Source organism: Lepidochelys kempii, chromosome 4, assembly GCF_965140265.1.
Source record: "Lepidochelys kempii isolate rLepKem1 chromosome 4, rLepKem1.hap2, whole genome shotgun sequence".
Taxonomy (NCBI): Eukaryota; Metazoa; Chordata; order Testudines; family Cheloniidae; genus Lepidochelys; species Lepidochelys kempii.
In genome coordinates this window covers 26,493,062-26,745,544 of record NC_133259.1, presented here as the reverse complement: position 1 = coordinate 26,745,544, position 252,483 = coordinate 26,493,062, and the positions used below count along the sequence as shown (strand labels likewise).

General features: G+C 43.4%; 5 protein-coding genes across 11 annotated transcripts; 4 read left to right on the top strand and 1 right to left on the bottom strand.

The window, feature by feature from the left end:
* Window positions 1-12,765: 12,765 nt before the first annotated feature.
* Window positions 12,766-51,541, bottom strand: MTTP (microsomal triglyceride transfer protein). The gene is made up of 18 exons (XM_073340774.1): window positions 51,023-51,541; window positions 44,927-45,114; window positions 43,272-43,415; window positions 40,489-40,596; window positions 39,436-39,552; window positions 37,756-37,895; window positions 36,159-36,309; window positions 32,493-32,650; window positions 31,601-31,769; window positions 30,136-30,243; window positions 28,766-28,978; window positions 27,388-27,599; window positions 26,168-26,265; window positions 25,947-26,068; window positions 25,222-25,449; window positions 17,577-17,701; window positions 15,492-15,662; window positions 12,766-14,440 (listed from the first exon to the last, which is right to left on the bottom strand). The coding sequence occupies exons 1-18, from the start codon at window positions 51,081-51,083 to the stop codon at window positions 14,272-14,274; spliced, it is 2,682 nt and encodes an 893-aa protein (XP_073196875.1). The 5' UTR covers window positions 51,084-51,541; the 3' UTR covers window positions 12,766-14,271.
* An 8,250-nt stretch (window positions 51,542-59,791) lies between these two features.
* On the top strand, window positions 59,792-73,418 carry TRMT10A (tRNA methyltransferase 10A). 2 transcript variants are annotated; one of them, XM_073340777.1, is made up of 7 exons: window positions 59,792-60,597; window positions 61,686-61,848; window positions 64,170-64,241; window positions 64,732-64,806; window positions 66,492-66,641; window positions 67,733-67,838; window positions 71,285-71,683. In XM_073340777.1, the coding sequence occupies exons 1-7, from the start codon at window positions 60,398-60,400 to the stop codon at window positions 71,353-71,355; spliced, it is 837 nt and encodes a 278-aa protein (XP_073196878.1). In that variant the 5' UTR covers window positions 59,792-60,397; the 3' UTR covers window positions 71,356-71,683. The 2 variants fall into 2 exon arrangements, with proteins under 2 accessions (XP_073196878.1, XP_073196877.1); XM_073340776.1 differs by lacking the exon at window positions 71,285-71,683 and adding an exon at window positions 71,724-73,418 and having other exon boundaries at window positions 59,793-60,597.
* A 58,026-nt stretch (window positions 73,419-131,444) lies between these two features.
* Window positions 131,445-162,761, top strand: LOC140910257 (alcohol dehydrogenase 1-like). Its single transcript, XM_073340773.1, has 9 exons — window positions 131,445-131,605; window positions 150,188-150,289; window positions 150,817-150,955; window positions 158,874-158,961; window positions 159,554-159,773; window positions 160,579-160,842; window positions 161,371-161,506; window positions 161,986-162,124; window positions 162,630-162,761. Exons 1-9 carry the CDS (start codon window positions 131,588-131,590, stop codon window positions 162,658-162,660), a joined length of 1,137 nt encoding a protein of 378 aa, XP_073196874.1. The 5' UTR covers window positions 131,445-131,587; the 3' UTR covers window positions 162,661-162,761.
* A 37,794-nt stretch (window positions 162,762-200,555) lies between these two features.
* Window positions 200,556-212,567, top strand: LOC140910256 (uncharacterized). Its single transcript, XM_073340772.1, has 5 exons — window positions 200,556-201,219; window positions 202,728-202,837; window positions 205,009-205,144; window positions 206,465-206,586; window positions 211,417-212,567. The coding sequence occupies exons 1-4, from the start codon at window positions 200,943-200,945 to the stop codon at window positions 206,542-206,544; spliced, it is 603 nt and encodes a 200-aa protein (XP_073196873.1). The 5' UTR covers window positions 200,556-200,942; the 3' UTR covers window positions 206,545-206,586; window positions 211,417-212,567.
* An 11,771-nt stretch (window positions 212,568-224,338) lies between these two features.
* LOC140910254 (all-trans-retinol dehydrogenase [NAD(+)] ADH4-like) lies at window positions 224,339-251,924 on the top strand. Of its 6 annotated transcripts, none has more exons than XM_073340766.1 (10): window positions 224,339-224,472; window positions 234,346-234,462; window positions 235,782-235,883; window positions 236,479-236,620; window positions 239,107-239,194; window positions 240,650-240,881; window positions 241,538-241,798; window positions 245,380-245,515; window positions 248,408-248,546; window positions 249,268-249,429. In XM_073340766.1, the coding sequence occupies exons 1-10, from the start codon at window positions 224,455-224,457 to the stop codon at window positions 249,320-249,322; spliced, it is 1,290 nt and encodes a 429-aa protein (XP_073196867.1). In that variant the 5' UTR covers window positions 224,339-224,454; the 3' UTR covers window positions 249,323-249,429. The 6 variants fall into 6 exon arrangements, with proteins under 6 accessions (XP_073196867.1, XP_073196868.1, XP_073196872.1 ...); XM_073340767.1 differs by lacking the exon at window positions 249,268-249,429 and adding an exon at window positions 249,452-251,924 and having other exon boundaries at window positions 224,340-224,472; XM_073340771.1 differs by lacking the exons at window positions 234,346-234,462; window positions 249,268-249,429 and adding an exon at window positions 249,452-251,924 and having other exon boundaries at window positions 224,340-224,472; window positions 234,669-235,883.
* Window positions 251,925-252,483: the final 559 nt, after the last annotated feature.

The following is a 252,483-nucleotide window of genomic DNA, read 5'->3' as shown; positions in this document are numbered from 1 at the left end:
ATTATTTAACATGTAAAATACCAAATAACCAAAGGAAAGTTTACACTATATAGCAAGCCCCAAAATGTACTTTTCAAAAGAACTTTTAATTTGTATCTCAAAATGCTGTGTCAGAATATAAAAGCTTCGTAGGAATAAGCAAATTCAGAACATGATTTTCCTGTCTGAACTCTTCAGTGATTTGAATTAGGGTGCAACTTTACAGCATTGGTTCTAATAATGTGGTTCATGGGCCAACCAGCTGTCTACTTTTCTTGTAGTCCACAGGCTCAGATATTTTGAGAGCCACATAATTAATGGGGGCTAGGGATAGGATAGGTGGGATCTGTGAAAGGAACATTTTCTTATGAAGTGATTTGCAGAATAAGTTGGAGAAAATCTGCTCTATAGCAAAGTATCCAGCTTCCCTATGGACCCAATTCTGCAAGGTGCTGCATAGGCTCCTATGCTGCAAGATGTCATTTCTCCCCATCAGCAGTCTGAGGCTCTTTCTGCATTGAAAAAACATTTTTTTTCAATGGAAAGGCTATTTGGTGGGAACAGTAATATTTTGGGCCAGTTATTTTCTATACAGCCCCACTGACTTTAGAAGAGGTGTAAGTGGCATAAGTCAGGGCAAAATTTGGTCCTTTGAGGCACTTCCCCGGTTTTTGATCAGGATATAAATCAAGGAGAAAATACTGTGCCATTTATTTATTTAAGTAATCAGGAGAACAGCCAGGAGCAGATCTCTGGTCCCCATTGAAGTCCGTAACAAAACTCCAATTGACTTCAGTTGTGCCCGATCAGGTCCGAAGATAAAGTACTCCATTATAATAGAGTATGAAAAGCACTGACTGGCCTAAGAAAAACTCTCCCATGGTTTCCACAGAGCCAGGCCAATAAGGTCCTTATCCTGAACCATTAATGTCTGTGTGAACTTTGCCATTGACTTCAATGAATACTGGATCGGGCCCTAAATGAGCAGCGAAAAGACTCGTATTCTTTCATGGGCACCCCAGGATTCTAAGACTCCTGCTGTATGTCATCAGGAGCCTGATTCAGCTCCCGTTGAAGTCAGTTGGCATTTTCCCATTAACTTCCCTAGGAGAGAGATTGAGGTCTAAGGCTATGTCTACACCGCAATTAAAAACCCCTGGTTGGCCCAGGCTCACAGGGCTCAGACTCAGAGGCTGTTTAATTGCAGTATAGATGTTCTGGCTTGGGCTAGAGTCAAGGCTCTAGGACCCTGGAAGGTGGGAGGGGTCCACAGCTCAGGCTGCAGCCCGAGCCCAAACGTCTACACCACGATTAAACAGCCTCTTAGCCTGAGTCATGTGGCACGGGCCAGCCATGCGTGTCTAACTGCAGTGTAGACATACTCACAGTGCTCAAAGTCCCCCTTTAAAGGAGCTAGAATGTACGATACGCTTCACGGCCCTAGTCTAGTGAGGGGTACGTTGGTTTTCATAGGCGTTCAGGACACTGGGCACCTGGCAAATTTGGGGCTCTCTGCTTGTTCCTGTTTAGCATGCTACATCACCCTTTGTCAAGCAGCTACAGTGCTCCTCTTTAAACATTTGCCTTTTAGGAGAGCTTTTAAAGTACGAATGCTTCCTACCTTGAATTTTTTTAAAAAAACTAACGGGCTGAATTGTCTTCTCCCACCTGTTTTTTACTGGTGTAGCTGCATTGACATCTGTGAAGTTACACTAGTTTGAAAGGAAATCAGGCCCAAACCTGTTCTTACATATAGCAAGTAAACTGTGTCTGAATGAAAGAATGACTGCCACTTTTTCAATTACACAGGCACGTACAGAATTAGAATGGGAGAGGGTAAGGGATAATAATTGTGTCTATTTCTATCAAAGGAAATAAGCAACAATGATATCTCGCTTAAAGCAGCCCATTTACAAAAACCTCCCAATCCCCTAAATGTCTTTCGCTAAATGATAAAGGAAGTATGTTTTGAATTGAGAGAGCAAGAGACAAGATGACAACCTGGTTTTATGCAGGTCACCCAGCAGCAGCATGTGGTAAATTTAAATAGTTGTTATTAGGAAGTTAGCAGTTGAGTTTTAGAAGGTTGTTTTCTAAAATCATTCCAGATTAACTAGTAATGAGTAGTTTCAGAGTAACAGCCGTGTTAGTCTGTATTCACAAAAAGAAAAGGAGTACTTGTGGCACCTTAGAGACTAACCAATTTATTTGAGCATAAGCTTTCGTGACCTACGGAAGTGAGCTGTAGCTCACGAAAGCTTATGCTCAAATGAATTGTTTAGTCTCTAAGGTGCCACAAGTACTCCTTTTCTTTTCGTAATGAGTAGGTTTATCTCGAACCATAATACAGTTGAAAGGCAGGTGATTAAAAAAAATCTCTTCAACCCCTTTCCCCTCATCCCCAAAAAATCCCTTAAATTGTTTTTGATTAAATTTGACATATGATTTTGAATATCACAAGAGCCGTGTCAGTTTCTCTCTTTATGACATATCCTCTTTATATACACAGATTAGTGAAATTCATAATTATTTTCCAGTCATTCTCTGTTGTTTCAGTTGTCTAATTTTGGGCCAGGATCATAAGCCATATCAGTTTGCTGGCATATAGTGGTATTGCTTGAATGATCAGTGGGCTAAATCTTCTGTTATTCCATTGTGTTCAGCACATCCAAAAGGAAGTTGGGCTGTTTTCCAGTATTGCCAACCCAAATGTTAAAAAATGAGTCAGGAACCAAAAAATTATTAGGCTAGTTTAAAATTCATGAGACTTTATTTAAAAAAAGGTATTTTTATTTTCCTTTTTGTTTTGTTTTAGGGTGCACATGGGTCAAATTTCAAACTTTTCTTGTAACCGTGTGGGCTTGAAACCATTCTTTTTAATGAAAGCTGATATTCTCACCGAATCAGTTATCTCCAGGATCTGGGACTTTAAGTCAAACATCATATATTACAAGACTCACCTTAAAAGAATGAAAAATAGCAACACTATTTCTCTCTTGGAACAAGTACAATTTAATGGTGACTTGTGGTCCAGGTGGCTTGTTGATTAAAGTATTAATCTTTCACATTTTGGGTTCTTTGGAATTTTGAATCCGAACCTGCATTTGGATTAAACCATGGGACATTTTAGTGTGGTGTTTGTTAAATGCCAATAACAGGCGGAGTGCTTTTATAAGAGACACAAAGAAAGATATGGTCCCTGCCCTAAACAGTTTAAAATCTAAGCTGACAGCACAAAGCTGAGGTACAATGTATTGGAAGGCCTAGGAAATGGTTCTGTCTTTGAGTGAACCATTTTTTCTTGTTTAGCAGGGAAGGTGACAACACTTTTAGGTTAATATTGGAGAGCTTTGTGGAAGGAATAAGTTTTAGGTAATTTGAACAAAGTAATGGTGGTAGCCTTGCCCACCCACCAAGAATGGGAAGGAGTTCCAAACATATAGGTCAGGATGGAAGAGGGTACGAAGATGAAAATGGGAGAAGGATTTGAGGGGAGTAGTGAAGCCAGAGTTATTGAGAGACGAAAGCACTGAGAGGGGGATTTAAGACAAAAAAAGAAATCAGAGCTATAAACAAAGGGAGTCCTGCAGAGCGCTGAAGATGAGAAGCTTGAGTTTAATATGGAAAGTGAGAAGAAGCTGGTCGAAGGTTTAAAAGAGGGATGATGCTGTCCTAACATCAGGCACAGAAGTTTATTTTAATTACAGCAACTTGGAGAGATTGGAGAGGAGTGAGAATGGGAATCAGGGATTTCAGAGAGGGGAGAGATTTGCATTTCAAGGCTAGTAGATAATCAAGGAATGGACAAACATTTTATCCAGAGGGACAGAAAGGAAGGGTCAGATTTTTTTTTTTAAAATGTGGAGAAAATAACCAGTGAAATTTGGTGACAACATGGATGCATCGGGAGGAAAAAGCAGAGTTGTCACCCTGGCTGATGGGGGAAAATGGTGTTAACAGAAAGCAAGAATCTCCCACCATCACCAAAACACTCCATTGCACACACAATTCTCCCCCTGGAGAAAAGATTAGAGCAAGAAGAAACCAGATGTGACATTAATCATGTCACTTAATGCACTGGTGCTCAGATCCTCTGGTGATAAACTTGAAAAACAACTTGAATAGAATAGTAAAATGGAGAAGGCAGGGAGAGGACCAGTGAAGAAAAGTTAGTTCAGTTTTAGCCAGCTTGTGCGAGATATCCCACCTGATACTTAAGAAAACCAGACATGTGACTGGATGGAAGGGGGAAGGTCAGGATGGACAGAGAAATTTGTGAATCTTTGGTACAGAAATAACTGCTTGGAGCCATGTGAGCCACAGACTAGGTTGCCCAGGGATAATATATAGTGCGGGGAGCGGAGCAGGGATTTAGCATCTAAACCCAAGTCCCAGTTTTAGGCTCCACTGTGATCCACAAACCTCCTCCGAACGCTGTAGGCACCTAAGTTTTTGCCTCTAGGCATATACATTGCTGCCTTGCTCTGGGCATCTGGATGCCTATCTCCTGCCTAAGCCCCAGAATGATCCATGGATCGACAGAAGATGGGTGCTCACCCATGATCTTGAGTGCATAGCCTGATCTGATAGGCTTTCTCACTCACTCTCTGGCCAATGACTATTTAATATATCCACAGTGGAGCAGTCGTTGGACTAGAGAGAGAGAGAGAGAGAGAATGACTTTATAGTCCAGTGGTTAGGGCTCCTATTTGGGCAGTGGGAGACCCCTGGGCTAATCCCCCTGCTCAAATCACTCTTTCATTATTTATCTGAAGTGAAACAACTTGAGATGGAGGGAGCCCCACATAAGACTATCCCATAGCTCAGTGGTTTGAGCACCTCCCTGAGAAGTATAACAGGGTTAAAAAAAACTACATAAGTTCATGGTGGATAGGTCCATCAATGGCTATTAGCCAGGGTGGGCAGGGATGGGGTCCTTAGCCTCTGTTTGCCAGAAGCTGGGCATTGGTGACAGGGGCTGCATCATTCGATGATTACTGCTCTGTTCGTTCCCTCTGGGGCACCTGCATTGGCCACTGTGGGAAGACAGGATACTGGGCTAGATGGACCTTTGGTCTGACCCAGAAGGGCCGTTCTAATGTTAAGTGTGAGACCCTTATTCAGATTCTTTTTCCCTTCCAGGTAGAAAGGGGAGCTAAACGTGGGTGTCTCATATGTCAGGTGAGTGCTCTAACCACTGGGCTACTAGGTATATGGTGGGCACGACCATCTCCTGGAGCCGGTTTTGTGTGGAGTGAGGCAGGTGCCTAATTCATTCCCACAAGAATAGCATAGGCCTCTAAGCTGCCTACTCCTGGAGAAGGCTTCCCATTCGTGGATCACTAAACAGAGAAAGGTGCCTTCCTGTAGCCTGGACTTGGGGAACTATCTCCGTGAGAGGGCTGAGCTCAGACCCCCTTTCATTGGGATCTCCCATTGGCTAGTATAGGTGGTTCCCCACTTAGCATACCGGCTTTTGTGGATCCCATTCTAAGGTGCCTATCTCTTTCCATTCATTGTACAGGCACCCTAGGCACCTAACTCAGGCTTTGTGGATCACAGTGTTGTTCCTATGATTTTCTAGGCATCATGATGCTGGGTGTTGTCATGCTGAAGTCCCTTTGTGGTTCCAGGCAAAAGTCCTGAGGGAGTCTGACAGGGGTTACACGAAGAGCCACCATAGGGGAGACAGAATGGCCTGACCTGTAAGGAGAAGAATCAAGAGAGATTAGAGCCACAGACTCTGCTCAGAAGGAGCAAGTGTGCAGCTGTATAAAGGCACAGACTATTCAGAGCTGTTTAGATTGAGAAGAAGCCCTGAGATTTCTCCAGGAGAAAGTTACTGGAAATCTTAGAGCAATTTCAATGAAAACTGTACAATGCTTTAATATTCTACACCCTACCACATCTTAAAATAATTTAAAATTTGAAACTCTTTTAAATTGAAGTCTCTACTAAAGAAAGATCGGAAGTATAGGTTGCACTTGACTGATCTTCCAATCATTCCCAAAGAGCACAATTTTCCAGTCAAATGAGATTGTAGAGCATGGAATCTTATACCTCGAGAATGTGATGGAACAAAAATTCAAGAATTTCTGGCAAAATTAAAAACAGATTTATACGAAGTACAGGCTCTGATGAAATGTATCTGATTTTTGGGGGACTAGTAGAGAAAATCCTGGAATCTCTGAATAATTTCTTAACAAATGAAGATGGTGACAGAGCCTGCTTTGGCCCCGGTGCGTGCTGCTACCACCCCGGAGCCGCTTTAGGTAGGCTTGACCCCCAACTCCCTGCACCTCGCACTCCTCCTGCACCCCAACTCCCTGCCCTGAGCCCCCTGTCACACCCCGCACCCTTCCTGCACCCCAACCCACTGCCCTGAGCTCCCTCCCGCAGTCCACACCCCTCTGCACCCCTTCCCTGAGCCCCCTCGTACACCTTGCACCCCTCCTCTGCCCCAGTCCCATGCCCTGAGCCCATTCCTGCACACCGCACCCCAACCCCCTGCGCCGGCCCTGCACACAATTTCCCCACCCAGATGTGGCCCTCGGCCCAAAAAGTTTGCCCACCCCAGTCTAAGGCATCTATCACCTAATTACCAAAGTAGGCCTTGATCCTACAATATGTTATGTCACTGATTAATTTCAAATGATCAGTTAATGAGGATTCCAATGACTAGATAGAGAAATAATCAAAAATTTTACAAATTTATCTATCTATCTATCTTATTAAAGTGAATTTAGTGAAAGGGTGGTGCCTTTTGGGCTGATCCATAAAAAGATCTCTTAGAAAGAAAAGTTTATTTGAAAAAAAGAAAGAGATCTCAGTGTGAACCACCTTTGTATTTTTCAAAATTGCTCTTGAAGTAACTTGCACAATTCTTGAGCTGCTTACATTCATTTACTTGCAAGTAGCTTCAAAATTTTCACCTTGATGTTTCATTTGGAATCGTGAGAAGTAAAACAACAGAAGTGAAGCATGGAGGAGTGAGGGGGTTTGCCAGGGGAGGTGATGATAGTGTAGTTTGGGTGTTTCCAGATAGCTGATTTACATAGAAAACGTGGGGCTGGTCTTTGAAAAGGCAGCTCAGTGATCTTGCTAACTGTAGAACGAGTGACAGCAATGCCAACTGTCCATTAAAAGGAGAGGGATTTAAGAATATAAAGAAGAAAAGAGACCGTGAGAGGGGTGCAAAAAGACTTCTGAGAGATTGATGTTTAAATTCTGCCTTCATTTACATCTGTTCAATCTCACTTAATTCACCTCCCTTCTGAAAACTCACATCTTTGGGGTTGCATGGATGCAAATAATGGCATTATTTGGTCTTTATTGGACTAATTAGACCTTTTTTTTTTTTAAATCCACTACTCTTTGGTGGCCAACTTGATACAGTTAAGCCCTGTTTTTTTCCCCTGAGGTATAGATCACCCGCAACTTCAACTGATTTCCATGGGAGCTGTGGCCTCTCGGCACCACTGAGAATCAAACCCTACATGTCTCAAATTTCAAACTGGTCATCTGTAATTAGTTGACAGCTTTGAAAACTAAGGGACACTTTTTACACTTATGTCAGCCACACACTGAATCAATGGCAGAGCCAGAAATAGACCCCACAAGTCTTGACCCCTAACCCTAGGTTCTAACCATCACTTGCATGCCCTCTTGTTTCAAATAAGCTTGCACAGCATGACATTTCCACCTGACAATGCCAGGGAAATTCTAGGACTTCTGCTCCTGGGCCAGACGCTCGGCTAGGGTTCATTGGCATAGCTTATTGACCTCAGTAGAGCTATGCAATTTTATACCACTTTAAGATCTGGCCCAGTGAAATCCGATCAATGGAGCTATGCTAATTTATACCTGTGGAGACTCTGGTCACAGGAGGCAGAGTCCTAAATGCAGAGTTACCCTATTGCCTCAATAGAGAACTTCCTTGAAAAACATTTTTATTTCCGTATAATAAGATCTACATTTGTTTTATGTGTATATTTGTGATGTGACATACACCAAAAAGTAGAAGATCACCTGAGTTTTTTAAGCTGTTCACATGGCCTTTAAAATGTTCATTTCATGCAATGTAGCGTTTCCCTCTAGAGAAACTGTGACTGCCAAGCTAATTGGGTTTTTTTTTGTATTCCACCATGTGTTCATGAAGGTACTATCAGGCCTGGGGTGAAAAGCCTTTATCAAGGTGTTTGTTGTTATATGAGAAATAGCTTTTAAAAATAGACTCGAATTTTAAGGAGATGGTTTAAAAAAATCTATTTAATCATGGCTTGTTGTTTTTTTTCCTGACTAGCTGTGTTTATAGTGGTCTCTTTTGTGGACTTTCCTTAATAGGAATTGATACTTCATGCTCACCATTCTGCGTAGAGGAAATAATGTATTATTAACTTCCACATTTTGTCATTTGGAAAAATGATTTGTAACGATTTCAAAGGCTTAATAAAAATAAACACTTTAAAAAATCATCTTCTAGCCCCAAATTATTTGATAAGTGTAGAAAATGTTTGCTTTGATCGTAACTAAGTATGTTTTTATTTCAAATGCGGGCTTAGGCAGTGTATTATGTTCACCTTATTTTTAGAAGATTGTCAGTTTTGTTGTTTCTGTAACTATGGAGTCAGTGTAAGTAAGCCATTACCTTCTATTGCCCAGCTGTTGGGCTAAAACCCTTTAGGAATTCCCATTATGTCCAGCTGTTAGGGTAAAATATCTTCAGAAACAAGTGCACTAGAATGATACCATGTAGTATCCATTAGGACATTTATCACTTTTGGAGTAACTCTGGCCTCAGAGGCTTTCTTTTGCTGACAGCTCCATTTGATTTAATTTCAAGGGACACTCTCCAAGTTGTTGAAGTCTAAAACTTGACCTAGTGAGACAGTTGTTCCATCTGAAAGGACTTATTTTTAATAATGCAGCTGCATAGATTTTCTCAGTCTATGCTCGTGCAAGATGAGTAATTTTTTTTAAAAAGCCCAATCATATGAGTGTCTTCGGGGGACTGACTTACTCGCAGTAAACAAACTTGTGCATGTTCTTATGAAGGGTAGAAAAACTTAGCATTATTGTAGTTGGGGGTGCCTTGCTCTCCAGCTGTGTGGCAATAGTGAGGTGATCCTGTACAATCGTAAAACATTTTATAATAGTGTTACTTTTTTTTTTTTTAAAGGACATGTGGTATGCTACATTTCCATACAAAGGGCCCAATCCTACAAGCATGTGCCCCAACTCTGGGCATGGGAAAAGTTTGTAACAGTTGTATATTTGAGAGGGAGGCTGGTCACGTAGTTTAGGCATTGGTCTGGGACACCCGCCACAGACATCCTGTATGGCCTGGAGCACTTAAGGCTCCGAGGCTGGATTGAGAAGCCAGCGGTGCTCTAAGTGGGTGGTGGTGTCTGCCTGTGCTGATCACAGTGTGTGTGTGTGAATACATAGCACAACAGCACTCTGATCTCATATTTGATCTGTAGGTGCTGCAATACACAAATAATAGAGAGACAAGGTGGGTGAGGTAATAGCTTTTATTGAACTAACTTCCATTGGTGAGAGACAAGTTTTCGAGCTTACACAGAGCTCTTCTTCAGGTCTGGGACCACCATGGCTACAACACTGCATATAATAATAAATAACAATAATAAGACATTGAAATAAAAAAAAACATTCTCTAAAAACAATTAAGATTGCTAATACAGCTGTGTAGTTACCTGACACATCATTTACAAAATCTAAGCACTTAAAACCAGGGAAACGAGTAGATAAGCACAACCTAAAACTTACACTGTCCATGTAATAAATGCATTATTCTTATAAAAGAAAAGCTTTTCTCATCACAACACAAAAGCCTTAACTCTGCCCCCTGGATTATTGGGATTTTAATATATTATTTTAATCTTGATATTGGTATCTAAATATTTTCTTTATGGAATACTGTAAATTATGGAACTTTATCAGTTAAGACATTTTTCAGTTGACAGGACAATTTCTTTGCAATTAACATTTATAATAATTGTTTCTTGAGAAATGCTGAAGAGATGATTTAATAGGAAAAATGTATAATAATAATAATGTTAGTGATTTATGGGATGTGTCCTGTGTGGATTTGCATTTGAGGCTGCTTAAGCTGTATCGTTAATGTGTATATGTATTATTAATTTATTTGCATTTAGTTGCTTGGGTTTTATAAATGACTTGATAGGTAACTTTGTCTAATCATTTAGCAACCTAAACAAGTCATTATGCTGAAATTTTGTGTTTGGGAATTTACTGGGGTTTTTTAATATCTCGGGTTTTTGTGTTTTTTTGTTTCTTGGGTTTTTTTGGTAGGACATAAAGACCCAGTGTAGTAAATTTTGAATAAATGGGATGGATGATTCTCAAGATAACTAAGTTCAAGGAGTGAGCAACACTGGCCACAATAATATGAGCTCTTGCAGAGCCCTGTCTCATTCAGTCACACCTGCCAGGATGCTGTTTCACTGGGTAGCTAAATTAGCCATGCATACGCAGCACAGCCAAACTATGTTCTGATTCCTGGTTAAAAGTGCTAAGAAATATAACAATTTAAGTGTCAGACCTACCTCGTGTGGTGCTGCCACGAATGCCCAATACACTAGGTCCTCAACCTTTTCCATACTGAGACTCCCTTTGGACATTCCAAAACTTCATGAGGTCCTCCTCTGATCTACCTGGGATCCTCCTCCCTCTTAGCAATATGGGAAGGGCAGGAAGGGTTGTGATACCCAGACTGAGAACGCCTGTACTAGGTCGTAGTCACGGGTGTCCTTTTAAGGGAGGGACAAGGGACATTTCCATCTCAACTTTGAGCTTGGGGAGAAAATGACACTATACTACTTACAACCAATTTTCAGCCCTAGTTGGAGGGGAGAGCAGGTGGAAGAGGAGGGAGTAGTCAGAGACTGTAGCTTAGTGCAGCTCAGAACTTTCACTGCACCTTACCAGCTGATCAGCTGGGTAAAGAGGCAGCTACAGCCTCTTGCCCTCAGGGGTCGTTCTGTCCTTGTTGGTTCTGGAGAAGACACTGAGTCTTAGCAGCAGCTCTTCCTCTGTGAAGGAGGTTCAGGTCTGATAGGGGAATTGGAACTGTAGCGGGTGGGCACTGGACTGTACACAGTACTGTGGGGGGGGAATCTTGTGGAGTCACAATATTCATAATTAATACCTAGCTCTTTCATAGCTGGGGGTGTTTGGGGGCAGGGATATATGCTCTAGGGGATGTTTGGGAGGGGAGTTGGGGAAAGGACATAGCTTCAAAGGATGTTTTGAGTTGGGGGACCAAGACTTGAGGGGAGCTCTTGGGGAGGGGACTTGTGGGGAGACACAACCCCAGTGGCGGTCTTAAAAAAAAGACCCAGGCTTAAAGGGGTACCTTGTGGGAGGGGAGCTGTGGGTGGGAAGCCGCAGAAGAGCTGGGAGGAGGGCACAAACTCGGAGAGAGCCTTGAGAAGGGAAGCTGAGCTGGGAGACAGCTTGGGGGAGTCTTGGGTATGTGGGGAGCAGCAGGTTTGGGAGTGGGGGTTTGGTGGGAGAGAGAAGGAATATTTGGGGAGAAGGAGGTGTTCAGAGCCTTATTGGTAGGGAGCTGCAGGAAAGAAAGAGGGAATGTGTATGACTGGGAGACTCTGAGGAGTCTCACAGTATAGCTAGGATCTGTCTCCCCCACAGCTTTGCTGGCAAAATTACTCTACTGGCCACGTAGTGCATTTTCATCTCTGGATTGCTAACCACTTTACAAAGGTGAGTACATCTTAATATCCCAATTACACAATTGGTTGAAGCAATTTGTATAAGGTTGTGGTTTTCAACCTGGGGGTCCACAAACTATGTCTAAGATTTCCAAAGGGGTCCACACCTATATTTGAAAATTCGTAGGGGTCCGCAAATGAAAAAGGTTGGAAACCACTGGTATAAAAGGTATTGTGATCTAGTGGATTAGGGATGGGCTACCACTCCAGAGATAAGATCTCTGTTTCCAGCACTGCCACAAACTTACAGTGTAAAATAGTTTGACAAAATTTCTTTAAACTTTCCAGACTCCATCTTCTTGACCTTCAGAGTAACCATGCCAATTTTCAGACCAAACCAATTTTCCAAGCCAAAGATGTAATGGAATTAAAACAGGGCTATATAATGGAAGCTGGTCACAACCCTTATTATGAATACCTGTGGGTTGTGTTTGGGGTTATTTTTCCCTAATTTGACTTTACTTTCAACTTTTAAAAAATTATCATCGGATATTCAGTATGTAGCACAGAAATGTGATTTGCATCTGTTCAAATTGAATTCAGCTCCAGTCAAGTTCCAGTTGACATTAGCATACTGGGAAAAGAACAGTCATACCAATTGTAATTGATTTGGCTAGTATCTTTCAAGATTTCTGGTGCTGGTGTTGAAGATTGTTCCCATTCACAAACTAACTTATCTTTCTGTTTGAATCCTGAATGAAGTGATATATCTGTGTTTCCAGTGAGACATTATCGCTATAATAACTGTGACATCACAATGCAAGCCTTATAATGTCTTTGCCGGTAAGGAATGAAGACAGGCTTTCAGCATTCTGCATCGCTGGAGAAGTATGTTTCCCCACCCTCAGAATAGGCTGACAATCTACAAGGGGTGCCAGGAGCAGGAAAGGGCCTGCAGTACTGCATGCAGCAGCAGAAGCAGAAGGAACTCAAGAGGTGAGTGTCCCCCAATTACCACCCCTTAGAGAATAAAACTACCCAAAACACAAAAATAACAAACCAAAACCAAGAGTGAAAGAAGGATTTTTGTTTATTTTATTTTGCCCCATTTTATTTTTAGGCTCTGGCAAAAAATGTGCTTTTGCATCAACGGTGTATTTGGGAAATACAGTAATCAACCCATAAGTTCCTGTTTATAATTCTAAAACAAACAGATTAGCTGTTTGCATTGAACAGACTGGCAGTTTTATATCAGGATAAGGATTTGGGGGTTGGGGGTGTGGGTATGTGAGACAATCCAAAAGCTTTTTCTGCCAGATTTCATTTTCTGAAATGCAACTTATCCAAGGTTATTTGAGCCCAGCACTTACACTAGACACCCTGTCGCATGGAATTACAAATAATGTGGATCACTTGAGGGATCAAAAGAATGGGAAAGTAATATGTTCTGTGATGGGAGATATTTGTTTGTTTATTACATTGTAATAACTGCAAAATGATTAATAAATACAGGGTTTTTTCCAGCCAAGGTTGGTCCTGATCCTGTAAAACCGTTACTCACACAAATGATCCTTACTGTCCTGAGTAGTACTATTGATTTCAATAGAACTACTTGTGTGAATAATGATAACTTAGGCTCCTCTTTTAGTCTAAATAAGTAATCTCCCATAGAGGAGAATACTAGAATTTTCTCTGTCCTTACAGAACCTGCTAGATGGTGCATTCCACAACTCATTTTCAAGTCTTTAAAACTAATCATATTTCACACTGTTGCTACAGTGAGTGCTCATCTCTAGAAATGTGCGTGCTTTGATGCCCCATAGTTACATGAAGTTTCAGAGTGAGCTCTTCAAACATGATCAGCATTGGCTTAACTTTGCTTCCCATTGAAGTCAAGAGGCATTTTCAATTTATGTCAGTGAGAGAAGAGTTAGGCAAATGCGGAGCACTCTTGAAAATTTCATCCTAAATTTTTAATCAAACATGTCTAACCATAGCACTATAAAAAAAGACAGATAATACTTATGAGACTAAGGCTCTAAAAAGTTGTAAAAATACACCCTGCTTTTGATTAAACAGACAGACAGCCGTAAGCGACCAAGAATTAATGGTCCTTCTTAGAATGCTGCTGCTGTGTATTTAAATGAGAACTGGTTAGTTTTTTAACAAATGGCTGCCTCTAAATGTATTTATAAATAATCATTCTTTCTACAGCATAATTGTTCTTACTGAAAATCAGAAGCATGGGCTTCTGTATTCCCACTTTGAGAAAAATATGAATGTCTTTCTGCTATTGAAAAAAAAAATTACAGATCATACCTCCTGAGGGGGAGTGAATGGGTTGCCTCCAAATTGTTTTTTGTTTTTTTCTTAGCTTTTTACAAAAGTCTTAAATATACGTAAATATGTAAACACTCTGCACATAATAAGAGTTTGATCCTGGGCCTGTTGGAATTCAATGACAAACTTCCCATTGATTTCAACAGTGCAGGATCGGGGCTGAGCTAGTACAGTACATGGACGCCTAAGTCATTCAGGGGGCCATGGATTCAGTAAAATGAAAGAAGAGGTGCCCATTTCAAAACCAGCTGTCAGAGGAGTCCGACTGAGTGCTGAAAACCTTTCTGCACATGTTGGAGTTCTCTTGATGGAGAGGGTATTCAGAACCTGCCAGCAGTCTGACTTTTCCTTTCCGAGAGGTGTACCGTTTGCCAGATGGCAGGCTTTCGTATTTAGTCACATATTGCCTGCAAAGACACAACATTGTTATCTAGTATAGCAAAACTGCTATAAAATCTGCACCCATACGTGTGAATCTAGGTAGGGGCATACCATATCCATGCCTGATTGATTGGTTTCAAGGGGATTAGTGGTTTGTATATATAATCAGCATACATATCTAATACCGTATTTTCAGAGAGATGGGATTCCTGGGAGAGCTTTAGGAAATTCCCATCTATTGGGCCAATCACTGTACACGTTGTCCTTTGGCCAAGAAGCACTGAATGGAAGCCTTTCTCACAGGGCCAGAGAATGCTGTCACAGACCATTCTCAAGTTTTAGCAGATCTGTAGCAATTCTTAGCGGACCAAGACCAAAAAGCAAACCTAGGCCTCTTACATGGGAATGCAGTGCTACACTTGCCCATTGGAAAACATCTTTTACTTTATTGTATAGTTATTTTAAATTTCAAGGTGGAAAACTGACCATAGTCAAAAAATATTTCCAAACATATTGAAGTACTGTATCTATTACAGAGCATGATAATTGAGCTGAGCACTAAATATTCTTGCTAATTTCACAAGCATCAGGAAGCAGTAAGTCATAAAGGCAACCTTGCAGGCTCAAGTCTAAGCACTGCACCGTCACTGGCCTAATGAACAGAGGATAGACATTGCTGGTCGTGCTTCTTTGTTTGACTCTCAGATTTTTTCACCATCTATAATGATGACATGTTAGGGTAATTTAGTGGGTTATTTCACTTGGTTTTTACTTCTAAAAGCTGGGTGGAAAATCTAACAAAAATGAGAAATCAAAGCAAGTGCAGTGGTGGTTGTCAAAGTTCCTACTAAACATTTATCCATATTTCTGGCATGTTGTACATCAGAGATGAATGGCATTAGCAGAGACATTTGTGTGTGAGAGTGATCTTGCACTGCACTTGCTTGTACTACGCTTAAATCTAGTCTCTGTTTTTAATCCCTCATGTTTGTGAACATAGAACACATGGAGGGGGAAAAAGTTTTGGAGTCCCCAAATGGTTAATTGGAAATCTCAGATAGTGTTTTTATTTCTTACCTGAATGGAGATTCAATATTGTCCATCTGCATGCAAACTAAAAATGGATATTCTGAAAACTGCACTGTGGAGATGAAGTTTAGTGTTGCCTCTGTTTCAAAACTGGTTTCCATACCAGCCTTCACAAAGAAGGAATCGACAACGATGTTACCAGCTACCACCAGGGCTCCCCTAGTAAATTCAGATATTAGAATTTATTATTAACAGGGCTCAGAAACAAACAGGAGGTTAAACTGCAAACAGTTCTAACACTTGAACAGTATAATCCTGACTGTTCTCTTAGAGTTTGTTCTCATGTAAGTGTAGCTAGAGAACTTCAGTTGACACCATTGTCATGGGGATTGTGCACGTATGCATGCACACACCCACGCAGAGAGGTGAAAACAGCCATTAATGTTGGGTGAATTATACGCTCTTTGGAACATGCATTCTTTATGACTGGCGCTTGCTGCAAAAGCATGGTGTGTAGGCTGTTGTGATGTCCAGGGTTGATTCCTCAAAGGGCCTCCTTTAGTTATCTACCTGAGGAAAAGAGAGATGTAAAATACTACCCTGTTGATTTGGTAGTATTTTATACTCACTTTGTTCTGGTGCAAATGACCACACCAGGTGTCTCTGGCAAATCAGACCCAAAGTCTTTGCTCACTGGCATTTTTGACAAAGCTGTCCAGGGCTTTAAGAACTTACAAAACATCACTGTCGGGGAGTAAAACTCAGATCTGGTGGAAATGGGACCAGGGGAGATGCACCCACTTACACTAGGAAGTCTCTGTTTCAGGGTTATCTTTGAGAGCGCTGACATCTATTTTGTCATTGCTTTATTGGTCTCCAGTCAAAAACCATACTATACGGATGGATAAGCTTCACTCACTATCTAGGAGAGGGATCCTTGCCATTCAAAGCTGGTAAAATCAGTAAGGTGGGGCTAAATCTATTATTGACAGTCATTATTAATTTCATTAATGTAAAACACACTACCCGAAAGCAAGTTGTGTTTAGATCTTGTTCAGTAAATCATAAGTTAACATTAACAACCTTGCCCATTTTCACTCTTCTCTCAAACACCACCCCTTTTGGGCTTCATCATGCTTTTCTCGCACATCCGAAATGCCCATGGACGTCAACACAGCATGAGGGTGCTCAGCATCCTACAGGAAATGCTCGGCACCTTGCATGGGCAGACACCTTTTCTACCCCCTTTGGAGACCAGCATCTCATAATTCCAGTTTCCATTCAGAGGGCTAAAGATGTAATTCTTCCAAGAGAGGCCACATTCTTACTTCTGGTCAAGATTGAGTGAGTCACTTCTGCAGTACTGCTTCAAGCTACAGATCCAGTAATATCAAATCCACTCTCAAGTTCTAAAGAGGCAGCGTAATCTATCAGGTCAGACATGAGTTTGGAAGCAAGGAACTCCTGCATTTTAATCCTTATTCTGACACTGATTTGCTGTATATTGGGTAAATTACTTGATCTCTTTGCCTCTTTCCTTCACTTTAAAGTGATGGTAATTATTTCACAGGTGAGGATTAACTAATTAATTAGGGAGGTAACATTTTCAAAAGTAATTGAGGCACCTAAGGGCCTAACTCCCACTGACTTTCAATGAGGCTTAAGTACCTGTCATTTTTGAAAATGGGACATAGGTTCCTAAATCATGTAGGCGCTTTGGAAAAATTTATCCAGTGTATTTATAGCTCTTTGAAGACCTGGGGTCAAGTTCGGTTCTCAGATCCACTGATACAATCTCACGGAAACTGGTGGAGCTGTCTCAGTCTAAAAGAGGGCAGAATGTAGCCTTTGAAGCAATAACGTTCATTCAGATTTTCTATAATAGGTTAAAGGTGATTTGTTTTTGTATATTTTCTTTCCCTGGCATTTTCAAACAGACAACATACTTATTGCCACATTATTTTCCCCCTGAAATGCGAATCTAATTTTAAAAGGCGTTTAATATAACTGTCCCTTAATTTTAAAGAAAATGCAAGGTTGCTTCTGTTTTGAAAGCCTCAAAATAGACCAGCTCATTTTACATTTTTCGTATTTCAGAGTATAAGGTTACAGCGTGCACTTTAAGTATCTCACCGGTTCTTAACACTGGTTTTGGATTCTCTGTACCAAAGACTGAACTCCATTCCACCTGAAATGTCAATGGCCAGACCACCCTGGAACTCTGCACTGGCCTTCAGCCCAGACTGTAACTGAATGACCTGAAAGCATAAAAAAGCAGAGATCACACTCCATTTTGCTAAATGTAGATCAAAACGGTGTTCATTTTCTTTTTTCTTTGAGGACTGTTCAAGTGGGGAGGAAGCACATGGAGCTCCCCTCTGTCCTCTTCCATCCTTGTGGATGGGCATGGACAGAACTTCACTGCAGAGCATATCCTCTGTTCTTGCCCAGCACCTTTATGAAAAGGAGATAAGACTGGGACCCCAAGTGTGTCCTTCCTCCCACTCCACCCACGATACAGCATTACTAGTCAGGTGCAGAACAGGGAGCGTCCTGCCCCCTTCTTGCAAAGTGTGACAGAGCTACCATACAGGCCTGCACTTCCCAGGAAAACCACAGAGGAATTCATCCGATGAAGTGAGCTGTAGCTCTCGAAAGCTCATGCTCAAATAAATTGGTTAGTCTCTAAGGTGCCACAAGTCCTCCTGTTCTTCTTACTCTTAGTTTGTCTTGGATGAGCCTGCCAGTTGGGAGCACCCAGTGCAGAATTTTGCCCCATAATGGCAATAAAATACCCACTGTTGCCCAGCAGGACCATCGAGAATGATACAGAGCTATAGTGGAGGGATTTGATCTGAAGAATCAGGCGGCTACCACAAATACAAATCAAAATGCCTTTGATATTTTGCTGTCAATGCACTTTTTGCCAGCATTGGGCATACTTATGGCTGCTTGAAACCTTTACAGCTGGACTGGAAATGCATTGCCTGGAGTCAGTTTCGGAAGTGATAATCGCTCAGCCTCACAGAAGCTTGTTACGTTTGAAATTTGAGAGTCAGCCAAGTTTTTAAAGTTCACACCACTGGGTAATCTGATTTGCCTTATATAACTGCCCCACTCACCTGAAAACTAGACAGTCTAATTCATTTTTTTAAAAGTACATTTCAGTTTGAAAAAGGGTGATTTAGGCCATAACACCCCCCACTTCCACCCCCAACTTTGCAGTGTCAGTGGCTGGCACTAATCAGTAAATCAAACTTATTGCTTAGGTCCATGGAACACCATCGTGGAGAGAGAGGTACAGCTTAGTGTACTGAGCACAGACCAGGGAGACAGGAACCCCCACGTCTAATCCTGGCTCTGACACTGATTCCCTCTATGGCCTTGGTCAAGTCCCTTAGGGCCTGATCCTGAGCCCACCGAAGTCAATAAAAAGACTCTAATTGACTTCACTGGGCTTTGGATAAGGTTTTTAATCTCTCTCTTCTCAGTTCACCTTCTGTACAGTTAAGATGCAGATTAGAGCTGTGCAGAGGATAATTACATTTCATGAAGGATTTTTAAATTTGGCTTCATTTTGAATTGGAATGAAACAAAAATTTCAAAATTCTCCAATAAGGTAAATTTGGGCAGCGGGGGGGAGTTGGATCAATCAAAATGTTTTGTTTTGTTTTATACTTTGTTAAAAAAAAACATTAAAATATTTCACACAAAAAACAACCCCAAAAGGTTTATTCTGAAAAATGTCAAAATGGAACATTTTGATATTGTCAAATGTTTTTGTTTTCACCAAAACAAAATGTGGGTGAAATCAACAGGGATTTTGCAAAGCATTCTGATTTTGAGGGACCTGCATTTTCCAGCAAAAAATGGTTTTGTTGGTCTTCTGAGCTCTAAAAATGATCAGTTTCTACCTTATGTAGAATTAGTGAATTAAAGCAGCACTCTGAGCCTCACTTGGGAGAAGATAGTGATTGCCCAGTACATTTTTAATTTTTAAAAATGGCCCCCGGAGCACCTCTCTCCGGCTATTGATGTCTGACAGGCAGCCTAGGCCTCCCTTGTGGCAGCAGCAGGCGGCAGCCAGGCGTCTGAGGGTACGTCTGCACTGCAATAACTCACCTGTGGCTGGCCCACATCAGCTGGCTCGGGCTGTGGAGTTATAAAATTGCAGCCCAAATGCCTACGCTGCAATTTTATAGCTCCACAGCCCAAGCCCCATGAGCTGTAATCAGCTAACACGGGCTAACCGTGGGTGTTTTATTGCAGTGTAGACATACTCAGAAGCCACTGGGTTGGGTATAAAGACCGTAGCCTCCTCCATTCCTTCTGGGGCTTGAAGAAGCAGGATCAAGCTACACCCTCCTCCAAAAACACCAGCACTAATGGTGGGGGCAGGAGCCTATGTTCCCTTTGCATCTGAAGGAAATAGCAGGTGTGGGGCATGGGCAGATGGGCACTCTGCCTGGAGGAACAGTCACAGGAGAAATGAGAATGGGAGCAGCCCCTTTCAATACAATGGGAGCTGGCTTCCCATTCCCCTCCATTCAGGCAGAGGGCCTGTCTCCCCTCACTGTTGAGGGAAGAGGGGCCTGTGGCTGGCCAGCCCATCTTTCACCCCTGTTGTCCTAGTGAGATGAATTCCCTCACACCGAGCAGGGGTAGTGGTGTGTGTGTGAGCGGCTGGCCAGTGGAGGATGTACACACAAGCTGGTGTCTATTCTTAGTGAAATCTGCTGCTCTCTTTCTCTGTTTCCCCTGTGCCCAGGGCTCTTTGGGATGGGGATACTTGTCCTCCCCCATCCCCACCGGGGTCCCTCCCTCTGCCAGTATCTCTGCTCCTATATTGTTCCCTGTATTACTGCAGCATGCAGGAGTGTTTGATGCTTCTACCCCCCTTGCATTCCTAGGCTGGACAAAGGGATCTCTCTATGGCCTTCCCTTGCTAGCTGCTCAGCAGCCCTGCTGTCTCCTGCGGAACAAGCTTGTAGGTTCCCTCCCCAACTCAATCAGCAGGGGCTGGTGCTTAAAGAAGTTGATTGGGGGGAGGGTCTTAAAACCTTCCCCTCACAGTGTATGGAGCCTGGAGAAATGTGGTGACTGTATCTGGTTACTTCACCTTTTAAGGTCTGAATCATTCTGTGGAGCAGAGTTCAATCGGCTTGTCACTTGGCAGTCAGTTGCAACTGGAGTGGGCTGGAGATTTAACCTAAGAATGCAGTGGGCTTGGATGTAGCTTATAAACAAGGATGCCCCTCACTAGCCTGATCACATGTTGTTGTCCTGTTTTCTTGTTATCTAGTTAAAGTCATTGTGTGAAATCCTGGCTCCCCTGAAACGAAAGGGAATTTTGCCATTGATTTTAATGGTCCCAGATTTCACCCATGGTAGCTAATTAAAAATGCCTGGCTTATTTGGATCTGGAGACATTCCATGCCTCTCTTTTAAAAATTAGAACCAGACTGGACTATAACTGAATGTATGTGAGGGTGTAATAGCATGCATTCTGAAAGTCATTTGTGCACAAACAGGGCAGCAGATTTTTTGAGATGCATGTCAAATTGCACTTAAGTATTTGAATGAGGAATCAATTTGCAAAGGCTGAATTATTAAATTTAACAGTTACTGTGGATGTGATTATTTAGGACATCAGAGGCTGCAATAGTTAAGTTAAATTTGCCATTAAAATTCAAAGAATATATCATGAACACCCGTGTCTCTTTGTTTAATGTTTTTATGAGACTTGAAGACAAAGTTGACCTGATCATCCATTACTTACTCCAGGGCTGAATTCTATCCTCAGCTAAACATGTGCAAATCCCATTAAAGTCAAGGGAGTTGGCCTTTTAGAGGCGCTCCTTTCCTTTGCCTTTCTATTTAAAGCTTAACAGCGTTCTTTGTAACAGAAGACATGATATGAAAAACTGGGATCAATGTCTTGGTACTGATTCAAAATGCTGAAGTAGACCACATTTCAACAAAGACCCACTACGTACTATACTCCTGCAATGGAACGCAAACGGCAGGGCTGAAAAAGGCACTTATTTGCGGGGGGGGGGTGTCTGGTTTTCAAATGGCTGCTTTGACCTCATAAAATATTCAGTTTCTCTGCTCTTCTGGCAGGTGCGATACCGAGAAAATATTGTTCCTACACCCAGGAGCGTTAATGCAGGTGTCTTTGGGGGCTCAAAAATAATTCCATGAGAGGTGTTTCTTTTATGAAGGGGGACTATAATTTGCCACCCTGTCACTCTTAACCTTTGAACCAAGTTGGGAAAGGTGGTAATAGATGCATAGTGCACCCTGAGGATATTTGTTTGTGGATTTTTGGAATATTCTCTCTCACAAAAACACCGCATCATGGGTAATGGGCAGGAGCAGGAGTTTAAAGGGACATCATCAACTTAGAATTCACATCTGTCTGAGAATGCTGTTGACTATAGTAATGACTATTACAGCTGAAAGGAGCAAATGAAAGAAAACTATTTTTCCAGGTATTTTTATGTTGTATATTTGACAACACTTTGTGTGTAGTCAATTTCACTTTTCACCTGTTTAGTCAGTTAGCAGTGGAGCAATTAGGACCTGAAGTGATCCATATAAAGATGAACAAAAGAGAAGAAAAACCTTTATAACAGTTCTGAAGGACTTTAAAAAAAACAACAGAATATACTGTTTCAAGAGTCCCTGTAAAATAGAATATTCTGAAATTAGTTTTCAAAAGTTTAATTGGCCAGTTTTAAATTCCTCCTTTCAGCTTTCAAGTCATCCTCCTATAAATAGGATAGCAACTGTGCTATCTACATCCTTTACTGTTACACATTTGTTCCCTGTCTGTGCTGAAACAATATTGCCCCAAACCATGACTCACTGTGGATGGGGCTGGCAGGTAACTGACCACTGGCCACTGTAGAGAAGGATGAACAATGTTATAAACTCTTTTATAAAGCCATACTGTTGGTCAGGATGGTTTTATAAACTCTTTTATAAAGCCATACAGTTGTGTGCCACTCTCCAGGCTGGCCCAGGAAACAGAGTTAGTGCCCTGGAAGCAAAAACCATGGGTAAGAAGCTACGTGAATCGTGGCTATTGGTGCAATGGCATCAGCACAAGTGCAGGGAGTGACTCTTTTCCTCTCTCAGATCTAGATTCTTAAATGCCAGTCTTACCATTCAATTCAGGCTCCATCTACACTTCTGTTTACATTGTTTCCTGATAGAGTTCTAGTTCTAAGCACAGTTCAAAGGCACTTCAGGTGAAGATGTTTATAACGCAGTATAGTGGGCCTATATGGAAGTGGCAAACCAATGTGAAGGCTGTTTCTAATCTTAAGCATGATTGTTAAAACTAGTCTCAGTCACTTGCTGGAGGATCCTCTGCTCCTTGAAGTCTTTAAACCACGATCTGAGGACTTCAATCGCTCAGACATAGGTGAGAGGTTTATCGCAGGAGTGGGTGGATGAGAGTCTGTGGCCTGCATTGTGCAGGAGGTCGGACTAGATGATCATAATGGTCCCTTCTGACCTAAATATCTATGAATCTATGAGAAAAAAAGTTTAGCCTGAAGCTTTTTTTTTTTTGGTGAACAGTATTGTAAACCAGTTGAGGACCCTGTGTGGATGGAGCTTAAAAGGATCCGGTGATTTCTTGGCTAGGAAGGATCAATTGAGGTATCTGCTACCTGGAACCTAGCTTGCTTGAGCAGCAACTGTGCACTCAGTGATACAAAAGAGAAAGCAGAGAGTGATCCCATCTGCTCACTGTGCTGTTACAGAGCTTCCATTGCCAAGGCTTCCTGAATTTCAGTGACTGACCTCAAATGATATGCCCTGCTGTTGTGAGGGATGGCATGCAGCTCCAACACTGGCTTGCCCTGCACTCTTACTAGGTTGTCTGAAGTTAAGGAGCCTGGAATCCACTGGCTGGCAGAGTTCTCAGGGTGCCTAGCCAAGTGATTCTGCCAGAATATTTAGGGAGCTTTGTGCATGCACGGCAGTTGGAAAGATTTAGTTCTGGAAACACGGCCCTTATGTGATCTGAGCTTGAGAACATAAAGGTCTGATCATGTTTCCCACCTGCCAGGTTTGTAAAATAAGTCACTGACACGCTGTCTGTTAGTTGGACCTCTGGCATATAATCTTGTTAGAACCCAACCCGTTTTCTCTGTGAACTTTAGTTCACAGTTTGTGCACTGGGTGTGAAACTCTTAGCTGACAGAACCATTTAAAAGTGGCTGTGCTTGATTTCAAATGCAAATGCCAATCCTCTGCTGCAGAAGACTTGGTGCTCAGGATCATTTCTGGTTGGTATTGCTGATCATTTCTGGTTGGTATTGTGTTAGTCTGTATTCGCAAAAAGAAAAGGAGTACTAGTGGCACCTTAGAAACTAACCAATTTATTTGAGCATGAGCTACAGCGTGCATCGGATGAAGTGAGCTGTAGCTCACGAAAGCTTATGCTCAAATAAATTGGTTAGTCTCTAAGGTGCCACTAGTACTTCTTTTCTTTTTAAGGGTACAGTGTTAGTCAGACTGTCTTTGAACAGTTTGGCATTCTCCTCCACCAAAAAGTAGGGGAGATAAATGAGATTCTATGAAGTGAAAAGTTCCACGGCTGGAGCCTCTCTGAACTTTTGCACTAGGAGCTGTTTGCACTATGCTTGCCCAGTAATCCAATACAGTACTGCTTTGGGATAAAACTGGAGCCTACAGTTCTTCTATAGGTTGAGTTCTACCATTAGATTTACCAGTTCCACATATCTGTATTTAAGCAGAACAGAAAAAACAGTCCACATGCTGCCTCTTCGCTCTAGGTTAAGTGCTACTCAGATGCATGGTTGTTCCATATCTGAAGCTGGGTTTAGTGCATATGGTGTTGGTTAAAGATGCAAAGATTATCTGCAGTGCTGTTGTCGGCACAGAATAATAGATTCAACTTTAAATCCCTGTTTTCAGATGGTTATAATGTCCGAACCCTTCACCTTTGGTGATTTCCACCTGAAGAGGAATTGTTTGGGAAAGTTTGACCAAATATAACTCAGTGGCTTGGCGATACAAGGACAGTGAAAAACACTCACCCCATCACATGCAAAGAAAAAACCTTGTAACTTTTTTTTTAGCATCGCTGGTGCCAATTTGGTTGAGGGAAGAATGGTTACTGAGAAGAGCCTTTTTGACTTCCGATGACAGATCATTTTGATGTCACTGACTTATGAGCCTTTGAAAATTGCACTCTGTGAATTCACAGTAAATTCTGAACAATGCTAGCACTAAGCTTGTAAAGTGAGCCGTTAAGGAAGATCACATGGTGCATGCAAGCCTGGGTAACTTAGCTGAGCATTTGACAAGATGAACAAGATGGGTCTCAGATCACTGGATAACTTCTGAGCTATAAAAACAGATGGCTGTTGGTGAGCCCTCCACTTTAATAGGAACTGTACATTACAAAATAACTGGTTAGAGAGTATATGTTGGGAAGCTGGAGGGTTTTTCCGCAGGGAACTGGTTTGTTTTTTATAGTAGTAAAGTGGTTTTTTAGAGTGATATGTATTTGCAGCCTTTATCTTAACTCTTTTTCTTCTATCCAGGCTGATTTCCTGTCTTCTGATTTCATGCACTACATAATTTCCCTTTGGATTGAAAAGTAAGCAAAGTCTTATAGACTCTTCAGTATCAAATAAGTGGAGCAAACAGTCAGATTAATTTAATGTGTCTGGAGGAGCGTGTGGGTGTGTGTCCACCTGAGAGACAAAAAAAGTTTAGAATGAGATATTAGTACCTGTGAGTAATCTGTCAGAAGGATAAGTCCTTTCACCACATTCATAGAATCTCCAGTTGCCGAGATCATTTTAGACATTAAATCTCCATACCCCTGGAAAAAGGTAACGGGCCTGAGTTGAACATCAAACAAGATTGCTGACATGCCAGCAAAGGACTCCAGGTTTTCCTCGCCTTCATCAGCAGATGCAGCTATTATGGCTTCTAGGCCTTGAGCTTCAATCACAACCTAAAAGGCAAAAGTGAGACACTATCCATGACAAAGTGCCCGATCTGGAATTTTAAACACTACAAGAATTTCTACTACAGAAGAGTTGAAATTTAAAGTTAACTTAATTTTTTTTAAATTTTACTTTCAGTGAAAAAAGCATCTGATCATAATATAACAGTGTTTCAAAGCAGTAGGAGAAACAGACAGTAAAACAGTCTCATAGCAACTATTGCCATTAATTAGATGTGGATGGAATTTGCGCCTAGCAGGTAGACTATATAGTCTTTCCCTAGAAGTAAAACTTTGGATCTGTTCTATAAGGAACTGCCTTTCTTTTGTATAATACATTTGCCTCATTGTCAGCAGTTTTTTCTGTTATTGGCATATTCTCTGCCTGACGCAATAGTCCTTAAATGCACAAACCCCCATGGTTTTCAATGGGAGATACATTAGTTTAAAGGCTGCAGGAACAGGCCATATGCTAGATCAGTGTTTACATAGTGCATGGCAGTTACCTGGCTGGCATGAAGGTGAGCATTTTTATTGAAAAGAAAGATGTTCATGTTACTACTTCTTAAAATCCCAGAGCCTGAGTAGAGGATGTCAAGGCTGTATGTGGATGATGCATCAGGACCACCTTAATCGACAAAGACACCAAATATTAATAATGCCTGCCACTAAGTCAAGTGACCAGCAATATAAACAGGCTTAAAAAGCTATTTTTCTGGTTACATACGTGTCACGTAGCCAGAATAGGCAGAAGAAGACCCAGTCTTGGAGAAGCGATCATAGTTATGAACAACCATGTCCTTCAGAACTTTACGAATCATTTTGCTGCATTATTTAAAAAATAAAACAAAACTAATTTGCTACTGCACTGTCTTCCATGAGAACATTAAGACTGTCAGCCTATTGGGAAAGAGAAGATTTAGCTTTGCGCAAACTACTCTATGCCTGACTCAAAGCCTACTGAAGTCAATGGGAATCTTTTAATTGACTTCACAGGGCTTTGGATCATCAGTTCCTAAAACCTGAAGATAAATAGATAAGGGATAATAGATGGTATTTCAGAAACTGCCTAAGAAATTTAGGAGCACAAGTCCCATTGAATCGTTTAGGCACTTTTGAAAATTCCACCCAGTGTTGATTATTTCCTTTCTTTCCTGAAAGAATTTTAAGGTCCTAGATGGACAAACCCCTGGGGAGTGAAGTTCCTATGCACAGAACAGGTGGTATCTGACTTTTTGGTGCTTCACTTTGCACCTTTAATGTTCTTTTGAATGTAAGATTCTTAATCTGTCTATATAAATTGATATTTCAATAACAGAAATGTAAAAGATTACGACCGGAAGATTTTTTGTTAAATACCTGGCTTAATTGTTGAGATACTTTTATAAGGTCTTGGCCACAGATCTGGGTTTGGTTGCAGGAAGGTTATCAGTTAAAATGGTTTTATTTGAAAACTAACAGTCTAGAATGAAAGATATTTCAATGATTTTCTTTTAATGCTGCAACTTTTCAAAGAGCTTCACCTTCCGGAAACACAAAACATAAGCTCCATCGAACATCAAGAATGAAGACCAGGTGGGAAGATTTTCAAAGGCATAACTGGCAGGAAAGCACCTAACTAATCGAAAATCAGCAGGGAGCTAGGCGCCATTTGTGCCTTTGAAAATCTCCTGTCAGGCGTTCAGTGTCTGCCCCTGGAATATATGGATTTATTTTAAAATGTCAGTAGCCAAAAATAGAAAGATGAGCATGTGCCCACTTATGATCTCTTAAAAACTACACATTATTTAGCTATTAACTGAATATGCTTTGTTTTTATCCCGTCACATTAGTACGGAGAGCAATAAGTAAAAAACTGTTTGTTTATATCTGTGTATGCCTGTACATTTGTGTGTGTGTGTGTGTGTGTGTGTGTGTATATACACACATATATTAAACATAATGTACCTTGCAGGCATTTCAAAATGAAGTATATCTTGGACTAATGAGAGCATGTACTTGTTCATTTCCAATGGTAGTTCTCCAATAGAAAGCAAGAGGTTTTTCACTTCCATGTAGGATGGGTTACTGCTGAAGATGATGGCAGCTGCCGTGGTTCTGAGGGTCTTTTCATAAATTTTATAATTCTGGTGATAAATCCTGTTCATGGTTTCCTTCACCTAATCAGAAAATAGAATATTCACCTAATAAATCACAGGTATCCATAGAAAATGTACAGCTTGGAATCATACTAATTTATGAAGTCAGAGATGCAAACACATAGCCTGAATGCTGTCAAGTCTAGGTCCATAGCTAATACATTCAAGTATGTTTTAATATAGTGCTTTTTATGCTCCCTGTGTCACTTTACACAATAAACACTAGTAGTATGGTGATTGTGCAAGGAAATGGCACAGCCATTATGTTCTCAACAATAGCTCATACGCACAATAGCTCATACTTACACATTAGCACTGTCAGGAAGATTGTTGGCCAGAACATAGTGGAGGAGAACTAATACAATGCTGACAATGGCTAAGGAGATTTCTATAAATGGTTAAGAGAAGAGGTTTCTTAAAAGTAATCATACATTTCCCACAAGCTAAGGATTGTCTGCTATTGAGGTATCTTACCATGAAGGACTGCAGAGCTACTTCCTAACTAATGGAGTGACAGAGAGCGAAGCAGTCATGGCCTGCTGATGGACTGAGATGGTTGCGTTGTGAAATTGCATCATGGCAATGCAAGGTCAGCAATGGTTGGTGCAGAACAGCAACAGAAGTACACAGTGCAATGCAGTGATGTCTGGATCTCGCTCTGGGGTAATCTTCTGTAGTTCCATTTGCCATCATCTCTCAGTATTCCTCTTAACCTATCCCTTTCCTGGCTGCTGGGAAGGAAGACAGAGGTACCTCTCTCTCCTCCTTGCCACCCATTTTCCTTAGCTACTTGGGGGGCAAGGAAGGATCCTGTTTACTCTGATTCACATGTTCAGCATTCCCTCTAATGTCTCTTGTGTGCTACACAGCAAAGTGAGCATATCTGTGAATGGAGTTCAGATCAGAGCCGGGATCTCCACATGCTGTACCATAATTGTTGCATGTGACTCTAGAGCCAATTAATTCTAGATACTGCTCAATGGGAAGAGAGAGAGGTATAGAGATCAAAACTGCCATGAACAGTTTTCTGGCTACACCATGAGAGGGTACAAAAGACCATTTATTGAAAAAAAAATATCTAGTGTAAATTGAAATGGGGTGAGACATGAAGAATGGGCTCCACTTAATTTACATTTGATTTTAAATGTCCTCTCTTGTACTTTTTTCCTTGCAGTAAATCTTCTCACCTCACTGGTGATGAAAGAGATGCCATATCTCTGCAGAGCAGTGACAGCAATGTTACTGATGGGCCCTTCTCCTGACTCAGCATATTTTAGCAGCAGTGGAATTCCTTCAGGCAGAAGGGCGTTCTTCATTGCCAGCAGGTACATCTTCACATCATCCTCTTTCTTTGCCCTGTCTAATCCTCCTAGGATCAGCTTCTTAGCTCGCACAACAGCCTGAAAAGAAAATAGATGCCACATTTAAGACTTGATCCTCCGAGCTGCTAAGCGCTTCCTGCAAGGTGCTAAGCGTGGTCAATGCCCATGTGAGTTGGAGCTGCAGGACTGGGTCCTGATACTTTTGGCTGGTTGAAAACATAGTTTGTCACATTTAGCAAAGTTACGACTTTTCAGCTGCATACTGAAAACTTCCTTGAATCGACAGGCATGCCCCGATGCATGAGCCCTAAACATGCCACTCACTTAGCATGCACGTGTTGGTTCAAGGAACTTACAGACTCCACTGTTGAGGCCAACAGACACAATTTAAATAATTGTGACAGAAAAAAATGACACGGGAAATGTTCCTTCTTGCCTATTCACACAGTGGTATAGGAATGCATGGCACTTAACAGAAAAATAAAAGGTGTAAATCCTTGGGTGCTGGCTGGATGCTCTTCAGCGGTGCAAAGGAGTCATACATCCAGCAGATCTGGCCAGCTGAGGACTCCTTGTCCCTCAGGTTGCTATACTTCTTGTCACGACCCATAGAATGGCATAGAATCAGTCCTAGGAGCTCCCTGCACTGAGCACAGATTAGATACAGTCCAGCACTGGACCAATATTCCTGGTCCAGTGAATTTGCTGTTTCTATGTTTTAGGTAGACCCTGACTGCACAAAGTTTTCAGGGGATACCAAAAACTTCTGCAAAACCAGACAAAAGCACCATGTCTACCGCCAGGCTCGGAACATACAGGCATTTGGGATTAGAGAGAGGTCTGATGTTAGTTACCCTAGTGTAAATCAGGAGTTGTTAGAGTTATCTGCATTCCCAAAAGACGTAACGGAGATCAGAATCTGACCCCCAGGGCACAAAATAAAACCTGTTCTAAAGGAAGTCTGTCCATCACATTAGGTGTCTGTAAGCTATGTTAAAAACCTGAGGGCAAATTCTGAGAGATGCTTGCATGAATTTTAGGGTGACCAGATGTTCCGATTTTATAGGGACAGTCCTGATATTTGGGGCTTTGTCTTATATAGGTTCCTATACCCGTCCCGATTTTTCACACTTGCTCTCTGGTCACCCTAATGAGTCTCCCAATACTTTCAGCAGGGGTTGTGCATGTGCATCCAATGGCAGAATTTGGCCAGTAGAAAAACAGCAAATACTTACTGGAAGTTTGCAGCCTCCCTTGTCACACAGCTTTTTGATGAGTGCACCAACGATGATGGTAACAGTTTCTCTGATTTCACTATTTCCAATCTGGCCCTGGAATCTATTCTGGTATTGAAAGGGAACACTGTTAGCCTTCACATCTAAATAGAATGGTACAAATCCTGCAGTGTGCTGAGCGCCCTTCACTCCTGTTGACTTCTCTGGGAGAGGAGGGTGCTCATCGCCTCACAGGATCGCACTCGTACTCAGCAGAGTACTGCTCTGCTGTCGGGTGTAATAAATGTAGTTTTTTTCCTTTTAAGTTTCATTCAGAATATCTGGCCCAGCAGTTCCTTATGAAGCTGATGTTTAAAGCCTGATATCAACAGATAATAGAAATACTTAGCTCTTATATATTTCATCTCTGAATTGGTATACTCACAAGAACAATTTGTAAAATGTTGCTTGATCTGGTAGTCTCTAGGACAGGGATGGGCAAACTACGGCCTGCCAGCCATTTTAATCCGTCCCTTGAGCTCCTGGTGGGGAGCGAGGTATGGGGCTTTCCCCGCTCCAGCCAGGGAGCAGGGTTGAGGGCCACTCTGTGTGGCTCCTGGAAGCAGCAGCATGTCCCTCCTCCTGCTCCTACGCATAGGGGCAGCCGGGGGCTCTGCTTTGCACACTGCCCCCACCCCAAGTGCCACAGCTCCCATTGGCCGGAAACCACGGCCAATGGGAGCTTTCGGGGTGGTACCTGCGGACGGGGCAGCGTGCAGCAGAGCTGTTTGGCCACGCCTCCACGGAGGAGCCAGATGGGGGACATGCCGCTGCTTCTGGGGCCACTTGAGGTAAGTGCTGCCCTGAGCCTGCACCCCTGAGCCACTCCCCAGCACCCCAACCCCGTGCCCCAGCCCTGATCACCCTCCTGCCCTCTGAACCCCTCAGTCCCAGCCTGGAGCACCTTCTTACACCCCAAACCCCTTATCCCGAGACCGCACTCCCAGCTGGAGCTCACACTCCACCCTCACTGCCCCAGCCCGGACCCCCCTCCTGCACCCTGAACTCCTCATTTCTGGCCCCATGCCAGAGCCCACACCCCCAGCCAGAGTCCTCACCCCCTTGCGCACCCCAACCCCAATTTCATGAGCATTCATGGCCCGCCATATAATTTCTATACCCAGATGTGGCCCTCGGGCCAAAAAGTTTGCCCACCCCACTCTAGGAGAACTGGGATGTATCTACATACTGTTACGTAATAGGTTTTCCGTGGTGTAAGCAGAGGTGACATTTTACAAAGTAGATATAGGTTCTGCATCTGAAATCCTATGCATTGTGGGTACTGTATGAGCCACAACCTGCAGCAGAATGTGCACACCTCAAAGTTGTGAGGTGCTTGGACAACGCCCCTTCCCTCCCCTCTCAGTGTGGCTTAGGCTCTTTGAGTAATAAATTAGCTTGTGTTTTTTCTGCCATTTTGGCTTACAATTAAAGATTTCAGTAGCAACTCATTGGGGTGAGAAGCAAATCCACAGGCATATAGGAACCGCTCCTGTAGAACAGAGCTGCTTCCATTCTTAAAGTCCAGGAACTCCAGCATAGCCTCCAGTGAGGCTGGGGTCTGAGCAGAGGTTACAGCATCCACCAGCTGAGGACTGTAAAGGGAGGAGTGGAAATTAACACGTTATTGAAGTGTGTTAGGCAATGTATTGAAAAGACACTGCTACTTACAGAAACAAAGAGGTTGGGCTATTGACAGGTCTTATCATGGCAAGTAAATCACAGGTAACATTTATTACTCTTTTTGGCTGCTACTGCTTTCAGCATTTACATTTTTAGCAAAACCAGTGCTCCTGAAATCTTCCAGAGCAAGATAGTTGAAGGACAGCAAGGGGTAGCCATACACTTAGATTATATTTTGTTTTATGCCAATACAGAGGAAGAGTATGACAAAAGGCTTAGAAGTGTTCTGAGTGTTTTAAAATCCACAAGATTAAATCTGAAAAAGGAAAAGTGTGTCTGTAAAAGGAAAAGAGCTATAACTCCAGATGAAGGGGTTTCCACTCAGCGTGAGTTCCAGCTTTGATTCTGTTGTTTACCAGAGACCACACTGTCTGGGATGCTATACAGTTGCCAGAGGCATCTAGGGGCTGAATAATAAACTGCAAGAACATGTTATTGCAGAAGCAAACACTATCATACAAAAACTTCCCCTTTCATGTAGATAGAAAAAGTGTTAACTATTACAGATCTAGCATATCCCTAATATGACTACACATGTATGTCTATGAGTTACTCCCTCCCATGTACCCACCTCACATTTTTTGTGTTTTGTAAACACTTTATTAGACCATAAAAGGTTGCTCTTGGTGACTTACAGTACTGCATTTCTTTCACTTCTAAGAATTTGAAGTATCTCCTCTTTTGTAGCTTCCCTGAGGTTCTGAATAAAGGACAAAAAACTTCTTGTTGCTTCAGCTTTGGAAAGGTTTTCAGGTTCTAGTTGTTTCCTGATAGCCTGCCAGTGCTCAGAAATCTGCAAAATAATTAAACAAATTGATGTCAAACCTTACGCACTGGTCTCAATTCTCAGAAATCAGTACCATGATAGCTATGTTGAGTATAGTTTATACTAGCTGAAATCTCATAAACTGGAGATTCCTTAGATAGATATCACTTAATATGCCTCTGTTATGGTACCATGTGTTCCTTAAAACTTTTCCAGGTCTCAGCAGCCTCTGTAAATATAGTGTTCATAAAATTTGGCTCTAGTTTTCTTGAAACTTCACGACAGAAAGAAATGTGAAATGCCACATTGAAATTATTTTTAGAAGGTGGCACTTCTGCAAGAAGCCTTTGCATATGCCCCCGTAAGACTTTCCCTTTTCTGTCTTCTACAGTTGTGTATGGTGAAGAGGGGTAGCAATTTGTAGCTGCTTTATAAAATGGTAGTTAGCAGAGTATTGGAACCAGGATGATTTTGCATGCTTTCAGTTGTTGAATCATTAATAATATTTTACATGTATATAGCACGTCATCCCAAAGTATCTTTAAAGTGCTCCACAAACTATACAACTGAAATACATCTACCTCTGCTGTGGTGGATAGCAATCAAGTGGGGCACAGCATGCTGCACAACAGTTGTGGAAGGGAAAGGGGGTGAAATTTAGGCCAAGATAAAGAGCCAGTCAAAAGTGATGCACCAGCACTACAGGTAAACAAGAACTGCCATACTAAATCAGACCAATGGTTCCTCTAAGTCAAGTATCCTGTGCACAAAGGTGGGAAGTACAAGATACTTGAGCGGGAGGGGCATGAAACCCTGCAGTAGGCAGTTGTGGAATAATATGTCCAAAAGAAAAGTTTCTTCCTTCCTTCTGTGGTTAGAGATTAGTTTATGTCCTGAATTGTGAGGATTTATATCCCATTCAATTGTTGTCATCCTCTCTCTCTCTCTTTTTTAAATCCTTACTATTGTACCTCCGGATGTTCCTGTTATTGATATAAATGTCCAATCCCTTTTTTCAATCCAGCTAAGCTCTCTGCATCAATTTTATACATTTCCAGACTTCCCATTGCTGTATTTTAGAAGCCCATGTTCCACATTAAGAAATTTAGAGGTTGAGAGGGTTACTTTCTTTCAGACACCTTTTGTAAGAAATCTGTACAGGTATTTTGACCTTTTCTCTGTTCTATCACCTGCCTCCACTTCTGTTATCTAGTATTATCTAGGACATTCCTTGGTGAAAACTCATCTGTTCTTTTCAGCAGTGTTTATTGCAGTTCTCCAAAGTGGGAATTCACATCAATACCAGTTCAATCTTTGCTAAAATATTCTATCTTCACAGGGTTTGTATTAAGCTAGAACACTTGAACCTGCCTGCAAACAGAAGTATAATTTCAGTGCTACAGAGTGTAATTCCATGAACTGTAACAGACAGTAATTAGGCAACAATGGCAGAGGCACTGGATATTTCCTGGGGATTAATGACCATCTGGGAGGAATAGATGGCCTGGGGCTGTTAATCTCTGCTGGTCACTGATACCCAGCATCAAGGTCAATATTGCTATTGTAAGCTGAAAATGAATAAATATACATCACAGAGAAATGGATTTTTGTGGTGAGTGACGCACTTTGGTTGGTGTGCTCTAGACAATCAATGTCTTTTACTTTACACTAGGTTACTCTAAATCATCTTTTAACATTCATCCAGCTTTAATGATTCTTTTGCATCTTCCGGCAGCTGACCAGTTTGAGGAGGTTAGGCCCCAAGAAGAACTTGGGGTCTCGAATTCATCTGGTCATTAATTGCCAGGAAATGCTTCACCTGTTGCAGTTAGAAATCATGTAAAATGGATAAAGAAAAATTATAATGCAGTTACTATTTTTATGTGTTGACAAGTTAATAGTTAAACTACATGAGAAGCAGCTTCAAATTTCAACTGTGACGCCTGGGGAAAGTTCCTTAAGCCAAAATTTTCAAATGTGCGTGACTAAAGTAGCCATCTTAATAAATGGCTTGATTCCCAGAAATGTTGAGCACCCATTTATATAAGAACAATGATTGCTCAGTACTTCTGAAAATCAAGTGACTTATGTGAGGTGCCTAAATACGGATTTGCATGCCTAACTTTAAGCTTCCAAGTTTAAAAATCTTGGCCTTTTTTTCTCTGTATCTAGGTTTCCTACTTGTAAAATGGGGATAATGGTTACTTTTACTAATCCTAACCACACCTAAGTGATCTAGGTAATGTCTGTGAAGGCCTTTGACAATGTAAAGGTGTATGGCATACTATATCAGAGTGGTATTAATGTATATTATGACATGGAAGTACTAAATATTATGATGTTGCTGTTCTGGATGTAGTGTTCTGTTTATAGACCCAGTCTTTGTATAGCAGTTACACTCGAATACAGCAGGGAAGCAGGACTCCATTGTCAGCATTCCCCTAGGTTTATAGTGAGAATGTCATGCCTCATTCCTCATGCACTGCTCTGTAAAGATACCCAATGATTTTTAATTTGGCCTGGAAATTATCTCTACAACTATTATGACAAATTCAGATCCAAACTATTTGACCTCAGGTCTCGCAATAAGAAGTGAGAAACTGTTCAGTGTAAACATTCATAAGCAGAACCCCATGGTGAAGGAGGGCACCCCTCTTTCTCAGCTGTCTGCCTCCCATTGATGTACCCGCACCTTCAGAACTTCTTTACTACTCATGCAATATCCCTTCTGTTTCAGATTTCCCCAGCTTATGTTTTTTTAACTTCTGTGCAGCTATACAAACTCTAGGAAAAAAGACAACATTACAGCATGATTTTACTGCCAAATAATTTACACAGGCTCCAGGACAGAAAGGTATTTTAAGTGCATGAATAGACCATTAAAAGTGCTTAAAATGATGCACATACTTCAGTATCTTGCTGAATTGGAGCCATACCTTCCACATCAAAAAGTTTTTAGAATCATAACTTCTAAATTCTAGGATATCAGTTCACTGAAAAAAAAAATCAGTTATCATAGTATCAGTTAAAATATTTGTTGATAATATCAATACACTTTTTTAAAGTAGCTTTTATCTTAGATTTTGCTAGTGTGTAAGTCAAATCTCAAAAAGCAAGATTGTTTTGCTCGAGGGAGTGGGAAGAAAGGTTAGACTTTCAAAAAAATACATATAAAAGGCCCATTTTATTTTAAAGTGATTCTAATTAATACATTTAAGAATTTACTTGTAAATTCTCAGAAACTTCATTACCTATTGTTAAGAATATGTGCTATAAGTTTAGAGGGAGATACATGATATTATTCATAGAATACAAAAGGGTTTAATTCCACTTCAAGTGCAAAACTCAACTCAGCCTTGGTTGTTGACTCACTACAGCACTACCATAATGTTCAGAAGTTTGGGGGAATTCCTGGGGCATTTATAATGATATATTACACATCTTTCTTTGGCATATTTGTTGGATAGAAATTTCTTTTTCAAACCTGTTCTACTCACCTCCTTGAATTTAAGTCTCTAACCGTGTGTTTACTTACTGAGGGACAGTTTTTGCATTCAGTCTTGACTGGCTCTGCCACTAGTGGAAGTGCTATATAATTAGGGTCCAAAGTCTTGATAACGCTGGCAACCTGCTTCCCAGCAATCACTCCAGGGCCAGCTTCTGTTGACTTCAGTTCCAGTTTCTGCCTGCACAGCCACATATTGAAAAAACACTGTTAAGTCGGAATGTGTTTTGAAGAAATAAATGAATCATGTCAAGAAAGAAATATATTATCCCATTGATGTGAATCATAGAATCAATTAATTTCTCATTTGAGAAGTTATAGGAAAACACTGTAAATCTTTTTTCCATTTTAAGCTATCAGGAGGATTTAACACTAGTGGAGGTGTTGCTGGAGGGAAATGGAGGAAATTGATCTGTCTAATGAATAAGGTGCCCAAATATTAGGCTATTTTCTGGGATTCAGCTCCATAACATATGGGAAACAGCCTTCCAGAACTTGTAGGTGTAAAAATAATGCTAAGGGCTTGTCTATATGGAGACTTAGTACACTGCAAGCTGGGGTGCAAATCTACAGTGCACTAGCTGGTTGTGCACTAATTGTCCACGTGGACCCTGCCACCCAAACAGCAGTATGTCAATGCTCACTGTGGATCTTTCAGTGTGCAGCAGCAGGGTCCACAGGGTGAATTTGTGTGCAGCACGCTAGTGAGCTGTACATTGGCACCTTGGTTTGCTGCACACTAAGTCTTAGTAGACAAACCCTAAAAATGTTCCTGAACCAATTCATTGGATATGAATGCCTCCAAACTCTGGTGGATCTAGGAGTCTGGACTCAGACATTGTTCCAAATTTTGCAGTTCATCCCGATCTATATAACAGGCCATGATCCAAACACCTCTGAACTTTCAGATGCTGGAAGTCTAGATGTGGAGATGCATCTTGCAGCTTGGGTCAATCTCTGTTTAAAATTCTACTAAAGAAATGAGAGGATGCAGAAATGGAATGACTCCAAAACTGGAATGTTGTTATGGCTTAATACCTCCATTAAGAATGTGATCAAAAACTGAAAAAATATCATTATCCAAAAAAATCAGCACTCTTTAAAAAAAAAAATTCATAGACACCCTGAATTTTTCAAAATGGTCTGACCAGCTTCAACTATTATTATTTCATTATTTATTATTTGCGGCATGATAGTACATTTGCGCCCCATTGAACTAGGTACTCCACAAACATATAGGTTGGACAGAAATCCTTTCTGAAGAGTTTATGGTCTTAGGCCATGATCGTGCAGACACTTTACTCACACTAGCAGTCTCATTGCAGTCAATGGCACTGCTTGCATGAATAAAATAAACATGTTTGCAGACGTGAGCCCTAATTTAAGACAAGACACCACAAGTGTGTATAACAAACAACAGGAAATAGTGAGGGAGGGAGAATGATGACAGAAGTGACTGCAAAGTATAGTTACATACACTGAATATATACACTAGTCGATGGTTTTCTATTTTTAATTATAAGGTTAAGTAAACATCTAAAATATATATAATTAATTATTCCTACCCAGCCATTATTAGTTGGATTTAACAGTTAAACATTTAAAAAAATCAAATTAGCCACCTTACTTGGAAACTATTTTGGCATTTGTCGTTTGCCGGAAATTCAGAGACAAAACATGATTCTCTTCTGCTCTCACAGATTTAATAAAGCTGTCTTCTAGGACATAAATTGTAGCAGATGTGACTTTTGTACTGACATCTAAAAGCTGAAAAATAATAACAAACAAGAAAATAGGGCCAGATCCTACAGTCCAAGGCAAAACTCTAACTGAACTAAGGCCCTGTTGAGGAATGTGGGACTGGGCCTGTCCCCCTGGTGTAGGAAAGAGATCTAAGCCCAGGATTGGGAGCCAAGATCTCCAGAGCTTTCATTTAATTTCTGACATGATTTCCTTATCTGTGACCATGAGCCAATCACTTCCCCGTTATGCCTCTCAAATATTTCATTGGCAAATTGCAATAATGCTTCCCTACCTCACAGAGGGTGGTGGGGAGAGAAACGGGGGGCTAGGGAATTGAATATTGCTGAAAAGACACTCAATAATTCGTAGATCAAGGTTTTTTCTTTTTTTTAAAGGCAACCACCAGAAAACAAGATTCTCGAGAAAATCAGTGGGGCAACTCCTAGGAGTCAGATTTCCTCATGTGAGTTGGTGTTGCAGGATCTGGCCCAACATTGTTGGCCTCCCATATCTAGAACATATTGTGGAAAGGAAACTAGCTATCTACTCTAATGACCTGTTCATAAACAACTTGAATTCTTTGTGGTAAGCTTGAAATACTAGGCGCTCAATGCTTAGGCCCAGCCACACTGCCCTCGGTGCAGGAGCCAAGAAGGAGCAGGGCAAATATGGCTGTATACCGCCTTTGTGCTTTATGGATCTCTACAGTGGACAAGGATTAGTTTGGGCTCTCGGGTTAGCTTGAGTACCCTTAGCCTGGCTCTAAGTTGCACTCATTAGTAACAGCCCAAAGGGGGCATTTATGCTAGCCATGGATCACTAGGGCACAGATGCTTTGTGGCCACATCCATACCATACCTCCTTTGTCATGCCAGGGGAACCAGCTGTGCAGTTCAGCCAAATTTACTACCTCCCTATGCCACCGAAGTGCCATATCGGGTTAGGGATCTGGCCCTACATCTGCAGTATGTACTAAACACATATATAATAGCTGGGGAAGGGTTTACAATTATTACTAGCTCTGCAAATATATAGAAGCTTTACCCACATAGAAAGAAACACATAATAATTAAAACCACAAAGAAGACAGGACATCCTGGAAGTCTCCATAGACACTGCAAGTAAAATACATCCTGGATCAGATCACCAGCAGGTATACATGTTCTAATTCCATTGATTTCAGTTGAACTATGACATTTTACACGGTTGAGGATCTACCCCCACATTTTCATTTGTTGGTAATGCACACAGTATTTTGCGGTAAAGCATATACTAGGAAGTCTCCTGCATGAAACATGCAGCTGTAGCATGCGCTCTACAATGCAAGGAAGGGAATAAATGAGAGCAAGTAAAGAGGGTATAATCAGAATGTATTTTAAGGTAAAACAAATAATGAACATTAAAATGACTTCCATTGGTCACACATATCTACCACTGCGTATGGGCAAACATCAAATAAACTATGGCTCAGAACTGGCTCTTTTAATTTTAGACATACTGACATGTTAGAATCTGACATGCTGATTCTTGTATTTATTTTTTTCAAAAATGAACCACATTGTACCTCATTATGGCTTGTAAATCCTGTCTTTTCGATTTCACAGGTGCCCAGGGCTTTAATTTTAGTCACTTGACTTTCTCGAGCATGGTAAGTAACATTGCATTTCCCAGAGACGTCCACCTTGAAAAAGGAAAAAGAAAAACTATTTTCAGTGTCACCCATTTCTCATTTGTTGTCATGTTTTTGATGTTTGTTTTTTCCCTCTCATACACGTACACCGTCTTTACTGGATGGCAGGCTTGCAATATTTGCAACCTGCAGGAGTCTTAACAGCATGTCCACGGGCAATTACTTGAATCAATCTGTTGTGCTATAGGGTGTACTCCAAAGATAATCTGTTTTCTTAATTCTTGGGTACTTGTGTGAGAGGTGGTGTATTGTCCGAGGTTGATTTTCATTTTGGGTTCATTGTTTTCTAGTTTGTGGGGGGGGTAAGAGAGGCTGCTGGTTTTATTTTTGTTTGTTTTTAACTTATGCAAAAAGTACTTTCTCTTGGATGGGCAAAAATTATTTTTTATTAGCGGCATGTGAAGCAAAGTAAACATTAATTTAACAAATGTGAATTTTCTAAACAGTTGATGATGATGATGATGATGATGGCACTGCATTTGCCTGTGCTGGAGTGAATTTTGGCAAGACTCTGGCCTTGTCCATGTTCCAAGTTTCATGAGCTTAGCTAACCCTGCATGGACACTCTTAATTCTATTTAAACCTCACTTATGTTGATTTAGTTTAAATTGATTCTTTAGTGAATTAAACAAAATTGAAACAAGGGACTTTTAAATCAAATTAAGTATGTCCACACAGGGGTAGCTCTGGTTTCACTAAATTAGTTTTTAAATCTTATAAAGTTAAACATCTGCAACTTTGAATGTAGCCAAACATAGTGTAACCAAAGGCTCCACCAATGATCTTTTCAATCACAAGTTCAAGTTTAAACAAAAGGACAAATTCTGTCCTGGCCTTTAAATACTCGTGAAGTCAATGGGAACCACATACATGCATTCAGGACTCTATCAATCTGATTATCTCTATATTGCTGATGTAGTACAGTACCTCCCTGGCAGCACCAGAGTGCAGCTGTATCTGAAATAGACTAGCCAGACCTCTCTTGAGATTTTGAACAACTGCAGGTTCATTTTTATAGGAGTAGAAGTTTTTAACCTGTGGAAACAAAAACAAACAGTAAATGTATACATCTGATTAAATCAGAGAAACACCACGTGATCCCCTGCAAACTTCCTTCCAATTTCTAGAGTTCAGCTCAGGAAACTGAGCTTATTTGACCTTATCCTGTAGTTTTTTCTTCAGCAAAACCCCACTGACTGCAGGATCCAGCCCATAACTGAAGCCTCTGGCAAAAACTAAAAAGGCCTCACTTGAGAGGACTTCCTGTGTGCTAATGAGAGAGAATTTAGAAGAGAAATGAGTAGAAGAGAAATGGAAAACTAAATATAAGATCACAAGTGGTTCACTCTTACATGCAGGTTAAAATGGGTCCCTTACAGCATTATTCTCTCAAAGATGTGTCCAAAAGTATCACATCCCATAGTAATCCCTCCCTTCGCACCCCATTCCCTCCCCGCATACATCTAGTACCCATTGCACTTTAACCACCAGTTACAATATGTCAGAATGAATCATAACTAAATCAGAGTTGGAGAGACTTAAATGACGTGTCAAGCATGCGCCAACCTTTGAACCACAAAGGAAGACTGTCCCTGTCTGAGCTTTTTCTCTAGTAACACAAGACTTTGCACCTTCAATGTGCATTTAAGGAGCTTTTATACTGCCCGTCTTCCTAGAAACTAAATGTAATCAATGTTATCTGTGTTAGTGTTGCAGCATTAGAGGGAACAGGCATGGAAGAGGAGATCCTGTCATTGTGACAGGGGATAGAGTAACATACTAGTTGGCAAGAAAAAGAGATTATAGAAAGTGCTACATGGAAAACAACATCTCAGCCTCTAGTAGGAGAGTTGCATCTGCCAACATATTTGCAGTGAATTGGGAGCAGAGGTATTTAGATTGTGCTATTTTGATACTTTAGTCATGGTTTAGAGATGCGTACAGTGGAGAGCCAGTGCCATCCTGTTCCTTTTTATGTTTTGTAAAACTAATGACGAGGCTAAATTTGAAACTTACTGAGCAGACCCAGTGGCATCTGCATCCGGGCAGGCCAAACTAACAGCCAGTGTATGTGCTCAGAATCTGTTTACAGCAGTAGGTGAAGATCTTTTGGGGGTTAGAGAGTCACAGCCCTTACTCAAGTTTGCAGAGGGCTGAAAAGGAGTGACCCCTCTGCTCAGCACAAGGCAGGTTTGTCACTGGCTGCAGTTGGGAGAGCAAGGGCTGCTCCCCTGATACACTCTGTTGTGAGCCAGTGGGTGGGAAGGGAATAGAGAGAGAGTGGGAGTAATCTTGGCTCCACCCTTCCCATCACTGGCCAGAGTAGTTGGCTGGACACAGTGGGGAAACTAAGCTGCTCCATGAAAGGAAACCAAGCTGCTCCATGAAACTAAGTTGCTCATACTCAAGTAACTTATTCCTTCCCCTGAGTAAATGGGAGCTCTCTCTGAGTCACAACGGGTTCTCTGAGCTGTTCCTGTGGCAGCTATGTGCTGCCCTTTACTCGGGACAAGTTGTAAAATCACAATCCAGCCCATTGCCAGTGGGAGAGGAAACACTTTTTTTTTCTTCCTGATTCTTGATGAAATCCCACAGTACAGGAACAACACAGAATATTTCAGATTTTCAATCTCAGGATATTTTATCTAATTATTTTGTAACCAGTGGAGGCTCTACATGATGATCTGACACGAGTGCTGTGTTGAATGGTGATCTCAGATAAAATTTTCATAAACACGTGACTTACAACCTAGGCCACATTTTCAAAAGTGAATTAGGCAGTCGGGAGCCTACATCTCATTGAAATCATTGAAGATTCAGGGTTTTGGATATCCTACCTGATGAACTTATCTGACTATAATAATTTGAACTAACACTGCTATAGCCAGTACGGATATACTCAAGTACTCACCAGAGTGATTAACATTGCTCCAGACTAGACTCAGTATTGTCTACCTTCATGGTAAATAATATCTCCTCTTCTCCCTCTACCTCTTGGGTGAAATCCTGGCCCCAGTGAAATCAGTGACAAAACTCCTATTGATTTCAGTAGAACAAGGATTTCATCCCTTATCATTGCACGATATCATTCAGTTTTGCAGCTTCAGTTACTGCCTGTATACCGATAACTCCCCAATCTACCTTCCCCTCTCTGTTCCTCTGGGATGCCGTGGCCTGCTCTCTCTGCTGTGCTATGCCCAGCAGCTCTGTGGGCTGGAGGGGGTGCAGCCATGGCTTTGCTTTCTCCTGGCCCTCTTTGCATAATTGCATGTCCCCAGATGTGCACAAGAAAGCAGGGACTAGTTTTGGCTGGCCCCTTTGCAAGGTATTAAGAGCTGGTGTAAAGAGCTGCACAGAGGAAGCTATCTGCAATGCAAAAAAAGCCAGTTTTATTGGTCCTACCTCATAATTATGCTACATGTTCTTGAGTGACATCTCCTGGCACCTTCCCCATGAACAATTTACATATATACAGACATAGAGCCAGGAGCTGACGAGGTTCCTTATGTCCTCACCACAATGCACCCAAATAAGGGCAAGTCATAGTCTAGCCCAAAATGAATATATTTTATGTACAAAAATAAGACAGGATGGTGTATTAGTAACTCTAAAGAGACAACAAATTACTAAATGTTTTCATGCCAACAAGAAATGACTTGTTCAGGGCTTCTCCAAGGAATATGCATGAACTTTAAAAGGCAGGGACTTACCTTTCCACGGGTCCATTGAAGAACTATAGGCCTTTGTAAAGCTGACAGATATTCTTTTCCAATTATATTCTCTGAGTGTTTCCCTTTAAAGATGTTTTTTGCTGCTGGACGTTCATTCACATTTTCAATCTTAACATCTTTTATCTAGAAAAGTAAAAGCAAAAAAAAAAAAAACATAGGGAGCAACCATGCATTGGCAGGAGGATGGATGGACAAAATTACCTAAAAGGTCTTTTCATTCTGTTATTTGCCTTCTGTATCTGAGAGACAGATGTAGGGCAGATTTTCAAAAGAGAGTCAGAACCCACCACTGAAAAAAGATTTTTTCAGAACTGTGGCGGTTTAATGATGAGACAGAACACAGCTTTATGCAAGCAAGCAGGCTGGTTAGCTGAGACGGGCTGTTTTGCCCCCCCGCCTTTTACTTTTTTTTTTTTTTTTTTTTTAAGCATTACACACCGCTACCGCAAAAAGATACACAAAGGAATGTATGACGTTGATTAATATACTTATTTACCATTTTTTATTTACTACAATTTTGGTTCTTAGGCCTTGAGCCCAGGCTAAGAAAGCTTCCCACAGTTGCTGTCCCAACAATCAAGTTCTCATGGTTCATATCTAGCCCTTGTCCTTGGATAGAGCAATGTGTGCATTGCTTCTACAAAACAGTCAGGGTGTGCCCTGCCTGCTTCCAGGTGGAATAGCTAAACATGAACCCTTCACAGAACAGCTGAGCTCAGATGAAGGAACCTAACTGAAATGGCTAGATTTTTCAAAGTACCTAGCAAATCTCATTGTTCTCAACAAGAGCTGCTGGATGCTGAGCATGTCTGACAATCTGGCCAGCTCATGTCAGTGGCTAAATGGAAGCTGTTGGGTGCAGAGCTGTTGTGTTAATCTGGCCTGTAATGTTTTGGTACCACACAGTGAATTTATATTCTGTGGGCAGCTACTGAACCTACAAACTAATTTTAGTTGGTGGAACTCAGATAGGATGGCATGGTGATATGCTCATTTTCTAAAAAGAATTGTATCCCAACAGGAAACATTTCTTCAAGATCAATCTGCCTATGCTGTCAGTTAAACAGAATTTACTAGAATATCTGTGACTCTTAATAATGTTTACAACAGGGTCATATATAATGGCTATTTGATAAGGCAGTTAGATTTTTTTTGTATAGACAGACAAATCTTGGAAAACTCTTTATTTTTAGTTTGGATGGAGTTTTGTTTAGAATCTGAGCATCACTCCGGCAAAATATAACAACTCCAGTAAACAAAACATTACATGGTGCCAAAATATTACATATATTACATAGATATAATGGAGGACTTGTCATACAGTCAAAACTTAGAGATGGAAAGGACCTATTAGATGATCTTGTCCTCACGTGGATGTTCTCTGTAGCAACAGGAGGTACTCAGAGCCGTGCAGGGCCTGGCCTTTGCCTCAGATATATTGTTTCAGCAGGTGACAGATTTCTGGCTTGTAGGTGTACAACAATCTCTTTGTTTGAGTAATTCATCCCAATTTTCATAAACCCTTTAATTTACCATACATGTCACAAAGCAGCACACAATGCGAATTAGACTACTGAAAAAGGTGGGTTCTTAAAGTAATTTGCCTGCTTTTATATGTTTTTGAAAACTCCTACCATAATTTTGATCAACTGGTCATCATCGTTGTTGGGGTTTCTCCATACTAGGTTGACGTCCACACCGGATGAAATCCGGTAGCCCGCGCTATCCTCTGGTAATCCTTTAACCCTATCGATAAGCACTTCTGTTGAATAGGTGAATTTGTATAGCTTGTCATTATTTATTCTTGGTCCTGTAGTGTGCCCTGTGTGGAAAAAATGAGATGAAAAATGCACATGGCATCATTTTAGCAATAACCACAGACCCAAATGATCTGTCATTTTCTCTCTCAAACATGTAGAATCAGCTTTAGAAGAACTAAAGACCTTTTCTCTAACAAAGGATTCCATGTCTGATCCTGCAACCTTTACTGAGTTACATTGACTTTGATGGGACTGCTTTTTCTGAGTTTGGCAATTTGACCAGAATGTCCATAAAAATCTTTGTAACTTTACACAGAGATATTAGAAGGTTTGGCTTAAGTTCCAATTCTTCCCTTCGGATAGGTTTTTTTTAAAAATGAATGCAGAGTGAGCTCAGAATATAAAGAATTTTCTATCACTAGAAAGCAATCTGTTTGGCAACCTGAGAAGTGCTGAGTGCCCTGATCTCCCATGGGAGTTAATGGAAGTTGAAGGCACTCAGCCTATATTAGGAATCACTCCTCATCTTTCAGGACCTTGCCTGTAGTCATTGTATTGAGACTCCATCCAAGGGATGACACAAATGAAAGTAATGAAGATCAGTAGAAAGCTGCTTTTTTCACTCAGAGCAGTAAACCCATTTTCTTCAAATAAAATACATGTCTCTGGGAGTTATCACTTGATTTTGTTACACTTAGACCCCACAATGTATTTTAAAAGACACATCCCCCCATACACCAATAAATAAATAAAATAAAATCACAGATGCAGCTTTCAAATTAGGCATCTAATTTAGGGCACCCCCTGCCATAGGTGTGCTCCCACTGATATTTCCAGCGCTTCTGCACCAGCAAAAATGACACACATTATTCCCCAGCAGTTCAGCTCTGCTATTGCTTATGTAAGCTGATGCTGGAGTGTGTAGACAAGGCTCAAGGGTTTTTTCCACCATCTCAGCTAACCTTGCCTATAGTGCCCAATGCCCTATTTCCTCCTCCCTTCCCCCTTCTCCTCTGCACTGCTACGGCAGGGGGACACATCACACCCCAGTTCCACTGTCAAGGATCCCTCTCCAGCCTCAGAAGTGGGAGCTAGCTTTGGCTCTACGGGCCTGATTTGAGAATCACACTGCATGGAGGTTTCACTCACTTTAATTGCAGCACGCGGAACAGTTATACCATTTGATCCATAAAGTGTTTGTTGTTAAGAGAATGCTATCAATTGGAATTTTTTAACTGACTTTAAAAAAACCAAAGGTTTCTGGTAGCAAATCCTTTAAATACTATGCCCTGAAATAAATGTATAAAATTCCCTTTAAATAAATGTTTACAAGGGTTTTTCTCCTCTCTTGTTGATGGTTATAAAGGTCTCTTGTGTACAAGGGAGTATTGACTAATTCACTCATCATATAGAGGCTGGTGCTGGAGATAGGACGTGAAACTGACTGACTACATACAAATTGCTGCCAACAGGGGTGCTGGAACAATTTGTATTGTGAGGGTGCTGAGAGCCATTGAACCAAACTGTAAACCCTGGATATAATAGAAACCACTTCAAGCCAGGGGGTGGGGCAGCACCCCCAGTTTCAGCACCTCTGGCTGCCAAAGGCACAAAGTAAACTAACGACAAAAATGAGATCCCTCCTCCCCCTTGCCCTCCAAATTACTTTGTTATAATGATTTGATGTTCTATTTGTAACTAAAGAGCTGAGTCTTACTCGGCTCCAATCCTATACCAATGGGAGCCTTGCCATGGACTTCAGTGGGTGCAGGATCAGACATTTAAACTGAAGAAGCTGCATTCAAACCTCTGCAACGAAGTTCAACCAGACAAGGTCGCATTGTTTTCTACAGGAGGGATGAGTAAGTCTCTTGGCAAACACAGAAAAGGAAAATCAGCCACACCACCTCAGACAGATTCTCAAACCAACTGGAACTCAGTCAGTGTGTTCTGTGTTCCTGTCAGAGAATTGACAGTACCAGGGTTTCCCAATTTGTATAATGTCTTGCACCATTTGATATGACTTGGCCAAATAAAAGTTTCAATACATCTAATCAAGAAAAAATGCAAAGTATTTGTTTGTTCAAATGGCAGGTAAAAGTTTAAATTCTTCCTTTGATTAGATACGTGTTGGAGATCCACCATGACAGGATGGATTTCTTTTTTAAAAAATCAAGTTAATTTCATAAGTTTAAAAAAAAATCTCTCAAGGCACTTTCCACTCCCTTTTTTTGGTCAAATTTTTTCAGATGTGATAGTCACTAGCATGCTAAGGTAGAGTCGAAGGGAACCGAAACATACTTCTCGAAGGGATGCTGTACCCCCAAAGAGCCAGAACTTTAGCCACTGTAAATTGACATAGCACCATAGAAGTTCAATAGAACAACACTGATTTGCACCAGCTGAGGATCTGGCCCTGAGATTTTGCAGTCCCTGATGTTGAGAACTACTACCTAGAGCTGAAAGTTGGGGCTGTCGTCTCACTATCTTGCTACTGTAATGATGCTGGGAAGCACTTCCTTGTAGGCCAGAGGTTTTTCTTTAAAAATAAGTGCTTTAAAAATAAAGGGCCTGCTCCTGTAAGGGTCTGCGAGTGCTTCCTGTGACGTGCTGAGCATCCTCTGCTCCCATCAATGTCAGTGGCATAAAAGCTTGTCAACACCTATCAGGAACAGACCCCAATTCCTGGAAATAAATCTTTGCTGAAGACCCATGGCTTGTTTTAAGTGTATTGTAACTTAGTACCAATTACACTGTTGAGTATTTAATATTTATTGAGAGTGGGGTAGTGCAGTGTGCTAGGTGCTTTCTAACCACAGAAGATGATGCTGTACTTACCCCTGAGGGCATTCACTCTAAAAAGGCAAAGACATGAAGGGTGGGGGAAAGGACATGTGAGTAAAATGATCAGGGCGATGATAGACTGGTCTTGTTAGTTACAGCATAGGATTGTTTGTTCTCTTTTTACATTTTTCTTAGGTTTAAACTCCGTACAATCCCCTTTCCCCACCCTTCCTCCACAAATTCAGCCCATGTGTATTTTTCTATAGTAGTTCTCATTTAATATTCCCTTTGTGCCCTCCCCGCCCTACACTGGATCCCCTCCACATGCAGAGGAGCAGTTCACTCCTGCAGGAAACAGATACGCAAACGACTTCACCAGCTAGTTTCTCCTGGTAGTCATGGAAGCAATGAGTGTCTGGGAGGGACTGAAATGTGGGGAGGAGAGTGGCTTTATGCACCAGCTTTGCAAGGGCATTCCATGCATAGGAGGCAGCATGGAAGAAAGTACAGACAGTTGCTGGAGAAGCAGACACACAGGTCACAAAGCCGAAGAGGGGTTGTGGTGGGAAGATCTGATAAGACTAAGAGACTAGGGAGGGCAAGTAGGGAAGGGGACAATCAGGAGAAGCATGAATTTATTGCAGTAGAAAAGGGGAAGCCAGCAGAGATTAAAGGGGCAGTAGGGTAACGTGGCTAGATTAACAGGCAAAGAAGATATTAACAGCTGTGTTTTATGTGGACTGGGTGATGTTATGTGCAAAACCGATACCCAAGCTAGCTTTTACAAAATACACATACTATTTCCATCGTAAGAAAAATAGCAGTACTGTTTAGGTAAATAATTAAATCATGATGGTGTATAATATAGAAGGTTATGCTGCATTTCTGTTCCTAGCCAATAGAAACCTCTCTCAAAAATCAGAGACTTAATATTATGCTGCCTTTCGGAGATCTGTACTGTACTGTCAGTCCTACATAATGTTGTGATGTTTATTCCTTTGATCCTATTTCCATTGCAGTCAATGGCAAAACCCTCACTGACTTAAAGGGGACCAGGACTGGACCCAGAGACAGCATTCTGCTCTGCTGTGTCGGGGTCAGAAATGCCTGCGTGGACTGTGTCGCTTTCAAGGTGGAGTGCATAACACATAGTTTGACTAGTAATGTTAAGTGTCTGTCATTAAGGGTAACATGCCAATTCTATAATTAAATTATGATAGTGTACAATACAGAAGGTTACACTGCATGAGCAGAGACAGCTGTCAAATCCTGTGCCTTTTATTAATACATTTGGCATGCACAACATGTGCATCTCTAACCACTAACTGGCTCTAAGACCATAAATTACATTTGCCAGTTCTTATGATATTGGATACCTTTAAAAAAACGAAAGCCATCAAGCTATTTATTTGAAAACATTTTAAAAATGTAACTAAAGCTAGAAATGTATCGTGTGCAATTATCCGACTGACTTGAATGTACAGAATACTCCATAAGTATTTTAAAGAGGCAGCACAGTCTGGTGGACTGAGAGCCAAGAACTGAATTCTAATCCCAGCTCTGCTGTTGATTCACCCTCTGGCCTTGGGCAAATCACTTAACCTCTCTGAGTTTCAGCTTCCCCATCTGTGCAATGGAAATAATGATTTATCACGGGGCTGTTTTGAGAACTACTGAATGAGTTAATGTTTGCACAGCATGTTGGAGATGTAAAGTGCTAAGTATTTTTATTCCATATTCCTTTACATTGGGCTAGCTTGGCTAAAATAACTATCTCAGAAGCTGAGAGTAGCAAATACTAGAGGTACAGCATGTTGGTTGAGTAGTTATATAATAAGATCGTTTTGGCAGCATGGTGAAATTCACCTGCTGGTAGAGGGATTGTATGATGAGCCCTGTGCTTTGCCACTTCTGTGAGGGAAAAGGTGAGCAGAGAAGATGCACAGGGAGCTTCTGCATCCATTGTAAACTGAGGAGGTGGGCTGTGTGCTGGTTCCACATTTACTGGTGTGGAAGAGAGCAATGGGGCCCAAGTGACAGTGAGCTGGAGAAGCAGCACTTGGTCTGTGCTTGCACAGATCCAATGGCCTGGATTCTCTACATGAGGGACAGGGAGGGGCAGTAACAACTAGCCCATCCCACAGGCTACCCTACAGCCTGGCCTAATAATGGATGGTTAATTAATATGGATGTAGGGTATCTGCATAAAACTATATTAATTACCATTTATTTGAGTTTTAAGAATATGGCCCTCGAAGTACAGACTCATAGAACAGAATGCTCTTGCATCATTTTCACCCAAAATGTTGATTGCTTTGGCCTAAAAGTCTTGTAAATTTAATCCAAACAGTGGCAGAATATCCCCCCATAGGCACTGTGTGAGACAACTTCTATCCCATAGGCTGGTGACACGGAAGTGTGCAGAGGGGCTGCAGGGGATTCCTGTGTGTGGATTTTGTACCCCTGACTCTTGTGCAGGAGACCTGCGTAAAACCATTTTATGTGGGCACCCAGAACTTCACCCTGAGAGCAGATCCAGCTCCAACTCCCATTCAAGTTAGTGGGAGTCTTTTTATTGATTTTAATGGGAGCTGGAAAAACCACATAGTGCTCAGTTATGCAGAGCTGAGCACTCTGGCTCTGATCCATGAAAGCTCTTAAACAAGTGCTTAACTTTAAGCATGTGAGTAGTGCCTTTGAAGTCAAAGGAACTACTTTTATGTGCTTTGCTGGATCAGGGCCAGTGTTCAACCCCTTGCAGGATTTAGCCTAAAATGGAAATCGTAGTAGTACTTTGCTCTTCTATGGCATTTTAAAATCTGTAGATCTCAAAATGCTTTACAAAGGAGGATAAGTATCATTAGCCTCATTTAACAACTGGGAAGCGGAGAGGTGAAATGACTTGCCCCAGGTCACTGGTAATGCCAAGACTAGAAGCCAGGTCTTCTGACTTCTAGGCCAGTGCCACATGCACTTGACCCCTTTGCCTTTTCTATAAACTGGGTGAAACTAACATTACAAGTGCGTGTGCTGCATATTTATTTTCATTTAGTAAATCCATTTAAAAATTCTGCTCCTCGAGAACCCCTTTAGTATAAGATCTTCCTTTCTTATGTAAAAAATATACCACTGTACATTCACCACTGCTACCACCAAAAGATTAATAAAAAAACAGTGTAGACCTACCTTTAACAGAGGCGGAGTTTGTGGAAAAGATGCAGAGGAAAAGCACAGTAAGAAGAATCATGTTTGACTCTTCTGAGCTCTTGACTATAGCATTAAATGTTAAAACTACCAAGAAGTGAACTCTTCAGCTGGGAGTGAAGTTTGCAAAGAGAGCCTCTGAATCTGCAACTGTGTTTATCTAGATGTAGTAAAGGTCAGATTCCAAATTCCATACTCAGGTACTAAGTTCATTGATGGTCTTCCGTTAATCATTCACAACTGAGGTAATTGGGGCTTTTACCTATTTTATTGTTCACCTCAGTTTTCATTTTTGAATATTAATCAGATTCAGCCTGTACAAGCTCCTCTTCCCCAAGTCTGCAGAGTCAATGCTCTATTTTGGAGAGGGTGAGTGGAATGAGCCATTGCCTCCCTTAAACCACCAGGCTTAAACCAAGATAATGATGGCCTTATGTTACTTCCACATCTGTGGCATGAAACACTCCCCAACCCCAATGCAAGGGTGGGAAGATTGAGGCAGACAGAGGCTTATGTGGAGACCATAGCAACACATTTCCTTAAGGAATGTGGGGCCAGAAAGTAGGACTGGTTCTCCTTACAAGAGTCCTAATGTTGGATGGATTTCCCAAGATCCCAGATTTCCCTGCAGATTTTCAGTACACCAGTGGCTTTGGAGGGTCAAGCCTACTTCACATTCTGTAAGAGGACCACTCATCTCAGCTTAGAACAGTGATTCTCAAACTTTTGTACTGATAGCCCCTATCACATACCAATCCTTTGACTGCGACCCCCCTTATAAATGAAAAACACTTTTTTATATATTTAACACCATTAGAAATGCTGGATGCAAAGCGGGGTTTGGGGTGGAGGCTGACAGCTTGCGACCCCACATGTAATAACCTCACATTAATATTAATAACCTCCTGACCCCCAGTTTGAGAACCCCTGGCTTAGAAGATAGGTGGAAACTGATTTTCAATTTCTAATGTGTCCTAGCACCTACATGGGCCTTTCCCTTGTAGGGAATATAACCGTTTATTTTGATGTTTAGGGTCAAATTCTGCCTTTAGTTACACCTGAGCAAATCCAGTGCAGTCAACAATATTTAATGTATGTAACTGAAGGCAGAAATTGTTTCCTAGGGTACAAATTTGAAATAGGTTTGAGTGGAGCTTTCTTTGCAAGTCTGGTGCAAGGCTGCCAGCTGGTTACGTTTCCCGTGGTAGTTTTAATTTATATTATACCTTCTATGTGATATGCTCTTGCATTACAAGAGTTGCATAACATATGACTATTTCTCGATTGCAGCTGATATTCCTGCTGTGTTCTCTATTGCTTGGAAAGCATAGAACTTTGCAAACTGCTGTACTCTTTGGAAACTGAATAATCTGAAGCAAATACTCACCAGCAACCACATACCACACAACAGAACCACTAACCCAGGAACCTATCCTTGCAACAAAGCCCGTTGCCAACTGTGTCCACATATCTATTCAGGGGACACCATCATAGGGCCTAATCACATCAGCCACACTATCAGAGGCTTGTTCACCTGCACATCTACCAATGTGATATATGCCATCATGTGCCAGCAATGCCCCTCTGCCATGTACATTGGTCAAACTGGACCGTCTCTACGTAAAAGAATAAATGGACACAAATCAGATGTCAAGAATTATAACATTCATAAACCAGTCGGAGAACACTTCAATCTCTCTGGTCACTCGATTACAGACCTAAAAGTCGCAATATTACAACAAAAAGACTTCAAAAACAGACTCCAACGAGAGACAGCTGAACTGGAATTAATTTGCAAACTGGATACAGTTAACTTAGGCTTGAATAGAGACTGGGAGTGGATGGGTCATTACACAAAGTAAAACTATTTCCCCATGTTTATTTCCGCTCCCCACCCCCCCAGACGTTCTTGTCAACTGCTGGAAATGGCCCACCTTGATTATCACTACAAAAGGTTTTCTCCCCCCCCAAGGAGTGGCAAGGAGTACTTGTGGCACCTTAGAGACTAACCAATTTATTTGAGCATAAGCTTTCGTGAGCTACAGCTCACTTCATCAGATGCAACCGATTTATACTCAGATAAATTTGTTAGTCTCTAAGGTGCCACAAGTACTCCTTTTCTTTTTGTGAATACAGACTAACATGGCTGCTACTCTGAAACCTCTCCTTACAGTGTGTATGATAACATCCATTGTTTCAAATTCTCTGTGTATATAAATCTCCCCAATGTATTTTCAACTGAATGCATCCGATGAAGTGAGCTTAGCTCATGAAAGCTTATGCTCAAATAAATTGGTTAGTCTCTAAGGTGCCACAAGTACTCCTTTTCTTTTTGTGAATACAGACTAACACGGCTGCTACTCTGAAACCTGAATAATCTGTCACCTTGCACAGGTAATTTTATGGTTGGTGAGAGCATGGAAATGTAGATTCTGGGCTGGAAATGTTGAGGTATGGAATTTTGTCTCCAAAGGAGAGTTATGTCTGTTTTTTTTTCCCTGTGGAAATGCCTTATCAGCTTTTTGCATATTTTTTACATCTTTGGAATTTAATCAAGAAATATATTTCATACATCTTGTCCATCCTTAAAATAAAGTCAAGAAGAGTGTCGTTTAAACAGTTAAAACATTAGGAGCCAAATCGTCAGTTGGTGTAAATCAGTTTATATCCTGTGAAGTCAATGGAGCTATGGCAATTTACACAAGCCAAGGATCTGGACACTGTACCTCTATTGGTAGATAGTGTGTGTGTGTGTGTGTATTCTACTCAAAAACAGAGGGCTTAATTCTAATCTCAATTATACTCGGTACAAATCAGGAGTAAATCCACTGACATCAAGGGAATTAACATTAGAACTGACTTTTAGGGGTAAATCCTGCACCCACTGAAATCAGTGGAAGTATTTACAGCTGAATTCAGTGGGTGCAGGACTGGCCACTTAATATACACCTCAGTTAAGCCCTGTTGGCATGTGTTCCAGGGTTAAAGTACTACTGTTGTCACCTATATTCCAGAGTCCAAACAATAAACTTATTATTACCTAATAAAACTTATTACACTCCTTTTGCTCATTTGAGTTCAATGAAATAGTCTGCTGTTCTTCACAAAAGATGGAGTGAAATTTTAATTTTTCTCTAATCTATCCCAATCAAAATCTTAGAAGAAGGGGGTCACTCTAAAAGCATGTCTGTATTAGGTGAATTACTTGTTGGTCATAATAATGAACTAGTGTGACTGAACATGTTGTAGTTGCAAGGGTTGCCAAGAACAAACCACACTGATTTAGCTATACACCATGAGGGCAAAGAGTTTTACAATAGGTAATTTTATAGTATAGACAATGCTTCAGAGGAGTGGAAGTAGGAGGTTATGTCAACCAGAATCCAGGGTAGGAAGCTCTGAGGAAATATGGCTACACACCCCATATGGTTTGTACTTTTCTGTTTTGTTGTTCTCAGTGTGAGATAACCCAGAAGAACCTCTGCAATCAAACCTTATCCAGAGACTGATTTCTGTGTACAAACCTGTCTCCAGTTTTCTCTCTCATTGTTCTGCAACTTGCCCTGCAACATCACCTTCTCTATAGATGTTCTTATTATTACATAATATCATTGGGCTGCTGGTTTTTAGCTGCTCCTGTGTTTAGTTTGCCTCTTATATTTTTGCTTAATTTGTTTTTTTATTTAGTTGTTGATACTTTTTGTATTCAGTGTACTTTTGTTCACGCAAACTCACTTTTTAAATTAACATCTTCAAGGTTCACATTGGACTCTATCAGAATACTTAAGTCTAGCACTGTTTTTGAGCTATTTCAACTGTTTGGGCCATCAGTGTACCCTGTCACCACTTAGCACTGTGACAGATTTTAGACCAGAATGGTTTCATTGCCCCACTACTGCCATTTAAAGAAACATAGGTTTGGATCCAAAATGCTGCCATCCTAGAAAATCAGAAAGTGTGGGGGGGGAGGGGAATGTTTTGCTAATCAAAACCTTTGAGGATCTTCACACTCCTAAGAAAAAAAAAGGAGTTGAATGCTGCTGCTTTTTTAAAAACAAAACACACACAGAAAGAAAGAGAACCAAACAAAAACAAACGGGCTTTGTCAGCAACCAAACTGCAGCCCTTTAATGACCAAGTGAAAATGAAGGATTCTTTATCGGGACTGTGATGCAATTGAACTTGTGTGATTCTAGTATGTAAATCTAGATATAAATAGAAACATGGTGAGGTTTAAAACAGACAATAGCATAAGCAAATGTAAATCCAGGTTTTTTAAAGTAATCCAGATATATGGGGCCCCTGAGAAAATCAAATATTAAAAATTCTGCATATGGAGGAATTTGTGTACCAGCTAAAGGTAAATGTCTTACCATGGATACCACACTGTTTTGTGACTTCTAATATAGCAGAAATAAATCTGAAACCAACACTGTGACTGAAACGCAGTGTATATCTGGCACCAATGAAACTTGAGATAAGCATTAAGATACATGAAAAAGATACTATGGTTCCACAGACACATGTGTTTGCTGCCTTCGCATGTCTCAGTAACGGAGCTGGGAAAGTGTCACCATCTATACTGTCACGAAAGTGTACTTATGTCACATTTCACACACTGAACTCCAGAATAAACTCCAGTTCTATTGCGACATTCTTCCAGCATACTGTCTGGTTGGGAAAGATAAGAAGTGCATAGTGTACTTCAACTCCAATTGGGCAATGGCACTGCAGTCTTCAGAACTAAGTGATAATGCTAGTTGAATGTGAAATGTGAATAGTGTAACACTTTTTAAAGGGGTGAAATGGATATGTAATTGATTTTTTAAAACCATGGTTCTTCTCTGAAGAATGTGACACTATAAATAGAACACCTTCTTACTCCGTGTGCACTCAGTCATGTCACTAAAACCAGCAGATAAAAATAACGTTTTCTTTACTTTTCACTCTTGAGTCTGTCGAGCCAACACAGCTAAGAGAGAATAAACTGAATTCTATTATTTCTTGCCCATTCTCAACAGAATTACCTCCTCCAAACACTTATGCTTGTGAGTAGTCTCCTTGACTTCAGTAGGACTACTCATTTGCATAAATGTTTGCAGGAGTGAAGTCTAAGTTGCAATTGCAGTGCCCAGTTCTGGCCTTAGAGCTGGTCTACACTACAAAGTTATGGTGACGTAAGGGTGCCTTGTGTTGACCTAGTCATGCATATGTCTAGACTTAAATTTGTCTCCCAACGACGTAAGTGCCCTGTTATGCCAACATAGTAACGCCACCCCCGTGAATGACATCGAGCCATGCTCTATGTACTACGGTCAGCATAGCATGAGTATAGACATTGTGTTGACCCTAACAGTCCTCTAGCAGCTGTCCCACAATACCCCAAACTGACTGTTGTGATCACCATTGTGAACTCCACTGCCCAGAGGCCACATAGACTGGAAGCTCAACCACTCCTCCTTAAATGTGAATTTTAAAAATTCCTTTTCCTGATTGCCCAGCTTGGCAAGGACACCTAGCGGCTCTCCATTGTTGAACGCAACTGCCCAATGATGCACTCATGTCTGAAGTACACAGGAGATAGTGGATCTCCTGGGTGCATGGGGAGAAGACGCTAACAAGATGTAGAAACGTGGACATCGCCGAGCAGATTGCTTGGGTGATGCACGAGAAGAGGTGCAACAGGGACCACGCAGCAGCGCTGCATGAAAGCCAAGAACTTGTGGCAGGCATACCAGAAGGGGGGCTCAGGGATGCCAATAATCAATACAGTGCCAAGCTGCAGATCTACCACTCTTAAAACAAGCTGCATGCCATCTTGGTGGAGACTCCACTACCACCCCACACATCACTCTGGATACCTCAGAGGAGCCTGAGTCCCAGGCCCCTGCCATGAACAGTGAGGAGGAGGAGGTGGATGAGGAAGATGGGGGACAGGCAACTGGGGGATCCAGCTGCGCAGCAAGACAGGACCTGTTTTTGAGTCCACTACAGTCCAGTCAGTCCTGCCAGTCAAGCACAGGTGAACCAGATGCAGAGGAAGGAACTTCGGGTAAGTGTGTAGCTAATTTTTCCATTACTGGGATGGCAACCCCAAAATAGCAGGACACAGCTTTTGACTTTTCAGTAATTTGTTTGTGATAGTAGCAGTGGTATAATTGAGAGAGAGTTGCTATCTTTTCATTCTCCTCTAGACTTAGGCAGGGGGGCCATGCAGAACAGTTGACTTCTTAGAGCAGAAGCACGCTTCAAGTGACTAGCATGCAGGAAATGTCAGTGACAAAACTGCTTTTGAGGAAAGATAATTAAGGCTTTTTCTACATTAGGAAAAGGAGTGGTATTGTAAAACATGTTAATTTATGTAATAGTCCCAGTGTACATAAACTGAATGATGAATGCATATCTCTTCGTATGCTGCCAACTGTCATTTTAAGTATGTTTTCAAATTCTGCCAATAACAATGGCATGATATTCTTAGACTTTTCTCCCCCCACATAGCGCCATCATGCGAGACATGAGTTTCATAAAAAGGGGTTTCAGAAACACTCTGTGGTCAAGAAAACGTATTCGCTGAGACCAAGGGAAATTAACCCAAGCAAAAGTGAAGTCTAAAAATAGTGGGAGGTGTGACCATAAATAAAAAGCAGATCTATCACACACGACAGCGCTCCTTACAGAGTACAGGCGTTTTGTTCTGTCGCCATATTCGCAAAAAGAAAAGGAGGACTTGTGGCACCTTAGAGACTAACCAATTTATTTGAGCATGAGCTTTCGTGGGCTACAGCTCACGTCATCGGATGCATACCGTGGAAACCGCAGCAGACATTATATACACAGAGACCATGAAACAATACCTCCTCCCACCCCACTGTCCTGCTGGTAATAGCTTATCTAAAGTGATCATCAAGTTGGGCCATTTCCAGCACAAATCCAGGTTTTCTCACCCTCCACCCCCCCATACCCCCCTCCACCAGCAGGAGAGTGAGCTTGTGTGGTCTGCTGCAGTTTCCACGGTAAACATCTGATGAAGTGAGCTGTAGCTCACGAAAGCTCATGCTCAAATAAATTGGTTAGTCTCTAAGGTGCCACAAGTCCTCCTTTTCTTTTTGCGACTACAGACTAACAGGGCTGTTACTCTGAAACCTGTCGCCATATTGTGACCGAGGAATCCCCTAATGCTTCCGGCCAGGTACCTGCATCCCGCGACGCACCTGAGTCAAGTTCCTCACACGCACACCCTCCTTAACCGTACCGGGGAGCTTCCTGTGAGGACGGGGGTGACGCGGGCGACAACTAGGGGAATTGTTTCGCTGGAGATTGACCAGCCTGGTTTGTGCTGGTGTCAGCTCGCAGCGGTTCCAGTTGTTGGGCCTCCACCTTGCAGGCTGCCGCTGGTGGGCTCGGCCCCTGCCTCAGGCCCCTGGGCCAGGCTGGGCGCGCGCGGCCGGCAGAGCGGGGTCGCTGCCTCCTGGGCCAGCGGCTGCGGGGCGTGGGGGGAGGGGTTTAATTCACACGCCCCAAACGCTGCCGGTCTCCCGCCGGTGGCCCTGTGTGTCGTGGCTGGAGAGGGGCCCGAGGCGCCTGTGGCAAACCCGACAGTCGGGGCAGATTAACCGTGGCTAGGTCTGCACAACATCGCCGGGCCGCACCTCAGGGGCGGCCGGGGGCGAGGCCGTTGCTCCGGGTGTGGGTACAAGAGGGGACTGGCTGGGCCGCTGAGCCGCCTCCCCGCTGACGCTGCAGCTCGCCCGCCCCGCCCCCGGCGATAGACCCCCCCAGGCCGGGGCGCGGGCCGATGACGTCAGATGGGCGACGCGGTTCCGGTGACGGCAGGGGGCTTAGGAAGCGGTTCTGGCCGTTGGAGGCGGGAGCCCCCCGCTCCAGTCTCGCGCTGCCGCGCGCGCGCGGGTAAGTGCGGGGCGGCCGGCCCCCGTGGGTGATCGTGAGTCAGCGCTGCCGCCAGCCGCCTGCGCTGAGCCTGGGGACGGGACGGGACGGGACTCCCCCCTCACGAGTCATCAGCCCCGGCAGCCGCCCCGCCGGCCGGTCTCGCTCGCCTGCGGGCCCCCGGGGCGGGGGGCGGGGCCGCGCGCGCGCGCGCTCTCCGCAGAGCGGTGCGAAGAACAGCGACTGTCCCCGGCCGGGCCGCCGGCGCTCGGCGGCGCTTTTCCCCTGCTGGCGCTGCGGCGCGCTGCCATGGCCTGGGGCTCAGCGCTGTGTGCAGGCTTCAATCCGACACGGCTGGTGCCCCACCCACCTCCTGCGCCAGGAGCTCCTGTCTGTCCCTGCTTCGCCTCTTCGTTAAGCCGCCAGTCCGTTCTCCAGAGCCAGAGAAGATTTTCTGTCTTTTTAAAATCTCTTTCCCGCCGTCCCCGTCCCCCCCCGCCGCCCCCCGGGTCTCTTAAAATCAAGCTTGTGTCTGAATTAATGTTAACTTCTGTTTATAATTAACCTCTAACATCAGGATAACTGAAAGAGCAGAAAAACGTTCTCTACTTTGTTCTGTTTTCCTTTGTGCCTTTCAGGGTACTGTGTATGCATGGTAGTTAATTTAACTCTTTTCCCTATACTGTTTGTCTGGTATAGCCCCCTATTTCTCTGCAGGATTTACACAGCAACAGGGTGGGGGAAAAGAAAAACACTTACAAAATAGGATAAGGTGATTGGAAAACCAAAATAATTATGAGGGACTTCCAACTAAGAACGATATGCAACTACGTTGAGTTCTTTTTGAAAAATGAAGAGGTAAAACTGTTTATTGAAAGTGATAGCTTTGGGAAATCTGCAGTAAATAGGCTGTCTAAACAACGAAGAACTTTATTTAAAAACAAACAGACATCTGAGTCATGCTTTCAGAATTCTGTCCTCCTGATATTCTTTCTCCTGCACATGCATTTGGGGGTCATTTTGAACTCAATTTTGACGGGTGTTCACAGAAATTAAATGAGTCTGGTCATAACATAGCATATTTAGGCTTTCCCCCTCTGGGTTTAAAATAAATCTTTAAATAGGTGGTATGTCATCTGTAGCTAAAAGCTGATTTTTCTAGAAAAGTATTGAATACTACAGTTATATTTGTTACTACTTGCTCTTGAGCATTAGTTGCTTATTGAGGCACAGACCAAGGCTTAGAATTGGGGAAAAGCCTGTCTACGGTTCTTGTTTGTCATTGCCCCCCGCCCCCTCCCCCTATTTACAGTAGGTTTAAAGTGATACTAATCTGAAGTAGATGTCTTGTGGTATTTTTGAACTATTCTGTCTTCTGTTTCTTGCAGAAACAGTCTTGGAGGAAAAAAAGACTTACTCTACAAATTCAAGCTTCTTTAGACAAGATCCACTAAAGCCATCGGAAAGCAAATGTCATCAGAAATGCCAGCAGAAAATCCATTGCCCACAGACGTTCCTGATGTGGAAGAAAAGATTAATTCAAATGACAATCAAGTCAAAAAAGGGGAGCCAGGATCAGACAAGGCAGAGAGCATTGGAGTTATGTCAAAGAGGCAAATGAAGAAGCTAATGAAGCAGAAACAATGGGAAGAGCAAAGAGATTTACGCAGGTGTGATTTGAATTATGTCTCCTATGTTGCTGATTCCAATCCAGTATTTAATTTTAATGATTATGTATGTGAGCAGAATTTGTACATAAACTTCATGCACAGCAAAAAAGAGAATTAAAGTCAGTGTTGGTTCAAATGTGGAGTATGTGAAACGTGCTGGGCTTCTCTGTTAGAGCACCAGGGAGAACTTATTTCAGATCAATGTCCTCAATGGTCTGTGATTCAGCAACTGTTTCTCAGCAGGTTGCGGATGTCAGGAGGGTAAACCTGCAAATTCTCTGCTCTAATTGGCCAAAATGGTTGTTGCTGAGCAACGAGAGATATTATTTCTACTTTCTGAACTGGCTGAGTGTGCTGCGCCTGTATCACTGCCAGCCCCTGTAGCCTGATGAGCGAGGCTAGAACCAGGAATCAGTGAGAGTCTCCTCTTTTTGATAATACAGGATGCTGTCACAATCAGGCTCATTATCTTTTAGGATGATGTGATGGTAGGAATATATTTTGGGGGTAAGGAAAGGGGTATCAAAGCATGGGCTCTTCTAGGTCAAGCTGAACCCCCGGTATTACCCCAATTGGTACCTTCCCAAGACAGTGGCTATTCAGAATGAACTTCTTGAGCCTTAGTTTCCCACCTTGATCTTGGGCTGACCCGTCCCATCTCTCACACTGTAGCATACTTCCTAAACCACTGAAAAGATGTATGTTAGAATCTGGAGTGTAACATATATTGTTTCACTGAGACCCCTAACTGGCTCTTTTGTCCACAGTGGTTGTATATGACCTGATCCAAGTCCCCTTGAAATAGATGGGATTCTTTCCAGTGGTGTTAGTTAGCTCTGAATCACACACCTAGTGTTACAGGTTTTCTCACTATTCTACAAACAGAGAAAAATGAGCCATGGGTTGTTTCTGAACTTGTCTTCAGTGCTACACTATGACCCAAGAAACCGGGGCAGCCTCACAATATCTCTTATTTAAACTTTTCAATAAAGTATATGTTAATCTCCTAACATCTGCACCATGCAGAACATCTAACCAGCTGTACAGACCTAGCAATCCTTATTTTTTAACTGTTTATGACTTTTTAGGCAGAGACGAAAAGAGAAACGCCAGAAAAGAAAACTGGAGCGTCAGTATCAGTTGGAATCTAACAATGAAGGGAGTGACGGGAAGCGTATACGTAGGGATGTTGTTCCTAGTACTCTTCGTCTTATTATAGACTGCAGTTTTGACAACTTGATGGTATTAAAGGTAAATGAAATTTTGCTATTGGAAGCACATGGATTCGCTGATACTAATATGGCATGATCTGAGAGTGGAAGAACCTGTGGGTAGATGAAAATGAAATAATCTTTGTCTTGGTGCATGAGGGATAGCTTATATGTTTGTTTCTTAAATCTGTCAGATTTCAAAATAGTACTGCTATGTAAACTTGCTAAAAATAGCAGTCATCTTCCTGGAGATCTGTTCTTGTAAATTAACTTGATTCCAGAATAGAAAGTAGAACCTTGTCCCTGGTATCAGCCATTAAATTTTCTCATGCTCCAAGAGCACTCTTCTGAGGGGTACTGCAGAGGTCTTTCCTCTCCCCCACCCCTCTCCTGTTCCAAGTATGTTTGAGGCCCCTAGCAGAGTTAGTGAGAGCACATGGGATACAGCATGTTCAGTATTATGGTGATACTCAGCTCTGTTTCAGTCACATCAGAGCTGTGTGGTCCAGTAGAACAAGTAATTCTGAGTTTTTATGACATCTCAGAATGGATGAAGTTGAACTGGCTTCCGGATAATAAAGAAAACATTGGAGTGATTTTGGTGGGTAGGGGTATGGAATAAAGAGAATCAGAAACGGCACCCCCTATACGCCAAGGGAGTGTTTCCACCATTTGTAAGCCAGGTACCATCCAGAGCCGTCCCTAGGGTACAGCAAATTGATGCAACTGCCCTGGGCCCCGCACTTCGTGGGGAGGTGAGGCGGGGGAGCGAAGAGGAGCCCCCCTACCAACCTCGCCCAACCCCTCCAGCGCTTCCTGCCCACCTGCGGGCCCCGCTGATCAGCGGCTCTTCCTCCCTCCCAGTGTCTATAGCCCTTTCAGCGTCTGGAGGCGCTGGCGGGGTGGGGAGTGAGGGCTCAGCGCGCTCGGGGGAGGGGGTGGAACAGGGCAGATGGGGCCTCAGGGGAAAGGGGTGGAGTGGGGACGGGGCCTGGGCAGAGCCAGGGGGAGAACACCCTGGCAGATAGAAACTTGGCGCCTATGTCCCAGGCCCTGCACCCCTCTAGGGATGACCCTGGTGACATCTGAGTTTTACTGTACTACTTGTTGACTAAATAGCAGCTCTGGACAAAAAGGCAGAACATTTTTTAGAGCATTTTTTTTTACCTACATCTGGTGAGAAGAGTGTGCCCTTTTCTTTTTTGATGCAAGCCTTTCTATTATCATCTGTCTTTATTATTTGTATTATTATAGCACTTAGGAGCCCTTGTCATGGATCAGGACCCATTGTGGTAGGTGCTGTACAAATACAGACCCTAAGGACAGTCTCTGCCCTGAAGAATTGACAGTCTGAGTAATGAGTCAAGACTAAACCACCATATTACACTGGTGAGGCTGCACGTTGAAACACTCAAATACAAACTAGCTCAAAATGCACAGGCAGCTAGAGTGTAATACAGGGAGCATATAACACTAGTACTCAGTGTCACTGTTGTCCAATAGGTTTCTGGGTAGAGTTCAAAGTGATTGTCTGAACCTATTAAAGTCCTAAATGGGTTGGAACCCAGTTACCTGAGGCATTTCTCTTTATGTCATACTGTCACAAGTGAGATCAGAGGTGCTCCTTTGAGATACATGAGAGGTTGCTGCTGGTAGAGCATTTTCTATAAAAGTTTCTAGACTGTCGAATGCACTTCCTTCCTTTGTGTGCAAAGCCCGTAGTTTTTCTCAGATATTTATGGAGGCTGACGGATTATAGGTGGAGGGTCTGGCGAGTTTGATTGTTTCCTGGTACGGTTGGTTAGAGGGAAGCCATTGTTTGTTTTTTGTTTGTCCTTTTTTGGATAGTCTAAACATTTGTTTTTATTTCAGTTACATAAAAACATTGTATTGATGAACTTCATATCCATGACTTGTTTGAAATAAAAAAAAAATAATAAATTTCCCTGGAGTGTGTTGTGTGGGTGTGAAAGGGTGTGTTTATAGTTAAAATAAGCATGATAAAGGAGTCTATTCTGTTCCTGGAAGTAGTTACAATCTGTAACTCAATAGTAATATGTGTATGTTCTATGTAATAAGTCAATGAGTGACTGAAGAGTAATGTGACTTGAGTCACAATTATTGTAATAGTGGTTAAATATGTACTCTATGGGAGATGCATATATTTGTGTGTGTACGTAATTCCCTCACAGCTGTCATTCTCCTTTTCTCTCGAAGGGTCTGATGCTTTCCCACTCAGGAATCTATTTTGCTAGTTAAAAGCTTCCTTTCTCTCTCTCTAGCGTCTGACTGACTCTTGGTAAAGCATTTTGTGATGATCTGTCTGAAGGACTGTATAAAAACAAATTGTGTTACATACAGGATGTCAAGAAGCTTCACAAGCAAATTCAGAGATGTTATGCAGAAAACCGTAAAGCATTACATCCTGTACAGGTATGTTACAACAACTGTCTATATTTGAGCACTGGCCATGCTTAGTGAAGTACAGAGCATGTAGAAGAGGCAGTCCTTGCCCAAAAGAGAGTATAATTTTAGTAAAATGAAAAAAATAACTTAGTTTGATCATGTTTCTGTCATTCCTGTATTAAAGGAATGCTAACACTACCTTCCTGATAGTGACCACCATAAAAATACCTACATAGATGAAAAGGCATATGAATGTCAGTATAAAAGCTGCCAGTCCAAGATAGCTTTTGGATGTACACTTTTCTTTCTGCAGGACATAAGGCAAAAAATGCTTAGTTGTTAACCCTTTGTACTGACCATTAAAAAATGTTCTTAGCGCCAGATTCCTCTGGTAAATAATGAAAGTGAGTTTTAGTTAACACTTCAGAATAAAAAGCTTGTCTGATAAAACATATGTGGTGACAAATCAGCATCTTGAATTTGGATATTTTGCACTTTTTTTTTTATCCCTCTTAAGTTTTACTTGACCAGCCATGGAGGCCAGTTGAAGAACAACATGAATGAAAATGACAAAGGATGGGTCAACTGGAAGGTAATGACAGAAAATTAAGCAATTCTGTGACTCTGAAATTTCCCAAGAAAAATACAGTTTTAATATTCATTCAAAGATTGCTACAGTTTCTTTGGCTTGTATCTTTTCCATGTACTGTATTTTATCAAGACATCAAAAAAGTGGTGTTAGTTTAGCTCTTAATGACTTCAGTTTTGAGTGAATTTAGTGTTCATACGAGTGACTGCCCTGACTTGAGACTAGCTTTGTATAAGTTGGCATTTCTTCAGTTAATATTGCTGATGCATCTCTGTGCTGACTTGTAATGCTCCAACTCCTTGATTCTTGCTATTCCTGGCTTTTTATCTCAGATTGTATTGACTAACCTTGAAACTAAATACATCTGTTATGCCTTGATCAAGACTAGATTCTGGTTTCCAGAGGTGAAATGCTAATGAGCTGGCCCATACTACTTTGCCTGGCTCCAGAAAATAACGCCAGTACTGTCAAGAATGGCACATTCAGTAAGATTGCTGACATGCTGGGTTTCTTATCCTTGTAACTCTTTTTTCTTTAATAATGTTCCTATGTTATTTTAATTATTTGCATGAGGAACGATTGCCTCGGAGGAGGTCAGAATTCCTTACTCAGCTCTGTCAAATGTTGTGTGACCTTGAGCAAATCTCTTTGGGTATGTCTACACTGCAATAAAACACCCATGGCTGGCCTGTTAGTGTTGGGCTAAAAAATTATTTTAAAATAACATATGATGTACATGTATGTCTACCTTACCTAGAGGCTTACCATCCCCTGATGGTAGTCTGGGTGGCCCTAACTTCTTCAGATACCCCCACTAGGGGTGTCTGTCCAGTCTGTTGGGTCTGATTCGCCCACACAACTACCCCCTCTCTTGAAAGTGATCATTTTTAAACCATGTGATAAATCTGTACGTGGTCTTTTTCCTATCCTGGTATTCTTTCTTAACAACACTTGAGTGTTTGCAGAGAAGTAGCATATCTTGAGCTATTCTTTTCTTCCTGCCTGATTTTTCTTACAGCACCTATTAAACTAAACCAATATATTCATACAATAACTTGGTCAACAAACTGTATGCATAAATTATAGACCAGTTCCATCACACAAGTCCTGGTGACTGCTTTTTAAAAGCTGCAGCAGAAACCTTTCTTGCCAAGCAATAGCTGAGCATCGGGCGGGGGGGGACATAGCTCAGTGGTTTGAGCATTGGCCTGCTAAACCCAGGGTTATGAGTTCAATCCTTGAGGGGACCATTTAGGGACCTGGGGCAAAAATTGGGGATTGGCCCTGCTTTGAGCAGCGGGTTGGACTAGATGACCTCCTGAGGTCTCTTCCAGCCCTGATATTCTATGATTCATTTATTCTGGCTTCCCTTTTGAAAAAAGGTCTTGGAAGTGACTTAGGTCCACAAGGACTTTCCACAGGGAGTCACAAGTGTTTGACCTCTTCTGCAATTCCTCTGGACTCTCAAAAGGCCTTAAACTTTTCACAAGCCACTGCTTCAGAGAGCTATGCTGGGAACTGTGGGTTCGATACCGAGAAAGCAGTACAGTGGATATGGGACAAAACTGTATTTGACTTGGCATGGGCAGCATGGACACACTGCTCCGTTGGAACTTCTGCTGGTGTTCAGCCTGGCCAAGCATTATTCAATAGCATGTGTAACATTTGAACTTCTTTGTATCTCAAAGGATATCCATATTTCATCAGAGCATTATAATGAGCTAATGAAGAAGGAAGACCTTGTGTATCTTACATCAGACTCCCCTGACGTGCTGAATGAACTAGATGAGACTAAAGCCTATGTAATTGGAGGTCTGGTGGATCACAATCACCACAAGGTAGACGGATATTACTTTCTTTAAAGCTGCTCTTTCAGCATCTAATTCAGTGTTATTACTGAACACATGCAAATCAGCAAAAACGGATACTTATTTAAAAAACATATTGGTTGATTTTGTGCAGTAAAACTCTTAAAAACCAAAACGTTGTTCTGGAGGTGATTGTATGTAGTGATTTTTTTGCTGATTTGTTTTTTTAAATATATGTTTTGATTTTATCTTTTACTTCAAATCTATAATGATCCATGCTTAATTTTAATCTTCTGTTGTACCCACTGAAGGCCAGATTTTCTGAAAGAGATCTTTGGTTTGTGTGTATTCAGTTATTTACTTGCATGTGTAAACAGAATTGTAATGGATCTTGGACATCCTTCTTTAATAACTTGGTTTGTCAGTATGGCCTAATCAAGGAACACATTTGCCTCTGGGTTCTAGTTCAATGCCTGGACATGGCGTTGTACTCTGTGCAATTGGCATGTCAGTTAGACTGCTACTGGAAGGGTTAGAGCACTATTAAAAATTATTTCCTTTGGATAGTGTACCAAACTAATGCCCTTTGACCTATTTAATAGTTCATGTGTCATAAAAAAGTTTGGGGGATAAATTTTGTCTTGGCAAATGATTCTTCAGAACAAAGCAGGTTGAGCTACTGCAAAGGCTGAGAACTAAATAAGGCTCTATTTGCTTGCAGAATGTAATCACTGCAGTACCAATTCCTTACTTTTTCATAAGCGTTAAAGTAGTACTGGAATTTAAAAAAAAAACCAAAAACACTACTCTGTAGTGCCTCTTTTTAAAAAAAAAAATAAACAAACAGCTCAGGTAAAATTGAGTTTGAATGTTATCTGAATAATTTGTATTATTTCTTACTGTGTTGAACACAAACACTCCCTTAAAACAGACTGTATTTCCCACTTTGTTTTGAGTTGCAACAGTATGACACTGCTTGCAAAACCCCTGCCTGACAACAGTAATTATCTTATTCATTTTGTCTTTTTTTTCCCAGTAGTAGAAAGCTCATTTGTATTGTACAGTCTGATCAAAAATCATGATTCTTGGTTAACCTTTTTGGGGGGGTGTCTTTGCTACAGGGGATTACTTACAAAAAAGCACTACAACAGGGAATTGGTCATGTGCAGCTTCCTCTTGGAAATTTTGTGAAAATGAACAGCCGGAAAGTATTGGCAGTTAATCATGGTAAGTCATGAGTTTGAAAAATAAAAATGAAAATGTTACAGAATGTGTCAGCAATATCAAATTATATGAATCTTCAAAAGTACGTCAGTGTATAAAGACCTAATTCTTATTTCAGTAATGGCTGGATGCCTTTAATCTTTATAAAAGTGAGATTTTTTTCCAACCGTGTCTGAGTGACTTAGGAACTTAAGTCCCATTGAGTTGTCGTATGGAAAACATGCCACTCTTGAAAATCCTACCCACAGTGGCTAAATTCCCTCTTGAAAACGGTCAAAGGACCAGAATATTAGGATTTACCCTTGTGTTTCTATTCCCTTTAAAAGATAAATGCAAGGGATGAAAAACTGCCACTGTTTCACAGTTTAGGTGTGCATTGATTTCGTGGTGGATAGTTGCACAATTTATTCAACTTGCTAGTAGCAAAATTCTGTTTTCTCTCCCCAATTCTTTCTTTTGCATTGGCATTTAGCAAGAGCCCAAAATGTGTGTACTTGGTTTTCGGAGTCTGTTATATTGAGGTATACAACCACACTCCCTACCTAATCTTTCTTTTTTTATTTTTTTAAAAGCCCTTAGTCTTTCAGTTCTGACACCTGCGACCTTTAAGTAATTAGTTAGATTTAAATATAAGCATATGCAATATGGTTGCTCCTCAGCATTTTTTAAATTTGGTTTTACTATTTTGTGTCTTTATTTTGCACCTTTTGAATTTCTTCTACCTTCTCTTATTTTATTGAAAATGTCTAAGTTTGGTTTTATTGTTGCTAAAAGTATTTTATTCTTTTAAATATTATCAAATGAGGATGATGTATGCAATGGCATGCTCATCCAATCTCAGAATTGCCAGTGGATGTACATCATAAATTTAGCAGAGAATCAGCTATAACTTTGAATCTTAGGTCACTAATTAATGATTAAGCTTAAGTATTACCAAAACCCAAATATTGGAAACCTTTCACACACATACAGCTGTAGCTTTAAATCTTGTATCACAAGGTAGAGAACAGGGTTCCACATATTATCCATAAAAAATTGCAAGATGTTAGCTAGGTCCATTTTAGTAGTTCTCCTGCAACAGTCGTATACTGACCTCTAGTACAGGGGTGGGCAAACTACAGCCCAGGGGCCGCATCCAGCCCTCCAGATGTTTTAATCTGGCCCTCGAGCTCCCACCAGGGAGCAGGGTCCGGGGCTTGACCCACTCTGTGTGGCTCCCAGAAGCAGCAGCATGTCCCCTCTCCTGGTCCTACGCACAGGGGCAGCCAAGGGGCTCCACATGTTGCCCCCGCCTCAAGCACTGCCCCCACAGTTCCCATTGGCCGGGAACCACAGCAGGTGCTGGGGTGGCGCCCATGGACAGGGTAGCGCACAGAGCCGCCTGGCTGTGCCTCCACGTAGGAGCCGGAGGAGGGACATGCTGCTGCTGCTTCTGGGAGCTGCTTGAGGTAAGCACCCCCCAGAGCCTGCACCCCGGATCCACTCCCATGCTCGAACCTCCTGCACCACTTCTGATCCTCCTCCCACCTTCTGAACCCCTCAGTCCCAGCCCAGAGCACCCTCCTGCACCCCCAACCCCTCATCCTTAGGCCCACCAGCCAGAGCCCTCACCTTCCCTGCACCCCAACCCTCTGCCCCAGCCCGGAGTACCCTCCCACATCCTGAACTCATTTCTGGCCCCACCCTAGAGCCCACACCCCCAGCCAGAGCCCTCACCCCCTCCCACACCCCAACCCCCAGTTTCGTGAGCATTCATGGCCCGCCATACAATTTCCCTACACAGATGTGGCACTTGGGCCAAAAAGTTTGCCCACCCCTGCTCTAGTATAATTTCTGGTAGCTATCTTCTAGGGTGGGAGTCAGATCGCAGTTCTATTCCTGACTCTTCTGCTGATCCACTGTGTGTTTTTGGACAAGTCTCTTAGCCTCTCTGACTCTTTTGTATCTATCTGTAAAATGGGATTTTTTTATGTTTATCTGCCATTGTAAAGCATTTTGAGAACAATAATTGAAAAGCACTGAACACATAAAATACTTCTTTAAAATCCAGTGTTAATGCAGTATCCATGCTGAGGATTTTAGGCACAAAAGACAGGAAATTCAAAATGTCGGGTGCCTTTAACTATTGTAATTCAATCCCTTGCACATATTGCAACCTTAATATTATTTGGCCCAATTTTAATAGGAATACTTGCATGCAAAATAGAACTTGACATGAATAAGGATGGCAGAATTGGGCCACCCCTATTCTGTATCTGTATGTATAACGTAAGGGATATTTTCATGGTTTTTTTTAACTATAAATATATATTTGCATTTATTTCACTATGTGCTATTGCACAGTGAAACACCTGTTTGGTTCTAACTCTGCTGTTCTTGGAAATGAAAGGTATAGTACCAGGTCCCACAGGCTGGGCACTCTTGCTACTGTCTCAGGGGGGCATGAGGAGGGATAGATCCATACCATAAACATTTTAGTAGGGTTACTGTTCTCTCAAGTATTTTAATTAAATAGAACCCCCGGGTGGTGGAAGATGGACAAGAACAGTGTTAAATTTACATTTGAGATATAATTAGAGCTCATGGAGGATTTTTAGCGCGGGCTCTGGGAGGGAGCTTGGGGCATGGGAGGGGAGCAGTGCACAGGTTCCCAGCCAGTGGGAGTTATGTTGATAGTGCTCGGGGCAGGGGCAGCACACAGAGCCACCTGCTGCGCTTCTGCCTAGAAGCAGCCGGGACAGGTCGCCGCTTGCAGGGAGCTGCCCAAGGTGAGCAGCCCCTGGCTCCCACACCCAAACTCCCTCCCAAAGTCTGTGCTCCACAGCCCCTCCTCTACTCCAACCCCCTGTCGGTTCCACGCCAATTGGACTATAAACCAGAATTTCTATGAAGATCAGAAATGCTGGTTTGTAGAGCTTTCTGGTTGGTGAAGTGCCAGATAAAACAGCTTTTACTGTACTTGGTTTAGGATTTAAAAGATTCTCATCTTTTGGATCTAAAATGCCATATCAGGCATAGCCAAGAGAGGATTATATGGATAAGTAACTTTGTTTCCTTCAGTTAAACGCAACATTCTAAGACTAGTACTTTGTAATATTGGAAAACGTTGTTTAAAATTTCCCTCCACCTCTGAACATTCTTTCTAGTTCTGGCAGCTGTATTGAGACCACTCTCTCTCTATCAAGACTGTGAGCTAGGAACTGCTGGCTTGGATGTTGCGTCCCTCTCAGCATTAGGCAGAGGTTAAGCAACTTTCCTCCATTTCCCCATCTGTAAAATGTAGATCTTTACTTGTCTGTTTGGAGGATCATTGTGAGGATTTCACTGCTTATAAAGCACTAAGAAGTTTAAGCATACTACACATAGAGTAATTACAAAATATTATAAGAAGGCAGGTCAAATTTAGGGCCTACATTAACTTATGTCCTTTTATTTAAAAACAAATGCAGCTAAATCAGTGTGGCATAACTGTGGTGGTCCCATTTTTCCATTGTCGGAGTGCGGTGGGTGGAAGAGATGACAACTGTTTTTGTTTGGGTAATGATCTTTTCTTCACCATTCTTTAGTGTAGTAAAAGGAGGCAAGTACATTGTGCTCCTGGGTTGGGTGTGTCTCCATGACTTTGTAAGGCTGTTCTAAATAATTTTCAAAGCATACTTACTTTGGGGGCAGAGGGAAAGCTCCTACAAGAGCTGACTGCCACAGCAGTACTGCGTTTTCTGTTTAATCCGGAGGGCTTTATTTATTTCACATTGTTGTAGAAAGAGGTAAGATCCTTGCAACAGTTGGCTTATGTTTTTAAATGTGTGTTCTTTAAAAATTAGTCTCTGTTCCTGTCAGAAATTGTTACTTCACTATTGAAGAGCTGGTTGTCTCTCTTGGTTGCAGTGTTTGAGATAATCCTCTCTTATCTGGAGAAGAGAAACTGGAAGGAAGCATTTTTCAGTGTCTTGCCACCGCGGAAAGGGGCCAGTCCTCTGGGCGAAGCCAATGACTCCTCCAAATGTGAGCTGCGTGAAAAAGAAGCTGGTGAAGATAATAGCTCGGACAGCGACTAGGCAACTGTGGAAGCAGGCAGGAATGTAAAGTGCATGTGGCACAAAGGATAGAAATGAGACATGAGTTAGATGAAACCTCTGAGAACAATCTATCGAACTAGTGGTATTTAATTGTTTAAGTGGCTACACTTGGAAAGAAGTGGTAAAGATAAATGTTATTTTTACCTTGAAAATACTTCCTTTTTTTCGCTTTTTATAAAGTAAATTAATAGCAAATGCAGAACTTATTTTGTTATGGAAGCTAATATTTATTTTCCTTTTTAAAATATTTTATTTGATACATACAGAACGGTTTTATTTTCTTGAAGCTTGTGATGGAAGCTAATAATTAATATGTTAGTAACTGTCCCTGTTTTGTGCATGTACCCTTGATATTTTATTATTATTCTCTATCCACCCCTATCCTATATTATGTCTTAAAAGCAATGAGTGTCAAAGGTCAATGAATCTAAAAGCTCCTTCCGGCATTGCCTGTTGCGAAGTGTGTATAACTTCTTACCATCAGTGGGGGCTTTTCTGAGCAAAGAATGGTCTTATAGTCTCTGAAAAAACATTGGGAGCCAAGAACTCTGCTTTGGGCCTGCTTTGGACACTTTTTTTTAAGACATAATTTTTTTAAAAACATCCTCTGTCACAGCAGACCTGCCCTCTCTGGCAGGATTGTGAGTATTTCAAAGAGTTACTCTTCTTGCCTCTTGAACTGAAGCTCTCTGTTCTAACTAAATTTTTAAAATAGCCATTTCAGTACTCCTGAAGCAGGCCAAAAGACAGCCTTGGGGGGCGGAAGGTGTCCTTTCACACCAGAGGAGCCATTCTCTCATCCCTTTCTGCAGGGTCTATCCAGAAGGGAGCCAGTTATAGTGTAGCTTTTGGGATGTGGACAAGTATCTACAGAGAGCAATTCTGCAATCATCAATAGACTCCCCAAGAGAATTTGGAGGATAGCAGCTTCTGGTCACTTGTGGCGTGGGCTGGTTTTGAACAGATGATATAGATGTGACTGGCTCTGTATCCAGATCCAGTCCTCCCTCCACTGTCACCACTTTCAGACTGGGAGTTGAACTGGAATATGTGTAGATGTACATGTGTCCTATAGTTTTACAGGGTTGGCAACAAGCAAATTATGATTTGACATGTTCAGTGTGATCATTTTAATGCTTTTTTAATATAAATTAATTTTGAGAACTCTTTAGGCAGCCATCTGATAAACTACAGTGAAGATTCATCTGCCTTAGGTCGTGGGCAACAGTTTGTTGCTCAAATAAGATACTGTGGTGGGGTTATTGTGTAGATATGCCAAGAGAAATGTGTTAAATTTTGTCTCTGAACGTGGAGAAACTTCTGGACAAAAGCATTGTCTTGTTTTTGTTTTGAAGAGCCAAAGAAATATACAGCATAAACAAAGTAAAGCACTTGCCAGTACCAGTTTCCTCTGTTAGTAAACAAATGTCTAAAATAGCAAAGGTACAAAGTGTATATTTTACAATTGAGGTATTGCATACTGCTGCACATAGTATTCATTAAATCTGATCTAAGCATTTGAAGTTTCAGTTAAGATTCTTTAATTCTACCACGTGTCTTGTTTCCTTCTCAGATTTGAGCACATTAAAATTAAATGCTACAATTTATTCATGTGGAATTAATTCCACAACTCTAAAAGGTATTTCTTCTGCATTGTTCTATTGACCAGAACTACTTTTTTTTTTTGGTATGGTGGAAGTTATGTTTTTTGTTTTTTAACAACAAAATATATTCTCTGGTCTCTTCACTTGTGTGATTACGTATTAAGCAAGAATTCATTTTTTTAACCCAAAGAAGCTCTGAAATGGACACTTTACAACATCATTTTCTGCAGATAACTTTGAAATATATTCATGTCTTTGTTTCAACATATTACACACTATTTAAAAGAATTTCTTTCTTACATTTTCCTCTCTAGTGTGTGTTAGCCACTGCCTCTCTCATTTGGTTTCTCTTTTTTTTTTCTTTCTTTCCACAAACATATTACCATGTCTTACTGTGTCAAATATAATGATTTGAAAGTGGTTATAAAGCACTCCTCATTACCATTTTTTTAAATAATGAGTTGCATAATGTGCAAATCAGTCATCTGCAAGTAGGAGATGCTTGATCAATGAAATAGAGCAACACAAAATGAAACATTCAGGACTTCTGTTGTGGGCAAAGTGATTCATTTTGGAGAGGACATGTGACTCACAACTTTCCACTAACTTCAGATTTGCACTTTTTAAGACAAGCAACCTAATTTTTCAGCTTGGACAGTAAAGAGTATATAACTCATAGCTATTTGTGTGTGTTGTGCATCACAAAGATTGTACATTTAATAAATCAGCCAAGTTTCCAATAAGCTGGGAATAGCTTCCAAGAGCGATGGAGTATAAATACTCTGAGGAATATTAGATTGCAACCTGAGCAATTCATGAAGTGTTCAAAAATGCTTGATGTGAATGTGAGTGTTTTAAACTAATGTAGCAAAATTCTCAATTACTGAGGGACAATCCCCACTCATTGATATATTTTGTTTTCCACAACCAAATCTCTGTACAACTTTTCATGAGTGATGTAGCTGAGTACTGTATTTGGATTCTAATATTTAAACGGAAGTGTTAAATCTATTGACCAAAAGTTGGGTTATTGCTGATTGTGCTCTGTGTATCATATGACTTTTAAAAACAAACTTTGTATTTGTGGATAATCTAAGCACTATACTCAGATGTACAGACACACTTTTCTCAACCTATTTATTACATAATTTTTTTTAACGTTAGCTTTAATAACATTTCTAAATCTGAGCCTTTTCAATCACAGCAGATAGGATCCTGAAGACTGCAGTCTCAGCTGTTCATGTCAGGGACAGTGATAGTTTGAAGATAGGCCATCTCATTTTATTACAGTAGGATGAAATGTGACGATCTCACAAGAATAGTCATAGGAGTCTCCATCACTGCTGTGTCCTGTCTTTTTGAAGGGAAGCCAAGTAACTAAAAGAGCAGGTGCTCAAGGGCATGGAGTGAAAGGGGGACTTGGAAGACATGCACACTTTCTTTAGCTTAGGAAAATTTCATCATAAAGCATTAGTATTATGATCAGTCAAAAATTTAGATTATATCTAATGGCTTGTCACTAATATGTTAAAGGACTATTTGACCTGTTAAATATATTTATTGGAGCACTTATGCTAAATGTGTGAGTGTACATATCTCGCAACTTACCTTCAGTGAGAGAGAGAATGGGGGGAGACTAGCTTTGTGTCCTTATGCAAATGCAGTAAGTTACAGATAGTATTGGGGAAAAAAACTTAGAAAATGTTGTTGATTGTAGTTGTCTTTGTAAACCAACACACTTCCCTCTCTAATATATTTGCTCAATAACCTACCACAAGCAGTTTCAGAGGAAAGTTAAGCATGCTGTTGAAAGGACACATTAGCATTGTTGCCATCATTTGTTCAGTAAGGACTCTCATACTCAGATTGGGCTTGTTCTACTGTTCTTCAAACTGACTTTGTATCATTTACTTTAAAGAACAAAGATAAGCAATGAAACAAGGTATCAATCAATCAGGAGATTTCAGTTGTTTTCCCTACATCCTTAACTTGCCCTGTTGTCCTTTTAGTTCGTGGTTCTCAAACTTTTTCCTGGTATGTACTGCATCTTAACAGTAGTGAGCTGCCTGGATCAACTGTCCCATTCAAGACACCTGTCCTCCTCCCATTCACTGTAGAATAATGCTCCTGGAGCAACATTAGTAATTGCTAACATGGAAAATTAGTATTAATTTAAAGTATTTTAAATTACTCCCTTTCTTTTCAATGTGACTTAGTAGGCGCAAACAAGGAGCGAGCGATAGCATCATGTAACCATTCAGTTGTTTTGTTAACCAGGGGGCTGCAGACCAAAGGTTGAGAACCTCTGGCCTAGATCTTTTAGTGAACTGACAGGATTTGACATGTTCCCAATATGACCACATGAGACTTTAGCGCTAAGGTTGCTGCTTAGTTCTTAATGCACTCTTTTTTGCTCTGACAAGTATGAATGGGCACTATGCTATCATAACAGATAGAAATGATTTTTGGTCAGGATGAGAACTTGCAGAAGGGAATTCTAAATATTGTTATCAGCTTAAATTTCCCTGAAAGGGCGTGGCACAGCACTAGTAAAATTTTCAAAGATTGTCACTCTTCATGAAGGAGCATGTCCCAAGGCATAGCTGAATAATCTTACTGTGGAACTATAAACTGGAGTTGGCCAAAAAGTAGGGATCACGTTTTTTATTTTGTTTTGCAAAACTTGGTGGGTTGGGGTTTGTTTTTTGCATAACCAAAAACAGGTGTGACCTCTTATCCAAACATACCCAAAAGGGTGGGTTAAGGTAAGATTTCAGTAAATGGTTCCAGTATTAGATAGGCTGCGCTTGCCACCATTTCTGTGATCTTGGGTTTATTTAGTTGGTTTTGTTGGACATTTTTGTCCACCCTTTCTTTTCCCACATTCCCCTTTCCCCCCACCCCCAGTGTTAAATACATGACACTTCTCAGCTATTGTGAGAGGAATTGATCTAGATAATTGCTTGCTTTCTGCAAAAAGAGTGTGTCATTCTACCTGCAGTCATGCCTTTCCTAGTGAACTAGGACTGAAAATTTAGGGTCAGCTTTTCAAAACCTGGTGCATGACTTGCACCCTGCAAAACATACATGTGCCCATGTACCTCTATAATTACATGAGCAGATGGTGTATCCACACACAATGTGTCTATTTGTGGGCCTGACTCCTGTGCACAAATGTGTGTATACATGCACATACTTGTTAGGGGCAAATCAGCTGCCAAACTTAAATTTGTTGCCTGAGGTTTTTGATCAAGTTGCTATCCTGTCTTACAGTGTCATGTGCTCTACTCTAGAATGTAGAGAAAAAGATTCGTTCTGTGGGTTACAACAGCTAAAGGTGTAATCAAGGTGTAATGTAGTACTGCCCAGTTGCTGTACAATGCATCATTTCAGAGAGGCTAGAAAGCATAACATCAATGGATGTTCTCTTCACTTGATGTGCCAAGTTAATAGCAAATTTAGGTTTCCTTAAAGATGAAATGCCTGTGTTAAGAGTCTTGCAGGGTAGATGAAACATCTTATAATTTACAGTTCTCTTAACCTTACTTGTATAGGCATTTTGAATGAAGAGCATATCCAAAAGCTTCCGGGGAAGTCATTCTGTATGTACTTTTCAGTGGTTTTTGATGAAACACTTAGGGACTAAACGAAATTAACACAAGTTTGTTTTTAAAGGGGGAGCCAGCTCTAGGTAGGTTTTTAATTATTGTTGCTAATAGTACATATGGTAATACTTGAAGGGAACAATTGTGCTGTTTCAGAAGCTTTGAAGAGGAAGTTATTCTCTGGCAGTAAGACGTCTCTGATCAACGGGTAACTTGCTGTAGCGAAGGTGGGGCTTCTGTCGGAGTGCTACGGAAGGACTGTGGCTCGTTCCTTGGGAGCTGGAGGACCTTCCTCTGTGTACATTTTTGGAAATTGGGATTGTAAATCTCTCCCCTCTTGTGGACAAATGACCATCTCTCTCCCTTTCTGGAAAAGATTTTTGAACAATAAAGCTCTATACCACACTAACCTTAGGCTTTGTTTTTCAATGTTTGCTTGGCTTTTACCATGTGTTTCTGGTAGCATTATGAAAATAGTAGCATGGAGGGTCTCCAACTGGATGACTCTTTGAGAAGATAAAATTGTTGGTCTCTGAGAAATTACAAAATTCCTTCCCTGGTTTCCCTTCTCATCGCTCCCATGTAAAGTCTCCTCCCACAGCTATTATAAACTATGTACTTTCACTCACTATAGAATGATAAAAGAAAAGGAGTACTTGTGGCACCTTAGAGACTAACAAATGATTGTACAGTAGTACTTTTGAACCAGTGTAAAGAGAGTGTACTCCCCCTTTTTTGGGGTCAAACTCACTATATCCAGGTGTGCTAATACAGGTTACTGCTAGCACAGTCTCATGATCACATAAACCACTCAGACTGCCACTTTCTTGTAGAAGGGGTAGTCTCCTTCTTGAGACTGTTGGGGGTTTCTCAGCTTGTGCTGCTTTGTTAACCTTTACTGCACTCCAGATGTAGGACACGTGGAAGATGGTGGTCTGAGGGAGGTGAAGCTGTCTGGGTAGGGGCTGCAAATGTGTCTTAGATAGCTGAGGGAGACTAACTAGCAAAGCATGTTTTATTTAGAGGGCGAGGGGTGGCTAGGGACAACGAGGAAGATGTGCTGGTTGATGGTGAAAGGCAAGGTGGAATCCAAAGACTAGTTGACAAGAAGAGTTTGGCACATGTCTGAAGAACAGCAGGAGGTTTTGACTGTGTGGAGGAAGGAAATCAGGAGAATTTACAGAAAGGTCAAACCTCATGGTGGTAGTTGAAGTGATTGTCAGCAGCTGCAAATAAGTATACTTTGTACTGCTTTGTTACTGTGGGGAAACTGATACATGAATGCTCTATCTAGAGAGGCTGAATCCGTGGTGGTAATAAAAAGCAGAGATTCTCAGAAATCTAACTCCCAATGAACTTGACATACTGTTGTATTTTTCATACTGCCATTGAATTGTCTTCATCCCAGTGTAGAAATAGACTCTAAACTGTTTAAAATTTTCAAGGATCTTACATACAAAACCTCAAAGTGCAACACGTCTGCTCTATGGCATTGAGTACATTTCTAGCTGTATAGTGTCCTAGAATTTAGAATTTCCATCACCTACCTTGTTCCGTTCCTTTACTTGCTTCTGATGCTTTACTTGAAGGCCTGAATAAAACAGGGAGAGCTTATAAAGCCACAAAAAAAGAAACAGCAGGGATTTTGTGTGAGCTGCAATATGCAGCAATGGCTTAAAGGGTTCTTTGGCACCTGTAAACCTTGGCACTGCTCCCGTTGTATAACTGTGTACCCAAGAATGGAATCGCTTCTAGCTAGCAACATTTTCGATTCAAGCTGTAGCTGACAAGTGTCAATCACAAAACCAAGGTTTTCGCAATTAACATTTTTAAATATAATTCCATTCTTCATTTCTATTCTAAATTCGCTGACTTTTCTGCATGAAAAGTTTCTTGCAAAAACCAGTCTGACTTGGTGAGTTAATTTCTTTGAAGAACAATTGAATAATACAAACAAAACAGCTCCTAGGTCTACAGGCATAGTCAGCAACAGATGTACAGAACATATTACACACTGAAGATTCATAGCCCAGGCTCACCTCTGGTAGTAAAAGGCATATCTCTTCCCCAACACCTCATTTATTTGTTACTGATGACTGTGGGCAACGATGAGAAAAAAAGACTTTCAGGATTTAGAAGCAGAATAATCCTTTGCCCCAGGTAAATGATCTGGATTTGGGGGAGTTTTGAAATAGGAACATGTACATTTTCAAATATCTCTTGCAGAGCTTTATATAGTACCTTGCCAAAGCATGAAAAAGTTACAAAACCTATTAAGCTTTTAAAACAAAAAAAAACTCGGCTCAATATGAAAACGTGTTTTCTCCATCCTAATTAGCATGGAGTGAGCCAAATTCAAATTGAATGTTTGGGGGCAATGGTGAAATGCCTGACTAATTGTGAGTTCTTTTTGTTCGCTCTCTTAGGCCCCAATCCTGCAAAGGGGCACAAAAGTAACGTCACCTGTGAGCAGTCTGCCTTCAGCGGAGCTACCCCAATGCATAAATTTTAAGCATGTGTGTAAGTGTTTGCAGGCCTGGGCTTTTGTTTCTAATTGATATCAGAATCCGCCTCTGTGGTAATATTTCAATACTTCTGTTCTTCGCAACATTTCTGCCAGGACTAGAAGTAGAGAAGCACCTGAAATCTGGAGGAAGAGAGAGAAATCGTTCTCTCAAGATTTGCAGCTTAAATTTGCAGACATCAGCGCTTTAGGTAAGTTTCAGAAAATCATTCAAAATTTGAATCCTTCTGCTACAATGAACATGAACTCCTAACTTTTTGAGTTTAACAAATCCCTGATCCTTCCAATATTAAAGCAGACTTTACCTGAACTTGTTCGCTTCTTCTCTTGGTTCTGTCCAAGGGATATGGGAAGGCTTCATTGTATCATGGACATTCAAGTTCTCCACTGCACTTTCTTTTGGTGTATTTTGCCGATAATTCAGCAAGTCCCTGCTAGTCATCTCTGAGCGAATCAAATTTGATACAAACTCTTTCTCTGAAACATCAAAAACCATCAGAAAAAACTTTGAAAGAGGTTGCTTTAAAAAGAAATTGAGGAAAATGGAAAATTTCATTAAAGGCTATATTAAATCAATTGGATAACTTCTAATAGAAATCTGAATTGTATGTAAATATGCACAGCTTCATTTTTGTATAGTTCATGGCTGCTAGACTGTTTTTATTAACAAACTATAATTGTTGGATTTTTTTCAGTTAAAAAATGCTGGAAAGGGATTTCCAGTTATACAATGACAGTAGTTGCTCTGTGGTTAAGATTGTGAGGTTTCCGCTATATATCCAACTTTAACGCTGTAGGGAGAAGAGGATGGGCAAAGTCATATCTGCCTCCAAATTGGTTAGGTTGAATTTTTCTACAAAAACATGAAGTGGGCTGAAATGTTTAGCAGAGTTGAAAAACTATACCACTTGCTATTTTGTTTCTTAAACTCATAGCTTACATAACTCTCTTCCTTCCAATAGCCATTGGGCATCTTGCTCATTCAAGCCCCTTTGATAACTGATTTAGGCCTATGTCTAGCTAACAGCCCTAGCCAAGTTCCCTGAGTGGGCACCTCCAGGTGAGAAGTCCCTAAAAGCAGAATTAAATCAATTTATAGCAGGGTTGGCTAAATAAAGAAGTTGGATGGCATTATGATCGTCCACAGGTAGGGTAACTATCCGTAAGTAGTAATAACACATGACTGGTCGTCATTGTGCTGGCATAACAGTGTCATTAAGCAGGTGCTGAGGCTAAAGCCAAAGAATGAGTGCTCTGAGCACTTGTGAATCGGTACCGTAGCAGTGTGATATACACACTTTCCCGTTGGTGTGGTTTTTTGCTTTTGAGCAGTGTGTTTCAGGGGCCTTTCCAACTTACGGATCAACTTCTACTGCCATCATTGAGATATGATCCTTCTTAGGAAAGATGTACCTTTCAAAAAGAATAATTCAACCAAGACTGTTGTGGGAAGGGCATGCCGTCAATGATACCCTAGTCATCAAAACTGCTACCCCTAGTCCAACCACACTTAACCAGATTCTGCCCTCATTTTCATCTTTGCAGTCTCGCTAATTCAATTCAGGGGGAACTCCAAAGTATTCCATGAGTGTAAGGGAAAGCAGAAAATGACCTTGTGATTAACTGGGGAAATGTGTGTTGTTTATATTGTGTGACTCGGTTTCCTTGTTCAATTTTGTATTGCTTCCTTGCTGAATGCATAGAGCTAAATCAAATGAGGCTGTAAATGGGTTGTTGCAGAACTGAACAGGAGAAGTGAAACAATAACACAAATAAGAAGTCTCTCACATACCCATCTTCAAGAAAGTGAAAAAAATAATGACTGGACTACCAGTTAGTGGAGAATTTGCCTGGCTGGCTCAATTCAGGCTAGGATGGTTTACTCTTCCCAAGGCTAAGCCTCAGATCAAAAGACCCTCACTGGTTTAAAAAAGTGCCCCTGGCAGAATTTTTTCTCGGGGGGGGGGGTGAGCTGATGGAAGCTGGTCAGGATGTGTCAGTGGAAAAGCTGACAGATGGGAGGACTCACTCAGAGCCAGAGGGAGAAGCAAGCAGGGAAGGGTGTTTCTCCCATGTAAGAGATGTGAAGGAAGCCAGACACTCCTACACTATGGATAGAGTGGCTAAGCTTAAGGAAGGGAAAATGCAGTTAGGTCTTTGTTGTTTTAAGTCTGTTTCTCTAAGCACTGTGTACCTTTTAAGCAAAAGAAATGATGTTCTGTTTTGAAAAAGCTGTGTCTGTCTCATTGCAGATGTGTGCAGTCTTAAGCTCCCAAAGAGAAATCTTTGCCTAGCGTAACCCCAGCTGGACTTGCTGAATTAGTCACAGTTAGAAACCAGGGAGCTGTAACCCGAGTCCTGGTCTGAGAGTGTGTGGATTGTGGAGTTCCACCCACAAGATGTAAAGGCCTGACACCTGTGGGGTTGCATGTGGTGAGACCATAAGAAAGGATAGTAGTGCAGTTATCTAGGTAACTGTGATATGTCAATTATTATTTTAACACACACGCACATTTTACCTCTTATACTTGCCCTTGACAGCCACTCTTGGATCTCTGCAAGGGAGTCTGTCTGTAGAATGTCACGGAGTTTTTCCAAGACCTGGAAGAAGGGCAGTACAATTATGACTAAAAAGGGGTGCAGATATGCCAGACAGTTTTATAGTAGGGCAGTCAAACGATTAAAAAAATAATTGCGAGACTTAAAGAAGTCTAAATTAATTGCAGTTTTAATCACACTGTTAAACAATAATAGAATACCAATTTACAAGTCCACTCAGTCCTGCTTTTTTCAGCCAATCAATAAGACAAACAAGTTTATATTTACGGGAGATAATGCTGGCCACTTTTTATTTACGGTATCACCTGAGAGTGAGAACAGGTGTTCATGTGGCACTGTTGTAACCAGCGTTGCATGGTATTTACATGCCTGATATGCTAAACATTCATATGCCCCTTCATGGCTCGACTTCTGGGAGCTAAAGTTTTACCCTGTTTTGTTTTTCAATGCAATTATGTTTTTAAAAAAAAAAATCTACGTTTGTAAGTTACACTTTCGCAGTAAAGAGATGGCACTACAGTACTTGTATGAGGTGAACTGAAAAATACAATTTTTTCTTTTTTTACAGTGCAAATATTTATAATCAAAATAATATAAAGTGAGCACTACACACTTTGTATTCTGTGTTGTAATTAGAAAAGGAGTACTTGTGGCACCTTAGAGACTAAACAATTTATTTGAGCATAAGCTTTCGCGAGCTACAGCTCACTTCTTCCGATGAAGTGAGCTGAAGATCACGAAAGCTTATGCTCAAATATTTGGTTAGTCTCTAAGGTGCCACAAGTACTCCTTTTCTTTTTGCGAATACAGACTAACACGGCTGTTAATCTGAAACCTGTGTTGTAATTGAAATCAATACATTTGAAAATGTAGAAAAGCATCCCAAAATATTTACAATAAATTTAAATTGGTATTCTCTTGTTTAACACTGCGATTAATCACAACTATTTTTAATCTAGTTAATTTGTCTTGCATTATCGCTTGCGTTAACTGCAGTTAGTTGACAGCCCTACTTTATAGCATTAAACTGTTTACAATTTTTGCCTGTTTCGGTCCAGTTGTGAAATTGTGCAAAACTTTAGTTGTGCAAACTGCTCAGAATGAAATTGCACAGTTTTGTGCAGCCCGAGTAGACAGACATTCATACGGTGCAATGAGGAGAGCACCGTCTATAGAGCACTGCAGGGGAACTGGAGCTTTGGGGAGTATGCCATGTACATGGCATTGCAGAGAGCACTGATTGCAGATCAGGTAACTACTACTCTGCTCTATCCACTTCTGACATTTCCAATGGGAATACTGTATGAGGCTTCCAGTCTGGCCGGGGCAGCTCCCTAGGAACTCCCAAAATAACCTCTGAATACAAATTAACAGGTCAGCTAGAAACAGGCAGTAAGAATTGAAACCTCCAGGCGCCCCCTTCTGGGAAATGGAAACATAACACAAAAGGAAAAGGAGGACTTGTGGCACCTTGGAGACGAACAAATTTATTAGCGCATAAGCTTTTGTGAGCAGTGAGCTGTAGCTCACGAAAGCTTGTGCTCAAATAAATTTGTTAGTCCCTTAGGTGCCACAAATACTCCTTTTCTTTTTGCAGATACTGACTAATACGGCTGCTACTCTGAAACATAACACAAAAGGTTACCACTTACTACTTATATCTTACTTTTATTTCCTGATCCAGATAGTTTGGAACATAGTTTATATTCTCTCTGACTTCTGGCTTGTAATGCATAAAACGGGCTGGAGAAGAGGGACGGGTAAGAGAAGAAGGATGGATCTCATGGCCAACTGCAGTCAGAGGACGACCTGGTTGTTTTTTCAAAGGATCTTCCTAAGTAGAAAGTAAGGTATGCAAGGATTCAGCAGATACCAGTTACACAATTAAAGTCTAAATGAAGACGTACCCAATCTTGGGTTCCTAGAAGCCAATGATTATTTTACCATTGGCTTCAATGGGAGCAGGAACCATCGCTAAAACTGTTAGAGATTCCATGCAACAGGACCACAAAAAAGGAGAAATACTTAATAATTTAGTCTCCAATCACTGGTCACAATAGGTGCAGTGCCCCAATATGTCCAGATGTTGGTGCCATAGACCCAGATCCACAAAGGGACTTTGTTGAGTTAGTTGAGGCAGCCAACCAGGGATTTTGTGGATCACAGTGGTGCCTAAGATTGGGGCTTAGGTACCTAAAACTGTGGTTTAGACACCTAAAGAGCTCTGTGGATATAGGTCATAATCCTTAAATCTGGATTTTTCTTATTCAAAAAGAAAATCTCTGTGGATGTGAGTCATTGTAGGCAAAGTTTTGCCTTCAAGTACCTGTTATGGGAGAGTTATAAACTCCGGAAAAAGCAGGGAGTTGAAAAAACACTTTAAGCGAACTGGTGAGAGGAGATCAGGACTCCTGGGTTCTGTTCCCAGCTCTGACCCTATATAGTGTTGGGTGAGTCACTTAACTTCTCTGTATCTCAGTTTACCAATCGGTAAAAAAAATGGATGTACTATTGCACTTAACAGGATGTTGTGTTTGTAAAATGCTTTGGGGATCTTAGAAGAAAGGTGCTCTAAGTGCAAAGTATAAAAAAAATTGAATTGTTAACTGTAGCAGATTATTGAGCACGGCTATAAAAAAAAAAAACCTGACCTCTTGTATATAATGCAGCACATGCTCAGACTCTTAATTAGTTTAAATTATTGACATAAAAATGCTGAAGAATGAAAAGTTAGACATTATATATATCTATGAATGAAAAGTTAGACATTAGAAGTTGTATATTAGAGATGAAACCACATCATTTAAAAGCTCCCTCCTCTACTTGCTTGATGTTTGTGATCCCTTATTTTGGGTCCTTGTCATATTTTAAAGGCCACAGTCTGTGTTGTACAGTTGCTCTCCCTGGCAGTTTGAGAGCTGTGAGTGGATGTACAGTACCTAGGTGCTGAGGGCACAGAGCTGCTATGAATAACTGCAAATCTTTCTTTACCTTTCTCAGTAAAGCAAGGGAGTCTCTTGTCCTTTTAGAGAACTCAGCCATTTCTTCTCTCCCAGGCTCTGGAAATTAATACAGAAATGTGTATTCAGTTAGTTTATGTTGAAATCAAGACAATAAAATTCAATTTTAACAGTCTGTGGGGTTAGCAAAATCATGGCTACTCACGTGAACTTGGTCGTGATGGACCTTTCCCAATGTGTGGATAAGCCTGGAGGCTTAGTGTAATGCTGCTAGAAGATGGCGTGCCCACGCCTTGCCCAGTTAGCCCATGTTGCTGATCATATTCTTGCTGTGGGATTAGGATTTTGCTGGCAGCCTGGTGTGGTCTTGAAAGACTCCCTGCATCTCTCACAACGCAGACAGGTGCATTATTTAACCCTGGAGGAGAGGCGAACACAGATGCAAACTTTATCCCCATAAACAATCTTCTGCAGACCATCTCAGGGTTAGGGCCTCTGCTGGGTGGGTGGAGGCTGCAGCTACCAAAACTCATTGATTTTTGTGTGGAGTGAATTTAGTGCCTGTGAAAAGGAGAAGGTATACAGTACCAGAATATGTGCTACACTGAAAGGAGAGTGCCAGCATCTCCATGACTCTTATACTAATCCAATAGGCCTTAATCATGACTCTGGATCCTCTGCTTGGCCCCTCACAACCTGCTCTGGCAGAGACCAAGAATGCTGCAGAAGGTGTGTGCACAGCCCTTGTGGGGAGTGGACACCTCGTGTCCTTTGAGAAATGACTCTTCTAACTGATGCTTGAAAAGAGATGCTTTGATAAGTTCTGCATCCAGCCCTTTCTAGGTGGAGAAAGGAGGTATTTATATTTATATTGCTTGATAATGCTGGCAGGACTGGCAGGTTCTGTGCAAGTTTTCTCTGCATCTCTAATAGTTCTGTGTGTTGCTCTGGGCTTCTTCTCTTAGCAGGCCACTCTTGGAGCTTGTCTGCATGGGCAAGTTAGTGCACAGTAAGCTAGGGAGTGAATTTAAAGCACACTGAGTGCTCTTGGGTGGCTTATCTTAATGTACTCCTAAATCATTAAGCTACTGTGAATTAGGTGAGAAATAAGTGTGAGAAATAAGTGTGTCCACACCGTGAGCTAGTGCAGAGGGGCTAGTGTGCACTAGGTATTCCGCACTAGCTACTGCAGACTTTTCCCCTCATATAGACAATCCCTTATAACCCACTGAGATTTGCTCTGGATTCCCTTATGTTTTTAAGTTGGTATGAAACCAAAACCCCAAGTGTAGCCCTTCGAGGCCAAGCCTGGGTAAACGGAAACCACCTGTTGTCCCCCAAAACAGACCAACTTAAATCAGTAGGTTTTCCACAGTTCTGCTTGTGACCCTTCAAACCAAGTCTCTGCTTATGTAGCTAAAGAAGCCACTGCTAGCACAGCTGGCAGAGGGAACTAACGTTTAAACATTTGGATAATAGATATCATCTATATCCAGTAGAGGGCAGAGGAACACAGTCAACTGGTAATCAAGTGATGATGATGATCATAGATGTCCTAACTGCTTTCCTTTCTTTCCCCTCAGGACAACTGTCCGATAGAGCAATTCAAATTTACTTAACAGGGGTTAATAGATAGCAAATGTTAATAGACAGCTAAGTATTAACCATGGGCCTGCCTGTAGGCCTCCTCTCCTTGGATGAGGGATGCGACAGTTACAGTGTAGGGCTTTCTAATTAATGGGTCTATTTTTTATCTTTCAGATGCCATCGGGCACATCTGTTTTTCTTCTATAAACTTATTTCAATAACTTGTGTGTCCCGCTTATCTCTGTGCAGTTTCAGAGAGTTCAGGGCCAGAAGGGCCATTCGATCATCTAGTCTGGCCTCCTGTATATCACAGGCCATTACATTTCACCTGGTTACCCCTGCAGTGAACTCAGTAACTTGTGTTTGGCTAAATCATGTCTTCTAGAAAGGGATCCCTCTTGAGCTGAAGATAGCAAGAGATGGAGGTGCTGCCACTTCCCTTGGGAGGTGTGTTCCAATGGTTAATCACTCTCACTCTTCAAAAAAATTGTGCCTCATTTGTTGTTTGAATTTGTCTGGCTTCAGCCTCCGGTCACTGGGTCTTGTTGTATCTTTCTCAGCTAGATTAAAGAGCTCTTTCGTGCCTGGTATTTTCTCCCTATGAAGGTACTTACGCACTGGAATCTAATCACCTCGCAGTCTGTTTTTTGATAAACAAAACAGACGGAGCTCTTTAAGCCTCGCCCTGTAAGGCATTTTCGCTGGCCTTCAGATCATTTTTGTGGCTCTTTTCTTCACCCACTCCAATTTTTCAACATCCTTTTTAAAAGGCGGTTACCATAAGTGTGTGCGTTATTTCATATCCATCTCGCCAATGCCATAACCACCTCCCGGCTGCCCTGTTTATACAACCCAGGACTGCATTAGCCCTTTTTGCCACAGCATTGCCCTGAGAGCTCATTATGAGTTACATGTTCACTGGGACCACTAAATCCTTTTCAGAGTCGCTGGTTTCCGGGATACAGGCCCCCATTCGAAAGGGCCGGTCTGCATTCCTTGTTCTGAGGTGTATAACTTTGCATTTGGCTATATTAAAACGCAGTTTGTTTGAAGGGGCTCAGCTTCCTAACCAACCTAGATCACTATATGGCTGCTCTGTCCTCGTTGTTGACTGTTCCCCCAATCTTTGTCATCCACAAATATTATCAGGAGAGATGTTATATTTACTGTACTTTCAGATCATTGACGAAAATGATGAGTGGTATCAGTCCTAGCACAGAATCCTGCTAGAAACACCCTCGTTCGATTATGATTCCTTATTGCCAGCTCCTTTTCGAGCTCTGTTGGTTAGCCAGATATTAATCCATTTAACATGTGCTCTTATTGATACTGTATAGTGCTAATTTTTTAATCAGAATGTTCTGTGGTACGAAGTCAAACGTCTTAAAGAAATCCATGTATATTACATCTACACAGTTACCATTATCAACCACACTTGTAACCTCATCCAATGAAATAAGGTTTGCTTGACAAGACCTATTTTCCATAAGACCATGTTGGTTTGCATTAATTATATTCTTTATCCATTGACTCCCATATCATCTTTCCTATTATTATGCCCAGGATTGAGGTCATGTTTACCAGCCTATAGTTACTTGGGCCATCCCATTTGCCCTTTTTGAATATTGGCACAACATTAGTACTCTTCCAGTCTTCTGGAATTTCCCCAGTATTCCAAGATTTTTAAAAAATTAACATCAGTGGGCCAGTTATCTCTCAGCCAACTGGGTTGTTTTTGGCCAAGTTATTTGGCCCTGCTGATTTTAAAAGGTTTATCCTTAGTAGCTGTTGTCTAACATCCTTTTCATTTGCTATTAGACTGGAAAGCACTTCATTATCAGCATTGTGCGATAGGAGTACATCATCCTGCTTCTTTCCAAAAACAGAACAGAAATGTTTATTGAATACTTCCACTTTTCCTGCATAATTAACAACAATTTTCCCATCTCCATCTAGTAATGGGCCAACACTGGTGTCTCTCACTGGGTTCTAGATAGGTCACATGACCAGTTTGAAAGCGAGGCCTCAGGAGGTGGGGATGATTGGAGAGCGATCCCATCCCACAGTTAACCTTCAGCATTGCCTTCTGTCCTGGGGGGAGCAGGGAGCTGGGCCTGGCCCCGCAGGAGAGGGGCCCCACTGTGAGTGCAGGACCTCCCTCCCCTCTGCACTGGACCAGAGTTGTGGGTTGTGGTGCTGGGCCAGAGGGTGCAGCTGTGCAGGGGTCAGTGCCCCCTCAGCATGGGTAGGAGGAAGAGGTGGCCATGAAGGAGGAAGAAGACACTGGCCTATCATTTTGGGCCTCCCCACCATGAATTTGGACCCTGGATGTGTTGCAAAAGAGGACAAAATGCAGTTGGTGGGTGTGACAGAGAGGCCCATTTGTGGTTCTGTGGCAGGCAGCTGTGTTAGCAGCTCTTTTCAGGCCTGACATACACACCATACTTAGCACACTGTTGTCATTATCTGTATCTAAAAAGTAGCATGTAAGATACCAACTGAAAATTAATAATTCACTGATCATTAATATTCCTGCAAGATGTCTGCACAGGGTGTGTACAAAGAATTATGAATATGTGCTAGAATTATATTCTTAAAATGTATTTGGCAAGTGATCCATAAGTCCAGCCTGCCCTAGACAAAGGAATGTGTATGTGTTTGTCTCTGCCTGATGCCCAGGCTGGACAGACAATGATAGTCCATCTATATATAGACGATAAACAAAGCTAACCAGTGAGGGAGAAGACAGCAAGGCATTTACTCCCCTGCAAGAGAGAGAAACTTTCTCTTGGCAATAAAGGCTGGGTCTGAACCTAAAATAGGTAATAGAATTAACTGATTGTATATAATATACTGTTTTATAAATGTGTATCAGGTAAGGCCTCTTCTGAAAGCTAATGACATACTGATGATTAATATAATTGTGAAATGTATGTATTAACACTATATGAGGAAATATGGATACTCAGTGATCTCATGCTTTAAAGTCTGTGACCAAACACAGGGAGAAACAGCTACCTTCCTTCCTGTCTGGGAGAAATCCTATCTACTTGTCTCCAGTGAAATTAAGCAAGGTGTGACCAATAACGGGAAGCTTCATTTATATACAAATCAGCAGGGGGATGGGAAGTCCATAGGAAGAGAAGAACAGCATGAGGTCATCCTGAGCCTTGGAACAAAACAGTAAGTTCAGGAAGAAGAAAAGGAGTACTTGTGGCACCTTAGAGACTAACCAATTTATTTGAGCATGAGCTTTCGTGAGCTACAGCTCACTTCATCGGATGCATACCGTGGATACTGCAGCAGACTTTATATACACACAGAGATCATGAAACAATACCTCCTCCCACCCCACTGTCCTGCTGGTAATAACTTATCGAAAGTGATCATCAAGTTGGGCCATTTCCAGCACAAATCCAGGTTTTCTCACCCTCCACCCCCCCACACACAAACTCACTCTCGTGTGTGGGGGGGTGGAGGGTGAGAAAACCTGGATTTGTGCTGGAAATGGCCCAACTTGATGATCACTTTCGATAAGCTATTACCAGCAGGACAGTGGGGTGGGAGGAGGTATTGTTTCATATTCTCTGTGTGTATATAAAGTCTGCTGCAGTATCCACGGTATGCATCCGATGAAGTGAGCTGTAGCTCACGAAAGCTCATGCTCAAATAAATTGGTTAATCTCTAAGGTGCCACAAGTACTCCTTTTCTTTTTGCGAATACAGACTAACACGGCTGTTACTCTAAGTTCAGGAAGATAGAGAGAGAGAGAGGAGAAGCCATCTTGGCATCCATTACTGGACAGACACAAGGGGCCAGTGCTTTTGCAAGCTGAGAAAGGTAGCCCTTCAACCATGGGGACTGATGTCTCTGGAAATGAAAGAATAGAGAGGACCTTGAACAAAGGCTAGCTTATTAAGTTAGGTCTTAGCCATTAGAATGTGTATTTTTACTTTTCTTTGTAACCCTTTCTAACTTTATTCCTTCTACTTGGTATCACTTAACCCTGTGCCCTTTTGTTAATAAATGTATTTTATCTTTGCAATAAACCAACTCAGTGCTGTGCTTGGATGTGTATTTATCCCAGTAAAGTTAATAAGCTGCAATATGCTTTTATCTCTTCAGAGCAGCAAACAAATCTTATTATTTCTCTGAGTGTTTCAGAAGAAGCCTGGCCCCCTCAGGTCAGACAGTTTTGGGAAAATTCAGGACTGGGAATGTGGAGTCACTGCTACATAAGGTAACTGGGAGATCAAGACCACTCTAGTCTTATTCTCGTCCTCCTGTGTGTCCCTAATGCAGCTGATCTCCCAATCTTTTAAACACATGCACACTTCAAAGTTGACTTCACTGGGACTATGCGTGTAATTAAAGTTGAGCAAGTCTGTAATTATTTGCAAGATCAGGGCCTTATAGATTTTAGGGCTTCAGAGCAGTTTTCATTTTAATTCCATGTGTTAAACTTACAACATTCCAAAATGTGTGTCTTTTGGGCTGAAATTTTCCATGATTGTTCCCTGCCAGAATGTGACTGTCATGTAAAGGTAGGAGCAAGTCCCTTCAGCTAGGTTTTTAATTATCAAAGAATGAAAAATATTTTTCCATAGTAAAAAATAAATTAAAAAAGTAAGCACACTTTTTATCAAGGTTATAGCAAAAACAATGGGTTTATTTTGTGGAGAACTGGGAAACTTCTCATATATTTTCTTATGAAAAATGTGTGCCTGTTTCCATTCCCACCACTTCAGGCTTTGTATGGTTACCTTCCCAGATGTGAATGGATTGATTTTTTTTTTTTTGAAACCAGACAATCAAAGACAAAACAAGACTGTGGGGAAATCATCTAGCATGAATGAACTATCAGGAATTAAAATCACTGAGGTTAATTTATTGCAAATCTCTCGACCAGTGGTTCTCAAACTTTTTTTCATGGACCACTTGAAAATTGCTGAGGGTCTCGGCGGACCACTTAATGCTCTTTCCAAATGTTTTTTGTACTGTTAGCTAATTATTGTAAACCGCTTTGTACAAAAGCACTACATAAAAAAACCTTAATAATTAACATTTTTTTGTTCTACAAATAAAAGCACACAACTCATATTTTAATGTCAGTACTCTTACCTTTCTAATGTGTTGGGTGTGCCCTCTCTCCCCCACCTCAGCAGCTCCTGAGCTGGGGCTGGGAAGGAGGCCCGGGGGGGTGATCTCTTCCTCTCTCCCCCGCCACAGCAGCCCCCGAGCTGGAGCTGGGAAGAAGGGCCATCTCTGCCTGGCAGCCGCAGCCCTGGAGCTGTGGAAAGTCACCTCTTTTTCTGGCCACCTCAGCCCTGCACATCCCAAATTCCTCCCACTCCCTCTTCTCACCCCACTGCCCCCTCCCACCTACCCCCTATTCCCCCCAAGGCCACCACCTCACCTTACATGTGCCTCTTCTCCAGGTCCACGCACCTAATTAGTGGAGCCACACCTGTGCGGCTCCACTAATTGGGTGGGTGGCCCTTCATTGTTTTGTGTGCGGCCACCCAGGCACGCACCTTAGAGGGAACTATCCGCAGATCACCTGAATGGCGCTCACGAACCACTGGTGATCCACGGATCAGAGTTTGAGAACCTCTGCTCTAGACAGATAAACATGTCTGGAGAAGTAACACACCCTGGGGGGAATTGCATCTACTGATTTGACCAGGCTCAAGTGGCCCAGCAAACAAAGAACAGAGAATTGTATAAAATCCAGCCTGATACAGAGGCGGGTTCACTCTCACTTGATGCAAGAACTAATAGGACACTGTGACCTAGAAGGACAAACCCCACCAGTGGGTTTAAAGGACTTTGAGACCTATCAGGGTTCTGTGTGGTTGATAGGTGTTACTTGGTAGTGAGCATGTAAGCTGTTTATTGTTTTATGGCATGTTTTCTGTGTCATCCTTTTGTTCTGAATACACACTTCCCTTTCTGAAGACTGGCTGGCCCCTGGTTAACCCTGTCATTGCCCCGGAGTGAGAACAGAATGGCTGTTGCTGAACTAAACTCAAACGTATTAAAGTGATCACAGTGAATTGCAGGAGGAATTGGTGCATGCACTGTACATTCACCTCAATCAGTCAGGTGCTGACAATGCACAAGAGAAGAACAGGACAGGTTTCATTTGTCTAGACACTGGATGCCTGTGCTGCTGGCAACACCATGGCACTTTTCAATAACGGAGACATCTATGAAAAAATTGCATAGGGGAAAGGAGTATGACAGGGGTCAGCAGCAGTGCCATGCGAAAGCAAAGGAACCATGGCAGGCACCACAAAGACACTCAGAAATACTGATTTTTTAAAAAAATAAACCTCCGAATATATTTAAAATACAATTTGCAGTATGTGTGCATGATATATGGGGGGAAATCCTCCTCCTGGTGTGAATTTTAAGAATGCTGTTGTGACTGAGGTGGGAGTGCCCTGTAATAAGTATGGATCTATGAAAAGTTGACACCTGTGTCTTGAGTGCTTGGGAATGGGCTGAGCGCCATCTTTTAAATTTAAAAGTTAAAGGAAAAAGCTATGCAGATGCTTACCCGAAGTCCCTTCCCCTTCATCAGGCTTGTCTGAACTCCACTGGCGGGATTGGCTAGATTGTGTTGGAGTCTCAAATAGGTCATGGCTGGAACCCCGCACTGAATCTCCCTCTTCCTTCCCGTTCATGGCAGGTGGTCTGTCTTGAGCTCCGCTGAGGTATCCAGAGTGGTCTGCGGGGTGCTGATGGGGTTTCTGTTAAGTAAGGCATGCCACTCATAAAAGTGGCAGGTCTGCAGCTCTGCACCAGATCAATTGTTGCTCTCCCTGGCCTTGTGGTATGCCTGCCACAGTTCCTTGGTTTTCAAGGGGCACTACTACTGATCCCTGTCATACCCCTTTCCCTGAATCCCCAGGGCAATTTTTTCATAGATGTCCACATCTCTGTGACTGGTCTATAGGTGTGCTTTCACAGCCTCTCCTCCCCACAGGCCCAGGAGATCCAATATCTCCTATCTATTCCAGGCAGGAGTGTGTCTCATGCCTGGAGCCAGCATAGTCATTGGGCAGCAGCGCACACCGGAGAGCTGCTAGGTGCGCTCACCAAGGTAGATAACCAGGAAAAGATGTCCCAAAAATACATGGGGGGGCTAACAGGAGGGTTGTGGTTTCTGGGCTTCATGTCCCCTGGGCAGTGGAGTTTACAACTGTGACCAGAGTGGTCACTGTCGCAGGGCGTTGTGAGGCAGCTGTTGGAGGACTGTTAGGGTCGATTCAGGTAAAGAAGTGTCTATGTTTGCACTGCGTTGACCTCAGTGCGTTGACCGTGGTTCCATGCCGTTTGGGGAGGTGGTTTTAATTTGCCGTAATGGTGCACTTAGGTTGGCCAGAGACAAATTTGTGTGGACGCTCTGATGATGGCAGACCAGCCCATGCCAAAGCTCATAGGTTTCAGCTGAACACTGACAAATACATTGCTTAAGCCAATTTGGCTCATCTGTGTTAACATAGGTATTAGAGGTATAAAATGTGATGTGTTGGACTTTATGGAATGCTTGTAAGTTGCTGCCTGCTCTAATCTCACTTATAATATCTGTATCCCATGTTATAAAGTAAAGTTTTAAGTGTTTGCTCTGTAACTGTAAATCACCAGTCAGGAGAAACGCATTACCAAGTGTGAAATACTAGTTTGCCACAGAAGATGTTATCTCCTGCCCAATGAAAGAAGGCCCATCAACACCAGACAAATCACTGTGGAACATTAGAGGACCAAAGACTTTGTTGTTTGCTTCTCTCCCTGAAACCTCCCATGAAGAGGAAAAGTGCAACTGAATTCCTCCCAACTGCTCAACTTGAAGCAGAAAGGGGGAAGGAATAAAAAGTGCTAACAAGGAGAAACTGTATCTTTCATGCTGCTTGGACTCTGAGGAACAAGAATGACAAAGCATAAGCAAAAGATCCCCAGTGCTGGGCGCGGGTTAGCACTGAAGGACATCTAGAGCTTGCCTATTATAGTAGCTTCTATTACCTTTTGAAACTTAAGACTGGAACTCTTTTATGTGTATATGTGTTTACCTGCTTTACCCTTGTAAATAACTCTCTTATTTCCTTTTCCTTGTTAATAAATCTTTATATAGTTCACTATAGGATTGGCTACAAGCGTTGTCTTTGGTGTGAGATCTAAGGTACAATTGACCAGGGGTAAGTGACTGATCTTTTGGGACTGGGAGTAACCTAAATATTGCTGTGATCTTTCACCAAGGTATGCTCACCTGGGTGTCAAACTAGATTGGAATACCCCAGGGGACTGTCTGTGACTCCATGTTAAGGCTGTTATAGCGCCCGAGGAGTCCACACTTGATAAGTGGTTGGTGAAATCTGAATAAGGAGCTCACAACCAATTTGGGGTTTGTGCCCTGTTCCCTGACAGTCTGCCCTGTGGTTGATACTCATACCTTGAGCCAGGACCACTGGACAGACGCATGCACAAATCGGTCAACACAAGGTGACTTTTGTCACCCTAACTTTGTAGTGTAGACCAGGCCAAAGGAAATTGGGTTCCTTTTATTCTTTCAAAAGCCTTTATTCCAGATACAAGAAATAGTGTTACCTATTATGTATCTTTCAAAACCAGTTTGAGCTGCTTCACCCTTCAGTCCTCACTGCAAAAGGTACGTAAGCCAAGTGCTCCATAATTACTCCCGCCAGTCCTACATCCACTAATCTTAATGCTTCTCTAATAACCAATTTGAGACTGGTTTTTGTTCCCCTTAGTGACTCTCAGTATACCTTGGCAATAGGTACCTGGCCATGTGTGAGCATTCCCACCACTCCCCGCATACCACCAACACAGATATTTATACAGAAATTACACAAAAGTGGGAAGTTTGATACGGAATTCTAAACTGAATATCCAGATAGCTCCATCAGTCACAGTCAGCCTTTCCCAGGACCCTGCATCATGACCATTACTATATTTCTGGAGGAGGGGGATTGAATAGGGACTCTCTCCAGAGCCCAGCAAATGGTAAGGACTGTAAACAAAACCCCCAGAAACAGCTGCCCCTGAACTTTAAGGAAGTTTTGTATCTGGACACAAGTTTCAGGGCCATTTTGTTCATTTGCTAAGTGACATGGAGACCTTCCTTTCTCAGGGCCTTTAGGGGCTTCCCTCCTTGTATCTGCTGATTCAGGAAAGAAAGGAGTAGGAATGATGATCACACCCAGGGTTCATGTGTGGCAGTGTGTAGCACACTATATCTAGACCATTGAGCTGGCATTACAAACTACACTGAAACATATGGCTGCTATTGGGGAAGGGTGAGAGTTATTTAAGTGATGGCGGGAAGCTATGACATGTTGGTAGTTATATAAGGGGATTTTTTCTCAATATGCTGTGCAGGGCTGTGCCAAATACAAGGTGGGAGGAGATGTGCTTCCTAAGGCTATGTCTACACTACCCCGCGGATTGACACGCTGGGGATCGATGCACCAAGGTTGATTCAGTTGGTCCAGTGAAGACCCGCCAAATCAACTGCAGATCGCTCCCCAGTCAACCCCAGTACTCTACCCCGAATGAGAAGACTAAGGTAAGTTGACGAGAGAGTGTCTCCCATTGACCCAGCGTAGTGTGGACCCTGTAGTAAGTTGACTGAAACTATGTCGACTCCAGCTACGTTATTCATGTAGCTGGAGTTGTGTAGCTTAGGTTGACTTACCGCGATAGTGTGGACAAAGCCTAAGTTGGATTTCTCAGAGCCTATGGTTCCACGGTAATCACGTTACATCCAGACTATTGCTGGCGGGGCCTCTCAGCTGCCCTTTACTGTTGCCTGCTCATTTACATTTGAGTTGTGCTTGGTAACTGGTTTTAAAAAAAATGAAGTAGTTTGTAAAGTTTTCTTCTTCAGCGAGAATAGTAAAACAGACGAGGAAGGTGAAATAGGTCCAGATTCTGCTGTCAATTACAGTGTTGTAAATTTGCCTTGTACAGAACACAATGGAATGAACTTCAGATTTACACATGTATAATTGAGAGCAAAAATTGGCCTTAGTCTGCATATTCAGGCATAGTTACAGGAGATGCCTTTTAATTTTTGTTCTCTGAATGGAGCTGTAGCATCAAATGTTCAAAGTCAGAGTAGGTCTTCACTGCACGGTGAGGGTATGTCTATGCTGCAAACAAAAGCCATAGCAGCAGAGCCTGGGTCAACTGATGGGCTCTCAAGGCTTGTGCTACGGGGCTCAAAATAGCAGTATAGATGTTGTGGTGTTCCTCTGGCTTTAAGGGAATGAACAGAATCTTCAGGGTGTGGCAGCTGACAGCTGGAGAAGGCAGTCTGGCAAATTCTCTCTGCTTTTTCCAGATTTAGATCTGACTCCTCTAACAGTCTCTTTCTTACACTGATAACGTGTAACGTTTATACCCACCACAATATGATCTCCTATCATTGACTGCGATAAAGCCAAAGGAGACCTTTTCAAAGATTTATAGAAAGCTGTTTAGAAAATTCTGTTATATATACAAATACATTTGTGCTAAGGAAGTGAGATGTGGTGTTACTGTGGCTTTAAGAGAATGGCTAGAATTTCCAAGGTGTGGGAGCTGACAGCTGGAGGAGGTTGTGGGTTTTAGGTTAGAGGTTAGGCTGACCTAAGCTAAGATGCTCTGTGTATATGTTAACTATGTATCCAATAAAGACTGTTGTTAAATTGCTAGCTATGAATTATTAGCGGATTACTTGAATATAAAACAACACAGTCCTTTCTGCTCCGGCTGGAGCCCACGCTCTGAAATCTGGTGAGGAGGGAGGGTCTCAAAGTCCAGGGACCAGCCTAACCGGAATATCTACTCTGTTGTTTTTAGCCCCTTTGTGCAAGCCTGAGTCAGATGACCCAGGCTATGAGACTCACTGCCGTTTTGGGGTGTGTGTGTGTTTTTTTGTTGTTGCAGTGTAGACACTCCCTGACTGGCACCCAGGTTAGCCCAGTCTGGGTTCGAGCATCCCCCTTGCTAAGCCATACTTGAGTTACTGCATCCTCACTGGTGCTGCACCCCCACTGTCACTAGGACTTCTGGGGCAAATCCCATGGTTCTTTGTACTGAGATGCTCTAGGATTGTTTCCCAGTCAGTTGTGAGAGAACTTGTCTGTCTTGCTGGCGGGGGCAAGGGGGGGGGGGAGTGTGAGAAGGCACTGGAGGACTAACAGTACTCAAGTGATTTATCCTGTGTGTTCACTGCAAAACTGGTGGGTTTCATCCTCAGTTAAAGTGGATCCTGGGCTCTAATCTGTACCCCCCCAGCTGGGTAAACTAACCCTGGCTTAAAGCACCTAAGAGTCTGGGTAAAAGGTTTTTCTGTGTGGACAATAGAGGGGCTTGGGCTAAAACCCAGGTAAGAGCCAGGGTTAACTCAACAGTGAAGACTTAGCCATTTCCATCCATTCGGGTATCTGGAGGAAGGAATCCCAGGATTTTGAACGTCTGGAACATGACAAGGTAGGGTAGATTGCATTCTGCCTCCCAAAAGGGCCCGGGTCTTCATTACTGCATAGTAGGAGAGCTCAATGCCTTTCTACCTGTGCTATGGAACATTCCTCTCCAGCAGGTGCTAGTGGGGCCTGGGTGGTTTTGCCCTATTAAAATAAGGCAATTTCATTAATAGGGACAAGGGGAGACAGGCACCTAATTGTCATTTGTGCCTTTGAAAATCTCTCCCTTAAGTTAACCTTTACTGTTTAAAGTGGGTAACTTTCTAAATGGAAAGCAGGTGCCCTAGAATGTCAGTTGTGGCTTAGCAGTTGAGTACACTGTTAATTGATGACAGACTCTCACTCTAAACAAGGCTATCTTTGAAGAAGGGATTATGTAAAAATGACACCTTTTTACTCCACAAGTGTGTGTTCAAAAATGGAGCTGGTCAGAAAAGCAGGGGGGGGGAGCATTGCAACATTTAAAAAAAATAATTTCCTTTGTGCTGAAATTTTCTGACCAGCTCTAATTCAAAGTCGGACCACGCCATCCTCTTGACTGTAGGGATTTTAAAAAACAAAAGAAAAGCTGACTCATGTTAGTTGTATTGTCTCTCGAGTACTATAGAAGAATGAGTTAGGTTCCAATTTGGTTCATGAATCATCATCCACAGATTCATTAATTAAGTTCCAATTGCAGGGCCAAATTCTAAATGCCAGACCCACAAACCCAGTCTGAGACATTTTTAGATTATCTGACTTTCAGTCTTTCAGTATCTCCTTATTTCTCCATCTCCTTTCCTCTCATTCTGGTACCTAGAGTTACACTTTGGGTACGTTTTTTTCTTGTGAAACTGGAAACAAACGTGAAGGATTTTTCATGTTTGCTGCTGAGTAATTTTTTTTTTTTAAAGAAAGACCTAAAACACACACATTTCTTTTCAGGAGAATCAGGCCGGATGTGGTTATGCGTCTCTAGGAGGATGTTTTACCTTGAATATGGCAGACTGCCCTGGGATGTGGGATGTGTCTGGAGAGAAAATAAGTTCCAGTTGCTCTTCCAAAAGGAGTATCGCTCAGGCTTCCCTGTGTTACTGCTCTGTAGTTGAACTGAGGCTGAGGCTGTTGTTTGAAATTGATATTCATGATGTAACTTTGCTATTCTCCCCACAGCGATTCTTGGGCTACTGGGTTCTGACAGTGTCTCATCAGCAGCGGCCAAATGCTGGAAGTACAGAATAACAATAGTCATTGGCATGAAGGGAGCAGAACACTTGAATCGTTACTGGTTTTTCTTGTGACTGTTTTACATTTTGTTACTGTCTCTTCAATATTCCTTCTGGGGCAGCCTTAAGCAGGCACAGGCTCAGTTGGAGACTGTCTAAGGCTCCACTTCTAGGGGATGGCATAATAGTCTTGGAACCACTTTGGTCAATTACCACTAGCCAGCACTGAACTGCTCTTCTACACATGCAAAGTCTCTGCCCACATGGTCCACCATTCATTGCTGCACACATCTTTGCAGAAACAGGGACACTTCTTTATAGGAGGAAATGACAGAGAGGGGAGACTGGATTTGTTGTTGAGTTGTGTGTGGGAAGAAGAGGGCAGGCAGTAATGGGTGAGGAATGCCACCTTTCCTTAGGATTTTGATATATTTATTAATAGTAGATGGTATTGTGATTGGATGGTAAACTACCATTCTACAGTTTGCTGTTGCCGAAAACTCAGATAGTATAGCAGATATATTTACGACTCACTACCTCGCTTTAGATATCTTTATGACTCACGACCTTCAGCTTGTTTCTTCCCCCTTCCCTCCTTATAATAATACTTTCACACTGTCTGTCTCTCTCAGCCCTGAATTTATCACCTTGGATACGATATATTTGGGACCTCCAGCTCTAATGCAGCATCTTAAGAATATTTGAGTTGTTTTACGCCATCTCTATATTTACATCACAAAAACCTTTCTCATTTATACCTCTTTCAATATGTATCAAAAATAATTGTTTTTCCCTGTGTGTGTGTTGCCAGAGGAGTAAAACATAGGAGTTTTTCTGTTCAGCCGTACTTGCTCGGCTGACCTTAAATAATTCTTCTTTTGTAGAGTTCCAAGTCATTTTGCATGACATTGAAAATTCATTAGAAAAGATGAAAGCTGTTGTGCCCTTTCAGAAGTCATATGTAACCGTCTCACCATCTGCTTTCAGATTTGGGGTTTCTCTGGAACCAACATGACTATTCAATCCTTTTCCTTTATTACTAGCATTTATGTTACAGGGTTAATCATACGACGGTGGCCAATCAATAAGCCATACACCCATGGTGGGTATTCTGAATATCACATCATGTCTGTATTTCAATATCCAGATAATATCCATAGGATGTGCTGGTGGTTGTAACTTTCCATCTCCTCAATTCTGATTTAAGAGAGAACTCTAGTTCAGAGGACTCTAATCATTAGTAAATCAAATTCAATCTCTTTCCAGGAAAAGAAGGAAATGAAATGAAGGTATCATCAGAAAACTCCTGTTTGTAAACACTACATGCTGCCAGTTGTGGGTATAACAGGGTGCTCTGCCCCTTTAAGGGCTAGGGAGACTAGAGCCAGCCAGGCCTGTTCTGAGGCAGAGCCCCTTTAAGAACAGGCCTTTGGGCTTGGTAGAGGGGGGTTTTTATACACAGCTGGGGTAGGTTGTCTGATTGCCTGATGAGCACCTGATTCCTACCAAGGCTGACAGAGCACAGTTGAAGAGGGGAGCTGGAGGAAGCAGGCTGATTGCTTATGGCGGACTGGGTACGAGCTGCCAGGGGTAGGGAGAGTTTAGCAAGGAAACTCCTGGGTCAGGGGAATTGTTTAGCTGTTGGATGTATGTGGAATGGTTTTGTTTGGGGGGAAGGGTGTTACTGGAGATTCTTGGTGTTACCAATAAGTGGTGCCCTGAAGAAAGTTCCTGCAGATCCTGGGGGTGTCACTGGTTCTTTCCTGGGCTGTGGAGGCCAGGCAGCATTTTACAGTGGGTTTTGCCAGTCAAACCTGTTCTCTGGTAAACTGCACAAAAATACTTTCCTAATTAGAATTTAGCATGATCTGGCAGCTGTGCCAATTAGTCAGCAGCTAACTGAGTAAATAAAACAAAAAGCACTGCTGACATCTATGGATTATGAACTGTTGGTTAATTTATAGCTAATCCAGATTAGTACAGTAGAAAGGTGGTTTTTGTTGGGTTCCCTGAAAGATACTTACAATGATGACATTTCAATTAAACTGCCTCAAGGAAGGGTTAACATTTTTACTTAAACACACTAATGTGTGGGTTATTTACCTTTGGGTCTCCTCTATGCACAGGAATCCCATTGCTTTCAACAATTCTTTGTTTACTGTAGCACCCACAGGGTGGTAAGTATTTTCTAGATGTATGAGAAGATACAGTCCCCACCACAAAATGCTCACAAACTAAGCACAGAGATGGATAAGTAGGCAGGAGAACAACAACAGGCCATGGATTTACCTACAAACCCCACCCCCCATGAATTTCCCCATCACCCCCCATCCCAGTAGTCAACTAAACTAGTTTTTTAACTGTGTTGCCAATTTAGTCAGCTGGAATTTTAAATTGAAATTGGAACATTACTACATGCTTTAAAAGCATATATAGTATATGATAAAATACTGGTACCTGAAAAAGCATAATAGGTTTGGAAAGTGGGATAGACCAGGTATGGAGTCTTAGAACTTTTAGTAAGTAATCTAGCTAGGTATGTGTTAGATTATGATTTCTTTAAATGGCTGAGAAAAGAATTGTGCTGAATAGAATAACTATTTCTGTCTGTGTATCTTTTTTGTAACTTAAGGTTTTGCCTAGAGGGGTTCTCTATGTTCCTCACACAGCTGTTATTTTTTATGACATTTGTTTTGGTGATGTTGGCCAACCTAATAATTTCAAATTATGATTTGTAAGCAAGATCTGAATGAGCTGTCCCCTGGCAGCTGGGAGAATAGGGGGGCAGGCGAAGGCTTTAGGGCCAGACTGTATTTTCATAAACATGCCTACTCTGCCTAGGTATCCAGCGAACAGAGCTGTGTTGCCAATTTGGTTGGATGTATTCCTGGAGGTTTCATCACATGACATAATTTTAAATTAAAGCTTGATCTTTCATTCTTGGAGACTCCAGGACAATCCTAAGTGTTGCCCAAATGATCTGTTTTGGCTGGTGTTGGGTTACAAAACACTTGAGTATTTATTTTGGGGGTAATGAAATGTTATCCTTATTGTATGAGTAAAGGGCATCAGAATTGTACTTCGCCTGTCCTGATTGAGGGGGTCACCCTCAGTGCTTTATTTGCACCAGGGCTTGTCAGGGATGAGTCCCAGCACATCTAGGCTTAGCAGTTCATAGCCCCGGGACTTCTGGGCTTGCCACAAAAACTTGCTAGAGCCCTGGCACCTCTTTCATTACAAATTAAGCACTGGTCACCTCAGCTGCACTGCAGTTGCTGAGCAGAGGGTTTGGATGCCAGATCCCAGTGGAGAGGTGCAGGGAAAACATAGTGGGTGGTCAGCGGCCCTGCGGATCAGCTCCTCCCCCTACCCCCCATCGCGATCAGCTGTTCAACATGCAGGTGGTGCTGGGGGGCAGGGAGAGGTGCGAGGGCGGGGTGCACTTGGGGGAGGGAGAGGAACAGGGCAGGAAGAGATGGGGTGGGGGTGGGGCCTTGGGGGAAGGGGCGGGGTGGGGCTCGAGCACCCCCCGGCAAATGACAAAGTTGGTGCCTATGTACACAACCATCCATTTTCCAGAGAAATTATTACAGAAGATTAAACTGAATAAACTTCACCTCAGTTCACTTGCGCAATGATCTGATCGGTGCCCAGTGGGTATAAATAGCCGTTTCTGTGACCAAGAGTCAGATTCCAGTTTCATACGCTTCCTGTGCAATGTTGGTGATGCTGGCCTCTTTCAAGCATCCACAAGAGCGAGGGTTTTTCAATATTTAATTCATTAAAACTCTGCTGTGTCATAAATATAAAGGGAAGGGTAAACCCCTTTAAAATCCCTCCTGGCCAGGGGAAAGCTCCTCTCACCTGTAAAGGGTTAAGAAGCTAAAGGTAACCTCGCTGGCACCTGACCAAAATGACCAATGAGGAGACAAGATACTTTCAAAAGCTGGGAGGAGGGAGAGAAACAAAGGGTCTGTGTGTCTGTCTATATGCTGGTTTCTGCCGGGGATAGACCAGGAATGGAGTCTTAGAACTTTTAGTAAGTAATCTAGCTAGGTATGTGTTAGATTATGATTTCTTTAAATGGCTGAGAAAAGAATTGTGCTGAATAGAATAACTATTTCTGTCTGTGTATCTTTTTTGTAACTTAAGGTTTTGCCTAGAGGGGTTCTCTATGTTTTTGAATCTAATTACCCTGTAAAGTGTAAGCAGTGTCAGGATGAGCTCCACCCTGACATCTGGTGGTGAGGTGTGGCAAGTTGTGGAAAAGAACTTCAGGGGCCGATCTCATTTGCATAGGCACACCCACCACGCCTAGAATGAGACCATAGCTGCCCAAATGGTCACTTTGGCTGCTGTGGGATCCCCAGTGTCTCTGTTATTGGGGCAGGAAGAATAAATTGTTATTACCCTGATTATGGGAACTGTGCTTGGAACTGTACGTGGCCTTTTGTTATGATGGAGGGATTCACCATCAACTAAGTAGCACTCGCTAGGCAAGGGTCATGGGTTCCAAAACTGTGTGAATGGAGAGAGGCTGGGGACAAGTATTAATACTTGGTGGCATGGGCCCCTTGGTGAGGGCCTTACATGCTGATTGCACTTCCTCCTCTCTCCACTGTGGAATGTCAGAGCTAATTTTGATTTCATTAGAAGCCTAGTTATAGGCTGCTGAGCTCACTTTGGGCTGACAGTGCACCAGCACTGGGGCTCCCCTACTATAAGCTGAATTCACCTAAGAGCTGAAATCACTGAGTGTTGTGTTAAGTAGTGGGGGAGCCTGAAGATATATTGTGGAGCAGTTTGCGGGACGGCTGGTGAAGCAGTTCGACGCGGAGCAGTGTGTGGATGGCAGGAGCTGCTTGTGGGCCGTGGAGCTGAGCAAAGGAGTTCGTGGGGCGGCTGGTGGAGCGGAGCGGAGCTGAGCGAAGGAGTTCGTGGGGCGGCTGGCGGAGTGGAGCGCCGCTATGGAGCTATGGGGTGGTCAGCTTCAGATCACGTAAGGTGCCTCTTACCCCCGTCCCATTTCCACCCAGGTTGGGAGGTAAAGCTCCGCAGATAAACTTTCGAACTCTGGGGCTGCCCTGACCAGGGACAGAGACTTTTGGGGCATTGGACTTTTGGGACTTTGGGTGATTTGGGGTTGCTGGACTCAAGAACCAAAGGGAAAAGGGCATGCCCCAATTTGCCTGGGGTGGGGTTGTTTTTTGCTCATGGGTTGTGTTATGAATCCTGTTGGTGGTGTTTCCCCAACATAATGCCACATTGTTTCTCTCTGTTATTAAAAGACTTTTGCTACACTCAGACTCTGTGCTTGCGAGAGGGGAAGTATTGCCTCTTGGAGGCGCCCAGCGGGGGTGGTATATATTTGTCCCAGGTCACTGGGTGGGGGCTCGAGCCGGTTTGCATTGTGTTATTGGAATGGAACCCCTAGATATTGAACCCGGCCCTTGTTGCTGCCAACTCTGACGGGCAGAAGGGTTACATAAGATATCTACCATCCTGATTTTACAGGGGGGATTTCTTTATTTCTATTTATTTTTATTAAAAGTCGTCTTGTAAGAAAACTGAATGCTTTTTCATTGTTCTCAGATCCAAGGGTTTGGGTCTGTGGTCACCTATGCAAATTGGTGAAGCTTTTTATCCAACATTTCCCAGGAAAGGGGGCGTGCAAGTGTTGGGAGGATTGTTCATTGCCCTTAAGATCCAAGGGTCTGGGTCTGTAGTCACCTAGGCAAATTGGTGAGGCTTTTTACCAAACCTTGTCCAGGAAGTGGGGTGCAAGGTTTTGGGAAGTATTTTGGGGGGAAAGACACGTCCAAACAGCTCTTCCCCAGTAACCAGTATTCGTTTGGTGGTGGTAGCGGCCAATCGAAGGACGACGGGTGGAATATTTTGTACCTTGGGGAAGTTTTGACCTAAGCTGGTAAAGATAAACTTAGGAGGTTTTTCATGCAGGTCCCCACATCTGTACCCTAGAGTTCAGAGTGGGGGAGGAACCTTGACATGCTGTAACTGTCTAAACACTCTGCCTCTTTCATCGAGTCAAAAGATTGAACAAGACAGACGCTTGCCTCGCTTACGTAACGGTTTAGGATGCATTGCTGTCTTGACAGTCCATTGATTAAAATGGAACTTCCATAAGGAGAAAGTTGCATGGCAAATAGCAACATTAAATCCAAAGGAATTTAATGTTTTGTTTGTTTGTTTTTTTAAACAGCTATGCAGGGCATGCTCAGGGCAGAAGGTTACTTATTGCTTAATGTTTGTCTTAATGGGTGCCTGAGCCAACTCTCATGGACTTAAAGGGGAGTTAGACTGGGCCCTAAGTTGCATGCTAGCCAATTTCATTTCAGTAGGTCTCCCTGTTAAACTGCACCATCGTTAAATTGATTACTGTGATTTGATTGCAAGAAAAAGCCTCCAAACCCATGATGTGTTGTACTGCATCAAAACAAAAGCTTCTATCTTTTTTGCGATCTACCTTAATCAAATATTGTGCAGGGACAGCTATAAGATGACTGAAAATGTATTGTATAGAACATTAAAATAGTGTTACAAACCAACTGTTAAGTAGTTACACAGCACTAAGTTTTATGAAGCTTCCAATTTGCTCTGAAGACTCTTGTTCTCCTTTGCTTGCCTATATAAGGCCATTATACCAGTATACGTCCCTGTGTGGACACACTCTTATTCTGGAATGAGTATGATGGGTCAAGAGCTACTGCCTGGATGGCAGATTGTTTGGAAACAGGGAGAGTATGGAACTAATGGGACAATTTGATGTGGGGAGGGGAAAATACATGTACTTGATTGATTTTGTGTGTGTGTGTGTGTGTGTGTGGGAGGAGAGAATATTTTCCAGGGAGATTTCACACGTATTATCAACTAAAGCAGAACACTTTTGAGGAAGACCCCACCTGAAATGTTGCTCTCCTACCCTATCTATCCCCTTGGGGAAAGCACAAGTGAATACATAGATTTTGCAACATGCCCAGAGGGTCAACAAACTCAGGGTTCTGTCTGATAACAAGGGAAAGTGAATTCCAGAGTTGAAGGCCTTCTATGGTGATCATCCTATCCCCAAACAAACAAATCTAGGGACTGTTAGCTTGACTGTTGCAGCTGATCTGAACTACCAGGTTGGTGCACTAGGAAAGAGGCAATCTTTTAAATTACGCAGGGCAGAAACCATCTTGTGGAATGGTTCTGTAGCATTTTTCTTCATGTAAAATGTCTGAGATTATCTAAAACACCTCAGTGGAGACCACAACTAATAAGTGAAGAAGAAAAATTAACAGAAAAGCAGAAAGGAAAGTGATAGATAATACTAGATTTTATTCCATTATTTGTGAATTAACATTCAATCTCATATCCAGATGATTTCCACAGGGCTAAAATCAGCATAATTATTGCACTACTGAAAATGTGCTCTTTTAGATTTGGTTGTACAGGCATCTGACTCGTGGTGATCTTCTCCAACAGTTGAGATTAACACTGAAATCTTTTAATGTAGCTTTTGTGGGCCTGATTTTCTTCTCCCTTTATAGCGGTTTCACATGGGTGTAATTTCATTAATTTACCCCTGATCTAAATGAGGTAAGTAGTCCCTATGATTTTTATTCTTGCAAAAATTATAAATTTGCACACTAGTTTAAAAAAATGCTTTCCCTCAAATTTACTATGTAAAATATGAAGCTGCAGCTTTCTATCTTCAGCCCTGATGAATAGCCCACTGTACTTGTCTAAGTGTATGATTTGATGCTAATGTCCATGTGAAGACTTAAAAAAAGGCAATCCAGTTGCAGTACAATTGTGCGATGGCACATCTAGCACCAATTCAAAGCCGCAGAGTGGTTTACTAATTTATATATTCCAAGAAAGATTTTTTTTTTTTACTCTGAATCCTACAATGCCCATACAAGATTACACATGTTCTTAATCTGGTATGTCTTTTTTCCAGAGCTAGAAATGGTTAGCAAGTCCAATTGTTCCCTCTCCCATCATAGGATGAGGGCTTAGTGACTGAATTCTTTGCTCAAGTAAGTCACAAAAAGAACAAAAAATACAAACATGCATGGCCCTGTGGAGCATTTGTCTACCTTACGTGCACACTAATCCACACAGGAGACGTTTTCAACTGGATTGTAATCTGTCCACGCATATTTTTATCCAGTAACTTTTGTCAAGAAGGTAACAAGGCTACTGTAAATACCAATAAACTCTTTCACATGGCTACATCATAACAGCATGTCCTCCTAGCTTTCAACTCCTCTGACTTTAAATGGAATCAAGTCACACAACAGGGCAGCAGCACAGTTAATTGTTCTACATATTTAAAAATGAGGCCAATAGATACCACAACGAGATAGAAAAGTAGTCATTAGAACTACAAAAGTGCCTAGTTATGGATTTTTTCCTACTGGTATAGATAGAGAATACTGTCCAATGGCTCTGGTACAAGCTTTCCAACAGTCCTCCTCCTCCGCTCCTGGAGTGTAAAAGACTTTTCTCTCTTATTATAAAGTAATCTAATCAAAATCCTGAAGATTTGATTTGTAGAGTAGATTGATCATTCTGGATCATGAATCCTTAGTAGTCTAGGAGAAGAATAACTTAAATCAGTGGGGGGCCAAGAGCAGGTTTCAGGGAGGACGCCAAGCAGGGCCAGCGTTAGAATCGCTGGGACTGGGACCCAGGGTAGAAAGCCAAAGCCCCCATCACAAGGGGCCCTGCCACCCGGAGATGAAGCCTGAGCAATGTAGCTTTGCGGGGGCCCCTGCAACATGGGGTCCCAGACAACTGTTCTGCTTGCTACCTCCTAACTCTGGCCCTGTCTTTTCTATGCAGAAAACTAGTTACTGGGGCACAGAAGGGCCGTGGAGTTTTTATAGCATGTTGGGGGAGGGGTCTTAGAAAGAAAAAAGGATGAGAACCCCTGGCTTAAATCATGAAACGTCTCATTTCTGTAATGTGTTGAGTGCTTTTGTTTTAGTCAATGAATTGTTTTATTAATTAGTAACTTCTGGTTAGACTTTTTTTTTTAAATCCAAAAGCTTTATAAGGTCATTGCTTTCCAAGGGGCATAATGTTTGTCATTATGCAATCTGTCATGTCTTTATCTTAATCCTTTTTACAAAACTTATCTATAAAATCATTGGATGAAACATACCTGCTTTCTCCAAGTCTATTTTCATAGTCTCTCTTGCATGTTTTTTTGGTAATGTTTTTTGACTATTTCTTACCGGGGAAATAGATCAAATGATGTTGTCTAACAATATAATAAGGTAATGTAGGGGGTTTTTGATACCATTTAATATATATTTTCTTTTGATGAGGCAAAAAAAAGACACCCCCCCCCCAAAACAAGTGTAAGATCATGTGTTCTATTTTTTAAAATCTCAGTATTAATTATGCTACATAAATAAAAAATGTTTGCAAACTTTTACTTATCGTTATATTTTGCAATGTTTAATGCTAGCTTTGTCTAGAGAGAGAACTGGGTGTGAGAGTGGGTACATATGTATAATATTTACTCCAACAGTAATTTTCTATCTGGATGCGTCTCTTAGAATAACAGGTTTTCATCTGTACCTTGCCAGTAACATTTAGGGGGAAAAAAGGTGATTTTAAATAAACACTTATCCATCTACATCTGATGGGTTTCAGGGTAGCAGCCATGTTAGTCTGTATCCACAAAAAGAAAAGGAGGACTTGTGGCACCTTAGAGATTAACACATTTATTTGAGCATAAGCTTTCGTGAGCTACAGCTCACTTCATCCGATGCGTCTACATCTGAAACCTTCTTAAATGGTTTAAAATAAAGAAATTCAAAATACCTGACAAGCAAAATCTTTCAAGAGGGTTGTTTTTTCAGCAGAATGCCAGGTCAGTAGGGCCTCTCGCTTTCTTCTACAGCAGGTGAAGCTTTCCTCTGTTGTGTTAGATATTTTTGACTCTCTAAAACTTCACTTATTCCTTTTGCTCTTTTATCCTTCCTGGCTCTTTGGTGGTTATGGTACACTGCACATCTTAGTAACAGGCAGACAGGTGTCCTGTGACCTGCTGAAAGTCTGAGTTCTAGAATCTTTTCTCTCTAGTGTTCTGTATATCTTTTATGACATCTTCTAGTTGCACACAGCTGTAATGTCCCCTAACTAAGGAATACACCAGGTGGTTATCCTGAGGCACAGTAGCTTTTATCTCTGCTAATGGAAGGTACAGAAGTCCTTTTTCTATTGTATAGCATTAGGCTATATTATCTTTTCCACGGCGGGGGGGAAATGACATACCCCATGACTGAATGAGAAATAGCTGATTTCTTTGGAGACTGGAAATGCAGGGTGTTATGATGCACAGCAATATCTTTGGGCTAGATTTTCCAAGCCCTGTGATTTCATGATGTGCATGCACAGTGAATTTTATGGGAAACCTATAAAGTCAAAGAGCTGCCCCGGTAACAGTTGTGACAGCACAAGTGACATAGCTCCACAGTTAATTTCAACAAGTTATGTTTGTAGAATCTAAATTGTTAGACATAAAAGTGTCACAGAAACACCAGGGGAAATTAATGGGGGTGGTCAGGTATAAAATATTTTCAGGCCAGGTGTAGATGACCAGTTAGGTATTTAAATATAGTTGTGGGATTGGCATCTGGAATGTAGTTATTACTACTAAACAGAAGTGTCTAGAAAACAGATTGATATAATGGGAGGTGGTGACTGATTGTTACCTGGGCTGTCTCCAGAGGTACCTTATGACAAAAAAATAAATAAGGCTTCTGTTTTCTTGACTACTATACTTAACGTATGACTCCAGATCTCCTTAACCTTCAGTGAGAAAGTGATGTCACAGAGGCCTTTGGTTCCAGAAGTTTTCATAGTCCTCTCAGCCTCTGAGTTTGACTCCCTGTTGCTACTAGACTTTTAGATAGCACTGGCTGCCAGAAATACCTTTATTAGACTACGATGGGCCAAGAGATGTCTCCTCTGTAGGATACAGAACTGACCACAATGACATACGTTTGGGATCTCCAGGCTCAACTGTTGTGATGCATCGTACCTAGGAATGATCAAAGCAGCCTTAAAGGAGCTCCAGCTGGTTCATCATCGTTCGTTGCACATCCTAGGGAACTCGGGTTGATAGGAACACACCAGCACAGTGCATTGGCTCCCTAGCCAATACTAGATTGGATTCAGTGGTCTTATACTGATTTTCAAGGCCTTCAGCAGGGAGGATCCAGGCTGTCTCAAAGACCCCTTTTTCTCTGTGTATCTCCCTGTCTTTTCTTTTGACAATTATGCCTATCAGGAACATAGATTTGTGGAATTATCTGCAAACAGAGTGAGGCTCCTGAGGGCAGATCTGTCAGCAGTTGGCTCACAACTGCAGAACTCCCTTCCGGGGGGATTAAACAACATGAATTTCACTGCATTCAAGAATGAAAGAACCCATCGTTCTGCAAGACTTTTTCCACAATAATAAGTACTCTCGCCACCCTGGAAAATAGCTCCGAGACTACACACATAGTAAAGGATGCCATAGCAGAGAAGGAAATGAGGCAAGTAGAAGGAAAGTAGACTCTTTGGGTTTTTTTTAAACACCTTTAAGACTTGTTCCTGGAGAAACCAAGAGACATGCTGGTTTTTGAGTGTGTGTGATTTTGTCAGTCAATGAAATATGAGCTCTAAGAAAAGGGGCTGGGTAGAACTTACTAGAGCTGGCGCTATTGCTGTCCAAGAGAGCTCAAAGGTATCCTGCTGCCACTTGAAAGTACCTGTTGTTACTGGTTTCAGAGTAGCAGCTGTTAGGGGGCTTATTCCTTCACCCACTTACTTCCCTGGTCCTTCTCACATGAACAGAGAGCAACAATACCCGAAGTCCAAAGGTGCAAACAATTCGATGTTTATTGGGGTGAACTTCCAGCAAGCATGATTCCAGTTTCCTTCCTTAGTATCCTCCTTCCCAGCTCTGACACCACAGAGCCTTACACCTGTGTCTCTGTTCCCATTCCTACCCTTAGCCAAACATGATTCCAACTTCCTTACTCCCATTCCCTGTTCCCATTTCCCCCTTTAGCAAAACATGATTCCAATTTTCTTATAGTTTGTGGCCCTGTTCTTAGGCTAAGGCCTTTGGCTAAGCAGCAGAGGCAGCCATAAGCTGGGAAGCGAACGGTCACATCCTCACATTCCAAACTAGTCACACTGAAATAAGGTGCTATTGGGCTGTTAGGCACTATCAGGACAGGATTGTATTCCTATCACCTCCAGAGAAAGGGAAGTGCCTAGAAAATGTAAAAGGAAACTTAGTTTGATAGCATCCTGTCTGGCAAGAACTCACTTATCAATAGCTGGGATGTGAAATCCTCACTTCTGTATTGTTTTGTCATTATAGTTCCCACTTTGCTGTTGTTTGTCTGTATAATCTCTGTCTGGTTCTGTGATTGTTCCAGTCTGCTGTATAATTAATTTTGCTGGGTGTAAACTAATTGAGGTGGTGGGATATAATTGGTTACATAATCATGTTACAATATGTTAGGATTGGTTAGTTAAATTTCAGGGAAATGATTGGTTAAGCAGAACTCAAGTTTTACTATATAATCTGTAGTCAATGAGGAAGTGACTGGGTGGGGGTGGGCATGTGAGATGGGAACAGGGAATGGGGGTAAGAAAATTGGAATCATGTTTTGCAAAAATCCAATCCTGTTATTAAAAAAGGTAAGTTTTATTAAAAAAAAAAAAAGAAAATACATCTGGAAACTTAGGCTATTGTTAGATTTAAGAAGAGCAAATACAATAATTAAGCATCAAGAATGGTTTTCTTGAGGTCCAGCTTAAAAGTGACAAGCAAAACAAAAGCATTTGGAGTTCGCACAGAGGAATCCACAAGCCTTAAAGAAATAAACCTAATCGTGTCTTCCTAGACATTTCCTGGTCTCCTTACATATCTGGGGTTTTAAATAAGGAGTTTCTAGGTATGATCTGATGATTTTTCATACCTGACCCAAAGTTTTTTACAGCATAGTTCCAGCCCTGTCTCTGCTCTCCGGGAGAACAACACAGACAGACAAAGGGGAAGTTTTTTCCCAATTTTAAAAAGTTCTAGCCTTCCACATTGGCTCTTTTGGTCAGGTGCCCACTCCCTTCCTTTTACCTATGGACTTGTTAACCCTTTACAGGTAAGGAAAGTAGAGAACAGCTACTAACAGGGATTTTATAGCTAGCTGGCTGGCTGGGTGTCCATAAAAGAGTTACCCTCTTCTCTCCCTCCTCCCGCCCCCTCCCCCCGCTTCATTTATCACAGCACTTCTTTCAGGAAGAACCCACCATATATAGATGCAGGTTAAATGGAACAGACTGTTTGATGGGAACCAACAATGCTGAGTAACTCCCCTCAGAAATGTGAGGGAGGAGAGCTGAACTAATATGTGACCAGTGCCACAGAACAAGAGCTATGTGAAAGTGAACAATCATGAGTGAGAGCAGATGTTCTCACAGAGAAATCAGTGGGAATTGGAAGCATCTCCACTGGGTTCCTCTCTACACAGAAAAAGCCATCTGAGGCAAGAGACTGCTGTGAGGAGGGAAGGGAGAATGTGAAGTATGGGCTGATGCTGAATTGTCTGGTTTTACCAGGGGAGAGGTGGGACTAGTCCACACCACCGTTTAAGTCGATGCCAACCTATGTTGCTCATGGGTGTGAAAAAGACACACACACCCGGATGATGCATGTTACATCAACTTAAGCGCTGTCCACACCAGTGCTATGTCATCAGGAGATGCTCTCCCACCGACATATTAGCTTCCACCTCTTGCGGAAGTGGAGTAATTATGCCAATGGGAGAAGGCTCTCAGTCCTGTAGCACCATGCAGCTGTGCCGATGTAGCACTGTAGTGTAGACGTACTTAAGATTGTCACTACACCAGGAGGGTCAAAGGCAGATCTTCTGTACTGCATGTTATGGATGTACACTTTATTGATCTTTTTTGGTAAAGGCTTCAGCGTTGGCATGAGAATGTAGGTTTACACCTCAGTAAACTGTGTGTGTGTATGAGAGAGAACATGAATGACCAGGCTCAAGGAATGTACACCATCTTTACAAGTAAAAGGTTACATACAGCTGAAAATTCTCAGAATTCAGGTATAGTTCAATGGGCTGGGCAAATAGGTGGCACGATTCCTTATTACTATTTAGTTCAAATTTCTTCAACATACTATATAATCTCCAAGGAAACAATTATAACACAATACCTGACTGCAGTCTTGCTCCAACTCCTGGCTATCTGAATCAGAATAATGCTCAAAGGCTTCAAACTGTTCTTGTTTGGTGGGGGGGGTTGGGTTTTTTTTTTTTTTTGGAGGGGGGGCTTGCCATTAATGTGGTTGAGACAAAAATAAAGTTCCGGTTTTTCACTTGATAACCTATGATTTACTGATAGCAGCGATACAGCAAACTAAGCAATAGCCAAGTTGAATCTACAAAAGGGTTATAGTGGCCACCACTAAAAGCTTATATAGTATGCACAATGTTTGAGTTTATTGCATGGTTTTGTTTCTGCTCTGAGTTCTGCAATAAAACAATTTGCATTATTGTGTCAAATGTTGAATTTTGAATAGTTGCCAGGGTATGTAAACAGAGAAAGGAAGAATAGATAGAGGTGGGTCAAGGATAGAAGTGCTGACTTCCAAGGTTTTAATTTCTATGGGGCCACATTTTGATAACTTAACTCATGCTGGGCAACATCTTACACTGCATTTAGAAACCCAGGGCTCACACACGTCAGCTGACTCAGGCTCACAGGGATAAGGAGATGTTTAATTGCAGTGTAGACATTCCAGGGCCCAAGCATCTACACCACAATTAAATAGCCTCTTACTGAGCCTGAGTCTGCTGTCACAGGATCGCCAGAGGTGTTTAATTGCATTGTAGACATAATCTCTGAGTACCTGTCCTGGACCTGAAGAGGAGCTCTGTGTAAGCTTGAAAGCGTATCTCTTTCACCACAAGAAATTGGTCCAATAAATATATATTACTTATCCACCTTGTGTCTGGATAAATTAAAAATTTCAAGAGTGTTTCGTCGTGAGGTATCCAGCACTTCTGCTTCATGTACCAACCAGTACTCAGAGGCTGGGGAGAATGTAGGCAAACGTTTCAGAGCATTAAAGGTTTGGTTCAATCTTGGTTATAACAATAGCCAGCATGAAAGCTCATCTCTAGTAATTAGCACCCTTTAAAACTTTTTAAATAAAATTTAACTGAAAGAAGCCAGGCAATTGTTCTGAAGAGTTCAGTTTGTTAAAATCACCCCAGTTGGCTGGAGAAGCAACATATATATTAAAATAAATCTTGTGGTTGTTTTTTGTCAAAGAAAATGAACCTTGCAAAAATTAAGTACACTATACTTAGCATTATAAAATCAGCACAGGTCTTTTTTGTTTGTTTTGTTTTGTTTGTTTTTTAATATGTGGTGTGGTCAGATTCATTGTTCTATTGGGACCAAAGGTTTCCTGCCTGATGTGATTGGTGGAGGCAAAAGTTCCAAGTTGGCATGGTAAAAAGGGACAAAAATGGAATTGTCAAATAAATAGAACCGTAGCATGAATGCGGTGCAGGGGCTATTGGCCTTTGGATCCACAAATGGATGAGTCCATAGGGTCCCCATAACCCCCGACCTATGTCGATAGTGCTGTAGAGAGGCATAGTGAGCAGCGCTCCATGCCATGCCAACAGTACAGAGTGCCCCTGCACAGCCTGCTCCCCATCCCTCAGGCAGAGAGGCTGTTCGTGAACAAAGATGCAGGAGGAGATTTAAAGAGAGAACATCTGGCTCTAGTCCAAGGAGCAAAAATTATACTACTTTTACACATTCTAGGAAATACTTTGTTTCTGGATCACATTCGTGGTTTGCTGACTTAAAGCATTTTATCTGTACGTAAATGGTTATGTAAACTGAATTGACAAATATGTACACTGTACACACAATGACAAAAAGCAAATCGAGACAATGGATAAAAGCCAATTTGAGGAAAAGTTTATAACCCTTCCATGTTTGAATGTGTTGGGACTTGGTGTAGGGTATGAAAAGCATATCTAAATGTTTGAAAAATACTATAAAATGTCAGTGTATTAGTAAGACAAAAGGGGACTGGAACTCTAGTTTCAAGCTCTCAGCCCTGTGCTCATTCTACTAGATCTTTGCCAATATGAAATGATCGATGGGGGGGGTGGGCTGGAGGGAGGGGGCGAAGCTTTCAGATGTTGGTTGATATTTCTGTTTACCTAATTTTGCAACTGCATTTGTTTTATAAAGTGATTTTAGAAACAGTGAAAGCTGCTTAACTGAAAGCTCTGGAAATTGATACCCATTCCCAGTTCTTGACCTGGTTGATCGGTCTGTCTGCAAGAGTGCCAAATAGTTGTAACTGTGGTGGTGGTTTTTGAATTGTCCTAAATTCTCAGGATCGGGACTGAGACAGTCGACTCATTCGACACAGGTTACTGAACTGAGTAACTGGGTGGGATTCTATGCTGTATTGCCAAAAGGCGTAGCGCAGAACTCCATAGCTCAAAAGGTGGAGGGTAAGGTGGCTTTAAGCTGCCTATGCGCCCTTCTGATCCTGGGCTGCTCCAGGAGCTGGAGAGGTTCCTGGAATAATTTAGACATCTCGGAGGGCTGGAAATGTGCTTTTAGAGCTCCTGCACAACACTCCAGCCTTTTTACTCCATTTAAAGAGCTGGAGTGGGGATGAAGATTTTGCCCACTTAGCTTTCAGCAAGGTTACATAAATCAGTTTGTACAATACCGTAACCTGTTCCAAAAGCTATTTAGGGAAAGTGCTATACGTTTGTTCACTCTTCTGACCTGTTTTACTGTACAGTTTTTTCTGTGAGGTATTACATATTTGGGGTTTGTCTGATATTAATGAGAGCATCTGGAGACTATTTACCAGTATGAATTTACGTTCATACTGATAGCAGAATAGAGCCTCAAATTCCCCCCGCCCCTTTAAGTTCAGCTTTCTCTTGCAAGTATCGGGGGATGGTTTGGCCAAAACAGGAGAATCTCTTCTGAGTTACAAGTTTAAAAGGTTAATCAACAACATGAGCTGACTGCAATTCTCAGCACAGTTTCTAGAAGGTTCTTTAGATTTTATTTTTATATATTCAAGAAACTGCATAAAATTATATAGAATAACAGGGCAGGCCCTTTATGTGTGCACGCATGTATTTGCTGAGTGCTGAGAGCGTATAGGAAAAAGATGACCGATAAACTTTCCCCTGCAGTTTATAATCTGAGAAACAAGAAAACAAGCTTGAGCATGCTCCTGCGAGGTGCTGGGTATCTGTCGTTCCAGCTGACAGCAAGACCAACAGGTGTCTTGGGTGATGTTACTGACACAGGGATGCAATGTGAGGCTGAATCTAGGTCTCTGTTATAAGTCTGTTTCTCAACCTCTTGCTTCTTAACTTCTCTAAACATCAGCCAACCAGCCTCAAATTCCCCTAGCCATATAGCATTTCTTTCCAGGGTAGGGTTTTTTCCTGGAAAACATGTGCAGAGTTGCACAAAAACGTAGACATTGGATTTAGAAACGTCTCTGTTCACTTTTTTCAAAGACTTTCCTAATGCTTATTGGCACTGTCACCTCTTTGAAACCGCTTTAGCCTCTGACTGTCACCCCTCCTGTGGTGCTTAACAAATAGAAATGTCTTTCCCTGGTCTTGAGGAAGATCAGGTAGCAGTTACTTAAAGGTGTTGTCAGACAACTATCATTAGATGGATGATTATATACTTAATAATTTTACAATATGTGTATCATACCCATCCTTGGCTGAGTGCATGATCGGATGCAGATGACCACAAAGAGGTAGGTTTCTGGTAGCTATCACATACATTCATCATGATTAAAATTTTAATAGTCTCATTTTTCTAATCGAGAGAGAGAAACCTGTATGACGGTATATAAGGTTGTCTCAGAGGTTCTGGTTCTCAGGTTTGTGCGACATAGACAACTGAGTTAAGATGATTTGAGTGACCTTTAAAGGTGCTTTTACATATTTGGGGATTTTTGTTACATGCAACCTTATCTTGGAATTTCCAAACATTTTAATATTGGTGGGGGTGTTCAGAAAATTATAACATCCTCTTAATTTATTTTTCGGCTGAGGTGATAAGTTTGTTCTTGTTGAACTCCTGGTGACTAAAGCTTTTTGCTTGGGGATTTTCTGTAGCTCCAATCTGCAACTCATTAGGTAATCTTACTAAAATCATGTGATTCTATTGTTCAGTTTGTTGATGTTGGCTTGTACTACTAGAAACTCTCAGCTTATGTCCATAGGGGAATCTTTAGACAAATTAGAGTGAATAGGTACATGTGTTTTTGAGAAGGACGATACAGGGATTGGAATGTAGAGATCAACTTTAAGCAAATCGTCCCTCCCTCCCTCCAGACAATCCTGCTAGGGTCAAGCCATAAACATCATATCTCTGCTAAGAGGCTGGATAGTAGCAAATGAAACTTCTGAAAGTACAGCACCTAGCACATTGTGGGCACTACTGGAAACAAATAATGAAAATACCAGCTCAAACTTCTATCCCTTTCCATCGTCTTCTCATCTCAAAGAATGTAAGTTAGACTTTTTATTTTCTTCCTTGTGGATGTTGTGGCTGACACTGAAAGTTTCTAGGAGCCCTAAAAGTAAAATAAATATAATTGAAGCTTCCAATGGTGATGCAGGAACACGAGTACCAACCTCAGGGCACACTTATAGCTGTGGCGTGGCCTGACATGAAAAATGAACATGTGCAGGAAGGCCTTATTTCTTTGAAGACAGCACAAACTTTCTGTTTACTACCCTAATTCTAAGGTCAGTAGGCTAAAGGGACAGAATGTCAACAAACTAACATAAGAGGGAGAAGACCCAAGGAACTATTTACTATGAACTAGACCAGTGCTTTTCAACCATTTTTCATTTGCAGATCCCTAAAAAATTTCAAATGGAAGTACGGAAATCTTAGATATGGTCTGCAGACCACAAGTTGAAAAGCACTGAACTAGATACCAAAGGACAAAATAAGTTAGGAATGTAGAGATGAGGAAGTCAAACTATGGGCAGTGCATGCTGCACAGGGATTGGTTCCTGCAAAGTCTCCAAGCCAAAAATGAATGATGTAATGCATAGTAAATGCAATGAGATGTGTATAAAGGGAGAGGAATTCTGTGTAACTTGAGAGCTGTGATGTCCCCTGCATTCATTCCCGCTGCGTTTAAGTTTAGTTAATTTGGCGTAGCATGCCAAATAAAAATAACGAAGTAAGGTAAGGCTAGAGTCAAACTGACTTCTTGGGAAGCCGAGTGGAAAGAGGTCGTGGAGGAAGTCCCAACAATCATTGAAAAACAAGGGCACAAATCCCAAAAGGGTTGTGAAGTTGAAACTTAGATTTTATCAACCAAGCGCAAACTTCTCAGGTATTTCAACAGCCTTAACACCGAGTCTCACTGCTCACCGAGTCTCCAATCTGTCTGGTCACCCAGGTGAGCATATCTCTGTAATAGATGGCCCCTGGCATCAAGAATCACAGCAATATTCAGGTTATTCCTAACCCAAAGGATCAGTCACTGGTCAGGTCAATTGTGCTTTAGGTTTCACACTATACTAAGCTGTATAAAAATTTAATAAATAGGAAAAGGAAATTAGAATGTTGTTTACAAGATTTAAGCAAGCAAACATAGACACGTGAATAAGTTACAATCTTAGGTTTCAACAGGTAAAATAGGCTTCTACAATCAGCAAGCTCTATTGTACTATAGGGCTAACCCAGGCTAAGAAGCTGGGGATCTCTTGCTTATGTCTTGAAACATCTTGCTGCCTTTCTTTCCCGAATCCAAACAGCAAAATGATCCTTAGTTCCTTTGGTTTGGAATTTTTATCCCCCTCCTGCCATGTGCTGTGAGCTGTAAACTCAGCTGATGGGAGGAGTCCACCTGCATGACTCATCTTCACAAGGAGGAGAGCGGAATGATGAGTCATTAGTTCTTTTGTTGACCGCTTCACTTCTCAATGCAGATGTAAGGAGTTTTCAGTTGTAAAATCCAACCATAGCTGTGTGGGATCGATGGGTCTCCTCTTTCGGAAAGGAGGGGCATAACAATTTCTGTAGAAAAGCAACTCTTCACGCTAATGTCCCTCACCTGAATGGCAATTCATAGCGTCACAGAGGCTCATACCACAGCCATTCAAATATTCCATTTCAATATGGAATACAGATATTACAAGTAAAATTAATGCATGTAGCAACTCACAAGCATTCACTAGACTCTAAAATCTAAACACTTTCTTAGAATTCTAATACCCATTTATTAATATTAACCACCACGTGACCCAAACAGAGTCCAGCTACATATCTGTTAGTGTCCAGTTTGAGACACAGGACCTTCCATGAGCTGGCATGTGGCCTGCCAGCATAGCAACACTATTGTTTTTTAAACTATTTTACAGTTAAAGGCTTTCCTGCTTCATTCAGAACTGCTTTCCTCTTTAGAGTCTTTGTTTTTCTTCTGTGGTTTGTCCAATGCAGTCCAGATAATTTCAAATTCTTTATATATAAAGTGGATATTTCTGTACAATCAGCTTTTATCCTGCCTCTGATTAGCTGACCTCTTAAAATAAAATGATTCACTTTGAAAATACAAAATGGATTCTTTTGAGTTCACAAGCAGTAAAATGCTTCCCTCATAAACCTCCCACCTAGTAATCAAGTATATAGGACATAGAGAAACAGTTGGGCTTTTTTTAGACATTGTTTACTGTTTTGTTTGTTTACATGTTCGCAAAATGAATGCTCACCATTCCATGCTTATTTAATTCAGCTCCACTGTCTTGTCAAAACTTGCATAATTTGTCATACTCAGTCTGTCCTATTTTAAACAACATCTTAAATTTGGCATGGCTTCAATTTAAATCCTGAAGCCTACCTTCTGCTTCATTTCCTCCCTGAGCTTCATTCTAATAAGCAAACATGTTGCCACGTGCACTTTGGTGCAATTAGAGGCGAAAGGTAGCAAGGAGCCAGTTTATGCACCACCTCAAACTAAGCGTGGGTGAACTTCAGAGTTCTTGGAGGCTTATCTATCCATCACTGTCTTTGGGAACGCAAACCTGAACTTTTTGGGCCTAAGTAGGTTGTAGGAGAAGATAACTGAAAGTTAGTACCTGACTTTAAGAACAGAGGCCACACTTTCAATATATGGCTAATCACTTGTGTCTGAGGATTCCTGTCCTTGCCTTGTAGAGTAGGGTCCTTGTTCTTCAGATTAAATTAAAAAAAAAAAATCCCTAAAACCATTACTGAAGAACAACCCTTTTTTGAGCCACAAGAATTTCTGTCTTGGAAGAAATATGTAAGTTTATTAAACACAAACTGCATAAACCCAGGAAGTGGGTAAACCACTGAAAAACCAGTCAACATTCTAAGATACAATAAAACCTACTCCAATTGGAGGCTGTCCTGTGTATATTTTATTATTTGCATAGCTGAATAATCTGTAATTGTCATTAAAATAAAATTTTGGTGCATAATTGAGCTTCTGAACATAACTTCTCACTACCAAAGCATTAAGTCTTTTTAGCTCTGGTTACAATATTACAATAAAGATAGCTCCGGCAGGCTAGGTGCAAAACAAATGTTGCAGGAAATGAATGCAGATAAGGGACTTCAGTGGCAAACTTTCACCCCCAAATTATACATTTAATATGTTGAAAAAGGCTGTGTCAGGGACCCTCACTCACCAGCTGTACTCCCAAGAGAAGGAACTCAACACTAACCAAGGGATCACAGGGATCTACAGCATACACTGATGAGATGCGACTGGGGAGGGGAAGATGTGCTGCTGTCTGTCAGATGGGTGAGGGCAGAGAATGTTCACCTTTGATTACCTGCACACATGGTCAGATGCCATTGTAAGTATCTTTAGCATGCGCACTCTTCCTTTTTACAGATATTGCTAAATTTACCTTGGATATGCTGAAATTAACATGCTGTCAAAGAAAATTAGAAGGTGTAAATCTGGTACTGTGTGTTCCCTTGGACAAAAATGGCAGGAGGCTGATAGGGTGGTAATGTGGAAGGTGTGTCTATATTTTGTCTCTGGTTTTTAATCGCAAGCAACCAAACACCTAAAAGGAGTGTTTCAGGAGAGTGTAGTATAATCAGACTAGTGAGAGTCACACAAATGAGAGGAGCACGGTTGAGAGAAGAGGCCATAAGAGAAACATAATGCAGGTTTCTTCTGCTCTTAGATGGTGCTGACTGCTGTGGAGTATGGTATACACCGCAATTAAATATCTGTGAGCTGATTTGGGCTAGAGCTAGGGGCTGTTTAACTGAGATGTAGATGTTCAGACTCAGGCTGTGGCCTGGGCTCTAGGACCCTGCAAGGTGGGAGGGTCCCAGAGCTTGGGTTGCAGCCCAGGCCCCAACATCTATGCTGAAGTTAAACTGCCCCTCAGTCCAAGCCCAAGTCAGCTGGCATGGACCAACCATGGGTTTTTAATTGCAATGCAGACCTACACAAAGGAAGCTCCATATGGGGATCCCACCTCTTTTTGCCAGTGTCCCCCTGTTAGGAAAAGCTAACGTCAAGAAAAGGGATGAGCTGTAGTGTGAAGCTCCGTAGTCTTTCTAGAAATATTATGATGTGAATGTGGTCGAAGATCTATTTTATGCAAGATGGGTCTTGTAATGTATCCTCAGAAAGGTTAAAATTTACTGAATGAGATTATCCAATTTGTATGCTTGTATCATTTTTGTATCTAAAGTTAGGAATATTAACTATGTAACAATTACAACTGTGTATTTGGGAGACACCCACCAGACAACAGGCCATCAACTCTGATGGGCCATTAGGAAAAAAACAAGACTTTGATGATACTAATCTCCCTGCTTCCTGAGAGGCATCCTGGGACACAGCTATGACACTACTAGGTCAGGTGGTCCTGTCACCTGGTACTAAACACCATCTTGAACTCCACCAGTAATTTTCCACCAGAAGGAGTGGGAGGTCAAAGCTGGGAAACAGAAGATTCCTGCCTTATGTAAATTTTATTTAAGGCTGGGAGTAAGGCAAACAGGACTCTTCTCCCTTGCCTTCCTGCCCAAGAAGAAAGACTGCTGAAAGTATCTGAAGAGACAAAGGAACTGAGTGGTGGGAAAGGCAAATGTTGAGTCCAGACTGAGACAGAGGAGTCTCTGTCAAGAGAAATACCTGAAACTCTAAGCTACAGAAACTTTGCTAGTTGCCTAAAACAACATTTAGGGTGAGAAATTATTTCTTGAAACCAGTCTCTTTAAGATCTTAAGCTCAGTATGCATGTTTTGTTTTATTGCTTAATAATCTGTCTTGTTCTGTTTGCTATCCCTTATAATCACCTAGAATCTGCCTTTTATAGTTAATAAACTTGTTTTTGTTTATTATTAAACCCAGTTTGTGCAATTTTTAATAGGGGGAGAGGGGTAAGAAGTTTTGCATATCTTCCTCCACATTGAGGGAGGAGGCAAATTTATGAGCATACACTGTACAGATTTCTCTACAGTGCAAGACAATATTATTTTGGGTGTAGTTTCCAGAGCGGAGCTGCACTTGAGTGCTTGGCGATTTCCTAGCTGAACCTTCTCATAGAGAGCTGTTTGCAGACTCTGTGTGATTCTACAGCTGGTGCGTGCGTGTGTGTGTGCACGCACGCGTTGCCATAGGCTGGAGAGCCTAATTCAGCAAAACAGGGAGAGGGAGCCCAGATTAGTGGAGCAGTTGGGCTCAGTGAAATCCCAGTACATTAGGTGGCATCCCAGAAGGGGGGTTCAATCCATCACAGAAGCTACCTGCTGGCGTCTACCTTCAGACTGGATGACATGGAGACACACTGCTCTTAGGGGGACCTGAGCTGGGTTATGCATGACTGGCCCTCCCTGACCCATGCCTAGCCCTGCTGCCTCCACATGGCATTATATAGATGAGCTGGGTAGAAGGCTCCCTGAGTAGCTGTTGTAATTTGTTTGCATTAGTCACTGATTTGCTTCATTGGTTGTGTAGGGTTTAGACTAATTCTTTATCCTTCCCACCTTCTTCCTAAATAAACTGGTTCTTAAACAAGAGGCAATCTGTTGGAGGCACCAGTCCTAACTAAATTAGAACCCAGGGACAAGTTACTGCAAGGAAACACATCCATAGTATGATTTTGCAGGGATTAAAAGTAAGTGTCTTTGCACTAAGAAAGATGAAGGGACTCAGAGAAGAGTTGACTGGAAAAACAGACAGAGGAAGAGATGTAAAAGCCAGGGAAAAGGAAATGAGACAGTATCCTTAAGGAGGCTGCTGTAGAGCAAGAAGCTGTCCATCTCATTGCAGGGTTTGCCAGAAACCACCAGCCCCTAGATATGGTGCCTGGTCGGGTTTTCTAAATCTTTACAAGGACTCAAAGCAAATTCTCATCCAAATTCTCACAGTTTTCAGTGAAGATTTTTTCCCCAGGTTTTCAGAGGGAAGTAAATTGTGTCATTGTGTTGATTGGAGATGATAGGTAATTTTGGGGGAGGGGAGGCTGTTCGGCTGAAGGGGGAATTATTTGTGTGAGTTCTTAGTCATTAAGACTTTTGTTTTATTTAAATGATGTTTGCTATAGCCTCCTGTGATGTGCTGCCAATATTTTAACAAGGAGCACCCTCTAAGTGTTCAATCTCATTTTACCATGCCTTCACTTCCTCAAAACACACCAGTTCCCTTCCCTGCTCCCTTCCAAATCTGTCAATCCTTAAGAATATAAGAACAGCCATATTGGGTCAGACCAAAGGTCCATCTATGCCAGTATCCTGTCCTCTGACAGTGGCCAATGCCAGGTGCCCCAGAGGGAATGAACAGAACCGGAAATCATCAAGTGATCCATCCCTGGTCACCCATTCCCAGCTTCTGGCAAACGGAGGCTTGGGACACCATCGCTGACCATCCTGGCCAATAGCCATTGATGGACATATCCTCCAGGAATTTATCTAGTTCTTTTTTTAACCCTGTTATAGTCTTGGCCATCACAATGTTCTCTAGCAAGGAGTTCCACAGGTTGACCGTGCATTGTATGAAGAAATCCTTCCTTTTGTTTGTTTTAAATCTGCAGCCTATTAATTTCATTTGGTGACCCCTAGTTCTTCTACATTCCAGCCCTTTATCTCTGCATCCCTCATTCCACTGGCAGGCAGGATGTCCTGCCATTGCTGGCCATGGGAAGGTTGGTCACATGGGGACCAGATTCCCATCTGGTGATGAGTTGGGTCATCTGTTGGGGAATGGTGTTCCCCTTTGGTTCTTGAGGTGGGAAACTCTCACCTGTGTAGCAAAAAATATGTTACATTAAGAACTAAGGGTATGTCTACCCTTATCGGGGATTGACAATGTGGCAATTGATGGACTGGGGGGTCGATTTTAGTTGGTCTAGAGAAGACCCACTAAATCGACTGCAGATCGCTCTCCCATTGACTCCAGTACTCCAGCAGAATGAGAAGCATAAGGTAAGTCGACGGGAGAGTTTCTCCCTTTGACCGAAGCTATGTTGACTCCAGCTGCATGAATAACGTAGTTGCAGTTGCATAACCTAGGTCGACTTACTCTCACAGGTTAAACCAGGCCTAAGTAGGAATTAGGTGGTTAGGCTAAGTGTAGAGGAGTGTAGGGAATTATTTGTTAGCATGAGTAAAACTTGGAGATGGTGGAGACAGTCCGATGGAAAAACTGATGTTCGTAAAGATGTCACAGCTATGTTTTGGTTTTCGCATGGTTTTTAAAGAGTTTTTGAGAATTGTGAATGTTTTATTAAAAAGCTATTTATATTGATCTCATGAGAAGGCCATTGGTGCAGATGTCCAGTCAAATGCAGTAGTGTGTAATGTAAAGACCCAGTGAAGAGGTGGCAGAAATGTGAATATGGTAATGGATAGGTTTAATGTTGTTAGTATTATAATAGTTGTTAAAAGGAGTAGCCTTGCTAAATTGCAGAGCGTTCCAATTAACACCAGAAGGGTACTATTAGCCTGGTTAGAGGGTTATTCTGTTGTCAGTGGACTAATTATCTGCTGATTATACCATTCCATCTTTGAATGTGAATACTAAAGTAGTATCTGTGTAAATAGTAATTGTCAGTCTGTTTGCTTAACTCGTTATTTTTCTTCTGAATAATGTTTGATTCTGTCATTCAAAGTGTCGTCATCCAGGGACATCTACTAAAATAAACTGTCTGTAACTGATCTAGAGGCTTGAACTTGAAAACTGTTTGGTTTATGGCAGTCTTAGCTTTAACAATGTAGTATTAAATGGGAACATTTTAAAAACCATGTTTACACCTGATTGCGTGCTGGAGCTCTCCCTCACCTGGTGTGTACAGGATATGGGACTGGGTCTCCCCTGCCCGGGGCGGGGGGGGGGAGGAATGGGCTGTAAGCCTTCCTCCCAGGACTTGTCTTCACACTCCAAGCTGGGTCTGGGAGGAAAGGCAGCTGGAGGAGAGTTGGTTATAATGACTGTAGGGCTCCACTGGAGAGAGTAGCAGTTTCCTCCTGTCTTTCCCTGGTGTGATGCTGGAGCAGCTGGTGCAAACCCTAGGGACAATGTGGAGCGTCTGCCATGGGCACCTAGCTGTGCTGTTGGGGACACCTCTTGCAGCAGATGTCTGCAGAGAGAGCTGAATATTTTAACAAGCAAAGCCAGCTTAGAATTTGGGGGCAGGTTACAGACCCTCTTTTTATCGCTTGCACCCAAATGTAACCAACTTCTGCCTCTGATGCTCACATGTCTCTGCCTGAGCCTGGCCTAAGGACTTTAGGCAGGGTTATTGACATAATGCGTTGGGGTGTACCACAAACTAAGCTGACTTATTTTACATAAATATGTTCAGTAGCCCCACCCTCCTGCTGTGGACATGGAGCGCAGCTGTATAGTCCTCCTTACAGTTTTAGGAACTGATTTGTATCAGTTCACATTTTCAAGGTGCTGTGCAAGGAATAGTGTTAAGTACATTCTTTTAAAGAACCCCCCCCCGTCAGCTTCTTTTTCACAAGTCCAAATGCCAGCTGTTACCAAGGGGCTTGTGCGAGTCCCCTCCACCTCATCAGTGCCCCAAAGGACCATACTGTTTTTTAAAAAAAACACAGAATTAAAAATTAAACACAATAACACCTCTGTTCTTGTTTTGCACTCAGCATGGGTAGATTTGCTGAGTCAACATGAATCCAAACTGCACCATGATAAATCAATCACCATGATTGACCATGTACTAACAGCACTGCTGGGTTAACTGCTGCCCCTTGCACGCCTCCTTGTCTCTTAAAATCTCCTCCCTTCAGGCCCAGGTTTTGGGCTGTCACATCTCTTGGGATGGAATCGAATGTTTCTCTCACTCAGACCAGACCTGGGTTGCAGGCGGTGCCAACGTCCCCCACATGAGCGACCTGTGTGATATCGCAGTCATCACCCACGCCTTCCGCCTGCTGACGTGTCCCGATGCCATGATAAGGAACATCGCAGCAAATGCCCTCCATGACACCACAAAGAAGCGGATTGGCAGAGCCCCCTCCAACCAAGACACCGCCATCTTCCTGCGCAATTCCCTAGATGGTGAATTTGGACGGGACGGGCACGACATTGCTTCACTGTGGTCCCACACTTGCAATGCCACATGTCGCCTGGGGAAGCGCATCGGCTGCCGCTGGGAGTGGTGCGAGGAGCACCAGGAGCTGGGAGTCCTGGTGCCGCAGATCAGGTCCGACAACACCATAGTCACCCCGAGCGCGAGGGGCATGCTGGAGAGGACCCTGAAGGCAGCCACCCACTCACTGTACATGGAAACCCTGAAGCGTAAACCAGACCAGGGTAAAGCTTTGAACTGACCAGCAAGTGGGATGCCAGCACCAACTAGTGGTTCATCCACCGTGCCCGGCTCAACTGTGTCCGGCTCAACGGAGCCGTCCGCCATGGGAACCAAGACAAGCGTTGCAGAAAGTGTGGCTACTCCAACGAGACCCTGCCCCAGGTCCTGTGCAGCTGCAAGCCCCACTCCAGAGCCTGATAGCTACGTCACACCATCCAGAACTGCCTAGAGAAAGCCATCGCACTGCGCCTGGGGGAGGTCGCCGTGAACTGTGCCATCCCCGGTACTGACAGCCAGTTGCGACCTGACATGGTAGTCACCGACGAGGCCCAGAAAAAGATCATCCTGGTTGACGTCATGGTCTCCTTTGAGAACAGGACCCCGGCCTTCCACAAAGCCTGAGCTCGTAAGCTGAAAAAATACGCCCCCCCCCCAGCCGACACCCTGAGAGCGAAGGGCTACGACGTGCAGATGGATGCCCTAATCGTCAGAGCCCTGGGCGCTTGGGACCCGTGCAACGAGCGTGTGCTGTGGACCTGTGGGATCGGTCGACTCTACGCACAGCTCATGCGGCGCCTCGTGGTCTCGGACACCATCCGACAGTCTAGGGACGTCTACATCGAACACATCACCAACCACCAACAGTACCAGGAGGTGTGAGCCGGTACAACATCGTGCATCAACTAGGAGAAAGGGACTGAGAGACTTTTTCCATTGGACCATATGAACTGGAACCATAAACTCACTGAACATTTAAATCTCACCAAATGAGGGTAATTCCATCCTCATCATCGTATCTGCTCATTATACTCCACACCTGAGCATAGCCATTATATGAACAACATTCCCCCATATCTCAATGTCTGTACTTTGACCCGTTAACCTTTTACCCCCAATCAGAGACATTGCAGATTATGTATTCCTTACGCCACCCGATCCTAAACCGAAATTCGCACCCCTTGATAATCTGTACCTTATTCCCTGATAACCAGAAAGTTCTATGCTTAAACTCTGTCCCGTTTTCTTTTTCTTTTAACATCATCTTAATAAAATTATTAAATCCATGATTAGCTCCTCAGGCCTGATTTATCTTTGCTGCCTGCAGTTCTGTTCTCCCCAATGGTCAATATAGTGACCAAGCCACCTCCTTACAGCAAAGTATTATTTATTAAGGTGTTCTCTCAAATTTTTTTGTTCTATCTTAAAACAATAAAACAGACTACACGCATATGTAGATTTTCTCTAATCCATTGCCTGGATCTGGGAAGGCCAAACTTCTTGACGCTTCTTCCACAGAGTCTCTCTGGGTCAGCCTGTTTCCCTAGGCAGCTTCTGATCAGTGACCTTCCCCTTCTTCTCTTGAGGAGAGTGTTTTAACTGTTCTTTTGATCTCTTCATTCCCAACATTGGCTAAGCAGGGCCCACAACATTTTGGAGCGGGGGATCTTTGAAGCTAACTTCTTGCCTCATTGTCTTTCAAGTCTGTACCTGAGGCTTTTTATCTCAGTCTATTGTGTTGCTTTCTTGTTTGTTCTTTCCACAGCCCGCTATTAAGTTGGGCTGATGTCGTCATATAGAAAATGCTAATAAACCATAATTAGACAGTTACTTTCCTTCATTGATCAGGTTGCATTGTTGATTAAAATTATTGCATCTCATTCTTCTTAGATATTACAAAGCACCTCTGCTTCTGTCACAAACTCGTTGGGGTGTGATTAGATTCTATTTATTTCTTTTTTTTAAATTAGGGAACCAACTTTTCTACTTGTTCACTTGTATCATACAGTTGTTCCTGAAATGTGAAGATAGAAACTATGGGATTACTGAACAGAGTTATTGAGCGTTCTCAATAGTTAGAAGTCCTAACAGTTCAAGGCACCTTTGGCTAAATCATTGATTTATGTTTATCGTCATGATAGTGAACTTTGCTGCTATTTACTCAGTGGCCATACCATAAGTTAATGAATGTCAGGGAGACAGCAGAGGGCATGGTTTGATTTTAATAGGCTGACAATGCTGACATTAGGTATGCATTAAGCTAGTCTCTTGAAACCCTTTCCTCCTGGCTTCTGTTGGGCTTTGTAATGTAGTGGGCCCCATAATGTAGTAGGCCCCACAAGCAAGTTTACAAGGACATAGTTGTAGACCTCAGATTGTAGATTGTCAAAGTTTTTTCTTTGTTTTCTGTGAAGTTCAGATCAGCCATGAATGCAGGAGGAGAAGGAAGAGGAAGAAAAATATGGTGAGGGGGAAATGAAAAGAGAAATAGACAGAAATACAGAGGAAGTAAATAGCAAGACAAGAAAGAAAAGGCGATGGCAGCTGGGAACACAGGGGTATACCCATGCCAAGGGGGACACTCACAAAAATAGGTGAGGAGTACTGATTATGTAGCTACTGGTATGTATGATAAAGAGTAGTGCTGGGTGACATTTTTGGATTGAAATTCTGCCCCCCCCCCCAGGGAAAAATGGAGATTTGGTGACACTGAAACATTCCACAAATTAATGCCAAGTTGTTCAAGTAAAACAAAACCCAAAACTCCAAAAATGTTGAAATAAAACATTTCAATCTTTTGGCTTGAAACAACTTTTTTGGTTTTGAAGTTTCCTTTTTATTTTAAAAATCAAAACCAGTTAAAAATGGTCAAAACTGAAACAAAACATTCTGTTTTGGTTCAAACCAAATTTGTTCAACCTGAAAAAACAAATCAAAAAAGTTGAAACAAGTTTGCGGAAAAATCAGAAGAATATTTCTGGGTTGACTCGAAATGATTCCCCCTCCCCCCCCCCCAGAATTGTCAGTGAACCAAAAACTCCATTATTCACACAGCTTTATTAAGGAACTCGAAACAACCTTAACTCTGCCCCCGTATCCTTTATACACAGCATTCTTTTCATAGAAGGTAGACAGTAATCTATGACCAATATTACAACAAACTGACATCTTAGTAGGTTGGTCAGGAGCCTTAGGGGTAGGAACACTTTAAACCCTGGGTAATTTGATAACTTACAGTTTGAACTTTAAGTAGTCCAATCTTTGCCGCTGGACAGCGACAGCAACTACACTTTACAAAGCAAGGGAGTAGGTGGCTGTACTGCAAGAGTTGATATGATTTACAAGGTCTGCTCCGGTAGGGGGCCCACCACTTGTATCGTAAAGGATTATTATTGTTGGTGTCACAATGGTACTTACAGGCCCCAATCAGGGATCAGGGCCCCATTGTGTTAAGAAATGTACACACGTGATAAAGACAGTTCCTGCCCCAAAGATCTTATGGGATTTGCATATGACATGAGACTGCAAGAGGGAGAACAAAATAACAGTGAAACAATCAGATGGTATTTTGTAATGGCAACAGGAGTGCCATGACTGCTGCTTTAGCCATTATCGAGAGTTTTGTAGACATCCCTTTTCTCCACAGGGCTTGATTTCTGCAGGGCAAGACAAACTAGTCCAAGGCAAGCAGTAAAGGAAAACAGACTCAACATAATTGCACTCCCCAAACTGATCCTCTTTATTAGCCACCTGAAATACTGATGTGACCCCCTCCTGGCTGACCAGGCCTGGCGATGATCCCTTTGGTCCTCGTCAATACCCACCCTGGGAGTCAGACTGGGTTGCCTGAGAGCAATCCCTACTTTCCTTTTCCCAGCTCACTGCATCTCTGTAATGAGAGGAGTGTGGTGTTGCCTTGTTGGTGCTTATCAAAGCCTTTGCTAGACCAGGAGTGAGAGAGGTGCTAGAGATCTGAATTCTGATTTCCCCTGTGCAGCTGTATGCCTTGTACTTCACTGGGCTTACATCTGCCTCCCACTCATAAGGACAAGCACACTGTTCTTTATCTGGCATGCCCTATTTATTGTAAATCGCCATGTATGTTTGTGGCACTGTATAAATGCACTGTAATAATACAGTAGACTACCAGGTCAGCTCACTTCTAATTGTTTAATGTTACAAAAGTTCAGCGGAGGTAGGCGTTCATTAGAGGAGTGGTTTAGTTTTTCTGTTCAGTGCTTTGGATGTTTGAGGGGTGGGGTTAGGGCACAAACAGGCTTGGTTAAAAGGCCCCAAGTAACGTATTCATTGCTGCAAATTGCAGGAACAACTTTGAATCTATTTATCCAGCAGGACAGACTATCAGCAAGAGGAATCCTCGACAGCTGACTAAACTTCTGGAGCAAGAAACTAGCGTTAGCAAGCTGTGAAAGAGACAGTCAGCATGAGCACTTCAGGCAAAGTAAGCAAGCAATTCATTTTAGAAAGTTCTCTTCATTGCAGATGATAAAGAAACTGGTACAGAATTGTTGTTTTTAAATTTGTGACTCAATATTTTAATAATTCATAAAACTCTTAAATAATGTTTGGCATAAACATGGTATGGAGTGTTTGTTGTGCTGCTCAAGAATATAAGCACTGTGCTGAAAATGAGCAACAAAGTTTAAATGCAGAACTTTGCTTTTCGAACACGCCCTATCAAGGCATAGCAGCAAAATCAAAATGAAACCCTATCGTTTGTGCATTTATTTTGTGTCAGGTTGTTTAGCTGAATACATTTCAGGTTCATTTTTTGTTAAGTGCTTATTAAATGATACATTTATAACTTTCGTCCTGAAAGATTCCAAAGTGCTTTAAGCTGTGGGCATATTGATAGTGTTTTTCTATTTTATCTTCCTTTTTAAAAAAATTAAATACAAAAAATCAAGACCAAGTTTATGGAGTCTTAAGTTTGCTAATGTAACTGTAGAAATGTCCATTCAGAACCAAAATGTGCACAGCACTTGTAACTTAACCACGGTGAATACATATCTTAAATAAACGACAATGAACAACAAATACTGCAATAAGAAAAGGAGTACTTGGGGCACCTTAGAGACTAACAAATTTCAGCATAAGCTTTCATGAGCTACAGCTCACTTATGCTCAAATAAATTTGTTAGTCTCTAAGGTGCCACAAGTACTCCTTTTCTTTTTGTGAATACAGACTAACACGGCTGCTACTCTGAAATACTGCAATATATACCATATGCAAAATAGGGCTAAATTATGGTTGCTTTGGGAAACTTAATGTGTAAATATTATCTACTGATCAAAATCATTTATTGAATATTTTCCTGTTCAATATTTAATTTGTAAAATTTATAATTTCACCAAAGATAAATAAAAATGAGTATTTACACCTCTACTAGGCTCTTGTAGTTTCCATGCTGTTGTATATGTCATTGATAGATTTGGTTTCCTACATTTAATAAAAGGGACTAAAAAACCTTGATATACGAATACTGGATTTTGATAGATGAACATGAGCCCTGCCAGATGAAACACCTAAAGGAAGAATATACATCACTGACGCACTCATTAAGAAAGTTCTGTTGAGGCTATATTTTTTTGTTCTATGTCCGGCCAGATTGTGTATAAAGAAGGGTTACTACATTGCAACAGAAATTTTGCCCCAAGACTTGTAGAAAGTTGGAGCTGTTCTGAAGCATCTGACTGTGTGACCCCCAGCTTGTGCTGGGAGTTCTAATGGTTCCTACAATAATCCAATGGGTGAGTGCATGCCTAGGGCTCCCACTGAACTCAGTGGAACTTCTTCAGAGGGAGCCTTATGTACTTATACAGAAAGAATTGGGTTGAGATATATTTGTTTGTGTTAGGAATTTGTAATTCATAGTTTGGAGGTTTCGGCTACATTTCTATCCATAAACTATGCAGGACTTTGCCCTTTACAGATTGTGAAATCCGTATCGCCACATGGTAAATGGAATACTATGTAAGACCAAAATGTACAAGCTTTTTCTTTTTCCCCACTTGTGTCCTGTATCTCTTTAAAATGTGATCTTTGATCTCCACTGTAAATTGATGTTGGACATCCTTATGTCTGACATGTGAATTTGCAGACCTCATGGAGCATTTTTATTAAGTCTGTCCCTATAAAGGATTACAGTCTTTCCCATCTTGAGTCAATGTGCTGGGGCTGGACTATTTTGTTGCACTCGGCTATTATTTTGTCTAACTTAATTTTTTTTGTTCAGATAATAGGATTTATTACTAATTGGAAATGTTCTTATTTTGTATTTTTGTTAAGCAAAAATTGGTATTTTCTCACTGCTCTGATGATAAAATCCTTTTGCATTTGTCAAGCCGGCTGGAGTAGCTGACTAGCATGAGTGACAACCTCAGGGCGGACTGTCAAGAAGAAGGACTCAAATCCCAAATTGGTTGGGAGTTCTACACTTCGATTTCACCAACCAAGAAGTATGAACTCTAAGCGCTACAGCAATCTAACCATGGAGTCACAGATAGTCTCCTGGCATAACCCAGTCTGTATTGCCACTCGGGCAAACTTGCCTTTGTGATAGATGGTCCCTTACACTAAAAAAAATCACAAGCAATATTCAGGTCACTCCCAGTTCCAAAGGGCCAGTCACTTACCCCAGGTCAATTGCACCTTAGACCTCACACCAAAAGACAATACTTCTAGCCAATCCTATAATAAACCAACGAAAGGTTTATTAACTAAAAAAAGAAATGTTATTTACGAGGTTAAAGCAGGTGAACAAATCAGTTAACCTCTTTGGTTCCAAAAGGTAATAGAAGCTGCTGTGATATGCAAGCATTCTATACTCTTGAGAGCTACTCCAAGCTAAGCAGCTTGAGGATCCCAAGCTTCTGTTTAGAAACATTGCCCTCTCTGAATGCGAAGCACCACAGTGATGCAGTTCCTTCTGGTCAGGGATTTTTATATCTTTGAGTTCAAACTCATGGGACAAGTGTTTGTGCCCATCTCTTCTTCATGGGTGGGTGTGTGAGAGGGGGCACAATCAACAAAGTCTTTGGCCTTTTGATGTTTCACAGTGGCTTATTTGGTTTCAATAGGCCTTCTTGTGTGAAAGACCAGCACTTTACATTAATTGATGCTTCTTTTCAGTTTGAGTTACGCAGGAGATTTACAAAGCAAACACTCAATATAACTTTATACCATGGTATATGGAGGTTATAAGTGAGATCAATATATCCTGCAAACATTTCATCAGGTCTAAAGACATTCTTATAAACTTAACATCTCTTTTAATAACACTAACATACAGCTGAGCCAGTCTGGTTTTCAGCTGTGCATTTGTCAGGATTTGGGGAGGTCTTGGCATGAGCTTGTCAGCATTACATATAAAGGCCTAGTCCTGCAAAAACATGTGTGCGCTTAACTTGGTGGACTGTGGGCTTGATCCTGCTGCCACTGATGTCAGTGGCAATATTGTGCCATGTGAATTTTCCCAGTGCACTCTATGAGACCAGTCACAGTGTGTAAAGTTAAGCACGTGCTTAAATCTTTGTGCGATCGGGGCTGAAGTTGCTTATTTTTTAATATTGTGGTGTTTTCTATAATTACATGAGCTAGCTTTTACAGTGGGCATGCTTAAAAAGTCCATTTTACTTTTAGTGGTGCTAGTAACTATTTCCAAACCAAGTTTTTCACTGAAAAGTTCTTTTAAAAAAAAATCCATGTAATCTTTTGACATAGATGTTCTTTTTTCACTCAAAAATGTCATGTCTTTCTGATATTTAGACTTTTTAATAGGAAGTGTCAAAATAGTCAAAATTTTTCATTTGCTGAAAACCCCCTTTTCAGTAAACAATACATTTCCATGAACTTTTTAATGATAATTTGAATAATGCTTTGGGTAAACACTTCAGAAATTAAAAAAAATTGTGACAGATTTTAATAAAAAGAAAAAATCCATTTCAAAACCTTTCAAATTAAAACAAGTTTGACATTTTGAAAATGTTAATTAAATGAGGGTTTTTTCCCCCCTTTTTTTTAACCAGCTATAATTTTGAGAGCGATTCCTGGTTCCAGTGGCATTTCCCATTTTAAAAGTCACACCTACAGGTAGAATCTTTTACAATGGAATGAACTTTTAAAGTATGACTACTCCACTTTTAAAAGTCCAACAAGAGACAGTGATTAAATTTAAAAAGGAAAGGTTTTTTTTGTTTTTTTTTGGGGGGGGGTGTCAATTTTTCTTTCGAATAAATTTTCATCATTTACAGCAATATGGTTCTGGAAATGTCAGCAGAAAAGCAATTCGGTGACCCCTTTAAATGCAATTAATTTAAAATATTTAAATATATTTCAAGTAGCAAGAATCCTGGATTTAACTTGAAGGTCTTATTTTAGGAAAATATGTTATCTTGGGGGAATATTCCACTTCAATCATTCTTTATAATGGTTCAACATACTGCACATACATTAAAATACTTTAACATTAATGTATTTCCACTAAATGACTCACATCTACTCAGATACTAGAAGCTTCATTATTAGTGAATGCACAAGTGGTACAATAAAGATGAAAAACAAATTAAAAACAAAAACAAAGAAGAAAAATGTTAAAGGGCTGAGGTAGACATCACACGTGTTAGCCATTCAGTAGCGTCAGGGTCAGCAAAATGGAGCCTGGAAAGTCCTGCTGATAGACCAGCATGAGAGGAGCAGCCATTCAGTAGGTATATGGCACTCAACTGCACCACAGCTATGCGATGGCACTTCCTGAGCCCCGCCAGTCTAGTCTTATTAGCTAGATCCAAACTTGAAACTAAACCCGAGAGAAAAATCTAAAAGTAGTGTGGGGGAAAAATTCAAACCCTTGAACTTGTTTTCCTTTCAAAATGGAACCATTTTTTTGCAATATTAATTTATCAACATTTTATGAAAATAGATAAACAATAAATTGTAATTTTAATATTTGCATTCAATTTTTTCAATAATTTTTACACTTTTTATGAAATATTTGAACTATTCACAATTTTTTGCACAAAAAATTTTAAATATATATTTTTTTCAAATAGCTTTTTGTTAGAAAAATTTCCACCAGCTCTACCTGAAACGTTTGTTTGCTTTTTTTAGGCTTGCTTTCCTTCAGGATTTTTTTTTTTTTAATGGAGAAACAAAAATAAAGAAATTGCTATTTAAAAAATGTGAAGCCTGCAGACTGGTAAATGCTCAACTCTCAGACGTGGTGCTAAGGATAACCTAACCTAGATTAGACTAAGTCAAATCCAGAGTTACTTTTTTGATCATTCCTTTTTCACATTAATATTGTTTCATTCATAAAGTGTGATGTGGAATACAGGTTAAAATGAACAGGTGTAACTTTATTAAACCCTGTGGACTGTTCTGTCCATGTGGCTGAGTTGCTTCCAGCCTCGCGGCCTGCATTCCCTATTCCATTGGTGTCTTATCAGTAATGTCCCTCTGGAAACACTGGCTGTGTGAAGCCAGTTCCACTGATGATGATACATCTTCCCTATTTTACAAACATTGGTATAAACTTTAAAAACAAAGAATTGATGTTCAGACTCCCATCCCACTTCCTTTCAGCCTGAAGCTGCTAATGTATAGCTGAACTGGAGTCTCGTTTTTACCACAGACTCAGCTGGTTACATAGATTGAGATAATTTTGGTCTTCTCATCAGGGGACCACACAGGAGTGACTGTCTCACTGCACCATATATCTGTGGCTATTGTGCCTGATAGGGTTTTTATCCTTTCTCTTTAGGTTTCCGTTGTATTCCCCCTGTAAACATCTGTTGGAAATATTATTTATTCGGGGTACTAATACACAATACTAATGTAAGCATAAATTCCTTTATTAAATCCAAAGGATTAAATCCAAAGGATTTATAAATAAATAGTATTTATAAAATTGCTCTAAATAAGCAACAATTTATTACATCTAAACAGTAACAAAACATTTATAAGCATTTGATCAAGATACTTACAAACAGGCTAAAGTCCTGGGTGCTTAGACCCATAGTAATTAGCTCCAACTTGGTCAGGCAGCTATTAGCAATGAACTCTGTTAAAGGGTATATTAAAAAAAAGTAACTCCTCTTAAAAACAAGTCATGTTATTGCCAATTACTGGACCTTAGCTAAGGCCAAATGTAGGCATTTATGTACCTGATTATTGTACCTGGTACCCAATTAACCATGGGTTTTTTTTCTATTACCTTATTTAAGATTTGGGCTAAAACAACACTGGTATTTCCAAGGGTCACTACAAGTTTAATACAATCTTCTTTCTCATGATCTCTTCCTTTTTGGTCACATGCTTTGGGCCTGTTGCTCATGCTAATATCCCCACTCAATTTAAAACCATAATTCACACAAATCTAATGTGGATCTACATTACTATCGTGTCTGTCTGTGAGATTGCCTTGCCGGAGCACCTCCTGTCATAGGTGCTGATCCCAAGTGCTGCAGACTGACCCATCCCAAATCAGGGAGTCTGTCAAGTTCCCCAAAATTGCTTGTAGCAGCCATTGTGCATAGGGCAATTACATAGTGGGTCTATCCCCTGCCCCTCATTAGTCTCTGTTGAAGAACCTCTGTCACGCCTCAGTTTTGTTGTGCTTTTGGAAGCAGTAGTTCCCCAGGGCTCTTAGAATCGCTATGAGGCCTGGGGAAGTGATGAGCTTCAGAGTGGTACAAATCTTCTCTGCCTTGTTTCCCAATAAGGTAATGTAACACTTTTTTTGCTTTCATGCTGTTGTCATCCTCCTGCACAGCCAGGTCTGTGTACAGCTCAAACCCCTCCTTCCAGCACTGTAAAATCAAGGGCTCTGGGGGGCTTCAGACCAAGTTCTGTGGCACATCCTACCAGCTGCTACGCTGCAGAGAACTCTCAGCTTTGACGCCATACTTCGTTAGCAAACAATGAAGCTGAGCACATATTAAATTGAACAAGTGGAACTTTCATGTAAGCTGAGGGCTTACTCTGTCCATGTGACTGAGTTGCTTCCAACCTAATTCCCCACATTCCTTGTTCTACTGGTGTCCTGTCAATAACAGTCCCTGCGGGGAATCTTGTCCCTCTGACTTCAGTTTCACTGACCCTGATACAAATAGTGTCAACAATCTTTATTTTTCTGTCTTCCCCTCATTTAATAAAGGTCTAAAGTTGATGGAGGAATTCCATATTTTCTCATACCACTTTTCATTTTAGAAATTCCCCCAAGGACAGAGCCGCCCAAGCACAAGAGGAGGAGCCAGATGCTGCCCTTACAAGGTGTACTTTCCCTGCAAGAGCAGCCAGGAGCAGAGTTAACCTGATTTACAAAAGGCTAGCTTTTGTTCTAGTGTCTAGTCCCTGGTCTATGTGCAGAGCAGCGGCAGAGGAATGGTCTTTTAAGAGGGTAGAACAGAACAACACACACAGTAAAGAAGTGGGAAAAAAAGAACGGGAAGTGAGCAAACAAAAAACTACAAGTGAGGAAGAGCCCCCCTCAGTGAGCAAGAAAAGACCAACAGAACAAGGCATGAGGGAGTTGCAACAATGGTTTTGCATCAAACAGTATACATTTGGGGACTGAATTTGGTTCCTGGTTTGCTGATCCAGGTGTTGTAATTGTTCTAATGTGGGTGCAAGTGTTTGCATTTGCAAAGGGCTACCTCTATTACATGCATATGGTACACCAATGAGCCAAGATCAGGGATTGAAAATCAGAACCTTTAATATCCCCCTATTATAAATAAGTGGGACTGGAGGGAGAGCCTCCTCACAAACATGAGATAAAATTCCTCATTTCTTAAATGATGAAAAGGAGTAGAGGGATAGGATCTAAAAATGGATTATTTTGGCTGGGTTCCACAGTAAGAATCCTGAAGCTGTATCTGAACTGCTCATACTGAAGAATAATTTTGCCAGCAAAATTTGTTCTGAGTTGTTTTTAACTTACTTGGTTAGTATTTTGCAAATATGTTTTGCAAGGTTCCTACCAAAGAATTAAAACATAAACAAAATATGGAGGAAAGGAGGACAACATACAATTTAGTTGCTAAGTAGTTGGTTATATTTACCATGGGTTTTGTTAGCTCTGGGTGTGTGTGTATTTTTGGATGCAATTTTTTAAAGAGAAGCGTGGGGTTTATAGGCTGCATGAATATGGATACTGGAGGAACAGATCAAAGCCTCAAGCGTGAAATATGTCTGTGCAGAAGACAAAGCTTTCTCAGCAAATGACTATGAATCTGGAATTCATTCTTCAGTGATATCATGATGACCTCAGCATCTTTTTCACAAAATGCAAAAGCTACTGCATTTTGATCTAGCCTGCACACCATGACATCACAGTTGGGGGAAAAATACCTCCTGCCAAAACAAGAAACCATATAACATAGACTACTTACTACGGAAAAGTGAGAGAAAAATCGCTATCTTGTATATGCTAAAATACTGGGAGATATTCAGAAATCTTGTTGAGGGCCATCTGAGACAGGAAGCTGCGAAAAAAGGAGTGCTACGAACTAGAAAAATTGTTATATAATATCCTCTTTCAGTGTATCCTCTCACTTATGCAGAATGATTCAATCCTGCATTCCTGGTAGTATTCCCAAAACCAATATACACTCGAGACTTCACTGGGAGTTTTGATTGCAAAAAAAGGAATGCAGGATCTGACCGAGAGTCAGTAACTGTACACACATGTAAACCCCAACTAGAGTTTGCCAGCTCCTGGAAGGCCAAACCTCTGAAGCTGCAGACTCTAAAATGTGGGACAGTGACCTTCAAAATGAGGGTCAACACACCTTGAAATGAGGAACACTATAAGGGACATTACGTTTTCATTGAAAATAGCCTGGAACTTTCTATAATGAAAATCAACAGTGATTCTGTGTCCTAAAGCCATACTTCGTGTATGAAGTTTGAGAGCAGCCCTGAGACATCTCCTTGCAAAGCACTGCAATGCCCTAGTAACTTGGACCTTTCTTGCATTGCACAAAAGGAATCCACAAGTTACAACTATAGATGCCCAGAACAGAAGAAGCTCTTCTTCAGCGTTACCTTTCCTCCCTGCTCTGCTACTTGCCACCCCGTTGCACTTTCCATTTATGCAGAAAGTCATGCACTAGCTGGGGTGGAAGGGTGGGGGAGGAGAAATTTTATTCCTTTTAAATCACTTCATTGAAACCTGTGCAGTAAGTGCTTGCTGAAAATGCATGGAAATCATTAGAAGTGATTACAGCGAAACTGTTCATTGTGCTGCTGCCTCTAGCATTTGAGCTCGGCTGCTGCTGCCGAGCACGCAGTGCCAGCTGCCACTCAGCACGGTGCAAACAAAACATCAACCCTTTCTGCATGATCGAGCCAGGATGCTGTAATCTCCGGATGTGCCATCCCACATCCCTGAAAGGAGTAGAGGGAGGGGCAGGGTATTAATTAATTATTCCCCCCTTCTAGGTGCTATTTGGTAGCTCGGTCACCATTATTCCAAGTTGTTTTTGTTGTTTCCTTCTGTTTCTCTTGAAACAATCGCCTTCAACCCCTCCCAGAGCTGAAGTCACCTGACACAGCTGAGACGAGTCCTAAGACAAAAGTTATGCATTCAGAATGTATGTGATGAACGGATCATCCGCCGGCAGCCTTCTCAGCCGTGATCACACGCCAGCAGCCATGATGGGCCTAGTGAGATGGGTGGAGGAACTCGATGGAAATATTTCACTTTAGAAAGGATCTACAGTACAAATAACCTCAAGAGACGATGCTGACCCATACAGCGTGCACACACCTCACAGGATTCCGATTCTATTACTTCATAAAGTGGAAACTGAATTAAAGAGACTGGAATGGATTGATATGATTGAGAAAATCTCTGAGCCAACAGTATATTGTGTTTCAGTGGTACCAGTTATTAAAATACAAGGAAAAATATGAATCAGTGTGGATCTTAAATGACTTAATGAAGCAGCTACAAGAGAAAAATGTATTCTCCCACCACTGGATGACTTCCTCCCCAAAGTGAAAGGAGCTACAGTGTTCTCCGAGCTGGATACCTTGAGCAGATTCTGGCAAATTCCTTTAGCTAAGAAAATGCTCCATTTATCACATCCTTTGAGAGATTTTACTTTTAAAGATTACCTTTTGGGACCACCAGTGCACTTGAAAATTTCCAAAGAAAGATAGCAGAATTGGTAACTGTTTGGCCAGCGTGGCAAGCTGCAGGTGACCATGCAGAGCTCATCAGCAGAGGTGACCATGATGGAGTCCCAGAATCGCAAAAGAGCTCCAGCATGGACCGAACGGGAGGTACGGGATCTGATCGCTGTATGGGGAGAGGAATCCGTGCTATCCGTTCCAGTTTTCGAAATGCCAAAACCTTTGTCAAAATCTCCCAGGGCATGAAGGACAGAGGCCATAACAGGGACCCAAAGCAGTGCCGCATTGAAACTGAAGGAGCTGAGGCAAGCCTACCAGAAAACCAGAGAGGCGAACGGCCGCTTCGGGTCAGAGCCCCAAACATGCCGCTTCTATGATGAGCTGCATGCCATTTTAGGGGATTCAGCCACCACTACCCCAGCCGTGTTGTTTGACTCCTTCAATGGAGATGGAGGCAATATGGAAGCAGGTTTTGGGGACAAAGAAGATGAGGAGGAGGAGGAGGAGGAGGTTGTAGATAGCTCACAGCAAGCAAGCGGAGAAACCGGTTTTCCCGACAGCCAGGAACTGTTTCTCACCCTGGACCTGGAACCAGTACCCCCCGAACCCACCCAAGGCTGCCTCCTGGACCCAGCAGGCGGAGAAGGGACCTCTGGTGAGTGTACCTTTTAAAATACTATACATGGTTTAAAAGCAAGCATGTGAAAGGATTACTTTGCCCTAGCATTCGCGGCTCTCCTGGATGTACTCCCAAATCCTTTGCAAAAGGTTTCTGGGGAGGGCAGCCTTATTGCGTCCTTCATGGTAGGACACTTTCCGACTCCAGGCCAGTAACACGTACTCGGGAATCATTGCACAACAAAGCATTGCAGTGTATGTTTGCTGGCGTTCAAACAACAGCCGTTCTTTATCTCTCTGTGTTATCCTTAGGAGAGTGAGATATAATTCATGGTCACCTGGTTGAAATAGAGTGCTTTTCTTCAGGGGACACTCAGAGGAGCCCATTCCTGCTGGGCTGTTTGCCTGTGGCTGAACAGAAATGTTCCCTGCTGTTAGCCACGGGGAGGGGGGAGGGTTGAGGGGGTAGCCACGCGGTGGGGGGAGGCAAAATGCGACTTTGTAACGAAAGCACATGTGCTATGCATGTAATGTTAACAGCAAGGTTTACCCTGAAAGAGTGTAGCCACTGTTTTATAAAATGTGTCTTTTTAAATACCACTGTCCCTTTTTTTTTTCTCCACCAGCTGCATGTGTTTCAATGATCACAGGATCTTCTCCTTCCCAGAGGCTAGTGAAGATTAGAAAGAAAAAAAAACGCACTCGAGATGAAATGTTCTCCGAGCTCATGCTGTCCTCCCACACTGACAGAGCACAGACGAATGCGTGGAGGCAAATAATGTCAGAGTGCAGGAAAGCACAAAATGACCGGGAGGAGGGGTGGCGGGCTGAAGAGAGTAAGTGGCGGGCTGAAGACAGGGCTGAAGCTCAAATGTGGCGGCAGCGTGATGAGAGGAGGCAGGATTCAATGCTCAGACTGCTGGAGGACCAAACCAGTGTGCTCCAGTGTATGGTTGAGCTGCAGCAAAGGCAGCTGGAGCACAGACTGCCACTACAGCCCCGTGTAACCAACCGCCCTCCTCCCCAAGTTTCATAGCCTCCACGCCCAGATGCCCAAGAACGCGGTGGGGGGGCCACCGGCCAACCAGCCACTCCGCCACAGAGGATTGCCCAAAAAAAAGAAGGCTGGCATTCAATAAATTTTAAAGTTGTAAACTTTTAAAGTGCTGTGTGGCATTTTCCTTCCCTCCTCCACCACCCCTCCTGGGCTACCTTGGTAGTCATCCCCCTATTTGTGTGATGAATGAATAAAGAATGCATGAATGTGAAGCAACAATGACTTTACTGCCTCTGCAAGCGGTGATCGAAGTGAGGAGGGGAGGGTGATTAGCTTACAGGGAAGTAGAGTGAACCAAAGGGCGCAGGGTTTCATCAAGGAAAAACAAACAGAACTTTCACACCGTAGCCTGGCCAGTCATGAAACTGGTTTTCAAAGCTTCTCTGATGCGTACCGCGCCCTCCTGTGCTCTTCTAACCGCCCTGATGTCTGGCTGCGCGTAACCAGCAGCCAGGCGATTTGCCTCAATCTCCCACCCCGCCATAAACGTCTCCCCCTTACTCTCACAGATATTGTGGAGCGCACAGCAAGCAGTAATAACAGTGGGAATATTGGTTTCGCTGAGGTCTAAGCGAGTCAGTAAACTGCGCCAGCACGCCTTTAAACATCCAAATGCACATTCTACCACCATTCTGCACTTGCTCAGCCTGTAGTTGAACAGCTCCTGACCACTGTCCAGGCTGCCTGTGTACGGCTTCATGAGCCATGGCATTAAGGGGTAGGCTGGGTCCCCAAGGATACATATAGGCATTTCAACATCCCCAACAGTTATTTTCTGGTCTGGGAATAAAGTCCCTTCCTGCAGCTTTTGAAACAGACCAGAGTTCCTGAAGATGCAAGCGTCATGTACCTTTCCCGGCCATCCCACGTTGATGTTGGTGAAACGTCCCTTGTGATCCACCAGAGCTTGCAGCACTATGGAAAAGTACCCCTTGCGGTTTATGTACTCGCCGGCTTGGTGCTCCAGTGCCAAGATAGGGATATGGGTTCCGTCTATGGCCCCACCACAGTTAGGGAATCCCATTGCAGCAAAGCCATCCACTATGACCTGCACATTTCCCAGGGTCACTACCCTTGATATCAGCAGATCTTTGATTAAGTGCCCTTACGCATGTGAAAGTTTCACAGCCACTGGGAATCGTCCCAGACCTGCAACACTATGCGGTCCCACCAGTCTATGCTTGTTTCCCGAGCCCAGAATCGGCGTTCCACAGCATGAACCTGCCCCATTAGCACCATGATGCAAGCATTGGCAGGGCCCATGATTTCAGAGAAATCTGTGTCCATGTCCTGATCACTCACGTGACCGCGCTGATGTCGCCTCCTCGCCCGGGATCGCTTTGCCAGGTTCTGGTGCTGCATATACTGCTGGATAATGCGTGTGGTGTTTAATGTGCTCCTAATTGCCAAAGTGAGCTGAGCGGCCTCCATGCTTGCCTTGGTATGGCGTCCGCACAGAAAAAAGGCGCGGAACGATTGTCTGCCATTGCTCTGACGGAGGCAGGGGCGACTGACGACACGGCTTACAGGGTTGGCTTCAGGGAGCTAAAATCAACAAAGGGGGTGGCTTTACATCAAGGAGTATTTCAGGCAGGACTTCATGGAGGGTTCCAATAAGAAATGGTGCACCTAAGTTATTGTTCTTATTGGAACAAGGAGGTTAGTCTGGCCTCTGATTGATACATGGCTAGATTTACCTCGCTGCACCTTCTCTGTGAGTGACTGCAGTGTGACCTAGAGGAATGAGTCCCCTAGACGGGGGGGAAGGAGGCAAATGAGTACAAAACAAATCTGGTCTATTTCTTGTTTTGATCCACTCCATCTATCTTTTACATCTTTGGCTGGCAGCAGACGGTGCAGAAGGACTGCATGCCATCCACATCTCATGGCTGCTCAGCAGAAGATGGTGCAGTAGGACTGCTAGCCATCCTCATCTCTTGCCTGCCGGGCAGAAGATGATGCAATAGGACTGCTAGCAATCCGTATCGCCTGCCTGCCCACCATAAGACAGTTTAATAGGACTGACTGCAGGACTAAAAAGAATGACCTGGTCAAGTCACTCCAAATTTAGTCCCTGCGCCTATGTCTGCCCAGGCACTCCCAGCCGACGTGGCCAGGAGCACCTTGGACATGACGAGGACGGCTACCAGTCGTACTGTACTGTCTGCTGCCACAAGGCAAGGGGTTGCTGCTACTGTGTAGCAATGCCGTACTGCGTCTGCCAGCACCCAGAAAACATACGGTGATGGTTACCTGAGCGGGCTCCATGCTTGCAGTGGTATGGCGTCTGCACAGGTAACTCAGGAAAAAAGGCGCAAAACGATTGTCTGCCCTTGCCTTCATGGAGGGAGGGAGGGAACGGGGGGGCCTGACAATATGTACCCAGAACCACCCGCGACAATGTTTAGCCCCATCAGGCATTGGGATCTCAACCCAGAATTCCAATGGGCAGCGGAGACTGCGGGAACTGTGGGATAGCTATCCACAGTGCAACGCTCCGGAAGTCGACTCTAGCCTCGGTACTGTGGAAGCACTCCACCGAGCTAATGCACTTAAGGCACTTAGAGCATTTTCTGTGGGGACACACACACTCGAATATATAAAACGGATTTCTAAAAAAACGACTTCTATAAATTCGACCTTATTCCGTAGTGTAGCCATACCCTAACACAAATGGGGTTCTAGTTTTCATGGTCGACGCATGGATCTTGGATGGAAGAACACAAAACCCTCAAAGTCCTAAGCCTGATCAGTCCATCTGGATTAAAACTCAACAATGAAAAATGCATTTTTCACCTGCACCAAATCGAGTTTTTGGGATCGACAAAGCAAGATGAAATCAATCCGAGCCCTGAGAAAGTACAAGCAATTAGAGAATTGCTAGATAGATTCATGGAAGATAGGTCCATCAATGGCTATTAGCCAGGATGGGCAGGAATGGTGTCCCTAGCCTCTGTTTGCCAGAAGGCAAACATGGATCACTTGATGGTAACCTGTCTGTTCATTCCCTTTGGGGCACCGGCCATTGGCCACTGTCAGAGGACAGGCTGCTGGGCTTGATGGACCTTTGGTCTGACCCAGTATGGTTGTTCTTATGTTCTTAATTGACTACACCAACTAATGTACCAGAACTGAGACGTGTACTGGGGATGATCAATTACATTGGTAGATACCTACAAAACCTTTCTACAGTGACAAAACCACTGAAATCGGTTATGGTGGCCTGTTAAGGGGCAGATATACCCCATCAGCCCCTTAGGGCAGTATGGCCAGGTGGCCCAAGTTCCTTAAGGCAGGCCTGGGCTTCAGGACCATAGGCTTAGTGGCTAAAGTCTAAGTAGCTGCTCTCCTTCCCAGGGCAGCATGGCCTAATGGCCAGAGTCAGTAGGGCTGTCCCAGGGTTCAGGACAGTAAGGCCTTGTGGCCAAAGTCTTAAGTAATGGCCTTTGGTGGCCCAATTCACCTCCCCATATGGTGGCGGTGTCCATGGTGGGTTGGACAGGGCAGGGAGACCGGGACCCTCCCTTCTCCATCGGGTTCCATCCAACCTAGGGCCTTAGGGAACCTTCCTGCTCAGTGATGGTCACCTGTTGCGACCATCCCATTCCCTGGGTTGCTTCTTACCCCTTTTCCCAATGCAGGGGGATCCCTCGGCAATAACTGCCTCCCCTCCATCGGCCTCAGCAATTGACTGGGGTTCAGTAGAGGCACCGACCTGGCTGGCATTGGCATCTGGTGGCTCTGGCACTCTCCCAGAAGGAGCCTGTGGGGCATGTCTACCCTCGTCAGCAGTCAGCCCAGACTGAGTTGAGCTGTTCCCTCTTATACTGAGGTTCCAGTCAGAGCAGTGGAACTCCCTCCAGCCCAGTGTGGGGCAGGTATTCTCCATCACGGGGCCAAATTAAGAAATTACCTTCAAAAAGAAAAAAGAAAAAAAAGAATCTCAACAGCTCCCATTTTCAAGTACAACAATGTTAACAAACCCACAATGGTCAGCGTGTATACAATCAGCTATGGCCTAGATGGTGCATTGTTGCAACAACATGGCTCTGAATGAATTTTGCATTTTGCTCTTACACACTCACAGAAACAGAAAAATGATATGCGCAGACTGAAAAGGAGTACCTGGCAAGCACATGAGAACTTTTACAGATCTCTGTGCAAACTTGATTTGTTTACACTGACAACAGACAATAAACCACTTGTAACGCTCATTAACGGAAAAGATCTGGATCAAGCACTGCTGAAATGCCATCTGTTGCTAAGGTTAATGAGATTTAATCCAATTGCTAAGTGTGTTTCTGGGAAAAAATTGGTAGTAGCAGACACTCAGTCATGGAGCCCAGCATCACACTCAACTGCCCATGAGCTCAAAGATGGTGTAGAAGCATACGTGGCTGCTGTGGACACATATAGGCCAGTGTCACAAGAGAGACTACTCCAGATACAAAAAGCAATCTCGACAGACATACAACTTCAGGAAGTTCTAAGTTACATTAGGGGCAGCTGACTCAAGTATCTAAAGGACATTAAGGAAGTGACAAGAGATTACTTTGCAGTGCGTGTACAAGTAAGTGAGTCAAGTGGACTCATAATTAAAGGGATTCGGATTGCAATTCCAAATGAAATGAAAGGAGAAATCCTAAACCTCATCCATGAAGGACATCAAGGAATAACTAAATGTTGTGAACGGGCCAACCAGTCAGTGTGGTGGCTGGGCATCAGCAAGGACTTAAAGAATAAAGCATCTGTATGTGAACACTGCAGAACTTCCAGACCAACGTGATACAAAGAACCTTTAGTAACATGACATTTACCAGACCGATGTTGGAAGAGACTAGCTGCAGATTTATACTAATTCAGAGGACATCATTACCTCGTCATTGTGGACTATTTTTCACGTATATAGAAATAACGTACTTGAAAGACATACCACATCACAGTGTTATCGAGAAAGTGAAGTGAGCTTTTGCTCACTTTGGTGAGCAACTAGTGATGGACACCACAATTCACTGCAGCAGACCACAATTCACTGCAGCAGAATTTAAGTTGTTCCAAACAAAATATAATTTTGATCCTATTACTAGCAGCCTACATTATCCATAAGCAAACAGAAAGGCTGAGAGATCTGAATAGACTGCCAAGAAAATCCTACAGCAGGAAGAGCCATTCCTCACTCTTCTGAGTTATACATTAACACCAATAATGGCTACTGAAAATAGTCCAGCACAACGCCAGAAGGGAAGACAACTCAGAGCTACTATTTCAGCTTTGGAAAAGAATTTAGCTCCAAAGTGTCCAGACATGAAGAGAGTAGCCATATTGGATGAAAAGGCCAAAAGAACACTTTTTTAGAACAGATGTCACTCCGTTAGAAAACTGCTGGGTCTAGAACTTGGTGACTATGTTTATACCCAATTGGGTGGAGAAAAAGGATGGACAACTGCAGCTGTCCTAAAGAAAAGGAATTCAGTACCTAGGTCATACGTGCTCGAGATTGACAGCGGAGAGTTCAGCAGAACCCCTCAATGTCTGCCGTTTCTTCCTCAGAAAGAACAATCAACAGAGAAAACTCTACAGATGATGAATGCAGAAGAAGATGACTCAAAAATTCCAAACCAACCACAGCCACTCATTGCAACTAATGGACAGACAGATGACCAAGTAGTTACACCTTTGGGTCATATAATTTAGAAAACCAGTATGGTTCAGAGACACGTAACTATACTGAATTTAAAAGACTGTGTGATAGTGTAGGACTCTGACCAGGAAGCCAGGAGAGGAGCCTGCCCCACCCAGTGCAAAGGCACAAGAGGACACTTTTTGTTTAAGCCAGCCAATGTTCACAGTGCTGCTGCACATGTCCCCAGATTCATCTCTAGCATACCATCTGCTGGGGAAGGTGCCAGGAAGGGACTTAGGGGTTGTGAACATTTGAGTGTTGGAAGGTAGATAATTGGTTGATTTACTCATGTTTTAATACTTCGTTAACCCTAACCTTTTTCTTCCCCAGATCCTATTTTCCAGCTCCAAATAAAGTCCCCTTTTGTTGTATTGTTATTTTTGGGTGTGTCATTCCTTAGCTGGGGTTTGTATTAATGTATTGTGTACTGGGTGTAACTGTAGTGCCCTCATGGCCAAGACTTCCTGAGGCAGGCTCTGGCCAAGTACAGGAGCCTTCAGGAATGCATCAGGGAAACTCCCTTCCACCCTAGAGGCACTCGTTCTAACCCCTTCCCTCATGCACACTAAACACACACAGATGCACACAGTGGAATAGTACAATGAATATAGGAAAGGGAAATATTTATTTACAGTAGGATGAATGGAGGAAAATATAGGGGGAGAAGTAAAACGATTACATCCAATACAAAGATCCAGGAGCCCAGTGTTATCACAATGTAAAAGGACAGATGCTGAGCACTGCGTCCAGACTCAGAGTTCAGGAATACTTGGCAGAGTTCCAGTCCATCAGTGAATCTTGGGTGTTCCTGGCATCTTCAGCACCAGTAAACTTTCCCCAACAACCCCTCCAGTGCCCTCTTCTATCTGTCTCCACAGAGCGACAACCCTCCCACTTAACTGGCGACAACCTTTCTCCATATTCTCAGTGTAGTCGTAAGCCTCAGTACTTATGGCCCTATACAGTCTGTCTGAGTGACAGTGATACTAGGTGCAGCTCTGCTTTGTCCTTCTGAGGTGATTCCTTACTGGCACGGTGCTCCTCTTGGCTTCCATCCTGGGATGTCCCAAATCAGCTGCTTTGTCTCTCACAGGCTTCAGGCTGGTTTTCAGCTGCTTCTCTAGATGAGGGTCTGCTTGCTGTACAGACACCCACACGTCCCTGTCCTCTCTTTCAACCCTCTCCCCGTTGGTCAACCAGCACTTCTTCTTCTCAGAACAATAGCACTTCCGCTGCCTCAGGACAAGGTTTTAAAGTGGCCATACTCTCTAAACCCCAAGGGGTTACATAGGTTTTATACTGCTTACCAGCAGTGGTAGCATTATTCATTTTCCCAAGGGACAAGGTGAAGAGTTACCTTGGGTGGAGGTATCAGGTGTCAGAAAAAGAACCCAAGACCCAACCCTAGTGAGTTGAGGGGAGAAGCCACTCTAAGTACAAAGTGCCAGGGAGGAGGCTTGAGCCACACCTTGGGGAAGATGCTACATACACAAATGCCATTTTGTTTTCCTTGCTGTTTTCATAGGTCATTAAATGCAAAGCAGCTGTTGCCTGGGAGCCTAAGAAACCATTTTCCATTGAGGAGGTGGAAGTTGCCCCGCCAAAGGCACAAGAAGTTCGCATTAAGGTAGGAAAAAGATGAACTTTGTAAATTACATACTGTAGCGGTGCTGGTTATGTTCGTGCTAAAGAACTGTAGGGCTCGAGCTTACAAATATTACCACCAGAGTGCTTACTACTCGGATGAACTCATATTGAATTATACAGGCTATTTAAAACTGCTGTGTTGGTTCCAAAATATTAGCGAGACAAGCTGGGTGAGGTAATATCTTCTGTTGGACCAACTTCTGTTGGTGAAAGAGACAAGCTTTCAAGCTACACGGACCAGAAAAAGAGTAAACATTTACGGAAGAGTCTTGTGTGGCAGATGACAAAGGCCACAACTTGCTGTGCAAAAACACTAAAAGTTATGATTTCTGTCATGAGTCATGGCTCTGATAAATAAGCAGTCTTGGGGATCATGTCTTACGTTTATTATGGTTCTACTCACTTCTCTGAATACAAAATACATCTTCACTTCTATATCATATCACACAGGTAAAATCTGAAAAATTGGTTCCTCACATATTGAAATATTCTTTGCTTTCCCTGCAGATTTTGGCAACAGGGATCTGTCGCTCAGATGACCATGTTATGAGTGGTGCATTTGCTGTGCCTTTTCCGATAATTCTTGGCCATGAAGCAGCTGGTGTTGTAGAGAGCGTTGGAGAAGGGGTGACTTATGTGAAACCAGGTATAAGAAAGCATCAAGCACTAACCAATGATAAGTAGTTCTCACTGAGCATTCACACGCCCTGCTCCAATATCAAAGACACTCACATGTATGAACTCCTTTATTGCAGAGGAAACAAGAAGTCCAACATTCAACTTTCACGGGGCCTCATCAAGGATATTTTGGAGGAGAAATATGTTGTTTAAGTCTTTCTTGCTATACTTCCAAATGATCTTTCCTATTTCAAAAATGTTTGCCTGTTCACGTCTAGTTTTATGTGACTGTGAAGTGCTCCCCATTCCCCAGCATTCAAAAGAGGTGCTTATTTGTATTTCACTCAAAGGGAACCAAATGTGAGCTACCATTTTGAGTTCAGATCCTCATTAGGGTTTCCGTTCAGCAAGGAATTTTAACATGTGCCTACCTTTGTGCATACAAATAATGCCATTTACTTCAGTGTGACTGTTTTGTTAGGCATGTGCTCAAATACCTTGCTCAATCAGGGCCCAGGTCATCAGACTTTGATGGTACTGAAATTCACACTTTATTTCACACTTAGTATTGACACTAGCACAGAAAGTGTCTTAATTCATGTACTTAATTCATCTTCCAGACAAAAGATTTAGTTCCTGTGCCTCTTCTCTCACAGAACACCGTATCATTGTTTATTATTTCTTTCACCATATTCTCTGTGCCATAGAGCTGGTAAATATAAAACCCCAGGAGGAGGTTCTCATCTTCCTCTACACACTGCAAGATGGGACACCAATGCTTGTACTCTTTTCCCAGTGACTCTGAACTGTGAGGAGGGCTGCGCGGAGTGTTTAAGATAAAATATTAAATGAACCAGATCAGTATCTGAATCTTGAACTGAATCCAAACCATTTTTTAAAGATTAAAATATTTACTTACTCCCCTCCCCCCCATGTCTCTGTACCTCCGGGCTATCCTGGCAATGGAAGTGCTTCAGTAATGCAAAAGCATCTATTCTATTCTTATTGGAATTAGAAAGGACAGGAAATCTTCTGAGAGAGCTTATTCCCATCAGATTTCCAGATCAAAATTGCTTTGGATAAGCTTCAGATAAGCATGCAAACTGTTGGACAAGTTTTGGCTGCAAAGAAACACGTTTTCTTTTCTCCTTTTCTTTTGAGCTTGGCACAGAGTGTGTGACAATCGTTTGGTCCAGAGAATTCATATAAACATAATACTTTGAATTCTAACTACCATGTGATTTCAGTGGAGTCCTAGGCTGTACCTTTGGGCAAATCATCAGAACAACTTTTTACTTTGGAATTCTGTTGATGCTTTGGGCACACAGACCTGTGGGGTAGACTGTGAGACAAAGGAAGACAGGAAAGTGTCTGTGCTAACTGAAGTTCAGAGGGAAGTTGGCAATGAGATCTATCGATCTCCTATTCCATCAGGTTGTAACAACAAAAACTGGCCAGTTTCTTTCAGCAGTCTTATTACTAAGTCCAGGTCACAGTTATCTAAAACTGGTTGCTTTCTGCCGTCTCCAGCTTCTAATTCCCTAGGATTTCTTTCCCTAGATCAGCGTTTCTCAAATGCGGCCACCGGGGGCTTTTCTTGTGGCCACAGCCTCCTGGGCAGTGACTGGGGGGGAAAGCAGCTGCCCCCGTGTTGGTTGCTGGGACTGCCAGGAGGGGTTGGCCCCTGCCCCCCTCTGGAGACACCTGGGGCACAGCCCTGGAGGAGCAGGCAGGCTGCGAGTTCCCCACCTTCCCAGGGGTTGTGGGGCTCGGGTTTCAGCCTTGGGATGATTGGGTAGCAGACTCCAGCCACAGGGCTTCAGGCTCCTTCCTGGTGCCCCATCCCTCAGGCTTCAGGCTCTGGCTCCCCCTCATCGCACCTGGCCCTTGCTGCCTATACATCCACCTCCCCATCCAGGGCTTAATTTGTCACCAGGCTTGCTGGGGTTGAGTAAGTCTGCTGTGAAAAGTGTTAATATCCCTTTTCACAGCAGAGAGACTTGTTAGCTAGCTGGGAGGCTGTGAAACGTGATATTAACAAACGTACAAAAATAACTTTTCACAGCAGCAGACTTAGGAGCTAGCAATAAATAAATTACAAAGATTTGGATGTGCATATTTATTTGTTTCTCTTCAAGTTAATTAAGTATTTTAGGAAAAGTTGTCAGAGCGGCCACCAGCAAGAGTTGGTGGCCGTACTCTGAGGCCATCAAAAAATTTGTCTTGAGAACCCCTGCCCTAGGTAATCTGGCACTAGAAAGCCCTGACACCCTCATTTAAAGTTAGGTATTATGCGGCATGTGTTTAGCCAAATGATCCTCTGAAATCTTTTGATGTTTGCCCATTGAGACTGGGCTAGGAAAGGTAGCCGTGGTCTTCCAAAATCCATCGTTCTGTGGGGGGGGGGGGGGCAAGTTTTTATTCTTTTGTCAGACGCTGCAGTAAAATAGTGCCTAATCCTAATGTTATTTGCTAGAGTTCTATTGTGTATTTCTCCACCAATGAGCTAGATTTGTGTTAGTTTAGTAAAGAAAATTAGCAGATTTTTTAAGAATTACCATGCCACTCCTTGTCAGCAATTCAGGTACAGGTTCTGACCTGACTTTGCCAGGATTATAGTACTGTGGTAGTTGCAATTGCATTAAGAATTTAAGGTTTTATTCTGCAGAGTGTCTCACATTTCTTTAGTATGAAGGTATGATTATAACTAAGGTCCAAACTTGCCCATATCATTGCTTCCATAACCAGGATTCCTAGAATACCATTTTAAAGTAAATTCATAGCACAGGGTTTTCTTCATTGTTAAAGGCAAATTTGTGCACCAGTCTGAAGCTGTTGAATTGTAATGACATGACACAGAGACCCTTTCATCAACTATCTCTGTTGTTCAAGGGAACGTTTACTGAGATGGGAAAGAGAAAACCAAGAATTCAGATCCTCATGTAATTAACTACCCTTATTGGTGACTAAGACCATGAGCTCCTAACCTACCAGACAGTTAAGTTTTTTGTTTTTTTCCTTTGTAAGCATATTACATAACTACAAGAAAATTTAACAGGCCTATAAAGTTTGTTTTGTCAAATCAGACTGTAATCAAATAGTCTGATTCCTTTCTGTGGAATTTAAAAACTGCGTACATAATGGGCTGTAGAAATATCCCTCATCAATTCTCAAAGGTACTATAAATGATTAATATCTTTATACAGAGATAGCTCAAAAACAATACATCAGAATTAAGGTTGGCAAAAGCAGAGCTGCTGGAAAAAATGGTAACATTTGCTTATATTAAAAGTAGCCCATTTAAAAATCCCTTCACTACAATTTTAAGGCATTAGGTTTTTATATGTTAAAAATTCCAGAGACACACATGTAGATTTTTCCCTGTTCGTGTACTCTAGAGCGGGTCTGCAGACATCTCCGCAAAATAGCAGATGCTCCTGTGTTTTGAATCTTCAAATTAAACTCTTGTAGCAGGTTCCATGGTATAGACTAGAAACATGAAAAATATTTGAATTTCATACCTCCATAGGTGCTAAACATTAATTCTTCTTTGGCAATTGAATGACAGCTGCTCACAAAGATTAGTGAACATTTTAAGATGTAAAAGTACAATTCATGTTAATGATTAGATCAGGAAGTATGGCAATAAAACTTGCCACACATCCGCTGTGCATTTCATGTTCTTGTGCAGGCTAACGTCTCATATGGACCCATATATATCTGATGCATTTTAAAGGCTTCCTTCTGACAAAAGTGGCATGATGATGCAATATTTGCTGTCTCTAGCAGCTGCTAATCAATTAGCTCCTCTAAAGATAGTGCCTTTCCTCCTGACTTACTGAAAAGGCAGCCAATAGTGTCCAGAATGGTTTTTCTTCAATAATGCCACAGTAAGCTTTAAGATATTCTTTGCTGATGTTTGCCCAAGAACTTTTGACTTAAACAAAATATGAGAGTGAATTGTTTGGTTGCTAATTGAGATTGTCTGGTGAATATATATATTTAGTGGAGATAAACTGTAAATAAATGAATTGGCTTAAATACCCAAAAGCTGGTACAGAAAGGATGAGTGATTAAATGATCTAAAGAAGTTTGCCTTAAGAGAGTTTGGTAAAGGAAGAGGTTGATTACCTTTTGAAATTTTGGAGTATACTGCCATGTGTCTGGACAAAATAATGAGACAAACTAAAGACGGAACAGTAAATGGGTAGGGAATGTTATAGAAAGGCTATCAAAAGGGAGTATTAGTCTAGGGACCGATCTGTGTTCGTATGTTCATCTTGGTTCCATCAACTCCCTGGATATTGGGTGGTAGTGATGGGCAAATAGTCCATTAATCTGATACGTATAATAGTTGGATGTGGAGGGCCTAGTAAAGGGGAAATAGCTGTACTTCCAAAATTTGAAATTTCATAGAATCATAGAACTGTAAGGGACCTCATGAGGTTTTGTAGTCCAGTCCTGTCCTGCACTCAAGGCAGGACTAAGTATTATCTAGACCATTCCTGACAGGTGTTTGTCCAACCTGCTCTTTAAAATCTCCAATGATGGAGATTCCACAACCTCCCTAGGCAATTTATTCCAGTGCTTAACCATCCTGGCAGGAAGTTTTTCCTATTGTCCAACCTAAACCACCCTTGATGCAATTTAAGCCCATTGCTTCTTGTCCTATTCTCAGAGGTTAATGAAAACATTTTTTTCTTCCTCCTTCTTGTAACAACCTTTTATGTGCTTGGAAACTGGTAACATGTCCCCTCTCAGTCTTCTCTTCTCCAGACTAAACAAACCCAATTTTTTCAATCCTCCTTCATAGGTCATTATTTTCTAAACCTTTCATCATTTTTGTTTCTCTTACTGGACTTTTTCCAATTTGTCCATATCTTTCCCAAAATGTAGCACCCAAAACAGGACACAATACTCCACAGTTGAGGCCTAATCAGCGCAGAGTAGAGCGGAAGAATTACTTCTCGCCTTTTGCTTACAACACTCCTGCTAATACATCCCAGAATGATGTTTGCTTTTTTTGCAACAGGGTTACACTGTTGACTCTCACTTAGCTTGTGAGCCACTATGACCCCCAGATCCCTTTCTGCAGTACTCCTTCCCAGGCAGTCATTTCCTGTTTTGTATGTGTGCAACTAATTGGTATGTTTATATGTATCCAGAGCCGTCCCTTGGGTATGGCGAATCGGGGTGACCGCCCTGGGCCCCACGCTTTGATAAAAACATGAGGGGGACGGGGAGGTGAGGGGGCGGCGGCCTGGCGCGCCACTGCTACTCCTGGACCGCAGCTCCAGGGCAGCCTGGGACCAACTGCCTGGGACTGCCCGAGCAGCGGCTGGCCCCGGGGCCGCCCGAGCAGCGGCCGGTGCCCAGCTGCTCCATGCTTCCATGAAAGATTTGCAGCCTTAATTATTATCCTAAGTAATTTGATATCATGCATGTAAAACTGGCCCATGTTTAAAATATCGAATTTATCTTTATTTTTGGTTGTCTTTTGAATAGCCTTGGTGCAGCTTGTGGATTAATGAACGATGGCACCACTAGGTTTACCTGCAAAGGAAAACAGATTCACCAATTTGCTAGTACAAGCACCTTCACTGAATATACAGTGGTGCACGAGACATCAGTTGCCAAAATTGATGCAGTTGCTCCTCCGGAAAAAGTGTGTCTGATCGGCTGTGGATTTTCCACTGGTTATGGAAAAGGCGAGCAGCAGGCAGGTGGGAGAGAGGTGAAGAGGCGAGCAGGCGGGTGAGGTGAGGAGGCGAGTGGCAGCCACCGGCAGAGCCCTACCAGCAGCTCCCTCTCAGCGCCTCCTGCTTGCCGTGGATCAGATGTTTCGCAGCGTCAGGAGGCGATGGGGGCGGGGAAGGGAGAAAAGCGAGGGTGCAGCACACTCGGGGGGGTGGGGGTGGAATTTGGCAGGAAAGAGGCAGGGTGGGAAGAGGTGGGGCTGGTATGAAATGGGGGGGAAGAAGCAGGGTGGGGTGGGGCCTTGGGGGAAGGGGTGGAGTGGGGGCAGGGCCTGTGCGGCGCTGGGGGGAGCACCCCTGGGAGCATCCAATGAAGTGAGCTGTAGCTCACGAAAGCTTACGCTCAAATAAATTTGTTAGTCTCTAAGGTGCCACAAGTACTCCTTTTCTTTTTGCGAATACAGACTAACACAGCTGCTACTCTGAAACCTGGCAGATTAGAAACTCAGTGCCTATGTCCCAGGCCCCGCACCCCCGCCAGGGACAGCCCTGTATGTATGCATGGTATATTATCCAACTCTGATTACCATCTGTCCCAGAGCTTCAGAGAATGTCCAAAAGGCCTGTTGCCCCCATCTATTCTTGGGCTGCAAAAATGGTGGTACAGTTGATATTATTATAATATTTATAAAATACCAACGTCGTACTAGGTTCTGTACATTCTATAGGTATGAAGACCAGGTTCCTGCCACAAAGAATTTACAGATTATACACAAAGAAATAATGCAAGAAGGAGATGAGGATGGGACAGAAATCAATGTGTTTTGAGCACTGAACTTCTGCACATGTCTTGTGAGCCTTACTGTTTTTTAAAAAGAAGAGTTTACAGCATCTGGCTTGCTAACTCCTTAATGAGGAGAGACTAGAAGCTTATGTAGGAAGTGCTTGAAGCAGGGACTGGAGGGAAGAAATCATTTTGGGTTAGGGAGAATGGGTTTCAAATGTAGTGGACTGCATGGGAGAAGGCAGGGAGAATCAAAGAGCTGGTAAACTCACCCACGTGCAAATTCTCCTCCTGTGCTCTTCTGGGGAGTTGTTTAGCTGTCTGCATCCCCATGTTGCAGCAGCAGGACTAGATATGGGACAGAGACTCAAGACACAAGGGTAACAGTCAATGAATTCTTCATTTCCTGTTAATGCAGGTCTTTTGTATGGAGTTAAAAAAGAACCTATAAGGCCTATTTAATTTAGCACCTCTAAGCCCCCATACCAGTAGTTCTCAACCTTTTCCATACCATGACTCATGTTACAACAGAATGTAGTGGTTGCGTTTTGGAGTTAAACAGTTTTGGGAGGGAATTAATAACGAGCTTCATCTGATGACAAAATGCGGCTTCCTGGATATCCCTTGTGTATTTAGAGGTCCAGTAAAGAGTTTTCATTTTTAACAAAACAACAAATTAATTTTTTTTATTGTTAGCAGCTAGACTTTATATTGCCCATTATTGGATATGTGACTCCTCCTCTGGAATTTTGGTATAGTAAAATATGGACTGTCTTTGTAATGGAAAAGCTTTCACACCATGTATGTCCACAAGAGAAGAGACACAAAGAGGATAGATATTTAGAAATGTGGTCACCCTTCCTAGTGTACTCAGAGGAGGAGGGCTCGCCAGCCAGAATCTTTAGCCGGATTCTTTACTTGTTTAGCATCAATATTCAATGTGTGATGTATGTTAATGTTCTATTGTAACTTTGCCTTAATAAAAAGGTTTTTGAAAAAAAGTTTCATGATCCCCCTACTACCTATTGGTAAATTAAATTCACGCTCCACGCTAACAGTACTTCATTTTCCCCCTCCCTCCGCCCCGTGAGAAAGGGGAAATGTGGTAGATTATGAACAGACAACAAAGCTTTGTCACATACATGTATCCAGCACATCCACAGCAGCTGATAGATACCATCTGTTTGAATTTCCTAATGTTTTTTGTGTTGGAATTCCCAGTCAGAACTTGGTACTAATCTATTTTGCAGTGAATTTTGAGTCTTGGAGAGCAAAAACATTTAGGTACTTACTAGCTACTCCGTTTGTTTGAAATGGTTGTGGTGAGAACTCAAGTCTGCACTGTACTCTTCCTGCACGTGTATTTGTGTAATAACTGTACCCGCTACAATCTTTTACTTCTGTGCTCTTCGGTGTTCTCTATCTGCTTGACTGAAATTTTCATAACTGCTCTGCTCTATTTCTAGGCGACAAAGTCATCCCGCTCTTTGTTCCACAGTGTGGAGAGTGTAGCTCTTGCGTAAGCTCCAAGGGCAATCTGTGCACTAAAAATGAGTGAGTTTCGTTGATTATTATTATTATTAAGGCTATGATTTAGTCACGGGTATTTTTTAGTACAAGTCATGGATAGGTCACGGGCAATAAACAAAAAGTCACGCCCCTGACCTGTCCGTGACTTGTACTAAAAATACCCGTGACTAAATCTTAGGTGCTGGCTGGGGCACTCCCGCAGGTGTTGCTGCTCCTGGGGCAGGGGTGGGGGGGGAGGTGCTTTGGGACTCTGCTGCTGCTGGGGGGTAGGAGATGGGGGGGAAGCTCCGGGACCATGCTGCTGCTTTTGGGGGTAAGGAGCGGCCTGGGGCCCCACTGCCGCTGCTGCTCCAGGCGGGGGGGTGGCCTGGGGCCCCACCAACACTGTTGGGGGGCGGTGGCCTGGCACGCCACTGCTGCTCCTGGACCGCAGCTCCGGGGCAGCCTGGGACCAGCTGCCTGGGGCCGCCCGAGCAGCGGCCGGTGCCCAGCTGCTCCATGCTTCCATGAAAGGTTTGCAGCCTTATTATCCTAAGTAATTTGATATCATGCATGTAAAACTGGCCCATGTTTAAAATATCGAATTTATCTTTATTTTTGGTTGTCTTTTGAATAGCCTTGGTGCAGCTTGTGGATTAATGAACGATGGCACCACTAGGTTTACCTGCAAAGGAAAACAGATTCACCAATTTGCTAGTACAAGCACCTTCACTGAATATACAGTGGTGCACGAGACATCAGTTGCCAAAATTGATGCAGTTGCTCCTCCGGAAAAAGTGTGTCTGATCGGCTGTGGATTTTCCACTGGTTATGGGGCTGCCCTCAATAGTGCCAAGGTGAGGATTAGCATGTGTGTTTAAAGGACAAACTCTGTTGTTGGGATAGTGCTGATTATTTGTGTAGTCCAGTAAAGAGGGCATCAGCCTGAGAGTCAGGAGAACTGGCTTTGCGGCTGACATGCTGTTTAGCACTTTGAGTTCTACAGAGGAAAAGCTATATACAAAAGCCAAGTATTATTATCACATGTAGGGTTTTCTCTGTTAGTTTGTTAGTTTTTATTTATCTATCTATCTTATGGCTCATTTTTAGGAGTAAATAATCTTGCATTTTCTGAATTACAAAAAGGTTTCCTTTAATTTATATTAAATAAATAAAGGCCTTCTATGAAATCATTGCTTCCCTGTAAGCACGGAGTTCTTCGGGGCTTGACAGTTTTCTGTGGCAACAGCTTTCATGCTGCAAAATTGGCCCAGTTAAGGTTTCTTTTTTGGCTATATTTAATGAAAACTAGAGAGAGGCTCCAACCAAAGCCATGGATGTGAAGAGCTCCAAAGTTTACATGGAGGGTTATGAATCCAAATCCACATGAGTATCTGATTTTACAGCTAGCCTCATCTCTCGAATAGGCTGAGCCCAAAGAAACCTATTCTCCAACACATGCTTTGGTAGGTTTTATCCAGTTGTAATCCAGTAATGGGAACCTTTACTTTGAATAGCAAAAATGCTTTCATCTAATTGACAAGTGTTGTATCCAATACAAGCAGAGCCTAAAATGAAAAGATTTACAAGATAACTCATGCAGTGGAATCACTATATATCACCTGGATTTTAAGAGACTCTGATGGTTTTATGATTACGCAGGTGGAACCTGGTTCTACCTGTGCCATCTTTGGTCTGGGAGGAGTTGGCCTCTCCGTTGTCATGGGCTGTAAAGCCGCTGGTGCTTCCCGGATCATTGGGGTTGACATCAACAAGGGCAAATTTGCCAAGGCTAAAGAGTTAGGAGCCACCGAATGCATCAACCCTCAAGACTTCACAAAGCCCATTGAAGATGTGCTGATGGAGCTGACTGGTGGTAATGGTGTGGACTATTCCTTTGAAGTCATTGGACGCACTGATACCATGGTATGTGACCAAAAGATGTAAGATGATGATGTAGTGCAAAATTAAGCAGCTTTGAGTGGTTTATCTAGTGTCCTACGCTGGCCATATTCAGCTAGGAGGCAGTTTATGGTATGTAACTCCATTGATCTCTACTGAAATTAATAGAGTTACACTAATATAAAACTGGTATAACTGAGTGGAGGATTGCATTCTTTCCCAAGGCAGCAGCATTGGGGTTCACCCCCAATCCAGCAACTTTTGTCCCTCCTCAACTCAAGATGGCAGATGGACGGATACGGGCCACAATATTTATTTTCAGAGTAACAGCCGTGTTAGTCTGTATTCGCAAAAAGAAAAGGAGTACTTGTGGCACCTTAGAGACTAACCAATTTATTTGAGCATAAGCTTTCGTGAGCTACAGCTCACTTCATGCTCAAATAAATTGGTTAGTCTCTAAGGTGCCACAAGTACTCCTTTTCTTTTTGCGAATATTTATTTTACTTCTCATTGGGAATGTCCACTTAAGATGATTTCATTGTCTTAAATCAGACAGCTGCCCTGGCATCCTGCCACCAGAACTACGGAATGAGTGTGATTGTAGGAGTGCCTCCGACAGCATCACAGATCTCCTACAATCCTATGCTGCTCTTCACTGGCCGCACCTGGAAGGGGTCTGTTTTTGGAGGTATTGACATGAGAACAACTGGCTAAACTCTTTTGTGTGCTTGTGAAATTCACAGATTCTGAGCACTGTTCTGCTGATCAGGGACATTGTTACAACACTAAGCAGTTATGTAATGGTCACAGGATGAAAAATATGAAGGATCCCAGAGCCCCAGGAGATGATGGGGGTACCAGTTACTGTCATGGTAAAGCTTGCTTCATTCAGCCTAATTTAGGCCTCCCCCCAAGAACCTATTTGGAGTGACCCAGGTTAAAATGAATATGTGAGAATGTGGGGCTGCTGATGTATTACTATAGCTCTTTGGCAACCTGCTCTGTAAGGAATCACTTCCATTTTAAGATATTAACTTTTTGTTTGCACATGGCATTCCATGAGTAAATGTACATTGACAAGTCCCAACGAAGTCTCGATTAATGCACTCCTCTGATTATTTCAGTGGCAGTACGTTGATAGATAATGTACAATCTTCTGTCTTTCAGGCTGGAAGAGCAAAGATTCTGTCCCTAAACTAGTTGCAGACTATATGGGGAAAAAATTCAACCTGGATGCCTTAATAACCCACACTTTGCCTTTCGATAAAATCAATGAAGGATTTGAACTACTGCGGGCAGGGAAGAGGTGACTTATTTATTTATTCATCTTGTAAACACCATTTCCATGAAAGGTAGCAGCACTGAACTGTAAAGTCAAAAGACAAGACAAAGTTAGTCAAAGTGTGAATTTTGACAGGCATTTTCAGAAAGAGGTAAGGTTCAGCTGAGCAGTTATTAAATTGTTTTTTATAGGACAACCCTGTTGTTGTTAAATGCTGACATATCTTAATTGGTGAGCAGTGAAACAGCTAGAGACTGAAGAACAATTGAGAGGTCTGTCCCAGGGGGATGTGCCCCACAGTTTGGGAGAGCATGTAGTGTAGAACCAGCGGAAACTGGATTTCAGTAGTCTAGCTGAATGTTTACATGGTAGGATAATATACATTTCGGACACGAAAGCAAGAGGACTGCATCTCAGGATTCCATTCGGGAGGTCTACAATAATGACAGAACAGTTCCCCTTAAAGGAAGCAACATATTCAGAATAAGGTTCCAAACATCAGTCATTAACCTGACTTTTTCTATTTCAGTATCCGCACCGTCCTACTAATAGCTGAGTAATAGACGGAGTCCCACAATCTTTCCAAGTTTATTCAAATATGAATGCCAACAACCACATGAGCCCAGAGCTTTGGAAATTAATTAAAGCAGTTAAACTAAAATTTGCATCTCATCTTTTAGCATTATTACAAGGGAAAACATAGCCTTAACTGATGAAGTCCTTGATCTGTATCACCTACAAATGGGATTGGCAGAAGCAACTGTTAGGTTTTAATGCTCTAGAATTACATAAATCTAGCTAAACGGAGTTAAAAACATAACTTTTCCTAACTGAGCATTCAAAATTTAAAAAAAAAAACAAACAAAAAACAACACACTAGAGAGTGTGACTTTTACTTTCTAATAGGCTCAACCACTTACCACGTTTCCAAACCAGCTTGAGGTGACAGGTAAAATAACCAAGAAGCCATTTCAGACAAGAACAAAACCAAAAAAATTTTGAACTCTCCCTCTATAAAAGCAACATGGAGCCAGGGGGCCAGATTTTTTAGGTTACTAATAAGCTTTCATGAAGTGAGCTGTAGCTCACAAATACAGACCAACACAGCTGCTACTCTGAAACCCATTATGCAGGTTCCTAAAGGCACATGCATTGTTGTGGGTAAAGAATGTCTGTACATGTGTCTCTGAAGTAAAACAGTGCAGCACAAAGAAAGAGCCTCTCCACCCCGGCAAGGATACCTGGAAGAAACTGGAACAAGAATCCGATTATTGATCAGTGAAAGGCAGGAGCAGCAGTCTTAAATACAGTATAGCCACCAGAATGCAGTTGCTTGACTAGTGCAGTAAGACACATGCATACAGGTCAGATAGGTCAGAAACGGCAGCACCCCCTTCACTCCATCCTCTATCTATCTATAAATACCCCACAAGCTAGCTCTGCTCTACTTGGGGTAACTCCGCCCAGAGGAGACTCCGCCGCCAGTGCAGCCTCGCCCGGCGCTAGCATGCCGGGGCGCGCGGGGGAGGGGGGGGGGAGCGAACGGTACCGTCTCTGACCGTTATCAAAGACCCGGGGGCTCTCCGAGGCCCGGCAGCCGGGCACGCGCCGCTCCAGCCGCTTCCCTGCTCCGGACGCTCGGAGCAGCCGCCGCCGCCGCCGCTCTCCCGCGCGGGGTCCGCTTCCTGCCCCGCCCGCGTCTCCTCCCCATTGGCTGGGAAGGCGCCCAATGGGACGCTGTACCCCAATGCAAATGCGCATGCGCCGGCCGCACCAGCTGCGTGCCGAGACCGCGGGTCACGGAGCCGAGCGCTGCGCGGACCCAGAACCAAAAAGAGAACGGCGCCTGCGCCCCCGCCCCCGCCCGCCAAAGAAAGCGGACGGTGACCTGAGCGAGAAAGCAGCGCGCAGCCGCAGAGGGGGCAGAGGCCAGCAACAAGCCAGCCTCTGTCACCAAGGCGGAGAAGGGTAACGTGCCGGGTGCGCGTGGCACAGAAGACAAGGGGGAGGGTGCTTTATTACACCCCCAGAGCAGGGGACCAGCACCTGCCCCCTCCCCTTCCCCTGGGTCAGGAGGCGCCTGACCACCCCCCCCCGCTCTTAGCATGAGGAAGTCTTGCTGCGGAGCCCCTCCCTGACACCCACCCCCAAGCCTCTAGTTACACGCAAGATTAGGTACACCCACCCACTCCAGGGCCCCTGAACACTTTCCCAAATAAACAGTACATACTGGCTTGTAAGAGTCAACTCGGGACCAGCACTTGGCTTAACCACAGGCGCCGAGCTGACAGAACAGGAGAATACATTTCTTAACAAAGAACAGAGTTTGGAAACAAGGCATTACCGAAACCACCAAAATCATAACACACTTTCTAGACACAAACTAGCAGGTTAACCTCCTGGCTGAAGACGTTTCTCTCACCCAAAGTCTGCTGCAGCATTTTCAAGCGAGGCTGCCTGCAACCCACGCTGTCTATTCGCTTGCCAGGTGCAGGGGTGCCTTCCTTGCCTTCTATATATACCCCCGACATTCACTGGCTTTACTCCAAGGCAGGATTATCCCCTAGGGCTTGTTTTCACCTGTGTGCTCCTTTTCTGTAGAGTTCACGTCTCTTTATTACATAGACTTTGTATGTAAACAGGCATGCATTCTGTTATTTTACAATGCTACATTTACATCCCAACAGAGACGTACACCTTTCAGAGTTTAAACACATTTTTTCAGTATATATATATATATACACACACACACACACAACTCCTGACATAGTATCTATATAACATTTCACCACAATATTAATGACTAGTGTGTCCCCAGCATTCAGGTGAGAACTTATCTGAGATGCTTTGGGAGAACAGGAATGTTCATAGCAAACTCAGGAGGTTTCTGTAACCCCTCTGCACCCCCCTTGCCAGTTGCCATGAACATATTCTTGTGTCACAGACACCAGACCAGTGGCAATGAGTCAATGTGGGGATTTGTGGCTAGCCACCGAGCCCTTTCTTCACCCATCAAACAAGTAACTCCCTGGTCCCAGGAGGTGGGATGCGGTAGCCCTGGGATGGCTCTGTGTTGTAACCAGAAGGCAGGCCGAACTGAACGCCCAGGCAATGCAAAGGAGGTAAGCTACATGTCGCGATAGAACTGCTTGGCCTGTGACATAAGCAGATAGGTCACTTGTCAAAAATCCAAATACATTTCTATTTTGCCCTGGTACGAATTACAGAGGTACCTTCTGGAGTCAGTACCTAGAATGCTAGTATCCAAAACAAGGAGAATGAAAGGTACAGAACAAGTTACTCCTGAAGGCATTCTGCACCAAAAGAATAAAAATTCTGTACACAATATTTTAAAATTCTGCTCAATTCTGCAAATTTTATTTGTCAAATGTGGAGACTCCAACATGGCATTGGGGAGCACAGGCCACTGGCTTCATAGAGGTGGGAGATCACTGTGCAGCTCCCCCCGGGACTCAGTGGTGAGGCTGCACCCAATCCTGACACAGTGCAAGGACAGGGCCTGGCCCAGAAACAGCCCAGGGCCCTACCCCACCTTGCTAGGTGCACCAGCTGTGGGCAGACAGGCTCAGCAAGGCAGGATCTAAGTCTAGAGGGACTTAGTGGGGGGGGGGAATCCAGGTGTGCGTTGAGAGGGTTCTAGGTGGGGTAATCTGGGTACAGGCGGCTCAGTGGGGGATCCGGCTGCTGTGGGGGGGAGGGGTTGCGGACCTGGATGCACAGGGACTTGCTGGAGGGTTCTGGGTGCAATGGTAATGGGACTCTGGGGCATGGGGGGGGTGTCCAAGTGAACATGGTTGGGGCTCAGCGGAAGGGGGGGTCTGATAGAGCTCGGAAGGGGGGTGGGGGGATCTGAGTGTGGGGGGGATCAGTGGAGGGGTGCAGATGCTGGGTAAGTGGGGCTCGTGAGGGGGGTTCTGTGTGCGGGGGGAGTGAGGCTTGGCAGGAGGGTGTGGGTATGAGAGGGTCTGGATACACAGGGTTGGGCAGATGGGGGAGCAGCTCCCTCTACAGTGATCTCTCCCCCTGCAGCTGAAGAGCAATGGGTGCAGGAAGTGGGGGGAGGTGTGTGGGGGGGGAAATGTGCGTGCGGCACTTCCTGCAGTTGGAGGAGAAATCTGGGGGTGGGTCTCACATGACCCCAGATACCGTGCAGGGGAAGAGGAAGTCCCATGCTCCCCAGCCCAGATGGGACTAGCAGCTGAGCCCGGCACATGGTAGGAGCTATCAGCCAGGTCTTCCCCAGTCCTGCCCCCTGCCCCACAGTGATTTACCTCTCTGCCGGGGAACATACTGCTGGGGAAGGTTGCATGACCGCTCTTGTGGCTTCCTTATCAAAGAGTCATTTTTCTGTGGGGAAGCAAAGAAATTTGTGAGGGACATAAATTCTGTGCACATGCAGTGGTGCAGAATTCCCCCAGGAGTAACAAGTGGAAGAATTGGAACCAACGGATGGGCTGGATTTTAGTGACGTGAAGAGTTTTATAACGTGTAAAATCATCCTAGAAATACACAACCTCCCCTGCAACGTGGGGTGCCTCACAATTGTTGCTGTGGCTCCCAAGCAGGGCCACTCACAAACAGCCAAACAACTTGCAGGTCACACCCTGAACGTCTTTGTATCGCCACGGCCCTGGTCCAGCAATTCTGACCCCGGCGGCCTGTTAGCAAACACTGGCCACTCTCTGCCTTCCGGCAGCCTCCATTACTATGTGCGTGGTGATCCCGACGCACTCCTGGTCTTCCTCACAGAAATGTCTATCCTGTACTGTCCAAATATATTCAGTCCATTGCCTCTGTGCGGGCATCGAGCTACACCTTAAATGGAGTTCCCCACAAAATTCACAGCGCTGGATGAATTGTGATTAAAGAACAAAAGAAGTTTATTTAACTACAACAAGAGATTTTTTAAAAAGTACAAGTTATAGTCAGAAATGGTTACAAGACAAACATAAAACGCTTCCTAGTTCTCAACTTAAACTAGACATGGTTCAAGATGAAATTCTTACCACAGATTTTCCATAGCATTGCTGACCAAATTACAGAGCAGGATCTGCTCCCGACATCCAATGGCTGTTTTCTTTTTGTCAGGTTAGGTGAAAGAGAGAGATGGACCAGAAGAGATAACTTGGGATGTTTTTGCCCATTTTACAGCTCAGTCACACTTTGGAAATCATGTTCCTGAGCGTGACCCCTGGTTAAAATCTCTTTCCAGCTGAGAGCAAGGAGACACAGAGTTTGGTGGGAGAAAGGTTTCATTCTGTTGTTTGCTAACATCAGATCTGTGTGTTCCTGCCCTGCTTCCTTGTCAAAGAATGACCGCTTGATCAGGGCTGAATTAACTCTCCTGTGGGCCCGGGGCTATTAGATTTTGTGGGGCCGGCCACCCTGGGACATCGGCCTTAAATGGTTGGTACATTCGCTGCTGAAGTAAACCCGGTCTTTGCTCCTCCTCACCCCCTTGCCCTTAAATAAGGGCCGCCCTCTCCTCTGGCGTGCGACACCGCTTTGCCTGGAAAGAGATATGCCTTGGTCTCGGTGTCTCTCTTCATGCAGAATTATTTCTGTGAATTAAAAAACGCCCCCAAAACTATGGAAATGCCAACAGGGTTCTGAACACGTCATGACAATTCAGCAAAGCGCCCGGGTCCCTGAACGGCTCGTGGAGAGACCCGGCTATACGGCAGTGGGTGGTGCTCCGATTAGAGCCCCGTGAAACTAGAATGACCCAATGGGGAGAGATGGGGTGGGGGATATCCAGTCTGAAGTGGCATCAGTGGGGTTACACAGAAGGAATCAAAAGCAGAATCCAGCCCAGAGGTAAACAGCTGCTGGGCTTTCTGAGGGAGCGACGTCTCTCTGCACCCTTGAATCCTTTCTGGTCTAATGACTCCAGCAGTAATGCCATCCAGGCGGGCTGTGCTCGTCTGGTGATGTGACTCCTACTCCCTGGGAACGTAGAGTGCTGATCTGAGAGCAGCAATGAGAGAGAAAGCGCTGAGGAGGGGGAGGGCAGCAACAGCCAGGAGCCAGCACAGCTGGGCCGCTTGGGATCATTGTTGTGTGGGCTACGGTAGCGGCGACCAAAATCAGGGCCCGCATATGGCATGGGCATGATTAGCAGTATTATGGTAGCACACAGAAGCCCAAAACCAAGGAGGAGACCCTATGACGTGCCCATTATCAGTAGTACATTACAGTAGCACCTTGGCGGAGAGGCGGGCCGGTATGAAGCGCACATTAGCAGCAGCACTACAATAGCGCCCAGGCTCCCCGTTTTTTATAGTGCCTGGGGGGAACCCCCTGGTATGGGAGCACCTGTCCCAGAACAAAGTGCACATTATCCAGGGACATGCACAGAAATTTAACTTTGACCCCTTTTGTTGGGGCACTGTGTGGCCCCCAGCCCACCGCTCTGGCAGGAGCATGCTCTTCCCCCCACCCTGGGTCCAACAGGAGCTCGCTCTCCCCACCACTGCAACCCCAGGAAGAGTTCAGTGTCCCCGACAATTATAGGGAGGGGGCATGCCTCTGCTTGTCCCCCCCCTTTGCATGCCCCGACATCATCATACCACCTGGGAGGTGCCCCAGTATGAAGTAGACATTGTCAGCAACATTACAGTAACTGTCTCCCCTTTTTATAGCGCACACTGTCAGCAGCATTATGGGAGCGCCAGGGGTCGGCAGGGAATTATGAGGATTATAATCATGATCAGCAACATTATGGTAACTCCTTTGGCCTCTGTGGTTTGCTGTTACTCGGGACTGTGCTGAAATATTTCCATCTGGCACAATCCGAGTTACTCATGGAGAACACACAGAGTCCTGTTCCTCGAGGGAATCAAACCACCCAGGCCCTTTCCTTGCTCCGAAACCCAAGCCCGCTTCTCCAGCCAGCCCCATGTCCAAAAGAGCTGTTTCTCTGCTTCCTTCCAGGGGCCTGGCTTCCTTTACTGTCTATTAACTTTCTGCCCAGAACACAGCCGATCCCTCAGCCCCTGCATCCACAAGTGGTCCCAGAGACACCCCTCAGCTTCTGATCGGCTGTGCTATGTGGCCCAGTGTCTCCGGTGGTGGCTTCCCATTGCTCACAGCTATCTCTACACAAAGGGGCATTTAATTGCCCCTTCCGCTTAGCTGGAAAGAAAAGCTCTTCACACACTCAGGTCTGCGATTGTCTATAGATCAAAGAGCCATTATCACCTTCCAGCATAACAACAGTTAATACAGACATATTCTGGGGTGGGTATGAATCCTCATACTTCTGGGGTGGGGTGCAGGAGCTGTTTATACAGGGATCCCCCCCCTTGCCCAGTGCTGAGATGCAGCCACCTCTGGGGTAGGGTGCGAGGGCTGTTTACATGGGGATCCCCGTGGGCACTCTGGTTTATAATTTAACCCTTTGGGGACTGCACAGAAGGCAAAGTAAGAGGAGTTTAACCACAGTAACTTTTACCCTCACCGCACACAAGAGTCACAGATATTCAGATAAAACAAGCAAAGCCCATATGGCTCCCCCACCTCCTCCCTGTCTCTGCTCACCCCTTCTTGAGAGTCCACAGGGGCGTCCTCCTCCCGGCATTGTCAGGTGATGCTCAGCTGACGTACCAGGCCATGTATTTCCAGGAGCTATTGAGACATTTCAATGCTGTGGACCAGGCCTCATCTGGAATCCTAGGTCCAATTCGTGGCCCCAAATAGGAATCCTAACTAAAACAGAGCAGGACACCTACAATGCTCAGGGAAACAGCCCGCGACTCTTCCGAGAGGAGACTGCAAGAGTTTGGCTTGTTTGCCCTAAAACCAGGGATGTGGTTGCTCCCTGTAAGTACACCAGGGAAGGGAAAGAGCGAGTGAAGCTACAGGACAATGTTGTCCCAAAAGCCAATAGGGATAAACTCACCAGGAATCAGCTGAGGCTGGAAATGAGAAGACTGTTCCCACCCACCAGCGGGGGCGGGTCTGGAAAACCCCAAACTAGCTGCAAGCTGGAGCAGTTTCTGAAGGGGATTCTCTGTCACAGCCCTCCCCATAAGAGAGAGCCCGGCCTAGATCCGGCCCTTAAATAAACTTCCTGACCCTGCTTTACCCACTGATCAGCTACAGATCCCTGTCCACCTGGAGATCAGCCTGGCTCCTCCTCCTACCAAGGCGTCCACAGCTGATGATGACTGGTGTCAGCCCTTACAATGAGCTGCCCTGGGTCTCTGCTGACAGCTCAAGGGTCTCGTAGATCCCAAAGCTGGAAGGGATCCCTGTGATCATCTCATCTGTCCCCCTGTCTGACCCAAGCCCTGATTTAATCCCTGCTTGACCCAGAGCATATCTCTTAGGAAAACATTCCAGCTTGATTTAAACCTGGCCAGAGCTGGATAATGCACCGCACCTCATGGTGGGGAAATGTAACGCAGGATGCTCACGTTCTGTCCCCAGCACGGGGAGAGTATTGGGGTCTAGTGGGGGGCTAGATACCAGGACTCCCAGGCCGTGAACGGAGGCAGAGAGGGAAGAGGGGCTCTAGCACAGCCCAGGCTGTTCTCTCCCCTTAGTGTCCTGGGATCTGCCAGTCAAAAGGACCCATGTCCCAGCCACCTACTCAGCAAGCAGCCAGATCGCTGTTCTCCTGTACCCTCCCTGCCTAGGCACTGACCCACAAGGCCCAATCCTGCTTGCCTGAGGCTCTCCCTCCTCTAGCACTCTCCTGCCCTGATCCTGTTCTTGCTCAGGGGGCACCTTGCCCGGGCCGCCTTCAAGGTCTGTGCCTTCAATGTGCACAGCTTTGGAGAGGCCAAGTGGCCAATGCACGGGTGATAAGTATGTAACCCTTCTGCCCGTCAGAGTTGGCAGCAACAAGGGCCGGGTTCAATATCTAGGGGATCCATTCCAATAACACAATGCAAACCGGCTCGAGCCCCCACCCAGTGACCTGGGACAAATATATACCACCCCCGCTGGGTGCCTCCAAGAGGCAATACTTCCCCTCTCGCAAGCACAGAGTCTGAGTGTAGCAAAAGCCTTTTAATAACAGAGAGAAACAATGTGGCATTATGTTGGGGAAACACCACCAACAGGATTCATAACACAACCCATGAGCAAAAAACCCACCCCAGGCAAATTGGGGCATGCCCCTTTCCCTTTGGTTCTTGAGTCCAGCAACCCCAAATCACCCAAAGTCCCAAAAGTCCAATGACCCAAAAGTCTCTGTCCCTGGTCAGGGCAGCCCCAGAGTTCGAAAGTTTATCTGCGGAGCTTTACCTCCCAACCTGGGTGGAAATGGGACGTGGGTAAGAGGCACCTTACGTGATCTGAAGCTGACCGCCCCATAGCTCCATAGCGGCGCTCCACTCCGCCAGCCGCCCCACGAACTCCTTCGCTCAGCTGCGCTCCGCCCCACTCCGCCAGCCACCCCATGAACTCCTTCGCTCAGCTCCACAAACTGCTCCACCAGCCGGCCCGCCAACTGCTCCACAATCTATCTTCAGGCTCCCCCACTACTTAACACAACACTCAGTGATTTCAGCTCTTAGGTGAATTCAGCTTGTAGTAGGGGAGCCCCAGTGCTGGTGCACTGTCAGCCCAAAGTGAGCTCAGCAGCCTGTAACTAGACTTCTAATGGAATCAAAATCAGCTCTGATATTCCACAGTGGAGAGAGGAGGAAGTGCAATTAGCATGTAAGGCCCTCACCAAGGGGCCCATGCCTACAAGGGGCCCATGCCGGGACCTACAAGGAGAGGATCATCTTTGTGCATCTGTAAATTCTCCCCAAAGCACCCCTCGGTGTCAGGGTGCCGTGTCCCATTCCCCGCCCCCTTGAGCTAGCCAGTCCCCCTGCTTGGGGTCTGGATTGGAGCTGGCGTCCCCTACAGAGGAAAGGCCCCGTGTCCCATTTCCCTCCACACACATGCTCTCTCTCTCTCTCTCTCGCTCTCTGCCTCCCTGCCCTGGGGCCGGATCGGAGCTGGCACCCATGCAGACGTCATGCTCTGGACTGGCTGTGACCCTGCTCTCCTGGAAGGTCAGACATGGTGTCGGTCACCAGTTGGTGCCAGTTCGGGTATGAGGAGGCTGGAGAAGCTGGGGACTTTGCCAGGGGGCTCTTTGCTGCCAGATTCCAGGCATCCAGCACAAGTGGGTCGCCCGGTGACCCCTCTAGTGCTCCCTGCTGCTCTCCCCAGTGCCCCCTGATGTCTCTGCTGCTCCCCCACCCCACCCCATCCAGCAATGCCTCAGTGCCCTCTCCTTCCCCAGACCCCCCCTCCACACCTAACTACTTCTCCTCCCAGTACCTCCAAACCCCAAGTGCCCCCGCCACCACTATAACCGCCTCAGCATTTTCCTCCTCCACTCCACCAAGCCCCCCCATGCACCCTAATCCTCCATGGCCCCCTTCCCTCCACCCTTTGTGACCCTTCCCTTGCCCTTTTCCCTATGATCTCTCTGACCCCCATACCCATGTTCCCCCAGCCCCAGCCTCCACAGGGATGGAATGGGACCCAGGCATCCGGGAGGACGCCCCTAATGGCAGAACCACAGTGCTGCTAGGCCCAGGGGTGGGGGTGGGGGGTACAGCAAAGGAAACAGACCCAGCCACCCAGGTGTCCAAGGCAGCTCTCCTGGGAAAGGAATGACAGTGCTGCCAGCCCCATGAGCAGGGAATGTGACCCAGACATCCAGGAGAGCTCCGCGGGAACTCTGTAGCTCCTGGGGATGGGGGGAGGGAATGGGACCCAGGCATCTGGGATGACTCCTCTCGGGGCTCTACAGCTCCCAGCCCCTGGGAGTGGGGGTGGTAGGGAAGGGGACCCACGTGTCCAGACTCCTGTCTCATAGATTCATAGATATTTAGGTCAGAAGGGACCATTATGATCATCTAATCTGACCTCCTGCACAACGCAGGCCACAAAATTTCACCCACCACTCCTACAAAAAAACCTCACACCTATATCTGTGCTATTGGAGTCCTCAAATCGTAGTTTAAAGACTTCAAGGAGCAGAGAACCCTCCAGCAAGTGACCCGTGCCCCATGCTACAGAGGAAGACGAAAAGCCTCTAGGGCCGCTTCCAATCTGCCCTGGAGGAAAATTCCTTCCCGACCCCAAATATGGCGATCAGCTAAACCCTGAGCATATGGGCAAGATTCATCAGCCAGATACTACAGAAAATTCTTTCCTGGGTAACTCAGATCCCACCCCATCTAATATCCCATCACAGGCCATTGGGCCTATTTACCATGAATATTTAATTACCAAAACCATGTTATCCCATCATACCATCTCCTCCATATACTTATCGAGTTTAATCGTAAAGCCAGATAGATCTTTTGCCCCCACTGCTTCTCTTGGAAGGCTACTCCAAAACTTCACTCCTCTGATGGTTAGAAACCTTCATCTAATTTCTAGTCTAAGGGTATGTCTACACTACGAAATTAGGTCAAATTTATAGAAGTTGGTTTTGTAGAAAGCGGTTTTATACAGTTGATTGTGTGTGTCCCCACACAAGTGCTCTAAGTGCATGTAGTCGGCGGAGTGTGTCCACAGTACTGAGGCAACCATCGACTTCCAGAGCGTTGCACTGTGGGTGGCTATCCCACAGTTCCTGCAGTCTCCGCCACCCATCTGAATTCTGGGTAGAAATCCCAGTGCCTGATGGGGCTAAAACATTGTCGCAGGTGGTTCTGGGTACATATTGTCAGGCCCCCATTCCCTCCCTCCCTCCCTCCGTGAAAGCAAGGGCAGACAATCGTTTTGCGCCTTTTTTCTTGAGTTACCTGTGCAGACGCCATACCACGGCAAGCATGGAGCCCGCTCAGCTAACCGTCACCGTATGTCTCCTGGGTGCTGGCAAATGCGGTACTGCATTGCTACACAGCAACAGTTTATTGCCTTTTGGCAGTAGACCGTGCAGTATGACTGGTAGCCGTCGTCGATGTAGTCCAGGGTGCTCTTTTAATTGAGTGCCTGGGCAAACATGGGAGTGACTCAGCCAGGTCATTTCCCTTTTAAGTTTCGTCTCGTGGCAATTCAGTCCTACCAGCAGTGCACTGTCTTTTAACCTCCAGCCAGCAGAAGATGATGGCTAGTCGTCATACTGCACCGTCTTCTGCCGAGCACCCAGGAGATGATGATGGCTAGCGGTCATACTGCACAGTCTGCTGCCAGCAAGATGTATAAAGATAGATGAAGTGGCTCAAAAGAAGAAATAGACCAGATTTGTTTTGTATTCATTTTCTCCTCCTTCCCTCTGTGAAATCAACGGCCTGCCAAACCCAGTTTTGAGTTCTATCCTTGAGGTTTTGAGTTCTATCCTTGATGGGGCCATTCAGTTTCTCACAAAGCCACCCCCTTTGTTGATTTTAATTCCCTATAAGCCAACCCTGTAAGCCATATCGTCGATCGCCCCTCCCTCTGTCAGGGCAATGGCAGACAATCGTTCCGCGCCTTTTTTCTGTGCGGACGCCATACCACGGCAAGAATGGAGCCCGCTCAGATCACTTTGGCAATTAGGAGCACATTAAACACCATGTGCATTATCCAGCAGTATATGCAGCACCGGAATCTGGCAAAGCGATACCAGGCGAGTAGGTGACGTTAGCGCGGTAACGTGAGTGATGAGGACATGGACACAGACTTCTCTCAAAGCAGGGGCCCTGGCAATGTGGGCATCATGGTGCTAATGGGCCAGGTTCATGCAGTGGAATGCCAATTCTGGGCTCGGGAAACGAGCACAGACTGGTGGGACCACATAGTGTTGCAGGTCTGGGACAATTCCCAGTGGCTGCAAAACTTTCGCATGCGTAAGGGCACTTTTATGGAACTTTGTGACTTGCTTTCCCCTGCCCCGAGGCACAAGAATACCAAGATGAGAGCAGCCCTCACAGTTGAGAAGCGAGTGGCAATAGCCCGGTGAAAGCTTGCAACCCCAGACAGCTACCGGTCACTCGGGAATCAATTTGGAGTCGGCAAATCCACTGTGGGGGCTGCTGTGATGCAAGTAGCCAACGCAATCAAAGATCTGCTGATATCAAGGGTAGTGACCCTGGGAAATGTGCAGGTCATAGTGGATGGCTTTGCTGCAATGGGATTCCCTAACTGTGGTGGGGCCATAGACGGAACCCATATCCCTATCTTGGCACTGGAGCACCAAGCCGGCGAGTACATAAACCGCAAGGGGTACTTTTCCATAGTGCTGCAAGCTCTGGTGGATCACAAGGGACGTTTCACCAACATCAGCGTGGGATGGCGAGAAAGGTACATGACACTCGCATCTTCAGGACCTCTGGTCTGTTTCAAAAGCTGCAAGAAGGGACTTTATTCCCAGACCAGAAAATAACCGTTGGGGACATTGAAATGCCTATAGTTATCCTTGGGGACCCAGCCTACCCCTTAATGCCATGGGACATGAAGCCATACACAGGCACCCTGGACAGTAGTCAGGAGCTGTTCGACTACAGGCTGAGCAAGTGCAGAATGGTGGTAGAATGTGCATTTGGGCATTTAAAAGCGCGCTGGCGCAGTTTATTGACTCGGTTAGACCTCAGCGAAACCAATATTCCCACTGTTATTACTGCTTGCTGTGCGCTCCACAATATCTGTGAGAGTAAGGGGAAGACATTTATGGCGGAGTGGGAGGTTGAGGCAAATCGCCTGGCTGCTGGTTTCACACAGCCAGACACCGGGGAGGTTAGAAGAGCACAGGAGGGCGCGCTGCGCATCAGAGAAGCTTTGAAAACCAGTTTCATGACTGAACAGGCTACGGTGTGAAAATTCTGTTTGTTTCTCCTTGATGAAACCCCCCGCCCCTTGGTTCACTCTACTTCCCTGTAAGCTAACAACCCTCCCCTCCTCCCTTCGAACACCGCTGTCAGAGGCAATAAAGTCATTGTTGCTTCACATTCATGCATTCTTTATTCATTCATCACACAAATAGGGGGATAACTACCAAGGTAGCCCAGGAGGGGTGGTGGAGGAGAGAAGCACCAGGAGGGGTGGTGGAGGAGGGAAGGACAAGGCCACACAGCACTTTAAAAGTTTAAAACTTTAAAACTTATTGAATGCCAGCCTTCTGTTGCTTGGGCAATCCTCTGGGGTGGAGTGGCTGGGTGGCCAGAGGCCCCCCCACCACGTTCTTGGGCGTCTGGGTGAGGAGGCTATGGAACTTGGGGAGGAGGGCGGTTGGTTACACAGGGGCTGTAGCGGTGGTCTGTGCTCCTGCTGCCTTTCCTGCAGCTCAACCATACGCTGGAGCATATTGGTTTGATCCTCCAGCAGCCTCAGCATTGAATCCTGCCTCCTCTCATCACGCTGCTGCCACCTTTCAGCTTCAGCCGTCTCTTCAGCCTGCCACTTACTCTCTTCAGCCCGCCACCTCTCCTCCCGATCATATTGTGCTTTCCTGCACTCTGACATTGTCTGCCTCCACGCATTCGTCTGTGCTCTGTCAGTGTGGGCGGACAGCATGAGCTCAGAGAACATTTCATCATGAGTGCGTTTTTTTCGCCTTCTAATCTTCAGTAGCCTCTGGGAAGGAGAAGATCCTGTGATCATTGAAACACATGCAGCTGGTGGAGAAAAAAAAAAGAGGCAGTGGTATTTAAAAAGACATATTTTCTAGAACAATGGCTACACTCTTTCATGGTAAACCTTGCTGTTGACATTACATACGCAGCACATGTGCTTTCGTTCCAAGGTCGCATTTTGCCTCCCCACACCACGTGGCTAGCCCCCCCCCCTCTTCCCCCCACCCCGGCTAACAGCAGGGAACATTTCTGTTCAGCCACAGGCAAACAGCCCAGCAGGAACGGGCACCTCTGCATGTCCCCTTAAGAAAAGCACCCTATTTCAACCAGGTGACCATGAATGATATCACTCTCCTGAGGATAACACAGAGAGATAAAGAACGGATGTTGTTTGAATGCCAGCAAACATACACTGCAATGCTTTGTTCTACAATGATTCCCGAGTACGTGCTACTGGCCTGGTGTGGTAAAGTGTCCTACCATGGTGGGTGGAATAAGGCTGCCCTCCCCAGAAACCTTTTGCAAAGGCTTTGGGAGTACATCCAGGAGAGCTGCAAATGCCAGGGCAAATTAATCATTAAACATGCTTGCTTTTAAACCATGTATAGTATTTTAAAAGGTACATTCACCAGAGGTCCCTTCTCTGCCTGGCGGGCCCGGGAGGCAGCCTTGGTTGGGTCCGGGGGGGGACTTCCTCCAGGTCCAGGGTGAGAAACAGTTCCTGTCTGTCGGGAAAACTGGTTTCTCCACTTGCTTGCTGTGAGCTATCTACAACTTCATCATCATTATCTTCCTCGTCCTCAAAACCTGCTTCAGTGTTGCCTCCATCTCCATTGAAGGAGTCAAACACCACGGCTGGGGTAGTGGTGGCTGAACCCCCTAAAATGGCATGCAGCTCATCATAGAAGCGGCATGTTTGGGGCTCTGACCTGGAGCGGCCGTTCGCCTCTCTGGTTTTCTGGTAGGCTTGCCTCAGCTCCTTAAGTTTCACCCTGTTATGGCCTCTGTCCTTCATGCCCTGGGAGATTTTGGCAAATGTTTTGGCATTTCGAAAATGGAACAGAGTTCTGATAGCACGGATTCCTCTCCCCATACAGCGATCAGATCCCGTACCTCCCGTTCAGTCCATGCTGGAGCTCTTTTGCGATTCTGGGACTCCATCATGCTCACCTCTGCTGATGAGCTCTGGCCAGCATGGCAAGCTGCAGGTGACCATGCAAACAGGAAATTGAAATTCAAAAGTTCGCAGGCCTTTTCCTGTCTACCTGGCCAGTGCATCTAAGTTGAGAGTGCTGTCCACAGCGGTCACAATAGAGCACTCTGGGATAGCTCCCGGAGGCCAATACCATCTAATTGCGCTCACAGTACCCCAAATTCGACCCGGCAAGGCCGATTTAAGTGCTAATCCACTTGTCAGAGGTGGATTAAGGAAATTGATTTTAAGAGCCGTTTAAGTTGAAAAAAAGGGCTTCATCGTGTGGACAGGTGCAGGTTTACATCGATTTAACGCTGCTAAATTCGACCTAAACTCCTAGTGTAGACCAGGGCTAAATTTCCTTGTGGCCAGTTTATATCCATTTGTTCTTGTGTCCACATTGGTACTGATCTTAAATAATTCCTCTCCCTCTCCGGTATTTATCCCTCTGATATATTTATAGAGAGCAATCATATCTCCCCTCAACCTTCTTTTAGTTAGGCTAAACAAGCCAAGCTCCTTGAGTCTCCTTTCATAAGACAAGTTTTCCATTCCTCGGATCATCCTAGTAGCCCTTCTCTGTACCTGTTCCAGTTTGAATTCATCCTTCTTAAACATGGGAGACCAGAACTGCACACAGTATTCCAGGTGAGGTCTCACCAGTGCCTTGTATAACGGTACAAAAATCTCCTTATCCCTACTGGAAATACCTCTCCTGATGCTTCCCAAGGCCGCATTAGCTTTTTTCACGGCCATATCACATTGGCGGCTCATAGTCATCTTATGATCAACCAATACTCCAAGGTCCTTTTCCTCCTCCGTTACTTCTAATTGATGCGTCCCCAGCTTATAACTAAAATTCTTGTTATTAATCCCTAAATGCATGACCTTACATTTCTCACTATTAAATTTCATCCTACTACTATTACTCCAGTTTACAAGGTCATCCAGATCCTCCTGTAGGATATCCCTGTCCTTCTCTAAATTGACAATACCTCCCAGCTTTGTATCATCCACAAACTTTATTAGCACACTCCCACTTTTTGTGCTGAGGTCAGTAATAAAAAGATTAAATAAGATTGGTCCCAAAACCAATCCTTGAGGAACTCCACTGGTAACCTCCCTGCAGCCTGACAGTTCACCTTTCAGTAGGACCCGTTGTAGTCTGCCCTTTAACCAATTCCTTATCCACCTTTCATTTTTCCTGTTGATCCCCATCATATCCAATTTAACTAATAATTCCCCATGTGGCACGGTATCAAACGCCTTACTGAAATCTAGGTAAATTAGATCCACTGCGTTTCCTTTGTCTAAAAAATCTGTTACTTTCTCAAAGAAGGAGATCAGGTTGGTTTGGCACGATCTACCTTTTGTAAAACCATGTTGTGTTTTGTCCCATTTACCATTGACTTCAATGTCCTTAACTACCTTCTCCTTCAAAAATTTTTCCAAGACCTTGCATACTATAGATGTCAAACTAACAGGCCTGTAATTACCTGGATCACTTTTTTTCTCTTTCTTAAAAATAGGAACTATGTTAGCAATTCTCCAATCATAGTACAACCCCTGAGTTTACAGATTCATTAAAAATTCTTGCTAATGGGCTTGCAATTTCATGTGCCAATTCCTTTAATATTCTTGGACGACGATTATCTGGGCCCCCCGATTTAGTCCCATTAAGCTGTTTGAGTTTTGCTTCTACCTCAGATATGGTAATGTCTACCTCCATATCCTCATGTCTCTTTCTGTGTCCCCCCAGAACACGATGGTGCTGAGGGACCTGAATGGGGGTGGGGCCTGCATCCCATCTGGATATGCAGAGAGCCTGGTTTCCTCTGGCTGATCGGTGACGGTGCTGACACCATGATCAGAGTCCTGACCCACTGCAGCTATGACGGATAGCCAGGGGCCAGCATGGGGACAGGGGTGCAGTCCCAGGAGAGGGCTGGAGGACTGGGAGAATGAGCACAGGGCGGGGAGAAGTGGGGGTCTCAGCCTGCCATGTGGAGAGAACTGACTCCGAGGCCTGGGTGTGGGAGGGCAGAGAAGTGGATCAGACCACAATGATGTGGTGGGGGGACTGACTCCAAGCCAGAGGACGGGCTCCCCAGGATGGGTGGGAGTCCCAGCATGAGGGGTGGCCGAAATGTGGCACAGACTGCCCCTGGCAGAGAGGAGTGGGTGGGGAACAATAGGAGAGTGCAGTGGTCTCAGGCCCCCGCAGTTTATAGATTAACCCATCTGTGCAGGTATTACATGGGGTTGGGGGATCTCTACCCCCAGAGCAGATGGCAGGAGCAGATCTCCAACCCAGCAGCTTCCCCCCCGCACAAGCCAGTCTATTCCCCCAAGGCACACAGATGGGTACAGAAGATTAGGAGTTTGGGTTCAAGGAGAGGCTTGTCAGATTAATCTAAATTGACCTTGTAATCATGATATCCACTCAGTCCACACCTAATCTTCTGTCTTTCTCTCTTGCTCTCTTTCTAGCAACTCTAAAGACAAAACATGTTACACTAATAAAATAATACCAATAGGATCTTATAAGAGGGATAAGGCAAAAGAAATGCCACGTTTATTGTAACTACAACAAAACATTACTATATGCAATTTCTATATAGATCCATTCACACACACAGACATTCACACACAGGTTCTACATAAAGGTTGTTATAGTTACCAGCCTAGATGTTGCTCGTGCCAAGTCACCGACCAGGTGGCCTGGACACGAGAGTGGAGCCGAGTCATTGTCAGATGCGCATCCGATGCGCTTGGAGTGTGGTTGCAGAACCAGACTCAAAGAACACAGTCCCAGGGTCCAATCTTTATAGGTCTCTGGTTCAATACAAGTCTATGGAAGTTGCTTCATCGTGCTGAATTTACAATTGAGATGACCATCAATCAGCTCAATCAGCAGATGGTACATCCATGACTGCTCCATGACAGCTAGGTGTTATCTTCTTGTTCTTCCTTTATGCGTTTTGGGTGGATTCCGGTTCGCCCTCTGGGGGTCATCCGGTTATCTCCACTCTGCATACTCTTCGGCCCATCGATACCAAGGTTGTAATTCTTAGAAGTAGGCTGGCACCATTTACTAACCAATTATTTACCTGCTTCAGACATTCCATTCCATGCACTCATTCATTCTTTTACTTAAAAACACAGTCTCATGACTCTTTTGGGTTTAACAAGTTTCATCCCATTGTTTTTCCCTCTTTGGTTACAAAGATTTACATAGGCATGATAAGGGGCCCCCGCGGGGGAGGAAGAGCATCAGGGTGTTGCTTCAAAGAACACCGTTTTCTCAAAGTTTGTATCACTCTCCAGCACAGACTTTGTCCTGTACTGGCCATTCTTATAATCTCCTTGCATAACCTATTAACTCAGTCCTTGTACCGGCTTGAGATAATTAGCACTTTGGCCTTGCATTTGTTTCAGAGTGAAATTCAACATAATAGTACAGCATGGAAGTGATATTCATAACCTTTTACAATACCTATATAACTCTTATATCTATCTTTAATTTTACTACTACTTGATTATAATTTTACCATACTTATATAACTATGAGGGTGACCCAACAACAGACAAGACCACAGAAGCACCAAAGAAATGGCAGGAAAAGAGAAGGGAAGAAACAGCCCCGGAGAAAGGATAGAGACACACTGTACGCATGCCTCTGCTCTCCTGTAACGAGGGCTCGGGTCCTAAACACTTGCTTCAGTGGGTTTAAGCCCCCTAGAAGTGCCATGTAGAAGGACCTCCCTGTAAATAGTGATCAATGTCCTTCACCTCCAAACAAATGATTTGGGTATCCATTACATATCTGTAGCTCAAGGACCACGCTTAAATATGGGCTCCGGTCTCTTTCTGTTTCACACCTTTTAAATGCCCTGTGTGACTGACCTCTCCGCGCAACAAGGCTTCAGTTCCCCCCCATACTGAGTTGGAGTAGCCTCCCACTGAGCTGGAGGGGGAGGGACCACTCTCTGATCCCTGGTGGGCGGAGCCAGGCTGGGCTCACCCTTCCTACAGGAACTAAGAGGCGGGACAGGAAGTATAAAAGGTGGAGCCTCTAATATGGTTCAGCCTGAGCTAGGGAAAGGAGCAGATGTCTTCAGATTGCTCTTGAGCCTGAAGCAACAGCTGCACTGTGCCCTGCCTGAGGATGAGACTGAGAAGAGCTGCTGCTTGCTGTATACCTTGAGGAGATGCAGGATGACCCTGAGCCCCAAGTACCTTATGGGGAGAGAGTAAGAAGTAGCCCAGGGACAGCTGACTATAATTCAGTGGCTGCCTGAATGCTGGTCAGTGGGTTTTGGTTGGCTCCCTGCTGATCCAGTGGTGGAACACGGTTATGGTTAGAGCCCTGTGCTGGGACCTGGTGGAATAGGGTGAGCCTGGGTCTCCCTATGCCCTGCTGCCAACCACACCCTGGGTTGGCAGCCCTTAAGCTCAGAAGCCTGAGTTTGCCTGCTGGAGTCAGGATGCTAAATACTAGACTATATTTGTTTTGCTGGGCCCTGCCTAAGGGCCTGGGCTCCTTGAGATGGTTGGACTGCACTGTCCCACCTAAGGCCCTAACCTTGAATTCCTGGTAAGGGGTGGTGTCCCAGGGGTGGAGTGGCCTTTCACGAAGGAGGGGGAGGGACACTGCCAACCCATTAAACACCCAATTTAGCTCCTCTTGGTCTTGGGTCCCAGGTAACTGCTAGGCAAAATGACCCCTGGCTACTGAGAGAATGTAGGTCTCTCCTTTCCCTCACTCTTAGCCCTGGCCTTTTTTCATACCCTTGGTCTAATGACAACCTTTTAAGAAGAGTTTGGGTCACCTTTCCCATGTGTATTTAGTCCTGGGTCACTTTCATGTGAGTCAAAATGACTGCCCTGTAAACCCAGTGTAAGGTCTTAGCCCTCTTACACTTAAAGTAGTGGGGCCTTTTTGTGGCTTGAGGCCATTGCTGGCCAAGAAATGCATGGGTACAGAGGCCTGACTATTCATGTCTGTCTTTTTGACATTGCTTCAGCTATAATATTGGCTTGTCAGATATCAATAAAATCATTGACTTATAACTGTGTTGCTTGGGGACCATTTTTGGGATGGACCAGAGTGGGGCCTGGATGGTGGAGGCAAAGTTGAAGGACTCTGGAAGGGGGTATGACAATGCTGCGGCTTCAGCCCTGCAGTTCAAACTCTCAAAGATGTAGCAATGTCTGACTCATCCAAGGAGACCATGCATGGTACTTCAAATGCCCTAGATATTAAAATTTGGAATGGACCACCAGAGCAAGAGGGAATATTGGTGGCGGTCTGATGTTCTGGGGGTTCAGAGCAGTAAGGGGTTATGTAACTCTTGCCCTGCAGCTCTGGGGACTGTAAAAGCTATGCTCCCAATCTGGACACTAATGGCCGGCAAACAAGCATTCAGGTCACCCCCTAGCTTCCACAACCCATTTATTACTTCTGAATTTCCCCCAAATCAGCTGCCAATGTGACAATATGCCAAGGTTCCCAGAATTGAGTTACTATGTTACCTCTCAACAAGTGAGAGTTTTGCCACTGGTAAGTTGTGTGACAGATCTCTGATGCACCTTTTCTCCTGTTAGGAAACTCTTCAGGACTCTGCCAGTCCAAACCTTGCCTTGCCACCGACAAACAGAACCCCCTACTCCTCAGTTCCCCAGATAAGTTTCCCTACAGTGGCCCACCTTCTCTTGGAACACTCACAGAAATTAAGCTTGCTGCTCCTTTAAAGACACTAGCAATAGTTTATTAATTGTGATTAACTAACTCAACTTAATCACAGCACTAAATTGCTTTATAGTAAATTAAGTGGACTAAAGACTATGTCAAAGGTTTAAATGACTCCAAGTATAAGGAGAAAAGCTAGAAAGGGTAACAAACAAAAGTAAAAATGTGCTTCTAAGACACACTTAACTTCAGCAAGTTAAAATCTTCCCTGAAGCAGGTTTCTCAACTGCAGTCACTTCCCAGACACTTAAACCTCCTTGGCTGAAGGACCCAATTTTCTGTGGATTTTTTTTTTGAGAGAGAGACCAGGCCCCTTGGATCCCTTAAGTCATGGATAACTCCAATGTCTTTTTGACCTTGTGATGTGGTTTACTCCCCACACAGGACCTCAGAGGATTGACTTAGGCCAGGCAGGTCCAATTAAGCAGCAAATAGTGGGGAGATTTAGGCTATGAGGAGGTCACTAATTGGAAGCAAGCTCTCTCCTATGAGGGAACAGGTGGGGCTTACATAAAGCTCAGACTGGCAACTGAAAGATGGCTGCCACTGAATAGTATAAAGCTGTCAAGGTTCCTTCCCCACTCTGAACTCTAGGGCACAGATGTGGGGACCTGCATGAAAACCTCCTAAGCTTACTTTTACCAGCTTAGGTTAAAACTTTCCCAACTTTCCCAAACTATTTTACTCTTTGCCCTTGAAACTTCCATTGCCACCACCAAACATTTATCTGGGTTTATTTTTATTAGGAAAGCATTGTTTGAAAACGTCTTCCCCTCCAAAATCCTCCCAACCCTTGCACCCGCTTCCTGGGGAAGGCTTGGTAAAAATCCTCACCAATTTGCATACGTGATCACAGACCCAAACCCTTGGATCTTAAGAACAATGAAAAAACATTCAGTTTCTGAAAAGAAGGATTTTAACAGAAGTAAAAAGAATCACCTCTGTAAAATCAGGATGGTAAATACCTGACAGGGTAATTAGATTCAAAACATAGAGAATCCTTCTAGGCAAAACCTTAAGTTACAAAAAGGCACACAGACAGGAATATCCATTCTATTCAGCACAACTTAATTTCTCAGCCATTTAAAGAAATCCTAATCTAACGCATATCTAGCTAGATTACTTACTAAATTCTAAGACTCCATTCCTGTTCTGTCCCCGGCAAAAGCATCGCATCAGACAGACACAGACCCTTTGTTTTTCTCCCTCCTCCCAGCTTTTGAAAATATCTTGTCTCCTCATTGGTCATTTTGGTCAGGTGCCAGCGAGGTTATTTTAGCTTCTTAACCCTTTACAGGTGAAAGGATTTTTCCTCTGGCCAGGAGGGATTTTAAAGGTGTTTACCCTTCCCTTTATATTTATGACAAAAGCATATCCATGATTACCCATAATTCCTCACAGTTCTAAATATTAATAACCGGTGTATCATAGGCTTGCATACGAGACCTCACTTGATGCACTCTAGATAGATAGATATTTAGGTCAGAAGGGACCATTATGATCATCTAGTCCGACCTCCTGCACAACGCAGGCCACAGAATTTCACCCACCACTCCTAAAAAAGACCTCACACCTATATCTGTGCTATTGAAGTCCTCAAATTGTAGTTTGAAGACCTCAAGGAGCAGAGAATCCTCCAGCAAGTGACCCGTGCCCCATGCTACAGAGGAAGGTGAAAAACCTCCAGGGCCTTCCAATCTGCCCTGGAGGAAAATTCCTTCCCGACCCCAAATATGGCGATCAGCTAAACCCTGAGCATATGGGCAAGATTCATCAGCCAGACACTACAGAAAATTCTTTCCCGGGTAACTTGGATCTTACCCCATCTAAAAACCCATCACAGTCCATTGGGCCTATTTACCATGAATATTTAATTACCAAAACCATGTTATCCCATCATACCATCTCCTCCATAAACTTATCGAGTTTAATCGTAAAGCAAGATAGATCTTTTGCCCCCACTACTTCCCTCGGAAGGCTATTCCAAAACTTCACTCCTCTGATGGTTAGAAACCTTCATCTAATTTCTAATCTAAATTTCCTAGTGGCCAGTTTATATCCATTTGTTCTTGTGTCCACATTGGTACTGAGTTTAAATAATTCCTCTCCCTCTCTGGTATTTATCCCTCTGATATATTTATAGAGAGCAATCATATCTCCCCTCAACCTTCTTTTAGTTAGGCTAAACAAGCCAAGCTCCCTGAGTCTCCTTTCATAAGACAAGTTTTCCATTCCTCGGATCATCCTAGTAGCCCTTCTCTGTACCTGTTCCAGTTTGAATTCATCCTTCTTAAACATGGGAGACCAGAACTGCACACAGTATTCCAGGTGAGGTCTCACCAGTGCCTTATATAACGGTACTAAAACCTCCTTATCCCTACTGGAAATACCTCTCCTGATGCATCCCAAGACGACATTAGCTTTTTTCACAGCCATATCACATTGGCAGCTCATAGTCATCCTATGATCAACCAATACTCCAAGGTCCTTTTCCTCCTCCGTTACTTCTAGTTGATGCGTCCCTAGCTTATAACTAAAATTCTTGTTATTAATCCCTAAATGCATGACCTTACACTTCTCACTATTAAATTTCATCCTATTCCTATTACTCCAGTTTACAAGGTCATCCAGATCCTCCTGTAGGGTATCCCTGTCCTTCTCTAAATTAGCAATACCTCCCAGCTTTGTATCATCTGCAAACTTTATTAGCACACTCCCACTTTTTGTGCCCAGGTCAGTAATAAAAAGATTAAATAAGATTGGTCCCAAAACTGATCCTTGAGGAACTCCACTGGTAACCTCCCTCCAACTTGACAGTTCACCTTTCAGTAGGACCCGTTGTAGTCTCCCCTTTAACCAATTCCCTATCCACCTTTCAATTTTCCTATTGATGCCCATCTTATCCAATTTAACTAATAATTCCCCATGTGGCACAGTATCAAACGCCTTACTAAAATCTAAGTAAATTAGATCCACTGCGTTTCCTTTATCTAAAAAATCTGTTACTCTCTCAAAGAAGGAGATCAGGTTGGTTTGGCACGATCTACCTTTTGTAAAACCATGTTGTATTTTGTCCCATTTACCATTGACTTCAATGTCCTTAACTACCTTCTCCTTCAAAATTTTTTCCAAGACCTTGCATACTACAGATGTCAAACTAACAGGCCTATAATTACTTGGATCACTTTTTTCCCCCTTTCTTAAAAATAGGAACTATGTTAGCAATTCTCCAATCATAGTACAACCCCTGAGTTTACAGATTCATTAAAAATTTTTGCTAATGGGCTTGCAATTTCTTGTGCCAATTCTTTTAATATTCTTGGATGAAGATTATCTGGGCCCCCCGATTTAGTCCCATTAAGCTGTTTGAGTTTCGCTTCTACCTCAGATATGGTGATGTCTACCTCCATATCCTCATTCCCATTTATCATGCTACCATTATCCCTAAGATCCTCTTTAGTCTTATTAAAGACTGAGGCAAAGTATTTATTTAGATATTGGGCCATGCCTAGATTATCCTTGACCTCCACTCCATCCTCAGTTTTTAGCGGTCCCACTTCTTCTTTCTTTGTTTTCTTCCTATTTATATGACTATAGAGCCTTTTACTATTGGTTTTAATTCCCTTTGCAAGGTCCAACTCTACTTGACTTTTAGCCTGTCTCACTTTATCCCTACATATTCTGACCTCAATAAGGTAGCTTTCCTTACTGATCCCTCCCTTCTTCCACTCCCTATATGCTTTCTGCTTTTTCTTAATTACCTCTCTAAGATGCTTGCTCATCCAGCTTGGTCTACAACTCCTGCCTATGAATTTTTTCCCCTTTCTTGGGATGCAGGCTTCCGATAGCTTCTGCAGCTTTAATTTAAAATAATCCCAGGCCTCCTCTACCTTTAAACCCATAAATTCTTCAGTCCAATCCACTTCCCTAACTAATTTCCTTAATTTTTGAAAGTCAGCCCTTTTGAAATCAAAAACCCTAGTTGCAGATTTATTTTTGTTAATCCTTCCATTCAATTTGAACTGAATTAGCTCATGATCACTTGAGCCAAGATTATCCCCTACAACCATTTCCTCTATGAGATCCTCATTACTCGCCAAGACCAAATCTAAAATGGCATCCCCTCTAGTCGGTTCAGCAACTACTTGTTGAAGGAATCCATCAGCTATCGCATCTAGGAAAATCTGAGCCCTATTATTATTACTAGCACTCGTCCTCCAGTCTATATCTGGGAAGTTAAAGTCTCCCATGATCACACAGTTTCCATTAGTATTTACTTTATTAAAAACATTAAAAAGGGCTCTATCCATATCCAAATTAGATCCCGGCGGTCTATAGCACACCCCAAGCACTATCCCAGGGGAGGCTCTAATAGTTTTCTTCCCCAATTTAATTATTGCCCAGACAGACTCAGTCATATCCATTTCATCGCTTCTTATTTCTTTACATTCTATCTCATCATTGATATACAGTGCTACTCCACCACCTTTACCTTTATAGTACATAAGGCTGTACTTGTGGGATAACTCAAAACTCTCTGCCTTGTAGAAAAAACATGAAAAATTGTGGGAAAACTAATTCTACCATATTTGTGGCAATAAGGTTCCATTATTGCTTTGCCACAATTTTGAGTGGCCACCCAGGGCTCCCACTCAAAATTGTGCTGTGAGCAATACTGTGGATTCAACAATGCTAGGCAAGTTAAGGCCTCAATAGTATAGTAATAGTCTATGCAATTAACTGACCCTCATCATTTGAGGGTCAGACCCCTCATCTTTATAGTTGATGAAGACTGGTGGGGAAGACACCCTCTTGCCAGGTCAGTGGCTCTCAACCTTTCCAGACTACTGTACCCCTTTCAGGAGTCTGATTTGTCTTGCAAACCCCCAAGTTTCACCCCATTTAAACTACTTGCTTACAAAATCAGTGCTCAGTTCATTCTGGTCCTTAGCTGGAATCTGCTCCCCCAGCTGCTCCAGTTCAATGAAATTTCTGGGTACAGATGACTGTTCCTGCCATTCCAGGAGAAGCTGTAGAGGACAGTGTGTTCCAATCTGGATGTGGTTGGTGGGCCAGGTGGCTGCTCTCAGAGCAGGATCCATTGTCACCTGTGAAGAGAAGGGCAGAAAGCAGTTCTGATATGGTCAGTGCAACATGCTACTACTGGTGAAAATGGGGGCACAGGGAGCTTTACAGATGGGGTAAGGGTCAGGCAGAAAAGGGTTCGATATGTAGTGGGACTGGGGGTGGAAGACTACAAGTACCAGATCTCATGTTTATGTCCCTTACACCTATCTGTGCTGCCAACTGGCACAAGTATGGAAGGAGGAGCTAAACTCAAATGCTATTCCATAGGGTAAGGCAAAAAAGGTGGCCTACACATCACTTTTCTGTTCCTACCCCTGCTCTGCTCGGCTGCAACAAGCCTAAACCTGTCTCAGCTGAGGATTTGGCACTCTGCCTTTTGAGTCAATCCGTTACCTCTCTAAAAGTGCAAAGTTTCAAAAAGTTCAATGAATAGATTGTTGGGGGCAGAATAGATCTAGACAAGGAGACATCTGGAGATAAATGTGAGAAGCGAGAGACATACATTTTTGTTAAAATGTTTGTTGAAGAGAAATCCAGAATACTTAACAGTGGCTTTTAGTTAACTAAAACTTAAATGTCTGTGTGGTGGTCTCCTAATACAGCATGGCAAGAAAATCCTCTAAATATGAAGGATCATTAAATCTCCCAATGACTTCATAAAGATCTGCTTCAACTACCTTTGGTAAATGAAATAACCAAACAATCATTCGTTTTCTGGTATAGCTATAAAACTAATCTGAAAAGTTCTCAAAATAAATCACTTTAAAAATGTATAACGTTCATCTTCTAAAAATGAAACCTACATCGGAGTTGTGAAGAATATGTATTAAGGTTATAACCAACAAAAATACACTTGTGTAGAAAACCATGATTAAATCAAGTTTTCCTGACTCATGATTTAAATCAAATCTATCCTCTTCGGACAAGAAGCAAAGGGCTTAAATTGCAGCAAGGAGCGGTTTAGTTTGGACATTCGGAAAAAACTTCCTAACTGTCAGGGTGGTTAAGCACTAGAATAAATGGCCTAGGGAGGTTGTGGAATCTTCTTCATCGGGGATTTTTAAGAGCAGGTTGGACAAACACCTGTCAGAGATGACCTAGATCAGGTTGGCCACCTTTGAGAAGTGGTGTGCAAAGTCTTAATTTATTTACTGCAATTTAAGGTTTCACATGCTAGTAATACATTTTACTTTTACAGGGGTCAGCGGACAGAACCCCAGACTGGCGTGGGCTGAGCGGGGCTGGCAGCCAGGACTCCGGCTGGCAGGGGCCAGCAGATGGAATCCCGGGGTGGCAGACAGAACCCCAGCACAGCAGTGGGCGGGCGGGCCAAGTGGCTCAGCCTGGCGGCCCCTGCTGGGCAGGGTCCATCCAGGCCGGCCGTGGGCTGAGCAGGACCAGCAGCCAGGACCCTGGGCTGCACTGCTCAGGCTCCTGCCAGTCTGGGGGTCTCTCTGACAGCGGGGGTCCCAGTCACCAGCCCTGCTCAGCCCACTACCAGCCTGGGGTTCCATTCATCCAGGCAGGCAGTGGGCTGAGCGGAACTGGAGGCCGGGACCCTGGCTGGCAGCGGAGTGCCACTAAAAATCTGCTCACGTGCTGCCTTTGACACATGTGCTGCAGGTTGCTGACCCTGGCCTAGATAATGCATAGTCCTGCCTTGAGTGCAGGGGACTGGACTAGATGACCTCTCAAGGTCCCTTCCCATTCTGATTTGATTATGCATGTGCATGCTTCAATTACCTGAATTCTGCATTTTTCCTGTTGGTTTTCCAGTTTGTCTTATTTTATACCCCCCTTGCCCTGGGTCTTCCCAGAAAGGACTTTTTGGTGTGGTTGTGTTCTTTACCTCAGAACTTACGGCACATTGTGTTACTGTCAGTCTGTCAGCAATAACATAAATTTGAGCCATCAGTTACTTTATGAAGGAAAAAAATTGGTAAAACTACACTTAAACAAGGCATTGGCTCATGTTTTTTCTATACTGATTCACTAATTACAAATCTTTAAAATATAGCTGACAAAGCTTTTAATTTTACCATTTAGCCATCTTCATTTTTGTCAGTACATGTTATCCTTTATCTACTTGAGCAGAGGAGTTTGGATATCATGCTAACTTTCTTTAATGTCAACATTTCTTATCTTTAAAGATCAGGGCTTTTCATTCAAAGTCCAGTTTCACTATGAATTATTACCCAGAAACTTCATTATACATTTTCCGGTAGATGCATTTTTGTGGGGTGTCAATTTTAGGGCCTTGATATCGAGTTGCTTTTAATGGTACCCCAACAATATAGTGCCAATAGGGTTTTTGTTTGAAGGGTCTCTCTTTAGGTATTTATAGCTCACTCATCACCATGCGTGTGTAGTTAGAATCACAGAATCATAGAATATCAGGGTTGGAAGGGACCCCAGAAGGTCATCTAGTCCAACCCCCTGCTCAAAGCAGGACCAATTCCCAGTTAAATCATCCCAGCCAGGGCTTTGTCAAGCCTGACCTTAAAAACCTCTAAGGAAGGAGATTCTACCACCTCCCTAGGTAACGCATTCCAGTGTTTCACCACCCTCTTAGTGAAAAAGTTTTTCCTAATATCCAATCTAAACCTCCCCCACTGCAACTTGAGACCATTACTCCTCCTTCTGTCATCTGCTACCATTGAGAACAGTCTAGAGCCATCCTCTTTGGAACCCCCTTTCAGGTAGTTGAAAGCAGCTATCAAATCCCCCCTCATTCTTCTCTTCTGCAGGCTAAACAATCCCAGCTCCCTCAGCCTCTCCTCATAACTCATGTGTTCCAGACCCCTCATCATTTTTGTTGCCCTTCGCTGGACTCTCTCCAATTTATCCACATCCTTCTTGTAGTGTTGGGCCCAAAACTGGACACAGTACTCCAGATGAGGCCTCACCAATGTCGAATAGAGGGGAACGATCATGTCCCTCGATCTGCTCGCTATGCCCCTACTTATATATCCCAAAATGCCATTGGCCTTCTTGGCAACAAGGGCACACTGCTGACTCATATCCAGCTTCTCGTCCACTGTCACCCCTAGGTCCTTTTCCGCAGAACTGCTGCCTAGCCATTCGGTCCCTAGTCTGTAGCTGTGCATTGGGTTCTTCCGTCCTAAGTGCAGGACCCTGCACTTATCCTTATTGAACCTCATCAGATTTCTTTTGGCCCAATCCTCCAATTTGTCTAGGTCCTTCTGTATCCTATCCCTCCCCTCCAGCGTATCTACCACTCCTCCCAGTTTAGTATCATCCGCAAATTTGCTGAGAGTGCAATCCACACCATCCTCCAGATCATTTATGAAGATATTGAACAAAACCGGCCCCAGGACCGACCCTTGGGGCACTCCACTTGATACCGGCTGCCAACTAGACATGGAGCCATTGATCACTACCCATTGAGCCCGACAATCTAGCCAGCTTTCTACCCACCGTATAGTGCATTCATCCAGCCCATACTTCCTTAACTTGCTGACAAGAATACTGTGGGAGACCGTGTCAAAAGCTTTGCTAAAGTCAAGAAACAATACATCCACTGCTTTCCCTTCATCCACAGAACCAGTAATCTCATCATAAAAGGCGATTAGATTAGTCAGGCATGACCTTCCCTTGGTGAATCCATGCTGGCTGTTCCTGATCACTTTCCTCTCATGCAAGTGCTTCAGGATTGATTCTTTGAGGACCTGCTCCATGATTTTTCCAGGGACTGAGGTGAGGCTGACTGGCCTGTAGTTCCCAGGATCCTCCTCCTTCCCTTTTTTAAAGATTGGCACTACATTAGCCTTTTTCCAGTCATCCGGGACTTCCCCGGTTCGCCACGAGTTTTCAAAGATAATGGCCAATGGCTCTGCAATCACAGCCTCCAATTCCTTCAGCACTCTCGGATGCAACTCGTCCGGCCCCATGGACTTGTGCACGTCCAGCTTTTCTAAATAGTCCCTAACCACCTCTTTCTCCACAGAGGGCTGGCCATCTCTTCCCCATTTTGTGATGCCCAGCGCAGCAGTCTGGGAGCTGACCTTGTTAGTGAAAACAGAGGCAAAAAAAGCATTGAGTACATTAGCTTTTTCCACATCCTCTGTCACTAGGTTGCCTCCCTCATTCAGTAAGGGGCCCACACTTTCCTTGGCTTTCTTCTTGTTGCCAACATACCTGAAGAAACCCTTCTTGTTACTCTTGACATCTCTGGCTAGCTGCAGCTCCAGGTGCGATTTGGCCCTCCTGATATCATTCCTACATGCCCGAGCAATATTTTTATACTCTTCCCTGGTCATATGTCCAACCTTCCACTTCTTGTAAGCTTCTTTTTTATGTTTAAGATCCGCTAGGATTTCACCATTAAGCCAAGCTGGTCGCCTGCCATATTTACTATTCTTTCGACTCATCGGGATGGTTTGTCCCTGTAACCTCAACAGGGATTCCTTGAAATACAGCCAGCTCTCCTGGACTCCTTTCCCCTTCAAGTTAGTCCCCCAGAGGATCCTAGCCATCCGTTCCCTGAGGGAGTCGAAGTCTGCTTTCCTGAAGTCCAGGGTCCGTATCCTGCTGCTTTCCTTTCTTCCCTGTGTCAGGATCCTGAACTCAACCAACTCATGGTCACTGCCTCCCAGATTCCCATCCACTTTTGCTTCCCCCACTAATTCTACCCGGTTTGTGAGCAGCAGGTCAAGAAAAGCGCCCCCCCTAGTTGGCTCCTCTAGCACTTGTGCCAGGAAATTGTCCCCTACGCTTTCCAAAAACTTCCTGGATTGTCTATGCACCGCTGTATTGCTCTCCCAGCAGATATCAGGAAAATTAAAGTCACCCATGAGAATCAGGGCATGCGATCTAGTAGCTTCCGTGAGCTGCCGGAAGAAAGCCTCATCTACCTCATCCCCCTGGTCCGGTGGTCTATAGCAGACTCCCCCCACTACATCACTCTTGTTGCACACACTTCTAAACTTAATCCAGAGACACTCAGGTTTTTCTGCAGTTTTGTACCGGAGCTCTGAGCAGTCATACTGCTCCCTTACATACAGTGCTACTCCCCCACCTTTTCTGCCCTGCCTGTCCTTCCTGAACAGTTTATAACCATCCATGACAGTACTCCAGTCATGTGAGTTATCCCACCAAGTCTCTGTTATTCCGTTCACGTCATAGTTCCTTGACATCACCAGGACCTCCAGTTCTCCCTGCTTGTTTCCAAGGCTTTGTGCATTTGTATATAAGCACTTGAGATAACCTGTTGATCGCCCCTCATTCCCAATATGAGGCAGGAGCCCTCCCCTCACAGACATTCCTGCCTGTGCTTCCTCCCGGTATCCCGCTTTCCCACTTACCTCAGGGCTTTGGTCTCCTTCCCCTGGTGAACCTAGTTTAAAGCCCTCCTCACCAGGTTAGCTAGCCTGCTGGCAAAGATGCTCTTCCCTCTCTTCGTAAATTGTTCACCTCTTGCCAACCACCACAACAGCGATGTGCCAGAAATCCTTAAGGGATTTAACCCTGGCTGGGGTTCTTGAGCTGTGCTAGAGACATGAATGGGACTTTTGTGCCTGTCTTGATCTAAACCCCTGAACAAACCATGCAGATGAAGGTTTTAGTGCCTGGGGAAAAAATATTGACTGTAAAATGGGCAAAGTGGGATGTAATTGCTTCTAACAACACTAACGGACCCTGCATAATCCCTTTCCTTGTGGTTTATGATGGGTGAGGAACCTTTTTCTGTCGGGGCCATTGGCCCACATTAAAAATCTGGGGTGAGGCCAGAAATGGGGGTGGAGAGGGCTGTGACATTCTATACCTTGGGGAGTACCCTGTAACCCCATATTCCTCATTAATATCTATAACTGATATTGCATATAAAGCTGGCCATGTGAGGTATCAGGAGAAAGGTTATGATCTGCTGGAAGTGATTGTTGTATCTCAAGGTGTATATCCTTAATGCATATGAAGTTATGAGAATGTTGTATGGTTGTCACTAAAATGTGTTGTAGGTTTGGGAGACATACAGATACTAGCTCTCCAGGGACAATAAAGGTAACCAACATCTGGGTGGGGTGCTGAACAGCATCACCAGCCATTGTCCAGCAAGGGAGCTGCAATTCAGTGACTCACCTGTATAAGGCCACACCAGGGGAATTGCTCAACCTTGCCTGGGGACTCAGCAATGCCCACCAGACATGACCTACGGGTATAAAACAGAAGTGTGGCCACATGCTTGACCTTTTTCCTGCCCCCACCTATGCTGCAAGCAACAAAGACACCCAGAAGAAGATTGGCCCAGGTTTAAGGGACAAATTAAGGACCGCAATATCCAGTGGGATGAGAAACTGCTTAACCTAGATGTTGCCCAGCCTAATAGGATTGAGTTTGGACTGCATGCTTAGAATAGTTACCAAAATACGACTTTTAACCTGTCACTTAAACACAAGTTTGACTAAAAAAGAAATTTTATCTTTACCAGTGAGTTTGCCTGAAATGTGTAGTAAATCTGCTCAGGTTAGAAAGGCTGGTGTACATCTGCTCTCCATTAGAGTGGTGAACAAATTAATAAATTTGTACTCCATCTTCAGAAGTACAAGAGAGTATAGTCCTGAGGTACAAGGCTGGGAGCTGGGGGGATTTGGCTAGTGCCTCACTCTGATTCATGAGTGGCTTTAGGAGCATTCATAAGATCTAGCTGGGTGTAGGGCTCCATATGCTGTGGTGCTGAGTGATCACAGCACCTGGAGGGGTTTGCTGCTTATCATTAGCAAAGCACTGAGAGGCAGCCCAGGCTGGAGAGTTAAGAGGGCACAGCAGTCCCAGGCTACACCCTGGGGATCATATCACAGGGGTTCTGGGTTGGGGCAGGGATGTAGAATGGATTGAGGGATCTGGCTGGGGGTGCAGGCTCTGGGGTGGGGATGAGGGGTTTGAGGTATGGGGGGGCTCAACTCTGGGGTGGGGTATGGGAGGGAGTTCTGACCTGGGCCAGAGTTCAGGGTGCAGTCTCTGGCCACATGGTACTTACCTCTGGTGGCTCCTGGTCAGCAGGGCTGAGGCAGGCTCCCTGGCTGCACACAGCTCCCAGAAGTACCTGCCATGTCCTTCCCTTAGGCGGAGGGGCCAGGTGGCTCTGAATGGTTTCTGGCCAATGGGAGCTACAGAGCCAGGGCTGGGGGGCAGGGGCAGCATGCAGAGCTCCCCTAATTGCCCCTGCTTCTAGGGGCCACAGGGACATCTGGGAGCTGCATGGAGCTGACCAGACTTTTAATGGTCTGGCAACCCTAGTTTCTCCTTTTTTCTCCCTTTCCCCCTCCCCACCCACAGCAGGGTGAGCTGGTGCTCATGGCTCCAGCCTTGCCAGGGGGCATAGAAGCCACTGGCCCATGGTGGGAGAACTTGCCATGGGCTGGATGAAATGAAGCAGCAGGTCAGATCCGGCCCATGGGCTGTATGTTTCCCCAGCCCTGGTTTATGAAACTGACACAAGCATAGGCTATTTCAAATATTTATCATAAGCCAATGACTCCTTTTGTGTGAGGATGTGAGGTGTGCTGTAGTGGAGGGAGAATAAACCACACTTAGCATGGTAAATATCTCTAATGTAGACCATTGAACCAAGGTAAAATGTGCTACCACTCAACTTGATAATAATTATGTAAGTTCTGTGGAACTTGTCTACACAAGGAGTTTTTGGCTCCACCTAAATACCCAGAGTGCTCTCCTTCTGCACTAAAAATTTGAACAATGTTTGAATGACCCATCAATGGCTAGCCTAGCATACGTTACACACTGCGAGCATGCAGGGAATATATCTAGTTTGTATTAGTACCTATGTTCTTGCCAAAGTCAGACTCTTCAGTGGAAAGAAGCAGTCTCTGCACAGCTGGGACAGCTTACCAACAGAGGCCGACACACAAACTTCTGGAAGAGTAAGCAGGGCACACTTATAAACTCTATACAATATAGATGCTAAAATTCTAAAAGATAAGAAAATACTGTTTGTTCAAAGGTCAAAGAGCTGGCTGTGTTATAACATTCCATTTTCCAGGCAGGTTTTCTGTCCTTTACTCATAAGGTACACCTCTAGCTAGAAAAATCCCATTCTTCAAATATTTTAAACTACCTATAGCCATGTGCAAATAGGTGGCCTAGCTATTGCATCGCTTTTTTTCCCCCATCTCTTCCTCAGCCTAGTGCAGGGTTGACTGAGGTGTGAAGGGCTCGGTTCAGTTAGGAATGTAAAAACTTATTGGGGATTTTGAGGGTCTTATTCTGATTTAGAAGATACAAATAGGTATCTGTAGCCAAGAGAACATGAATTCTGGATATCCAGAGGGGTCGTGGGGGAGAGCCTGGCAGTGGGGAGGAATGGACTATAGCACTGGGTGGCTGCCACTGGAGCCTGGGACAGGTTAGTAGGTGGGAGCTGAACAGTGGGGAGGTTCTGGGGTTTTGAAATTCTCTGTAGGGAGAGAGATGTAGGTGGGGGGGAAGAAAGAGCTCTGGGGCTGACTTGCAGAGAGCCAGGGGATAGGTCCCTGAGTCAGCATGACATTTGGGGTGAGGGGGGGTGAAGAAACAGTGCAATAGCATGAACAAAAGCTTTCTAGTTCCAGTTGAACAGAGCCCTTATATTTGCTCTTTTGAAATCACTTCCTTTTATCTTCAAGTGCAATTGCACTAGACTGCATATCTGAAAGAAACTTGAAAGCTGTGGCCGCTGTATAATAGCTTTCATGCAATCTGCAACCTGGGGCAAAGGACAGTGATGTATCTTATGACTGAGCAGATAAAATGCAGTGTTAATCATTTCCTTTGCAAATAGTACAAAAGTGCAAATCTCATGGAGCTGGTCAAGCCATTTTTGGCATTGCAAAACTATTTCAAATCCATGAGTCTTTTGCTCATACAGGACTAAAGTTCAATACAATTTTCCATCTCTTCCATGCCCAATGCCAAAGTTGATTCATTTTTAAAAACTAGAACTGCTTTGGTCGCAGTTTTCCTCACCGTTTCTCTCAATTGGTCTTTTTACTCTACTTTTACCCTGTTTGCCCCTTGGATGTTTTATCTTAGCTCCTTTTTTCCCCCCTAGTCTCTAATAAAACAATACAATAAGGTTCAGGTTCAAGTTGAAATTTTTGCACCAACAATTTCTGAGGGTGTTCTAGATCGGACCAACCATTCTTGCCCCCATTCCCTATTTCAGTCTGTATAGCCATTTCATTAGCTGCAGTAACAGAAGCTAGACTTTGGTCCCCATATATGGGTTTGAAGCAGTAGCTACAATTTCTTTTTAAATCCTTGAAGCAAAGGGATTCCAAGCTGAGGGGAAAGTGGGAGGCAAACACAAGTGCAAATTGACCCTTTAAAAACCCATTTCCAGAAATACAAACGTTGCTTCTGAGCATTGGTCAGTTTTATTCTGTGGTTTGGCTTGCAGGACTAATGGCTGTAATGTTGACTCTTGAGGGCATCAGTTTAAAACTCCAGTATTTTTCAGTTCTTATCTTTTACTACTTACCAGTCTCTAGAAGGCAGGCAGCTCTGCTCCCACTGTAGCTGGGGTCTTTGAATGAACATACTAGGAAGAAAATGTTTTCCATGGCAATGCCCTGTGAAGTAAAATGACTGTAAGTAACAGAATACAGCTTAGTCGAATGAAACTCAACCTATAGAAGGGGAAAGTCACTCAGCAGGGACAACTTTGCTTGGAATAAAATGTTCTGGATTCCTGAAATGAGCAAGATGCATATGAGCAGCAAAGTGGAAATTAATGTTATGCCATTATTTTTGTATTTGCTCCTGGTCCTTTTTAGTGTCTACAGGCTCTTGCACAAGTATAATTCTTTTTCCCCCACAGGTTATTAACTGCAGCCTTGCATTTATCTGGGAGGCAGGTAAAGCGCTCTCTATCAAGGAGGTGGAGGTTGCTCCTCCCAAAGCTCAAGAAGTTTGTGTTCTTGCTCATGTTGTTCCTGTCCTCTGTGAAGGATTCTGTGTGGATGTACTATATGCCTCTTTGACATCTCATGTCTTGGCAAGGAGGACTCTTTTTTTAAAGATTCCTGATTGCCTAAATGTTTAAGAAATCCCCATCTCTTCACCAGCCTCTGGTCAGAGGCTATCACTGATGGATATTTGAGCGGTTGCTGGATGCTTTGTTTATGCATGCTCCAAAGGAACTTTACAAAAAATCCCTAGCCTTATTTTACAGATAGGGAAACTGAGGATAGGGTGGTGAGTGATTTAAGATTACACAGCAGGTGAGTGGTAGAGATAGGCACTAGACCCGGGTCTCCTGAGTCCCATAGGGTGACCAGAAGTCCCCATTTTATAGGGACAGCATAGGCACCAACTCTGTGAGTGCTTTGGGGCTGGAGCACCCACAGGGAGAAATTAGTGGGTGCTCTGCACCCACCAGCAGCCAAGCTCCCCACCCTGCCTCACCTCACCTCTTCCTCTGCTTCCTTCCCTGAGCACGCCATGTCCCCGCTCCTCTGCCTACCTCCCAGCGCTTGCTGCTGCCAAACAGCTGTAGCAAGCTCCAGGGGGGAGGAGTGGGAACATGGCATGCTCAGGGGGAAGGGCAGGGATTTGGGGCAGGGGCAGAGGGGGGCCAAGCACCCACTGGCACCAGTAGAAGTCAGCACCTGAGGGACAGTCCTGATTTTTTGGGGGGCTTTTTCTTATAGGCACCTATTTTCCCCCACACACACACCCCATCCCAATCTTTCACACTTGCCCTTTGGTCACCCTAGACTCCCAGTCTAGTGTCTTAGCCACTGAAACACTAGCACTGTTGTTGCCGGCACCCAGTGCCGAGAGGCTGACCAACAGCTTGAGTGGTTCGTTACCCGGTGTGCTACACCCAATAATCACAACGGGGTGGAGAAGCAGAAAAGTTTATTTGCAGCTTCAAATAGGTACAGGGAGATTTGAATCTCAAATCCTGTACACAGAGCAGGAAGTTACACAGGCTTTTATACATCCTTTTTCCCAGCATACTTATCCAATAGCAAGCTGCCCCAAGTATCCATATAGCCAGCCAATCCAGTTCCCAGCTAATTCCCTGGTTCTCTGTGTCATTTGTTAAACTATACATAAAGCTGCTTTATTCAGCATTGTTCTTCCATATCTGCCCTGTGTGGCCTTGCTTAGTTTCAGGCAGTCTGATTCTGCAGTATATTGTTGCAGATCCTCAGCATAACTGCTGTGTGTGCCTCCAGGCGGGGGGGCCAAGGACACTTGGCCCTGGTACGCAGAGCTGCTGCGAGTGCCTCTGGGGGGAGGCAATGACACTTGGGCCTAGTGCGAGGGGGCTTCATCAACACTCATGGTCTTCCATCCCCTCGAGTTACCTAGTGGCCATGCCCCAGTGTCCCCAACACTGTTAGTATTCCTATCAGTACTTGACCGACATTTTAGTACTAGTTAGTTTTTTTGGCAAGTGCACTGTGCAGAATAGGGGTTACTGTGGATCTCTAATGAAGCTAAAAGATCAGTTAATGCAAAACCATTGCAATACAGCCAAAAAAGAAAGAAATGCCAAGATTGCTCATGCCAATAAACGTGCTGGATGTGGCTGAAAAGCAGGAATTCTCACTGGATTCTCAAATAATATTAGGTTTCAGAGTAGCAGCCGTGTTAGTCTGTACTGGCAAAAAGAAAAGGAGGACTTGTGGCACCTTAGAGACTAACCAATTTATTTGAGCAATTTATTGGTTAGTCTCTAAGGTGCCACAAGTCCTCATTTTCTTTTTTCAAATAATATTGTGCATGCACTCTCTCCTACAAGTAACATTCCTGTATGTCTTATGCATGGTCTGTTGCATAACTTGTGTCAACACCAAATTTGTCACCCACTAAGATAAGCACCATTACAGCAACAAAATAACACCATCTCCTGAGCAACAGCAAGCCATAGCAAACCTACTTTTGCTAGACAATGTGAGTGTAGACACTGCATGGGTTTTTAATGCCTTTTTCCTGACTGCTCACTTTGAGCACACCTAGCAGCTCACCTTTGTGGCATGCATCTGACCATGCCAGCTCCATGCACTCTCAGACCGAGCTACTGGACGCAGGCCTGCCTGGAGCAGGCAAGATGCCATGGACCTCCTCACGTGGTGGGGAGGAAAGGCTGTGCAAGCATAGCTGGAGAAACAATCAACATCTAGGTGGAGATGGCACAGGGGATGCTGCAATGGGAACACACGAGATGGAACAGCAGTGCCACATAAAAGCAAAGGAACCTCACCAGACCTACCACAAGGTGAAAAGAAAGGAGTCAGAAATCAGATGTTGCCCCTCAGACGGGCAGCTTTTACAATGAAATGCATGCCATACTTGGCAATGGACACCCCCCTCGCCCCCCCCCAGCACCCTGCAGGCAACTGTAGACGCTTTTTGGAGGAACCCATTGTGGAGACTCCTGCTGTGGACAGTGAGGAGGAAGATGATGTGGCCAGGGACTCCAACCATGCTGCAAGCCAAGAACTATTGCAACTCTGCCAGAGTCGAGCTAATCTTGCCAGATTAGCAGACGTGCCCACTCATGAAGGGGAAGTGAGCTTGGGTAAGTGTGTAAATGCATTATTCCTTTCAGTGTGTGTGGGGGGGGTTTTGCTTTGTTTCCCTGAAACCTCATCTTTCTGTCCCTTCCCCACCCCCGAACAACCCTCCTCCTCATTTAAAAATTGCACCTATTCCATCCGCAAGCTTAGAGGAAAAAGGGTTTTGAGTTTGGTTTGCTGGTATAATGTCACAAAATAAAAGGCTAGGGAATAAATTCAGAGAGTAGTAGGAGAGTCCATTCACAGATCAGTGGCCTGTACTCAGGTAGAGGTGGAACAGAGGTAGTCAGCATCTGCTTTTAACTTCTTTTGCTTGTTGCACTAGGTGGTAGGGGCCATGCAGAGTAGTTTGCCTATCTGAATAGGAATGTTCCCATTGCCTTGAGAGCTCCATAGAGAACTCTCAAGATTTCTAAGACAGCAGTGTTTTGTGGTTTTTTTTTTTTTTTGGCACTGCAATGGAACACTTGCCCATGCCACTCTGCAATGGGTTAGGCTGGCACCATTGCAGAAAACAGGATAGTGGCATGTGGGCCTGGGGGCTACAGGACCCCAGCTAGAGTCTCTGTGCCTTTGCCACCCTCAGGACTGAGGGGCAAAAATCACCAGTGTCTGTGAAAATAATGCCTGTATTCACTGCACTTTCCCTCTACCCACACCCAGGAAAGGACATGGAACTGTTATAGCTTCCATATAACAGAACCCCCCCCCTCCCCTCCTCTCTGCTAGGCTGGACTCACCATGGTTTGAGCTGCAGAGCAGCACTGTAGCAAGAGGTTTCAAACCTAGTGACAAGTATTAAAATTATTTGTGGGAATAAGGGCATTTTGAGACTTATTTTCCTCTGTTCCCTCCTGACAGTCAGTCTAATAGTGCATCTGTCTAGTTTAATCAATAACTTCTGGCATGCTGGCCTTGAGTAGTGCTACCTCCATGCCTGCTGAATGCCTCGCCCTGACCGGGAGGAGAGAGGCAAGAACTAGGGAGGATTTGTTCTGTAAGATCTTCCCATACTCTGGCCTCAGACCAGGAGCATGGGGCTGGGAGGGCCATCTGAACTCATTCATAGAGAATGACTGAGAACAGGGGGAGTGGCTGCTGCAGGAGAGGCAGAAGGACTGAGAGGCACACTGGGAAATGCACCAGGGTGTAACAGGTTTACTCAGGCAACAAACTGAAATACTGCAGAGCTGCTTTGACCTACATACCCAAAGATCCTAGACTCAGGAGCCTTTCCAACATATTTCCTGGCGGGGGGGAGTGATGATGAGCTCCCTGGATCCCCCAGTCCATCATGTACTCCCTTTTCTCTGCAGTTGGCAGCCTTTGGGTAAGCTCCCTGTGGGCGACCACCAACAAACCAGGGGTTGGCTCCTGTTCTTCCCTTCACTGTGCAGGAGGCGAGGGTCTGGCTGAAACAAGGACCAGTCTCTGAGGTAGCCCCTAGAGTCAGCTCCAAGTGCTCAGGTCTGAATCTATTTCTCCTTTGTGGGATTTACCATCTTCCCAGGACATATTGCTTCACCATCGGTCAGGGCAGCTTCAGGAGGGGTGCATCTCAGGGCTGTCTTCTCAGCTGCCAGTAGTTCCTGGGAAGAACAACCCTCTTCCTGTCCTGTGGTAAGTTCCCCCCTTTTAAGCCCCAGCCCCTTCCCCTTCAGGCTGAGTAAGCCTTGCAGGTGCATCTCATTAACATGGAACAGGCCCAGGGGAGCTCATTAGCCTCCTCCTATCCCAAGGTGAGGGCGTGTCCCTTCACATCCCCCCCCCCCCAACTTGGCACTGCAGAGTCCACACCACTCCACACCAAACAGGAGAATAGCTACACATACACCGACTTATAAAAATCACAGGTCGCTGTGTGTGTGTGTGTACATATAACCTACAATACTATAGTAGGTTTTAATACATGGACATAAATGTTCACTGCTTGCTTCCATTTTCACTTGGGATTTTAAAGTGTGGTTCACCTGTTACAGGGCTGATAAAAGTTGTTTGTCTAACTGTGTGTCACACTTTAATTTTGTTCCCTACTTTGCACACAATCAAGTTCTATTTTTGGGAACTGGAGTCTGTAGTGCTTAGTGTCCTCTAATAGAGAATTCAGTAGTCCCCGAACTTTTCAGGGTCACACCTCCCCTATACCTGTCTGTGCCCCCCACCCTGGACCCATGGCCCCACTTGCAGCCCTGGCTTGGGGGGCACAGACAGGGTAAAGGGGGCCAAGGCTGGGGCCACACATGGGGGAGGGGGGCCAGGAAAGGGTCCCACCATGATCCAAGCTGGGGGGGGGGGCAGGACCAGGTGCAGAGCCCCAGCGGGGGCCGGAGCTGCAGGGCTAGAGCAAAGCTGGGGGCAAAGCAGGGCTGGGGAGCCCACTTACAGAATTCCACAGTGCAGGGGCAAATGATCACCAAGAATTGTTGCTTGATACCAATGTTCTAGAACTAAGGGCAGTTCATTATGTGTACCAACATTTTTAGTGACATTCAAAGCTGCCATGCCAGGGTAATGGTAGACAACAGGGCAGCGATGTACTGTATAAATCTGCTCCCCTTGCTAAGTCCCAGTCCTCATGCACAGAATCCTTAACTATGGAAGTGGTGCATTACCCATCACATAGAGATCCCTGTGGTCTACCTACCAGGCCTCCAGAACACAGTAGCAGTTGCCCTAAGCAGACTCTCTTCCATCAGCACCATGAGTGGGAGCTCAACCTGGCTGGTTTTTTTATTATTTTATTTTATTTTATTTTTGCACCAATATCTGCAAAGTTTGGGGCAGCCCCATAGCAAATTTCTTTGCAATCCTAGACAACACAATGGTAAATCTTCTGCTCCTGGAGGGACTTGACCTCAATTCCTTAGGGGATGCCCTTCTAGTCGCCTGGCCCAACAGCCTCCTCTATGCCTTCCCTCCAACTCCATTTATTCCCAAGACACTGATCAAATCTCAGCAGAAGGTGAGGGTCATTCTGATTTGAGGCAAGGAGGCACTGACAGGTGTGGTATTGGGAGATACTTCACTTTTCTTAAGAGCAGGAATCATTGATGTTTTCCATTAGACCTCCAGACACAGAACTCAGGCACCATGAACCCCCCCCCCCAAGTCCTATATCTGAACCTCAAGACCTGGCTCTTGGCTTTAGAGTTGGACTGCTCAGCAGAGCTCCACTTTGTACTTCTCAGCACTGCTTGGAAGTCTCCTAGAGTGGAGCACTCATAGTGACATATACTTGAAGAAGAAGGAGCGGTTACTTACCTTTCAGTAGAGCTCTTCAAGACGTTTTGTCCCTATGGGTGCTCCACCTCCCGCCCTCCCTCCCCTCTGCAGTGGAGTCTGCGACTCTGGAGTGACGGCGGGTTCCACTCCTCTCTGTGGCCTCGCTTTGGGGCACAAGGCTGCATGGTGCACAGGTGCAGACCTGCAGTCACTGCTAATTCAAATCTCCAAACAAGAGTGTGCAGGCACATGCATGTCCCATGGTAGAGCGCACACAGGGATAAAACACCCTGCAGAAGAACTCAAGTCACTGAAAGGTAAATACCCTCTCCTTAGGCACCTCAGTTAGTAATCTTACTTTCAAGTGCCTGAGCACCCAGCAGCTCCCGTTGACTTCAATGGGATTATTTGTGGCGTCAGGGTATCGCCCATTGGCCCTATCCTAGTTATTCTGCGCATAGTCTCCCTTTTAGCAAACTTCAGTATTATGGAAAAGTTACAACCAGCTCTGAATGGAAGCTTGTTTCATAACCTTCCTGTCCTCTTTACATGTCTGTGTTCTAAAACAGATGGCTGCCCTGCTATCGTGCCACTTGGGCTATGGAACTTGTATGCTGGTAGGAGAACCCCCTTCAGGATCACAGATCTCCTTTGACCCTATGCTGCTGTTCTCTGGGCGTCAATGGAAGGAGAGTTTGATTGGAGGTAAGGAGTTAAGCAGAAGTGCAGTCCTAGTGCTCGATGTACTTGTGAAATTCCGAGTCTGAATGTTCAGTCTTGATCTTGATCTCATGGTTATGCAAGAAAAAGGTCCTGCTGCAGGAGAACAGCCAGAGATGGAAATGCAACCTTCACAGAGGAGATGGAAGCTACAAGTTGCGTAGATATTGCATAGTAAGGAACAGGGTGGATAAAAATTCTATTTTAAAAAACTGGGTTTTTTCTTAATTTAAATAAAAATCCAGTTTATTAAAACAGATTTGAAATTGTAACACAAGTAAAATTTACACTCACTAAAATAAGCAGTACATGTTTTCTGCTGAAGTTTTAAAGAAAGCCAAACCACTGAATTGGTGGAGGTCACTGGCTAAGTACCTAAAACCAGAGTGTTGAACTACTAACCCATCTTTTGACAGCAGTAACCTCTTCAGGTGCAAGGATTCTACATGCTCCAGATCCATTTATTCAACTAGTTCAGTTCAATGACTAGTTGATTCAAAGTTAAATCAACTGGGAGTTGATAAAGTAGAAAAACTAAATTTCCTCTTTATGAATAAAAGCTAGTTGAGAGGATGAAATTCTGCTCCTTCTAAAATCTTGAAGGACATGGTGACTTGACAGAATCGCTTCAATTCATTAACTACAGATCTTATTTTAATCCATTTTAAATGAAAAATGTGTTTGGATAACTTTTTTTTTCTCATATACCCAGCACATTTAAGTAATACATTAAATGCTATATTTGCACACTTCTATTTGAATTAAAATTTTTCCATCCAAATAGAGCTTAACACTAATCACATTTCTTATTTACTATTTTTTTTTTACATTGTTCACCATCTAAGATGAAATTTAAAATTGAAGACTCAGTGTATGTTAAGCTAAATAGGTATAGCTGTTTACACTAAATTTGGTACTACTTTTGCTAAAGGTTACATTGAGTTGCAACAGAGTATCCACTTTTGTGACTTTTCCCAAAACAAATGAACAGAATTAAAATTTAGTATTTAAATCAGCAATTTTTAAATCGGTCCAGCCTGGTGCTACTCATTTCATGAGCAAGAATTCTGGAAATAAAACAAAGGGTCAAACTGAGTCCTCAAAGTCTGACTTCATTATAGCTCTTTAGTGTTTGTGGTGCTGCTCTGAGCACTGAATGCCAATGTGTCATTGTGTTTACAGTAACAATTCTGCTTCACATCCGCAGCTAAAGCAATCTTCATATTATGAACATGACTTTTCTTACCCATTCTGAGAAAATAAATCATGCATGTCACATTCTACTGATAAGCTTTTTTTTTTAAGGGTGGAAGTTGAAGGACTCTCTCCCTAAACTGGTGTCTGATTACATGAACAAGAAGTTTAACCCACACTTTGCCTTTTGATAAAATCAATGAAGGATTCAAACTGCTGTGGGCAGGGAAAAGGTGAGATTTTATTTATTCATCTAAATGATTTCTTGAGTCTGATATAGGAATTTCCAGAGATTCTACCATTTCTTGACCAGTTTTTGTAGAACATAAAGGCCACATGAGGTCAGGCCAAAGATCTACCTAGACCAGTATCCTGTCTTCTGTTCATTCCCTCTGGGGCACCTGGCATTGGCATTCAGAACAGGTAAAATCAAGTGATCCATCCCATCCATCTGGCTTGTGATAAGAGATGGATTCAAAATGGAAACTGATCCAGACAGTTTCCCACAAACTTTTCAAAATGTTTGTATCTGAAGCTTGTGTTGACCTGTATAAGGATTTAAAACAAGAACCCTGAATCTAGTCACTCCTGAAACTTGAAGAAACCCAAGATCGGGATCTGAACCTCATGACTAAGGTTCAATCTGTCATATAAAATAGACAGTGGCCTGTCACTGAGAATTCTGAGTGCTTGGAAACTGAATCAGGAAACTTAAGAGTCTAAATACTTAATTTAGGTGCCTAACTTTACGCACTTAAGTCTGAACATTTGGCAAGACAATACACATTATCCTTATTCGCTGGACAAGGGTTACTTCTGTCTCTGGTCAGTTTACGTGTTGCATAGCCAACAGAATGGAATTGTGAAAATAATTGAAGGAGAATGGGCTTGTTGTAATAAATATCCAATGTCTGCATATGGACAATTGTTCGTTCTGGATATATAGAGCATTATTTGTGTACCAAAGTCCATCTTGATGTGCATGGAGCATTGTTTGGCAAACAGGTTTGTTCTTCCATTTTTCATTTCAGTATTAACACATCCTATTTTAAGCCCCTGAATGATGAAACGCTGTACAGCTCACACCCCACTCTCCAGAATCCTCTGACTCCTTCCCATTAGTTAACACTTTAATTAGTGTTGTTGGGTTTTTGGTTTTTTTTTTACAATCTTTGCTTCTAGATCTGTATAAACCAGGCCTCTCTCAACCTGGAAACATCTGATGAGATTTAGGAGATTTAGTGTCAGAATTTAGGGAGCTGTGTGTGTGCCAACCTGCCAAAAGGTAGGTACCTCAGAGATTTTAATGGTGGAAACTTAGTAGCTGTCTAACCTTGTAGGTATCTGAACCAGGGTTTTGTGAAAGCCAGTGGCATCTAAATATTGGACTTGGGGACCTAACTGCCACTTTGAGTGCCTAAGTGGGCAAAGAGGAACATGGGGTGCTGGAAGGATGGGGTAGGAGACAGGATAGTGATAAGGAGAGGAGAATGGAAAGCAATTGAATTCCCCATCCTGGGCCTTAGGAAATGGATAATAGACACCTTTTTGTGTACCTAGCAACTATTTAAGGTCGCATTTTTGACCCCAAACTGTTCCCTTACAAACGAGGGGCACACAACTTTACTCTGAAGACTCAGCAATCGTAAGGCAAGTGAGAAACAATATGATTTATTGATGTGGTATCATGATTTTTAAGCCAATCACATTTTTAGTCTCCTGGTTTTTGGCAGATTGGGGTTGGCAATACTGGGCAGCTGATGAGTCATACGTTAACTGTCTTGATCCTAATAAATCAGTTTGGATTTCAGTGTCTCTCTTGAAGGTCACGGGGAGGGTGCCTTGATTTGTCGTCATTGCATTCTGTGGTGGAAATCTTTTGTTTGCTTATTTTGTTCAAGGGCAGTTCTCTTCCAATACCTAAATTCCTGAAACTCATTACTACAAGTCTGTAACAGCCAGCAACACTGCAAGGGGGAAAAACTTCTAATAAAAACCTCTCTAGTGTATGGGAGCAGAAGCAGCTAAAGCAGGGTCCTTTGGAAACCTTTCTAGAGTTTTGACTGGACTTTCTCTGCCCTGTGCTGACTGGCTGTTTGTTTCAATCCTCCATCTCTGTCTGTGGAAGCCTATGAGTGGGATAATGTCCCTTGAGAAACCATGAGAAATAGCTGCCAGTTGGGTCCAAATAATTAACAAATTAGGAGAAACAGGAGGCTTATGTGTGGGGTGGTGCTTTTGGAGGAGTTGGGTTCTTTACTTTTGCAAAATCCTGTTTTAAACAGGGTGTTCTTATGAGGAGTTTTTAGAGAGTAAAATCTCAGAGGCAGCATTGTTATCTATTGGCTTATCTTGTAACTGCTACCAGCTATAATGCTTCTTCCTAAACTCCTTGGCACTAGTCATGGTGGTAAGCATTATGCGCTGTACTGTTTGTAAAATCAGGCCCTATGTGTCTTAAACTTTGTGTGCAAAATAATTATCTTCAGGTGAGAGACCAGCTCACAACACATTCACAACACCTAGTATGAAAATGCAGCAGCTAGCAAGCTATTAGTTTGTTATAATTACAGCCCAACCAATGAAACTGTTTGATTTTTCTTGCTCCAAGTAAAATGGGAGGGGGGAGTTACCAAAGAGATAAATGTGCTCTTAATTACCCAGCCTCTTTGTTGCACTACTAATAAAATACTTGAAGTACTTTAAGCAAATAAAATACAAATTATTGTAACATCTGCTGTGTACTAATTGCTGTTTATGTAACACCTGCAGTTGGAAGGATAGGCATAGAGTTGGCCAACTTGCACATGGCTAAGGACAGCATTCTACGTCCCTTTTGTCTGTCTCGTTCTCCTGGGCTGGGTCAAGCCCCAGCCCAACTTAGAGCATGCTCAGGACTACTATAACTTATATTGGCAGATAATCACTTGGAGGCTGTTACATCAGCCAGTGATCCTAGACACACTTTGGCCACTTCCCGTACACCCTACCCATGATAATTTTACCATACCCCCTCACCTCCGCAATCTAATCAACCAGTCTAAGTTATAGCAGCCCTGAGGCTGCTATAAGGTGTGCTAGCAGCTGACTCAGCCCCTAGCAGCCCTAGGGATTGGGAGAGCACAAAGTGATACAGTTTTCCTGTCCATTAAGTATTGATTCGCTGATATACTCATACTCCATGGGAGTACAGCTTCCTGTACAAAGTTTTAAACAAGAACTACAAACAGCTATTACAAAAATCACCAGAATTAAGATTGCATTGTGAGAAGAGTGGAATATATGCATTCCATAGAAAGATGATTTGCAATCCATTACAATATCATCCTGTGGGGCAAGAATATTTGTGAAGTTGACTTTTTAAGTGAGGTCTGATATGATTCAGTGTAAGGATGTTCTCTGTGCCACAAGGTTCAAAAGTCTGAGCACAGGATCCAGAATAAAGCCCGTGGGTGCCTTCGGACAGTGTGATATACATAACCTTGATGAGAAAATATATTTACACAGCCCTGATCAGAGCATTGCTGTATCTTTTTCCAAATAGACAACTGTTACCATCCATCAGCGCTTTCTAAAAATAAATCCAAAGAGCGAACATGCAATGTTACTGCCACAGATGTCGCCATTGCAAAACTATTCATGGTGAAGAGGAGTGGGTAGACTGTGAAGGAAATGGGCCTATCTAGGGAAGCCTAGTCTATAAACTTCAGTGTTGTTGCTCTGAAAACTCTTAATCTAAACTGTACTTAAGGTAGAGAAACATTAATAGAATAGAAGATAGCTTTGATAATCAGAGGTAAGCCTTACTTGGTGAAATAAATGATTAATTCCCTAATTCTTTGCCAGTAAAAAGCCCAGAATGTTTTAAGAAATGGTGAGAGAATGAAATATGGAGAAGTGAAAATGTGGAAGAAAAAGATTTCAATAGTTCATATTAGGTCATTGATCACATACAGGGGACTTGAGGAACTTAGCTCATTTGTGCCCTTTAACCAATACCCCAAATGAGGTGGGGCCGAAACCACATCTGTAGAGTCATCTGTTAAATGCCATGTTTTCTGTAGTTTTAGAGCAGGTCTGGTGACATATATTATTACAGAATGATCAGTAAGAGAGGGGACTTGCCAGAATGACCAAAGGTCACACTCACCCACCTCGACCGAGATTGGACCAGAGTATGAGACTTGTGATCCCCTTTATTGCTTAGAACATCTCCCGGGAGGTATCATGGAACAAGCTAGAATCACAATATGGACTTGCATGGCCCAGCGGATGAGGGAGAATAGTACCTGTAAAAATGTGCCAGGGGGGTGCTAATTAATGTTGGGGGGGGGTCAGTGCTTGGGAGGGGTGCGGGCTTGACTGCCATGCAATGTACTGGTGAATGACAGATGAACAATGAATTGGGAGGTGAGAATCACAGTATGGGTTCACATAAGGAACTTACTTGAATTGCCGTACCTAACTTCACAGAAGAATAGTGTTTGCTCAGTAATGTATAATTGCTCCTGATTATGGTTTTAGCTTTATTATCTCAAATCATGATTGTTTGATATGATGCAGTGATACCAATAAACTTTCTTGATGACATAAAAGGCTTTATTTGTAAACATGCTAAAACGATCCAACCGTCACCCATTGCTAGGCAGGCCAGATGCCATTACGACACCCCCAAGCAAGCAACAGAAGAAAATTTCCAAAACAAAAGTGCAGGAAACACCGCAAACCCCCTACTGCTGCATGTCACCTGACCCCATGTTCTCCTTTCCCTGTTTTCTGCACACTGGGTCCTTGGGAAGGAGGCTGGAGGTAGCCACAGGAAAGAGGTTCCAGAAGGAAAGCTGTCTGAGCTTTAGTTGCCCTGCCCAGCTGCTCATAGGGTCTGAATGCATAGGCCACCCCAACATGGAGTTGACCAAGCAACTTCTGGACTGAAGATATGTTGCAGGGGGGCCAAGCCGTGGTGTGGGGAAGGCGGCAGGAGCTAGTGCTTTTCCAGCCATGACAGAGATGAGTTGCTGAAACAGTTCTCTTTGTTGAGCTCTGTCCTCTTCCTCCCTTAGCTGCCATTCCTGTTCCAGGAACTGCACTGCAAGTACCAGCTCCCTCGCTGAAACCCTGTCCTCCAGCTGTGCGGCGAGCCTCAGCCTTTCCTCCAGCCTCCAGCATGCCACTGCTCCAGTCTTACATCCCTCTGTTTCTGGTACTGGACCTGCTTGTCTGCTCTCTCCAGAACTTGGAGCATAACTTCATCATGGTAATGCTTCCTCTTGGAAAGGTCTGTGAAGGTACATTGAGCCAGGGCTCAAGTTCTGGATGTACAGCAGCCAGTGGAGGTGGGACAAGAAAGAGACGGAGTCAGAAACTTACCAAGCTCAGGGGCAACGTCTATCTCCTCGGGGTTTGCTGCAGGCTTGGCAGCAGGGTGTTCCTCAGGGTCCATGGGGGGGGGCATCAAACAGCTCTTCCCAGTACGGACCCAGAATTTGCTGTTTTTGATGCTGTTCCAGAAGTTGCTCTGGGACCAGTTTCAGAAACAGAGTCACTCAGCGCCTGCTGCTGGTTCCCACCAGTCCCCACGCTGGATTCCGATAGAGGACATAGACCAGGTCATCGTGCACCACAGTTGGCTCCGTGCCCGGCACCCAGCCAACTCCTCCTAAAACAAGAATGAGGTTTTTCAGTTACCCAAGGTGCGGTTCTCGTCTCTGGTCTTCTGGTACTCGCTATTGATCTGCTCCCTGCACTGGTCACTGCTCTGGAAGATTTATATGTTTAAAATATTCCCAAAATACTTTTTTTCACTCCAGTTTCACAAGGAGGAAATATGACTGTATGTAAATATCTGGAAAAAAATCTTTTTGAAAAACCAGTTCACCAAAGCCATTCTTAAAATATATTTCATGACTACGTTATAATTCCTACTCCATCTGTGAAAATACCATTTTTGTACTACATTTGTGATGATCTTGTGTTGACCCCCCAACTCAAAATAAATTATTGTAATTAGAACCAATCACTACAATAAAAGTGGCAGACTTGTTAATTAACAGACTGTACATTTTAAATTCTGCATATTGGGCCAAATCTGGAGGCCAGGTTATTCAGCCTTGAGGGGCATATGTTCAGCATCAGGCTGTGTAAGTTCTTTGCACTCTGGGTATGCTGAATAAAATCAGTGGAGGGGTAATACACTCACTCTCTGGGCTGGAATCTATCTGCTACAAAGTCTCCAGGATTTTGTACCCTGGAGACTTATCCTCCAGGACTCACACTAAGAACAACAGCTTGTCTCACATAGACCAGTAGCTGTCCATTTACATGATAAGTTGCTCACACCCCCGCTGGGATAGATTCAGATCAGTGGAAATGAGGTATTAACTCTCTGAGCCATCTAGTCCCTTTTGATAAAGTAGTTTACAATAAAGCATTTCATTAAAGTACTTTTTTCTCTCAGTACCTATTCCATTCCATTTCACCTCCATATTCTCTTTTGAATACATACATGCTTTAATTATTAAACATCTCACTCTGGTACTATCCCACAGGGACAAGAGGCAGCCATCAGTCGCTAATGCCAAAATTTGCCTTTCTTGTGCTTACCTTGCCTCACTCCCAGTGTTGAAGCCTATTCTGTGCTGTACTGATCAGGCCAGAAGACAGGATCTTTAACTTGGATTGTGGAATTTACTCATGGCCTTCTATTACTGTACATCAGTAAACTTTTTTTCTTTTTTTTTTTTTTAAAGCAATGAGATCTGCTTCCTTAACACAGATAATACAGCTAGAGGAAATTGTTAAATATGTGTAAATACAGTACTTTTTTGTCCAAAATGAATGCTTAAAGAAAACTAAAATATGCTACAGCAAAAAGCCCGGTCGTTGACACTGTGTTTTTGCTTGGCCACGTTATGGTGATCAGATTGACTGTGTCCACATATCTCTTAAGCCAATGTCGACATGTCAGTTGCACAACAGTACTGTCTAGCTTTATTTTACCTTTTTTATGGTCAACAGTGCCTCACAATGAATGGAGCTGCCCTGCGCTCTAATTAACTAGCCACACTCACTTCTACAGAGCAATGTCTAGAGAAGAATACATAGCTAACCATGCAGGGGATCACACTTATCCCAGGTCTCCTCAGACACATCCATTTGTTGCCTATATCTGACCCACCTTTTACCCTTCAGTTAGAGGAGTAGGAATGTGGGTGGTTTGGGACTTACGTTTATCTACCTTTGCTCACCCTGGTGCTGAGGCACAAAAACTATCGTACGTATTGTATAAGAGCTAACAGGACCAAGACCAGCATGTGTTTTTAAGTGTCTATTTCACTTATGTTTTTATATAGCACCAATCACCAGGGTATCTAAGACTTGAAATTAATTCAGGCAGAATCAGAGATTCACGTCGCAAACTCTTGAGCTCAGAGATATCATAGAGTGTTTTCCTGGTGCACTATGATCCACTGAATTAGGTAACGCTATTTTATTAATATATCATTTTCTTATACAATGCCTGATTCTGGTTTCAGTTACACTGATGTAAAATGGGAGTAATTTCACTGAAGTTAATGGAGTTACACTATTGTAAAAACGGTGAGAGATCAGAATTAGGCCCATAATACTTAATCCCTTGTTCCCCCTTTTCTGTAATTTTTCATAACAATATACGGAAGAGCGCATTAAAAAGGCAATTGCTTATTGTTAATGTGATGATAATGCAGAAGGCATATTGTTCAGCTATGATGTCTATTCTGGGAAACGTTAGCTGTAACTACGAGAAGAATGACAAAGAACATTGTCTAAAATGTATTTCCTGCACAGATATTTAGCTTCTGCTTCAGCTAAAGCAAGTCACAGTTATTAGGATGGACAATGCATAAGGAAATGTTGAAATAAGACTGTATTTGAAAGTCATAAGGAAATCCATGGAAAGTATAAAGCTATACTGCATGTAGGACCAGCCGTGTAAGAGAGACAGTAAGGATTAAAGGGTGGATTCTGCAAGGCACTGTGCCTCCCTCAGTGCTGCCGCCTAAACAGGCCCATTTGGGGAACCAAAGACAGAGAGACAGCAACCCACCCACAAGGAAACTAACAAACGTGCATCTTCTAAAAAGCAAGAGTGCCATTTAGGGCATTACATAATCACTTGTTCCCTGCAGTGACCTAAAACACTTCACAACAAACTCATCCATATCCTCAAAGTGGTGGCATTTTGCACATGTAACTCAGACAGAATTCTTCCAGAATTAGAGTCAGTAAGCCTGGTGAAGTTCACTATTCCACTGCCCTAAAAAGACCCATGCAAGACGACACTGTGGCACAGTGGGGTTCTGTACAGACACAGGGCTCCTGCCCCATGGTTTTCTTTACTGGACTGGGACCCATAAATTTATTTTTGCTTTGCCTTTACTTGTGAGTATAAAAGGGGGATTTCCTAATGACATCCTTTTTTTCTCCTCATTTCCTTTCCCCTCCATTAAGTTTTACAACTGTGAGATTAACATTTTACAAAGGGAAAGAGAAAGAGAAGCCTAGCAACCAGTAAGTAAGTCAGCAGAGATGTATTATATATAGTTTTTCTATTAGCAATCATCGCAGTTTTATTTTTTATGAATAATCCCATTGCACCTACAAGTTTACTGCAAATGTGTTTCTTTCAGGTAATATTGTTTAAAGATGAATAAAGCCACAATGAAAAGGGAAAATCCTGAGAAAACAGTAAAAAAGCTATTTGAGTTTTATGTCAGGCAATCGACACCAAAATTAACTTCTGAAGGACGGGGACAGCAACTATTATAAGGGTTGCTGAGCAGCAGGTAGTTTACAAAATTGAACTTGTGCCCATGAAGTCTTATGGTTTATTTCTTTGGGACCAGTGTAAGAGCAGTTGGTGACCAGCTGTGGTCTAGTGGTTCTCTCCTGGATCTGGAACAGAGATTCCTCTAACTTGTAGAAAAATCAGGGTGGTAGCTTAACTTGCTATATTGCAGTGCACCCAGGAGGATTTTTATTTTACAAAACTACAAGGAATATAATATCGCATTAGAAATAAACCCAAGCCATTGTTCTGGATCTGGATTCTAGTTCACAGCTTAAAAAAAAACCAAAACAACCTCTCTCGTTAATGGTCTGAAACCTATCAACCTGAATATTGCCAGTTTGAATTTGGATCTGGATTTCATACCCCAGAGTTCTGCAGTGTTCAGCTCTGGGTGCTTGATATGGCCTGTTTTGGAAATAGGAAGTCACAGACTCTGCACTTGGGCTGGATTATACAGTGCGGGTGACAGGATATCATACTGTAAACTCCTGGTTAGGGACTCTACAGTACCTTTCAGGGTAGGTGTAGGATTTTTGTTATTGTTATGAAACTATTATAGGTGCTCTCTGTACTTGGCTTGAATTTTCATAAGTTTCCTTTTAATTCTACTGCGGGATAGTTTTCTCCCAGAAAACGGAGCAAGAAATACTATTAATTAGTATAATTTATTTCTTTTATAATACACTTAGAGGCCACAACTAAGATCAGGAGCCCATTTGTGCTCGGTGCTTTACACGAACCTAATAAGCACACCCACTATCACAGTAACTTTGAAATACAAGATGAGAAACGTATACTGAGACCATGGTACACTCTGAATTTGTTAAACCTTGCAGTGTATGGTTGCTATGTAGTTAGGAGAGATTACTCATGTATTATGTATGTTTCAGAACTTCACAGATGTCATTTGCAAGCTATTCTTACATTTCCTGTTAAATATTATATCGGAGATGTATTTGAAATCATATTTCCATGATACAATGGTATCAGTTTTCTCATTATTTGCCACTTTAGGCAAGGTTTATTGTCTCTATTAGTTCTAGATATGAAGGGACAAATGTGAAGTCACACTATTTAATGACAGATAAGCAGAACATCTTAAAAACAATCCTTACTATAAAAGATTGAAAACAATTGCTTAAAATCAAACTGCAGCCAATTTATTGTATGAAATAAACCTAGCAACATATTCTGCATGAATGCGAAAGAAAAGAAAAGAAAAGAAAAGAAAAGAAAAGAAAAGAAAAGAAAGAAAGAAAGAAAGAAAGAAAGAAAGAAAGAAAGAAAGAAAGAAAGAAAGAAAGAAAGAAAGAAAGAAAGAAAGAAAGAAAGAACAAGAAGCCATGAGCTGAGAATAGGTTCCCTCCTATTAAGCGATCATAAACTTTATTCTGATTATAAATCTGGCCCCAGTTCTCCTTTCATTGAAGTCAATGGCAAAATGGAGCCCTTAATTAATAAAGCAATGCTTACCCATCAAAGAAAGAAAGAAAGAACAAGAAACCATGAGCTGAGAATAGGTTCCCTCCTATTAAGCGATCATAAACTTTATTCTGATTATAAATCTGGCCCCAGTTCTCCTTTCATTGAAGTCAATGGCAAAATGGAGCCCTTAATTAATAAAGTAATGCTTACCCATCCTCCCATCCAGAAACTTGGGGTACTGTACAACATTATTAAAATATTTGTCTCTAGCTGCATCTGGGTAATAAATAATCCTTTGCTCTTTTAGAGCATCTTCCATCTAAGAATCTCAAAATGCTTTACAAAAACTAATTAAATAAGTCTCACAAGGCATCTCTTTGAAGCTGATATGTAGGTAGGTAAATATTATTAGCTCATCTAATTTAACAGTTGGGAACCTGAAGTTCGGAGATATTTATGCTTGACCAAAGTCATACAGGAAGTCCGTAGCTGAGCCTGGAATCGCATCCAGCTCTTCTGGCTCCCAGACTTCTGTCTTAACAGCAAGACCATCCTGCCTCCCCAAGAACTCACTTAGGTTTGAATCCTACAGCTACTGAATCCTACACATCTGGAGTACTGTGTCCAGTTTTGGGCCCCACACTTCAAGAAGGATGTGGATAAATTGGAGAGAGTCCAGCGAAGGGCAACAAAAACGATTAGGGGTCTGGAACACATGAGTTATGAGGAGAGGCTGAGGGAGCTGGGATTGTTTAGCCTGCAGAAGAGAAGAATGAGGGGGGATTTGATAGCTGCTTTCAACTACCTGAAAGGGGGTTCCAAAGAGGATGGCTCTAGACTGTTCTCAATGGTAGCAGATGACAGAACGAGGAGTAATGGTCTCAAGTTGCAGTGGGGGAGGTTTAGATTGGATATTAGGAAAAACTTTTTCACTAAGAGGGTGGTGAAACACTGGAATGCGTTACCTAGGGAGGTGGTAGAATCTCCTTCCTTAGAGGTTTTTAAGGTCAGGCTTGACAAAGCCCTGGCTGGGATGATTTAACTGGGAATTGGTCCTGCTTCGAGCAGGGGGTTGGACTAGATGACCTTCTGGGGTCCCTTCCAACCCTGATATTCTATGATTCTATGAGCAGTACTGTACTTAAAGTTAAGCACATGATTAAGCTGGATCAGGACCAGATGCTCAGCCTCTTGCGGGATCAAGCTCCTATTGGTTTAGTTGTTAGTAAATAGTGACGTTGTAAGAACATGAAAAAATGGTGTCCACGCAGCTGACAGAGATTGCCTATCAGAATTAGTTAATACCCATTCTTACAGAGTAATTCTCACAACTTGCTAGAAGAAATCATTTTTAAAATATACAATATCATCTGATGATATGAAGGGACAACAGCTCAGGCACCAAAATATGGCATGGAGTGGGAAAGAATCAGTTACTCACTTCTCGTAACTGTTGTTCTCCAGTTGTGTTGCACATGTCCATTATACTAGGTGAGCATGCACTTCATGCATCAGTACTGGAAAGATTTCCCTAGCTGTACCCTAGACTCAGAGGCATCCCTCATGCTCCAAGCTGAGAATATGAAGGGTGGAGACATCCCACCCATCCTTCAATTCCTGCCTACCAGAATCTTAGATGATAGACTCCCTTGTGCTGGGGACGGAAGGCAGGTCGTGTAATGCAGTGGTTCTCAAACAGGGGTATGTTTCCCCTGGGGATACAAGGAGGCCTTCTAGGGGATACATCAACTCATCTAGATATTTCCCTAGTTTTACAACAGGCTACATAAAAAGCACTAGCAAAGTCAGTACAAACTAAAATGTCGTACAGACAATGACTTGTTTATACTGCTCTGTAGACTATACACTGAAATGTAAGTACAATATTTATATTCCAATTGATTTATTTTATAATTATATGGTAAAATTGAGAAAGTGAGCAACGTTTCAGTAATAGTGGGCTGTGACACTTTTGTATTTTTATGTCTGATTTTGTAAACATGTCGTTTTTTAAGTGAAGTGAAACTTGGGGTATGCAAGACAAATCAGATTCCTGAAAGGGGCACAGCAAAGTGGAAAGGTTGAGAGCCACTGGTGTAATGGACTTACGCAACACATTTTGAAGAACAGCTGTTACAAGAAGTGAGTAACCATTTCTTCTTCCTCGAGTGACTGCATATATCTATTATATTAGGTGACTCCCAGCCTGTTTTCGATGGAGGTAGAGATAGAAGCCTCATCAGACGGTAGGGTTGCCAACTTTCTACTTGCACAAAACCGAACACCCTTGCCCCGCCCCTCCTCTGAGGCCACGCTCCTGCCCTGCTCCTTCTCCAAGGCTCCGCCCCTTCTCTGAGGCCCCGCCCCTGCTCACTCCATTCCCCCTCCCTCTGTCGCTCGCTCTTCCCACTCTCACTCATTTTCACTGGACTGGGGCAGGGGGTTGGAGTGCAGGAGGGGGTGAGGGCTCCAGCTGTGGGTGCGGGCTCTGGGGTGGGGCCAAAAATTAGGAGTTCAGGACGCGGGAGATTGGCTCCAGGCTGAGGCAGTGGGTTGGGATGAGGGAGGGGGTGAGGACTCCAGCTGGGAGTGTGGGCTCTGGGATGGGGCCAGGGATGAATGGTTTGCAGCCCAAAAGGGGGCTCCAGGCTGGGGGGTGGAGCTGAAGAGTTTGGAGTATGAGAGGGGGCTCTGGGCTGAGGCAGGGGGTTGGGTTGTGGGAGGGGGTATGGCTTCCAGGGTGGGGCCAGAAATGAGGGGTTCAGGGTGCAGGAGGGGGCTCCAGGCTGGGGCAGGTGGTTGGGGTGCAGGCGGGAGGTAAGGGCTCTGGCTGGGGATGCAGGCTCTGGTGTGGGGCAGGGGATGAGGGATTTGGGGTGCAGGGAGGTGCTCTGGCCTGGTACCAAGGGGTTCAGAGGGTGGGAGGTGGATTAGATCTGGGGCAGGGGTTGGGGCACGGGATGGGGTCAGGAGTGCAGGCTCCGAGCAGCGCTTACTTCAGGCAGCTCCCGGAAGCAGCGGCATATCCCCCCTCCAGTTACTACATGGAGGCGTGGCCAGGTGGCTCTGCATGCTGCCCCGTCCGCAGGCACCACGCCCGCATCTCCCATTGGCTGCAGTTCCCAGTCAATGGGAGCTGCAGAGCCGGCGCTTGGGGCTGGGGCAGTGTGCAGTGCCCCCTGAGTGCCCCTACTTGTAGGAGCTGGAGGCGGGACATGCCACTGCTTCCGGGAACCATGCAGCACCATGGCAGGTAGGGAGCCTGCCTTAGCCCTGCTGCGCCGCTGACTAGACTTTTAACAGCCTGGTCAGCGATGATGACCGGAACCACCAGGGTCCCTTTTCAACTGGGCGTTCTGGTTGAAAACCAGACACCTGGCAACCCTATCAGAGAGGGACTGCAGGTCTGCTTTCCCCACACCCACGTCTTCCCTTGATGCAGTAATAACTGAAAGAAAAGAGGGCCTAAGGGACTCAAATATGTACCACTAACTAGAGCTAGGCTGACAACTAGCTAGAAAGGCAAGTTCACAGGAGGAATGAGCTGAAGCACATTATGTGCTGACCACCAAGCATTGATAGTGGGAAGGAACTGAAGGATGGGCAGGGGCAGCTCTGCCCTTGATAGACTTACTTGGGAGCACGAGGGACATCAGGGCACAGCATGGCTGCCCCTACATGTACTGCTGGGGAGAACTCTCTGGCCCCGGTGCACAAGGTGCGGACGCACCTAGTGTAATGGACATATCCAATCGCTCAAAGAAGAATAGACATATACATCAGTAGGGCCACTTTCACCTTACCTGTGTTCAGACCCTTATTTCCCCTTGCAGAAGCCGTTGTGATCTTTCTGCTGCCTAATATCACTTAAGTTTTGTTTTTGCACAATAAGGATCCTATTCCTGCTTTCCTTGTGCACCCCAAACTTTCACTGAGGGCCGTTGGAATCTGAGGCTTGCAATAAAAAGCAGGGTCGAGACCCTTGTTTGGGAAAAGAAATCCTAAGTGGTATTAAGTATTTTTTAAGTCAATGTGAGTTTTGGGTATGCCAAAAAAACCCAACAGGTTAGTGGACAAAGGAAGCAGTTGGTATAAACTGCTTCCTTATGCGCTAGAATGAGGCCCTGATTTGGCTGAAATCTCTAGAGCCTACTACATTATTGGAAAATAAATAATTATTAATAATACAGAACAGAGGGGATTATGCTTTCTGCCTAGAAGCTGCTTGGAGCATTCCCCATTATTAATAGTATTCTCAATACAGATTTCTCCTGAGAAACACAAACTGTGTAGAACTATATAAAATCATGACAGGTGTGGAGAAAGTAAAGAAGGAAGTGTTATTTACTACTTCTCATAATACAAGAAGTATTGTATTCTCATAATACAAGAACTGTGAGTCACCAAATGAAATTAATAGGCAGCAGGTTTAAAATAAACAAAGGGAAGTATTTCTTCACACAATGCACAGTCAACCTGTGGAAATCTTTGCCAGAGGATGTTGTGAAGGCCAAGACTATAACAGGGTTCAAAAAAAAGAACTAGATAAGTTCATGGAGGAGAGGTCCACCAATGGCTATTAGCCAGGATGGGCAGGTATGGTGTCCATAGACTCTGTTTGCCAGGAGCTGGGAATGGGCGACCGGGGATGGATCACTTGATGACTACCTATTCTGCTCATTCCCTCTGGGGCACGTGGCATTGGCCACTGCCGGAAGACAGGATACTGGGCTAGATGGACCTTTGGTCTGACCCAGTATGGCCGTTCTTATGTTCTGTGATGTTGTGACCCAACTCCAGTTACTAACCAACTCTTTGAACATTATAGGGATTTTTAAAAAGTCATAAATTTCTTTGACATTAATCTGCAATGTCAAACACGCTGTGAGAAGCCTTCAAGGCAATGATTAAGGCCCCACATAACACTTTTTGCTTCTGATTCACTCTAGTAACACAAACACAACATAATGGTAATATCAAAAAAAACAAGTTTCACAATAGGAAATCCAAGGTATGATCTACTTATCGCCAATTGTACACAAGATCGAACCAAAAAAAAAAAAAAAAAAGCTTCAGTGGAGAGATACTAAAGGCTGTTGCTCAAGGCAAAACAAAGGAACTATGGATGGAGAGATAAGAATAGCCAATTACATGTCTGACTATGACAAGGGAAACAGCACATGCTATTTTAGTCATAAAAACAATAAGGTAATACAATAATGCAGAATGCCATTTAAATAAATAAATCTCTTTACACCGAAAGACCTAGTCTATTCACACTATTCCAATACTACCCTCAAAATATAAATCTTTCTCATGTAGTCTTAGCACACACTGCCAAGAGGTGCACAAAAACATCAAATCTTTTTGAAAATTAAAAATTTCCCCAGAAATCTTACTGAAAATGAAATTTTGCAAGTCAACAAGCCTTCCAGCCTAGCAAAACCACTAGAGCAGACAGTTTATCAGCAGGTTTGTTACAACCTATGTGCACAATAGATAAACCAACCTTTACTTATGTTCAAATAAATTGGTTAGTCTCTAAGGTGTCACAAGTCCTCCTTTTCTTTTTGCGAATACAGACTAACACGGTTGCTACTCTGAAACCAGCCTTTACTGCAACTGCTTAATTAGATTCAAAGCAAATTAGCACTATCTTTGTTCCAGAACCTGACTTCTATTTCTGTACTAACAAACCCAAATAAGGACCTCACATATTAACTCATTTAAGTTCATAATATTCATAATATTCAGAACTGACATAAGAAGTTTAATGAGACTATTCGTGACACATATAAAAGGACATGCACATCTTTGTAAATCTGGCCCCTCAGGCTACGGGAGGCAATGTATTTGCAGGGACAGAGCAAGGGAGGAAGCCAAGACTCCCCAGTTCTTTCACTGGCTTCACTACAAGCTTTCTGTGTGACCTTGGCAAAGTCACTTAACATCCTTGTCTTTTCCCCCCACTATCTGGAAAATGGGTATAATACTAAAAGACTGTAGACTAGCCCTAAGCCAATTTAACCCCAATTATCACTGTCTACATATTAGAGAGACAAGGTGGGTGAGGTAATATCTTTTATTGGACCAACTTCTGTTGATGAATGAGACTAGATTTTGAACTACACAGAGCTCTTCCTCACCAACAAAAGTTGGTCCAATAAAAGATATTACCTCACCCACCACATCTCTCTAATATCCTGTGACCAACATGTCTACAACAATACATTCTACATATGAGACTCTGAAACAAACTAACTAGCATCTCTTTATTCATTATCATATTAATGTATCTATTATTTGTATTCTAGATCAGGATGCCATTGTGTTAGGTGCTGTACATACATAGAATAAAAGTAAAAGCCCCACAGAAAGAGATAGACCTGCTCTGAAGAGCTTACTTTGCATTGTTAATCCCTGAATTTGAAAGCCCTTTACAAATGCTAAAAAGGGTGTTTTGTAAAGGGCTTTGAGATTCTCTGCTGAAAGGAGCTAAACAAATGCAGAGTATTATCATCAATAATAAAAGGTTACCACTAAGTTTGTTGAAGTCCAAAATGTAGGTTTTGGCAGTTAGAACTTCTTGGTGTATAAATGTCAAGGCTACAGGATCCAGCCCTGCTCCCATAAACTTCAATGAGAATAGGCTTGAGCCCAAACTCTCTTTCAATTAAGTCTGTACTGCGTAAATAAATCTGACTCGCTAAGTGTGTCATTAATCAAATCAATCCAGGTGACAAGTTAAAATCTATGTGGTAATTTCAGTAAAATTTGTATTGCTAGCTCTATATACAGTACAGATGACAGAGACTAAAAGAAATAATTCAAATTATTGACTTTAAAGTGAGGTGTACAACTTCACTTTACTAGTAGAGCTCCCATTGGTATTACATATTTAAGAAATTCAATGAATTGTCAGTGAGGGATTCTTTTAACACTGGATATTTGCATAATGACTACTTTTTGGAATGTTAATAGGAGATCACTTCAGAATTATTTATAAGCTCACGAAAGCTCACGCTCAAATAAATTGGTTAGTCTCTAAGGTGCCACAAGTCCTCCTTTTCTTTTTGCGAATACAGACTAACACGGCTGCTACTCTGAAACCTGTCATTATAAGAGTGGGTCTCCTGTATTAAAACAGTCTCCCAGAGTTTCACATTACTTTTAACTTATTTTTAGCAGTTTTGCTTTCACCAGCTGCAAAGTAAAGCACCAGTATATTTATCTCAAAGATCTTGTTGCCAAGCACTCTTCCCTTTCACCAGCTGCACATATATACCAAGAGGAGGCTTTCCCTTATGGACTGATCCTGCTCCCTTCAAAGTCAACAAATAATACTAAATATATCTGTGTCCTGCCATCACCAGGCAAGTCAACACAGTCCAAGCCAAGTGAAGATATATCTCTGTTCCCGTTGCTTCATATGCAGCATGAACAGCACCTTTAATATTCTGCTAGGCCATAGAAATGTATATGGGATTAATAGAAGTTCATTGCTAGTTTACCGTGGAGTTAGAAACAGTCGATTTTGTGAGCTAGAATATTTAATATTGCTCAACTAAAGCAAACAAAAGGTGGAGGAAATCATGGGAAGTACAGGGTAGGTACTGAAGTACTGAAAGGGGAGGAGAAGAGTATTGAAAAGGGAGGAGTGCTGAGGTAGGAGGGGAAAGGGGAGTGGAATGAGGGAAATGCTAGCTGCTATTTAGGGCAGTGTAGGCTGCTCCCTGGACAGACAGACTTTTGTGGGCTGTACCTGTGGAGCTGGTAGCACTGCTGATCTGAGCACAACTCTTTGAGCCCAGACTCCTTCCTGAGAGAGACTCCAGAGGGGAAGAAGATGAGCACAGTGGGCAAAGTAAGACAATGGGGTACGCTTGTTTAGTGCTGATTTCCAGTCCTCCTCTTTGATTGCATAGCACGGGTATATCTTCTCTGAGTGCTGTGCAGGTATCACATGCTGCTCTCTTCCTTTGCAGCAGTGACTAAGGTGGGGTGGGTGGCACAGAGGGAGAGTGCTCTGAAGGATCCCCATGTCTCCTGCTCGGGGCACTGTAGAGCGCAGTAAGTGGAGAGTAAAGTAAGGGATGCTGCAGTCCTGGTGTTCCCTTGATTTCACTGCGGATTTGCGGGGAAGATGGATCACACAATTGGGATGGAGAGTAGCAGGGTCGGGCTGAGAGCAATACCCCTGGGCTGCAGCAAGGGGAATGGGCACCACTGTGCAGAGGAGCTCTTTCTGAAATTAAGATATACAGAAAAGGGTTTTTATTAAATCCAACCGTAAAAAATTGGACTAAGAGAAAATGTGGCAAATCAGAGAATAGAGCACATTCCTGGTACATGCCCTGCCCCAACATATGCCATGGTTTGACTTTTATTCCCCGTTGTTTTGTTGTACTGTGTACCTGGTCAGAAGTATAACTGTTTCCCCGGAATGTTAGTATGCATTATAGTATATGAATGTTACAGATCTAGGGCTAAGTGCAACATGGGGCCCAATCCTTCAGTCTTTATTTCAGTATTATTTATTATTACTTGTTTAGCACTGACAATATACTCTGCAAACAGATTTCTGGCAAACTTGAGGCTGTACAGCTCTTAGGAGCCATTACATCCGAGGAATTGCTGAAATGCAAAGCACTCCACCCCCTCCAGCTCTGGGGAAAAAACCCCCAAAACAATGTCCCATCCCTGTCCTGGGCAACACAAAAACAACATGTCAGCTCCTGAGGGTACTTTTACAGCCCTTTGGCACCACTCTAGCAGCCCAACGGGACCACAGCAAGGACAAGAATCTGACCCAATTTAAAGGGCTCCAAAGAATTTACACTCTCAGGGTCTGATCCTGAACACATTTATATGTCACTAACTTTATTTATGTGATTTCAGTGGGAGTGCTCACATGAGTAGGATTATGCACATGCACAAGTTTGCAGGGGAAGGGTCTAAAGAGGAGACGGGGCACACTGCCAAAACTGGACGAGGAAGCAACTTAGAGTTTGCTTCTTTTGTTTTCTGTATTATTTATTAATAATACAGTCTCAGTCCTCATGAGCATTGTTAAAATGTTATTCAGCGGTATCACAATGAGGACAGGGTGGTAACCTGATGAACAAGGAGAAGATAGGGGCCAGTGCATGCGTAAGGGAAAACTTCCTTTGACTTAAACGCAAGCAGGATTCGGTCCTGACAGTTCCACCTAATAAATTATTTTGCAAGGCACTCTCATTCCATTAACTCTGTCCAAGTTCACATTTCTTCAAGAAATTGTACACTTCAGTAAAAATATAATACTAATAGGGAGAGTTATGATGAAATACTGGATGATGGCAACAAGAAAAAAAATAACAGGACAACAATGGTTGATAACTGATTGCAACATTCCACTCCTGACAGTTATAAATATCTAGTTACATTGGAAGCCAAGAGGAATTCATTTCAACAAACTGTGCTTGTGGCTGTTCCACTGTAAACCAGAACTCTAACTTAAATAGTTGTTAGAAGGGAAATTAAATGAGGACTGCTGTTGAGTTAATGTTAATTGTTCTATTAACTGAACAATTGTGCAGTCAGATTGTTAGATTATTCCCCTGAAACACCTCAGTAGCTATGTCTACAAAGCAGCTGAAGTTCTGCAATCCAGAAAATATTGTTTTAATTTAGCTGTATATTTGAGCCCCATATCTGTTTTTTAAATTACATTGTAAGATTTAAAGGATGAAAGCTAAACTGAAAGCCTCAGGCCTGGGCTACACTACAGGGCTAGGTCGAATTTAGCCGCGTTAGGTTGATTTAAAAATGACTGCGTCCACACAACCAACCCCGTTCCATCGAGGGCTCTTAAAAGGGCTCTTAAAATTGACTTCTGTACTCCTCCCCGACGAGGGGAGTAGCGCTAAAATCAACCTTGCTGGGTCGAATTTGGGATAGTGCGGATACAAATCGACAGTATTGGCCTCCAGGAGCTATCCCAGAGTGCTCCATTGTGACTGCTCTGGACAGCACTTTGAACTCCAATGCACTAGCCAGGTACACAGGAAAAGCCCCAGGAACTTTTGAATTTCATTTCCTGTTTGGTCAGCGTGGCGAACTCAGCAGCACAGGTGACAATGCAGTCCCCCCAGAATCGTAGAGCATAGAATGTTTCTACGCTCCCCCTATCGTCTCCGTCCCTGAGGTTATCGCAGATTAGAAGGCGAAGAAAACACACTCATGATGACATGTTTTCCGAGCTCATGCAGTCCTCCCGCACTGATAGGGCACAGCTTAATGCATGGAGGCATTCCGTGGCAGAGGCCAGGAAAGAATTAAGTGAGCGCAAAGAGCGAAGGCAGGATGTGACGCTGAGGCTAATGGAGGAGCAAATGGACATGATGAAGTGTCTGTTGGGGGAGCAAACGGACATGATGAAGCATCTGTTGGAGCTGCAGGAAAGCCAACAAGAGCACAGACCCCCGCTGCATCCACTGTATAACCGCCTACCCTCCTCGCCATGTTCCATAGCCTCCTCACCCAGGCGCCCAAGAACGCGGGGGGGAGGCTCCGGGCAGCCAGCCACTCCACTCCATAGGATGGCCCAAGCAACAGAAGGCTGTCATTCAAACAGTTGGATTTTTAGCGTGGCTACAATAAGCAATGTGGCCTTGTCCTTCCCTCCTCCCCCACCCCACTCGGGCTACCTTGTCCCTTATCTCTTTTTTTTTTTTAATTAATAAAGAAAGAATGCATGGTTTCAAAACAATAGTTACTTTATTTGGAAGGGGGGAGGATGGTTGGCTTACAGGGAATTAAAATCAACAAAGGGGGTGGGTTTGCATCAAGGAGAAACACACACAACTGTCACACCGAAGCCTGGCCAGTCATGAAACTGGTTTTCAAAGCCTCTCTGATGCACAGCATGCGTTGCTGTGCTCTTCTAATCGCCCTGGTGTCTGGCTGCTCAAAATCGGACGCCAGGTGATTTGCCTCAACCTCCCACCCGGCCATAAACATCTTCCCCTTACTCTCACAGATATTATGGAGCACACTGCAAGCAGCAATAACAATGGGAATGTTGGTTGCGCTGAGGTCTGACCTAGTCAGCAAACAGCGCCAGCGAGCTTTTAAACGTCCAAAGGCACATTCCACCACCATTCTGCACTTGTGCTGCCTATAGTTGAACTGCTCCTTACTACTGTCCAGGCTTCATGAGCCATGGGAGCAAGGGGTAGGCTGGGGTAGGTGTTACCGCGCGGCCCTGCCGGCTGGGAGAGCAGCCTGAAGCAGAAGCCTCCAGCTCACAAGATATTCCAGGTAGGACTGAATCTCCATGAGAAGAAAATTAAAGAAGACAATGACCTGGAGTCTCTGGCTCCCATTCAGTGCTCTAGGAGGAGGATAGCCATATCTGTCCAGGTGCCGCTGATCGACCCCACCGAGGTCTGCCAGGAGCACCCAGGAGACGTACGATGGCTATCAGTCCTACTGCACCGTCTGCCGCGAAGGCAAGGAGCTGCTGCTGTGTAGCAATGCCGTACTGCGTCTGCCAGCAGCACCCAGGAGACATACGGCGATGGTGAGCTGAGCGGGCTCCATGCTTGCCGTGATATGGCGTCTGCCCAGGTAACCCAGGAAAAAAAGGCGTGAAACCATTGTCTGCCGTTGCTTTCACGGAGGGAGGGAGGGGAGCCTGACTACATGTACCCAAAACCACCCGCAACAATGTTTTTGCCCCATCAAGCATTGGAAGCTTAACCCAGAATTCCAATGGGCAGCGGAGACTGCGGGAACTGTGGGATAGCTACCCACAGTGCACCGCTCTGTAAGTCGATGCTAGCCACGGTAGTAAGGACGCACTCCACCGACTTAATGCGCTTAGTGTGGACATACGCAATCGACTGTATAAAATCGGTTTCTAAAAATCGACTTCCATAAAATCAACCTAATTTCGTAGTGTAGACAAGGCCTCAGATTCCTAATTTCCATCCAACCTAGTAGAATCTGGATTAAAAGTCTATATCAAAAGTTGATCATACCGAGATAAATATAGTCTGTCTTTTTAAAGTACTAACATAGCCCTCCACAACCACAGTATCTGAAGCCCAGATCCACAAAAGGACATAGCACCTAAACTCCAGATTTAGGCTCTACTGCAATCCACAAACACTCCTAGGGTGCTACTTAACTCTGTAGGTGCCTAAACTCACTCGGCACCTACAGTTTTGCTATAAAAGTTCCCTCGGCGCTTAAGCTGCTACCTCCGGGCATCTGCAGTACACTTCACTCTAGGACTCTGGTTGCATATCTCATGCCTAAGCCCCAGCAGGATCCTCAAACCAGGTGAAGATCGGCATTCCCCAGCCTATCTTGCCTGTGGGACCTGATCTCTGGAATTTTTAGTGCACAGTAGCAGGTCACATGGCCAGTGAGCGCATGGCATGCTAGTCCAGCTTGCCATGCACTAAATCGCCACATGGACAAGCCTTTACTCTGTAACTTGGTGGCTACGGCACTCACCTAGGAGGAGGAAGACCCAGGTCCAGCCACCTGCTCCAAAGACTATTTAATTATTTATCCAAAGTAGAGCAGCTTCAATAGGAGTCTGGCAGGCAGAGCGACTGATTTAAATGAGAGCAAAATCTGTCCCACGCTGATGTGATAGAAACTGTTGGTCAGAGTCAATATCTGTGCGCCAGACAAGGGGAAATGTTGGCCCAAAGCATACAGACCCTCAGTTGAAATTGTGTTGTGTTTATTTATGAACATTGAAAATATAAATAAATCAGAAAATCTCCTGTTCAAGTGAAGCAATTCATCTTTCTAATCCTTTACACCCTGCACAGTTATCTGCTTCTCCACTGAGGCACACCACTTCTACAGCAGGATCCTAGACTGCTGCACCTCAAGAGTGCCACCGTGATTTCCTCAGCCTCCGACCTCCCTGCATTATTTCACAGTCTCAATTCTGCCCAGTACACGTGTTGTACAGGACACAGATTCACTCAGGCAGCCTTTAAAAAGTATCTTACTTTTATAGGGTCCATTCATCATTGCCTCCTCTCAGGGATCTGGTCAAGCTCCCCCTGTGGGATACTTGCAAGACTGCTGTGAGGGGATCCAAATGCTGAATCTCACATGCCTTAGCTTTCTGGGGCAGGGCAGAGTTAAGCATTGTCCCTGACTTTGGGCCTCTTGGCATGCACTCGTGGCGCAGACCTCGTATCTGACATCCCTCTTGGAGGTAGGAACCCTGCAGCCCAGCTGCTTCGGCCCTGAAACTAGTATATTCTCCCTCAATCCTCCCCAGCAGCTCTTGCACATTACCCAGGATCCCACCCAAGGGTGAGCTTTCTGGTTTACAGCTTACCTCCTCAGGGGTACATGACAATGAAAGCCAACAGACACACAGACAGGTTTTGCAGAGGATTCTAAACACCATTACTCTTTACGTCACCTGAGAGATACGCCATTCTATACAAAGTACTAAACAAACCTATATGTATTTTCCCTGCCTCAGTTTCCCCACCACTCTGAACAATTATTTGGGCAAAGTCCAGAGTCCTCTATGGAGTCCAGGTTCCTTTCTCTGCCCCCCGTCCTCCTGCATATGGACTCTCTGGTCTCTTCTCCTCCTCCTCTCTCTCTCTCTGCCTCTAAAATGGCAGCTGAGAGACCCTTTTTTTATAACTTCCAGCCCCCTTTGGCAGGTGACCACAGAACCCTACAAGGTGACATCATTGCCACGCAACCTATCACTCTGCAAATCTGTCCTCATGGATAGGAACCAGCCTTTTGTCTCATCTGAATAAGTGATCATTTAAGATCTAAAGACTGACTCTGTGTCATCCCTAGTCTGGTAAGTGCATGCTACAGTCCTGTCAGCAAATGATCCACTGAGAGGCATTCTATGATACAACAATTTCATAATAGCAAGCAGAATTCATCAGCTGCACATAGACAGAGTCCTCAAATTGCCACACACTGCACCTTGTGCTTTCATGAACGGCAGTGCAGAGCGAGTGAAAAGTGAAAATAAAACGCTACCTTTCTGACCTGGTAGCATTTTTACAAGACTTTGCACTCAAATTGTGCTGATGTCAATGACTACACAAGTTGCAGGGCAACAGTCAATCAAGCCAATAGGCTGAAATTCACACCCCTGTGCAGAAGGCCAGCACAAGGCCTACCCAACCACTTAAACCTCAACTCTGGCCTGTTCCTCTGCACAGCTGTAATCCTAACCCTGTCGGCCTGCGCTAGTCCTCTGCACAGGAATGAATTTCACCTATATAGTTGGATTTTGCAATGGGTTTTAGTAAGACAGTCACAGTTCACTCCATTTTTTAAAAATTCTCAATCATTTAAAATGATGCCAGTTGGCAGCTCTGATTTCTATGCTTCTTAGCTAGCTAAAAGGAAAAAAAAAACATAAAATGTCATTTACAAAAAGTTCACACCTTGACTCAAACACAGTGTCTTTTCTCAGCTATTTTTGAGGACACAACTACCCAATTCAGGCTGCTCTAGTTGGAAGGTATCTGGACACTGTTACAAGAAATCCTTCTTTTTAAATATCAATTCATAGCTTAGTTAAACAAATTCACTTGGAATACAGGGTCTCAGCCAAAAGTAATAACTCTAAATAGCTGAGAGGTAGATTAGTGAATATTTCTAGTTGTATATGTCTTAAAAATAGAAGCCAAGACCGTCTTATAATATTTGTCAAAAGAACAGACTGAATATCACCTTCCCTTCCCAGTGCAGGATTACTCAGATTTTAGGTGACATCTTGGCAGAGCGGCCTTAAAACTGACAACCAGATACAAGTGGATTCTGCTGGCGTAGGTGAACCCCCAAGGCAGGTAGGCTTGCTCTTGCATAGGGGGTATGTCAGGGCTTGGCCTGGGGAAGGACTGGAGGCATGACTAGAGCGTCGTGTTCTCCAGATAACCCTAGCTGAAGAGAGGCTCCTGCCTTTCATTCATTCAGCTATTTTTGTATTTAACTTCCTTCTTGCCCTTTGTCAGTAGCCAAAGTAACATGCTTTGTATATCTATGCCATATTCAGTGGCGTGCTGCATTTTCACTGAAGTTTTCACAAGCAGGATTCTGTGGGTTTCCATGATTCTGGTTCAGCTCAGATAATCGGCCCTGACCTTCAGTTCTTACTCATTCAAGACATTTTGTCTGTGTCAGGACTGAAAGATCAGGAGCGATAACAGCTTCAGTAACTTAGAAAGTTATTGTCATACTATGGGCCAAGATGTTACTAAAATCACAGATACTAATGAACACATATGTTAGATGCTTACAATACTATAGATTTCTTTCTAAAAACCTGTTACCACAGACCCTGTTCTGTTTTATTATAACAGCTGCTCCTGGTATTACGGGTTCAGCAAAGCAGCTCCTTATGTAGCACCAGCGTTCAAAATCCCCCAAAAAATTATAAGAGCTATTTTGCACATAATTTATCTGTATATATTATACTTGTTCAAAGATTCACATTTGTCCTCATCAGCCTGTGACTCCATGCTTGGAGATTCTTCAAATGCTTAAGCTTTAAGGAGGAATTAAACTGTTGAATACATTTCAAACAACATAAGAGTTATTAGAAGGCCACATTCCTGTATTCTTTACTCAGGCAAAACTCACTTCATGTCCATCAATGACAGCTTTGCCTCACCAAGGAATGAGAGACACGCATGCTGTCCTACCAGGGGAGGAGTGTGGGAGGAAAGAGTACTCAAGCTGCCGTGACTTCGGATTTCAGCAGAAGTGAAAGTAAGCCGGTACGCCCCGGTACAGTGTACCGGCAAGAGCCGGTGCGCTGTACCAGGATAGATCGGCTTCCCCAGGCGCAATTTAAAGGGCCTGTGGCTCACAGCAGCAGCTGGAGCCCCCGGCTCTTTAAATTGCTGCCAGAGCCCCGCTGCCGGCGCCCTGGGGTAGCGGCAGTGAGGCTGGGGCAGCGATTTAAAGGGCCCGGGGCAGTAGCGGCGGCCAAGCCCTGGGCCCTTTAAATTGTCCCCGGAACCCCGCCGGCACTTCCCCAGGGCTCCGGCAGGCTCCAGGGACGATTTAAAGGGCCCGGGGCAGTAGTGGTGGCCGGAGCCCTGCTGCCGGAGCCCTGGGGAAGCGGTGGCGGGGTTCCGGGGATGATTTAAAGGGCCCAGGGCTCCGGCCACCACTACCACCCAGGGCCTTTTAAATCTCTGCCAGAGCCCCCGGCTGCCCCTGTTACCCCGGGGAGGGAGAAGAAAGCACTTGCCGGTACAGGGTGGGCCAGGGCTGGCTCTGACCTCCCCCAGCCCCGCCCATTCCAGGGGCCAGAGCCGGCCCCAGCCCAGCCCCATACCGGTAAGTCCCTAGACTTACTTTCACCCCTGGATTTCAGTCAAATCCTTCCCTCCGGAGTGAGGCATTTATGACAGTGTGGAGAGGAAAAGAGACAGGGCTGGAAACACCAGCACACTCGACGGATCTACAGAGACCTTTGAACAGAACCAGCCATTTGAGTTCTTTTTCCCTTCCCTGGGCAACATGACTCCCTTTGGAGCTGTGCTGCTATTGGTTCCGCTCCCTCTCCAAGTGGTTGGAGGGTACAAAAGAGAATTAATTCTGCTTTATTCAGCAGTAATTTCCCCACGGAAATCCACCTGTCCTGAGAGGTGCACAGCGTGGCTAGTCCGACTCCTGACTTCACCTCAAGCCACAGAGCCCTGACTATACATGAAGTTCATACAGAAGAGCTGCCATGATCCATAGGGGCTAAGGCATAGAATGACAATGATCCTGCTCTCCCCCATCACCTACATGCTGCACACAATTCAGGGTTGTTATGCTCTATTTTGCCTCTCTTCATCTCGTATCACATAGAAAAGAGGAGCGGATGGACCTATTGCATTTGGGTCATAGTATTTATGATACCTCTGTATCAGAGTGGTGAGAATTAATGCATCTATAATGTAAATAACGTGAGCTGGAAAGATAAAAGGGCAGATTAATGAAGATTGGGAAATTATTGTCATTCTAAACAATGCAGATTATCTTGTATCTGAATTCCAAACTTGAAATAGACCTAAACTTCAAGCTGATTTTATATGGTATGGATCCCAATTCTGATTTCAGTTACACCAGCTTTTCTTCCGGGGACCATCATTCATAGATTCCAAGGCCAGAAGAAACCATTGTGATCATCTAGTCTGATCACTGTATACAACACAGGCCAGAGAACTTCCCCAAAATAATTCCGAGAGCAGATCTTTTAGAAAAACATCCAATCTTGATTTAAAGATGGTCAGTGATGAAAAATCCATCATAACGTTTGGTAAATTGTTCCAACAGTTAATTAGTCTTATCGTTCAAAAATTAAACCTTATTTCTAGTTTGAATTTGTGTAGCTTCAACTTCCAGTCATTGGTTCATGTTCTATCTTTCAGTGCTAGACCAAAGAACCCATTATTAAATATTTGTTCCCCATATAACCAAGTCGCCCCTTAATCATCTCTTTGTTAAGATAAATGATGGAGCTCATGGAGCTATCACTACAATACATTTTTTCCAGTCTCTAATCATTAATCATTTTTGTGGCTCTTCTCTGAACCCACTCTAATTTATCAACATCCTTCTTTAACTGTGGGAACCAGAACTGGACACAGTATTCCAGCAGTGGTCACACCAGTGCCAAATATGCAAGTAAAATAACCTCTCTAATCCTACTCAAGAGTCCCCTATTTATGCATCCCAGGATCGTATTAGCTCTTTTGGCCACCCTGTCACAGTGGGAGCTCATGTTCAGCTGATTATCCATCAAGACACCCAGATCTTTTCAGTCACTGCTTTCCAGGATAGAGTCCCACATCCTGTAAGTATGGCCTATGTCCTTCGTTCCTACATATATACATTTACCGTTAGCCATATTAAACGGAATATTGTTTGCTTGGGTCCAGTTTACCAAGTGATCCAGATCGCTCTGAATCAGTGACCTGTCCTCTTCATTATTTACCATTCCCCCCCAATTTTTCAGTCATCTGCAAATTTTATTAGTGATGATTTTATGTTGTCTTCTAGGTCATTCATAAAAAATGTTAAATAATATTGGATTAAGACGCAATCCTTGTGGGATGCCACTGGAAACACACCTACACAATTATGATTCCCTATTTACAGTTACATTTTGAGAATGGTCAGTTAGCCAGTTTTTAATCTATTTAATGTGTGCCATGTTAATTTTATATCATTCTGGTTTTTTAAATTAAAATGTCATGTGGTACCAAGTCAAACATCTTACAGAAGTCTATCACATTGACACTATTATCTTTATCAACCAAACTTATATGTTTACCAAAAAGAAATATCATCAACTTAGTTTGAAAGGATCTATTTTCCATAAACACAAGTTGATTTGCATTAATTACATTACCCTCCTTTAATTCTTGATTAATCAAGTCCTGTATGAGATGCTCAGGATCTATGTCAGGCTACAATTACCCAGATCACCCCTTTAACCCTTTTTAAAAATTGGCAGAACAGTAGCTTTCTTCCAGTCTTCTGGAACTTCCCCAGAGGCCCAAGACTTACTGAAAATCAATATTAATGGTCCAGTGAGCTCCTCAGCCAACTCTTCTAAAACTCTTGGACCTGCAGATTTTAAAATGTCTAGCTTTGGTAGCTTTTGTTTAACATCCTCTATAGATACTAGAGGAATGGAAAGAGTGCTATCAACACCATATGATGAGAATATATCATTTGTTTTTTTCCCAAATGCAGAATAGAAATATTTATTGAACACTTTTTCCTTTTCTGCATTATTATTGATAATTCTACCATTTCCATCTACTAAAGGACCTATACTATTGTCAGGATTCCTTTTGTTCTTAATATAGTTTTAAAGCTCCTTATTCTCCTTAATTCTGTTAGCCATAGATTTCTCCTTGTGTCCCCTTCCTTCCCTTATCAATTTTCTACAATTCCTAAATTCTGGTTTATATTCATCACTATCAGCCTCCCTTTTCTTCCATTTGCTATACATTTTTATTATTTTTTATTTTTCATTTATTTAAATTGAATTATTCTTGATTCACCCCAGGATGAATGAGATCAGAATCTTGCTCTTTATTTTTCAAAATGCACTGTAGAGAGTGCAATAAAGTAAAATCTGAAATGTACTTACTCCTTTCCAAGGTTATTAAATGCAAGGCAGCCATTGCCTGGGAAGCAGGGAACCCCTTTTCTATTGAGGAGGTTGAAGTCGCCCCACCCAAAGAACATGAAATTAGAGTTAAGGTAAGTCATCTGGATTGACACTGGTGTAAAACTGGAGTAGCATAGCAGTGAAGGCTATTACATTTGAAAGAAGCAGTTAAGATTCACCAATATATCCTGGCTGTGCAAAGCAGTCATAAACATAAACATAGTTTAAAAGCCCATTTAAGACGAGTTGACAGCTGTTTTGTGTTGCTAAAGTGGGGCAGAGCAGCCAGAGTGTACTGTGTTCCCTAAATCACACCAAGATGTACATGCAGACAAAATTTCATGATAATCAGATTTAATTTACTTTTGTGTGTTGCTTCTCAACAAAAAAAAAGAAAGAAAGAAAAAGAAAGAGAATGGTCGAACATTTTGTGATTCCTTGTCTCCATAAAAAAGGGCATTCAAATGTTTATTTTCTGCTGTATATGTTGACAATGGTTGGGTTGTGCAAAACCACAACATTAATGAAGTTCCAGTGCTTGGTATTATCAAGGCAATAGCTCAAATTTCCCATCAAACTTGGTGGTATTGCAATGGTAAGAGCAGCTCTCTAATTTGATTCAAGTCACAGCTGTAATTCTCCATTATCAACCTACAGTGTAAATGTAAGAGTGTTACTGCCTTACAGATTGTTGCCACGGGGGTGTGCCGTACTGATGCTCATGCTGTTAGCCTCAGTTTTAAGGAGGGTCTTTTTCCAGTCATCCTGGGCCACGAAGGAGCAGGAATTGTGGAGAGCACTGGACCAGGAGTGACTACATTTAAACCAGGTACTGAGAAATTAGCTATACCACTGCAGTGTCAGGGCCTTTTTTGCCATTCTGACACAAGGGCTATATGTTGGTGATGCTCTGTTGAAGTCAATGATGTATACTGGTATAAACTACAGAAACCAGTGAAAAACCAGGCCTTCTATTAGAGTAGAAGTTTAGTTACAATTAAACTTTGGTGGTTATGCATGGTGGAGGATAAAATGCAATGGGATGAAGCATTTTGTCTCCAAAGTTATCTGTCATGCCAGAAGACATGGCACTAGTAAATGTGTTTAAAGAGAGTGCACATAAACTGAACTCCTCCTACATGCCCCTCCACCCCCCATGTGATTGGGGATATGATTACTCTCTGTAAATAGATTGCAGAGGAGGAGGGTAAACACCAGGGAAGATGAAGAGCTATTTAAGCTGAAGGACAATGCTGGCTCATGGACATTAGAAGAAGTTTTCTAACTACCAGAGGGCTGAGGTCATGAAACAGCTTCCCAATAGGAGTTGTGGGGCAAACAACTAAATTAGTTTTAACAAATAGAGCTGGACAAATTTATGAGTGGGACTGCATGACAGGGTTGCTTGTGATGGGGGGGGCAAGGCTCAGCAGCCCTGATTGTCCTTCCATTTTGTCTTATGTTCCTAAAATCTCATGCTTTGGGACTCATCCCTTCGGGTCAGGAAGGGATTTCCCCCTCCAAGTTTATTCGGAGGGATGGGAGCGTCTCCTTATTCTGAAACAGCAGAGATGGCCGCAGCTGGAGATGGGACACTGGGTAGGGTGGGCTAGTACGCATTGCCAGTGGCATTTCTTTTTCTTTTTCTTTTTGCCTTCCTCTACAGCACAGGGGGCAGGTCACTTACTGGAATCATCTGGGTATATATCACTTAATCAGTTCCTTGCTATTGCAAGGGCCTCAGGCACTGGTGTACCTCAGTCCCTCCGATTCTCTGCTTGCAGGACATAACAGTTTAGTTTCCGGAGGGCTGTAATATTTTGGTCTAATTTTGGTTGTTGGGTGTTGTTGGTGGGCTGTGATCTGGTGGTCCTTTCTGGCTTTGAGCTCTAGGACTCTGTGACAAGCAGTAACTCTGACGTAGCTAATGCAGATACGTTTATGGTTGTTTCGGATTTGAGAAGGAAAGACCACAAAGCAATTCACATGGATGCTGCTGGAGATATGTCCCCTTCAGTTATTGTACACAGAAAGAACAGGAAAAAGATCTGCAGCTGCAGAGTAAACCAGAAATGGAAACTTATGCTGCAATTGATGCCCTTGGGGCTGGTTAGCAACAAGTGATTGATGAGTGTCACCAGGGCTGTCACTACTCCCCAGATCCAAAGCTAATGCTGCCACGAGCAGTCTCAGGCAAGGAGGTTTATTCTTTAAAGAGAGGTAACAAACAAGCACAACACAGTCCTAACTCAGCTCTTGGCCCCAGGCTTCAGGGCCCCAACCTCCATCCGCTCTGCTCCTCCCAGAGCAGCAGCTACAGGGCCATGTCCCTGACTCTAGGGACTACGGTGACCAGATAGCAAGTGTGAAAAATTAGGACAGGGATGGGGGGCAATAAGCACTTATGTAAGATAAAGCCCCAAATATTGGGACTGTCACTATAAAATCGGGACATCTGGTCACCCTACTAGGGACCCACCACAGAAGCTAGCTCCACTCCAATACAGCTTCCTCCTTAGGGCTCAGCCTATCTCAATCCTTCCTTCTCCCTGCTGCCTATTAGCAGCCCTTTATAGGCCCAGCTGTAGCCCAGACCTCTTTAATTATCTGTATTGGGCTTACCTGCTCCAGTCCAGGGCACTGGACTATCCACAGAGACCAGCTACCCTGTGACAATGAGCAAAGCAGGTGACTCTTCCCTCTCTCATCTGATGATCAGCTATTGTTGTAATGCAATCAGGCTTTCCCATTCCCCTCTGTAACCTCTGGGGCACTTTTTTGGTGTTGTTTTTGGAGTGGGAGGTTGTTTTGTTTTTACACAGCAGCACAGTGATGCAACCTTCTCTTTTCTGGCTTGCTGCATCACCACCCTCAGTTCATCCAAAATGTGGCTGCTAAAATTATCTTCTTTGCCCGCTGATCTAAACATCTCAACCCCTCTTTGAATTCCTCCACTGTTTCCCATGTGCCTACCAAAGAGAATTTAAATTTCTTGTCCTCACCTTTAAGGCTCTACCCAACTCATTTCTGGCTTTCATCTATCTCATCCCTTGTCTCCCTCTGATTATGCCAGTCTCTGTGCCTTGTTGCTGTCCCACTCCCAGTTTTTTACCCATGAAAGCTTATGCCCAAATAAATCTTGGTCTTTAAGGTGCCACCAGACAACAGAGAATTAGACATATTTAGGGCCTACAAGAGTTCCAAGAAGGGAGAACTTGCAGGGCTGGGCCTATGAGACTTTGAAAAAAACAACAGCAAATTTTGTAAATAACTTTAAACAAACAAACAGTATCTGATAAATATTGATTTTTCTAGGTGACAAGGTTATCCCACTCTATGTCCCTCAGTGTGGCCAATGCAAGTTCTGCTTGAATCCAAAGACCAACCTTTGCGAAAAGATCAGGTAGGAATTGCAAATACTGTATTTTACCTTGCAGGGAGCAGTAGGAGAGGCTTTTACATTGGGCCACAGCTGGGAGGGGCTGAGAGACAATCATGGAGGCAGTTACAGTTCCATGATTCTCTGTTCAGCTTCATCCTGGGGACGGCTCTAACTTTCACGGCCTGGGATAGACCATCCACCAACTGGCAGTAGCTGGAGCACAGTATGCTCTAGCCATGCCTTATCCCTCCTTCCCCTAACATGTCTCTTACACTGGGATGAGAATGATGGTATAGGAGCCAGCTACCCTTCTTTATGGGTCTCCCGCCATACCAGGGAAAGATCCTGCAGTGGAGATGCAGCGGCTTTCCTCTCCCTTTTTGTGCCAAGAGGAGTCGGGTCAGAGAACACTTCACTTTGTAGTCATCTTGCTTGCCAGACACTTAGAAAGTGTAATGAATAAAATACTAGTCTTTGCCAGCTTTTAAATCCAAGTGATAGCCACAGGAGATTTATTCTCAAGTATCTAGCTAAAATATCTGACTGTTTGGAGCCAGGTGACACACTAATCTAGCAGAACATCTGGAGACCCCAGTTAAAATCCTTGCTCAGGACAGACATGAAAGTGAGTTTGATGGTTGGTCTCCTCCTAAACGCTACTGTTCGTATTCCACAAAGACCAACTCACCATTTGGCAAAAAATTGACAACCTTTGTTCAAGTGCAGCCCATGACTGCAGTAGCAAAAGGATGGTCATAGAATCATAGAATATCAGGGTTGGGAGGGACCTCAGGAGGTCATCTAGTCCAACCCCCTGCTCAAAGCAGGACCGATCCCCAACTAAATCATCCCAGCCAGGGCTTTGTCAAGCCTGACCTTAAAAATATCTAAGGAAGGAGATTCCACCACCTCCCTAGGTAACGCATTCCAGTGTTTCACCACCCTCCTAGTGAAAAAGTTTTTCCTAATATCCAACCTAAACCTCCTCCACTGCAACTTGAGACCATTACTCCTTGTTCTGTCATCTGCTACCACTGAGAACAGTCTAGATCCATCCTCTTTGGAACCCCCTTTCAGGTAGTTGAAAGCAGCTATCAGATCCCCCCTCATTCTTCTCTTCCGCAGACTAAACATCCCCAGTTCCCTCAGCCTCTCCTCATAACTCATGTGTTCCAGTCCCCTAATCATTTTTGTTGCCTTCTGCTGGACTCTTTCCAATTTTTCCACATCCTTCTTGTAGGGTGGGGCCCAAAACTGGACACAGTACTCCAGATGAGGCCTCACTAATGTCGAATAGAGGGGAACGATCACGTCCCTCGATCTGCTGGCAATGCCCCTACATATACATCCCAAAATGCCATTGGCCTTCTTGGCAACAAGGGCACACTGCTGACTCATATAGTGAGTCAGAGTAGAGGGACACTGACAGCAGGGGACGGTGAAGTATAAATTCTTTTGTTGTTGTTGTCGCTATAGCAAAATTAAAACACCTATTTCTGATCAAGACCTGATGCCTGACGGTACCAGCAGGTTCACCTGCAAAGGGAAGCAGATTTACCACTTCATGGGGACTAGCACCTTCTCTGAATACACCGTTGTAGCGGAAACCTCTCTTGTCAAAATTGATGCTGCTGCTCCTCTGGATAAAGTCTGTCTGATGGGCTGTGGATTTTCCACAGGTTATGGGTCTGCCCTCAATACTGCCAAGGTGAGCTAATTAAGACCCAACTCCTACTCACTGTACTAACATGAATAGTCCCTTTGATTAGGAACTTTTCCATATGACTGTAATGAATTCAGTAGGTCTACTCACATGAAAAAGTGAGCACTATTGCCTCTGAAGGTTAATTTAAAAAAAGAATATGCTCTTCTGGAACATTAACTGTAACCATTTTTTATTATACATACATATATATGTATGCATAATGTAAAATAATTTAATAAAAAAGTTTTACTCAGTGTTTTGTTACTGTAGTTTTATACAGCATTTTATATATTTTTAAAATCTTTAGTACAGTTTTAGTTTTAAAAACAAAACTGTACTTGATGGTTTATATACAACCTCAGTTTCAAGTTTCCACATTTCTGGTGTTAATGAATGGTAATGAACACTAAGCCAACACACCAAGTTCCATTTGAGAGGCATGGTCTGGGCGAGTCATGAATCAAAGGTCTTGATATTAAACACACAAGAAGTGGATCATTTCTTATGTTTTTCAAACAATAAAAAGGATATGGCCCCATCCAACCTGTGCATTTGCTGTGGTTTATTGACATGAGCCGGAGATCACAGACAAACATTTAGAAAGCTCCTTTTGTCTCCAGGGTTCTAAAGCCATTTCCTGACCTTTCTTATTATTGCAGGTGGAACCTGGGTCTACTTGTGCTGTATTTGGCTTGGGAGGAGTCGGCCTGTCAGCTGTCATAGGCTGTAAAGCTGCTGGAGCTTCCCGGATCTTTGCAATTGACATCAACAACAATAAATTTTCATTGGCAAAACAGTTAGGAGCCACTGACTGCCTCAATCCTCAGGATTTCAAGAAGCCCATTCAGGAGGTTATAACTGAAATGAGCAATGGTGGTGTTGATTTTGCCATTGAATGCGTCGGTAACGTTGCTGTCATGGTATGTGTCATGTTCTTCTGTACCAGATATGGACTGGTCATAGAGCTTGCTTATGCACACCAGATGTGTTCACCATAAGATCCTTTACTGCTCTGCCAGGTGTGGCTAAGGTTAGCTTTAAATAAGGTATTTTACACACTGTGCCACCTAATGACTGAACTGTATAATACAGTTTTGCGTTCCATTACAGTATGTGTATTTTGGTCTAGGTCTGTGCTCTGATACAGTGGTAATAGGTGTGATAAGGACTCTTATGTAGAATCATAGAATATCAGGGTTGGAAGGGACCTCAGGAGGTCATCTAGTCCAACCCCCTGCTCAAAAGCAGGACCCATACCCAATTAAATCATCCCAGCCAGGGCTTTGTCAAGCCTGACCTTAAAAACTTCTAAGGAAGGAGATTCCACCACCTCCCTAGGCAACGCATTCCAGTGTTTCACCACCCTCCTAGTGAAAAAGTTTTTCCTAATATCCAACCTAAACCTCCCCCCACTGCAACTTGAGACCATTACTCCTCGTTCTGTCCTCTTCCACCACTGAGAATAGTCTAGAACCATCCTCTCTGGAACTACCTCTCAGGTAGTTGAAAGCAGCTATCAAATCCCCCATGTAACCCTTCTGCCCGTCAGAGTTGGCAGCAACAAGGGCCAGGTTCAGTATTTAGGGGTTCCATTTCAATAACACAATGCAAAAGCTGCTCGAGCCCCCATCCAGTGACCTGGGACAATTACATACCACCCCCCTGGGCACCTCTAAGAGGCAATACTTCCCCTCTCGCAAGCACAGAGTCTGAGTATAGCAAAAGCCTTTTAATAAAGGAGGGAAACAATGCGGCATTATGTTGAGGAAACACCACAAACAGGATTCATAACACAAACCATGAGCAAAAGACCCACCCCCAAGTAAGTTTGGCAGTGTCTTTTCCCCTCAGGGTCTTAAATCCAGCCATCCAACAGTCGCTCCTCCCACAGTTTCTGTCCCTGGTCAGTGCAGCCCCCAGAGTTCAGAAGTTCATCTGCAGAGTTTACCTCCCAATCTGGGTGGATGTGGGGGGAGATATGGGGGGGGGGGCATCTTACATGCTCCACTGCTCGGGTCAACGGCCTCTCCGTGGGGTTCTGCTGCAGTCTTCACTGCCAGCTGCGCCTCTCCTCCAGCCACCCAGCTGGCCGCTCCTCTCCACTAGCCATCCTGCTAGCCACTCTTCTCCGCCAGCTGCCCTGCTAACTACTCACCAATATATCTTCAGGCCCCCTGCTTAACACAGCTCCCAGTGATTTCAGCTTTAGTAACTTCAGCCCTCAGTGATTTCAGCTATTGGGGGGGTAGGGGGGGACCAGAGCTGGCACACTCAGAACCTCTAGCCCAAAGTAGGTCTAATGCTTAGACCTAGGAATCAGTTATTTCAGCTCTGTAGCATATAACAAGACTCCTAATGGAGTCAAAATTAGCTCTGTTATTACACAGTGGTGACAGGAGGGATCAACATAGTTTGGGGCCCATAATGCCAGGTACACATACCTATCCCCAGGCTCTCTCAGTTCAGTAGGCTTGGGAACCCATGTCCCTTGCCTAGCAAGTGCTATTTAGTTGAGGGCGAGTCCCTCCATCATAAAATGCCAAGTACAGTTCTACTGTCCTTGATTCCATAACCAAGATAACAATACTTTATTACTCCTACCCCAATAACAAAGAGACTGGGGGTCCCACAGTAGCCAAAGTGACTATTTGGGCAAGCAGTCCCATCATGCTAGGCCAGGTGGGTGTGCCCATGCAAACGAGATCAGCTCCTGAAGTCCTTTTCCACAACTCACCACCAGATGTCAGGGTAGAGCTCATTCTGACTCTGCTTACACTTAGATGGGATAAACAGTCGGATATAATGAGATTGTTGTTTTTATTAAAACAGACAGTAATAATTCATTACAATTAAATACCCTCCAAGTGTTATGTACTAAAGATCCTCCCAATAACTGTCTCCCCCAATGGCTCTTCTTCCCAAAATGGTACACTCCTGATATGAATAGAATAAAGCTGCTAACATTAAGTTTCTGTGGGTTATACGGGTGCCTTTACAGAGGTTAATTAAGGGTGCACTTCCCTAGCTGCAACTTCCTGAGGTGTTGATTCTGAGGCAAGAAAAATGTCCCAGGGAGCTCACGAGGCACCTGTTGTTGCTGCACGCTTTAATGGAGAAGGGGAGACCAGCCCCTTTTCTGGGATGGATTGGTAGCATGGCCTTTGCTGTCAGAATTTTCCTCTTCTTTCAAACCTGAAGTACAAGGAACAAGATTGTTCTTGGCCCCTACACAGAGACACAAGAAGGTCCTTGTTCCCTCTTCCTCGCTCCCTGGTACCTAGCTCTGTGCAGGTTTATGATCTAGCAACATGCCTTAATCTGGCCACTGCATCATATGGAAAGCCAAAGGCAACCTCACCTATTCCCACTAGATGCCAACTCAGACACTGCCCATCCCGCTGTTTGGGAAAGAGAACCATATAAGCAAGCCATTACATAAAGCATTTCCGTTCAGCATCTTCTCCAGTTCTCACTAGTTGCCCCAGTCAACAAGGTCTCCAGATCAGGCTGCAAATCTGTCACCTCAAAGTTTAATTTCCAGCCCTCAATAACACAGACTGAATGTACGTTCTCCTCACCTTTATATGCTGCCCTCAATGGGGTGCATACAAAGTTCTCCTATACATGCTTTTGGAATTGTAGAGATTCATATTGTACCATTTCCCAAGCCAGAAATCTTAAAAAAAAAAATTATTAAATTACTCAATCTTTTTTCTTGGTAATTATTTACTAATTACTAACTTCTTACATCCTACTTAACCCATGCAAACTGGTACCAAGTTTACCACAGAGCTGCAGCATTTATCCTATCTCCCAGCAAAAGTTTGGATTCAGGAGTTAAGAAATCATGGGATATCCTCTATAAACCAAATTACTGTGTCACATGAAGTATTATCATTTACAAGAATATGATTCCAGTGCCAAATGTTGGTTCTGTTCAACCCAATGGGAGTACTGTCATGGCCTTTATTGGAATCAGGATTTGACTTTTAATATAAATGAAATAAGACTGAACTACTAAAACAAGCATAATACTGTAAAATATCATATATCTTTAAGACAGGTGATCATGGTATTGTTCAGGTAAGACTAAACACAGTACTGACTTTTTGGAGGGCATAGAGTTCATGCAATCTTTCTGCATAATTATGTTAAGTCAATCTTACTTGTTTTGCAAATTTTCAGATCACCTTTATGTCTAGTTGAATTGCAGTAGTGGGGAGGGGGATCTGTTCCATCTTTTCATTTTAAGCACCTTTGAACACATTTATTGCCATGATGAAAACTACCATTTTTCCTGCGCTTTGTTTTCTGGCAATTAGCCAGTTTCTGATCCATGACAGTAATTTACCTCTTACCCCATGGCTAGCATCTCAGTCCTCACTCAAACTCCCATTAAAGTCCATGGAAGTTTAATGAACTATGAACTGAGTAAGAGCCTAAAGTCTGATCACACAAGCAGTAATGTGCCCTTTAAATCTGAGTTTGCTTTGTCTTTCAGAAAGCTGCCCTGGAGTGCATCATGGTGGGCTGGGGAACTTGTACAATTGTTGGAGTGGCTCCGGGTGGACAATCAATCCCTGTTTCTCCAATGCAGCTGATAATGGGAAAGAAAATAAATGCCACTTTCTTTGGAGGTCCGTTTTCCCACATAGTTTAGCCATAAGGCAGTGGGAGGGTGGAAGAACAGTTATATCCATCTCATCTAAGATATACAGGTTTCAGAGTGTTCGCTGTGTTAATCTGTATCAGCAAAAACAACAAGGAGTACTTGTGGCACCTTGGAGACTAACAAATTTATTTGGGCATAAGCTTTTGTGGGCTAAAACCCACTTCATCAGATGCATGGAATGGAAAATACAGTAGGAAGATATATATACACAGTTCATGAAAAGATGGGAGTTGCCTTACCAAGTGTGGGGACGGGGGGTAAGATCTAACGAGATAATTCAATTAAAGTGGGCTATTTCAAATTAGGCCTGAATAAAGACTGGGAGTGGATGGGTCACTACAAGAACTAATTTCCCCAAGCTAATTTCCCCCTACTGTTACTCACACCTTCTTGACAACTGTTTGAAATGGGCCACTCTGATTACCACTACAAAAGTGATTTTTCCTCCTGTTGATAATAGCCCACTTTAATTGAATTATCTCGTTAGAACTGACCCCCGCACACACTTGGTAAGGCAACTCCCATCTTTTCATGTACTGTGCATATATATCTTCCTACTGTATTTTCCACTCCATGCATCTGATGAAGTAGGTTTTAGCCCATGAAAGCTTATGCACAAATAAATCTGTTAGTCTCTAAGGTGCCAAAAGGACTCCTCGTTGTTTTTTCTAAGATATGCAGTATTTCCCAAAACACGAAGGCAGTTCTTTTGCCACCACGTTTGGGGAAATATAAACAAAAATAGAAAAAGACTGTCTACCATCCAATTCAAGAAAATTAATCTAAAATTGCACAATCTTTCCCCCTTCTCAGACAGCATTCTTGGAAGCCAAGCTGTTTGCCATCTTGTATTTTTATAGGAAAAACAGAATGTTTCCATACAAGAGAGAAACCATAGCAGTGAGACGTTACACAAGGGGAGAATGGGGAGTGGTATCTGGAGTTGCTGGATCCTTTGAAATTTAGAAATTCCAAAAATTGCAAGCCCAAAGTCTCGTATATTCCCCCTACCTTTTTATATAGCTGTGAATCACTGAAATTATGTTCATCAGAAAAGACTGGAATTACTGGTCTGCAGGGAGCACTTCATCCCTGGGCTTCAAGCTCCCTATTGAACCCTGGATCAAGTTCAAGTTCATGGCCCTACCCTTCAAAGATTCCACTGGCAGATCTATCTGACAAACTGCATCTTCCTCTACCACAAAGATTCTTCATGATAGCTTTTTTTGTTTTGAGAAGCACAGTTATTTATCAGAGTCAAACTCACGAGAACTGGAGACCGAGCTCTCTCAGCAGTCAGCCCAGGATTGTGGAACTCAATTCCTGTAACGGTCAGGATGATCATGGATCACTGCTTTCAGCTTCCAAAGGCACAAGCCCATCTCTACACCCTACCTGCCTTCAGCAATAACAATAATTAACACAACAAGCCAAGTAACCAACACAATTTCAGTGTCACAGGCAGGGAGAGAGAGCCACAAGACAAAGAATCACAGAAGAAATTCCCCATGGCAGAAGTCCAGCACAAGGGCTATTCACCACTCACACCCTCAAAGCAAAGCTTAAGTGGGACTGAACTGGTGCACAAGCTTCATGCTGGCCCTCTGCACAGGGGTAAATGTCACCCACTTGATTACTTGGTTAGGGTCTTTTAAGGCTCAGATGCCACAATGATGAACATGGTATAAATAAATACATCAGGAGTCTAAATGGCCATTAAATAAGCTATACCCCAAAATCAGATAAGGATACTATTTATATTGTTGTACATACACATATTATCAAACTTGTAGATCTTCAAAAACAAATTACGATTCCAAATTATACAACTAGTTTTAAAAGAGGTGGCTCACTTCCTAACAGATTAGAGAGACCAGGTTCTCCATTCTGTGAAATGAAGTATGTGAATGACCCCTCCTGAGTTGATGACATTTTGCCTACAGTTTTGTTTTTCTGTGCCAAATCCCCATTGACTTCAAAGGCCATTCCACATATGGAATGAGAGTAAGCTATGACTTTAAATGCTTTTTTAATGACTGACAGCTCCATAAACTACAACCTTGCACACCTCATGGTTTAAGCAAGAGAGAGTCTTAAATAATTGTTCTGAACTTAAATTACTTTCCATGTATATTCTCCTACCTGAAAACTGTTGTGCCACTTGGTAATTCTAGAAGTAACGGGAGAGAACAGGGGTAGTTTAAAAACCCTCACAGGAAAAAATGTTCAAGTTGAGCACGGATTTCATGACCAAGCCGCTGTTACTTTCCTCTCTTCATAGAAAATCCAGAAGGCTTTTTTCACTCCCTGGGCTTTGCCAGGGAATATCAGCAGAACCAGGATGCCAGCTGCCCCCCATAGTGGAAAGTGCAACGAGAAAGATAGGTTGAGATGACACAGGCTGCCTGCATCCTCAGTCCCCCCCAGGGAACCTGGAGGCAGCCAGCACAGCCCAGAAATTGTGATGGGCCTGCTTAGGAGAGGGCATAACAAGTTTGCCTAGAAAATGCGCTGACCCAGAATATGTCTTGGGCAGCCTTTGGGGAGAGGGGTACCTTCCGTAGTTTCCTGGCATAAATTAATGCTGGCCTCTCCCAGTGGAACTCAAGGGGAGAATCACAGTGCAAACATCTCCTCCTGCAAGTCAATCTCCCCAAAGACACAGTTGCAGGAGGGTGCAGATTGCCTGGGCCAGAGGAGGCAAATCAAGCCCACTCAAAAATGACTTTGGTCTTTTCAATGAAGTGCTGACCTGGCTAATTTCCTGTTCCGATTCGTGAACCAAAATTATCTTTTTTATGACCTAGTTATGTAAATACAGCCTGTTTGATTTGGGGTGCTATATGCTTTGTTGCAGGTTGGAAGAGCGTAGATTCTATACCAAAGCTGGTGTCTGATTATATGGGAAAGAAATTCAATTTGGATGCCTTGGTGACATACACTCTGCCATTCGACAAAATCAATGATGCTTTTGATCTTATGTATGAGGGGAAGAGGTAGGTTGTTATCAAGAAATTAAACCAGCCTTATCTTGCTGATATAACACCTTTAAAACAAAACATCATTTAAAAACCCAGCAAAAACCTTATTCCTGCTGCTCACTTAGCGAAGCACAACTGATAGGGTGATGAGACAGTGTTTTCAAGGGGCTCCCACAAACAGTTTCCTAGTCAGCCCAATGTTTCAGGCAGGGGTTCATGTGCTTCCACAGAGGAGGGTAGAGGGATGGGGAAATCTACATTTAAATAAAATACTTTCTTATAAACAAAACTAAAAAAGGAGGTATCAGCACTGAGCAAACAAACTTTTTTTTTTTTTTTTTTTTTAGCTTTTAAGCTACACTTTTGCTGGAAATATTTATACTTTCTTCCCAAGATATATACTGAGTCTATTGATAGCATAGCACTGAGTTCAACTTGTGTAATTTGAAGGGTGCATGTGAGGGGACATTTTAGAGGGGCCAGGGCCCATCTGGTCCAATCTGGCCTATTGCAAAAGCCAAAATTTGTCTTGCCAAGTATTTTAATGACATTCCCCCACAGGATTATGTTATTTGTGGCACGGACAAGTTTAGCAAAGAGCAGGTTACTCCATCCAAGGCAGAGAAACTAGCCCAAATTTCCCTTTACTGTGGGGACAGTTTTAAAAGGAAACCCAAACATCTCCTGCACCCCATCACTGCAGCAACTTCTGAATCCTAGCACTTCACCCTCCCAGCACAAGAATAGTTCTGCTGAATTGGTCAACAACTGACAGAGGTGGGAATGGCTGAGACTTTAAACAGAAGCAGCCACAGAAGGTAAAAAACGAGTGTTGTCCATACGCAGATGCTATGCACAAATGTTAAATAAAAAGTTACAAATAAACAACGTTGATATATTTTTCTATTTTCTGTTCGCAGCATCAGAACCGTCTTGGTTTTCTAAGGATTCAACTTAAATTTTTGCAGACTTCCATATGAATTTGAGCCTTATCCTCAGCCTGCCTCACTGCTTAATGACTCGATTATCTTTTCTTTACATATTCCAGAAAGTACTTATGTTCAGTACATGACAATATCGAATAGGTAGGAACTAAAGGTCACAATAGACAGTAGCTATAAATACACAGATATAAGCGTTGTGGAAGTGTATGATACCAATACACAACATTTATACATGGATGTGCAGACAGCGGGTCACTTTAGTGCAACATGCTTTTTTGCTAACACTGTGATATGTTATTTTTTATTTGTATATAGTATCTTATCTCATGAAATAATTAACTATATAGAATGTGTTTCCTAGTTTTTATGCCAAGAGTTTTCATTCCATTCCATTTTTGTTGGCATCGTCTTGCAAAAAGACTAAAAACAGCCTCAAAGTGACTAAGCGTTAGATCCACAAAGGGACTGAGCATTGTAAAGTCTAACTTTCAGGTGCTCTCCCACCCAGTGATATCCTCAGCCCTGAGTTAGGCACATAGATTCTCTATACAGTGCCCGGGGAGAGTTAGGTACCTAAGAAAGGGATTTACAGAAGCCAGCACGATAAGTGGGGAACTGCTTTAGGCAGCCAGTAAGAAATGCTGAGGAGAAGAGTGTGGCCTAAGCCCTGCTCCTTCAGGGAAGTTAGGCACCTAACTCCACTACTACGGATTCACATTCGTGAACCTTCTGGAATTGAAGGCCTAAGCCAGGCCAGCCCTTACTCCCAAAGGGGAAAAAAACAGAGTGAGAGACAGAGACATCCACTCTATTATAACCAATAACCCAGCGGTTAGGGCACTCACCTGAGATGTGGAAGGCCTGCTGTCAAATCCCTTTTTCTGCCTGGCTTGGAGCAGGGACTTGAGCCTGGGTCTCCCCTATCACAGGAGAGGGCCATGATCACTGAGCTATTACACATTCTGGGGCAGAGCACTCATTCTCTTCTGTTGAAGTGGTGGAGCAGGGAGGAGTCAGAGAAGTAGATACTTGAGACCAGGACGGGAAGAGAGAGCCGGCAGCTGCTGGGAACAGGAAATCAGGCTGCTGCTGGAAACAGGAGGGTGGTGCATGTAGTCACCATCTCCAAAATAACTGCACGGCTGCAGGAGCTCTTTGCATCATCATGAGAGCTCCTGCAGCAGCGGGGCACAACCATGTGTCTCATGATAAATTCATGAGAGTTGGCAATACTGTGTCTATGTGGGAAAGCTATGCCATTATAGGCTAAGGTGTGTATTTAAACCAACAGTGTTTTATCAGTATAAACCCCTGTGTAGATACTTTTATTCCAATGTAGGAGGGCTATTTTTGGTTTAGCTTGTATGACTTGGGAAGCTGTGCAAACAAAACCAAAAAAGCCACTCTTATCAACACAGGGATTTATACTGGTATTACTATATTGGTTTAACAATAGGCGCCGACTCCGTGGGAGCTCCAGGGCAGAGCACTCACAGGGAAAAATTAGCAGGTGCTCTGCACCCGCACAACCTCCCCCTGTCCCCCTCCTAACCTCCTCCTCTCCCTTCCCCATGCACATGGGTCCTCGCTCCTCCCACTCCTTCCCAGCACTTCCCACCCACCGCCTAACAGCTGTTTGGCGGCACTTAGGACTTTCTGGGAGGGAGGGGGAGGAGTGGGGATGCAGCACACATGGGGGAGAAGGCAGAGAAGAGGCGGGGCAGGGGCGAGGACTTGTGGGTGGGGCAAGGGTGGGAAGAGGCGGGGCGAGGCCAGAGTTGGGAGGTCAAGCACCCAGCAGGCAGAGGGGAAGTCAGCGCCTAAGGGTTTAACTATACCAGTTTAATTATACTGGTATAACTGAGAAAACGTCCCTGTTTAGGCAAGCCCACAGTGAAAGTTACAGAGGAAATATCCAGGACCTCATTTTTATGACAAACGTTTAAATAACATCAATGGTGTCATAAATATAAAGGGAAGGCTAACCAACTTTCTGTATACAGTGCTATAAAATCCCTCCTGCCCAGAGGCAAAACCCTTTCACCTGTAAAAGGTTAAGAAGAGAAGGTAACCTTGCTGGCACCTGACCCAAAATGACCAATAAGGAGACAAGATACTATAAAATCCGGGGGGGTACAAAGGGTTCTGTCTGTCTGTGTGATGCTTTTGCCAGGAACAGATCAGGGATGGAGTCTTACAACTCCTGTAAAGTTAGTAAGCAATCTAGCTAGAAAATGCATTAGATTTTCTTTTGTTTAATGGCTGGTAAAATAAGCTGTGCTGGAGGGAATGTATATTCCAGTATTTGTGTCTTTTTGTAACTTAAGGTTCTGCCTAGAGGGATTCTCTATGTTTTGAAACTGATTACCCTGTAAGGTATTTACCATCCTGATTTTACAGAGGTGATTCTGTTACCTTTTTTTTTTAATTAAAATTCTTCTTTTAAGAACCTGATTGATTTTTCATTGTTGTTAAGATCCAAGGGTTTGGATCTGTGTTCACCTGTACCAGTTGGTGAGGATTCTTATCAAGCCTTCCTCAGGAAAGGGGGTGTGGGGCTTGGGGGGATATTTTGGGGGAAGACGTCTCCAAGTGGGCTCCTTCCCTGTTCTTTGTTTAAAATGCTTGGTGGTGGCAGCATACAGTTCAAGGCCAAGGCAAAGTTTGTACCTTGGGGAAGTTTTTAACCTAAGCTGGTAAGAATAAGCTGAGGGGGTCTTTCATGCAAGTCCCCACATCTGTACCCTAGAGTTCAGAGTGGGGAAGGAACCTTGACAGATGGCACTGATCCTGCAAACTCTATGTACATCCTTAACTCTCCACCAGTGCAGGGCCACTGGAACTACCAGTGCTGGAGATACAGCATCTCACCCGGCTCTAAGTAATAATAGGAAATGAATGCAGAGCTTCCATCATACACAGTGTTTACAGGTTTGTGAGCTTTCAGTATTCCCACTATAAAACTTGCTCCAGCACCCACGCCCCTGTACCAGGTCTGTCTAATTATT

Bases quoted from the DNA above. Each gene is read 5' to 3' on its own strand.
- LOC140910256 (XM_073340772.1), top strand. From the start codon at position 200,943: ATGTTGCCCCTCAGACGGGCAGCTTTTACAATGAAATGCATGCCATAC. The intron at 201,220-202,727 runs GTAAGTGTGTAA...CCATCTTCCCAG, and splicing joins TGAAGGGGAAGTGAGCTTGG to GACATATTGCTTCACCATCG. The intron at 205,145-206,464 runs GTAAGGAGTTAA...TTTTTTTTTAAG, and splicing joins GAAGGAGAGTTTGATTGGAG to GGTGGAAGTTGAAGGACTCT.
- LOC140910254 (XM_073340766.1), top strand. The intron at 236,621-239,106 runs GTACTGAGAAAT...TGATTTTTCTAG, and splicing joins AGTGACTACATTTAAACCAG to GTGACAAGGTTATCCCACTC. The intron at 239,195-240,649 runs GTAGGAATTGCA...TTGTCGCTATAG, and splicing joins AACCTTTGCGAAAAGATCAG to CAAAATTAAAACACCTATTT.
- MTTP (XM_073340774.1), bottom strand. From the start codon at position 51,083: ATGATTCTTCTTACTGTGCTTTTCCTCTGCATCTTTTCCACAAACTCC. The intron at 26,069-26,167 runs GTATGTAACCAG...TTGTCGATTAAG, and splicing joins CTATTCTGGCTACGTGACAC to GTGGTCCTGATGCATCATCC. The intron at 15,663-17,576 runs GTGAGATACTTA...TGAATTTACTAG, and splicing joins AAAACCAGTGTTAAGAACCG to GGGAGCCCTGGTGGTAGCTG.
- TRMT10A (XM_073340776.1), top strand. From the start codon at position 60,398: ATGTCATCAGAAATGCCAGCAGAAAATCCATTGCCCACAGACGTTCCT. The intron at 64,807-66,491 runs GTAATGACAGAA...TGTATCTCAAAG, and splicing joins AAGGATGGGTCAACTGGAAG to GATATCCATATTTCATCAGA. The intron at 66,642-67,732 runs GTAGACGGATAT...TCTTTGCTACAG, and splicing joins TGGATCACAATCACCACAAG to GGGATTACTTACAAAAAAGC.
- LOC140910257 (XM_073340773.1), top strand. The intron at 150,290-150,816 runs GTAGGAAAAAGA...CTTTCCCTGCAG, and splicing joins CACAAGAAGTTCGCATTAAG to ATTTTGGCAACAGGGATCTG. The intron at 158,962-159,553 runs GTGAGTTTCGTT...TCTTTTGAATAG, and splicing joins AATCTGTGCACTAAAAATGA to CCTTGGTGCAGCTTGTGGAT.